This window comes from Ornithorhynchus anatinus, chromosome X5 (assembly GCF_004115215.2).
Source record: "Ornithorhynchus anatinus isolate Pmale09 chromosome X5, mOrnAna1.pri.v4, whole genome shotgun sequence".
NCBI lineage: Eukaryota > Metazoa > Chordata > Mammalia > Monotremata > Ornithorhynchidae > Ornithorhynchus > Ornithorhynchus anatinus.
In genome coordinates this window covers 68,215,979-68,502,662 of record NC_041753.1, presented here as the reverse complement: position 1 = coordinate 68,502,662, position 286,684 = coordinate 68,215,979, and the positions used below count along the sequence as shown (strand labels likewise).

Below are 286,684 nucleotides of genomic sequence, written 5' to 3'. Positions count from 1 at the left end.
AGGGGCGGGGTGGAGGTGGGGAGAGGAGGCGGAGGAAGGAGCTTGGCCCCAAAAGAAAAAAAGCGGGGTCAATTAAGGTGCGAACGACTCGTTTGGCTTCATTTTACGGTTTTCAAGGAGTTCCTCCACACCCCCTTTGGTCTTCTCCACCGTTCCTACTGATTGCCGCCCTTCCCTCTCTGAGGTGGCACCCTTTTCAGTCCTAATTCAATCATGCTGGAATGCGTCCGCTTTTCTCATCACCACCCCGGCGGGGGGGGGGGGGGGGGGGGGGGAAGCAAACCCCGCCATCCAGGTCCCGTTGAAAAGGAGGTTTTTTTTTTTGTTTCCCCAGCTGCACGGCCCAGCGTGGCGAAAGAGGCAGAACCCAAGGCGTGGTCCTCGCGGCTTCGGGGGCTGCGGAGGAGGGGAGCCCCGGCTACCCCCGATTTCCTCAGGCACACGGTGGTCGGCTCCCTTCGAACCGTCCTCTTCCCCGTCGCCGGGAGAAAGGCGGTCCCCGGGCTCCTCCGCACGGTCGCCGTGGAGACGAGCAAAGGACGGCACGTGCCGGAGGACGGACGGAAGCCGGGGGGAAACCCCCCCCCCGGTTCCCCTGCCGCCCGTCGGAGAGGAACTTCCTCCTTTTGGAACTAAGAGGCTGCAGGATCAACGGCTCAGGCCATCTAAGTAAGTTCTCATTCATTAATCGATACCCACCCGACACCACTTCCTTTCACCTCACACCTTCCAGGCTGTCTCTCTCGTCCAGTTCGTGCACCACGTTGGTTTGCGGTGCAGATGATGAAACCCGTCGAAACTATCTTCTAGACTTTAAATCGATTTAAATCACTTGCCCACCGAAACCCAAGTTCCAGTTTCCCAGTTTGGTCCCCAAGGAGGCAGACCTTCAGAAGGTCACAACTCCTCCAGGGGCCTTCCCCGCTTAGGCCCTTGTCTGCATTTGGATCTGTGACCTTTGGGCATTTGGTATCCGCCCCCACCGTCAGCCCCGCAGCCCGTAAATCCGTAGCCGTAATTTGTTTACATTAACGTCCGTCTCTCCCTCTAGACTGGGCTTGTTGCGGGTAGGGACGGTGTCTACCAGCTTGGTATCGTCCTCGGCCAAGTGCTCAGTACACTGCTCTGCACACAGTAATAATAATAATGTTGGTATTTGTTAAGCGCTTACTATGTGCAGAGCACTGTTCTAAGCGCTGGGGTACACAAGGTAATCAGGTTGTCCCACATGAGGCTCACAATCTTCATCCCCGTTTTACAGATGAGGTAACTGAGGCACAGAGAACTTAAGTGACTCGCCCACAGCTGACAAGTGGCAGAGCCGGGATTCAAACCCACGACCTCTGGCTCCCAAGCCCACGCTCTTTCCACTGAGCCACGCTGCTTCTCTCAGTAAACCACTCATCCACAGAAGTACGTGATAGATGCGCACACACGCGGAGGGAGACGGAGAGAAATCTACTTCCCATTCAAAGCCGAGGCCACAGAAAGGCCGGTTCGCTTCTGTGTGCGCGCGAGGCGTTTGCGGCGCCCGGCCCTGTTTTTGATCGTGATCGTTATGAAATTTCTCCTCCCCGGGGAACGGCCCCCTCCTTTCTCGATGACGTTGCTCTTCTGTGGCGACGGACTACCAGCCTTCGGCTGGGGTGAAACTCAAGTCTTTAAAGGTCCCGAGCAGATCTCAGATAGCAATCAACTGCACACCAACACAGTTCTGGAGTACTCTGGGGTGATCGGCACACTGCCCGTCATTAGTTTTATTAATCTCGACCGTCATCTTTTTTTCATTCAGCATTCAGTTATTAAAAAAAAAAAAATTCACTCATTTAAATCTGTCACAAACCAAATAAAATAATGTTGTTCAGAATGCATTCCATAAAATCACTTTTACCCATGGAACATAGCACAAACCACTTTAAAAGAGCAGCTTCATTCGGGTCCTATTACATGACTAGGCTAAAAATACTCCACAGAATGGCTGGATCTGTGTCCATTTCAGGTGGGGTACGCTTGAGAGTCGAATGAAGGCCTGCTCGGGGCGGGGTCCGGAGTACAAGTTCTACCTCTCTTTAGGATCGGTTTTTGAGTCCTTTCAAACCAGCTTCACCACGGGAAAGTACTTGTGGGCGGAGAAGTCGAATTCTGGCGGCACCTGGAGGGAAACCAAAACGAAGGAATTCATCAGCTTCGCGGCCCAAAGCGGCCGTGTCCGCCGTCAGGCCTCGATCCTTCCAGGTGAGGGGTGAGAGGGGAGGCTTTTATCCGTTGCGGGGGCCTCCGGGGCGGGGGGGGGTCTCCGGCCAGACTCCGACGGCTGAGTGGCGGGGAGGGAGGGGAAAGGATCTCTAAGCCACCTCAGCCGCGGAGCGGCCTAGTTCCGCTCGGCGGGCGTGGTCCCGGGGCGGTCCGCCGACCGGCTGCCTCCCCCGTCACCGGGCCGCGGTCGGCCCAGAGCTGAAGCCTGACGGGATCGATTCCCGTCTCTGTTACCCTGGGGGCTCGGCTAGCGCTTTGGCTTCCCGCCTCGGAGTCACCGGAGGAGCATCCTCCCGCTCTTGGCGCCCTGGCTCTCGCGTGGGCCCAGATGAATGAAACGTCCTCCACGAGCTGGAGGGAAGCAACGCTATCAAGACAGGAGGGCGCTCCCTTGGCATCCCGAACCCTAAGGTGGTGGATTTCCTTCTTCAGGGCCCCCGAGAAACCCTGGCCCTCTGAAAGCCACGGAGAGGGTCTCTTTCACGGGTCACGGTGGATTCCACTCGCTTTCACTCAAATTTGGGTCAGACCGAAAAATGTGCTCGGGGAGAAACTCCTCCACAGGGCTAAGACTGCTGCAGATGTTGCCTCTGGTGTCACAGCCCAACAAAGACACACGTGTACACGCACACTTTATTTTCCCATCGCTTTTGTACTGTTCGAGTCATTCACGCTCACGCCGAAATGGCACACGAGCCCCACTTTCCTTTTGCGCACATGAGGGGAAGCCAGAGTGTCTGTGAGGTGAAGTAGGGCTGTGCGTTCCTTAAAAGCAGGGATCACGTTTTCTAACTCCACCGGCCTCTCCCACGCGGCCCAGCACGGTGCTCGACCCACAGCAGACCGCAAGCTTATTGAGAAAGCGGGGATCGTGTCTACTGACTCTACTGGGCTCTCCCAAGCGTTCAATACGGTGCTCCCCACAGAGTAGACTGGAAGCCCCTTGTGGGCAGGGATCGTGACTACTATCAGATTCTCTCAAGCGCTCGATCCAGTGCTCTGCACAGGAGGCAGTCGCTAAATACTTTCGATTGACAGCGGGGGAATTCCCTCTGGGCCCGAGGGGCTAGACGAGGGTGGAGGGGAGACAGAGTAGCCAAGGTCGGCGGGTTTTACTGTTAGCCGGGCTTTGTGTCATCATCCAAGGACCCACTAGTCTCCCCCTCTAGACTGCGGGAAACGTGTCTACCAACTCGGTTGGACTGGACCCTCCCGAGCGTTTACTTCAGTGCTCTGCACCCAGTAAGCGCTCAAAACATACTACTGATAGTGAGAATTCCTTGCACGTCTGGGGCTCTGCTGTATGTTTCTGCTGTCCGACTTTCCATTCTCACTTCCCTCCTTTCTATCTTCCTCCGTGTTTTCTTTTTTCTTCCCACCCCGTCAAGCACTCATTCCCCTCCGACGTTCGGCTTCCTCGTCACGGGGCTCATAGGCTCCTCTGATATTCACCTCCTGCTCAATTCCAGCCCTTCCTTGAACTTTCCCTCCACGCTCCAACGACGCAAGCTCCCCCCCCCCCCCCCAATCCCCTCTTTTCCGCTCCCCACGTGGCCAATTCGTCACGGGGGAAAGCGAAAGGACCCGGCCGCTATTAAAAGCTGAAAATCAGCAGGCCCGGTTTAGGCCGATTCGGCTTTTCGGTCATTGATTTTACCTTTGATTCCTTCTTGTGTCCTCCGGCCAACAACTTCATGACCACAATGTTGGGTTTGGCAACCTTTAGAATCCGATTGATCTAGACAAGTAAAGTGAGAAAAAGCGATCAGACCCCCAAACTTTCCATCAGTGAAGATTATTTCAAGCTGCTAAAATAAAATGGCACCCATCTGCACACCTGTCTCTCCCTGCAGACCGTCAGCTACAGGAGCAGACGGCAGCAGCATGGCAGAGTGGATAGAGCACGGGCCTGGGGATCGGAAGGTCACAGGTTCTAATCCCGGCTCCACTACCTGTCTGCCTAGGCAAGTCATTTCACTTCTCTGGGCTTCAGTTCCCTCATCTGTAAAACGGGGATTGAGACCGTGAGCCCCACAGGGGACGGGGGCTGCGTCCGACTCAATTTGCCTGTATCCACCCCAGCGCTTAGTACAGTGCCTGGCACCTAGTAAGCGCTTAACGAATACCACGGTGAAAGAGCCCGGGCTTGGGAGGCGGAGGTCGTTGGTTCGAATCCCGGCTCCGCCACTTGTCAGCTGTGTGACTTTGGGCAAGTCACCTAACTTCTCAGGGCCTCGGTTACCTCGCCTGTAAAGTGGGGATTAAGACCGTGAGCCCCGCGGGGGACAGCGTGATAGATAACCTGGTATCTACCCCGGCGTTTGGGACAGTGCTTGGCACATAGCAAGCGCTTAAGAAATACCATCATCATCATTAGCTCCTTGGGGGCAGGGAACATGCCACCCACTCTGTTCTATCGGACTCCCCCAGTTCGAAACGCTGTCACCGTGGAGTGTCTCCCCCACCCCCGCCCCCATCCCCCAAATCCAGCCAACAGCCTGCATCCCCAACGGTTAGAACATCGGGAGGCCGGAGCAGTTTGGAAGCAAAGCCTCATGGGTACACACCCCTAATCGATTTTAACGTCCGTCTCCCCCTCTAGACCGTGAGCTCCTCGTGGAGGGGGAACGTGTCGCCCAACTCTGTTATACCGCACTCTCCCGAGCGCTTAATACAGTGCTCTGCACGCTGTAAGCGCTCAAAAGATACCGCCGACTGACTGGTCGGCACTGCTCCCAGAACCCTTCGGCTATCGATTTTGGACTCTTGGATTTCTGAACGCTCGTTTCGTCTCTAAATTATCGATCTCTTCGGCGTGCCTCTCCTCCCGCCTTGTGAGCCCCCCGCGGGACGGGGTCTGTGTCAGGCTGTTCATCTTTCCTGCATTCCAGCACTCGGCACAGTCCTCGGCACGTAGTAAGCACTTAACGAGTAGCATCGTGATCAATCAGTGGTATTTACTGAGTGCTTATCGTGTGCAGAGCAGTGTACCGAGCGTCTGGGAGAGTACGATGCAACAGAATTGCAGAAGAGGCAGCGCGGGCTAGCAGACAGAGCGTCGGGAAGGACCTGGGTTCTAATCCCGGCTCCGCCACGTGTCTGCTGTGACCTTGGGCAGGTCACTTGACTTATCTGGGCCTCAGTTCCCTCATCTACAAAATGGGGACTGAGACCGCGAGCCCAGTGTGGGACGCGGCTTGGGTCCGACCTGATTACCTAGTATCTACCTCAGCGCTCAGAAGAGTGCCCGGCACATAATGTCGGTATTCGTTAAGCGCTTACTATGTGCGGAGCACCGTTCTAAGCGCTGGAGTGGATACAGGGTCATCAGATTGTCCCACATGAGGCTCACCGTCTTAATTCCCATTTTACAGATGAGGTAACTGAGGCACAGAAAAGTTAAGTGACTCGCCCACAGTCACACAGCTGACAGGTGGCAGGGCCGGGATTCGAACCCATGACCTCTGACTCCCAAGCCCGGGCTCTTTCCACTAAGCCACGCTGACATAGAAAGCGCTTAACAAATGCGATAAGAAAAAATAGAGAGGGAACTGGCAGCCACGTTCCCTGCCCGTAACGAGCTGACTCCCGGTTCCCAGGTGGGCTGCAGCATCGTCCGAGGCCCGGTTTTTAACGTATCCTTAAAAACGTTTCCTCGCCCTCGCTGCCCGCGGCTTCCCAATCGGTTCGCCCGAGAGCGACCGCGTGGGTATCCTTGCTGTTGTCTGTTCTCAGGGGTCCCGCCCAGTGCAACTGTGTGGCCGTGAACAGAGCTTCAGATACCGGGCAGCTGACTTGGAGAACGTAAATTGTTTGGCACCCCGCCCCGCCGCCTAATCCTGAGAAAGGCCCGGAGGTGGTACTGGCGGAATCGGTCGAGGAGCCAGAGGTGGCGTCTACGGGGAGGCCGGCTCTCGTAGAGAGGGTGGGGTGGCACTTGGGCTCCGGAGGCCTCGGCTTTCGCCCGGAGCCCACGCTCATTCCGTCAGCCGGGCTCCCGGGAGACGGGCCCAGCGTCGCTCCCGTTTGGTTTCTGGCTTCCTCGCCTGTCGCTGCGTCGTCGTTAGGCGCGCTGCCCGGGGCAACGGATTTCTCGGGCGGCGTTGAGCTCCGGGTGGGCAGTTGAGCTTTTCGGTTACGCGTGCGGTTTCCCAGACGCCGGCTGATCCATCACCTCGGTCTCCCTCAGATCCGTCGCCAGCCCGGGGCACCTGGCCGATTCGGTGACGCGCAGTCTTCATCCCCATTTTCCGGATGAGGGCATCGAGGCCCGGAGAAGTGAAGCGGGTTTGCCCACGGTCTGCCGACGGACAGGCGGCGGAGCCGGGGTCGGAACCCAGGTCCTTCTGACTCTTAAGCCCGGGCTCTAGCCGCTAGGCCGCGCCGCTTCCCTTGGCGTCCCCGGGCACGGCCATGCGGGACGAATCCAACAGGACCGTGCCCGCTACACATCCCTGCTTCCTCCCATAGGCGGTGAGCAGACAGGGCCGGCGGGACCCCCTCGGCTCTGCTGGCATCTCTGAACCGTGACCAACTTTTCAGATCTGCTTCTGTCGGGGCCGGGAAAACCACGCCGGCGTGCCCGGGGCCGCGCCCCGCACCCGACGTGCCGTGTCCGTCGGGTCCGCGCCGTGACTCCGGGGGCCTTCGGGCAACGGTGCTCTTCAGCCGCCCGCCCGGGTCGGGCGCGGCCGCCATCTCGCCGGCGGTTGAGCGCGCTTTTTCAAATGACCCTACCGTTTCACCGGGAGGGGCCGACGGGGTGATGTTGGCAGAGACTCCCCCGGGGGGAAAGTTAAGGTGAAACGAGCCTCGACATCCCCATTTAGGAGTGCGCGTTCCCCTTCCGGCTAATGAGAGAGAAACGGTTTCTGCAAAGCGCGTTCGAACGTCGCCGTGTGGCCAAGCCTCACCTCATTGTCCGGGCTCGGAATGTTCTCCAGTATCATCTTGGCCTGCTGGAAGTGCTTGCTGGCGGCCATATACAGATCGGCAGATTGAGGAGGAGGACTGTACTTATTGAGGTCAGACATTTCCTAAACAGAAGAACGACAGAAAACACGCATCACCCGCCAGATGGGCACAGCGAGCCACGAGCCACGAGCGAGCCACGAAGCCCCATCCTCTGTGATATTACGGCTATGATGTCCAAGGCCAGAAGGAGCCTGATCGTTTTCAGGCCACTCAACTGGACAGGGCCATTCAGTGTTAGGATCTTGGCAGTGTATTGCCACAAGAATGGGGGAGGACAAGGGGGTTGGGTGGGGGTGGGGGTCCTCCGCTCTAAAGCGCTTGGGAATAAGTGCAGCCAAGGAATCAAGGCAGGTGCGGAGGTTCACCTTGAACTGCAAATAGTGCACCGGGGGTGGGGTGATGACACTGTTGAACGGAGCAAATCTGTGTTCGTATCGGACTTGCTCGCTGTCCAGTTCAAACTTGGGTTTTCTCACTTTGCCGTCCATGTCAAAAGCTATCATGGTCTAGAGAGAAAAGGAAAAATTTGACGCTCTGTGCCGAGCGAAAAGCAGTCCAATCCCATCCACCACAGGCAATATCATCCCCAAGAAAACCCGTGCGGGCTCTTACGTCCATCTGTCCCCTTATATCGTTAACCCGCACATCTTCGAACGACACCGTACCGAAAGCTTTTCCCCCGAATCCCATCGGGAGATAGATTCCGACGTCTCATTTTGCTGCTGAAAGTAACCAGCCTAAGTCTGTGCCCTGTGCCAAAGGAAGATCGTTCCAAGATGATCCTTGGGGAAGATAAATCCTTGAGGCCCAAGGTATTCGCCCCCACCGGTCCCGCGGGACTTAGGACAGTCAGTCAATCCATCAATGGGTACTTTTTGAGCGCTTGTGAGGAGAGCGCTCTACGAAGCGCTTGGGAGAGGACAGTAAAACGGAGTTGGTAGACACGCTCCCTGCCCTCGAGGGGCTTCTGGCCTAGTAGGGGAGACGGACATTAAAATCAATTAGAGGTAGGGAAAGGAAAGCAGCAGAACGTACGGAGATGCGTCGGAGCGCTGTGGGGCTGGAGCCGGACCCGAGTGCGTATACGGTGCCCTGGGAAGGGCGAACAGGGTGGGGAAATGAGAGGCTAGTCAGGGAAGGCTTCCTGGAGGAGATGGGATTTTTTTTAGAAGGGCTCTGAAGACGAGGAGAGCAGTGGTCTGTCAGCTATGAAGGGCGAGAGGGTCCCCAGCTCGAGGGAAGCGGTGTGGCTTAGCGGCTTGAGCACGGGTCTGGGAGTCAGAAGGACCTGGGTTCTAATCCCGGCTCCGCCACCTGTCCGCTCTGTGACCTTGGGCAAGTCGCTTCGCTTCTCTGGGCCTCGGTTCCCTCGTCTAGAAAATGATGATTAAGAGCGTGAGCCCCATGTGGGGCAGGGACCGTGTCCAACCGATTAACTTGTATCTACCCCGGTGCTTAGAAGGGTGCTTCATTCATTCATTCATGAAAGGAAAGCATAGTAAGTGCTTAACAAGTACCATAATTATTAGTATTATTATCAGAGGGAAGACGTGAGCGAGGGATTGATGGCGAGAGAGAAGAGATCGAGGAACGGTGAGCAGGTGAGGTTGGCATTAGAGGGCGAAGCAAGCAGGCTGGGTTGGAGGGGGTGATGAGTGAGGCTACGTAAACGAAGGAGAGCTGATTGCCTGCCTTAAAGCCCACGGTAAAGAGTCTGTTTGAGGCAACGATCGGAGATTCTGGGGGAATGGGGAGACGTGCAGAGAAGGATTTTTAGAAGAGAATGACCCGGGCAGCGGGGTGAGGCACTGACTGGACGGGGGAGAGACGGGAGGCAGGAAGGCCAGCGAGGAGGCGGCGGATGCAGCGGGATGTGACGAGCGCTTGGATCAGCGTAGTAGCAGTTCGGATGTGTCGTGCGGAGTCTAGATGTGTCGCGAAGGTAGACCGACAGGATTTGGGGACCCGCTGAATAGGCGGGTTGCGTAAGTGAGACGAGCTGCAGAAGATGCCCGCGTTCCCGGCTTGCGACACAGGGAGGACGGTGGCGTCGCCTACGGTGATGGGAAAGTCGGAGAGAGGAGAGGGTTCGGGTGGGAAGGTGAGGAGTTCCCTTTCGGAGGTGTTAAGGTTGAGGTGCCGGCGGGACATCCGGGCAGAGACGTCCCGAGGGCGGGAGGAAACAGGAGACGGCAGAGAAGGAGGGAGGTCACGGCTGGCGAGGGAGTTTTGGGGACCGATCCGCATAGAGGTGGGAGCTGAGGCCGTGGGAGCGAATGAGTTCTCCGGGGGGTGTAGATGGAGAATAGAAGGGGACCCGGAACTGAACCTTGAGGGACCCCCCCCCCAGAGTTAGGGGGTGGGAGGCAGGGGAGGAGCCCGCGCAAGAGACCGAGAAGGAGCGGCCGGAGAGATAGGAGAAGGGCTGGTTTGACCACGATCGCGACTTAATAAATACTACCACTACTAGGGAGTAAAGCACAGCTATGTATTTTTTTCCAAGTCAAACAGACGGTGTCTATAATTTGCTCATCAAAAACCAGTCAGAAGACGCTGAGAAAGAGATTAGAAAGCGAAGTCTTTGAGGGCAGAGCCCATTCAGACGTTACACCATTCCATATTTATGGGTCAGAGGTTCCCACTATGTTACTTCTCCAGAGGAACGGAGCGAGTAAGAGGAAGAGCTTCATCTCTTTTCTTTCTTTGGTCTGAGGGACACTCTTCTGCATCCATATCATTAAATAGGAAAACCGTCCCGATTCCGCTCACCCTCATCTAGCTCTCAGTCGATGCAAAAGGCAGGCAGGCGCTGACCTACAAAGGAAGCATTTGATCTCCACTGGACTTTAGTTAAGCAAGAGGTCACGGGGAGTTAAGGCTCTGGACTCTAGCTGCCCTAGGCAGTTTGTCAAATACAAGGTCCTAACCTCGGAGCCCACGTGTAGATTCACAGAAAGAAACGCGTAAACTTGTGGTAAAAATAACATTAAAAAAATACAACCTCTCTCGATTCCCTTGTCACTCCTCCATAGCCCAAGTCAGTGAACGTGATCGACGGTATTCACTGAGTGCTTACCGTGTGCAGAGCACTGGACTAAGCGTTTGGGAGAGTCCAACAGAGGAGAGTTGGTAGACACGTTCTGGGCTAGAGGAGCTGACAGCCTATAAATTCATTTAACCTTGTAGCTTTCCATCTAAGCAGTGGGTACGCATCCGTGATTAATTTAAATCAATGTCTGTCTCCCTCCGTAGACTGTAAGCTCCTCGTGGGCAGGGAACACGTCTACCCCCCTCTGTTGGACTGTCTTCCCCCAACCGCTGGGTTCAGTGCTCTGCAGCCAGTACGCACTCGATAAATACCGCCGACTGCTTGATTGTTGGAAAAGGCGCCGCCGAGCCAAAAACGCATTTCGGGGCTAAACTGAAACAGATCTGTGTTCACCAGTGCACCGCTTCACGAGAAGCAGCGCGGCTTAGCGGACAGAGCACGGGCCTGGGAGTCCGGTCGTGGGTTCTAATCCCGATTCCGCCACACACATCTGCTGTGTGACCTCGGGCAAGTCACTTCACTTCTCTGTACCCCAGTTACCTCTTCTGTAAAAAGGGGGTTAAGAGTATAAGCCCTGTGTGGGACAGAGACTGTGCCCAATCTAACTTGTATCTATCCCAGTGCTTAGCACAGTGCTTGGCACATAGTAAGTGCTTAACAAGTACCATAATTACTATTGTTATTGTTCACGAATAAGAAAGGAAGGAACAGAAGAAAGGCTGGCAGAGTAGCAGGCACTCAGACTTGGCCTCTCGCTGCCAGAGGGGTGAGGGTCTGGCAGACCCAAACAGCCTGTTTTGGCTGGTTGTGATTAGAGTCTATTAAAGGAGCAAGTGGTGGTTGGAAAAAGGGCTATTCATTCAATCGTATCTTATTAGCGCTCACTGTGTGCAGAACACTGTACTAAGCGCTTAGAAAGTATAATTCAGCACACATCAGGCTTACAGTCTAGAAGGGGGGAGACAGACATCAAAACAAGCGAACAGGCATCAACGGCATCAAGATGAATAGATAGAATTGTAAGAACGTAAAAAAAAAAAAAAGATAATGGCATTCGTTAAGTGCCTACTACGTGCCGAGCACCGTTCGAAGCGCTGGGGGAGATACAAGGTAATCAGGTTGTCCCACGTGGGGCTCACGGTCTTAATCCCCATTATACAGATGAGGGAACTGAGGCACAGAGAAGTCAAGTGACTTGCCCAAGGTCACACGCACGAAGCCGGGATTAGAACCGATGACCTCTGACTCCCAAGTCGGTGCTCTTTCCACTAAGCCACGCTGCTTCTCTTGATATGTACACGTACATATGTACATATATACACAAGTGCCGGGGGGCAGGGGGAGAGCAAAGGGAGCTGAGTCGGGGCAATGGGGAGGGGGAGCTCAGTCTGGGGAGGCCACTTGGAGGTGAGCCTTCAGTAGGGCTTTGAAGAGGAGGGGGAAGTGTGATTGTTTGGCGGATCTGAGGAGGGAGGGCGTTCCGGGCCACGGGTAGGACGTGGGCCGGGGGTTGACGGCGGGACGGGCGAGAACGAGGCCCAGTGAGAAGATCAGCGGCACCAGAGGAGCGGAGCGTGCGGGCTGGGCTGGAGAAAGAGGGAAGGGAGGTGAGGTAGGAGGGGGCGAGGGGATGGACGGCTCTGAAGCAAAGAGTGAGGAGCAAGGGGTGGCATCAAAATGGCATGAGAAGCAGCGTGGCTCAGTGGAAAGAGCCCGGGCTTTGGAGTCAGGGGTCATGGGTTCGAATCCCAGCTCTGCCACTTGGCAGCTGTGTGACTGTGGGCGAGTCACTTCGCTTCTCTGTGCCTCAGTTCCCTCATCTGTAAAATGGGGATTAAGACCGGGAGCCCCACGCGGGCCAACCGGATTCCCCTGTGTCTACCCCAGCGCTCAGAACAGCGCTCTGCACATAGTAAGCGCTTAACGAATACCAACATTATTATCCAGGGGGGGCGGCAGGAAAGGCACCAGTGTGGGCGCATCAGGAGCCGGGGGCCCTGGAGTCCCCCCGGGCTGGTTCCAGAGTGGCCTTTGAGGGTTGGTTTCTAGGGAGCCCAGAGACCTCGGTGCACTGCAGTGTGACGGGCCAGTGTGCCACCAGGAATGGCTAAAGGCCCCTGAAACAGTCCGTCAGTCGTATTTATTGACTGCTTACTGTGTGCAGAGCTCTGTACTAGGCGCTTGGGAGAGCGCAATAGAACAATCGACACCCATTCCCTGCCCACAACGAGCTTAGTCTAGAGGGGGAGAAAGAATCAAATGAGAGATATGGATATAAGTGCCGTGGGGCTGGGAGCGGGGGGATGAATAAAGGGAGCAAGTCAGGATGACGCAGGAGGGAGCGGGAGAAGAGGAAAGGAGGGCCTAGTCAGGGAAGGCCTCTTGGAGGAGGTGGGCCTTCAATAAGGCTTCGAAGCCGGGGGAGAGTCGTCGTCTGTCGGATATGAGGAGGGAGGGCCTTCCGGGCCAGGGGCAGGATGTGGGCCAGAGGTCGGCGCCGAGGTAGACGAGATCGAAGTCCAGGGAGGTTTTAGCGTTAGAGGAACGACGTTTGCGTGCTGGGTTGTAGCAGGAGAATAACGAGGTGAGGTAGGAGGGGAGCGAGGAGATTGAGGGCTTTAGAGCCAACGGTGAGGAATTTCTGTTCGATGAGGGGGTGGGTGAGCAACCACCGGAGGTTCTTGAGGAGAGGGGAAACGACAGCCTGAACGTTTCTGTAGAGAAACGATCCGGGCAGTTGAGTGAAATACGGACTGGAGTGGGGCGAGAGAGGAGGCTGACGCAGTACTCAAGGTGGGACGGGATAAATGACTGTATTAACGTGGTCCCGGTTTGGATGGAGTGGAAAGGGCGGATTTTAGCGACGTTGTGACGGTCGAACCGACGGGACTCGGCGATAGGTTGAATGTGCGGGTTGAATGAGAGACAGGAGTCGAGGAGAACGTCAAGGTTAAGGACCCGTGAGACGGGAAGGACGGCGGCGGCGTCTACGGCGACGGGAGAGTCGGGGGGAGGACGGGGTTCGGGTGGGAAGATGAGGAGCTCCGTTTTGGACGTGTCAAGTCTGAGGTGACGGGAGGACATCCAAGTAGAGACGTCTCGAAGGCGGGAGGAGATGCGAGACGGCGGAGAGGGAGAGAGATCAGGCCCCTCTGCTCCGGCTCCACCGGCAACACGTAACTAGGGATGACTTCTAATAACGATAGCCATGAGGGGGGTCACTTGTTAAGTGTTTGCTCTGGGTCAAGCACCGTACTGAGCGCTGGGGAAGATGTGAAATAATCAGGTCGGACACAGTCCCTGTCCCACATGGGACTCACGGTCTAAGTAGGAGGGAGCCCGGGTAGCGAATCCCCTTTCTACAGAGGAGGAAACTGAGGCCCAGAGAAGTGAAGTGATCACACAGCGGACGAGAGGCGGAGCTGGGATAGAACCCCGGTCAGCCGACTCCCAGGCCCGGGCTCTTTCCATCGGGCCACGCTGCTTCCCTCCCAGGCCGTGCCCCGCGTGAGGGTACAACCCCCGTTGGACTCCAGAAGCCGGAGGAGCTCCACGAACAGAAGGGAGAGCGAGGGCCCCTCGGAAAGACCCCCAAGAGCACTAGCAAAGTGGAAAGCAGCGTGGCGTAGCGGAAAGAACGCGGGCCTGGGAGTCGGAGGCCCTGGGTCCTCATCCCGGCTCTGCCACGCGTGTGCCGTGAGTGACCCTGGGTGAGTCGCTTCACTTCTCTGGGCCTCCATTTCCTCTTCTGTAAAATGGGGATCCAATCCTCCTCCTTCCTACTTAGATTGGGAGCCCCATGAGGGACTGAGTCCAACCCCAGCGCTCAGCACATAGTCAGTGCTTACCAAGTACAATAATACAAACGAACAAAAACGGACAGACAAAAATTGACATCCCGAATCATTACGGTACTCGAGTTTTAATTACAAACTACTCATTCGGTCAAAACGTAGCAATTCGATAACCCGTGCTTTAAAAATGAGACGAGCACACAACTTCGGAGATACCCAATTACCTTGTACATCCCAGCGCACATGTTCTGATAGGCCTGGCTCATGGTGATTTCTCGGCTCAGTGGGCGAACTGTTTGTAAGGGGAAAAAAACAAACAAAAAAAGACCAAAAAAAAATTGGACTCTTTCTCCGTTATCTTAAGGGAGAGAAGCAAGTGTTAAATCGTAAACTTAGGTAAACGCGATAATCTTTCCAAAGTGTTGGAAAGATGGTTCTAGTCTCCTCGGGGTCCGAAGCTGAACGGGGACCCGAGGAAAGGCCAGTCGGCCGACGCAGGCTCTACGTTAAGACTCTAGAGCGCATCTCCGTCGAACGGCCGAATCTGAGGAAAAGTCCCCCGCCCCACCGCGACATACCCTTCTGCTCGCTTAACTCGGCTCGTCCCCCTACTGTACCTTTCTTCTTTTTCTTGGTTTTTTTACTACTTCGACCTTTCTGCTGCTCTTCCATTATCCTTTCTTCCGCCATTTGAGAGCTATCGGCACGACTCAAAGTTGACATCAGCCAGGCATAAAGAAACTCGGACAGATACCTAGAGTCGACAACGCTTGGTTATGACGAGATCCGAAAAGGCAAGGCCAGTCGACCGGAGGGACTCGAGGGGGCTCGGTTCGAAAAGATTCCCAAGTCCAATTTGAAATCATTTTTCAGCTGTAGCCGAATTGACACCCCTGAAGACAATGTCCGAACAGCTGCAGTTCACGAAATGTCTCAGAGGTCAAGAAAGGGTGAATCGGGCGTCCAATGACATACGATTTCAAAACATCCATCGATCGGAGGCGTTTATCGCGCGCTTACCGCGTGCAGGGCACTGGACTAAGCGCTCGGGAGAGGACGATAGAACCGGGAGACACGATCCTCCGCCCTCGAGGGGTCTCACGGTCACGGAGGGGGGAGACGGGTGGTAAAATCCATTATAGAGGAGGAAAGCAGCAGAGCCTGAGGAGCTGCGCGTGAGTGCTGTGGGGACGGGGTGAGGAGGAAAGCGCCTCAGCGGCTACGGACTCAAGGGCGGAAGTGACGCCGGAGGGAGGGGGAGGCCAGCAGTTAGTCGGGGAAGGCTTCCTGGAGCAGCTACGATTTCAGTACGGCTCCGAGGGGCCGCCGCGGCTCGGGCCTGGGGGACGGAGGACCCGGGGTCTAATCCCGGCCGGGCCGGTTGCCTGCTGCGTGACCTTGAGCAAGTCACTTCCCTTCTCTGGGCCTCAGTCTCCTCATCCGTAAAATGGGGATTCACTTAGCCCATTCTCCCTCCTACTTAGACCGCGAGCCCCACGTGGGCCAGGGACCGTGCCCGGCCTCATTAACTTGCACCTACCCTGGCTCTTAGAACGGTGTCTGACAGGTAGTGAGCGCCTGACGGATACTCTAACGGTAACGGTAATGACGACGACGATAATAATATGGGGAGAGTGGTGGTCTGGCAAATGCGACCGTGGCAACAGAGGAGTGAATAAAACCTTTAGGTCCGAGCCGGCTACTCGGAAGAAAGCTCGACCCACCAGTTCAGCGCTTGACTTATTGTGGCGCGCTTAATCCTTCACTGGGATGCGAGGCTGCAGTGAAAGCCAGGATTTTATTTACAACGCGGCAAAGACGTATTCTGAAACCGAGAGCTTTCAGGCTCGAGCGCAGAGCATCCGTTTTGCCCCAAGTCCGGTCTCCGGCCGAATGAACGAGTCCACCTCTCACCCTACCGCGTTGAAAAAAAACAACACCCCAGACCGGAGACGGAGTCCTCTACGGAGCCGAAGGGCATCGCTTTTAAGGACGTCGGCCCTCGGAACTGGGATCTGCCACGAGTCCTTCGGTCTTTCGAATGCAATGTTTTCTGGCGATGCCTCTTTTTAAATGACATCCTCCGGGCTCTGCGTTAAAGCGGGTATATTTTCATTTTTACGGCAACGGAAAGGAACCGCCAACAAAACGGGAACCCTTCACGAAATCACGGCCGGGGGCCGGAAACCGTCACTTCCACGGCGTCGGCGGGAAAGGTCAATAATCCAATGGGACGCAATGGGCTCCATAGCGAGAACTCCGTAACGGGGAGGGAAATCAAAGGCCCCGGGATGGTCACCAGATGATCGCGGGCTTAGAGCGGGGGGGGGGGGCGGTTTTCGGTCGGTTTTGGCGTTTTCGGAGCCCTCGTCAGATGGAGGGTCGAATGGAAGCCTTGATTCAGAGGGCCACAAGATGGCACTCTTGCCCACGGTATTTTCTGCTTCGCCCCAATTCACCCTTCAGACCGCACAACCGACCCCGTATATTCGCGGAGATGCCTTTTACGCTTCACCTGACCACTAAATAGGATAAACGGGGCCAGATTCATTAGCTCCCAGGGCGCTCCCTAAACTACCATCGACCTTCCTCCCATTACGCCTCCGACCGACTTCGCCCGGCTCCCCCCGCGGACCGGAAACGTCCGCCCGAGGCAACGTCTTCTAGACCTCCCCCCTCCCCGGTTTCTGCCGGGGGTGGGGGCCGGCGAGAGGACACGGGTGCGCCGGGGAGGGGGCCGAGGGAAGCGACCCGCCCGGCCGCCTGGTCTCCCCTCTCCCCGCCCTCCAGAGCCCCGGGCGGGCCTCGGCCGTGCTCCGTTTTCATTAAGCGGTCGGATTCCTCCGGTCCGAGTCGGCTGCCGGGAGTCTGTAAATAGATTTGCTTTCCCAGCTAAATTCAGGAGCTACCACCTGGGGACCCATCACAACTTGCCCGGGAGCGCAAACCTCCTCGCCGGGCTTCCCCGCGACCAACGCCCGGAGAAGCCGGGAGCCCAAGCGGGGTCCGGGCACGAACGGGCCGACCGGAGTCCGGGCCGTCCCTCTCCGGGAACGGCGCCGCTCCTAACTCGGGAACGGCCGAGGCCGTATTTCACTAGCCCCCTAAGGTCGAGAGGGGAGGCCGGGGCGGACCTCCGGGCCCGAACGTTCTCGCGGCCTCCCGGCCGGGCTTCCCTCCCACCCAAAGCCCCCTCTGTGAATATACCGGGCCCGACGCGCGGGGGAGCGAACGAGCGTCCCGCGGCCGCCCGCGCGGCACCGCGAGATCCACCCGGGCCCCGCCTCCGGGGGTCGCCTAGGCCCCGGGGCCGTTCGCTCGGGTAGCCAAGCGACGGCCGGCGAAGGCCCGTCGGGGAAAGGATGCTCGTATCCTGCCCGCTCGCCTCGTGGAGGCTCTAAGGGACGACGGAGAGGAAAAAGGAAGCGGAGACCGCCTGGAGAGCGTCCTCCGCCCTCTACGCCGCTCCTCTCTGGCCCTCACCCTGCATTTAGAACGACGCGTCCTCTTACCAATAGATGTAGTAGTATTCGTGCATGCTGTAGAGCTCCAATTCAAAGCCACTCAGAAGGTATTGTATCATGATGCGGAGGTTATGATAGAGAACCCATGTACCTAAGCAAGCCAAATGTTGCCTTTGGGGTTCTTGTTTCAACAGCATACTGTGAAGGGCTGCGTCTACCTTCTCTGCCTATCGGAACACATGAACACGTTAGCTCGTCAAGCGGACTCGCCTCACAGCAACGGAGGCGCCTCTCCCCCGCCGCCGCCTCCGTCCCCGCGGCCGGGGCCGCCGGCCGCTCGGGAGACGGTTCTAAACCCAGCCCCGCCATCCGGTCGCTTTCGCGGCCCGGGGTCGTGGGGCGGAGCGACGGGGGAGTCGGTTAAGGGGAAGGGGGGGCACGGGGGAGGGGCCGCTCTCCGGCCGACCCACCCCTCTTCCCCAAGGCTCCCCCGGCCCTTCCCCGCGGCCCCCTCCCCCCCGCCCACCCCACCCCGCCCTCCGCCCGCCCCATGTTGCTTGCCACCCCTCACCCTGCTACAGAGCCCCGGGGCGACTTTCGCACGGAGCGGTTATCCCCTTTCAGCTCTCTGGTTTAGGCTGGTCCGCCCGCCACCGGGGAGAGGATCCAGGGGCAAAGGTACGATAAGTCGGGAGGCGGTCACCCTCCCTCCCCGCTCGGCCCCCCTGCAATCCGACCTACAGAGACGCCGCGTGAACATTCCCGGGTTTTAAAAAATAAGACGGCTCAAACCACCACCCGATCTTCACCCTTCACTAGCCCCGGTGCGGTGTCGTAAAAACGACAGGACGGTCTGACGTCTACTTGCACTCGGAGTCTTTCCATCTCCTCAGGTTTTCGTTAACTTTATCTTCCTGGGAAGAGGGTACGTCGTATTGCCAACGAGAGCATCGTATTTAATCGAATGTCTCTCCTGATTTACTGTCTACGGTCTCGGCACTCCATCAGACAGACTGAATTAAGAGGGCCGATCCTCCCGAATAGGATCGCAACAAACGGAAGAGAACGCCGGCACGGAGAGATTTCCGCTATCGCCTGGATCGACTCGTTTTAGATAAAAAGCCCGCTGGCTCTTACCTCATCCTGCAAAGTAGCAAATTCCTCAAGTATATGGCCCAGTTTATCTCTCTGTCGAGCCCGGTTATGTCCGTGGATCTGAATGAGGCTACAGAAGGGCTGAAAAAAAACACGGTGGTTAATTGTCAACTGGACGTGCCCTGTGGATTTCACAGTCCGGGCTCTGACGTCGCCGGTGAACCGCCAACGGGCAAATCTCGGACGTTATGCAGATGCCGTGTTTATAAGTTTATCTAACGCACACGAGGTGCGGTACTCATCTGAACCACTTAAGTTCGCTCTGCCGTCCGGGTCATTTCCTCTAAAACAACGCTCAGTCCACGTCTCCCCACTCCTCAAGAACCCCCCGGCGGTCGTCCGTCCACCTCCACGGCCAAGAGAGACGCCTCACCGTCGGCTCCAAGGCGCTCGACCGGCTCGCCCCCTCCGACCTTTCCCCGCCGATCTCCTTCTCCGCCCCGGCCCGTGCCCTTGGTTCCTCCGGTGCCGACCTCCTCACTGTCCCTCGACCTCGTCAACCCGTCGCCCACGGCCTCCCTCCCTCTTCGCATCCGACAGACCGCCGCTCTCCCCGCCTTCAAAGCCCTCCTAAAATCCCATCTCCTCCAAGAGGCCTTCCCCGACGAAGCCCTCCTCTCCCCTCCTCCCTCTCGCCTCGCCCCGGCACTCGGATCCGTCCCCTCGAAACGCCCGCCGTTCGCCGCACCCTCGGCACTCGTGTTCTAGTCGTAATTTCTTCGAATGTCCGTCTCCCCCCATCAGACCGTCAGCTCCCCGTGGGCAGGGATCGTGCCTACCAACGCTACCGTGCCACCCTCGCCCAAGCGCCGAGGACAGCGCCCCGTGCACGCTCAATGAGTCCCGTCGGTTACGGCTGACTGCTTAGCGAGGGCGGGGTTTTCAGACCACCACCCCTTTAAACGGCATCGAAAGCGGCAAGGCAGCGGTCCTCGGGCTCTGATTTCTTTCTTCCCGCTTCCCCGTGGGAAAAACCCCGCCCGTCTTTCGGCATCTGCTCAGGCCGGAGCATCGACTCTGCCCCCCAACGCTGACCTCTTTGGCGACGCATCCCTCGTTCCGGTCTGCTGTCAGTCGACCACTCGACGGGATCCACTGAGCGCTCGACTGGGTGTCGAGCGGCGTCCTAAAGCGCTTGGGGGAGTACGACGCACCTTCCCCCCCACAAGCAGCTGACGGTCTCGAAAACAGTTATCGAGGCGGAAAGAAAACTCCAATCTAGGAGCGATGGAGAGTTTGGGAGAAAAGCTACTTCCATCGGCGGGCCCATCCTGTCGTTAAAAAGGGCTCCCTCCACCGCAGGGTCGGAGGGGGTTTCCAGGACGGGAAGAGGAGCATGCGGTTGCCCCCGCCTTCTCTTTCACCCTACCTTGCCTGGGCTTCTCCAAGCCAGAGAACCAGGGCTTAAGGGGCAACGTTTATCAAATCGGTGGGCCCAGAGGATCGCAGCTCTTGGGAGCCAAATCCCAGCCCCGTCATCTACTCCTCCACGTTGCCGACTCTTACCCGAACACAGTGAGTAACAAAGGAGTCGATGCAGTCCTTAGCCTGGTGATTATTGTATAGACAACACCTGGAAGGAGATAATCGGAAGAGGAAACGACACAGTAAGAGGCGGGGCAAGCCAGCCCAAGAGAGCACACCACCCTCCTGGGAAACAGACGTAGACCGCGCCGTGATCCACCTCCCGGGGCCGAGCTTGGCTCTTCGGACGTGGCCTCTCTGGCCGCTGCCGTTTTGGGGGGAGGGTCTTGACGGGAGCGAACCCCAAAATCGCCAAGGCCGGGCGATCCAAACTTAGCGGAACAACTGGATCGGCCCCCCCACTTTTTGGTCTCCGTGTAGTTGCAGCATCCACGGAGTGGCAGGGTGGCACCTGAGGGTGGCGGAGAGAAACGGTCCCTTCTAACACCGCAGGGTGGGGAGGGAAGAGATGGGACTCGGGAGGAAGGGGATCTAACCCCACTTTCTTTCCTCTTTGTGGCAGGACTGCACAGGTCACTCTTCCGGCTAGGACCAAGCGGCGATGGGCCACTCACCCTTACTGGGCAATGTTTCAAAGTTCATCCCGCCAGAATCGGGGCAATTGAAATGCGGCAGCACCGAGGTTCCGATTTCCCCACCCTATGAAACTCCCCTCCGACTCCGCTCCCTACAATACCCCCTCGCAAGCAGGCGAATCCCCTTCGCCAGTATCGGAAGAGAGATTCCGACGGGACGCGGCGGGGAGGAATCTCTGAAGACCAAACGAGGGCTTGCGTTTTCTCTTCCCGTGCTGTCCAGACACGGAACGATGCTTTGTGCTCTCCACCCACCCAATCACCCAGCTCCCAAAACGTCCGTGGTTCTCGGAGACCGGTCTGCCTGCGGCTCCCGCCCCACCTCCTGGAAAAACGGTCGGCCGCCCGGGAGCGCGTTCGCGAGGTATCTTGAGATACTCACTTAGGAGACAGCACCGGAGGGCTGACGAAAGATCGAAGTGCATCTCTGACCATGTCTTGCATGAGGTGGGTCCCAAAGACCTTTTTGTTATCCACAAGAAAAGTCGTCTTAAAGGAAGAGATACTTAGCAGTAAGAGCCGTCCTATCGGTCCGCTGTCCGGGGGCGGAGGGGGGGTCCGGGGTCTACAGAGGGGCCCGCTAATGGCTTCTCCCACCCGCCGCCATGGGGAGATTGGGGCTGTTTGGCTTAGGGGAGTCTGAGGACCATTCTCTCGAACCAATAATGTAGAGTGGTGGCTCATTTTCTCCCACCTCCAGTCCCTATCTGTCCGTCCTTCATCCCTCCCTGTCCCTCCCTAGTGGGCCAGGACAGAGCGGCACGGCCTAGTGGAAAGAGCCCGGGCCTGGGAGTCAGAGGACTAGGGTTCTAATCCTGGCTCCGCCACTTGTCTGCTGGGTGACCTTGGGCAAGTCACCTCACCTCTCTTAGAGAAGCAGTGTGACCTAGTGGAAAGAGCCCGGGCCTGGGAGTCCGAAGGACCTGGGTTCTCATCCCGGCTTTGCCACTTGTCCGCTGGGTAACTCTGGGAAAGTCGCTTTGCTTCTCTGGGCCTCGGTCTCCTCGGCTGTTAAACGTGAGCCCCACTTGGGATAGGGACCGTGTCCAACCTGATGATCTTGGATCTACCCCAGCGCTTAGTTCAGGGCCTGGCACACAGTAAGCACTTAACAAAAACCATAAACAACCACAACAACAAAAAACTAATGTCCGTGTATTTTCCTCAGGGCTTAATCGACACTAGGGCTGGCTGGTCACCGGGGGCTGATGTTGACACCCGTCTCGGGAAACCTATTCCAGACCGTCAGGGAGTCAAGGTACCCGATTTCAGCCACATCTTGCTTTAAAGCGGTTGCCGCCAGGAAGCGGTACATAATTGCTCTTCTCTTTAGACAGACTACCACGTCCAGATGACAAATAGCTCATGCCCACAGAGCTGGGAAGCGAGACTGGATCGAGAGGACCACATTCTGCCCTGCCTCGATCTTGGATTATTTCGATAACCAACGGCAACGTGGCAATTCTCTCGACCGGGCCAAATGTAAGTTTTCGAACGGGACCCGATATTTTGCATGGAAACTGACATTAACAAAGCATCTGGGGACTTCCTTGAGCCTTTCTAAGTCAACCCTTGCATTCTAATTGCTCTCCTATCAATAACCACAGAATTGCAACATTCTAAATGTCTTCCACGCTTTACTCAGTACTCAGACAAAAGTACGATTCAGGGATTAGGGGAGACTTTGCACTAAGAACTGAGACATACCTGTAACAGTGATCTAGACAGGACACAGGGTGATTGTTCGCTAAATTCACAGAAAAAATCCTAATTCATATTAAAGAAAAAAAAAAAAGTAGAGTTATTGTCAGTTTTAGGCCCAAGTGCAAAAAACACAGTCCTCCAGAACGCATGTACGTCTGCGATTACGATGCGCCTCCCCAGATGAGTTTTAAATTAGCTACGGTGCTGCAGAATTATAAGAGCCCAACTATAAGCACCAGAAGTATTTCAGCGAAGTCAAGGGTAGGTTGATTTTCACGAGGAAAGCGACACAGAAAGGACAGATCCAAAGAACCGATTATAAGCCAAGGACACCTGAACGGAAATCGTCCGTTTGTTTCCGTATTTCGAAAATGTCCTCTCTTCAGTAAAAGCGGTGCCCGGCGTTGCCTAGACTTGCCCTATAGACCAAACCAGCACTTTGTCTACTTACCAATATGCAGTGTAAATTACTCAGGTTGACCACTTCACAGACCGTTTTTATCCTGTCTATAAGTTTGGCAAAATAGTGGACCATTTCTTCCCGTTTAATGATCTTTGCATATCGAGGGAAGGTGGGGGGAAGCAGCCTCTGGTTGACGAGAGGTTCGAACCCCATCATGATCGGATGATCTAAAAACAAAGATTTCGTAAAAAGACCACCGGGTCACACACTGGGTACTTTCGCCTCTCTTCGGTTTACCCCCTCCGCCTTGTCATTTAAAGGGTCTGAAACGTAGTGCGTAAACTCCCACAGAGCAGAACGAGAGGCCACATTCAAAGATTCCCAACCCACGTTCAGCTACATAATAGGCTCTTCACAGGTTAGGTCATTTCCTCCTATTCAAGTGAAGCTGAAAATTCGATATACGTAGGATTATTACCGCGACTCGGGTGTGGCCACCGAGCTCTTCTCTGGAAGGGCATTTCTTCCTGAAAGGGGCATAATAAGCTCTCACTTCAGGAAACAGCCGGCCCCAAAGAAGATATAGAAAGCCTGTGTTTACACAGCACAAAGTGAAGTGGAGATTTGGCCATTATTTGTTATTTTGGTCCATTTCAAGAGCCAAACTGGATTACTCAGGCCGTAAAGTGCACTTGGAATTCCCCAATTTAGTGGTCAAATTAGCCAAATTAGCTGGATAATTTACAAATTTCCACTTCCCTTTGTGCTGGGCAGACAAAGCCTAGGGGTGCTACTGGGACAGGACAGTTATTTTTGCTTTGTTCACATCATTACATGAAAAGCAAACAACATAAAAGGATGATCTTATAAGCATGTATTCACCACTGCTGCTGAAAGCTTCATTCGAATAGCCTCTTGAAAATGTCAGGTGCTTAACCGTTAATGCATAGGAAACCGATATCCTAGGTCAGACTTTTTTCCAAAGCGTTTTCCAGACCTTTGCCTCTAAAGAACTGTTGACCTGAACAATTTATTTTCATCTTCGTTCCACCATTTTTAAGACTGGAACTACTAGGAATGAACCACAATTTTCCTTAACTGGTCAGAAAAATCAGAGAAAGCGGCATCTTTTAATAGCGACTAGAGAAACCCAACCTCCTTTTGAAGCAGGATCCGCATTAAACACCCGGCCAGAAATCAATACGCAATTTTCAAAAGTATAAAACAAGTCGTTCTGCTTTCCCTACTAGAAATGCAGGTCACACTGACGAAACGAGTCTGGTTTCTTATGCGTACTGCTGTTCTAGTTCTGATTAGTCCTCTACTCCAATTATATAAATTCACCTCAGCCCAAACGTTGGCAAATAATTAGGTGGAGAAAGGTCAAAAGTTTGGATTCCAATTACACCTGGGAGAGTTCTGGAGGGAAAAAAAAAACCCCACGAAAACATTTTTGCCGCACTCTAATTCTCCATCTCTGTGGAAACTTGGTTTTTCAATCCAAGATTTAGTTGTTTTCTTATCCGAAATGACATCTCAGTCACTTTGCCAGGCTAATGTTCTTTTCTAATTGGAGTTTAAATACTAACCTCTTTCCTCCTTCCTTAACTGAGAAATCCGTCACACCTACATAAATCCAAAGTCCGGGATACTCAACTAGCCAATTATCTGATTGAACTCTAACATCTTAATGTCCCTCGTCCTCCGGTTGCCCGAGGGTGAGTTTCCCAACCCCTGGGTGCTGGGAAGACTCTTTTTAATAAAAATTGAAAAGCATAAACAAAATATGTCATTTGTTAAGCGCTTACTATGTGGCAGGCACTGTACTAAATACTGGGGTAGATACAAGATCATCAGGTTGGACACAGTCCATGTCCCACATGGGGCTCAGTCTTAATCCCCATTTTCCAGATAACAGTAATAATCATAGTACTCGTTAAGCACTTATTATATGCCAAGCACTGTTCTAACCGTTGGGGTAGATATGAGATGATAATAACAATAATAATTATTATTATGGTATTTGTTAAGCGCTTACACTGTGCCAAATACTGTTCTATGCGCTGGGGTAGATACAGGGTAATCAGGTTGTCCCACGTGGGGCTCACAGTTTTAAATCTCCATTTTCCAGATGAGGTAACTGAGGCCCGGTTACCTCAATAAGAATTAGAACCCACGTCCTCTGACTCCCAAGCCCGAGCTTTTTCCATGCTAATCGGGTTGGACACAGTCCCTGTCCCACAAGGGGCTCACAGTCTTCATCCCCATTTTCCAGATGAGGGAACTGAGGCCCAGAGACTTGAAGTGACTTGTCCAGGTCCCACAGCAGACAAGTGGCAGAGCTGGGATTAGAACCCAGGTCCTTCTGCATCCCAGGCCCGGGCTCTAGCCGTTAGCCGGTCGGGCTGGAATGGAGATTGAGAACCGGGGTGAGACCTACGAGGGATCAGGTCAGTCGAGGGCCCTTGTTCTGCCCCGTCCCCTCCGACCCCCCAATTTGGGCCGCAACCCGGTAGCTCGACCACGCGGAGCGTGTACGATGCACGCCCTGGGTTCTCTCCGTGGGCGGCCGAACCCCCACCCTTTCCCTCCCCCTCAAAGTCAAGCCTTCCCAGTCCCATCTGAACCTCCATCTCGGAACTGGCTGCCCCAGTTCCGGGCTCAGACCAGACTAGGCCCAAGATGTTTAGCCCGGGCAGGACTCTAGGTTTGGGGGTCGGGGCCAAGCAAGAGAAGGGGGATTGTTATACTGGACTACCCCTAGCGCTTAGTACGGTGCTCTGCACACAGTAAGCGCTCATTAAATACGACTGACTGGAGGGCTACGAGGGAATCTGCATTTGATCTAGACGGGAGCGGGAGAGATTCAAGCAAGGGCTACGAAGCCAGTCAGCTGTTGTAAAAGCAGCATGAGAAGCGGCATGGCGTAGTGGATAGAGCACAGGCCTGGGAGTCGGAAGGACGTGGGTTCTAAATCCTGCTCCGCCACTTGTCTGCTGTGCGACCTTGGGCAAGTCACTTTACTTCTCCGTGCCTCAGTTCCCTCATCTGGAAAATGGGGATCGAGACCGTGAGCCCCACACGGGACAGGGACTGTGTCCAACCCGATTTGATTGTATCTACCCCAATGCTTAGTACAGTGCCTGGCACCTAGTGAGCGCTTAACAAATACCATCATCATCATCATTATTATTATTAGCACGCTGGAAGACGATCGGAGCAGCAAAATGCAGAATCATATGGAGGCGAGCTAGACTGAAGGCTCAGATATGAGGGAAGGAGGGCTTAATCCAAGGGCAGGAGAACAAGGAGACAGGGAAAGGAGCAGATTCACATTGATGTTGTCAAAAACCAAGCGGCCATTTTTGGCAATGAATGGTCACTAGCACCTCAGCCTTTCTTTCCGTGGAAAAATCAGCACCAGTATCACCGTTTACTGGGCGTCTATCACCGTTTACTGGGCGTCCACTAGGACCTCTGAAACATTCACTAAGGTCCCCACTATCCTCAAGGAGCTGACAATCTAAAGTGGGAGGCAGGGAGAAAGGAGAAACAGGATTAGCAATAACAAAAGTAGTCCAAAAAAATGAAAGAGATATAGTCAGGAGTTCTAAGGATGACCGAGTGGGAGATGGATAATACCTCCGGGGGGAGAACGGGAAAAACGACTCCAAACGGCACAGGAAGCCAGGAGATAATAATACGATAATGGTGGTATTTGTTGAGCGCTTACCTTGTGGCAAGCACTGTATTAAGTCCCGGGTAGATATGAGATGATCGGGTTGGACACGGTTCCTGTCCACATGGGGCACACAGATAAAGTGGAGGGAATAGGCTCAGTAATTCCCATTTTACAGATGAGGAAACTGAGGCCCAGGGACGTGACTTGCCCAAGATCCCACAGCAGACGAGGGGCGGAACAGGGATCGGAACCCAGGTCCTCTGACTTCCAGGCTTTCCGCTAGGCCGTGCTGCTTCTCTAACGAGTAGGATTCTGGGCCGACGTTGCATAGGGAAGCAGCGTGGCTCTCGGTGGAAAGAGCCCGGGCTTGGGAGTCCGAGGTCGTGGGTTCTAATCCCGGCTCCACCACTTATCAGCTGTGACTTTGGGCAAGTCACAACTTCTCTGTGCCTCAGCTACCTCATCTGTAAAATGGGGGTGAAGACTGTGAGCCCCACGTGGGACAACCTGCTTACCTTGTATCTACAAGAACAGTGCTTGGCACACAGTAAGCGCTTAACAAATACGATCATTATTATTTCGTGTAGCGTTCTGGGTTTTCTGCTGATGGATCTGGTTGCTTTTGTGACCAACTCAATCCTATATAAAAGATGCACTAATGAAGTGCAAGTTTTCCTTGCCAAAAAAATGAGGGTAGACAGTTTTCAAAAATTACATCCGGCATCTGCAAGAGGCCAATTTTTAATCTTCCGAGGCAGGAAACCAAGATAAAAATGTATCAGAAAATACAGTGTTGCAAACCCGGTGCAGCACAATACCATGCATTTTAGAACTCGTTGACGCATATTCAGTCATCACAAAACCCGGCCAGTTCCATCCTCACTCCGCCTCCAGCATCCATCCAGACGGGCTCGGCGCTGATCCGAGCGCTTGCCCGGACTTCGCTAGTCTATCAGCCTCCTCCCGGACCTCCCCGCCTCCAGCCTCTCACCTCTCCAGTCCCTACTTCATCCTGCTGCCCACTCGATCCATCAATGGTATTGACTGAGCGCTTTTTCTGTGCAGAGCACTGTACTAAGCGCTTGGGAGACTACGCTACAAGAGAGTTGGCAGACACGTTCCCTGCCGGCAACGAGTTTACAGTCCAGAGGGGGAGATGGACGTTAAGAGAGATAATCTGTCATTTATAAATTAACAAATACTAATCTACTCACTGTATCTCATTCTCATCTCTCTCGCTGTCAACCCTAAACTCACGCCCCACCCCCCTGCCCTTCTGTTCTTGATAGATGACAGACCGCCATTCCCCGCATCTTCAAAGTCCTACTAAAAACACATCTCCTCCGGGAAGTCTACCCTGACCATCCCCTGACTATGAGAAGCAGCGTGGCTCAGTGGAAAGAGCCCGGGCTTGGGAGCCAGAGGTCATGGGTTCGAACCCCGGCTCTGCCAGCTGTCAGCTGTGTGACTGTGGGCGAGTCACTTCACTTCTCTGTGCCTCAGTGACCTCATCTGAAAAATGGGGATTAAGACTGTGAGCCTCATGTGGGACAACCTGATTACCCTGTATCTACGCCAGCGCTTAGCACAGTGCTCTGCACATAGTAAGCGCTTAACGAATACCAACATTATTATTATAAGAAGCAGCGTGGTTGAGAGGGAGAGCAGGGGCTTGGGAGTCAGAGGACGTGGGTTCTAATCCCGACTCCGCCGCCTGTCAGCTGTGTGACTTTGGGCGAGTCACTTCACTTCTCTGTGCCTCGGTTACCTCATCTGGAAAATGGGGATGAAGACGGTGAGCCCCACGTGGGATAACCTGATTACCTTGTATCTACTCAGAACGGTGCTTGGCACATAGTCAGCGCTTAACAAATACCATCATTCTTCTTCTTCTTCTCTTTCTCCCCACCCAATTGTTCCTCCCTACTGTGTCACCTTTGTGGACAGGTAACATGTCTGCTTACTGTTATACTGTACTGTCCCAAGCACTTAGTACAGTGCTCTGCACAAAGTAAGCGCTCAATAAATACCTTTGCTCTTGAGTGGGTTTCCCATCCCCCCTTTCCCCCGCAAGCACCGAGGTAGTCATCCCACCTCCACAGCCCTTATGCACGAATCCTTATACTCAGTCAGTCCCCCTTTCATTTATTTTAATGTTTGTCTCCCCAACTAGATTGTACGCTCTTTGACGGCAGGAATCATGAATGTACTCAGTCTGTCTACTCTCCCGGGCGCTGAGTACAATGCTCTGCACACAGTAAGCACTCAATAAATACTGTTGATTGAGCTTCCAGATCACGGACAGATATTTCACCAGAAACGTGAAAACTACAAAACAAAATCACAATGAAAACAGACTCTCTTAAAGCAAAATGGAACAAGAGTCAGCAGAGAAGTAGCGTGGCCTAGTGGAAAGAGCACAGATCTGGGTTCTTATCCCGGCTCCACCACTCGTCTGCTGGGAGACCCTGGGCAAGTCACTCTGGGCCTCAGTTACTTCAGCTGTAAAATGGGGATTAAGACTGTGAGCCAGCCCCACGTGGGGCAGAGACTCTGTCCGATCCAATTATCCGGTATCTACCCCAGCACTCAGTACACTAAGCGCTAAGCAAATACCACAGTGAATTAATTTTTAATTAAAAAGCTACCAGCATGATTTCAAATGATAAAGGAATGAGGCGGAGTCTCTCGCAGCCAAAGCTCTACCCGGCCCTGACAGGGGCTCCAAATGACTGACCAAAATAAAACACAATGGGGGAATGATAGTTCAATTATGACCTCTCAAATACCCAGTTTTTAAGCACATCACAAAATCAGGCAGACGTTAGTAGCATCTGTCGATAACCTTCCAAATTTCATCACCTCTCTCCCTCGTCAAAACCATCAACGGAACTTTTGTCACCCATTAACTCTAGGGTTTGTTGTTTACGAGTCACTGTTCAGGCCCAAACCCACTGATGACCACAAGAAATTGTCTAATCCGCAAAAAAGGTCTGAGCAATTCAACAAACCAACCAACCAAAGTGAACGACACCGGATCGAGAGTAGAGTCAGCACTCTTTCCTTTTGGCCGGGCAATTAATAATAATAATAATAATAATGATAACGATAACAGTATTTGTTAAGCGCTTACTATATGTCAAGCACTGTCAATTGTTTCCCATTCCTAACAAGTGTCTGTGAGCAAGATTCCAGCTTAAATCAGAGCTTTCCAGAGGCCTTGCTACTTCAAGAGGTTCAGTTAGGATGCTGGCCTTCAGTTAAAAGTACCAAAGATGAAGCACCCCAAAAACAGTCTCCCTATGCAAACAACAGGAGGATTTACAACCAAATATTCCCATTACATCTGAACGAAACAAGATCTTGACATCCGAAGTTAAGTCCTCCAAACTGGAACTCTGGCTACTTCCTTCCTAAAATGGAGTTACACTTTATTCTCGGGTATGAAAAAGGCAAAAAAGCAAATCTTATGATGCTCCATCTTCAGGTAAGTGATTTTCCAAGTTGGGCCTGCGGTGAAAAATAACTACCTGGAATTTCTCCAGAGACTACATTGGAAAGAATTTGGGGCAAACAGTTCACGGGTCGCCAACACCTCGTTAGCCTGCCAGTTCCTGTTTGATTGCAACCAGAGATTTCCTTGAGGAAAACATTTGTGCACAGGACACCGATTGTAACTAAATATGATCCTAAAGACAAGGCCAGAACAATACGCTGCTAAAGGGCCAAATTCTGCAGATTGTTCCACCACTCTCAAAGGATGACCAACGCCTCCAGGCGCCTAATTTCCCTCCCAGACCATGGAAGTCACATGAAATAGAATGAACTTTCTCTTGCAGTTTCAAGAGGAACGGCGGTCGTTAGGGCCTGAAATGGATGTCCGATGATTTCACGCTTCGCTCGGCTACACTTTCATTTTTAATTTCAACGGAACTGGAAGCAGCAGGATTCACAGGCAAACCAGAAGTAAACCACAGGATTATATTCTCCCTTTTCTTCATTTTGCACACCAGTGGGGGTAAAAAAAAAAAAAAAAAATCCAGCTTTCTCTGCAACATAAAAGTTGTTTGATTATAAGAGTCCTGTCACTTTGCTGATACTCTTAAGCCCAGTGGTTGACAGAAAAGGAAGAGTGTGGAGGATGTGAAGTTAGCCTCCTAACGGCTGGTTCATTTCAACTGTTAACTCGTATAAGCGGAGTTAGAATTTGCTGAAGAGTCACTCGAGAGGACCACTTCTCCCTCACTGCCCAGACAGAGCCGAGAAAGCATTTAAAGACCATCTATTTGGACTGTGATTTTGCTGAAGAGCGGCCCGGCCTAATTTGATTCCAATTCCCCGTTGAATGGCTCTGCCTACTTTGGTGTTTTGTACCAGTTCCTGAGTATACGGTTAGCACTCAAACACTTCAGAACAATAATTCTTGAAGTCAAATGGATCTGGTGTTGGGGCTTTCGACCTAGGTCTGAACTGCAGAGCGCTAAACCCATCTGCGAAGACATTCATTTTGTCCTGGGGAAGTCACAGGTGCGGTTTAAAACAAAACAAAAAAAACAAAAGAGGATTACCTCCTTTTGTGGTATCATTCTGAGCCTGGATGCCGTGATGTAATGAGTTGTGAACCGCACAAAGAAGATCTGCTGCTTGATTCATCAGTTTCTGGGCCTCTGCGACAGCACTCGCCTGGGGAAATAACCCCGCCGGAAATATTTATGCCTGACGTGCTTTAAAATCCCCGATCTTCCAATGGTCTACAAAAACGAGGAGGGTTCCAGAACTTCGGCCGTTCTAGGAAATCTGACGACACCAGACAGCCCAACCCTAGCTAGACCAGGGGTTTAATTTCTAGTCGCATCTATCTCTCTGGCTTTGTCTACCACCTCCTCTTCCTGCCACGTAAAACCAAGCCCAAATAAGAGTACGAAAAGGTGGTCAATGCCAGTTGGAACTGGAGGCCTTGGACTTTGTTTCCGTTTTCAGAGACGGGAGTCGGACTGCGGTGGTCGGGCGAAGTGCGGTTGGTACTCTCGGCTGTCTGTCCGGGCCAGGTTTAGTCCGGGGCTACCTCCTTAGGAGCGGCTTGCGGGGCCGGGTAGGATCATTCCTAGCCCCAGCGAGTCGGGGGGCGGGGGGCCCAAATGGGGGGGGATTCAGCTCCCAGGGTTCAAAACAGCCCGGCTCAGTCCGGCCATCGCTTTGCCGCTCTATCAGTCCGAGGACACGGGGTAGCCTGTAAGCGCGTTGTGGCCGGGGAATGTGACTGTCTACTGTGCTACTGGACTCTCCCGAGGGCTTAGTACAGCGCTCGGCACACAGTAAGCGCTCAATAAATACGAATGAACGAATCAATTTTTAAAATCCAGGCTAGCTCTAAAGCAGAGGCTGGGTTGGAAGGTAGCAGAATAATAATAATTGGAGTATTTGTTAAGCGCTTATTATGTGCCAGGAACTGTATTAAGCGCTGGGGTGGATACAAGCAACTCAGGTTGGACACAGTTCCTGTCTCACAGAGGGCTCCCAGTCTTCATCCTCATTTTCCAGATGAGGTAACTGAGGCCCAGAGAAGTAAAGTGACTTGCCCACGGTCACACAGCAGGCAAGTGGCAGAGCCGGAATTAGACCTTTCGGCTTGACCGCAACTCTAACTCTGAACTCCCGAACAGTAGAATTTTACAGCTTCTTCCATATACTCTGAGCCATGAGAAATACACAGTTTTGGCGGGGGGGGGAATGTAGTACCGCTGCGCTGAAAAATAGTTTTGAATATTGCCAATTATACACAGCATATTTATGCAAACAATCTTTCGGAGCTGAATAATGAATTTGAATTAAAAAAACAAACCCAGGTATTTGGGAAAACATCGAAACATTAAGCAGATGAACAAAGCTAAGGCCAAACCAGGAAAACTTCTTACCTCTTTTTTAGTAAAAGCTATGAGAACTGTCAGCAATACCCGGGTAAATTTCATTCTACTGAAAACTGCCAGACACTGCTGATGCTAGAAGAAAAGAACGACCTTAAAGTTAACATGTACACTGCGTTCCGAAACCGAGGTTTTATTATATGCAATATTTCTACACTGGTCTCTAACAGAGAGCATCTACTTCCTTCCAATGGGAGAAACAGCCAGATCCATTACGAGAAAATGTATTAATTACTCAGCGATCTCTGATCCCGAACTACTTAGCAATACAGCAGCACTAAAAATCCACAGGAGAAAAAAAGGAAAAAAAAACCAAAAACCCAAAACTCCCGATTATCAAACTGATCTTTTTCTTGAGCTCGAAAGCGGTGCAGTCTCAGAATCTAGTTCACACGAGAACAAGGAGCAGTATCTGGTGGAAGGCCCTTTGTCCAAGCCCTCGGCTTTCAACCCGGTTCTGCCACCGACTGTGTGACTCCGGGGAAGTCCTCGGAAGACAATGGCCCAAATCCAACTTCTCCCTTCCTCACGTGGCCTCTGGTCTATTTGACCCTATGGTTAATACCAGTCAGTGTATTCCAGTTGGGTCACTTTTTCATCTGAGTATGGTGGGGAATTTGGGGCAGGACAAAAGGGAGAGGGGAAACAGAGGGATGGGGGAGGAGGAGAGAACGGGAAAAGAAGGGAGAGGAGGAGAGACCGGGGAGGAGAAGGAAAGGCAGAGGGAGGGGGAGGAAGGGGAAGAGACAAAAACGGGGGGGGGGGGGGGGGAGAAGGAAGAGGGGGAGGAAGGGGAGGAGAGAACAGAGAAAGGAAGGGAGAGGAGGAGGAGAAGAGACAGGGGAGGAGAAGGCAAGGCATGAACAGTAGAACCTCCTCAGGGATCCTGAGCTGACACTGCTGCTGCTGCTGACGTGATGGCTCCCGGTTGGGAAGTGGTACAGCTCAGCGGGGTCTTAAAAGTTGCCACAGTGGCTCCAATCGATCAATGGTATCTACTGGGCGCAGAGCACTGAACTAAGCACCTGGCAGAGGGCGATACTACGGAGTCGGCCGGCCCGATCCCTGCCCTACGACGCTGGGCTCGGGACGGCCGTCAATCAGTGGCACCTCTCGAGTGCTGGCCGTGTGCAGAGCCCTGCACCAAGCGCTTGGAGAGTACGAGAGAGTCAGCAGACCCGATCCCTGCCACAGCCAACATCCTGGCTCTACCTCCAGCCCCTTTCTGCCCAAATCACTTCTCCCCATCTTTGAAGAGTTCCTTTACAACAGCTTCCCCATACGAGGGCCCCGTTCACATTACGATGTCAGCATTAAAAGGAAAGCCACTCGGATAGTCTCTCTCGAAAATTAAGTTCAATTACTTCCAGTTCAACGTCCGGATCTCTCTCTTCTCCTTGCCGACTTCGAGTGCTCTAAAATGAAAGGATTTGGAATGACGACCAAAAAGTAATATCATCAGGCAGAAATACGGAGGAATCTCATGCAAGGTTTGGTCGAAAGAACTAGGCTACATGAGCATTCATTTTAAAATTCTAAATGAAACCACTCTCCCTAAAATGCACAAAACTAGATGTCGGTGTGGACCTGATAATGTGAAATCTATTCCCGCTCTTCTCTTCTTGATTTACCTTGGGTAGTCATCAGAAAAGTCAAGGAGCGTGGCTGTGATTTTTCACCTAGTAGCCTAGGAAGTTTTTGTTTCCTAATGGTTTTGTCCCTCTGGGGCTCTCTGGACCTTTTTTAATGCAGCGTTCCATTGGCGGGTGGTTTTAATATGCCAAAAGCACAAAACTATCAGGAAGTCAAAACATCAGAGGCTAGTAGGTTCAAATTCACAGTCATTCACAGCCGTTTCCTGATGCGGCTAAGCCGCCGGATGTCAAAAATAGATTCCATAATGAACATTCAAGTGTTCAAGAGCAGGAATAAATTTCAAATGATCGGGTGTCTCAAACAGATGAAGGGGCTCAAAGGACTGCCCTTAGTAAAAAAAAACCAACAAAAAACCAAACCGAAACAAAACAAACAACCAACAAGCAAACCATGTGGTGTGGATTGTAAACTCTCTGGGTCAGCCTTCGACAGAGCTTTCAATTAACCTCAGCGTCTACTTTGACAGAGCTCCCTCTCCCCGCCAGCCCACCCTCTGCACAGGGACAGATCAGTCGGCTTTCGCGCCCTTTCTGTGTTGTCATGTTGGATGTCCACGGTGGCCGGCGTCTGTTTTCGCTCTGGCCTCCTCCTTGCCTCACTCTTCTCGCGCTCCTTTTTTGACCGCCCTGCGGCACGCCGCTCTATCTGTTCGTGTGGCGATCGCTTGGAGGAGGGGCTAGAGTGACCACTCCTGCCCTCGCCGGGCAGCTGGGCAATACACCTTAGTCCACTGCTAGCAGGCCTTCTCTCGCGCCTCTCTGAGGTCCAGGGGTCCCAAGCTGCATGGTGGCCTGGAGAGCGGTGTCTCTCTCCCGTGCCCAGGGCCTGCCAGGAGCCTGGGTCTTCCCTGGGGAACTTGCATTAAATGACAAATAGTAATAACAACAGTACTTGTGAAGTGCTCACTGTGTGTTCTAAGCACTGGGGTAGATACAAGTTAGTCGGGTTGGACACGGTCCCTGTCCCACATGGGGGCTCACGCTCTTCACCGCCATTTTCCGGATGAGGGGACTGAGGCCCAGAGAAGTGAAGTGACTCGCCCGAGGTCACACAGCAGACACGAGATGGAGTCGGGATGAGAACCCAGGTCCTTCGGACTCCCGGGCCGGGGCTCTAGCCACTGAGCCGCTCCGCTTCTCTTTCACAGATCGTCCAAGGGGGCTGAGACCATTCTTCAGAGTCGTCCCAGTACTCTACTCTGGGCCTCCCCTCCCCCGCGCCCCCAGCTTCTCGGGGCAGGGTCCTCCTCTGGGGGGGAGCCCAGGGCCTGGTAGACACCCCAAGGGGGTACCCTAAACCCTGAAAATCGGGGACCGCTGGCCGGACTGGCACAGGCACAATGTCTTTCTCCTCCAGCGAGGCAGGATGGAGAGTGCCCTCGCCAGTTCCGCCATTCTGCTCATAAAGCAGTTTGGTGCCAGTGGTCATGAGGTCCTTACAGATGCCTAGGGGATTCCAGATGCACAGCTGCACCTACCAGACACTGCAATTAGAAAAATCGGGCTTACTATTAATAAGGTTTTCTAATGAGTCACCGGTTTGGCTCTCTCATTCACCCCACACATCCAATCCGTCACCGAGACCTCCCGGTCTCACCTTTATAATATCGACAAGATCCGCCCTCTCCTCTCCACCCAAACGGCTATCTTACTGGTACGGGCTCTCATAATATCCCGGCTGGACTTTTGTGTCAGCCTTCTCTCCGATCTCCCTTCCTCCCGTCTCTCCCCGCTCCAGTCTATTCTTCATTCCGCCGCCCGGCTCATCTTCCTGCAGAAACGCTCTGGGCCTGTCACTCCCCTTCTTAAAAACCTCCAGCGGTCGCCCATCGACCTCCGCACGGAACATAAACTTCTCACTCTGGGTTTCGAGGCTTTCCGTCACCTCGCCCCTTCCTACCTCTCCTCCCTTCTCTCTTTCTACTGCCCACCCCGTAGGCTCCGCTCCTCTGCCGCCCACCTCCTCACCGGCCCCCGTTCTCAGCTATCCCGCCGTTGACCCCCGGGCCACGTCCTCCCACTGTCCCGGAACACCCTCCCTCCTCACCTCGGCCAAACTCTCTTCCCCTCTTCAAAGCCCTACTTAGAGCTCACCTCCTCCAAGAGGCCTTCCCACACTGAGCTTCCCCTTTTCCCTCTGCTGCCCCTCTACCCCCCCCTTCACCTTTCCTCAGCTAAGCCCCTTTTCCCCCCGGTTTCCCTCTGCTCCTCCTCCTCTCCCTTCCCCTCCCCTCAGCGCTCTGCTCGTCCGCTCATTTGTCTATATTTTTATTACCCTATTTATTTTGTTAATGAGATGTACATCCCCTCGATTCTATTTATTGCTATTGTTTTTGTCTGTCTCCCCCGATCAGACTGTGTGCCCGTCAATGGGCAGGGATTGTCTCTATCTGTTGCCAAATTGTCCATTCCAAGTGCTTAGTACAGTGCTCTGCACATAGTAAGCGCTCAATAAATACTACTGAATGAAATGAATGAATGACGGGTTGGGTTTGCTTATTTGGAGCAGTTTTCTCTCTCGACTTATAAAGAGAATTCAGTCATCACTGTTGTCCGGTTCGCTGGGAAATTTTAAGCTACACTCGTAGGGAGGGCTAGACTCCCTACTATGAGAAGCAGCGTGGCTCAGTGGACAGAGCGCGGGCTTAGGAGTCAGTGATCACGGGTTCTAATCCTGGCTCTGCCACTTGTCAGCTGTGTGACTTTGGGCAAGACTTTGGGTGCCTCAGTTACCTCAACTGTAAAATGGAGATTAAGACTGTGGGCCCCACGTGGGGCAACCTGATTCCCTTGTATCTACCCCAGCGCTTAGAACAGTGCTCGGCACATAGTAAGCGCTTAACAAATACCAACATTATTATTATTATCAGACTTGCTACCCTGAATATAGACCGCCGTGCGTGTTTGTGTATGCATGCGTACAGAAAGAACATAGCACCCGTCTTAACGAGGAGTACAGAAAAAATATTACTTTGACTATAAATTAATTAATTTGCTCAGACCTTCTAAGAGTACGTAAGTGATAGGAGGGTGCAACATTTCACTAACGAACAGAAATGGAGTTCGCTCTGTGGCTACCGGCAATCGGTTTACCAGAAGCTTTCAGTACTAACGTCCTCCGTGTTCAAAGACAAAGGCGTAGCGGGTGAATCCTACCTCTTTTGTACAAAATCAAGTGGAAGACAAAGTCAGATTTCCAAAATGTATGATGAAAATTTGCACGGTGGAAAAGATGGAGACATCGTAAGGGAAAAACGACCCCCAACGACCAGGAAAAAAAAAATATGTACCTTTACTCTTCTTTGCATGTCATCTTCTACATCTTTTAGCATGCCTATAATTGAGACATCAAGTTTAAAAGGTGACAGGACTACTGTCCCAAAGAAAACACACAAAATGCAAAGCACCAAATAAGATTCTTGGAGAGGGTTTTACCTGTTACTCGCAGATCTGTTACATTGTTAGCCATTTTAAACCCATAAGTCATGGACTGGAAATCTTCCTGAAGAGAAAAGGGATAATTGAGAGGGTCAACTCAAACCACCTGAGCTGGAGGCAAGAGCCAAACTAGTCAATTATCTTTCTTAGGGAGTCACTGCTCATCGGTGGGGCGGCTCGGCACATTTATCCGAAGCCAGAGTTGGACGTCTCGGCTTGTCTCGATGCCCTTATCACATTAATAACCACGAGGCATCCGCCTGAATTCGTATTTATATCGAAGCACTCGGATCCACGGATGCAAGGAGACTATAATGATCCACTGCCGCTTCAAGTTAGGACAAGACGTCTCAGGGACAGTCTGCAAATACTGCACTGCGCCCTGAGCTTTGTGAACGGGAATGCCGCCATGTAGCCAAGGCTCATGACCTGAAGAGCCGCAAACCAAAAAACACCAATCTGACCAAAAGCCGCAGGCCCCCCGCCCCGCCAAAGAACAGCGGGCAGGCATTCTTGGGGAAGGGAGACAAATGGCGGACAGAACTGGGCCGGGGGGAGAGTGGCAGCGACAGCAAGAAAGAGCCGGTCAGGGCACGGGTGCAACAGTGAGAGTGGAGGAATGACAGTAAACCGTGAGCCTCGCGGCAGCTGAGACTTGACTACCTCCGCCGCGGAGCGACGACAGCATCCGTTCCAAAAGCCGCGGCCCGGAATAGTACCGGGCATCTCGTAGCAGGTGCCAGAGTTTGTTTGGAGTTTCTCCCTGTGTTTTCTCGATCCTCCTTTCGATAACTATCCCCTGGCTCCGTTTTCAAAGTTAAACGCTGACTTGGGCACCGGACTGCAAAGCCCATCCGTTTAAAGTGGTCGCGTGACATACCAGATTCCTGACTTGTGACATTCCAAAGGGTGGCTTCGACTTCCCAGATCTAAACAGGGCGGACCCCGGTTACTTCTCTCCCCATAAAACCCCAGGATAAATCAACTAGAACTCTCCGGCGAATGGCCGGCTTGCCGGCTCTGAGTATTCCGGAGAAAGATGACGGTGCCACTAGAGTCACTACAGGCAACCCCATCATCAGGACGCTGTGCAGAAGGGGGGATTTCTGCCATCCCGTTGCTGACGCTAGGGCTGACGTGAGATAATTCTGTCGCCTTCTGGGTCCAAAATAGCCTTTATGTAAAAACCACAGTTCCGACTAAACTGGATAGTCTGGATGATGGGTTTGATCTTCCCATACTGCATCCCTGCTTAAACTAAGAGCTATCACGTTTTGAAAATGGCCGGGACTTTTAAACGTCTGAGAGTGACCAGGGTCTTCTTGGGATGAGACCTCCGTGAGCGGTTAAGAGATGAATTTCGTTTCACCCGAAAAAAGAATATCACCTCTGATTCACCCAAACATTCCTTTCTCGCCTGGACTCTCCTTAAACCCTCTTGCCCAAATACCAAAGGGATAACACGTCTTGATACAAAGAGGGCAAGATGCAGGGGTGTAGATTTCACTTCAAGGGTGGAGGCTTAGCATAGTGTTCGGCACACAAGAGGCGCTCAATAAATCCCACTGATTGGAGGCAAACTTGGAGCAGGATTTTGAGGGGACAGGGTGGGGCGAGGGAGTGAGAGTCAGGTAGATGGACACAAACACACACACACACACACACACACACACACACACAGAGCAAACATGGAAAGCAATCAGGGCTTGGCAGGGGGTGGGTGGGTAGGTGAAGGGGATCTCAACTTCGGTCCCTTTCTTTCTGAGAGGGGTGAAGCCCACAGTCCCGATTCCGCGCGGAGCGATGACTCCACCGCCTTTGTGGAGTCGAGGCCCCCGGCAGGAGGTAAAACCCAAAGTCCTTCCTTAAAACGCTGCAAGTGAACGACTCCCTTTAAAACAAAAAACTTCGCCTTTGATTTCTTTTTTCTACTTATTGATTAGCTGTTCTTCCACAAAAAGAATGAAAGCAGCATTTGCATGAAAAGGAATAGGTAGTCAGCAGGAGTGCTAACTTTTCGTTTTGAGCTTGGGGGGGGTGTATGGATTGGAGGCATGATTTTGGAGGGGGTAAAGGGGAAGAAGAGGAACAAAATTCAATGAGAGAAGTGGGGGATGGAAGGAGTGGAGTAAGCTCACCAACAACTTCTCTGGGGTGTGCTGGGAGTCACCCCACGTCCTAGGCAGCTCCCCCCAACACCCCCCGAACCAGCTCCATGGGACTGCAGATCCTGTCCCGTGCAGAAGTGTGTACAGGGAAGGAGGAGGTGGAGGGAGGGGAGAGACGCCTGAAGTGAGCTGAGGCAGTCTAGACCATCCCCTCCAAATACTGTTTAACAGTCTTAAGTGCTCCCATAGTCAGTTACCCCCTACCTAGATCGTGAGCCTCTTATGGGACAGGAATTGGGTCTGAACTGGGTATCTCTGATTTAACAAGGTGCTTAAATATACCATTTTTAAATAACCAAGGTGCGGGAGTGGGTGGGGACGGGGGAAGAGGAAGAAAAGAGAGAGGGAAGAGGAAGAAAGGAGAGGAAGAGAAAAAAGGGAGGGAGGAAGAAAGGAGAGAGAGGGAGGGAGAGACAGAGAGGGAGGAGGAAGAAATGAGAGAGGGAGGGAGGGAGGGAGGAGAAAAAGGAAGATCAAGGTACTAATTCTTCGGCTGTGCTGGCTCCTTGGCCAGACCACTGTAATAAGCTCCAGAAACTTACCTCTTCAAAAACAGCAGCTTTGTTGACTTTTTCTCTTGCAATATCACAGATTTTTAAGACTCCCAGAGCAAAAGCTTTCATGGCAGGATCATCTATGAAGTCTGGATTGTGGATGTAAAGACAAGTGAACACCGTCTGGGCCAAGGAATGACCTTCTAACCACGTAATCTATGAAGAGATGAAAACTTGTTCATTTTTTTTTGTGGGGGCGGGAACCCGGGGAGAGATATTTGTAGTCCACGAAGCCCAAATTGCCCCAGTGTTATACCTGAAAAGGGATTTTACCCCAGGGACAAAATACAGGCTTCCCTCGAGGACCCACTTTCAATTTTCTTTGGCTCGCGTGTGTGGCAAGCAGTTTTGAGGTACCATGGTTTTCCACGGCTGTGGAGAACGCACTGTCATTTCACTGCAAGCAGGTGGCCAGGTGATAGCATCACGCTTCTCCATTACTGACTATATCGGTACATCGTTAGCTTTACACGGGGAGCTTAAGTGAAACGGTAAAGTTACGGTAACAATGAACTTTAGACAGTTGCATTACATTTAATTTAATCCCCACAGTTGGCAAGGGAAGCCTGTACATGATATGTAGTTTGAGAACAGAGTTTGAAAACGAACAATCATTTGTAAATACACCAGATTCTTACCAAGCAGCAAAAACACGTATCCATTATCCCTATTAACTCGGGCAAGGTTAGGTCTTTAATTTTAATGGTACCATCCTAAAAACGTTAAAGACAAAGAAAGAGGTTGGAGAACTTGGAAACATCGGAACAACCTTCTCCACCCCCACTCCCCACCCCTCTGCCGCCCCCATAAACTGAAACCAAAGTGTTTTTTCCTAGATTCAATCCCAAGGGAGACAGCTGAATTTTGGGGTTTGCATTTAGTGGATTCTGTTCACCGTTGGTACCGTCAATCGCTCGAACAACGGTATTTTTTCAGGGCTTCCTGTGAGCCGAGCACTGTACTCAGCGCTTAGGACGGTGGCTTGGCACATAGTAAGCGCTTAACAAATACCATCATTATTATTACTAAGCGCTTGCTGCAATATACCTGAGTTGGTAGACACATTCCCCGCCCACAATGAGCTTACTGTACCCAAATCTACGGTAAACGAGCATTACGTAGCAATTTTAACCATTAAGAGAAACATCATCATTATCATCATCATCATCAAGATATTTATTAAGCGTTTACTGGGGCCGAGCACTGAGCTAAGGTACAAGAGAATCAGATCGGATACAGTTCCCGTCCCTCCCGGGGCTCAACGACCCTAGAGGAGAGTGGGTAAAATGGCTGATCTCCCCTAATCTCTGACACAACTTGGAGACTAAAATGACTTTTATCCCTAGAAACGGCCAGCCCACGATAGAAATGCCCTGTCAAGGCTAATGGGAAAATTTCTATACGCCTAACATTACTGTACGTTTTGTATCAACGATGGGCTTCAATCAATGGTTTAGGGTTTCTTTTGTTTGAGGTTTTGTTTTTTTTCCCCCGAATCTATTGAATTACATATATTATGAAAGAACATTCACGTGTTGCAACACGAAGTGATATCCGAAGACCTTTTGACCAGCTCACTGAAATACTCTGGAGCTCCTGGGCTGAAAACGATTCTCCCGAGTAAGCGCACGATTATTCCGTCTACTCGGATTTGCTTTGCGTTTAAAATGTGGAATTGGCCGAAATAAAATCGGGTGACTTTACCTTGATCGCCTGTTCAAAATTGAGAACTTTTCTATTGACCTGATTTCCGATCATACCGGCATCCATCTTGGGATCCATCATTTCAATAGCGGACATGGCTTCAAAGAGTCCAAAGCTGGGGAAAGGGAAGTGACATATCACTAAAGGATCCCCTTTTACCGTGACCACGCCTTTTTATTGTTGCCACCGCTCTCCGACACTTCATCTGAAATGCATTTCCCTTCTCTGTATAGACAGAAGCATGCATCTGCATTAGATAAATATTCACACCAAAGCTCTAGGTGTAATTACGCATCAGTAAATGCCCTTTCCAAACCATAAAATCCTTCCATTTAGTGGCTTCCCTTGATTATTCCACAAACGGGGGAAAGAAAAGAATTCTTTAAAAAGGATGCACTATTACATTCTCTCAAAACCCCGGCTACGTCATAGAAAGAATATATTTTCTGCCAAAGGGAGACAATGTAGGAATACTTCTATTCAAGAATGCCGAAATCATTTTATTAATTTTCCAAAAGAAAATGCACTGACCTATATCTGACTCCACTCTGTCATCCTTCCCCATTCAATAATTTCTAGAACTGTTCCACGGTCCAATTGCCTTTCGGTCTGATTAATGTTTATGTTGAGCGTACCCATTTTTATGCAAAAATATAACATACTTTAACGGCTGACATAGGCATTCCTTTCATTTTCTTTGCACAAGCACGGCATGCTCATAAAAATGTGTCCTCTTAACATATGAATGGAAAGGTGAGAAGCATTAAAACAATATATTGGCTCCATTTTAGTGTAATAATATTGAGACAGCAGTCCTGCACGATCACGGAAATAGGCAAAGATTTCTAAAAGCATTTCATCTGAAATACGTATCCTCCTACAGCTTACATAAACAGCTTATATATATATATATTTTTCTTCTCTCTCTCTCTCTCTCTCTATATATATATATATATGCACACATACACATACATATAAAACCCAAGCCGCCGACACAGTCGGCTCGGGTAGCATTTCCCCCCTTCCTCCATCCCTAGGCCCAACAGGGGAAAGGATGGAGGGGCCAGAGGAGCGAGATGTGTATGTGATCAGAAATGGTTCCTCAGCCCTTGAAATTCCCTGGCAACCTCTTGGGGTTGCCAGTGGCTTTGAGGAGCTCTCAGACGGAGCTAGGAGTTGGGTTGGGTTGAACCCACCCTCCCCCGCCGTCCTTTAAGGATCTTAAGTGGCCCAGGCCAGGGGACACGAGACTCAATAACGGGAGAGGTGCTGGTTTCCCCGGTCACTCAGTCGATCAGTCGAACAATGCTATTGCCCGTTGACTGGGTGCAGAGCACAGTACTAAGCCCTAAGGAGAGTCCAGTCCAATCCAGTAAGTGGACACGTGCTCCCAGCTCACAGGGAATCATGCTCACTCTGCCTTGCCCCCCAGTTTCTCGCCTAGTCCCCTGCTACCCAGGCCACAGCCAGGTAGGACCGGGGGGTGGGGGCGCGGGGGAAGAGGGGGAGAGACCCGGGGAGACCCAAATACCTCCCTTCCTTTCTTCACCCCCCCCCAACCCCGACCTCCCTCTTCTGGAGTCTCCGCTTTGGGCCTGGAGGCCAGGACAGAGAAATAGATACTGATCGAATGGCCAGTGCCCCCCCCCCCCCCCACCCAGAACTGCTGCACCACTGAAACGTGGCTCATCTCTAACACCCCACCCCCTCCGGAGGGGTCGATACATGGGGGCTTTTAGTAAAACTCAAACAGAAACGGAAAATGAATTTACGGTGTACAATGCCTACCCCGGGGCTGGGCCCACAGTAAGTGCTTCACAGATATCACAATTATCATCATTATTCTTGTACACAATCAAACGACTCGGATCAGCACAGGAAGCGTTAGCTATACGCTCGGCGATATACTCACAGTTTGTCATGAAGCAGTTCACCCAACTTCAATTCTAAAACAGACAAGATAAACCATTACTGGAAATAGCCAAAAGGAAATGGGCATTTGTAGAGTGCCTCTCACTGATTTTGCCCAATAGTTACAGCACCGGATACCCGGATGGGTGCCTAGCTGTTTAATACAGATTTGGGAAAAAGCAATTGGAGGGAAGCAGCATGGCCTAGTGGAGAGGGCACGGGCCTGGGGTCAGCAGGTCTAATCCTGGCTCCTCCACGCGTCTGCTGTGTGACTTTGGGCGAGTCACTTCACTTCTCTGGGCCTCAGTTCCCTCATCTGTAAAACGGGGAATAAGACTGTGAGCCCTATGGGGGACAGGGACTGTGTCCAACCCGATTTGCTTGTATCCAGCCCAGCGCTTCGGACAGTGCCTGGCACGAAGTAAGCGCTTAACAAATACCCTTATTATTATTATTCCACCGAGTGCCAGAGTCCCCACACAGAGTAGGGCCTCAATACAACTTCTGGACTTATGACCTCTGACTCTTCTTGCTGCACCCAGGGAGCTCCCTTATATTAAGAGCATGGGGGGCGGAGGGGGGGGGGGAACAGGCCTACTCCAGCCCCCGGCCTTATTACCTGAACCCCAACCGACAGTCAAAAGAGAAATATCGCCCAAAATTAAAAAAATTATAATAAACGGCCCTTCCGGGCAGACCTCTCCACCGAAACTCCCACTCCGCCGATTACAGTGCTTCGAAAACATCTGCTTCTCCACGTGATCGCTTTTTTAAAATAGCAGTAACAAAGCCACTTGAACCTTAAAAAATGGCTGATCTATGTACCGTTTGTCTCACATCATCACGAATTGGCCTTAAAGAGAGAAACAACGAGTACACATTTATTCAAGGTATGGACGCTCTTATCTAAGCAGGAACGGTGGCTGGTTATCAGAGACCCCCGCCTCCCTCCCCAGGTCGGGGGTTTCGGACCAATGCTCTCCCATCAAGCTCCACTCCCTCACTCCCGCCTCCCCCCCACATCCCTCCCTCATCCAGAGCGGCAGAACGGCCATCTGAAACAGAGGGGCAATCCTCACCTGGCACATATATCTATACAGATCTGCATGCACCGCAAGCCACACCCACACATACGTGTATACCCCCACACCCCCCCCCACACACACCACAGACTCCACCAAGAAAGTAGCCGTAGAATCCGAAGACCCAGCGCAAAGTGACGTCGTCTTACCGTGGATCAAAGGCAGATTCGAATGTTCTTTCCGAACGGTATAAAATCGCTTTAGATATTAAAGCGGGCAGATGGAGGATTGGCAGCACATTGCAAATGATAATAATAATAATGATGGTGGTATTTGTTAAGCGCTTACTATGTGGAAAGCACTGTTCTAAGCGCCGGGGGGGGATCCAAGGTGATCAGGTTGGCCCACGTGGGGCTCCCAGTCTTCATCCCCATTTTCCAGATGAGGTCACTGAGGCCCAGAGAAGTGAAGTGACTCGCCCAAAGTCACACAGCTGGCAAGAGGCGGAGCCGCGATTAGAACCCATGACCTCTGACTCCCAAGCCCGGGCTCTTTCCACCGAGCCACGCTGCTTCCATATCCAGAAGTACTGCAACAAGGCAGAAGAGGATGTGCACTACTATCCACGCTAGTATCACAGACTACTGTTACATTCAAAACCTGAATGCCAAATACTTTCAACGGGCTTAAAAATAAGCACACAGCGGCAGGCTCTACTTACAATCCTGATTGTTCTTATAAATTGGATCTCATCGAGAAATTGGAGAGGATCAGAAACAAATGAATTTGCAATGACATTTATTACTGGGGCTTACCTTTTTAATAAATACATTAAAAGTGCACCCATTGCTTAAAGGCTTCTGGGCACTCACAGAACTCCGTGGATTTCATTTGACGTTTAAAAACACGGGCAGGCAGACACCACCGTAGGAAAAAAGAAACCGCCGATGCTAAGCAATGATCGGGATCCATTAGACCCGGGGGGGGGGGCCGCGCACCTTCTACTGAAAGCGGGATCCGGAAGAAGGCGGAGCTCTGCCGGAACGCACCGGAGAGGAAATTCTAGACCATCACCAAAAAATACTTGGTGTTCAGTTCTTAACTCAAACCTCGGTGGGACCGGCTCAGATGTTTTTACTCGGTTGCGAACAGAAGGAAGATGACACAACGGATCGCCCTCAAACAAGACTAACTTCAACACCCCACACTTGTACGGTCCTCAAGCAGCTAAGCTAGGCCAATTTTCCAGGCCCGGCCGACTCATCAAATCTTCTCGGCCCTGGATCCGGCCCCGACTCCAGGGCTCCGCTGTTACAGAGTCTGGCCTTCGGCTGGAGCCAAAAGTTGGCGGGGGGGGGGGGGGAAAACTGTGTTTTCTTAGCGATTGTGCTTTTGAAACTAGCCAACCCGTACAAGACACTAGGCTGGGCAACCGATCGAGGCGCGAAGTCTTCCAGCCACAGCTCCATCTCCCCGGTCAGTCCCCGGCAGTCAGACGGACACTGGGAGAGGGGACGGGGATGCGATCGGGCCTCTAGGATACCGCTTGACGGCCGGGGACCGTTTGGAGGTATTAAACGTAGTCAAATCTGACGACCCTGGAGGAACTGCAGAAGCAGGAAGGTGAAGCACTGACAGCCGTGGGAGACGGACTGCCATTTCCTCGGTTTTCTCTTTTAGAGTCCTGCACTGGTTTAGGCCAGCCTGCAGGCCGGGTTACGTAGGAACGCCAAAAACCACCTCCCAAAGTCAAAACGTACAATCAAATCCCGGTACCTTCACCAAACCACCGGTGTCTGCTTAGGTCACAGCGATCACCAGTTAAATAAACTGGGGTGGGGGGGTGGGGTGGGGCGGGGCGCAACCCCTCCTAGCAGTTAAAAATCAACATGCGGTCAGAGATCACATGGAAAACTCCCCAACCACCGTGTGTTTCTCGTTCTGCGGGCTTTAGCTTTTTTACGGCACCCACGTCTTCCGTGTGTTATCCGTGCTTTTTTTAATTATGAAAGCATCCGGGGGGTGGGGGAGAAGGGAAACCGGCCTGATAATCCGCTTTATTTTTTGTTCCCAACGACGTCGAGTCCGGTTTCGCACGCAAGCTTAATCACGAGTGGCCGACGAAGGCATCGCTGCACGGCCCTCTCGGGGAGAAAATCCTCCCCCCATCCCAGGATTTCTTTTTCCGGCAAGCGGGGCCGGTGTCCCGTATCCTCTCGAGGAATTCGGTATCCCCGGCCCGACAGCCGCGACCTACCTCGACAAGCCTCTTCGAAATCTTGGGTGATGTCTATCCAAGTCGCATCGCTTTTTTCCAGCTTTTCGGGAATGCCGAGCTCCCATTCCGAATCGTCCTCTTCCAACGATGCCTTCATGACCATGATACCTGGGAACCCCGCGGTGAAGACGATGAGCCCGAGGACTGAAACGGCGCCTCTGCCTTTCGATTCTTTCGGGGGGGCGTTTTAGGAAGAAGGGATTCGAGCGCACGCCCCGGCGCTGACAAAGGGCTCCTTTCTCGCTCCGTCTGTTTGTTTGGATTTGGGGAGATCGGAAGCCCCGCGGAGGGAAATGGCCCTTTTCCCGGACTGCCCCGAGTTGCGATCTGCACGTTGTGGCCAAGAGATGGAAAAAAAAAAAAAAAAAAAAGTCCCGGAAGGCTCATTGGGAAAAGCTCTTCTCCATTGCGCCTTTGTTGGCTCTGAAGGACGGGAGAACCTTCCTCGTCGTGCGGTTCGGTCCGGGATTTGGGGGCGGGAGGGGAGGGGGAGAGGAGCCACCCGAAAGGACAAGGTGCCTTTGGCCAGGGGGGCTAGCGAGAGATCGTGGAGCCCCCCCCCCCCCCGGCGCCCGCCCCGCTGCAGAGCTCCACGAGGGGCTTCGGGTGGGAGATCCCCCACCCCTCGGGCGGGGCGGCCTGGGGAGCGGGGCTCCCGGGGGGGGGGGCGGGGATTAAGGAAAAGGGGTCGGGGGCGGGGGACGGGACCGCACCCGCACGGCTTCAACTACGGGGTGCTATCCCCCCGGGGGGGGGGGGGGGGGGTTCAGCCCCCCTCCCCCCCCCCCGTCTTTCCCAGCACCTACCGATTGGGCTCCCGCCGCCTGCCACCGTCCCAGCTCCGGAAACAACACGCCTCCGCCGGCCCCCTTCCCCCCCCCACCCCCCCCTCCCTCCTCCCTCTTCTCCCCCCGCCCAGCCGGGGCCGGGCCGGCCGGCAGCGCGCATGCGTACGCGCTGCTGGCGGGGGCCCCGCCCCCCGCCCCCCGCCGCGCGCGCCTCCTCCAAGGAGCCGGCTTCGGTCGGTCGCTCGTGCGCTCGTTGGGCCGCTCGCGCGCCGGTGGGGTCGCCCGCCCCGTCTTCGCTCTTGCTCTCGCGGGAACAGTGGCCGCGTTCCTCCACACTCCCACAGGATTTTCCTCGGGGGCAAAAGAACCCGAGCCGTCGATTGACCTTTTTTCTTTTTTTTAACTTTTGGAGCGGCGCGTATCTTGCGTTGTCGCCGTCGCGGGTCGACGGGGTCATTCGGCCGAAGCACCGGACGCTCCTGGGGGTTGACCGGCTCGGGGAAGGAGCTGGGGAGGACCGGTCCGGTTGGAGCCTTATGTGATGTCACCGCGGCCCATAGTGACTTTAATAGCACCCGTGATATCTGTTAAGCGCTCGCTGTGTGTCAGGCGCTGTACTCAACGCTGGGTGGATAAAGGCCGATCTGGTAGGACACAGTCCCGCTCCCCCCATGGGGCTCACGGTCCTCACCCCCGTTTTCCAGATGAGGGAACCGAGGCCCAGAGAAGTAGAGTGACCCGTCCAAGGTCTCACAGCAGACGTGGGGCGGAGCCGGGATTAGAACCCAGGTCCTAAGAAGGGAGCCCTTTGTCAGCGGCTGGGCGACTGCGGGCGAGTCACTGCACTGCGCCTCAGTGACCTTGTCTGCAAAATGGGGATCGACCGGGAGCCGCACGTGGGACGACCCGATTCCCCCGTATCTCCCCCAGCGCTTAGAACGGCGCTCTGCACATAGGAAGCGCTTAGCAGATACCGACGTTATTCAACGGGGTCTCCTCGGTCGCTGAACCCCCACATTCGCTCTCGGGGACCGGCGGACGCACCCGGACCCGTGCTATCGAGCGAACGCTTACCGATAATGATAATCGTCGTATTGAAGCGCCCCTTCCGCACCGAGCCCCGGGTGCCTGCGAGGAAATGAGACTGGATGCAGTCCCCTGGCCCCCGTGGGGCTCGCGGTCTCCAGCCCCATTTTACGGATGAGAAGGCCGAGGCCCAGAGAAGCGAAGCGACTCGCCCGAGGTCACGCAGCGGACCCGGGGTCGGGATAAGAATGATGTCGGTATCTGTTAAGCGCTTACTATGTGCAGAGCACTGTTCTAAGCGCCGGGGTAGACACGGGGGAATCGGGTCGTCCCACGTGGGGCTCACGGTCTTCATCCCCATTTTACAGATGAGGTAACTGAGGCACAGAGAAGCGAAGCGACTTGCCCACAGTCACACAGCTGACAGGTGGCCGAGCCGGAATTCGAATCCATGACCTCTGACTCCAAAGCCCATGCAAATCCGTGTCCTCCGTCTCCCAGCCTCTTTCCACTGGACTGTGCCGTGCAGAGCGCTTCGGAGGATGCAACACAGCGATATAACAGACAGATTCCCTGCCCACGGATTTGCTTTGGGGGGCATCTGATCAGTCGATAGATCAATCTGTATTCATTCAGTGACGTTTATTGAGCGCTTACTGTGTGCGAAGCACTCGGGAGAGTACAATATAACAGCAATAGTGGTATTTGTTAAGTGCTCACTCTGTGCCAAGCACCGTTCGAAGCACTGGGGCCGTTACAGGGTAATCGGGTGTCCCACGTGGGGCTCACGGTCTTCATCCCCATTTTACAGAGGAAGTAACGGACCCAGAGGATAACTATGGTAACTAAGCGTTTACCGTGTGCCCGGCACGGTTCTAAGCGCTGGGATAGATACGGGGCCGTCAGGTTGTCCCACGTGGGGCTCACGGTCTTCATTCCCATTTTACAGAGGAGGTCACCGAGGCCTAGAGAAGTTAAGTGGCTTGCCCACGGTCACACGGCGGGCAAGTGGCGGAGCCGGAATCAGAACCCACGTCCTCCGACTCCCAACCCCGGGCTCTTGCCACGAGGCCAAGCTGCTTTAACGACAGACACGTTCCCTGCCCACGATGACGGTCTAGAGATGAGCTTAGAGAAGCAGCGTGGCTCAGTGGAAAGAGCCCGGGCTTTGGAGTCAGAGGTCATGAGTTCAAATCCCGGCTCTGCCACTTGCCAGCTGTGTGACTGTGGGCAAGTCGCTTCACTTCTCTGTGCCTCAGTTACCTCATCTGTAAAATGGGGATGAAGTCTGTGAGCCCCACGTGGGACAACCTGATTCCCCTGTGTCTACCCCAGCGCTTAGAACAGTGCTCGGCACATAGTAAGCGCTTAATAAATACCAACATTAATTAATTAATTAATTAGCTCGCGGTTTATAGAGGGCTTCCCGTGGCAGGGCACCTAACTGAGTACTTGAGGAACGTACGGTAGATGTAAAGGAAGTCCTTTGCCCTTGAGTAGCTCAGAGTACATTGGGTGATGGGATGGGGATGTAATATAATAATAACGGTATTTATGGTATAATGGACATGCTCCTCGATGGCAGCGATGGCACGGCTGGAAGGAGATATGGAGGAGGAGGGGCCGCGGAGCCTTCTCGTCCTCTCGGGCGGCTACGGCGGCCGCCACCGGAGGATCCAGCTTCAGCTCATCCCGGACTGTTCCCCGGAGATTCCGGCAAGCGGCAGAACGATGCGTTTCCGACAGTTCCGTAAGGTTCCACCGTAAAGGGGGCCGGGAATGAACAGCCCCCAACATCCAGCGGCAACTTTTCCGTCCGGACGGCAGCGTCCGGCAACGGCGGATAGAAACCGCCGTTCCTTGGGTTATCCCTCGGTCTCCTCTTTCTTCTAGTCCCTTTCTACTTCTCTCTCTGTCCCTCCCTCTTTACCTCTCTCTGTCTTCTATCTTTCTCCTTGGCGGGTCATCCCTCTCACTCTCCTGCTTCTCCTAGTCTCTGTCTGCTTCTCTCTCAAAAAGGTCCTTCCCCTCCTCTCCCCCAATCGCCGTTATTAAAGGCCCATCTCCTCCAAGAAGCCTTCCCTGACTAAGCCCTCCTTTCTTCTCCCACTCCCCTCTGCGCCGCTCTGGACCTGCTCCTTCATTCATCCTCCCTCCCATCACCACAGTACATATGTATGAATCTGTATGCATCTATAATCTATTTATTTATCTCTAATAACGTCTGTCTCCCCCTCTAGGCCGTGAGCTTGTCACGGGCAGGGAATGTGTCTGTTATTATAGCGTACTCTCCCAAGCGCTTAGTCCAGTGCTTTGCACACAGTAAGAGCTCAGTAAATACGATTGAATGAATGAATCTCTCTGTCCCTCCGTCCCTGCCTCTCTCTCTCTCTCTCTCTCTCTGTTATCTCGCTTTCTCTTCAGTGGGTTGTCCTCCTCATTCTCCCGCTTCTCCTAGTCACTTTCCACTTCTCTCCGTCTGCCCTCTCTTTCTCTTTGCCTCTGTCCCTTCCCCCTTCTTTTAGGCCCTCCCCTCCTCCTCATCCTAATGATTCATTTTTATGGTAATTGTTAAGTGCTTACTAGGTGCCAGGCACTGTCCTAAACTCTGGAGTAAATACAAGATGATAATTTTGGTATTTGTTAAGCGCGTACTATGTGCCAAGCACTGTTCTAAGCACTGGGGAAGATACAAGGTAAACAGGTTGTCCCACATGGGGTTCGCGGTCTTAATCCCCATTTTCCAGATGAGGCAACTGAGGCCCAGAGAAGCGAAGTGACTTGCCCAAGGTCACACAGCTGATAAGTGGTGGAGCCGGGATCAGAACCCACGACCTCTGACTCCCAAGCCCGTGCTCTTTCCATCGGACACGGTCTCTGTTCCACATGGGACTCGCGGCCTAAGGGGGAAGAGAGGACGGGTACATTATCCCCATTTTACAGATGAGGAAACTGAATAATAATAATGGGGGTATTTGTTAAGCGCTTACTATGTACCAAGCGCTGCTCTAAGCGCTGGGGGTGGGGTTGTCCCACGTGGGGGCTCACGGTCTTCATCCCCATTTTACAGATGAGGGAATTGAGGCCCAGAGACGTTAAGTGACTTGCCCAAGGTCACACAGCAGACAAGTGGCGGCGAGAAGTGAAGTGACTTGTCCGAGATCCCTCAGCCGGCCAGTGGTAGAAATGGGATTGGAACCCACGGCTCCCGACTCGCAGTCCTCTGCTCTTTCCACCAGACCACAGTGTTTCTCGTTATTCAATTGTGAATTATTTATTTGGACTACTCTCATTGTAAATATTTTAGGTCTGTCTCCTCCATTATAGTTTCAGCTCCCTCACGGGCAGGAAATGTGCAACTTTTTGTTTTTGTCGCTCCCAGACTCTTAGCACAGACCATTGCATCCAGTGAATGCTTAAAAAAATACTACTACTAATAATAATGGTATTTGTTAAGCGCTTACTATGTGCCAAGCACCGTTCAAAGCGCTGGGGGGGATGCAAGGTGATCAGGTTGTCCCACGGGCTTAAGTTTTCATCCCCATTTTCCAGATGAGGCCCAGAGAAGTGAAGCGGCTGGCCCCAAGTCACACAGCTGGCAAGCGGCGGAGCTGGGATTAGAACCCACGACCTCTGACTCCCCAGCCCGGGCTCTTGCCACCGAGCCACTCTGCTTCTCATATTACTGCTCCTCCTAATAGTTCTCCTTCCGCTACCTCTACTTCCGAAAAGCGGCGTGGCTCGGTGGCAAGAGCCCGGGCTGGGGAGTCAGAGGTCGTGGGTTCTGATCCCGCCTCTGCCGCTTGCCAGCTGTGGGACTCTGGGCGAGTCGCTTCACTTCTCTGGGCCTCTGTGCCCTCATCTGGAAAATGGGGATGAAGACTGGGAGCCCCACGGGGGACAACCCGATCACCTTCTATCCCTCCCAGCGTTTAGAAGAGTGCTTGGCGCAAAGTAAGCGCTTAACAAATACCAACATTATTATCATTATTATTATTATTATTACTGCTACTACTTGTTTTGTTTTGCCGTCTGTCTCCCCCTTTTAGACCGTGAGCCCCTCGTCGGGCAGGGATTGTCTCTGTCTGTTGTCGAACGTACATTCCGAGCGCTCGGTCCAGTGCTGTGCACGCAGTAAGCGCTCAATAAATACGACTGAATGCTCCTGAGAGGAACAGTGCTTGAGCTCCTGGCTGCGCGAAGCGGGGTCACCTTGGGTCTAAACAGTTGCGACCTTTCCAACGTGCAGAGAGCCACAGGTCAGGACTTCTCCTGGGGGTGGGAAATGGAAAGGGAGAGGGAGGCTCCGCGGTTGTCGGCGTCACCCCGTGACCCCCAGAACTCGGGTGGGCGGGGGAGAGTAGCGGACTCCATCTGGCCGGATCTAGCTTTCCCCGCCGGCTGACGTTTAAAAATCCATCCTTTGCCAGCGGTCTGCTTTTGTCTGAGACCTAGGGGGCCTGGAATTGGACTTCACACAGAGAGGGGCCTAGCGGGTGGCGGCGGAGAAGGGTATTGGAAATCTAGGCGATTCTGGGAGCACAGATCGGCCCGGGAACGGGGGAAGTTGCGTGGTTTTTTTTTTAAGGGGAAAGGGAAACAAGTAACACCGTATGAATCAGCGAGGGAGGGCGGCACGGCAGACTCACTGTCTAGTTTCCGTTCTGGACAGCATCCTAGAATTGCCCTGATGTCATTCCACCCAGCTAGCGAGCACGGCCCACAGCTCACTGCGGGCTCACAAGCGTAGGCGCAGTGGCTGCTCAACATTCGATTTGTGTTTTTTTAATAAAGGAGCGGAAAGAGACTTTACGGCGGGCGACGGTAAGGAGTTCTCGCACGATCCCGTGGCCCCAGTACGGGTTAAACATTTATAGCTTTCCCAGTGACGGTGAACGGCCCTTCTGGCGTTTCTGGATTTTTATGCCACTCCGGGTTTTTTGTTCCGTTTTGCTTTTTACGACAGCAGGCTCGTGCGGTCAGAAATCCCGCGGCCTCCCTCTCCCGTCCCCGGTTCCTAACCTGTATCCTCAGCCCCAGTTTTCCCTCTCCTCCTCCCCCAACTCACACCCCCCGCATCTTTCCTTCCCCCTTCACCCACCCACATTCAGTTTCTATTCTTTTGATTACACTGGATTTGTCAGTGATGGAGGAGGAAGGGATTGCCACCTTAGACCTTCTGATTTCCTCCTCCCCATCTGCTGCCCACCCCCCCACTTAACCCATCCCCCTCACAGCCCTGCCTGGGCCTTCTCCCCTTCCCCGCCCCACCCCACCTTTGTCGTCCCGGATGGAGAGGGGGCCGCCGTAAGCAGTGGCGTTGAGAGTCGGGGCGGAAATGGTCACAGAAAAGCTCAGAAACAAAATGGGCTGCGGGGGGAGGAGAGAGGGGAGAGGGAAGGGAAAAAGTGGGAGGGAAGGAGAAAGTGAGGTGGGGGTCAGTGTCGTTACGTGGGAAGGTAAGAGCTGAGTAAGGGGGATACCGAGTAAGGGAGAAGCAGCGAGGCTCAGTGGAAAGAGCACGGGCTTTGGAATCAGAGGTCGTGGGTTCTAATCCCGGCTCTGCCACTTGTCAGCCGTGTGACTTCGGGCAAGTCACTTTCTCTGGGCCTCAGTTCCCTCATCTGTCAAATGGGAATGAAGACTGGGAGTCCCACGTGGGACAACCTGACGACCTTGTATCTACCCCAGTGCTTAGAACAGTGGATGGCACGTAGTAAGCGCTGAACAAATACCGTTATATCTGGCCTTCATTCAGGAAGCAATCCGCCATCTAGAACACTTGTTTCGATGAGAAAATGGGTTACTAGGTACAGTGTTTCCATTTAAGACACAGGTGTCAGGAACTAATGATGTCCTACGCCCGGGGACTGCGTGTTTTCTTCCTCACCACCACCACCACCATCCCCCCGTCTCCCAAGCCCGAAGCTCGGCATCGCCTTCGACTGGCCTCCCTCTTCCGACCGGCGTATTCGGTCTGTCACCAGATCCTATAGGTTCTCCCTTCACAGCATCTCTCCGTCACGGCCGCCTCCTCTCCATCCAACTGCTACCTCGCCGATCCCCGACGCCGCCCCGACCGTATCGGCCTCCTCGCTGCCTCTCCCCGCTCCGGCCCGTACTTCGCTCTGCTGCCCGGATCGTTTCTCTTACAGATGGTTCGGTTCACGTCCCCCAGCTCCTCAAGGACCGTCAGGGGTCGACCATCCGTCTCTGCATCGGACAGAGATTCTTCACTGTTGGATTTAAGGCACTCGATGGACGATCCCTCGCCTACTTAGCCTTGCTCATCTCCTACTCCAACCCAGCCCACGCATTTCGCTCCGCTAACGCCGACCTATTCACTGTGCCTCGATCTCCTCTTTCTCACCGTCGCCCACTTGCTCCTGTCCTCCCCACCTTATTTGACTCCCTACTGCATCACGTATACATTCAAGCCCATCCACAGGTACTCACCGTCCCCCTCCCCCACAGCACCTGTGTACGTGCCTTGATTGATTGGTATTTAAGCGCTAACCGTGTGCTAGTCACTGGGCTAGATACTAAATAACGGGGTCAGATACAGTTCCTTCTCTTACCTGTTATTTATTTCAATATCTAGCTCTCCCACTAGATTGTAAACTCCTCGAGGTCAGGGATCTATTGTGTCAGCCTTCCCTCCGATCTCCCTCCCTCCCGGCTCTCCCCGCTCCGGTCTGTTCTTCACTCCGCCGCCCGGATCATCTTCCTGCAGAAACGCTCTGGGCCTGTCACTCCCCTCCTTAAAACCTCCGGTGGTCGCCCGTCGACCTCCGCACGAAACAAAAACTTCTCACTCTGGGCTTCGAGGCTCTCCGTCACCTCGTCCCCTCCTATCTCACCTCCCTTCTCTCCTTCTACTGCCTACCCCACGTGCTCCGCTCCTCCGCCGCTCACCTCCTCGCCGTCCCCCGTTCGCGCCCGTCCCGCCGTCGACCCCCGGCCCGCGTCCTTCCGCCGTCCCGGAACGCCCTCCCTCCTCACCCCCGCCAAACTCACTCTCGTCCCCTCTTCAAAGCCCTACTGAGAGCTCACCTCCTCCGAGAGACCTTCCCCCTTTCCCTCTGCTCCCTCTCTGCTCCCCCTCCGCCCTCCGCCCCCTCCCCCTTCCCCCCCCTTCACCGCCCCTCAGTTAAGCCCCCTTTCCCTCTGCTCCTCCCCCCTCCCTTTCTCTCAGCACCGTGCTCATTCGTATCTATTTTTATCACCCTATTTATTTTGTTAATGAGGTGTACGTCCCCTTGATTCTATTTATCATGATTATATGGTCTTGTTTTTCTCCGTCCGTCTCCCCCGATTAGACCGTGAGCCCGTCATTGGGCAGGGATTGTCTCTATCTGTTGCCGCGTTGTACGTTCCAAGCGCTTAGTACAGTGCTCTGCACATAGTAAGCGCTCGATGAATACTACTGAATGAATATTACTAATCATCTTGGCGCTTAGTACAGTTCCTGGCACATAGTAAGCGCCTAACAAATACCATATAAAAACAAATTCTCAGAGACGGGGGCCAGTGAGGCCGGGAGACCAGCCCAAACAGCCCCCAGCAGGAAACCCCTTGGGACCGATGGCTCCCATCGTCTCTAAGAAGTTAAACCCCCTCCCTTAGGAAGGCAGGGCAAGCACCGGCTAGAGGAGAGAGAGAACCCGGGCCTGGGAGTCAGAGGTCGTGGGTTCTAATCCCGGCCCTGCCACGCGTCTGCTGTGTGACCCTGGGCGAGTGGCTTCGCTTCTCTGGGCCTCCGTTGCCTCATCTGGAAGATGGGGATTTAAGACTGTGAGCCCCACGTGGGACAGGGACCGTGTCCGACCCGGATCACTTCGCGTCTGCCCCAGCGCCCAGAACAGTGCTTGGCACGTAGTAAGCGCTTAAGAAACACCACGATTATTGCTGTCATTATTAAGGAGCCGGCCTTTAACGTCCCTCCCTCGGACCGTAAGCTCGTTTCGTGTCCACCAACTCTGTTATATCGTTGTATTGGACTCCCCCAGGAGCTCGTCTCAGGGCTCCGCACACAGTAAGCACTCGCTAAACCCCACCGGTGGATGGATTGATTGATCGGTCGACCGTTCAACCGGAAAGGATGATTGAGCGGTAGCGTTGGCGGTTGTGACTTTGGAGACCGTGAAATTACCCGTCTTGGATTCGACGTCGACGTTCAAGGGAACGCGGTAATCCGCTGATGTTTTCCAGCGGGAGGCCTCCTCCGTCAAGGTGACAGCCTCCTCTTGGATGAATTATTCTTTCTGTATTTAGAACGCATACAATTGTTTTTAGTGATTTATCCTTCCGGACCAATCTCGTTAGTAAACCTCAATTAGGAAATGAACCAGGTTCATGTGCAGAATTAAAGGAGGGTAAATGTTGAAGAGTTAGGTGCTTGGAGATGGCTATTAATCTTCTCCGGCCTCCTGGACGCCATTTAGTGCCCTGCAGTAGAAATGTCTTCTATCTTTCAATTCCTTCTGGTTTTCTGTGCGGTTCTCCTGTTGGAGTCACCCAAGCATCTAGTCCGGCGCTCCGCACACGGTAAGTGCTCACTGATGATAATCGGGGTATTTGTCAGGAGCTTACTGTGAGCCAGGCACTGTGCTAAACTCTCGGATAGATACAAGCTAATCAGGTTGGACAGAGCGCGTGTCCCACGTGGGGCTCGCGGTCTTAATCGCCGTTTTGCAGGCAAGGGAGCTGAAGCCCGGAGAAGTGAAGCGACTCGCCCAAGGTCACACAGCAGACGAGTGGCAGAGCCGGGATTAGAACCCAGGTCCTCTCGCTCCCGGGCCCCTGCACGGTCCACTAGGCCACGCTACCTAAGATGGGTTGACTGATTGATTCCGGGTGCCGTATCTCAAGGATAGAATAGCGGAGCCCAAGCAGAATTGACCGTAAGCTCTTCCTTCTAGCCTGGAAGCTCCTTGTGGGAAGGGGATGTGTCTACGAACCCTGATGTACTGGGGGTCGGTCCAGTGCTCTGCGCGTAGTACACGCTCAATAAATAGCATCGGTCGATCGACGGATTGAAGGAGGGATTCTGGGGAAGACCGATTGTCCCACTCTTGGCCCGTTAGCCTACACAGAGTGTCCGCACTCAGCTTGGAGGTTGGGGGCGAGGGAGGTGAGATTCGAGGGGTGAGTCGGGATACAAAGGGGACTCGGACCCAAATCCACTTAGCACCTAGCAGTTAGGGAAGGATGGTCATAATAATCGTTGCGGTATTTGTTGAGCGCTTACTATGTGCCAGCCACTGTACTAAGCGCTGGGGTGGCACAAGCAAATCGGATTGGACGCGGCCCCCGTCCCGCCTGGGGCTCACGGTCTCAATCCCCATTTGACGGACGAGGTAACCGAGGCCCAGAGAAGTGAAGGAACTTGCCCAAGGTCACACGGCAGACGAGGGGCGGGGCCGGGATGAGAACCCACGACCTTCTGACTCCCGGGCCCGGGCTCTCTCCACGAGGCCGTGCTGCTTCCCATCGTTTCTCTGCGCCTCAGTTTCCTCAACTGGGAAACGGGGATTGAATCCCTCTATGCTCCCGCCTACTTGGACCGTGAGCCCTAATTGCCCCGTGGCTACCCTAGTGCTCGGGACGGCGTTGGACGCATAGTAAGCGCTCAACAAATACCCTAAAGTAAAATTTGCTCCGCCTCAATTCTAAGGAATCTGGAGACACAGAGCTCCTGTTAAAGTTTAAAAGGTCAGCCAACTGAAAAGAAAATGCAGGAAGCGCTATTTATAGCCTGTTACATTTCCATCTTGCTGTGCTGGGGTCACTCATTCTTAAAACGCCTCCCGAGAAACAGAAATGAAAGAACGCAGCCTAATCGGGGATGCTAAAGGGAATCCTGCAGCGGGAAAGCGAAGCTTAGAGGAAAGATGAACGAAGAAATGCCGAAGCGGGACTACGTTTTATTTACAGAAGAGTTACCGAGAAGTTTACCGGTGACCGCGTGGAAAAGAAGCAGGCCCGTAACAGGGTTTCTGGCCTGCTCCTCTCCTGACCGACAAGCTTCCCTCATGTCAAGAAGCAGCATTATTTTTCCATGTCGTGGCTGGCCATTCCCTTTTCAGAAGGCAGCCAAAAGAACACTTAGGAAAATCCTGTTAATGGGGCCCAACCTGAAGAAAACAAGTCGCCAGAGAACCATATATGTCAAAGTTGAAGTGGCCAGCAGGCAATTCACTGCGTCTCCCTAAGAGTTAGGCTAATTTGCACCGTTTCAACGTTTTCCCTATAAGGGCCTCAGAGTCCTTTCCGCCTTATTAGCCAATTTGTCCTCGGCTCACCCCTCAAGAGACGTTCGCTGAGATGAACTCTGTTCGTCGGTGGAGAAACGAAGCGGGGCCGGGTTGAATGAGTTAAGTGAATATCCGCGATGCCCTACTCGCCGCCGCCCTTTCTTCGGCACCCTTCGGGACCCAACGGCTGAACGAACGGTCGCGTGTGCAGGAGTGTATGTGAATAATATCTAAATAAATAAGAACGTGCAGAAGGATGGGCTTCAAACGCGTAAGTGCCAAGGGTTGGGTTTGCCAGACGGGGATGTGGCGATTCATTGGGGAGGACTTCCCGGAGGAGGTGGCTTTCGGGGAGGGATTTGAGGATGGGGCGGGCTGGGATCTGGTGGGTTTTTGTGGGACAGGGCGTTCCGGGCCGGGGGGGGCCGCGTGATTGAGGAGTGAGAGGCGGCCTTTGGACGGGGATAGTCTCTGTTGCCGAATCGTCCATTCCAAGCGCTTAGTACGGTGCTCTGCACATAGCAAGCACTCAATAAATACGACCGAATGAATGAAAGTCAAGAGAAACAGCCCGGCTTCGGGAAAACGGTTCTCATTCCGGCTCTGCCGTTTGCCCGCTGTGCGACTCTGGGAAAGTCCTTTAACTTCTCTGGGCGTCAGTTTCCTCATCTGTAAAATGGGGATTCAATACCTGTAATCTCTCCCCTTCATACTGCGAGCCCCATGTGTTCAACCTGAGAAACCTGCCTCTGTCCCTGCACTAGGTACAATCCTTGGCACATAGTAAGCGCTTCACGACTACTACAGTTATTATTCGGAGCGAGGTGATCATCATCGTCACCATCATCGTAACTGTGGAATTTGTCAGGCACTTACTGCGTGCCAGGCACCGTACGAAGGACTGGGGTAGATATAAGGTAATCGGATTGGACCCGGTCCCCGTCCCACGTGGGGCTCACGGTCTCGATCCCCATTTTCCAGACGAGGGAACTGAGGCCCAGAGAAGTGAAGCGACTTGCCCGAGGTCACACGGCAGACGCGCGCGGGGCCGGGATGAGAAGCCAGGTCCTTCCGGCTCCCGGGCCTGTGCTCTACCCACTAGGCCACGCTGCTTCTCTATAGTTGAGAGGTATGTCTGGGAGGAGCGAAGAGTATAAACTGGGGAGTAGCGGGATGTGAGCTGGTGGAGAGCATTGAATAATAATAATGACGATAATAATAATAATATTCGGTAAGCGCTACCATGTGCCAAGCCCCGTCCTAAGTGCTGGGATAGAAAGAAGACATTCAGGTTGGACACAGTCCCCGTCCCACGTGGGGCTCACGGTCTAAGTGGAAGGAGAAGGATTTAATCCCCGTGGTACAGAGGAGGAAACCGAGGCCCAGAGAAGTTTGCTTGTATCGATCCCAGGGTTTAATACGGCGCCCGGCACCTAGTGAGCGCTTAATAAATCCCACCGTTACGAATTAAGGGGCGGGGGGGGGCGTTCAGGAGGGCTTCGAAGAAGACGGGGCGAGCTGGGGTCTGGCGGATCTGTTAGCCGTAGGAGGCGGGACACGAGCATGGGCTCAGAGGCAAGGGGGACAAGAACTCAAGTAGCTGTGAAGAGCAGCATGGCCTAGTGGAAAGAGCCCGGGCCAGGGAGTCAAAGGACCTGGCTTCTAATCCCGGCTCCGCCGCGTGTCTGCTGTGTGACCTCGGGCAAAGTCACGTCACTTCTCTGGGCCCCAGTTCCCCCATCTGGAAAATGGGGATCGAGACCGTGAGCCCCACGTGGGACGGGGACCGGGTCCGACCCGATTTGCTCGGATCCACTCCGGCGCTTAGTACAGCGCCTGGCCCACGGTAAGCGCTTAACGAATGCCACAATTATTCTCTGTGCCTCAGTTCCTTGACCATAAAATGGGGATTAACTACCTGATCTCCTTCCTACTATGACTCCTCCACCTTCTCTGACTCCCAAGCCCGAGCCCTTGCCACTAGGCCACGGAACACTAATAATATTCGTTAAGCGCCGTTCTAAGCGCTGGGGTAGATACAAGGTAATCGGGATGGACGCTGTCCCTGTCCCACAAGGGGACTCATAGCTTCACGCTTACCCCTCCTTCACTCGAATAGCCTCATCTCGTCAAAGTCACCGGAGGAATGAAATAATAATGATTATTATGGCGCTTGTTAAGCGCTCGCTATGTGCCGAACAGTCTTCTAAGCGCCGGGGTAGGTGCAGTTTAATCAGGTTGGACACGGTCCTTGTCCCAAATGGTAGCTATAGAGCGATCAGGTTGTCCCAGGTGGGGGCTCATAGTCTGAATCCCCGTTTTCCAGGTGAGGTAACTGAGGCACAGAGACGTGAAGCGGCTCGCCCGAGGTCACGCAGCAGACGAGTGGCGGAGCCGGAATTAGAACCCACATCCTCTGACTCCCAAACCGGGGCTCTTCCCACTAAACCACGCTGCCTCTGTTGACTTGGCCGCCTATTTAGTTGGTCAGTCGATCAATCGGTGGTATTTATTGAGCGCTTACCATGTGCAGAGCGCTGTACTAAGCGCTCGGGAGAGGACAATACAACAGAATTAGCCGTTTGTCCCCGGCCCGTAACGAGTTTACAGGCTAGAGGGGCCGTTGGTTGATAAAATGGAAAAAGCCAGGCGGGAATTTCCCCAGGTCTTCCTCCTCCTCCTCTAGCCCGTGAGCTCGTTGTGGGCAGGGAATGTGTCTGTCCTCTCCCGAGCGCTTAGTACAGCGCTCTGCACACAGGAAGCGCTCAATAAATAAGACTGACCGACTGGCGCTCTCTTATCTTTTCCGGCCATCTCTCCGAGAGAGGTCTCCCATCTGAATTCCCATTTCCCTCTCGCCATCTGAAGACGTTTGCTTCCACCCTCCTTTCTTCTCTAACTACCATCTTAAACCACTTATTTTCCCCGTCTCCTTCCTTCTGCCTTTAAACGCAGTCCACTCTCCTCTTTATTACCAACATTCATTCATTCGGTAGTATTTATCGAGCGCTTACTATGTGCAGAGCACTGTACTAAGCGCTTGGAATGGACAAGTCGGCAACGGAGAGAGACGATCTCTGCCCAGTGACGGGCTCGCGGTCTAAACGGGGGAGAGGGACGGCAAAGCGAAAGCAGCGCGGCTCAGTGGAAGGAGCACGGGCTTTGGAGTCAGAGGTCGTGGGTTCGAATCCCGGCTCTGCCACTTGCCAGCTGTGTGACTGTGGGCGAGTCACTTAGCTTCTCTGTGCCTCCGTTACCTCATCTGTAAAATGGGGATTAAGACCGTGAGCCCCACGTGGGACATCCCGATTCCCCTGTGTCTGCCCCAGCGCTTAGAACAGTGCTCGGCACATAGTAAGCGCTTAACAAATACCAACATTAAAGCGAAACAGAACAAAACAGAAACGAGACAACATCGTCAAGATAAATTACCTCATTTTCCAGATGAGGTGACGGAGGCCGGAGAAGTAAAGTGACTTGCCCAAGGTCACGCAGCAGGCGAGTGTGGAATTAGAACCCACGACCTTCTGGCTCCCGGGGCCGTGTTCTATCCACTGTTTCTGTTTCTCATTATTAAATGCCGTCGAGTCTTTTCCGATTCAGAGCGGCTCTATGGATGTCTGTTCTCCGGAACGTCCTGTCTTCTGTTGTTTAGTAAGCGCTTAAATGCCATTATTATTATTATTACGCAAAACAAAACAAAACGCTTCTCCGGATCCACGCAAATTCCAGTGAAAATTCCTGTACACAACCGTAGGCCATGGATTGTATTCAGCCCCATTTCGACCCATCGTATCCTAGTTTCCACCTCATCAACGCCTTGTTGTGTGACCTTACCTTCTCTGTGCCTCAGTTACCTCCTCTATAAAATGACTGTTGAGTCCGATGTGGGGCGGGGACGGCGTCCAACCTGATTAACTTGCGGAATAGTGACGGTATTTGTTAATAATAATAATGTTAGTATTTGTTAAGCGCTTCCCTTGTGCCAAGCACCGTTCTAAGCGCTGGGGGAGATACAAGGTATTCAGGACGATGATAATAATGTTGGTATTTGTTAAGCGCTCACTATGTGCCGAGCACTGTTCTGAGCGCCGGGGTAGACGCAGGGGAATCGGGTCATCCCACGTGGGGCTCACGGTCTTAATCCCCATTTTATTCATTCATTCATTCATTCAATAGTATTTATTGAGCGCTTACTATGTGCAGAGCACTGTACTAAGCGCTTGGGATGAACAAGTCGGCAACAGATAGAGACGGTCCCTGCCGTTTGACGGGCTTACAGTCTGATCGGGGGAGACGGACGGACGAGAACGATGGCACTAAACAGCGTCGAGGGGAAGAACATCTCATAAAAACAATGGCAACTAAATAGAATCAAGGCGATGTACAATTCATTAACAAAATAAATAGGGTAACGAAAATATATACAGTTGAGCGGACGGGTACGGTGCCGTGGGGATGGGAAGGGAGAGGTGGAGGAGCGGAGGGAAAAGGGGAAAATGAGGCTTTAGCTGCGGAGAGGTAAAGGGGGGATGGCGGAGGGAGTAGAGGGGGAAGAGGAGCTCAGTCTGGGAAGGCCTCTCGGAGGAGGTGATTTTTAAGTAAGGTTTTGAAGAGGGAAAGAGAATCAGTTTGGCGGAGGTGAGGAGGGAGGGCGTTCCGGGACCGCGGGAGGACGCGACCCGGGGGTCGACGGCGGGACGGGCGAGACCGAGGGACGGCGAGGAGGCGGGCGGCGGAGGAGCGGAGCGTGCGGGGTGGGCGGTAGAAAGAGAGAAGGGAGGAGAGGTAGGAAGGGGCAAGGTGACGGAGAGCCTCGAAGCCTAGAGTGAGGAGTTTTTGTTTGGAGCGGAGGTCGATAGGCAACCACTGGAGTTGTTTAAGAAGGGGAGTGACACGCCCAGATCGTCTCTGCGGGAAGATGAGCCGGGCGGCGGAGTGAAGAATAGACCGGAGCGGGGCGAGAGAGGAGGAAGGGAGGTCAGAGAGAAGGCCGACACGGTAGTCTAGCCGGGATATAACGAGAGCCCGTAATAGTAAGGTAGCCGTCCGGGTGGAGAGGAGAGGGCGGATCTTGGCGATATCGTAGAGGTGAAACCGGCAGGTCTCAGTAACGGATAGGACGTGTGGGGTGAACGAGAGGGACGAGTCAAGGATGACACCGAGATTGCGGGCCTGCGGGACGGGAAGGATGGTCGTGCCATCCATGGTGACGGAGAAGTCTGGGAGCGGACCGGGCTTGGGAGGGAAGATGAGGAGCTCAGTCTCGCTCATGTTGAGTTTTAGGTGGCGGGCCGACATCCAGGTGGAGACGTCCCGGAGGCGGGAGGAGATGCGAGCCCGAAGGGAGGGGGAGAGGACAGGGGCGGAGATGTAGATCTGCGTGTCATCTGCGTAGAGATGGTAGTCGAAGCCGTGAGAGCGGATGAGTTCACCGAGGGAGTGAGTGTAAATGGAGAACAGAAGAGGGCCGAGAACTGACCCTTGAGGAACTCCGACAGTTAAAGGATGGGAGGGGGAGGAGGCTCCGGCGTAGGAGACCGAGAATGATCGGCCAGAGAGGTGAGAGGAGAACCGGGAGAGGACAGAGTCCGTGAAGCCAAGGTGAGATAAGGTATGGAGGAGGAGGGGACGGTCGACGGTGTCAAAGGCAGCAGAGAGGTCAAGGAGGATCAGAATGGAGTAGGAGCCATTGGATTTGGCAAGAAGGAGGTCACGGGTGACCTTAGAGAGAGCAGTCTCGGTAGAGCGGAGGGGACGGAAGCCAGATCGGAGGGGGTCTAGGAGAGAATGGGAGTTAAGGAATTCTAGGCATCGATTGTAGACGACTACAGATGAGGTAACTGAGGCACCGAGAAGTGAAGTGACTCGCCCACAGTCACACAGCTGGCAAGTGGCAGAGCCGGGATTCGAACCCATGACCTCTGACTCCAAAGCCCGTGCTCTTTCCACTGAGCCACGCTGCTTCTCTGCATGTCTCACGTGGGGCTCACAGCCTTCACCCCCGCTTTACGGATGAGGTCGCTGAGGCCCAGGCAAGTGACGTGACTTGCCCAAGGTCACACAGCTGACTAGCGGCAGAAAGCGCTCACTCTGTGCCAAGCACTGTTTGGTATCTACCCCAGGGTTTAGTACAGTGCCTGACATCGTAGTAGCAGCGTGGCTCAGTGGAAAGAGCACGGACCTGGGAGTCAGAGGTCATGAGTTCGAATCCCGGCTCTGCCACTCGTCAGCTGTGTGACTGTGGGCGAGTCACTTCACTTCTCCGTGCCTCAGTTACCTCATCTGTCAAATGGGAATTAACTGTGAGCCTCACATGGGACAACCTGATCACCCTGTATCTCCCCCGGCGCTTAGAACGGTGCTCTGCACGTAGTAAGCGCTTAACAAATACCAACATTATTATCATAGTAAGCGACATAGTGACATCATCACCCTAATTTATTTTGTTTAATGAGATATATATATCACCCTGATTCTATTTATTTGCCATTGTTTTTATGAGACGTTCTTCCCCTCGACTCTATCGCCATCGTTCTCGTCCGCCCGTCTCCCCCGATCCGACCGTGCGCCCGTCAAAGGGCAGGGACCGTCTCTATCTGTTGCCGACTTGTCCGTTCCGAGCGCTTAGTACAGTGCTCTGCACATAGTAAGCGCTCGATAAATACTATTGAATGAATGAATGAATAAGCGCTCCGCAAATACCATTAAAAAATAGGGTTGGGTTATTGTCCTATTCTCGTAAAGGAAGTGGTTTATGTTCTGGGTCTTCGTACTTGGGAGTCTTCTCAACAGTAACGAGGAGCGTATTAGCAAATTGTGTCGGTGGGTGTCGAATGAGAGAAGCGGCGTGGCTCAGTGGAAAGAGCCCGGGCTTGGGAGTCAGAGGTTGTGGGTTCTAATCCCGCCTCCACCCCTTGTCAGCTGTGTGACTCTGGGCAAGTCACTTCACTTCTCGGTGTCTCGGTGACCTCATCTGTAAAATCGTGGCTCGGTGGAAAGAGCACGGGCTTTGGATTCAGAGGTCATGAGTTTGAATCCCAGCTCTGCCACTTGTCAGCTGTGTGACTGTGGGGCGAGTCACTTCTCTGCACCTCAGTTCCCTCATCTGTAAAATGGGGATTAAGACTGTGAGCCCCACGTGGGACATCCCGATTCCCCTGTGTCTCCCCCAGCGCTTAGAACAGTGCTCGGCACATAGTAAGCGCTTAACAAATACCAACATTATTATTATTATTATTATTAAAATGAGGACTGAGACCGTGAGCCCCACGTGGGACAAGTTGATTACCTTGTATCTACCCCAGCGCTCAGAACGGTGCCTGGCACGTAGTAAGCGCTTAACAAATAACATCGTCCTCATCAATCGTGATAATGACGATAATGATAAGGAGGATGAAGCCTTCCTCGATTAAGCCCTCATTTCCCCTAACCGCCCTCCCCTCCGCATCGCCTCCACGCTCCAGTCTGTAAGAGGAGTGAAGTGAGTTGCCCGAGGTCACTCAGCAGACAAGCGGCGGAGCCGGGATTAGCACCCGGGTCCTCTGACTCCCAGGCCCGGGCTCTTTCCGCTAGGCCACGCTGCTTCCTACCGAAGAAGAGCAGTTTTATTCCAGCGGTCTGGGCTGTGACCAAGTCTGTAGTACTGAGCTAAAACCAGCCCAGCAGGCCTTGTCTTTGCCATTTCTGGGATATTTTCATGATCTGTTCTGAAGCGATTATGCTATCTACCGCCCTCAGGTACCACCCAAGAAGAGCCAGTATTAAGAGGCCTAAACACTGGGACGGTGTCATCCCAAGAAAAATTTCTTCAAGCCTCCCCACGCCCCCACAGAGGGTATTGCCTTATTGGATCCAGATCCCCCGGCTTTTTAAAAAGGTTTTTGTGGGATCCGTTAATAATAATGTTGGTATTTGTTAAGCGCTTACTCTGTGCGGAGCACCGTTCTAAGCGCCGGGGTAGATACGGGGTCATCGGGTCGTCCCACGTGAGGCTCCCGGTTAATCCCCATTTTACAGATGAGGTAACTGAGGCACGGAGAAGTGAAGTGACTCGCCCACGGTCACGCAGCTGACGGGTGGCAGAGCCGGGAGTCGAACCCGTGACCTCTGACTCCGAAGCCCAGGCTCTTTTCCACTGAGCCACGCTGCTTCTCTGTTAATAATGTTGGTATTTGTTAAGCACTTACTATGTTACTATCTGTTAAGCCTTTACTAGGTGCCAGGCACTGTAATAATAATAATAATGTTGGTATTTGTTAAGCGCTTACTATGTGCCGAGCACCGTTCTAAGCGCCGGGGTAGACACAGGGGAATCGGGTTGTCCCACGTGGGGCTCACGGTCTTCATCCCCATTTTACAGATGAGGGAACTGAGGCACCGAGAAGTGAAGTGACTTGCCCAAAGTCACACAGCTGACAAGTGGCCGAGCCGGGATTCGAACACTAAGCGCTGGGGCGGGGGAGGGGAGGCCCATGCGAGATCGTCAGGTCACACGTGCTCCCTGTCCCACATGGGGCTCACACTCTTAATCCCCATTTTCCAGATGAGGGAACTGAGGCCCAGAGCAGTGAAGTGACTCGCCCAAGGTCACCCAGCAGACGGGTAAAGGAACCAGGATGAGAACCCGGGTCCTCTGACTCCCGGGCCCGTCCTCTTTCCACTGGGCCACACTGCTTCTCTAAGAGAAGTAAAATGACTGGGCCGAGGTCACACGGCAGACAGTTGGCGGAGCGGGCATTAGAACTCAGGTCCTCTGACTCCCAGGCCCATGTTCACCCCACTAGGCCACACGCTTCTTTTAGGGGAGCTGAGCCGGACGGGAAGTGAGGGCAAGTGTCCAGTCAACCTTCAACCCGCAGCGGCGAGACCACCTTCTTTTTATGGTATTCGTTAAGCGCTTATTATGTGCCGGGCACTGTGCTGAATGCTGGGGTAGATACAGGCCAATCCAGGTCCCATTTGGGGCTCGCAGTCTTAATCCCCATTTTACAGATGAGGGAACTGAGGCTCAGAGAAGTTACGCCGCTCGTCCGAGAAAACACAGCGCACGAGTGACGGCGCCGGGTTCAGAACCCAGGTCCTTCTGATGCCCGGGCCCGGGCTCTAGCCGCTGCTTCCAGTTCGGCAAGAGTCGATTCCTACCTGGCGGCCTTTTAGCCGCCACAGACTGGATCCTTTCCCGAAACGGGAATAGCCGAAGGTGAGGGGTGAATTGGTTCTACGGCCGATTCAAACCTGGCCCGGGGTCTTAGAGCCGAGAAGAAGCTTGAATAATAATAATAATAATGTTGGTATCTGTTAAGCGCTTACTACGTGCAGAGCACCGTTCTAAGCGCTGGGGGAGATACGGGGTCATCGGGTCGTCCCACGTAGGGCTCACGGTCTTCATCCCCATTTTCCAGAGGAGGGAACTGAGGCACGGAGAAGTGACTTGCTGACAAGTGGCGGAGCCGGAATTCGAACCCGTGACCTCTGACTCCCAAGCCCGGGCTCATCCCACCGAGCCACGCCGCTTCTCTAAGCCCCAGCACCGCCTCCCCCCCGCCCACCTCGAGAACGTTTGCAAGGCTGTGGTCGCGACGGTGGCTTTTAGACCCCCCCCCCCCCCCCCGGCCTGGGAGGCAGAAGGACCTGGGGTCTGTGACCGGCTCCGTCACGTGGCTGCCGCGTGACCTTGGGCAAGTCGCTTCACTTGTCTCCCCTCAGCACCGTGCTCATTCGTATCTGTTTTTATCACCCTATTTCTTTTGTCAATGAGGCGTCCATCCCCTTGATTCTATTGATCCTGATTACGTTGTCTTGTTTTTGTCCGTCCGTCTCCCCCGTCGATGGGCAGGGATCGTCTCTATCCGTTGCCGAATCGTACGTTCCAAGCGCTTAGTACGGTGCTCCGTGGCTCAGTAAGAAGAGCCCGGGCTTGGGAGTCGGAGGTCATGGGTTCGAATCCGGGCTCCGCCACCTCCTGTCAGCTGTGTGACTGTGGGCGAGTCGCTTCACTTCTCTGTGCCTCGGTTTCCTCCTCTGGAAAACGGGGACTAAGACTGTGAGCCCAACTGGGACAACCCGATCACCTCGTATCCGCCCCCAGCGCTTAGAACGGTGCTCCGTGTGTAGTCAGCGCCTAACAAATACCATCATCATCATCATCGTTATCATTATAAATAATGAATGGATGCAGTCTGTCCTACTGCCGGACATCTCTAGCGCTCTCCCGAGCATACGGTACAGCGCTCCGCACAAAGTAGGGGCTCAAAAAATGCCACTGATTTTATTGGGGTGTTTAAGTTCTTCCACTAGACCGTTAACTCCTTGGGTCTACCAACTCTGTTGTACTCTCCCAAGTGCTCAGTACAGTGCTCTGCACGCAGTAGACTATAAGCCCCTTTGAGGGCAGGGGTCACGTCCGCTAACTCCATGGCACAACTCCTCCCCGGCCGCTCAGTACAGTGCTCGACCATTATTATCAAACGCCGTCGGGGCGTTTCCGATTCATAGCGACCCCGCGGATGCATTTGCTCCCGACCGTCCCGTCCCCTGCCGTGATCCGTAACCCTGCCAACGGCCCTTCCGTTATCGTCGTCATGCGGACGGTAGTGACCGAAACCGGGGTAGAGAAGCAGCGTGGCTCAGTGGCAAGAGCCCGGGCTTGGGAGTCAGAGGTCGCGGGTTCGAATCCCCGCTCTGCCACTCGGCAGCTGGGTGACCGTGGGCGAGTCACTTCACCTCTCTGTTACCTCCTCTGGAAAATGGGGATGAAGACCGTGAGCCTCACGTGGGACAACCCGATGACCCCGTATCTCCCCCAGCGCTTAGAACGGTGCTCGGCACATAGGAAGCGCTTAACGACTACCGACATTATTATTCGTTAAGCGCCCACCAGGTGCCGGGCACCGTACTAAGCGCCGGGGTGGATCTAAGCAAATCAGGTTGGACCCAGTCCCTGGCCCGCGTGGGGTTCGGGGTCTCAACCCCCATTTTCCAGAAGAGGAAACTGAGGCCAAACAGCCGACCGTCCCGCGCCCTATCCACTATGCCCCGCCGCTTCCTCCTTGTCTGTTCCTGACTGTTGCCAGGAGCCAGGCGGAGAAGCAGAGAGCCACTAAGGGAAAGGACAGACGAGGCCTCTCCATTTCTGGTTCTTTAAGTCAACGGGAAAAAATAGAATCTTTTTTCTTTTCCAAATGTAATTTTCCTCTTTTCTTTTCAACATCATTACCTCGGCTAGAACTCACTTGGGGTGCCCGGCGCTAATGCGGGAACCGGAGAAAATTGCATCAGGGGTAATATCCTATTTGAAATCATAGCAGTAAAAATCACCGTTCTATTCCCAGCTGTTTGCCTTATTGTATTTTAGTCGTGTGTCCCGTAATGGGCGTTAGCGGCGTATGTCCTTTTTAGGTTTTCTTTGAGCGAGCCTCAGTAAAACAGGACCTTTAATCATAAGGGAAGAAAAATGTCTCCATCGTCCACCCCGACGGATAAATGAAATCCACAGATAATCCCTCAACCCCATTTTAGTCATCAGTTTCGACCTCCTCCCCTACCAAACCTATCACCTAAACGGCAAATAAACAACAAAATATCCTCTCTCTCTCTCTCTCTCCATCTCCATCTCCAGCCTGTGGAAGAGATGCTAGCTGGCAGAAGAAATCTACCAGCCCCACAGGAACTATTCTCTTTATTTTATTGATGATGTGTACATATCTACGATTCTATTTATTTATATTGATGCTATCGATGCCCGTCTACTCGTTCCGTTTTGTTGTCTGTCCCCCCCTTCTATTCAATTCATTCAATAGTATTTATTGAGCGCTTACTATGTGCAGAGCACTGTACTAAGCGCTTGGGATGAACAAGTCGGCAACAGATAGAGACGGTCCCTGCCGTTTGACGGGCTTACGGTCTGATCGGGGGAGACGGACGGACGAGAACGATGGCGCTAAACAGCGTCGAGGGGAAGAACATCTCGTAAAAACCGATGGCGACTAAATAGAATCGAGGCGATGTACAATTCATTAACAAAATAAATAGGGTAACGAAAATATATACGGTCGAGCGGACGAGTACGGTGCCGTGGGGATGGGAAGGGAGAGGTGGAGGAGCGGAGGGAAAAGGGGAAAATGAGGCTTTAGCTGCGGAGAGGTAAAGGGGGGATGGCGGAGGGAGTAGAGGGGGAAGAGGAGCTCGGTCTTGGGAACGCCTCTCGGAGGAGGTGATTTTTAAGTAAGGTTTTGAAGAGGGAAAGAGAATCAGTTTGGCGGAGGTGAGGAGGGAGGGCGTTCCGGGACCGCGGGAGGACGCGACCCGGGGGTCGACGGCGGGACGGGCGAGACCGAGGGACGGCGAGGAGGCGGGCGGCGGAGGAGCGGAGCGTGCGGGGCGGGCGGTAGAAAGAGAGAAGGGAGGAGAGGTAGGAAGGGGCGAGGTGACGGAGAGCCTCGAAGCCTAGAGTGAGGAGTTTTTGTTTGGAGCGGAGGTCGATGGGCAACCACTGGAGTTGTTTAAGAACTTACTATGTTGCCCAGAACTGAACTGAGCGCTGGGGTAGATACAGAATATGCAGACTGGATACAGTCCCTGTGTCCAGTCTCGGGTTCACCGTCTAAACAGGAGGGAGAACAAGTATTTTACTCCCAACTTACATATACAGCAACTGAGGCCCGGAGAAGTCAAGTGACTTGCCCAAGATCACACAGCAGGTAGGTGGCAGAGCCAAAATTAGAATCCACGTCCTCTGACTCTCAGATCTGTGCTCATTCCGCTACATCACAATTGGTTCCCTACGGGTCTCCTGAGCTGAGAAATAATTGTGGGACGACTGTGCATAATTCTCAACTGTTTTACTGCCACTATCCAACAAAATACTAATTACCTGGGGGAGTAGTATTCTTTATCATAGCATGTATTCAGGTTTATGCTATAATATGTTAACAAGTACCTGGAGAGGCAATCTCTCAGATGATGCCTTGAATCTATGTCTTGTGGAGTACGAAGAGCTGGGGGTCCAACTGTTTTGCCAATCCCACTCACAAGGAGATTCTAGACCGTGAGCCCGTCGGTGGGTAGGGACTGTCTCTCTCCGTTACCCAATTGTACTTTCCAAGCGCTTAGCACAGTGCTCTGCACACAGTAAGAGCTCAATAAATACGAGCGAATGAATAAATGAACGAACTGGGGGTTAAACATCAATCTTTTCGGCCACACCTTTACACGGGGAGGCGGTTCACCACCTGTATAATGTGCAGAGAAATGCCTAGCACTCTGCGCGTAGTAACGGCTTAATAATTACGATCGAATGAGTAGTTGAAAGATCCCGGGCTCGGGAGTTCGGACGACCTGAGTTCTAATCCTGGCTCCGCTACTTGCCTGCTGCGTCACCTTGGGAAGGTCACTTCACTTCTCTGTGCCTCAGTTCCCTCATCGCTAAAACGGGGATTCAATTTCCGCGACGCTTCTACTTACAATGTGAGCCCCACGTGGGACCTGATGATCTTGTATCTACCCCAGAGCTTAGTAAAGGGTTTGAGCACTTAGAACACGCCACAGTTGTTATTATTATTATCGTTGTTATTAGAAGAGGAGGAGAAGCAAAGGGTCCGGATCATTCAGAAACTGGATAAATACCACCGGGAAAACTGTCCCTATTTCTTTTTTATTCACTGAGAGTAGTCAAATTTCAATAAGAAATGCATGGCTCAAACTCTCCCTGGGACTGTGGGGGACCAGGGTGGGCGTCAGAGAGTAAGCGAGGTAGGCCACCGCCTCAGAGGACTGATGGATGGAGTGGGGCCAATCAGTCAGTCATATTTATTGAGCGCTTACTGTGTGCGAAGCACTGCATTAAGCGTCTGGGAGACTACGGTAGAACAAGAGACACATTCCCTCCCCGTAGCGAGCTTACAGTCTAGAGGGGGAGATGGCCATTAATAGAAATAAACAGATTACAGGTATGGACATAAGTGCTGTGGGGCTGGGGGGGGATCAGAACCCGGGTCCTCGGACTCCAAGGCCTGGGCTTTTTCCACGAGAAGCAGCGTGGCCCAGCGGATGGAGCCCGGGCCTGGAACCCAGCCCTCCACCGCTTGTCCGTTGGGGGTGGAATGGATTCTTCCCCAAAATGGCGGCGGGATGGACGCGATCTGGCCCTTGGCCAAAAAGTGGTGTGGGATGGCGTGGTCCGGAAACACGCTTCCACAGAATATCGCGCCTGTTATGTTTTTGTGTTTCCACCCGCACCCAGTTTGATGTGAGGACAACATAAAGACTGCAGGGAGAGGCCAATTCGCTCCTGCCTCAGGACAGCCGATCAGTCCGTTGATCCGTATTTATTGAGCGCTTCCCGTGTGCAGCGCACTGTACTGAGCGCCTGGGAGAGGGCGACGGTACGGAGTCGGTGGACACGTTCCCTCTCCCTAAGGAGTTTCCGGACCGGAGGGGAACGTGGTGTCGCGGCCAAATTCTAAAGCCGACGTATCCACCAAGGCCTCTTGGAGGAGATGTGCTTTTGAGAAGGTTTCGAAGGTGGGAAGAGCGAGCGTCTGGGACACGTGAAGAGGGAAGGCGTTCCGTGAGCTAGGATCAGGAAGAGGGCCTTCAGACCGTAAGCTCGTTGTGGGCAGGGAATGCCACGGTTTCTACTTTCCAAAGCGCTTAGTAGGGTGCCGTGCACACAGTAAGCGCTCAACAAATACGATCGAACGAATGAGTGAATGTAGGACGTTGTTAACGAGTGAAGAAAAGCAAGGAAACAGAAGCTCTTTCCAGCTGGCATTTGCGCAGGCACCTGCTCCGAGTGTACAGTTTGGCGGTCACCCCATCTAAATTTAGAAATTCTAAGTACACAAAACATCCCGATTCTCACGCATAACCTCCAACTCCTCTCGCCCTTGAAACTCTTTCGGAGTCGGAAGTCCTGGTGACTTTAAGGAGAGCACTCCCGGTGAAAAGAGAACGTGGAGTTTAGACGATATTTCACACCGCTTCACCGAATCTTGAGGAATCTTAAGTATCTTCTCCGAACACGTAGCCCGTGGCGTCTTCCCTTCCTTTACCCATTGGCCCTGAAGATCGAATGAATCATTTTTAGACTGGTTTGGCAGACCCTGTTTCTGCGAAACTACGACGCTTAGTATTACCGACGTTATCTGTGCCAGAGATGCTTATTGGTAGATATGGTCCGGTGCTCTGCACGCAGTAAGCCGTCAATAAATACCCCTGATGATATACATTTTTTGGTAGCATTTAATCTTGTGGCAGGCCGGTCATCTTCTCGACTTCCTTCCTCAGCGTTCTAGCCGTGATCGAATATTTTCCCGAGGAAATAATAATAGCGGCATTTGTTAAGCGCTCTCTCTGTGCCGGGAATTGTTCTAAGCTCTGGGGTAGACTCGAGATAATCGGGTTGGACGCAGTGCCTGTCCCACAGAGGGTTCACAATTTTAATAAAATAAAAATAAATCGTGGTATTTGTTCAGCGCTTACTATGTGCAAAGCACTGTTCTAAGCGCTGGGGATACGACGTGATCAGGTCCCACGTGGGGCTCACAGATTTAATCCCCATTTGACAGATGGGGTAACTGAGGCACAGAGAAGTTAAGCGACTTGCCCAAGGTCACACAGCTGACTAGCGGCGGAGCCGGGATTAGAACCCGTGACCTCCGGCTCCCAAGCCCGCGCTCTTTCCCCTGAGCCACGCTGCTTCTCTAAGGTAACTGAGGCACGGAGAAGTGAAGTGACTAGTCCAAGGTCACGCAACAGATAAGCGACAGAGCCGGGATTAAAACCCAGGTCCTTCTGACTCCCGGGCCTGTGCTCTGTCCACTAGGCCGGGCCAAAATGCTCTCCCATGGGCTCAGTACGGCGCTCTGCACGTAGTCGGCGCTCAAAAAATGCCACCGATGGATCGATGGGTCGATAAATTTGCTTCTAAAGTGGTTTCCAAGAAAGTGATATTTAAATTAATGCACCCAAGGAGTACGGGACTTCAGTCCAAAAAAGTGTATATTCTATTTTTTGGCTGTGTTATCTTCCAAACATCCTCTCAAGCCTCTTGTTGGAGGAGAGGAGGAAAGTGTCGGACTCGGAATCCTCCTCAAAGAGTCAGCATTCCCCAGAAATTGGAAATAGAAAGGCCTCCTTCAAAAACGGACTGTCTGTTACCGCTGTGTCCATTCCAAGCGCTTAGTACAGTGCTCTGTACATAGTAAGCGCTCAATAAATGCTATCGAATGAATGAATGAATGAAAAATGACTTTTCCTGAGAGACTCAGGGCGGTTTCTTTAGGCGAGGACCAGAAATAGCAAGATAATGTGGAGAAAAACCTGCGCTGCTGCCTTTGTCCCTGAGAAAAGGCCTTGAATAGCACCCATGGTATCTGTTAAGCGCTCACTGTGTGTCAGACGCTATACTAAGCGCTGGGTGGATAAAGGCCAATCTGGTAGGACACAGTCCCGCTCCCCCATGGGGCTCACGGTCTTCATCCCCATTTTCCAGATGAGGGAACCGAGGCCCAGAGAAGTAGAGTGACCCGTCCAAGGTCTCAGAGCAGACGTGGGGCGGAGCCGGGATTAGAACCCAGGTCCTTCTCATTCCCGGGCCCGGGCTCTATCCACCGGGCCACGCTGCTTCTCGTAGTAGCGGTAGGAGGAGGAGATCATCAGGTCCCGCGTGGGGCTCGGAGTCAAAGTAGAGGGAGGACGGGGATTGAATTCCCATTTTGCAGATGAGAGAACTGAGGCACAAAGAAGGGAACAATAATAATAACGTTGGTATTTGTTAAGCGCTTACTATGTGCAGAGCACTGTTCTAGGCGCCGGGGGAGGTAATAATCACTTGTCCGTTCCAAACACTTAGTACAGTGCTCTGCACATAGTAAGCGCTCAATAAATACCGTCGAATGAATGAACGGACAGGTGGTGGATCCGGGATTGGAACTCAGGTCCTCTGACCCCCCGGCCCTGCGCTCTTTCCACTAAGCCACACTGCTTCTAGTCGCGGTGGTGGTGGGTGGTGGGAGAAGTAGAGGCAGTGAGGCCTAGTGGGTAGAGCCCGGGTCTGGGAGTCAGTGGGACCTGGGTTCTAATCCCGGCTCCGCCAGTTGTCTGCCGTGTGACCTTGGGCAAGTCACTTCACTTCTCTGTGCCTCAGTTACCTCATCTGTAAAAATGGGGATTAAAAAATGTGAGCCCCCCCGGGGGACAATCTTTTTACCCTATATCTGCCCCAGCGCTTAGAACGGTGCTCAGCACATAGTAAGCGCTTAACAGATACCATCATTGTTATTAATATTATGATGGGGAATGAGGCGGTGAGCCTCAGGTGGGACAGGGACCGCGTCCAACCCGATTTGTTCGTATCCACCCCAGCACTCAGTAAAGAGAAGCTCTGCGGCTCAGTGGAAAGAGCCCGGGCTTGGGAGTCAGAGGTCGTGGGTTCGAATCCCCGCTCTGACACTTGTCAGCTGGGTGACTGTGGGCGAGTCACTTCACTTCTCTGTGTCTCAGTGACCTCATCTGTAAAATGGGGATTAAGACTGTGAGCCTCACGTGGGTCCACCTGATGACCCTGTATCTATCTCCCCCGGCGCTTAGAACGGTGCTCTGCACACAGTAAGCGCTTAACAGATACCAACATTATTATTACGATTATTATTCTTAAAGTGCCTGGCACATAGTAAGTGCTTAACAAGTACCACAGTTATTATTATCATTGGTATTACCGGTGCTTATCGAGCACCCTCTTGGTGCAGTGGAAGAATAACAAAGTCGCACGTTTCCTGTCCACAAGGAGTTTACACTCTAACGGGATAAAGAAACTGAGTCCGCCAAGTTCACAAGCGCTTGCATCGGCCGAAGGGATGAGAGGGCTCGGGTTGCTGGGAGAGCAGCATGGCCTAGTGGACGGAGCAGGGGCCTGGGAGTCCCCAGGTGGTGGGTTCTAATCCCGGCCCCGCCACCCGTCTGCCGCGTGACCTTGGGCAAATCACTTCTCTGTGCCTCAGTGGCCTCATCCGTCAACTGGGGATCGAGACTGCGAGCCCCACGTGGGACAGGGATCGTGTCCGACCCGATTGCCTCGTACCTACCCCAGCTCTATAGGACGGCGCTCGACGCGTAGGAACGCGCTTAACGGATCCGCGGTCGTCATTGTCGTTTCTATTGAGTCGCCGGGAGCCTGATGGAGGAAGCGGGATTTTAGGAGGGATTTGAACGCGGTGGGAGCCGCGACACAGGGACGTAGGGAGGGAGTCCCCAGCCGAGGAAGACGGAGGCGGGGGAGCCGAGAGGGAGGTACGGCCGGAAGGTTGGCGTGGTACCGTGGTCATTTCCCAGCGGGCGGCCTGTGAATGCTGTCGATGGCGAGGGCTGTTCGTTTCTGAGAAAAGCCACTGGCTGGATCCAAAATTTGCACTTAAAGACAAAAATAATGGGTCCGAGCTTTTCAGTGACGACCTCAAAGAAGAGACTGATTCTGGTCCGCTTCTGACTTGCTCGGGAGGTAATTTGGAAATGAAAGGGATTCATTCATTCGGTCGTATTTATTGAGCGCTTACCGTGTGCGGAGCACTGTACTAAGCGCTGGGAATGGGCACAATTCGGCAGCGGATAGAGACGATCCCCGCCCAACGACGGGCTAAATGGCAAAACTGTACTGTGAAAGCAGCAGACGGGAATCGAGCCGCGAGTTGAATTCGTATTCCCCTTTGACTGTGACCTTCGGTGGAAATTTAGAACGAACTCCCCAGATGTGAGGCATTTAGATCCATCGCGTGCCCCAAAAATGATGCGGAAGTGGAACGCTCTCTCGTGTATTCATTCTCTGCTGCTTTCAATCCCCTGTCCTCTAACCCCATCCCGTCGGATATAATAATGACGATGGTATTGGTTAAGCGCTTACTATATGCAAAGCACTGTTCTGAACGCTGGGGGGGATACGAGGTCATCAGGCTGTCCCACGTGGGGCTCACAGTCTTACGCCCCGTTTGTCAGATGAAGGAACTGAGGCCCAGAGAAGTGAAGTGACTCGCCCAGAGTCCCACAGCTGACAAGTGGCAGAGCCGGGATCAGAACCCACGACCTCTGACTCCCAAGCCCGGGCTCTTGCCACTGAGCCACGCTGCTTCTTTGGATGTCTTTCCTTCGGGCCAGAAACACTATGAACATCAGACAGAGAACCCCTGACAAGACTGTCGTGCATGTGAGGAACAATTTTAGTTACGTGTACTGGTTTGAAAACAAGGATTCATGCCTCTCCCACTCATTATTATTATCATATTTTTTAATAATAATAATGTCGGTATTTGTTAAGCGCTTACTAGGTGCAGAGCACTGTTCTAAGCGCTGGGGGCGATACAGGGTCATCGGGTGGTCCCACGTGAGGCTCACGGTTAATCCCCATTTTACAGATGAGGGAACTGAGGCACAGAGAAGCTAAGTGACTCGCCCACGGTCACACAGCTGACAAGTGGCGGAGCCGGGATGCGAACCCATGACCTCTGACTCCCAAGCCTGTGCTCTTTCCACTGAGCCACGCTGCTTCTCTAAGTGCTTACCATGTGCAAGGACTGTTCATTCATTCATTCAATCGTATTTTTTGAGCGCTTGCTGTGTGCAGAACAGCGTACTAAGCGCTTGGAATATACAATTCAGCAACAGATAGAGACAATCCCTGCCCGACAACGGGCTCACAGTCTAGAAGGGGGAGACTAAGCATTGGGGTAGATATCAGGTTACGAGGTCGGACACAGTCCCTGTCCCACCTGAGGCTCCCGGTCTAGGTAGGAGGGAGTAGAATTTTAATCCCCATTTTACAGATGAGGAAACTGAGGCACAGAGTAATCAGGTGACTTGCCCACGGTCGCGCAACAGACGAGCGACGGAGCCGGGATTAGTTCCCAGGTCCTCTGACTCCCAGGCCCGGGCTCTTTCCACTAGGCCGTGCTTCTCCGTGATTATAAATGAATTCATTCATTATTCATTCGGTCCTATTTATTGAGCACTTACTGTGCGCGGAGCACTGTACTAAGCGCTGGGAGAGCACCCTACAGCAATAAAGAGACACAATCCCTGCCCACAACAGGCTTACAGTCTAAAAATCATTCTCGTCAGTGCCAAATTTCAAATCGTAGAGTTAAAAGCGACAGCGGATAGTAGGAAAGCCTTTCTGAGCCTGTGGGAGACCCAAATTTCTTTCACTATTCTGGTATTTGTTCAGCGCTTACTCTGTGTCAGGCGCTGTGCTAAACACTGGGGGGGGGGAGGCGGGGGCGGCAATACAAGTTAATCAGGTTGGACATAGTCCCACACGGGACTCACAGTCTAAGTAGGAGGACAACAGCATTGAGCCCCCATTTTGCAGATTCATTCATTCATTCACTAGTATTTATTGAGCGCTTACTATGTGCAGAGCACTGGACTAAGCGCTCGGAATGGACAAGTCGGCAACAGATAGAGACGGTCCCTGCCCTTTGACGGGCTCACGGTCTAATGGGGGGAGACGGGCGGACGAGAACGATGGCGATCAGTAGAGTCGAGGGGAAGAACGTCTCGTAAAAACAATGGCGACTAAATAGAATCGGGGTGATGTACAGCTCATTAAACAAAATAGACAAAATAAATAGGGCGATGAAGATATATACAGTCGAGCGGACGAGTACGGTGCCGAGGGGGAGGGACGGGAGAGGGGGAGGAGGAGATGAGGAAACTGAGGGCCAGAGAAGTGAAGTGACTTGCCCAAGGTCTCACAGCAGACAACTGGCAGAGCCGGGCTGAGAACTCGGGTCTTCTGACTCCCAGGCCCGGACCGTTTCCGCTAGGCCACGCTGCTCCGAGACCCAGCTCACCGCTCCTACAACGTAGCCGTTCCGCTGCCTCGAGGAGGGGCAAGAGCCGGGGCTTGGGAGTCAGAGGTCGTGGGTTCTAATCCCGGCTCCGCCGCTTACCAGCTGGGTGACTGATAATACCAAGCACCGGTGTTGAATCCAGAGGAGGGAGCAGATGAGGGAACAGAAGCACAGAGAACAATAATAATAATAATAACGGCATTCGTTAAGCGCCTGCTACGTGCCAAGCCCCGTTAAGGTAAGTAACTTGCCTGAGGTCACCTCGCAGTCAAGTGACAGGGCCAGGATTAGAACCCAGATCCTCCGCCTCCCAGGCCCGTGTCCTTTCCACTGACCCCCTCCTGCTGCTTAGCCGTACTGAGCGCTCCTCTAGATCGTAAGCTCATCTACTCGTTTCGTTTCGTTGTCTGTCTCCCCGTTCTAGACCGTGAGTCCGTCGTCGGGTAGGGATCGCCCCTATCTGTTGCCGGATTGTACATTCCAAGCGCTCAGTACAGTGCTCTGCACGTAGCGATAATAGTAATGATAACGATGATCGCGGCATTTGTTAAGCGCTTACTCTGTGCCAAGCACCGCTCTAAGCGCCGGGGAGGTACAAAGTAATCAGTTTGTTCCACATGGGGCTCACGGTCTACGTCCCCATTTTCCAGATGAGGCCCAGAGAAGTGAAGTGACTGGCCCAAAGTCACACAGCCGATAAGTGGCGGAACCGGGATTAGAACCCATGACCTCTGCCTCCCCAGCCCGGGCTCTTTCCACTGAGCCACGCTGCTTCTCAATAAGCAAGCGCTCCATAAATGCGATCGGAAGAACGAACGAATGAGTCCGTTGCGGAACTGTACTTCCCCAGCGCTCGGTGCGGCGCTCTGATGATGATGGTATCTGTTAAGCGCTTACTATGTGCAAAGAGCACTGTTCTAAGCGCCGGGGTAGATAGAGGGTGATCAGGTGGTCCCCCGTGGGGCTCACAGTTTTAATCCCCATTTCCCAGATGAGGTCACTGAGGCGCAGAGAAGTGAAATGACTCGCCCACGGTCACACGGCTGACAGGCGGCGGAGCCGGGATTCGGACCCGTGACCTCTGACTCCGAAGCCCGGGCTCCTTCCACTGAGCCGCGCCGCTTCTCTACAGCAAGCGCCCGATGGATACGGCCGAACGAACAAATGGGTGAACCAAGAGTCCGATACGACGGAGTTGGTAGACACGGTCCCTGCCCACCAGGGAGACGGACGTTTAATCATGCGTATCATGCGTAAGCGCCGTAGAGCCGAGGGTGAGCTGAATGCCGGGGCTTAAAGGCTACAGATCACAGTGCGTGTGTGATGCAGAAGGGAGCGGGAGAAGGAGTGGGAGTGGCAAGCAGCGTGGCTCGGTGGAAAAGAGCCCGGGCTTGGGGGGTCAGAGGTCACGGGTTCGAATCCCGGCTCCGCCACCCGTCAGCCGTGTGACCGTGGGCGAGTCGCTTCGCTTCTCTGGGCCTCGGTGCCCTCATCTGGAAAACGGGGACGAAGACCGTGAGCCTCGCGTGGGCCGACCCGATGACCCCGTATCTCCCCCGGCGCTTAGAACGGCGCTCGGCACGTAGTAAGCGCTTAACAAATACCGACGTTATTATTGAGAGGACATGAGGACTTAGGGCAGGCCTCTCGGAGGAGTTGGGCCTGCGCTAGAGTTTGGAAGCGGGGGAGGGTCATCGGCCGGTGGCTTCGTAAAGGGAGGTCGTTCCAGGCCGGAGGCGGGACGTGGGCGAGAGGGGGTCGGCGGTGAGGTGGACGAGGCGGGGGGACAGTGAGTAGGTTGGCATTAGAGGAGCAAGGCGTGCGGGCCGGGTGGGCGTAGGAGAGGAGCCAGGTGAGGTGGGTGTGGGGGGGGATTGAGGACTCTAAAGCCGACGGCGAGGAGTTCCCGTTCGACGCGGAGGCGGCTGGGCAACCACTGGCGGCTCTCTGAGGAGCGGGAAGACGCGGACTGAATGTCCTCCTAGAAGAACGATCCGGTCAGCAGAGCGAAGTAAGGGCACGAAGTGAGAAGCGAGGGGAACGTGAGTTTTTATGTTTTTAAGTATCTCCATTCTGAAAAGCTTTACGGGGCCCAGAGGTTTTCGGAGAGAAATGTCGTCTTTCATCTGTAAATAATATCTCAATTCGGGGGTGGATTATTTGTTTTTTTTCGAAAGTTACGGAAGGATCGGAGAGGGGTGAAATCAGGGGACGCTGGGGAAGCAGAGCGACTTAGAGGTTGAAGCCTGGGCCCGGGAGCCGGAGAACCTGCGTCCTCAATCCGGCTCCACCACTTCAAGCGATCAAATCAGTCATATTTATTGAGCGCTTACGGCGTGCAGAGCACTTTACTTGGCGCTTGGCCTCGGGCAGCTCGTCTCTAGATCGTAGGTTCGGTGTGGGCAGGGAATGTGACTGTTTACCGTTGTATTGTACTCTCCCAAGCGCTCAGTACAGTGCTCCTCGGAAAGTGAGCGCCCAATAAATACGATTGAATGAAGTCATTTGGCTTCTCGGTGCCTCAGTTTCCTCATCTGGAAAATGGGAATCTCACGCCTGTTCTCCCTCCATCTTAGACCCGGAGCCCCACGTGGGAAAGGCACTCTGAATAACCTAGAACGGCGCTCGACACGTAGTAAGTGCTTAGCAGATAGCATACTCGATCGATTTATCAATCGGTCATGTTTTCGAGTGCTTTATGAGAAGCAGAGTGGCTCAGTGGAAAGAGCCCGGGCTTGGGAGTCAGAGGTCATGGGTTCAAATCCCGGCTCCACCGCTTGTCAGCTGTGTGACTTGGGGCAAGTCACTTAACTTCTCTCTGCCTCAGTTCCCTCATCTGTAAAATGGGAATTAGGACCGTGAGCCCCACGCGGGACAACCTGATCACCTTGTATCCTCCCCAACGCTTAGAACAGTGCTTCGCACCTAGTAAGCGCTTAACAAATGCCATCATTATTATTATTTACTATACTAATAATAATGATGATGATATTTCTTAAGTGCTTACCGTGTTCCAGTCACTGTACTAAGCGCTAGGGTGGGAACAAGCAGATCAAGTAGGACACAATCCCTGTCCCACGTGGGGTTCACGGTCTCAATCGCCATTTTACAGATGAGGTGACTGAGGCCCAGAGAAGTGAAGCGACTTGCCCAAGGTCACACAGCAGACGAGTGGCAGAGCCGAGATTAGAACGCGGGTCCTTCCGACTCCCAGGTCTGTGCTCTATCCACTACGCCAGTCTGAGGGATTGGTACAATCAGTGTTAAAGAGTAGAACCTAAAATGTTTGCATGGCCAAGTAATTAGTCGGTGCCCCTAAACAAGGAATAATAATAATAATAATAATAATTATAATAATGATGGTCTTTGTTAAACACTTACTAGGTGCCAAGCACCGTTCTAAGCGCTGGGGTAGATACAGGGCGATCAGGTCGTCCCACGTGGGGCTCACAGTCTTAACCCCCATTTTCCAGGTGAGGGAACTGAGGCCCAGAGAAGTGAAGTGACTTGCTCAAAGTCACACAGCCGACAAGCGGCGGAGCGGGGATTAGAACCCACGACCTCCGCCTCCCGAGCCCTGGCTCTTTCCGCTAAAGCGCGCTGCTTCTCAGAATACCCCGTCTGAGCCTCGACCACGGCGTCTACCGAGGGACGTGTGACGATGAATTAATACTGAGAAGGCCGTTATTCGGAGAGCCTCGAAGAATGGGGTTCCACTGGCTTTCGGGTGAAACGTGTCGGTCCTCGAGATTTACGCTGTCTCCTAATCTCCGAAGGCCAGGCGCAAGACAAGAATCTACCTAGCTGAGGAGCAGGCCGGAAAAGGGTCCAAACTCCACGGCTTGGTTTTGTTGTTAAATAATCATTTGGAAATGTAGCTCCGGGCACTCCTGAAGCCCCCGCTGTCTCGCGGTAACGATATAATATCCCAGCCGGGATTTGGAGCGCGATTTTTTTTTTTTCTTACGTCTTTGAGGTATTTGTTTTCATGCGTGATATTCTGCTCACTTGAAAATAGGGTAGTCCCTAGAGGAGGAACAGTTGGAGTAATTGCCCAGGCCCCTCCAGCTTACAGGCGCTCAATAAATAATAATGATAATAACGATGAGGGTATCTGTTAAGCCCTCGCTATGTGCCAAGCACCGTTCTGTGCGCTGGGTAATCGGGTTGTCCCGCGTGGGGCTAAACGCTTTTCATCCCCATTTTACAGAGGAGGTAACTGAGGCCCAGAGACTTCATTCATTCATTCATTCAATAGCATTTATTGAGCGCTTACTATGTGCAGAGCACTGTACTAAGCGCTTGGAATGGACATCTCGGCAACAGAGAGAGACGATCCCTGCCCAGTGACGGGCTCGCAGTCTAAACGGGAGAGACAGACGGCAAAGCAAAACAGAACAAGACAAAAACGAGACAACATCAAGATAAATGACGACGGCGTTTGTTAAGCGCTTCCTATGCGCGAAGCACTGTTCTAAGCGCAGGGGAGGATACAGGGTGATCGGGTCGTCCCACGTGGGGCTCACGGTCTTAATCCCCATTTTACGGATGAGGTAACCGAGGCACAGAGAAGTTAAGCGACTTGCCCAATATCATACAGCTCACAAGCAGCTGAGCCGGGATTAGTAACCCACGTCCTCTGACTCCCAAGCCTGTGCTCTTTCCAGTGAGCCACGCTGCTTCTCTAATAGAAGCGGAATAGAATCAAGGGGATTAACAAAATAAATAGGGTAATAAATAATATATACAGATGAGCACAGTGCTGAGGGGAGGGGAAGGGGGAGCAGCAGAGGGTGGAGGGGGAGCAGAGGGAAAAGGGGGGCTCAGCCTGGGAAGGCCTCCCGGAGGAGGCGAGCTCTCGGTGGGGCTTCGAAGAGGGGACGAGAGCGAGTTCGGCGGAGGCGAGGAGGGAGGGCGTTCCGGGACGGCGGTGGGACGCGGGCCGGGGGTCGACGGCGGGCCGGGCGCGGACGGGGGACGGCGAGGAGGCGGGCGGCGGAGGAGCGGAGCGTACGGGGTGGGCGGTGGAAAGAGAGGAAGGAGGTGAGGTAGGAGGGGGCGAGGTGACGGAGAGCCTCGAAGCCAAGAGGGAGGAGTTTTTGTTTCGCGCGGAGGTCGACGGGCGACCACCGGAGGTTTTTGAGGAGGGGAACGACGGGCCCCGGAGCGTTTCCGTAGGAAGACGATCCGCTCGGCGGAACGAAGAACAGACCGGAGCGGGGAGAGACGGGAGGAAGGGAGATCCGAGAGGAGGCCGACACGATAAGCCAGCGGGGATATCACGAGAGCCTGCACCGGCAAGATAGCCGTTCGGTTGGAGAGGAAAGGACGGATCTTGGCGATACCGCGAAGGTGAGACCGGCAGGCGTTGGTGACGGACCGGATGCGTGGGGTGAATGAGGGAGCCGAGGCGAGGATGACACCGAGGTCGCGGGCCCGTGAGGCGGGAAGGACGGTCGTGCCGTCCACGGCGACGGGGAAGTCGGGGAGAGGACGGGGTTTGGGAGGGAAGACGAGGAGCTCGGTTTTAGACACGTCGAGTCTGAGGTGGCGGGCAGACATCCGGGCGGAGACGACCCGGAGGCAGGAGGAGATACGAGCCCGGAGGGAGGAGGAGAGAGCAGGGGAGGAGATTTAGATTTGGGTGTCATCTGCACAGAGTTGATAGTCGAAGCCGTGGGAGCGAATGAGTTCACCGAGAGACGTGAAGCGACTTGCCCGGGATCGCCCAGCAGACAAGTGGCGGAGCCGGGATTAGAACCCACGTCGTCTGACTCCCAAGCCCGGGCTCTTTCCACTGAGCCACGCTGCCCCTTGATTGATCCATCGACTCGTTCATTCGATAGTATTTACTGAGCGCTTACCATGTGCAGAGCACTGGACTAAGGGCTCGGAACGGACAAGTCGGCAACAGATAGAGACGGTCCCCGCCCTTTGACGGGCGCACGGTCGGATCGGGGGAGACGGGCGGACGAGAACGACGGCGATGGATAGAGTCGAGGGGAAGGACGTCTCACTAAAACAATGGCAGATAAATAGAATCAGGGCGACGTACAGCTCATTAAACAAAATGGATAGGGTGATGAAGATACATACGGTCGAGCGGACGAGTACGGTGCCGAGGGGGCGGGACACCAAGCCTGGCTAGACCGTAAACTCCCCCTCTAGACTGTGAGTTCGTTGTGGGTAGGGAAGGTGTCTGCTCGCTCTGCTGTATTGGACTCTCTCAAGCGGTCAGCACGGTGCCCCGCACACAGTCAGCACTCGATAGATACTATTTCCGATGACGACGCCGACGATGATTCAATCCATCACTAAATCCTGTCAGTTCCCCTTTCACGACAGTGCTAAATTCCACCCTCTCCTCTCCGTCCAAACGGCTACCACGTTAATACGATCACTCCCGTGGCTCAGTGGAAAGAGCCCGGGCTTGGGAGTCAGAGGTCATGGGTTCGAATCCCAGCTCTGCCACCCGTCAGCCGTGTGACTGGGGGCGAGTCACTTCGCTTCTCTGTGCCTCAGTGACCTCATCTGGAAAATGGGGATTAAGACTGTGAGCCTCACGTAGGACGACCAGCGTACCCTGTATCTACCCCAGCGCTCAGAACAGTGCTCTGCACACAGTAAGCGCTTAACAGATACCGACATTATTATTATTATTATTATTCTTATCATCCTCTCCCGCCTTGATTACCGCATCGGCCTCCTCGCTGATCACCCAGCCTCCTGTCTCTTCCCGCTCCGGTCCACACTTCACTCTGCCGCCAGGCTTATTTTTCTACAAAAAACGTTCAGGCCCCGTTCCCCCCGCTCCTCGAGAACCTCCAGTGGTCTGCCCTTCCGCCTCTTCGGCAGACGGAAATTCCTCACCGTGGGCTCCGAAGCCCTCAGTCGAATGGGGATGAAGACTGTGACCCCACGTAGGACAACCTGATCATCTCGTATCCCCCCCAGCGCTTAGAACCGCGCCTGGCACATAGTAAGCGCTTAACCGACACCATCGTGATTATTATTACGTATCGGTAATTTATTTATATTAATGTCTGTCTCCCCCTACAGACTGTAAGCTCGCTGTGGCCAGGGAACGTGTCCGTTCATTGTTATACTGTCCTCTCCCAAGCGCTTCGTACAGTGCCCTGCGCACGGCAAGCGCTCAGTAAGTACGGATGAGTTAATAAGGCTTCGAAGGCGGGGAGAGCCGGTGGTCTCTTGGGTATGAAGAGGGAGGGAGTTCCAGGCCAGAGGCAGGAAGTGGGTGGTGGCGAGGAAGATGAGATGGAGGCCCAGTGAGTAGGTTGGCATTAGGGGAGCAAAGCGTGCGGGCTGGGTTGGAGTAATGATAATAATACTTATGGTATTTGTTAAGCGCTTGCTATGTGCCAGGCGTTTAGTACAGTGCCTGGCACATACTAAGTGCTTAACAAATGCCATTAAAAAAAACGCATCCTTCAGGAAAGGGGTTGCCCTTCAGTGACGCCGTGTCCGCTCTTGAAATGAGGGGTCCCGAGATGGATGCCGGTATGTTTGGCAACCAGGTTAAAAGAAAAGTTCTCAATTCCGAATAAGCAATCAAGGAAAGATCACCGGATTTTATTTTTGCCGGTTCCGAACTTTAAACGCAAAGCAGATCCAAGTAGGAGACGGCTTGACCGGGCCCTTTCGCGGGAGAATCCTTTTCGTCCTAGGAGCGTCATAGTGATCTGGTCAAGAGGTCTGCGGATATTACTTGTTGGGGCATTTTGAAACCTAAACGTTGGTCCCGTTTATCAACACGTGAGCATTCTTTCATAACTTATGTAAGTCAATAGAGACTTGTATACCAACAAACAAACCCCAAACCACTGATTGAAGTCCACCGTTGACTGGAGTAACACATACATGCGGAGAATGTCTCTGGAGTAGAACTATAATAGAAGTTTCCCCAGAAACCTTGACAAGGAACCACCGTCTTGGGCTGGCCATTTCTAGGGACGGAGTTCAATCAATCAGTCAATCAATCAATCAATCGGTGGCATTTACTGAGTACTTACCGTGTGCAGAGCGCTGTACTAAGCGCCTGGGAGAGTACAGTACAACAGAATTAGCAGACAAGGTCATTTTAGTGTCCAAGTTGTGTCAGATATTAGGAGATATATAGTCATTTTACCCTCGAGCATTTAGTACAGTGCTCAAACGCTTAGTACGATCCATCGACCCATCAGTGGTCTATACCGAACACCTACCATGTGCAGAGCATCGAACTAAGGGCTTGGGAGAGTATAATACAACAGAATTAGCAGACGTGTTCCCTGCCCATAACGAGCTTAGGGTCTAGACGGGGAAAAAGAAAATAAAATGAATAAATAAGTACTTCGGAAGTTAATGATTGGTTCATAAATGCTGTGGGGTTGGGGATGGGGAGAACATTAAGTATCCGAAGGTCACAGATAGAAGGGCATCGACGACGCAGAAGGGAGAGCGAGCCGGGGAAAAGAGGGCTCAATCGGGGAAGGCCTCGAGCGCTTAGTACAGTGCTCAGTAAGCGTTCAATAAACACAATCGATCGATCGATCGACGACCCGCTCTCCCCACCCCTTGGGTTGTTGAGCCCCACGAGGGGCTGATTCTCTCGTATCCTAGCCCGGTGCTTGGCGCCTAGTAAGTGCCTAATAAATACCGCGATGATGATGATTGCTTATGTTTCTTTTACGGTTAGAATTGCTATGTAATGCTTGTTTACCGTAGATCTGGGGACAGTAAACTCCTCGTGGGCGGGGAACGTGTCTACCCACTCTGGTGTATCGAACTCTCTCAAGGGCTTAGTACAGTGCTCTGCACGCAGTGAGCGCTCGATAAACACCACTGATTGATTCAGGAGCAGAGAGTTGGGCAAGATCGAGGGATCAAGAGGTAGCTCTCAATACAGCAGAAGTTGCTGTACGGGACAATCTTTTTCAGTCGGGCGTGGAACGAATCGTCAGTCAGGTCAGTCGATCAATCCGTTGTATTTACGAAGCGCCCGGGAGGGTACAAGAGGGTCAAGAAATTTACAATCCAGCGGAGGAGACGGGCCCTAGAATCGCTTACGGATAGGAGGACCGAGGATAAGGGGAGATGTACGTGAGTCAGGTAGGGAAGCAGCGTGGCTCAGTGGAAAGAGCCCGGGCTTGGGAGTCAGAGGTCATGGGTTCGAATCCCGCCTCCGCCACCTGTCAGCTGCGCGACCGCGGGCGAGTCACTTCACTTCTCCGCGCCTCGGTTACCTCGTCTGTAAAATGGGGATTAAGACCGTGAGCCCCAAGTGGGACAACCTGATGACCCTGTATCTCCCCCAGCGCTCAGAACAGTGCTCTGCACAGAGTAAGCGCTTGACAAATGCCAACATCATTATTAAACGACAGGGTCCGTGAGATGCGCACCAAAATGACACGGGAGGTTTGCGAGCGTAAGACCTCAAGTGCTCAGTTGGCTCCAAAGTGCTGAAGTGGCAGTTGAAGAGATTAGAAATTAATCGGTGAAGGTCTGTTGGAGGAGATATGATTTGGGGAGGGGTTGGATGATGGGGAGAGGTGTGAGTCGGTCGGATTTGCAGGGAGGAAGGCTTTGCGGGCAGGAGGAAGGGTGGGAGCGAGAGGTCGACAGCCGGAGAAACGAGAGCGAGGACTGAGAGGAGTGAAGAGTGAGAGGTGAGGTGAGCCCTCCTTTCCTCTTCTCCCCCTCCTTTCTGCGTCACCTTGATTCGCTCCCTTTCTTCATCCCCCCCCCCCCCGCCCCAGCCCCACGGCACTTCTGTGACCTGTCATTTATTTTTATTAATGTCCGTCTCCCCCTCTAGACTGTAAGCTCATTGTGGGCGGGGAATGTGTCTGTTCGTTGTTCTATCGTACTCTCCCAAGTGCTAGGTACAGTGCTCTGCACACGGTAAGGGCTTAATAAATACGACTGAATGAACGGATGAGGGAGAGAACCGACCGAGTGCTCGAAAGACAAAAGTTAAAAGTTTCTGTTTAATTAGGACGCGGGGGCGGGCATTGCTAACGGCATTAAAAATGCAGGACACCTGCTTTCTGCCCCTCCCCCCCATATTTGTATTTGAGAAAATAGCCACTACCCATAATAAACATGGATCGACGCTTGCTGTCAGTACTGTGGATTTGAAGGATTTTATATTTGCGATATGAATTGTTAGCGTCTACGTTTTGGAGAAGCAGCAGGGCTCGGCGGCAAGAACCCGGGCTCGGGAGTCAGAGGTCGTGGGTTCTAATCCCGGCTCCGCCGCTTGTCAGCTGAGTGACTTCGGGTAAGTCTTTTAACTTCTCTGGGGCCTCAGTTACCTCGTCTGTAAGACGGGGATCAAGACCGTGAGCCCCATGTGGGGCAACCTGATTACCTTGTATCCCCCCAGGGGCTTAGAACGGCGATCGGCACATTGTAAGCGCTTAACGAATGCCGTCATTATCATTATTATTATTATTTTCCTTTTGACTCTACAAGTTCCTTCTGGGCAGAGACTGCTTCCTAATCTTCACGAGCTCCCTCCCGGGCACTTAATCTAGGCCTTCTGGAAATTTCTAAAATTTGTCGGATTGGACGCTTTTACCTAGGTGGGCCACCGGTGGCCGTCGCGAATACCGGGCAAAGAGATGCGCCAATCAATTAAAGATATTTCTTTTGTGCAGAGCACTGCGCTAAATGCTTGCAATACGTGACATCATCCGCACCGCGATGGGCACGCGTTGCAACGGGATCGATCGGCCAATCGATAGATGGTATTTACCGAGTGTCTACTGCGTGCAGAGCACCGTGCTAAGCGCTTGGGAGAGCACGATACAACAGAGCAGGTAGACACATTCCCTTCCCACGAAGCAGCGTGGCTGAGTGGACAGAGCCCGGGCCCGGGAGGCAGAAGGTCATGGGTTCTATTCCCGGCTCTGTCCCTCGTCTGCTCTGTGACCTCGGGCAAGTCACTTCACTTCTCTGGGCCTCAGTTATCTCATCTGCAAAATGGGGATTAAGACCGCGAATCCCATGTGGGACGGGGCTGGCGTCCGACCCGATCAGCTTGAATCGACTCCGGTGCTTTGAACAGCGTTTGACACATAGTCGGCGCTTAACAAATATCATCGTCGTCGTCGTCATCATCATCGTCACCCCCCTCCAAAGGCTCGTCGAAGACCTTCGCCCTGACTTGCTCCCTTTATTCGGCCCTCCCTCCCAGCCCCACAGCGATTATATTGATGTCTGCTTATTTGTATCCATGTCTGTCCCCACCCCTCAAGACTGGGAGCTCATCGTGAGCAGGGACTGTCATTCTTTACTGTGGTACTGTAATGATAACGTCGGCGTTTGTCAAGCGCTTACTGCGTGCCAAGCACTGTTCTAAACGCTGGGGTAGATACAAGGGAATCAGGCTGTCCCACGTGGGGCTCACAGTCTTCATCCCCATTTTACGGATGAGGGAACTGAGGCACAGAGAAGTGACTTGCCCAAAATCACACAGCTGACAAGTGGCAGAGCCGGGATTCGAACCCACGATCTCTGACTCCCGGGCCCGGGCTCTTTCCACCGAGCCACGTCCCAAGCGCGTGGTCCAGTGTGCTCTGCGCCCAGTAAGCGCTCGATACGTAAGATCGAACGAATGAATGTACAGATCTGTCATTTATTCATTCGTTCGATCGTACGTATCGAGCGCTTACTGGGCGCAGAGCACCGGACTAAGCGCTCGGAAAGTACAATTCGGGAACAGATAGAGACGGTCCCTGCCCAACCCTGCGGGGTTTATTTCTATTCACGTCCGTCTCCCCCTCTGGACCGTGAGCTCACTATGGGCAGGGAACGTGCCTGTTTATTGTTACAGCGGGTTCTCCCCGGCGCTCAGTCCAGTGCTCTGCACGCATTAAGCGCTCAGTAAATACGATCGAATGCGTGAACGAATGTCCACGGCTGTCATTATCTCTATCCATGTCTGCGTCCCCCTCTAGACCGTGAGAGCTCGCCGCGGGCAGGGAACGGGTCCGTTTATCGTTCTTTCGCCCATTCCGAGCGCTCGGTCCGGCGCTCCGCACGTAGTGAGCGCCCAAGAAATACGGCCGGAGGAATGAACGCGTCATTCCTTTCTTTCTATCCGTGTCTGTCTCCCCCTCCGGATTGTCAGCTCGCCGCGGGCGGGGAACGGGTCCGTTCAACGTTCCGTCGTCCATTCCGAGCGCTCGGTCCGGCGCCCCGTACACAGTAAGCGCTCAATAAATACGGCCGAATGAATGAATGCGTCATTTCTCTCTATCCATGTCTGCGTCCCCCTCTAGACCGTCAGGTCGTCGTGGGCAGGGAACGGGTCCGTTTATCGTTCTATCGTCCATTCCGGGCGCTCAGTCCAGCGCTCTGCACATAGTCGGTGCTCAATAGATCCGGCCGAATGAATGAATGAATGAATGAATGAATGAATGTGTCATTTCTTTCTATCCATGCCTGTCCCCTCCTGCGGACCGTCAGCTCGTTGTGGGCAGCTCAGTCCAGCGCCCGGCACCTCCTAAGTGCTCAGTAGACACGGTTGAGCGAGCGAGCGAGCGAGCGAGCGAGGGGGGATTTGGGCCGGGCCGGTCTCCCTCTGTTGCCCAACTGTCCATTCCAAGCCCTTAGTCCGGGGCTCCGCACATAGTCGGCGCTCAATAGATCCGGCCGAATGAATGAATGAATGAATGAATGAATGGTGTCATTTCTTTCTATCCGTGCCCGTGTCCCCCTCTAGACCGTCGGCTCGCCGCGGGCAGGGAACGGGGCCGTTTATCGTTCCGTCGCCCATCCCGAGCGCTCGGTCCGGCGCCCCGCACATAGTCGGCGCTCAATAAATCCGGCCGAATGAGTGAGTGAGTGAGTGAATGAATGAATGAATGTGTCATTTCTTTCCTTCTTTCTATCCGTGCCCGTGACCCCCTCCGGACCGTCAGCTCGTCGCGGCCAGGGAACGGGGCCGTTTATTCTTCCGTCGCCCATTCCGGGCTCTGGGTCGGGCGCCCCGCACACAACGGTCAGCGCTCACCGACCGCTACCGGCCGAAGGAAGGAGGCCGAGCGAGGCGGCGGCTGGGGGGGTCGGCGCGGCCCGTCCCCGGGCCCCCCGGGCCCCCCGGCCGACAGCGAGGGCGGGGCGGGGAGGGCGGGGCGGGGCGGCGCGGTGACGCGCCGGGGATGCGGACAGGTTCCGCCGCCGCCGCCGCCGCCGCCGCCGCCGGTTCGGGGAGAGAAGCCCGGGCGGAAAACGCCGAGGGAGCGGCAAGCGCCACTCCGGCCCGCCTCGGCCGCCCCCGCGGTAAGAGGCTCGGGGACGGTGCGATCGGAAGAGCGGCTGTGCGCGGCCGACCGACAGCCGGTCGGCAGCGGCGTCTCCCCGCCCCCTCCCTCCTCCCTCCCGGGCCGGGCCCCGATGCACCTCTGCGGACCCGGCCGGAGGGAAGGCGGACCCGAGCGACCTCTCGGCCCCGGCCCGCGTGTGCGCGCCGGTACGCGTACGCGGAGCCGGCCGGAGGCGCGGCTGTGCGGAGGGAAGGCGGGGCCGAGCGATCTCTCCCCCCTTCCCCCTCGGCCGGCCCCGATCGTCTACGTCCCCCGGGATCCGGGCCTTCCGCGGCCCCCGTCGCCCCCCGAATCCGGCCTCCCCCGGCGAGCGCCGGACGGCCCGGGGGCGGAGCCGGCCTCGGCCCGATCCCTTTGCCTTGCACAGCGTCCCCGGGGCCCGGGCTGGGGGGGGGGGGGGGGGGGGGGGGGGGGAGGCCGTTGGGGCGGGGAAGGACCGCGTGGGCGCGGACCTGCCGCCCGCCCGGTCGGAGCGACGACGACGACGACGACGATCCGCCGCCCGTAGACCCCCCGCCCCGGCCGCCCGGCGTCTGTTGAAAACGGCGAGTGGAGAAGGGCGGCCCGGTGATGACGGTGCGGGGCCGCCCGAGGCTCCTTCGCTCATCCGCTCGTATCTATCGAGCGCCTACTACCCGCGGACCACCGGACCGAGCGCCGGGAACGGGCGACTGGGCGACAGACAGAGAGAGAGAGAGAGCGCGTCCCGGCCCGTCGACGGGCTCGCCGTCAGATCGGGGGAGAAGGACGGACGCGACGCGACTTCATCACCATCGAGGGGACGGACGCCTCACTGACGGGATAGATGAGGTCATAAAAATAGGGACGGATGAGCACGGTGCTGAGGGGAAGGGAGAGGGGTGAAAGGGGAGCAGAGGGGAAGAGGTCCGCACCCGTCGCAGCCGTGCCCCGGAAAGGACGAGGAGAAACGGCACGCGGGCCGACCGTCTCTCCGGAGCGCGTCCGCGCCGTTCCCCCGTCCCCGAGGACGCCGCGTCCGGCCCCCCTTCCCTTTTAAAGGCTGTCCGTTAAGCGCTCACCACGGCAGGCGCCGGGGTAGGTGCGGGCCGATCGGTTTGGACGGGGTCCGCGACCCGTCCCGCTTTTCCGTCGGGGAAATCGGCCGCCTTTAAGTCCGACGGTTTTGGGGGGTTTCCTTTTTAAACAGGGTGTACAGACGGGAGGCTTCGGCGGCGGCGGCGGCGGCGCGTCCGTTCGAGTCCCTCCCGTGGGCCGGGCCTGCCGCCGGGCGCCGGGGGCCGCTTGGGTTCGTTCGGTATCCGCGCGGCGCTTACCGCGTGCCGGGCGCCGTTCCGAGCGCCGGGGGGGACGCGGGGCGATCGGGCGGTCGGCGCGGCTCGGCGGAAAGAGCCCGGGCTCGGGTCGGAGGTCGCGGGTTCCGATCCCGGCTCCGCCGCTCGCCGGCCGGGTGACTTTGGGCAGAGTCGCCTACGTCCTCCGGGCCTCGGCGACCTCGTCTGGAAAATGGGGGATGAGGCCGTGGGCCCCACGTGGGACGACCTGATATTGCCTCCGCGGCGGGCGCTTCCGGATACCGTCGTCGTCGGGTGGGGCTCGCCCTTCTCGTCCCCATTTTCCGGATGAGCGGACCGAGGCCCGGAGGAGCGGAGCGACTCGCCCGAGGTCACGCGGCGGGCGGGGGACGGAGGCGGGGTCGGATCCCCCGTCCTCTGCCTCCCGAGCCCGGGCTCCCTCCGCTGAGTCGCGCTGCTTCCCTGGTGCGTTCTTGGGTTCGGGTTCGGCTACCGTTCTGCATTGAAGTTGCCCCTCAGAGAGACAGGGTACAGGGAGTGCGTCCGATTTAGTGCGGGATGACGTGTGTCCCCGTCCGTCCCCCCCCCCCCCCCCCATTTAGAATGTTACGACGTGACAACGTTCCGCCCGTGAGGCGACGGGATCCGTTGCCCGGTTGGCAGGGATCGGACGGCCGTTGGAAGAGAGAGGGGGTCTTAGGAGTAACAGGCGCCGAAAGAATTTACCGGTTTGGCCGAGATCTGCCGGCGCGTCCGGACTCGGGTAGGTCGTCTAGTGTTTCTGGAACTTCTGACGAGGACCCTTGTGTGATAAGAGCCTATAGGGTGTTAACATTTAAAAGGGTAGATGATCTTAGGATAGTAACCGTGGGGTCTGTTAAGCACCTAACTACGTGTCGAGCCCCGTGCTGAGAACGGGGGTGGCCACGAGCGAATGGGGCTGGACGCGGTCCCCGTCCCGCGCGGGGCTCCCGGTCTCCCCCCCCCCCGGTTTTAAGGATGAGGTGACTGGGGCCCAGAGAGGTGAAGCGACTTGCCCGAGGTCTCGCAGCAGACAAGCGGCGGAGCCGGGATTAGAGCCCCGTGGCCTTCTGACTCCCGGGCCCGGGCCCCGTCCGTTACGCCGGGCTGCTCCTCGTGATCGCGTCCCCGTGATCTCTTATCGATCGGGCGGGTCGATAAACGTCGACCGATATCGTTCGCTATGTATCGCTCGCCTCAGGTGATATGTCGGGAGGCGGCGTGGCTCGGTGGAGAGAGCCCGAGCTTGGGAGTCGGAGGTCATGGGTTCGAATGCCGGCTCCGCCACTTGTCAGCTGAGTGACCGTGGGCGAGTCACTTCACTTTTCTGGGCCCAGGTTCCCTCGTCTGTAAAAGGGGGACTGACTGTGAGTCTCACGTGGGACGACTTGATTACCCTGTATCTACCTCAGCGCTAAGAACGGTGCTCTGCACATAGGAAGCGCTTAACAGATACCGGCATTATTATTACATGTTCACATAGTTCCGGTCAACTATTTTAATTTTCGGAATGCATTAATGGTGCACTTCGGTGAACTTTACCGTGTTTAGCGTTCCTCGGCTTAACGTGGATTTTCACGGAGCTGTTTCTTTCGAGGTCGATTGGTTAAAGAAAGAAATCGGTAAATCTCAAAGACCTTGAAAACCTCGTATCTGTCTGAACGTTTACCGTCTCCGGATGAGTCGACGAAGGGGAAACTAGATGGGGAGACCCGAGGCGCGGAGTGACCCGAGTGATTCGATGGCAGTGGAAGAACCAGAGCCTCCTGACTCTTTGGTCGAGGGGGCCGAGTGGGTTTGGGCGACCGCCGTCGGCCACTTCAGAGTTTCCTCCCACGGACTCTCCTGGTCCTTTTGAAAGTGCCGTCGGCCTCTCGCGTTCAGTGACCTCGGAGCCATCGTTCGAAATCCTTCGGGAACCGTTAGCTGAAAGCTGCTGCTCCCCCATCAGTTCACACAGAATGGACCGGCGGCCGTACTTTTCATTGGCTCCTTTATAATTGACAAATGTGGGAAAGGCCCGGGAGTCGGAGGACCCGGGTTCTCACCCCGGCTCCACCACTTGTCTGCTGTGTGACCTCGGCCAAGTCACTCTTTTTTGGGTATCTGTTAAGCCCTTACTATGTGCCGAGCGCTCTTCTAAGCGCTGGGGTAGGTACGGGGTAATCAGGTTGTCCCATGTAGGGCTCACAGTCTTCATCCCCATTTTACAGATGAGGTAGCTGAGGCACAGAGAAGTGAAGTCACTTGCCCAAGGTCACGCAACTGACTTCTCCGTGCCTCGGTCACTCCATCTGTAAAACGGGGCATTAAGATTTTTGAGCTCTACGTGGGGCAGGGCCCGGGTCCAGCCCGATTCTCCCGTATCCACCCCAGTGCTCCGGACGGTAAACGCGTAACCAAAAAACATAGAAAGAGGGTACACGTTTGATTTTAGCTGTCGGTGAGAGTTTCACATTGTATAAACGGTCGCTTCAGAAACACAGACCGTTGACGCGGTCGTTCAGTCGGATTTATCGGGCGCTTACTGAGGGCCGAGCACTGTGCTAAGCGCTTGGAAAGTACGGTTCGGCAGCAGGTGGAGACGATCCCTGCCTGACAACGGGCTCACGGTCTAGAAGGGGGAGACAGGCACCGGTGAATGTCTAGTTAAATTGAAAGTCATCAACGGGGCCGGCCGAAGACATTTCACCGCTGTCGGCGGAAGGCGGTTGAGCCATGAGGTGAGAGGCAGAGGTCATTCGTTCGTTCAGTTGTGTTTATTGAGCGCTTACTAGGTGCGGAGCACTGTACTAAGCGCTTGGAATGTACAGTTGGGCAACAGATAGAGACGATCCCCGCCTGACAACGGGCCCACATTCTAAGTCGGTAACCGAGGCGGCGGTCTACCCCTCAGGCAAACAAATGCCCGCGTTCTGGGCCTTTGTCACATCCTCACGCGTCACTGGTATTTGTTGAGCACTTGCGGCGTGCGGACCACTTGGACTCAGAGCTCGTGAAAGTACCAGGTCAGTGTCCCTTCCCTCAGGAAGCCTTCCCTCTTTGGGGGGGGAGACCGGAAAAATAGGGATGGGCAAAAATAGGAGAGTTTAAGAATATTTACGGAAGTGGTGTGGGATCGGGGTACCGAGATACTCGAGGGGGCAGCCCTTACCCCCTCGGCGACGGGAAACGGCTTTGACTACCATCTCTACGCAGATGACACGCAGATCTACATCTCCGCCCCTGTCCTCTCCCCCTCCCTTCGGGCTCGCATCTCCTCCCGCCTCCGGGACGTCTCCACCTGGATGTCGGCCCGCCACCTAAAACTCAACATGAGCGAGACTGAGCTCCTCATCTTCCCTCCCGAACCCGGTCCTCTCCCGGACTTCTCTATCACCGTGGATGGCACGACCGTCCTTCCCGTCTCTCGGGCCCGCGATCTCGGTGTCGTCCTTGACTCGTCCCTCTCGTTCACCCCACGCGTCCTATCCGTTACCGAGACCTGCCGGTTTCACCTCTACGATATCGCCAAGATCCGCCCTCTCCTCTCCACCCGGACGGCTACCTTACTATTACGGGCTCTCGTCATATCCCGGCTAGACTACCGTGTCGGCCTTCTCTCTGACCTCCCTTCCTCCTCTCTCGCCCCGCTCCGGTCTATTCTTCACTCCGCCGCCCGGCTCATCTTCCCGCAGAGACGATCTGGGCGTGTCACTCCCCCTCTTAAACAACTCCAGTGGTTGCCCATCGACCTCCGCTCCAAACAAAAACTCCTCACTCTAGGCTTCGAGGCTCTCCGTCACCTCGCCCCTTCCTACCTCTCCTCCCTTCTCTCTTTCTACCGCCCGCCCCGCACGCTCCGCTCCTCCGCCGCCCGCCTCCTCGCCGTCCCTCGGTCTCGCCCATCCCGCCGTCGACCCCCGGGTCACGTCCTCCCGCGGTCCCGGAACGCCCTCCCTCCTCACCTCCGCCAAACTGATTCTCTTTCCCTCTTCGAAACCCTACTTAAAAATCACCTCCTCCGAGAGGCGTTCCCAGACCGAGCTCCTCTTCCCCCTCTACTCCCTCCGCCATCCCCCCTTTACCTCTCCGCAGCTAAAGCCTCATTTTCCCCTTTTCCCTCCGCTCCTCCACCTCTCCCTTCCCATCCCCACGGCACCGTACTCGTCCGCTCGACCGTATATATTTTCGTTACCCTATTTATTTTGTTAATGAATTGTACATCGCCTCGATTCTATTTAGTCGCCATCGGTTTTTACGAGATGTTCTTCCCCTCGACGCTGTTTATCGCCATCGTTCTCGTCCGTCCGTCTCCCCCGATCAGACCGTAAGCCCGTCAAACGGCAGGGACCGTCTCTATCTGTTGCCGACTTGTTCATCCCAAGCGCTTAGTACAGTGCTCTGCACATAGTAAGCGCTCAATAAATACTATTGAATGAATGAATGAAACGGTACGGCCTCGGGGTCGTGAAGCCGCGGAAAGAGCCCGGGCTTGGGAGTCAGAGGTCGTGGGTTCTAATCCCCGCTCCGCCGCTTATCAGCTGGGTGACTTTGGGCGAGTCGCTTGGCTTCTCTGGGCCTCAGTGACCTCATCTGGGAAATGGGGATTAAGACTGTGAGCCCCCCGTGGGACAACCCGATGACCTTGTATCTACCAAGCGCTTAGAACGGCGCTTGGCACGTAGTCAGCGCTTAACAAATACCAACGTTATTATTATTATTATTATTATTATTTTTGTTATCTCGAGCCCGGATCCCCCGGTGGTGTCGGACGCTTTCTGAAAGTTTACGGAAGCTGAATCGAGGTCTTGGGGCTGCTCCAAGAGGGCCGTTCTAATTTTGCTGCGGGACTCCCTGCGGATGGCTTCGTCCTCGGGGAGCCGAGCACGTAGACGCCCTAGCCGTGAGGGGGTCGCTTTTCTACGCGATGGCTACGTAATCGGCGGCGGCTTGGCTCTTGTGGGATGGCCCTCTAGACTGTAAGCTCGTTGCGGGCAGGGAACGGCTCCGCCACCTCCGTTGTCTCGCACCCTCCCGTGCGCTTAGTACGGCGCTCGGCACACAGTGAGCGCTCGGTCAGTCGCACCGATCGATGGCCGTCTGCCCCGGGTTCTGCCGCGTGCAAGTCTCTTGTGAGGGGCGCGTCCCCAGAGTCCCTCGGATTCATTCAGTCGTATTTATCGAGCGCTTATTGGGCGCAGAGCACTCTGCTGAGCGCTTGGGAGAGTACGATACCGCAGCAGATACGTTCCCTGCCCACAACGAGCTTACAGTCTAGAGATGCGCTATGAGTTGGCGTCGATGATTGATTTCTATTAACGTCTGCCTCCCCCTCTAGACCGCGTGCTCGCCGTGGGCAGGGAACGTGTCTCTTATAGTACGCTGCCAAGCGTTCAGTACGGTGCTCGGCACACGGTATAAGCGCCCAAGGAATAGGACCGACCGACTGACGAGATGGGGTTCGGACTATTCACTGAGCCAGAGTGGCCATGGAGTACATTCATTCATTCATTCATTCATTCAGTAGTATTTATTGAGCGCTTACTATGTGCAGGGCACTGTACTGAGCGCTTGGCATGGGCAATTCGGCAACAGATAGCGACGATCCCTGCCCCACGACGGGCTCGCAGTCTAAACGGGGGCGACAGCGAAGCGAAACGGAACGAAACAAGACATCATCGAGATAAATAGAATCGAGGAGAGATACACCTTCGTTTAATCCTTTTTGAGCCTTTTTACATCCCTAACGTTTTCCTCCATCCAACCCATCCGGGACCTCTCAGTCGCGGTCTTATCCCAACGCTGATAGGATTTTTCCGGCTGCTTGAATTCCCTACGCTTGCTGCTCGTTTTGCCTGTTGGAAGCAACCCCCCCGCCCCGCCGCCTCCGCCTCAAACTACAGTGGTTGCTCTCTGGCCTTGGTGGCGTAAGATCTTGTGAACGGCTATTAGGCGTTCACCCTGACCTCATCCCTCATCATCAGTCAGCCACTCGGTGGTATTTATCGAGCGCTTACTGTGCGCAGAGCGCCGTACGAAGCGCGGGGGGAGAACAGTAGAACAAGACACGTTCCCTGTCAGTTGCCCAGCTCTCTTACCTTTGCCGCCCTTCCTGCGACCCTCAGTCGTATTTACTGAGCGCTCGCTCGGTGCAGAGCACTGTACTCCTAAGCGCTTGGAATGTACGCCGCAGCGGTCAAGAGAGACGGTCCAGTGACCAGAACCGCAGGACCCGGGCTCTCGGCCCGACTCGGCCCCGTGTCTGCTCGGTGACCGTGGGCAAGTCGCTTCACTTCTCTGGGCTTCAGTCACCGCAAAATGGGGAGCGTGAGCCCCACGTGGGACAGGAACTGCGTCCAACCCGACTAGTTTGCATCCGCCCCGGCGCTTAGTACGGTGCCCGGCACAGGGCGAGCGCTCAGCGGACGCCCTGAAAAACGAACGCAACACTGCAGCTCAGGTGAAGCCCGTGCGTTCACGTAAACGGCAGAACTGTGCCTCTTGTTTCCTATCCCGTTGTGGATGCCGCCCGCCCGGTGATAGGTTATCAGTCAGCCCTACGGTGTTGGTATTCATTTGGAATGTCTCACCCTCCTGCCCCGATCCTTCATCGCTCTCCGAGGGAATGCGGGAGTGGAGTGGTGGGAGCCGGACCCCTCACTGCCTCAGAAAGGGGTCTCTGTTATGAGACCGGGTAGGGGGGCGTCCAGTTGGCGTATTTAACGATCCGGAGATCCACCGGCGTTGGCTCCCCAGGAGGGAGGAGGAGCGGCATCTCTCGAGGGGTCACTGGGGTTTCCAGCAAAGCCTCCCCCCAGCCCCCGACGCTTTCGCGAACCTTACGGCTTAAGCCGCGTGCAGCTCGGAGCAGGCCAGCGCGGCGAATGTCGCCCTGCGGCCTGGCTTCGGCTCTTGCCGAACTGTCGGCCGCTTGGCCGGTGCGTTGGCGTTCCCCCGACTGCGCGCAGATCCGTTTGCAGCCCCCCGGCGCCACCGGGGTTTGTTGATCCGAGAGCAGTTTGGATGTCTCTATCTGTTGCCGACTTGTTCATTCCGAGCGCTTAGTACAGTGCTCTGCACATAGTAAGCGCTCAGTAAATACTATTGAATGAATGAATGAATGGCGCGGGAACGTCCCCCGCCCCCCTTTCGATACTCCAGCGTCGTACCCGGGCAGTCTCTGGGAACGCTCAGTGGTATCTATTGAGCGCTTACTGCACGCAGAGCACTGGGCTGAGCGCCTGGGAGAGGACGGTGCGGCTAGAGAAGTAGCATGACGGAGTGGATGGGGCCCGGCCCTGGGAGGCAGAAGGCCGGGGCTTCTGATCCCGGCTCCGGCACCCGTCCGCTCGGTGACCGTGGGCAAGTCGCTTGGGAAGCAGCGTGGCTCAGTGGAAAGAGCTTGGGCTTCGGAGTCAGAGGTCATGGGTTCGACTACCGGCTCTGCCACTTGTCAGCTGGGTGACTGTGGGCGAGTCACTTAACTTCTCTGGGCCTCAGTTACCTCATCTGTAAAATGGGGATTAACTGTGAGCCTCAGGTGGGACGACCTGATGATCCTGTATCTTCCCCCAGCGCTTAGAACAGTGCTCTGCACATAGTAAGCGCTTAACAAATACCAACATTATTATTATTATTATTCACTTCTCCGGGCCGCAGTTCCCTCATCCGGAAAATGGGGATTGAGACTTGTGAGCCCCGTGCGGGACAGGGACTGCGTCCAACCCGATTTGCTTGTAGCCGCCCCTCGCTTAGTACAGTGCCTGGCACATGGTAAACGCTCAACAAATACCACAGTTATTGTTCTTAGAGATGATAAGACCCAATCCCCGCCCTCCGGGGGCTTCCGGGCTTGGAGAGGAACGTCTCAGCCCCCTGTGACACCTCCCCGAGGTTCTGTTTTTAGGTAACCACGGTGAGTGGTCACGGCCTTCTCTGTGCCTCAGTGACCTCATCTGTAAAATGGGGATCGAGACTGTGAGCCCCGCGTGGGACAACCCCATCACCTTGTGTCAACCCCAGCGCTTAGAACAGTGCCTGGCACATAGTAAGCGCTTAACAAATGCCGTAGTTATTATCGTCATCGCCTTGACCGTGCTCTATCCCGCCTTCCGTGCGGTTGCTTCCGGGATGAGTAAGGCAACCCTCGCAAGCTGATCAATGCTATCAATCCTCTAGCCTCTAAGCTCATAACGGGCGGGGAACGCATCCGCTATCCCTGTTGTCTTGTCCTCTCCCGGGAGCGGAGTAGAGTGCTCGGCCCCGAGTTAGGACTCGATAAATACCGACGATTAGGTGTGATGTAGCTCAGGTTCTGGTTTCGTGCAACCGTGGTAAAGTTGATCGGTGGAACGGTCGCTCCCGTTCGATTTAAAGAGGCTATTGGAGTGGGCTGGGGGTCATTTCTTTGCTTAACTTCACTTCTCTGGGCCTCAGCTCGTCTGTAAGATGAGGATTAAGACCGCGAGCCCCACGTGGGACAACCTGATGACCTCGTATCAACCCCAGCGCTTAGAACAGTGCTTGGCACATAGTAAGCTCTTAACAGATACCATCGTTCCTATTTCTTTGCTCTCTCCTGCGCATCAGTCACTCTGGTATGACATTTGTAGTAACGGCCCTGAGCCGCGGCATGGGGAAAAAAAAAAGCTGCTCTCGCTCATGGGGCAAGTCCACCTCCCCTTGGGTGTTGTGCTTCTACGATTCACTGCTTGCCTTGCCCTCCTGAGAACATTCAGCACTCTTTTGTCGTCTCCTAAGCGCTCAGTACAGTGCTCTGCCGAATAAATGCCACTTATGGATCGATCCGTCTGCTGGCGCGGTAAGGAAGGAGGGGATCCTGTGTTCTTGAAGACAAAGGCAAAAGAAAGCGAGGCCTCCCCCCCACACCCCGACTCGCTTAGGGACCTTGATTTCTGTGCCCCCTGTGAGAGTCCTTTCAGCCGTTCGGCCCTTCCCATCTCAATTCCACCCTCGGTGTTAATGTCGGGCTACTGTTTTTCCCTTCTGTCTGCCCAGGGAGGGAATAAGGTAGCTGCCCCGGTAGGTTTGAGACGTCCCAGGGAGTCAGCCAGCCGGCCTCAATCGACGTGGCTCGGCTGCCGCCCCGCACCTTCCTGCTGTGTGTTCCGCACTGATGGGACGGAAGGCCGTTTGGGTTAAGAATATCAAGCTGCCCCTAAAAGCCAAGTCAAATCAACGTCAGGATATGCAGGAGGACTTAGACGAACCCATCTGGTTGCAGTGACAGTTCTGTTTGAGCCAACTAGGCTTCGGACATAGCAGTCGGTCAGACGGTAAATTAACGCGTCCGAAAATCGGGGGTGTCCAAAGAAGGACTTGAAAAAGGTATTTTTTTAGACGTTACTGAGAAGCCGTTCTAACAAGGTGGACTTTGTTTCGGGAAATCATTACCATGGCTTGCTAGGCGCCCGGTGCTGTGCTAAGCGCCAGGGTAGATACGAGGTAATTGGGTTGAACACAGTCCCTGTCCCACACGGGGCTCACGATCTTAATCCCCATTTTCCGATGAGGGAACCGAGGCCCGGAGAAGTGAGGTGACTTGCCCAAGGTCACACAGCAGACAAGTGGCGGAGCCGGGATTAGAACCCAGGTCCTTCTGACCCCTCCCCAGGCCCGGGCTCTATCCACTGAGCCACGCTGCTTCCCTCTTAAGCCACACTCCTTCTAATGTGGTGGTAATGATTCTCCAGCCACGTGTCCCAGCTGAGGGCCGTGAGGTCATCCAGATTGGATGCACAGCTCGAGGGAAACCCCCAGGGGCGAGGAGGAAGCCGGGGTTCGATTGCCCGTCGGAGCCAGGCCTACCCTGGAGCGTGGATGACGGCCACGGGTCCCAGGCCCTCCCCGGCCCAGACCGCCGGGGAGGGAGGAATCCGGCGGGTGTCGTCGTCCTCTGAGGACGTGGCCTCGTACCCGGGCCCGGGGCGGGGAGAGGGGGTGGAATGGAGTCGTCCGAACGTCCCCCAGAGGAGCCTCTCCCGGGATGAGATGCTGGAGAAGTACGGGCACGTGGTCTTGCTGGGATTGGCGGATCCGGGCGGCACGGCGACGAGAAGAGCGGGTAGAGACCCCGGCCTAGGCGCCGAGAACGGGACTGGAAGCGTAAGCCCGCTTCCCAGACCAGACGTTCCCGGAGCAGAATGCCACAGGGAGGTGACCGGCTCGATCGCAGAGGGGCTTGGGGGCGGGGAACGGCTCTACCAACGCTGCGGTGCCGTCCTCTCCCAAGCGCTTAGTAGAGGGCCCCGCGCACAGCCGGCGCTCAGCAAAAACCGTCGCTCGACGGGAGGGTGCTAGCGTAAAGCGGAGCGGCCCCGGAGGTGTCCCTCAGCGGAATAATGATAATACTGATAATGGTGTTCGTTAAGCGCCTGCAATGCGCCAAGCGCTGTTCTAAGCTGGAAAAGAGGTTCCAGGCAAGGCATCGCCTCGAAAACTGAGCATTTTGCAAAGTTCAACTGGAGCACGAGGCGTTTAGCCTGTCCGCGAGGAGTTTACACTCTTATCGGCACACCTACCCAGAGGCACCCTCGGAGGAAAAAAAACGGGTAGGGCGTAGAGCGTGCAGTTCTCCGATTAGTAACCAGTGTAAGATAAGCAGCTGCCAGTTATAACCTAGTGATTTGGCTTTGGCCTCCTGCGACCGTCAGCCCGGTAAGCACTTTTTAGTATCAGCCCCGTGCAGTGTGGCGTTCAAAAAAAAGTTTTCAAATTTAAATGGAAAAGTCATCTCTGCCTGTCCCGGAAACGATGCGTCCGACGGTACAGAAAATGATGACTTTGCACAGTACCAGCCCGTGGAGTTTTTACCTCGGTTTCATTTGTAACTGACCGATGGCGGATAGAGCTCGGGGCTGGGAGGCAGAAGGATCTGGGTTCTGAGCTCGGGTCTGCCATGTGTCTGTTGGGTGACCTTTGGCAAGTCGCTTCCCTTCTCTGGGGCTCAGCCGCCGCATCTGGAAAATGGGGATTAAGAGCGTGAGCCCCATGGGAGACAGGGACTGTGTGCAACCTGATTAACTTGTATCTACTCCAGCTCTTAGAACGGTGCCTGGCACATAGTGAGGGCTTAATAAGTACCATTTTTGTTATTAGGCTTTTTGTTTTTTTAAGGTCCAGTTGGCTCTCTTCACCCACTCTTCCCCTCGCCACGCTCTTTGCTCCACCCGAGCTGGATCTTTTTACTCTCCTCTCGGCTCTCTTGTCTCCGATCCGTCGTCTAAATCCTCCTCCTGCCTGAAAATCCCCCTTAAAATCCTCCAGCCTGAAGAAACGCTCCCCACCCCCCCAGTCCTCAAAGCCCTCCCGAAAACTCCCCTCTTCCAGGAAGCCTTCCCCAACCGATTTCCACCAACCGTCGTCGTGTCCGGCCAGGGAGCTCGTTGTGGGCGGGGAAGGTGTCTACCAAGTCGCTTAGTACGGGGCTCTGCCCACGGTAAGCGCTCAACGAGTGCCGCGGATTGATTGGGTCATCCTAACAGCCACCCTCGGCCTTTAGAGATTTATGTACTCCATTTAGTCATCTCCTCATTTTTCCAGTTGTCTTCTCCTGCTCCCACTTTATGTAGAGTATTTGTGTAGCCCGTCTCCTCCATTAGACTGGCATCTCTGGAGCGCAGGTATCATTTCTCCAACTCGTATCGTGCCCTCGCGTGCGTTTAGTAAAGGCGGACCCTCGATACAGTTGGGTTATGTTTCTTGACCGCGAACGGTGGTATTTTCCCTTCGACTTAATAGGCAGTTAGGTTACATTTCCAGAGCCAGCCCGGGTAAACGTGTCACCGTGAATCCTCCCCAGCCCCGTATTATTATTATTATGCTATTCGTTGAACGCTTTCTGTGTGCCAAGCACTGTTCTAAGCATTGGATGTCTTTTCTCTTTCCCCTCCCCTGTTGCCAAAGGTTTTTCTGACCCACTCCCTCTCCCTCCAGTAGGTGTATATATATTCGAACTTCAATCACCATAGATAAGTCGACTTCCCTCCCTTCCCCCCGCTCCCCTGTTCCAAGCATGTTATCAGGGGCCTGGCTAGGACTGTCCCCTTGCTTCTTTGCTTCAAGAGGCCAGCGTAGTTCTTCTTGGCTCTCTTCCTCTCGGACCACTCTCTGGCTCAGTAAAATAATAATAATAATAATAATGACGGTGGTATTGGTGAAGCGCTTACTATGTGCCGAGCGCTATTCTGAGTTCTGGGGAGATACAGAGTAATCTGGTTGGACACAGTCCCTGTTCCACATGGGGTTCGTAGTCCTTCATTCATTCAATTGTATTTATTAAGCGCTTACTGTGTGCAGAGCACTGTCGGGAAAGTTGGGAAATGAGCTCACATCCCCATTTTACAGATGAGGGAACTGATGAACTGAGAAGTGAAGTGACTTGTCCAAGGTCACGCTGCAGACATTCATTCATTCGTTCAATAATATTTATTGAGCGCTTACTACGTGCAGAGCACTGGACTAAGCCGCTTGGAATGGACAGTTCGGCAGAGTCGGGATTAGAAGCCACGTCCTCCGACCCCTAGGCCCGTGCTCTAGCCCCTAGGCCACGCTGCTTCTCAAGGCATCCCCCCCGAGAAGCTCCGATCCAGCGTGGCTCAGCGGAAAGAGCCCGGGCTTGGGAGTCAGAGTTCATGAGTTCGAATCCCGGCTCTGCCCCTTGTCAGCTGTGTGACTGTGGGCACTTAACTTCTCTGTGCCTCAGTTCCCTCATCTGTAAAATGGGGATTAACTGTGAGCCTCACGTGGGACAACCTGATTACCCTGTATCTACCCCAGCGCATAGAACAGTGCTCTGCACATGGTAAGCGCTTAACAAATACCAACATTATTACTTTTTTATGGTATTAGTTGAGCGCTTTCTATGTGCCAGGCACTGTACTAAGCACTGGCGTAGATAGAAGCTAATCTGGTTGGATGCAGTCCGTGTCCCTCAGGGGGCTCACAGTCTTCACCCCCATTTTACAGTTGAGGAAACTGAGGCCCAGTGAAGTGACTTGCTCAAGGTCACCCAGCAGGCAAGTAGCAGAGCCGGGATTCGAACCCAGGTCCTTCTGACTCAGGCCCGAGCTCCCTCCACGAGGCCTCGCTGCTTCACTTCTCCTGCGGAGCTGCTCCTCCGCCGGCTGCTGCGAATGGCCCCGGGCTTGACTCCTTGGACTGCCCTCTGGCCGGCTCCCACCTTCTCCCCGCAATCAATCAGTGGGATTTATTGAGCACCTGCTGTGTGTGGAGCGCTGTCCTAAGCACTGGGAGAGGGCTGGAGAAGCGGCGTGGCCTACCGGATAGAGCCCGGGCCTGGGAGTCAGAAGGACCTGGGTTCTGATCCCGACTCCGCCACTTGTCCGCCGTGTGACCTTGGGCAAGTCGCCTCACCTCTCTGGGCCTCAGTTCCCTCATCTGGAGAATGGGGATGAAGACCGTGAGCCCCACGTTGGACGGGGACTTGTATCCAACCCGATTTGCTAGTACCCACCTCCGTGGTTATTTCAGGGCCCGGCACGTTCATTCAGTCGTATTTATTGGGCGCTTAGTGTGTGCGGAGCACCGTGCTTGGGAGAGGACAATACGACGGACAGACGCATTCCCTGCCCGCAACGAGCATCAGTCTAGAGGGGGAGGAGACGGATCTTAATAGAGATGAATGGACGAGGGATGTGGACATAAGCGCCGTGGGGCTGGGAGCGGGGGATGAATGAAGGAAGCGAGTCAGGGCGCCGCAGAAGGGAGTGGGAGATGAGGAAAGGGGAGGCTCGGTCCGGGAAGGCCCCTTGTTGGAGACGGGCCGGCAATAAGGCTTTGAAGGTGGAGAGGGTCACCGTCTGTCGGGTCAGAGGAGGGAGGGCCTTCCAGGCCAGAGGCGGGGTGCGGGCCGGGGGCCGGCGGCGAGACGGGGCCACGGCGAGAAGGTTGGCGGCGCTAGAGGAGCGGAGTGCGCGGGCTGGGCTGTAGAAGAAGTGAGGCGAGGTAGGAGGGCGGACTGCTTTAAAGCCAAAGGTGAGGCGTTTTTGTGTAATGCAGAGGTGGATGGGCGACCGCTGGAGTTTTTTTGAGGAGCGGGGTGACACGTCCCGAAGGTTTTGGTAGAAAATTGATCCGGGCGGCCGAGCGAAGTGTGGCACGCGGTCAGCGCTTACCAAATACCACAGTTGTTATTATTAGCCCGCGCGCACGGCCCTCGCCGATTCCCCGGTAGACGGAGCCCAGCGGCCCCTGGTGCTTTTGCCTTCTGCCGAGCGACCGGCCACTTTGCCATCAGGAAGGGCGGCGGAGAGGGGGAGGTCGAGGCACAGGGCCAGGAACCGGAGCTCGTGGGACACCCGGGCCGGGAGCTACGGCGGCTTCCCCAGAGGAGCCTGGGAGGGCCTGGTTGTATTTGGATCGGCACCCGTTACTCGCCCTTCCCGCAGCTCCACAGCACTCACTTTCCGGATCTGTCATTTATTTAAAGAAGCGGCGTGGCTTAGTGGGAAGGGCCCCGGCTCGGGAGTCGGACGACGTGGGTTCTGATCCCGGCTCCGCTACCTCTCCGCTGTGTGAGGTACTTAACTTCTCCGTGCCTCAGTTACCTCATCTGTAAAATGGGGACTAAGACCGTGAGCCCCACGTGGGACGACCTGATTACCCGGTGTCTCCCCCAGGGCTTAGAACGGGGCTTATAACGAATACCATCGTTATTGTTTATTGAGCGCTTACCACGTGCTGAGCACTAGACTAAGCACTTGGGAGAGGACAAGCCTACAGAGTCATCAGGAAAATAGCTGGGCAAAACACAACAAACCAAATTATAATAATGTTGGTATTTGTTAAGCGCTTACTATGTGCCGAGCACCGTTCTAAGCGCTGGGGTAGACACAGGGGAATCAGGTTGTCCCACGTGGGGCTCACGGTCTTAATCCCCATTTTACAGATGAGGTAACTGAGGCACAGAGAAGTTAAGTGACTTGCCCACGGTCACACAGCTGACAAGCGGCGGAGCCGGGATTCGAACCCATGACCTCCGACTCCAAAGCCCGTGCTCTTTCCACTGAGCCACGCTGCTTCTCCTAGGATTTGACTAGGGCACTAAGGAATTTGACCCATAATATCAGACTCTTTGCTAGCCACAAATGGCCGGGGCATGGAATTTGCAGATTTCAGAGGATGGCACTTGGAAAGCCAGCACCGCAAGAGGCCGTTGGCTAAACAAAAAATTGTAGTTTCGCAGAGGAGATCAGGGAAAGTGCATTCGTGGGTTCCCAAGATCCATAAAATCGACCCGGGCTACATAGATTGTTTTTTTTTTAACACGATGAACACAATACAGCTCATACCATTAACCTGTATGATCAAATAGCAGTGTCGATATGTACTCATAATAAAAGATTGTGAACTTAAGCAAGTAAATAACATATGTATACGTAAAAAACAGAATCGTCCATCCCGTTGACCCGCCAGACCGAAAGCTTTACTTATGTCGATCGAACCGCCAAACTTAAAACTTGTAGCCCCGTAACGCTTAGGTACGTATCCACAATTTATTTTATTGTGTGTCTCTCCCCACCTCTAGACCGTGGGCGGGGAATGTGTCTACCAACTCTGTATTGCAGTCTCCCAACGGTTTCGTACGGCGCTCTGCTCTAGTAAACGCTCAATAAATGCCACTGATTGACCGACTGATGTTTTCCCCCCGCCCCGGGTACCTGACTGTATTTATTTCAGGGGTGACTTCAGTGCGGCATTTGTGTACGTTTGTGCGGCAACGCAACATTTGTGTGTGCCTGTAGGCCGTTGTGTAGGCAACGCTCAGTACGCACGCAGCCTGCTCAGAGCCCATACGTGACAAAACCCACGCCATTGTGACGTGTGAGAACGCTTGAAGGAAGAGCCACCTGAGAGGTCACCAGCACTCCTGCGGACAAGAGGCATTTTCTAACTCTCCTCTGAATGGCTGACTGAGTAGAATGTTGCTTACGTAGAATCCCCGGTTTGTGAGGTCATTTTTTTTTTTTTCAGTTAGAAGTGTTTTAGTGGTTGTCCTTTCCGACACGGACAGTCTTCTGTCAGAGGTTACGGAGCCTGAGAGCTGCATTTCTTCTTAGAGGTGGTTAGTATAGAAATCCCGTTGCTCAACGAAACCGATCCTGTAACGGCTTCCTCTTCAAAAATGTAAAACACCGCTGTGTTGTCTTCCTCCCCTCTCCCCCCCACCCGATCCCTCCATTTCAGAAAGCGTCGGTGAATGTGAAGTACCTCTGGCTCCCAGCGATTTGAAGAAACGCCAATGGGGAACCCCAGGCGGTTGGCAGTTATCAGCGACTGAGGACGAAAGACTACTTTCAGATGAGATTCGGAATTGGTATAAAGTAAGGATACAGCTTTTCAAGGGGAAAATGTTTTGGGGGGGCCCTAATGAATGGCTTAGGCTGTCTTCAGCCTGTTCCTGGGCAGTAGGTTTCTGCTTTTAAAGCAATTTGATAAACTCACAGAGTGCTTCTGGGCTAAATATTTATAGAGGCTGCTGTTTCCTCATTAGGTGACAGTCAGGTAAGAGCTCTTGACCCTCTATTTTTGTGTGGGGAGTTTGGATTTATCCAGCCGTCTCGTTCTGGGTTTGTTGCCCTCCAGCTTTTGGAGTGTTCTAGGTTATGAGCACCTAAAATGCTTTTTCAACTTCCTTCATTTTCCTGTTTCAACGCTCTGTAATCAAAGATAAGTGGAAGTCCATTAGGGGAAATGAAGCGCTGTAGGATATAGCATTAGCCATTCAATAAAAGATGCGCTTTCTGTGTTTGTATTAAAGCCAATGGCCTCTTGTGGTGCTCGCTTTCAAAGCGCTAGCCTTTGAAGTCCGTAAATTTCAAGCCCCGGATATTTGTCGCCGGTGAGGAGCCCGATATTTATTTTTCTCAGATGTATTAGTACCCTAGACGAATCGGAGCTTGGGGTAGTTGCATTTTTCTTGTCTCTTTGCCTCTTGGATCCCCGGTAGATAAGGAATCCTGTAGTTGGGTAGTGAGGGGGAGGAGGGAGACGTCAATCGGACAGATTCTCAGACGGCACACGGGAGCCGTAATCGTGCAGAGAGAGTGCCGTGTCGGATCTACCAACTCAGTTATATTGGGCTTTCCCAAACGTTTAGTACAGTGCTCTGCGTGTAGTAAGCACTCGGTAAATTCCATCGATTGATTGCGCTAGCTCAGGCTAACGCTCGGGTCCTACTGTGATGAGCTGTGACATTCTTAGACCGGGAGCCCCTCTAAACCGTAAGCTTGTTGTGGGCGGGGATGGTTCACTGTCTGTTGTTTCCCAAGCACTTGGGACAGTGCTCTGCCCACAGTAAGTGCTTAATAAATACGATTGAAAGAATGAATGAATGCGGGATGGGGACTGTGTCCAAAATGGGTTTTTTTTGTATCTACCCCCGTGCTTAGAACAGTGCCTGGCACATAGTAAGTGCTTAACAAATGCCATTTAAAAAAAAAAAAAATCGATAGATAAGATTGGTGACAAAAAATTCCATGTGTCCAGTTAGGGGAAAGGTGAGTTGAAGTGGAACCACTTGCCGCTTTAGTCATTTTGCCTTTAAACCGCCCCCTTTCTAGGGTCCAAGCTGGGCCCGTGGAGGTGGTGAAAATACCGGTGCGGCAGGTAGTTCTGCCCTTTCCATCCAATTCCTACCTTCCTAGTTTGGGGCCGCAAGGTGCTAGCTTGCCGGGTACTGACAAATCCAGAACCCCATCAGGTGGGGAAGGAGAGAAGCAGGAAGCTCTGCTGCTTATGGGAAGGAGGCCCAGAAGAAGGATCCTTTTTTTTTAAAAAAAGAAAAAGAGTCACGGTCCTGGGTGACCCCCACCAGCCTACCCTTAAAAGCGACCGTTCGTGAAACTCATAATCATCTGTCTAGGTGTGTTTTTGTTAACTCCTCTTTTTGGCAGTCGGGTTTGTTCTCGATTACTTAATCTCGACTACGAGGGAAAGAATCCCGTCGGCCCAGTGCGGCACCGTGCCGTTCCATTTTGACCCTGTGCTTCCAGTGTACATCTTTTCTTTTTGAGAAAAATTCCTGATGAAAATAAAGATTTCGGTGACCATTTCAGTTAGGTCTCCAAACACTTTAGTATTATTGAAGGCTGGTATGGGCTATAATAGTAATAATAAGAATTATGTGACAAGCACTGTTCTAAGTTCTAGGGTGGTTACGATTTTGTTGATATTGATGTCTGTCTCCCCCATTGTGAGCTCACTGTGGGCAGGGAACGTCACCGTTCATTGTTGTATTGTACTTTACCAAACGCGTAGTACAGTGTTCTGCCCACGGTAAGCGCTCAATAAATACAATCGAACGAATGAACGAATACAGAGGTAATCAGGTTGGACACGGTCCCTGCCCCACATGGGGCTCAGGCATTGAATCCCCATTTTACAGATGAAGTCGCTGAGGCCCAGAGAAGTGAAGCGACTTTCCCAAGGTCACCCCACGGCAGACCTGTGTCGGAGCTGAGATTAGAACCCAGGCCCTTCTGACTCCCAGGCTTCCCAGGAGATCTTCAGCGAACAAATGGCCAGTTCTGGTCAAAGCAAATAATAATAATAATTATAGTACTTGTTAAAGTTTACAATGTGCCTAGCCCTCTTCTAAGCATTGGGGTAGATCGGATTGATGTCTGTCTCCCCCCACCCCCCTCTAGGCTGTTAGCCCGTTGTGGGCAGGGATTGTCTCTCATTATCTCTGTATTGTCCTTTCCAAGTATTTATTACAGTGCTCTGCACACAGTAAGCGCTCAATAAATACCACTGAATGAATGAATGAAGCTAATCAGGTTGGACACAGTCCACGTCCCCCTTAGGGCTCACACTCTTAATCCCCATTTTCCAGGTGAGAGACCTGAGGCCCAGGGAAGTGAAGCGACTTGCCCGAGGTCACACAGCAGACCCGTGGCGGAGGTGGGATGAGAACCCAGGTCCTTTAGACTCCCAGGCCCGGGCTCTACCCGCTAAGCCACGTCGATTCAGAGATCCCTGGTCCAAAAGCAGGTCAAGCGTTCATTTATCCGTGACCGCATGTTTATCGATGAGGGTACACATTGCCAGGCCTAACTCAGGCTCGTGCGGCAAAGCTCAAAAGTTTACTTTGTTCCCTCCCGTTTTATTCCAGCTCTTCTTTGCCCCCCGCCCCCCACATCCCCGCTTGATCGTTCTGTGGGGAGCCTATTTTCTTCCCCTTCTGCTCGTTGCCCGAAAAGGGATCTGTTCTCGATCCCTAATCCAACTCCAGGGCCACTCAGCCTGCAGCCCGCGGGACAGTCAATCAATCCGTCTTCATTGGCCACTTACCGTGTGCAGAGCACTGTGCTGAGCACTTGGGAGAGGATAACTACAAGAGGGTAGACTGGCTGCCCCCAAGAAGCTGGCAGTCTAGAGGGGGACACAGACCTCAGTGTAGATTCAGGAGAACGAGACAGGGACTTAACCCAGACAGACCAAAGACAGAAGTCATAGCAGTGGTATTGAAGCGCTTACTATGTGACAAGCACTGTTCTAAACGCTGGGATAGGTACAAGCTAATCAGGTTAGACGCAGTCCCTGTCCCCCATGGGGCTCACAGTCTTCGCACCCGTTTTACACATGAGGTAACTGAGGCGCAGAGAAGTGAAGCGTGAGCCCCATGAGGGACAAGGACTGTGGCCAACCTGATTCACTAGTATCGACCCCACTGGTTAGAACAGTGCTTGGCACATAGTTAGCGCTCAACAAGTACCATTATTATTGTTATTATTATGCATGCTCCGAATCCAGCATGGGGCCTGCCCAGGATTGTTTAAACTTGTTTACTCCCCCATGAACAGAAGCAGCGTAGCCTAGTGGCTAGAGCCCGGGCCTGGGAGTCAGAAGGACCTGGGTTCTAATCCCAGCTCCGCCACACGTCTGCTGTGAGACCTTGGGCAAGTCACTTCACTGGACCTCGGTTCCCTCATCTGGAAAATGGGGATGAAGACCGTGAGCCCCATGCGGGCCGGGGACCGTGTCCAACCCGATTTGCTTGTATCCTTGTAATATTGCTTGTTTGCTTGGTATTGTGCATGTCACATAGTAAGGCACATCTCTTCCAAGAAGCCTTCCCTGACTAAGCCTTCCTCTCCTCTTCTCCCACTCCCTTCTGCGCCACCCTTTCTTGCTCTTTCATTCATCCTCCCTCCCACCCCCACGGCACATAGGTATAGATCTGTCTTTAGCAGTAGTTGATTGATTTATTTATCTATTTATTTATATGAATGCCCGCCTCCCCCTCGAGACTGTGAGCTCGTCGAGGGCAGGAAAGTGCCTGTTGTTATAGTGCCCTCTCCCAAGCGCTTAGTACAGTGCTGAGCACACAGTAAGCACTCAATAAATACAACTGAATGAATGAATAGGAAGCACTTAACAAATGCCACAATTACCATTATTAGGAAAGAGAAAAAGTTGTTAATGCCTGGTCTAGAAGTTTGCCACTTATACTGGCAAATGCAGGAATGAATGTGCAAGGCCCCATTATTTTGGGTTCAGTGTTTTGCTTCCTAATTTCACACCTGAAATGCACCATTCAGAACTTGAGAATGTTTCCTTGAAAATGCGACAAGCCCTCCCCGCCGTGCCTGATACAGAGAAAATGAGTATAACAGTACCTTGATTTAAATGGTGGTCATTTTTTCCCCCCTTTAGATTGTTTCCAACAAATATTGAAATAAAGAAGTAACTTGTCAAGATGAGCAAATTGAAAGTGATAACAGAGAAAAGGTACAGTAAGTGAAGTTCTTATGTAAGCTATAGAGCAAACTATTGGCAGAGAAAACTGGAATGAGACCATTGATTTCGTACACGTTGAGAGCAATTCAGCGAAAGCATAAAATTGCTATAAGTGTAAGAAAAATAACCTTGCCATTAACACTTTAAAAAATTTTTGAAATCATCTCAGTTTTAGTTTTTCACTGGCTTTGGCATGTTTGATTTTTCTTTTCTTTTTTCTTTTGGATTTTTTTGTACCGCTTTTCCCCTTGGCTTTTAAAGATTCCCCTGTATATCTGTCTCTCTTGCAATAGCTTATTGTTAATTGTAGCCCAACTTAATATGTTTAGAGTATACGTTTTAAATCAATCCAGTAGTTAGTAAGCGCTCGGTAAATATGGTCGAATGGACATTAGATTGTGCAACGTGCTTGTCATCACAAATTCTGCCTTGGACTCATTTAAGTTTCCTTACGGAAGCGTAATTTGGCCCTAAATGTGTTCTTTTCATAAGAAGTGAAATCGATTTGTCTCCGGCCAAAATTGTTGCTGAGGAAGGCAAGCGGGCTAAGTCTAAAGTGAAACTTGAATAAGAGGCCATCTATGGAATTGCAGGAGAGTCAAGCCTGTCTCTTGTTTTTAAATAGCCTGGAAAAAAATGTTATGAGCGAAATTATTCTTTCTGACCCAGGTTCACGGCACCCCTTTTTTCCCAATTACTTCCCGAATCATAACACGGTAGGAAAAGGAAGATTCCTCCCCCTTTAAATAATAACAGTAATGATGATAATAATTCCGCACCTTCCTCCGCCTGCCAACTCTTCTATTCTTTCCTCATCGACTCTCATGCTTACAACTCCCGTCAGCTATTCTGGACGTTTAAATCTCTGCTGAGGTCCTCTGGACTGTAAGCTTGTCGTGGGCAGGGGACGTGTCCGCAACTCTGTTGTAGTGTCCTCTCCCGAGTGCTCAGTACAGTGCTTCGCACACAGTAGGTGCTCAGTAAATACAGTCGATTGACTGAAGCGCCCCGTGCCCTTCCCACCTCCCCCTCTGTTCCCGGGCCCGAGAGTCAGAAGGTCATGGGTTCTAATCCCGCCTCTGCCACTTGTCTGCTGTGTGACCTTGAGCAAGTCACTTCACTTCTCTGGGTCTCAGTTCCCTCATCTGTACAAAATGGGGATTAAGCCCACGAGGCCTATGTGGGACAGGGGCTGGGTCCAACCTGATTATCTTCTATCTACCCCGGCGCTTAGGACACTGCCTGGTACGTAGTAAGTGCTTCGCAAATACCATATTATGATTATTATGATTATTATATTCCCTGGGCCTCAATTATTTTATCTCTAAAATGAGGATTAAGATTGTGAGCCCCATGTGGGGCAGGACGGTGTCCAACCTGATTAGCTTGTATCTACCCCAGTGCTTAGTACAGCACCTGGCACATAGTGAGTGCTTTACAAATACCATAACCCCCCCCCCCAAAAATCGTCTCGCCTCCTAAAAATTCCTTTTTTCCTCTTCTCCTTTATTTATTTATTTTTTTACCTCTTCTTCTCCATTGCATCTTTTCCCTCCGCCCTCAGAGGGCCCTATATTGAAAAGTTCTGTCCTCCTCGTCCTCGAGGTATCTCTCCGCGGCCGTCCGCGCCGCGGGCCGTTACCTGCTCTCAAATGCGACCGACACTGTCCTCATCTGGCCCGCCTCTTATCCCCTGCCATCTTTTCAGTTTCATCTGCTGACTCCTCTTCCACCTCCTCTCTAACTGTGTGTGTGTTGGGGGGCGTCTCGCAGAGCTCCGTCCTGAGTCTTCTACTCTCTTCATTTTCCCCTCCCTCTCGGGGAGCTAATCGGCGCCCCTGGTTTTAACTACCACCTCTAGGGCGACGCAGGTGACTCCCAAATCGACTCCAGCTCTGAAGTCTCACGGTATCGCCTTTCCATCTCCCCCCGGGAAATATCTCCACGTGGCTCTCCTCACCGGGTCCCAAACGGAACTTCTTTCCTCCCCAAACCTACCCTCCCAACTTTTCTACCTCTCCGTCAAGTCCACCTAGTCCAGGACGCCTTCCCCGATTGATTCCTAAACATCCCCAGCTGCCTCAGATAGATGCTCCCTCTTGGCACTGATGTATTTTAATTGTCGGTGATACTCTCTCAATTGCGTAGCGCTCACTGGTGCCTAATTTCATTGACGGTGAAGACAGTGACTGAACTCAGCTATACCCTGCGACTCTGGCTGGCGTCACGGACGGTGGATTGTGACGTGGAGTAGGAATTTTTGTGGTGACGACACAAAAGCAGAGCATCTAGGCTATGTAAGCTCCGCTCCCGAACAGTTTGGGGACGCTGGCAACCGTTAGACAAGGTATTTGGATCCTTGCTTTTTAGAGCCTGATAACTTAAAAAAGATCCGGTCAGAAAGGGAGACGGAATAGAGTGTTATTGTTCTCCTTTATCATCGTTTCTGTGTGTAGACCTCAGTTTGGGATATTTCAGTGCGGTTTCCACATGTTTGGTTCGGTCACGTTTTAGGTTAGAGAAAAATATTCGAGAGAGACGAGTTGGGCACTTACAGAAAAAAGTAGAACAAGGCATTTTTCTGCCCGACATCTGCCCTTGACTTTGTACGGCAATGTTGGTGGTGGTTAGCCCTCGAATAGGTGAATTCTCGTTGCTATTTATAGAACCCGACAATTTTGTTTTTGTATTTTGTTTCTCAGAACAGACAAGTGTTCAGTCTCCCATGATGGGTGGTTTTTATTTCCTTTTAATTTTAATGACAGAAAAGTGTTCGTTGTCCGTTAAAAGGATATCCATTAAAGTGACTATTTCAGATGGAGCCAGCCTTCGGAAATTGAACGCTTAGTCGATTCCCACAGCGGGTAAAAACCCAACTCGATTGAAATACGTACGTGGCTCTGTAAATATTATGCTGGTGGCTATGCCCTTCCAAGTTATGAGTTAATTTGGCATCAGCCTAGAGAATAAAATAAATGAGTATCAACAGGAGGTACATTAGGATAAACTACTTATCCTAACAAATCAGAGATTCAACACTCCCGTTGCCCCCAACTTCTGTTCCGCTTTAACTGGGGAGGCAGCACGGCCTAGAGGAAAGAGCAGTCAGAGGACCTGGGTTCTAAAGAGCCCGGGCTTGGGAGTCAGAGGTCATAGGTTCGAATCCCGGCTCTGCCACTTGTCAGCTGTGTGACTGTGGGCAAGTCATTTAATTTCTCTGGGCCTCAGTTACCTCATCTGTAGAATGGGGATTAACTGTGAGCCTCACGTGGGACAACCTGATGACCCTGTATCTCCCCCAGCGCTTAGAACAGTGCTCCGCACATAGTAGGCGCTTAACAAATACCAACATTATTATCAATCCCAGCTCTGCCAAAATTGCTCGCTTTATGACCTTGGGCAAGTCACTGAACTCGGCTGGGCCTCAGTTCTCCTGTTCTCCCTCCTATTTATACTGGGAGCCCCTTCCAGGATGGGGACGGTGTCCAACCTGATTCACTTGTATCTACCCCAGCACTTAGAACAGTGTTTGACACATAGTAAGCACTTAAGAAATACTGTTAAAAAAACAAGAGACAAAAATTTTATTTTGATTTTGGCATGTGGACTCTAGTCACCCAGAACCACAGTGTGAAAAGATAGAGCTATATTTCATCCAGTCCTATTTATTGAGCGCTTACTGTGCGCAGAGCACTGTACTAAGCACTGGGGAGAGTACTTCCCCTGTGTTTACCCCAGCGCTTAGAACAGTGCTCGGCACATAGTAAGCGCTTAACAAATACCAACATTATTATTATTACTTAGAGAGTAATTGGGAGATTACTTCAGCTTAGAGAAGCAGAATAGCTCAGTGGAAAGAGAATGGGCTTGGGACTCAGCGGTCATGGGTTCGAATCCCGGCTCTGCCACTTGTCAGCTGTGTGACTGTGAGCGAGTCACTTCACTTCTCTGGACCTCAGTTACCGCATCTCTAAAACGGGGATGAAGACTGTGAGCCTCACGTGGGACAACCTGTATCAACCCCAGCGCTTAGAACAGTGCTCTGCACATAGTAAGCGCTTTACAAATGCCAACATTATTATTATTACAATATATCGGACACATTCCCTGCCCACAACGAGTTTATGGTCGAGAGGTAACAGCAACTCGGAGTCTTGATATGCCAAAAAGGGTATTTTTTGACTTTATGGGTACTAAGGCAGTCAATCAGTCATATTTATCGAGCGCTTACAGTGTGCAGAGCACAGTACTAAGCGCTTGGGAGAGTCCACTATGATAATAGAACCGTCACATTCCCTGCCCTCAGTGAGCTTACAGTCTAGAGGACAAATGCCAACCATATTTTAAATGTGTTCCAGAGGACTTTTACCTTAAGTGTGCAGTGCAGGAGAAGCAGCACGGCATAGCGGATAGAGCTCGGGCCTGGGAGCCAGAAGGTCAGGGGTTCTAATCCCGGCCCCACCAAGTTGTCCGCCGCGTGGCCTCGGATGGGTCACTTCACTTCTCTGGGCCTTCAGTGACCTCATCTGGAAAATGGGGGTGAAGACTGTGAGCCCCATGGGGGACAGGGACTGGGTCCAACCTGATTTCCTCGTATCCACCCCAGCGCTTGGTACGGTGCCTGGCACACAGAGCTTAACAAATACCACAGTTATTATTATTAATAGGAGAAATAGTATATCTTCGTCCCCCCCCCAAGTAAAGAGTCTGGCAAGGGGTTTTTGCTGCCTACAGTGAGTACTCACCCGACTGCGCCTTCAAATGCAGCTACTGTTACCTGGGTCAAGAATAATAACTGTAATTGTGATATTTGTTAAGCGCTTCCTAGGTGCCAGGCACTGTATTAAGCGCTGGGGTGGACACAGTCCCTGGCCCACGTGGGGCTTGCGGCCTCGATCCCCATTTTGCAATTGAGGTGACTGAGGCTCGGAGACGTGAAGCGACTTGCCCAAGGTCACACAGCGGCCAGGTGGTGGAGCCGGGATTAGGACCCAGGTCCTTCTGACTTCCGGGCCCGGGCTCCGTCCACTAGGCCGTGTTGCCGACTCCTCTGGGAGGGTTAGATAAGGAAAGGTGGGCCATTTACCTAGGGGTTAGTCGGTCAGTCAGTCAGCCATATTTTTTTGAGCACTTGCTCTGTGCAGAGCTCTGTACTGAGCGCTTGGGAGAGTACAACAACAGACAGACACGTGGGAAGAAGCGTGGCCTAATGGCAAGAGCCCGGGCTTGAGAGTCAGAGGTCGTGGGTTCTAATCCCGGCTCCATCCCTTGTCTGCTGTGTGATCTTGGGCAAATCTCTTAACTTCTCTGTGCCTCAGTTACCTCATCTGTAAAGTGGGGATTGAGACTGCGAGCCCCACGGGGAACAACCTGATTACCTTGCATCTATCCCAGCGCTTAGAACAGTGCTTGGCAGTGGGGATTGAGACTGTGAGCGCCACGTGGGACAACCTGATTACCCTGTATCTACCCCAGCGCTTAGAACAGCGCTTGGCACATAGTGAGCGCTTAACAAATACCATCGTTATTATTATTCACTTTTATAATGCCTGTTTACTTGTTTTGATGTCAGTCTCTCTCCCTCTCTAGACTGTAAATCTGTTGTGGGCAGGGATTGTCTCTATTACTGTATTTTGCTTTCTAAGCACTTAGTACAGTGTTCTGCACACAGTAAGCGCTCAATAAATACGATTGAATGAATGAATTCCCTGCCCACTATGAGCTCACAGTCTAGAATTTGGAGTACTGGTTCCAGGGAAAGATGGACCAAGAACTGGGATTGGACTGGATGTAATCCCCCTCTTAATAATTTTGTTTTTTGTTTTAAAATGATATTTAAGCACTTACTGTGTGCCAGACACCGTACTAAGCCCTGGGGTGGATGGAAGCAAATTGGCTCAGACAGAGTCCCCATCCCACATGGGGCTCACGGTATCCAGATGAGGTAACCGAGGCCCAGAGAAGTGAAGTGACCAGTCCGAGGTCACACAGCAGATGAGTGGCAGAGTCAGGATTAGAACCCAGGTCCTTCTGACTCCCAGGCCCGGGCCTCAGCCACTAGACCACGCTGCTTCTCCTATTCCCTTGCTGGAGCCCTTCCAGCTCTTCCTCCAACTCTCTGCGGCCGCTCCCACCGCCTCTCACTGGCCTGGCTCAGGTGGGGCCATTTGGCCTCTGGTTGGTTTCAGCGTGTTTGTTCCTGTCCCTGAGCCCCGCCTAAACCAGCAGCCCCAGTTTCAAAATGCAAATCCACCTTGTTTTTCCCCTTCGGTGGTATTTGTTAAATGCCTACTGTGTGTCAGGCACCGTTCTAAGCGCTGGGATAGATCCAAGCTACTCAGGTTGGACACGGTCCCTGTCCCACATGGAGCTCACAGTCTTCATCCCCATTTTACAGACGAGGGAACTGAGGCCCGGAGAAGTGTAGTTTCTTCCCCAAGGTCACACGGCAGACAAGTGGCAGAGCCGGGATTAGAACCCAGGTCCTTCTTACTCCCAGGCCCGTGTCTATCCGCTTGGCCACGCTGCCCAGGCTTTAGTGGTATTCTTGATTGGAAGCAGAGTGGAGGAGTAGCCGGGCCTAGTGGAAAGAGCACGGACCTGGGTGTCAGAGGCCCTGGGTTCCAATCCCAGCAATGCCGATTGCTTGCCGTGTGATTGTGGACAAGTCACTTCATTTCTATGAGCCTCAGTTTCCTCAATTATAAAATGGGAATTAAATACCTATGCCCCTTCCTACTTAGACTGCGAGGCCCATATGGGACAGGGACTGGGTCCGTCCTGATTAACTTATATCTCTCCCGGTACTCAGACACAGAGTAAGTGCTTACCAAATCGCATCTTAATAAATAGTAATCCAGACCCTTCAAATTTCCAGACTTTAAATCTTCTTTGGAAAATCATCTTTGTCACTTAGTTTCTTCTCCCTCATAGTAGTTGGAGAAGCAGCGTGGCTCAGTGGAAAGGGCATGGGCTTTGGAGTCAGGGCTCATGAGTTCGAATCCCAGCTCTGCCGCTTGTCGGCTGTGTGACTGTGGGCAAGTCACTTCTCTGTGCCTCAGTTCCCTCATCTGTAAAATGGGGATTAAGACTGTGAGCCCCACGTGGGACAACCTGATTCCCCTATGTCTACCCCAGCGCTTAGAACAGTGCTCGGCACATAGTAAGCGCTTAACAAATACCAACATTATTATTATAATAAAAGCAGTATCTGCACCTGATAATAGTTTAGTTTGCATCCCAGTTTTTCGTTGTTTGAGTTCTCCCAGACCCTATGGGTTTTGTTTTTTTTCCGCTTCACAGTTCTCCACCTGGAGGATTGTTTCTACCCCACTGAGGAATTTTGAAGGACTTTCGAAGGGGTCGTGGAGTTTCGGCAGGACCCCTTTAGATGTCGATTCCCAACAGTGCTTCCCTTTCCTCTCCATCCAAACTACTTCCACTTTAATCTAAATTTATCCTCTCCCGCCTTGATTACTGCAATAGCCTCCTCACTGACCTCCCCGCCTCCTGTCTCTCCCCACCCCAGTCCAGACTTCATTTCACTTCCCTGTGCCTCAGTTCCCTCACCTGCAGTTCCTTCCCAACTTTTGCACTGGAATAATAATAATGATGATGATGGAATTTAAGTGCTTACTGTGTGCCGGCCACTCTACTGAGCGCTGGGGTGGATACAAGCAAACTGAGTTGGGCACAGTCCCCGTCCCACGTGGGGCTCACAGTCTCAATTCCCATTTTCCAGATGAGGGAACGGCGACCCAGAGAAGTGAAGTGGCTTGCCCACGGTCACGCAGCAGACAAGTGGCAGAGCAGCGACTAGAACCCGTGACCTTCTGCCCCTCAGGGCCGGGCTCTATCCACTACGCTATGCTTCTACTTCACTGGAAGTACAGGGACTCAGAGTACTTAGCAAGCAAATTTACAAATCCTCTCTCAGTGTGTGTGGAAGATATAATTATGAACTCAAGCCCTAAGCATGAACAATACTCTTGTCTTAGTTTTATGAGTCAGATTTCATTGCCGTGCTGCCGTCTTGGCATCGGCATAGGAGAGCGTAAGATTTACCCTCCTGGGTCTGACTCTGTCAGTCATTCAGTCTGTAATATTTATTGTCGAGCGCTTCATCCATCAGTGGCTTTTACTGAGGGCTTACTGTGTGCAGAGCACTGTACTGAGTGCTTGGGAGAGGACAAGAGAGCTAGTAGAAATGATTCCCTAACCTCAGGGAGCCCACCGTGTAGCCAGGGAGACTGCTGCTAAAATCCTTTACGGGTAGGGAGAATAATAATAATAATTACGGCATTTGTTAAGCGCTCACTATGTGCACTTTACTAAGCACTGGGAGGAGCGAGAGAGTTTAAAGATCTGTACGTATGTGCTGAGAGGGAGAGGGGTGGAGTGAGTAGTAAGGAGCTTAGAAGGCGTGGACTCAAGTGCATAGAAGATAGGGTGGGGAGATGGGAGAATCGTCAGGGAAGGCCTCTTGGAAAGAGATGTGATTTTCGAAGGGCTCTGGAGCCGGGGAGAGAGGTGCTGTGCCAGAGGTGAAGGGGGAGGGAGTTTTAGGTAGGAGGGAGGGCGTGAACAAGACGTCGATGGTGGGAGAGAAAGCGCGACGCGAAGTGGGTTTGTTAGCATTAGAGTAGGGAAGCGGGTGGGTTGGGTCGTAGCGGGAGAGTAGTGAAGAGAAGTAGGTGGGGAGAGAGCTAAATGAGAACCATATAGCTTGTGATGAGGGGTTTTTGCTTGCTATGGAGAGGGAGAATACTAAAACTAATAATAACTAATAATAATAATAATGTTGGTATTTGTTAAGCGCTTACTATGTGCAGAGCACTGTTCTAAGCGCTGGGGGAGATACAGGGTCATCAGGTTGCCCCACATGAGGCTCACCATCTTAATCCCCATTTTACAGATGAGGTAACTGAGGCACAGAGAAGTTAAGTGACTTGCCCAAGGTCACACAGCTGACAAGCGGCGGAGCCGAGGTTCGAACCCATGAGCTATGACTCCCAAGCCCAGGCTCTTTCCACTGAGCCACGCTGCTTCTCTAATAATTACGATGTGCTAAGCACCGTACTAAGCTCTGGGGCAGAAAGAAGATAGGTCCCACATGGGACTCACATTCTAAGTAGGAGGAAGAACGGGGGTCGAATCTCCATTTTGCAGATGAGGGAACTGAGGCACAGTGAAGCGATTTGCCCAAGGTCACACAGCAGACGAGTGGTGGGGTCGGGATTAGAATCCAGGCCCGGGTTCTTTCCCCTAGGCCACGCTGCTTCTCGGTGCTCCTTCGGCGAGCAACCGATGAAGGATTTTGAGGGGTGGGGAGACGAAGGGTGTTTTAGAAAAGTGATCTGGACGGCAGGGCGAAGTATGGACTGGACAGGGGAAAGGCTGGAGGCGGGGAGGTCAGCGAGGAGGAGGATCCGATAGTTAAGACCAGATACGACAAGCTCTTGGACCGGCGAGGTGGCGGTTTGGATGGAGAAGAAGGGGCGGGTTTTGGACTTGCGAAGAAGAAATTGACAGGATTTGGTGAATGATTTAAAATGGTGGTTGAAAGAAAAAAGGAAAGAAAGAAAAGTCAAGGACATTGCCAAGATTACAGACTTGCGAGACAGGAAGGATCGACAACAAAGAATGCTTGGTGTAGCAGGGTGACCATCGATGTCTTCAATTCTTATCCTCAAGTTTAGGGATGACTCATCTAACATCGCTAGCTTCTAATTCATTCATTCAATCGTATTTATTGAGCACTTGCTGGGTGCAGAGCAGTGTACTAAGCGCTTGGGGGAGAATAATGATGATTATGGTATTTGTAAAACACTATGTGCAGAGCACTGTTCTAAGCGCTGGGGTAGACACAGGGGAATCAGATTGTCCCACGTGGGGCTCACGTTTTTTAATCCCCATTTTTACAGATGAGGTAACTGAGGCACAGAGAAGTTAAGTGACTTGCCCAAGGTCACACAGCAGACAAGTGGCGGAGTCGGGATTAGAACCCACGACCTCTGACTCCCAAGCCCAGGCTTTTTCCACTATAAACAGACACATTCCCTGCCCACAACGAGCTTCTATCCATCTTCTAGTCTGTCAACTCGTTGTGGGCAGGGAACGAGCCTACCTACTCTGTCACATTGTACTTAGTATAGTGTTAGGCGCACGGTAAACGCTCAGTAAATTCCATCGATCGATCCATCTTTGACTCATTGCCTTTATATCTGCAGATACCGGACTCTCCTTGAGCCTCGTAACATCCCTGACTTTTCTTTCTACATCTTTACAACTTCTCTAATAACTTCGGAAGATAGTTCAAATAGTGGTCAGCGGAGACTCTCCCAAGCGTTTCCTTAAAGTTATTATTTGATAAATAATAGAGAAAACTCTCCAAATCAGGGGCTGATGATGAGAACACAAGATTAACCCCAGCATCAATCAATCAGTCGTCTTTATTGAGCACCTACTGTGTGCAGAACGCTGTACTAAGCACTTGCGAGAGAAAGGGAACGTGCCTACCAACTCCCTTATATTGTCCTCTCCCAAGCGCTTAGTAGAGAAGCAGTGTGGCTCAGTGGAAAGAGCCGGGCTTAGGAGTCAGAGGTCATGGGTTCTAATCCCGGCTCCGTCAGCTGTGTGACTTTGGGCAAGTCACTTAACTTCTCGGTCCCTCAGTTCCCTCATGTGTAAAATGGAGATTAAGACGGTGAGCCTCACGTGGGACAACCTGATTACCCTGTGTCTACCCCAGCGTTTAGAACAGTGCTCGGCACATAGTAAGCGCTTAACAAATGCCAACATTATCATTATTATTATTATTATTATTATTACAGTGTTCCACCCACAGTAAGCGCTCAGTAAATGCGATTGATTGATAAAATATTACCCAGTTGGTAGAGGTGCGCCCTGCCCACAAACGAGCTTACAGTCTAGCTATTCACTCAGTCGTGTTTATCGAGCGCTTATTGTGTGCGGAGCACTGTACGAAGCGCTTGGGAGAGGACAAGAGAACAATAAACAGACACATTCCCTGCCCATAGTGAGCTTACGGTCTAGCTGTTGAACAATCTGGTTGAAGAGTCTTTGGTGGGAATTTTTATGAGCCTCACTCATCGGAAAAGAAGATAATAGGCCATTTTATACAATAACAGTCCCGCCTGTAGGCAGAGCTAATAGTTTTGGAGCCCGATACCTCGAGTTCGGGCTCGGAGGTCATCCCTGAAACTCTGACATCAGCCCACCTGCCTGATTGACTTCCTGCATGTCGAGGTTCCTCATCCAGCGCTTAGAACAGTGCTTGGCACATACTTAACAGATACCATCATCATCATCATCGTCACCCATATCCTTTCCTGGTTGCCATCCTGGAACTTCCCTGAGAAAGCAAAGACCCCATCCAATTATTATTAGTAGTAGTAATAATAATTATATTCGTTAAGCCCTTACCATGTGCCAGGCACTGTACTAAGCGCTGGGCTGGATACAAGCAAATGGGGTTGGGGACAGTCCCTGTCCCTCATGGGGCTCACAGTCTCAATCCCCATTTTACAGATGAGGGAGCTGAGGCCCAGAGAAGTGAAGTGACTCTCCCGAGGTCACGCAGCAGACATGGGGCGGCGTCGGGATTAGAACCCATGACTTTGTGACTCTCAGTCCCGGGCTCTATCCACTGCACCATGATAATGCTTTCGGTCAGGGTAACAAGGCGAGCTATCTGTAAACCTTTGCGATGTGGCAGTGTTTAGTACGTTGGTAAAACTAGTAAAATCGGGAGGGAATGTGTCTCTTGATTGTTGTAGCTTGTTCTCCCAAGCGCTTAATACGGCGCTCCGCACACAGTAAGCGCTCAGTAAATACGATGGAATGAGTGAATGAATACCTTTCATTTCTTTCTGCTATGTTAAAATAGCAGAAAAGCAGTCTCATATGTCTTAAAACCACCTCACCCTTCGTTCTATAATGAGGATTCACAGATGAGGTGGAATTAATGCAGTAGCGTTATCAGCACATCAGAAGTAAAACCTCAAGTCCATCAGCAGTCAAGCCTGGGGATGCAATCCTACTGGGAAACAAAAGCCAGAAAAATTCTGACAGAATGATCTTGTTTGCTTGGAAGTAAAAGTACAAGCATTTAGGCTGTTAGGGAACCTGTCAGTTTGAGAGGTTTCTTTGTTTTGTTTTGGTTTTTTTTTTTCCCTTTCCCTATCTGATCTGTCCCATTCAGAATCAGCTGTCATCTTGAAAGTGCTTTCAGCTGCTTAAAGAGATGTTGTAAATGGATGAGAGCAGAAGAATTGAAATTTTTTTTTTTTTAAACTTAATGTGAGCATATTTTTAGATAGGGTACCTCCCTTTGATAATCTGAAGTTACTGAGGAGGACGGCGTCTCCTGTGGGGAGCAGCCAGTGAAGCCTCAGCCCCCAGACTTCGGGGCAGTGAACTTGTGTGGAGACCTTCGATAACAACGATAATAATAATAATAAGAATTGTGATATTTGATCAGCGCTTACTATGTGTCAAGCACTGAGCTACGCACTAGGGTAGATACACGATCATCAGTTCGGACACAGTCCCTGCCCCACATGGAGCTCACTTTCTACCTAGGAGGGAGAATGGGTAATAATAGTATTTGTTAGGTGATTACAAATGTGCCAGACACTGTACTAAGCACTGGGGTAGATAGAAGATAATTGGGTTGGATAGAGTCCCTGTCCCAAGCGGGGCTCGCAGTCTCAATCCCCATTTTCCAGATGAGGTAACTGAGGCCCAGAGAAGTGAAGTGACTTCCCCCCCCGGATAGTTAACCTCCATTTTACAGTCGAGGAAACGTGGTCCAGACCAGTAAAGGTGATCTGCCCAAGGTCCCACGGCAGGCAAGAGGTGGGGCTGGGATTAGAACCCAGATCCTCGGGCTCCGATGATAGTGATAGTGGTTTGTGCAGCCCCATTCACGTTCTCTCATCCTGGCCAGTTGCATTAGAAGCGAGGCAGACAGGCGGGTTTCTTTATGCGCAAGACCCATTCGTGGCCGAAGCGACCACTGCCGTGCCATAGCGCGGGACCCGGCAAGTGGTGGCCTTGGTAGCCCCTACGATCTCTGCTGTCACGGGAGCCTGCCGTTTTTCAGTCTCCCTCCCAGATAGCCGGAGGTGGTTCTTTGGTCAGAAACGTTGCCCAGTCGCGACGTAGCCCCAACGGGGAGAGTCGTTTTTCTACAAAACCGTTCAGTCCGTGTTTCTCCACGCCTCAAGAACCTCCGGTGGGTACCCCTGCATCCTCACCATCGGCTTTGAAACGCTCAGTCCCCTCTTACCTCACCTCACTGCTCTCCCACTACAATTCAGCCCACACGCTTCGCTCCTGAACGCTAACCTTTTCACCGTTCCTCGATGTCTTCTGCCTAGCCGCTGACCTCTTGCCCCTATCCTGCTGCTGGGCTGGGACGCTCTCCCTCCGACAGACAATGACCCTTCCCGTCTTTAAAGCCTTATTAAAAACACATCTCCTCCACGAGGCCTTCTCCGACTAAGCCCTCCTTTCCTCTTCTCCCGCTCCCTTCTGCATCGCCCTCGCGCTTGGCTTCGCACGCTATATTCACCCTTCCCTCAGCCCCGCGGCAACTTACGTTCCTATCCGTGATTTATTCATCTTAATGCCTGTCCCCCTCCGGACTGCAAGCTCATTGTGGGTGAGGATTGAGGGTGAGCGCTCAATAAATTCGATCCATCGAAGATAACATAAATTCATCCACGTTGTTTTCTTGATGTGTTCATATGTACCCAGTTCTCTTGGTGAAATACTTTGGAGAGTCTCGCGTTCTCCAGTTTCAGAGGAGAACTGTTGTCTAAAAGACTCTCAGAGCATTGGCTATCGCTTAACAATCCTAAAATGGGATGATTCTGTACGTGAGCCAGCTGTTGCAAGTCCTTCGTTTCTTTGCCTTTAATTTTAGACTCACGGCCTAAATTTGATTTGCACATGATGTATTCACCGCTTTCTAAAATCTTTCCAAAGACAGTGCTGCCCTCCAGTGTTCTTCGGATAGCTGTCTTGACACTTATTTAGCGGTGGAAAGGAAAATATTTTACGATACCAATTCGGAGGGAAGAAGGAGGTTCCTTTTGACAAATCTATCTTGTATAAAGTTACTTTGTGAGGCCTTTTTGTTTCTTTTTTTTAGTACTTAAAGGAACATTGAACTTTTTTTGTTTGAAACCAATTTTCCCAGGTTTTGAAGGGTGGGTAGGTTCATTTTGGGGTGATCAGATGGGGAAAAGATTTTTTAAATCCAGGCAAATGGTCACTACGCTCCCGTTTGGGAGACTTGAGTTTAAGTAGATGAACCTGAGCCCCATGTGGGATATGGACTGTGTCCGGCGTCATGAGCTTGTATCTACCCCAGTGCTTAGTAAAGTGCCTGGCACATAGCTAGCATGTAACAAATCCCATAAAAATAAAAAAGAACAAAACCTGACACAAATCAATAAACAGAAACCTTCCTCAATAATAATAACAATGATAATGGTCCTTGTTAAGTGTTTACTGTGTGCCAAGCACTGTTCTAAGCGCTGGGGTAGATGGAAATCGATCGGGTTGGACACAGTCCCTGTCCCACGTAGAGCTCGCACTCTTAATCCCCATTTTACAGATGAGGGAACTGAGGCCCAGAGAAGTGAAACGACTTGCCCAAGTTCACACAGCAGACACGTGGCGGAGCCGGGATTAGAAATCAGGGCCGTCTGACTCCCAGGCCCGGGCTCTATCCACCAGGCCACCCTGCTTCTCACTAGGTCATACTGCTTCTCAGTGAAATGAAAGTATGAAAAGTCAGTTTTCAAAATAATTTCAGTTTTTTAGAACATTTTAGTGGCACAGCAAATAAATCGGTTTCTACACAGTCGAGTTTTAAGATAGTATTTGAGCTCTTCTTCCCTGCCACATAACAATGCTTTTTCCAAACTCGTCTCCCTTCACCGGTTTAGTTCTTAAAACAGGTATCGGATGAAAAATCCTACATGATTTAAGATTTGCCTGTAGTAACCTGACTTTTCCTAATAGCCTGAACACTCACACTGAAACTATTAACTACAGTTCTTCTTTAAGAGTGTTGTTCAAGAGTCAGTAATAGAATCAGATGGACACTCAAGAATAATTGACTTGTGCGCAAACTCCTGTGAGACCAGAGAATAATTAGTAATAGGTAAAAATTAATTTTTGTAGTAACAGGTTAGTGATGGAATTTTCAAAGCCTCCGTTTTCATCCGGTGTTTTTATACTGTTTACTAGAGAGGAATCTCTTTTCATGGAAACTATAGAGTATGTACATGGAGAAATCTGAAGTAATGTAAGGAAACTTGAGAATTGTCAGATGATGGGAAAAGTGCTAATTGATGTTCTCTGAAAACGATAAAGTTTTGGACGTTCTTATCTGATATGGTTCTTGAAAAAAGTAATTAAAATGGACAAGTGCAGAATCAAGCCTGATCACAAATTGATATTCTTTTCAGTCATGCTAATAATTCACGGATTTTGACTCTTCTGGCTCAACTGCAGAAGATTAATTCAGGTGCTAAGGATTCAGATAATGCCAGAAGTGTGACAGCCAAGATTTTGCATCTGACCCAAAGTCAAGGTAAGTTGCATTTTCTTTTTATTTTAAGCCCACGCATTTTGTATGACAATTGGATTGGCCTATCACTGTCCTCGTTATTTCTGTTAATGCTTGATTTAATTATCTGGACGAGGAGAGTTTTGCCGGGTATACATGCCGATTAAAAATACTCTAGTTAAAACATAAAGATTTGAATAATCCCCTTTTTGAGATGCAGAAAAATCAAAATACCTCAGGAAAAGCGGTTTAACACGGGACATGATTTCATCCCCGCGAATTGCATATCAGTATCGATTTATAAGCAAAGAGGACTGAGGAAGCATTTTCAATATCTTTTTCTCCCAGCTACTTAGACTCTGAACCCCAGCTGGGACGGGGACTGTGTCCAACCCAATTAAGTTATATCTATCCCAGCGTTGAGAATAGTGCTTGTCACAGAGTAAGTGCTTAACAAATAGCATTCAAACAAAAAGGACACTAATACAGAGCCTCAGACAGTGTTCCGTCCCATGAATATCAATGAGAAGCAGTGTGGGTTAGTGGAAAGAGCCCGGGCTCGGGAGTCAGAGGGTGTGGGTTCTAATCCCGGCTCTGCTACTTGTCTGCTGTGTGACCTTGGGCAAGTCACTAAACGTCTCTTTGCCGCAGTTACCTCATCTGTAAAATGGAGATTAAAAGCGTGAGCCCCACGTGGGACAACCTGATTACCCTCTATCTACCCTAGTGCTTAGAACAGTGCTTGGCACATAGTAAGCGCTTAACAAATACCATTATTATTATTATTATTATTTGAAAACTGGGGGTCAGTTGCCAGAGATAGGCCAGCATGGCGTGCTGCTGTCAAGGAAGGAGCAGCTATTTTTGAGCCCCAGTGTCGTAAGGATCGAAAGGCAAGGAGGCAAAAGGGAGAAGCGGGGTGGTCTAGTGGTTAGAGCACGGGCCTGGGAGTCAGAAGGACCTGGATTCTAATCCTGGCTCTGCCACATGTCTGCTGTGTGACCTCGGGCAAGTCACCTAACTTCTCTGGACCTCAGTTACCTCATCTGGAAAATGGGGATTAAGATTGTGAACCAATACCATAAAAAGGGGTTGGGGAGAACAGGGCCCAGATGCTGCACAACAGACCTATCTTTGCAGCGTAGAGCTGTAGCCATTAGGAGCCGGGTTGAGCTCTAATGATAATAATAATAATAATGACTATGGTATTTGTTAAGCGCTTAACTAGGTGTCAGGCACTGGGTGGATACACGCAGATAGGGTTGGGCACAGTCCCTGTCCCACGTGGGGCTCGTAGTCTCAATCCCCATTTTCCAGATGAGATAACCGAGGCCCGGAGAAGTGAAGTGACTTGGCCAAGGTCACGGAGCAGATAAGTGGCAGAGTCTTGTGTCCTTCGCGTCTTGGAAGAATGTGGGATAAGGGCTTAAAGGAGTGCTCCCGGGCTTGGGCTCTAGATACTAGGCCACGCTGCTTCTCGGGGACAGGGAACGTGTCTACCATCTCCGTCGTATTGTCCTCTCCCAAGCTCTGAATGCTATGCCCTGCACATAGTAAGCGCTCAGTAAATACCGTGGATTGATTATGTGTGAAGTTCATTCATTCAGTCGTATTTATTGAGCGCTTACCGTGTGCAAAGCACTGTACTGAGCGCTTGGGAGAGTACGCTGTAACGACGCATAGACACATTCCTGCCCACAGCGAGCTCACAGTCTAGAGGGGGAGCGAGACATCAATATATATAAATGAATAGATAGATAAGTAAATAAAGACCCAACTGTTACCTGCCTGGTTTTGAGAGGAGATGGTGGACCCCCCCCTCAGCAAAGGCCTTTGGGTTTTTAGGGAAATAGTATAATAATTATAGTATTTGTTAAGCGCTTACTATGTGCCAAGCACTGTATGTTTTAGTTGAAAGAGCCCAGGTCTGGGAGTCAGAGGCCCTGGGTTCTAATCCCAGCTCCGCCCGCTCATCTGCCGGGTGACCTTGGGGGAGTCACTGTACTTCTCTGGATCTCAGTTCCCTCACCTGCAAAATGGGGATTCAATCCCTGTTCCTTCCTAATTAAACCGTGAAGCCCCAGGTAGGACCTGATGATTTTGTATCTAGGTCAGCACTTAATACGGTGTTTGGCATGTAGTAAGTACTTAACAAATACCGCAATTATTATTCTTTTCATTGATTTGGGGTGGAAGGCAGCTTGGTGCAACAGAAGGAGCCCAGGGCGGGGACCTGGGAGGTGGGGTTCTAGTACTGCCCACTGCTTGCTGGCTGGTCTCGGGCAAGTCACTTAACCTTTCTGGGCCTCAGTTTCCCCATCTGCAAAATGGAGTCAGTAATGCTCTAGCCTCTGCCTTCCTTTTCTCACAAGGATGCCGTGAAGATCAAATGAGGTAGTTAATGTGAAAGCAGGGAATGAAGAGATGCCTGTATATCTACCAAATAACACAGGATTTCAATGAAATTTTAGGGTTCATGTCCTACTAAATACAACAGATTTATAATACTTTTCTTTTTTCCCCATACCTTCCTATGGGGGCATTTTTGGGGATTTCTTTGGCAGCTGTATTGTTGGATAGAATCTTCTTTTTTCTCCAAGAAACTTAGGTGAGCTTCATTTCTAAAAGATGTTAATGCGGAGTGTTAAATTTGAAGAGAGAATAGCCCTTGAGGGTCGAGGGCCAATTGCATTTAAATTGTTTTAAATTATCCTTCGCGGTAGATATCGAAAACATTTTTCAGTAGGTTTTGGCTCATGGTTAACTGTTCATTTAAGCGTGAAGAATATGACCCGTTTTCCTTTTCGGTGACTGTGTTGCTGTTCCCGATCTTTGCCGTCATTTGTGCGTATCGTTTCCAATTTCAGTTCTCCTAAGCGTTAGCAAGATGGCAGCAAAGAACAGAGATTTGCAGTTTTGCGGGTCCTCGGTTCTCTCAAGGGCGAATGCGATCAAATACCAACATTATTATTATTATCTGTAAAATTCAATTAATTGGCCGTGCCACAGGTGGATCTATGCCAGAGAGGGAGTTTTGACATTTTCTCATCTCCTAAGAGATGCTAGAAACGACCCGTAGCTTTGCCCCAAGACCTCGGCCCACGCAAATGGCAGCAGGCCGTTAGGCGTGGCAGCTAATCGTAGCGATCGGTCGAGACCTCCAGGCTGCGCCGTCCCCCCCACCCCCCGTACGTGCTACGGTCGTTACAATTTGAGCACTTACTGTGTTCCGAGCACTGCCCCAAGACCCGGGGCAGATAGGAGGCGTTCGTGTCGGACCCGGTCCCCGTCCCTCGTGGGGCCCGTGGTCTAACGGGGAGTGAGAACGGGGATCGGGCCCCCGTTTTACGGCCGAGGAGACCGCGGCCCAGAGAAGCGAAGCGAGTTGCCCAGGGTCACACGGCAGGCAAGCGATAGAGCCGGGATTAGAAGTCCGGTCCCCCGAGGGCCGGGCCCGTGCTCTTTCCACTAGGCCGTGCTGCTTCTCCGCTCTGGCCTGTGGCACTTGTGAGAATCTTTGGCGCTCCAGGGCCGGCGGGCTTGACTTAGCTTCGACTTAACCTTTCTGGGCCTCGGTTTCCTTATCTTGGAAAATGGGGTTTCGATCCCTGTTCTCCCTCCTATTTCGGATGTGAGCCCCATGTGGGACCGGGACTCTGTCTGACCGGATTAACTGTATCTACCCTAGTGCTTAGAACAGGGCTTGACACACGGCCCCTCACCAATACCCCAGGTGTTGTTATAACTATTAGTATCTCCCTCGATATTCCTCAGCCATTGCCCAGAAGCGGCGCGGCGTAGCGGATAGAGCCACGGCCTGGGAGTCATGAGGTCGTGGGTTCTAATCCCGGCTCCACCACATATCTGCGGCGTGACCTTGGGCAAGTCACTTCACTTCTCTGAGCCTCAGTTACCTCATCGGTAAAATGGGGATTGAGACCGTGAGCCCCAAGTGGGACGGGGACTGTGTCCGACCTTGTCCGCCACTTGTCAGCTGTGTGTGACTTTGGGCAAGTCACTTTACTTCTCTGAGCCTCAGTTACCTCATCTGTAAAATGGGGATGAAGACCGTGAGGCCCCAAGTGGGACGACCCGGTAACCTGGCATCTACCCTAGCGCTTAGAACAGTGCTTGGCATATAGTAACCATTATTATCGTTGATGTTGTTATTAATTACCTGATTTGTTTGTACCCACCCCAGCTCTTGGGACATAGTAAGTGCTTAACAAATATCGCATTTCTTCTTCTTCTGCTTCTTATTGCCCTTGCCCGTCCCACTGCATGGCGTGACCCACTACCCCCCCTCATTTTTCTGAACTAACAGTTCTAACCATGAAAATGAGCCCATCCCCTGCACAGTCTGTTCCGTTCATAAGGCGCATGATCCAAACGTTTCATTCATTCATTCAGTCGTAGTTATTGAGCGCTTACTGTGTGCAGAGCACCGTACTGAGTGCTGGGAAATTACAACTCGGCAACAGAAAGAGACAATCCCTACCCAACAACGGGCTCCCAATCTAGAAGGGAAAAGATGGGGAACATTTTCCCCAAACGTGGGGATAAGACTGGAAGACAGGTGGAAGCGAAGTGACTTGCCTAAGGTCACACAGCAGACAGGTGGTGGAGCTGGGATTAATAATAATAATAATAATAATAATGATGTTGGTATTTGTTAAGCGCTTACTATGTGCCAAGTACTGTTCTAAGCGCTGGGGTAGATACAGGGTAATCAGGTTGTCCCACGTGAGGCTCACAGTCTTAATCCCCATTTTACAGAGGAGGTCACTGAGGCACAGAGAAGTGAAGTGACGCCCACAGTCACACAGCTGACAAGTGGCAGAGCTGGGATTCGAACCCATGACCTCTGACTCCCAGGCCTGGGCTCCTTCCTGTTGACCACCGTGCTTCTCTAAGCCAAACTGTGGCTTAGTGAGAGAGGCCTGCGTGTCTGCACGCGAACGCTGCAGTAAACACTTTCTCCTCCATGCCTTTCAGAGGGCTCTGATAATGCCTTCCCGGTTCTGTTTTTTTGTTTTAGGTTTTTTCCCCCCCTCCCACCATGTCAACCAATCAATCAGTGGTATTTATCGAACGCTCTCTGTGTTAAGCGCTTGGGAGAGCCCAGTCCAACAGTATCGAGTGGTTGGATGGATTGATTGAGTGGAGGGGAGGCTCCAGTGACGAGGGAGGCGGGACTTGCCATGAAGCCCCAAAGGGGGAAGGCAGTCGCTCGCGGGGAGAGGACGGGGGATACGAGCGTGCGCTTTCCTTCAAAATGGCGGCTGAATCTGGAGCTGATCCCCGCAGTTGACCCCAGCCTGAGTCCCCGCTGCCGACACTCTCCTCACCCTCCCACCCAAACTCTGTCCTCTCCCTGACTTTCCCATCCCTGTAGATGGCACCGTTCATTCGTTCGTTCAGTCGTATTTATTGTGCACCCACTGCGTGCAGAGCACCGTACTAGGCGCTTGGAAAGTACAATTCAGCAACAAATAGAGACAATCCCTACCCAACAATGGGCTCCCAGTCTACAAGGGGGCAGACAGACAACAAAACTAAACAGAGCAAGTGAACAGGCACCACCCTCCTTCCCGTCTCACAAGCCCGGAAATTTGGCGTTATCCTCGATTCCTCTCTGTCGTTCAACCCACGTAGTCAATCCATTACTAAATCCTGTCGGTCCCACCTTCACACCATGGCTAAAACCCAGCCTCTCCTCCCCATCCAGACTTTTACCGGGTTAATCCCATCACTCATCCTCTCCCGCCTGGATTACTGCATCGGCCTCCTCGCTGACCTCCCAGCCTCCTGTCTCTCCCCACTCCAGTCCATACTTCACTCTGCCGCCCGGATCATTTTTCTACAGAAACGTTCGGTCCATGTTTCCCCACTCCTCAAGAACCTCCAGTGGTTGCCCATCCACCTCTGCATCAAACAAAAACTCCTCACCATCGGCTTTAAAGCACTCAGTCAACTTGCCCCCTCCTACCTCATTACTCTCCTACTACAACCAGCTCGCACACTTCTCTCTTCTAATGCTCATCTTCTCACCGGGCCTCCATCTCGTCTCTGTCGCCGCCGATCCCTCGCCCACGTCCTGCCTCTGGCCTGCAACGCCCTCCCTCCTCAAATCTGACAGTTACTCTCCCCCCCTTCAATAATAAGAATAATAATAATAATAATTATGTTGGTATTTGTTAAGTGCTTACTATGTGCAGAGCACTGTTCTAAGCGCTGGGGTAGATACAGGGTCATCGGGTCGTCCCACGTGAGGGTCACAGTTAATCCCCATTTTACAGATGAGGTAACTGAGGCACAGAGAAGTTAAGTGACTCACCCACAGTCACACAGCTGACAAGCGGCAGAGCCGGGGGTCGAACCCATGACCTCTGACTCCGAAGCCCGGGCTCTTTCCACTGAGCCACGCTGCTTCAAAGCCTTATTGAGGGCACATCCCCTCCAGGAGGCCCTCCTTGACTAAACCCCCCTTTCCTCTTCTCCCACTCCCTTTTGCGTTGCTCTGACCTTATTCATCGCCCCAAAACACTCATGTACATATCTGTAAAGAAAAAATGGGGATTAAGACTGTGAGCCTCTGACGTGGGACAGGGACCGTGTCCAACCCGATTAGCTGGTCTCTACCCCAGCCGCTCAGTACAGTGCCTGGCACATAGTAATCGCTTAACGAGTACCACAGTGGTTATTCTCGTCAGCCCAGCTTCTGGAGCGGGGAAGCGCTTTTCCTTCCATTTAAAGCAGAGAAGGGACTCAAACCCGTTGTTGGGTGGGGATGGTCTCTATTGGTTGCCGAATCGTACTTTCCAAGAGCTTAGTACAGTGCTCCGCACACAGTAGGCGCTCAATGAATACGAATGAATGAATGAATCGAATGAATATCCCAGCTCCTCGGTAGGTTTCGTGCCGTCCAAGGTCCGTCTCCCCACGGGAGGGCCGTGGAGGAGAAAGAGGAGGCCTCCTCGTCGTTTTCTTTTTCTTGCCAAAACTGATAAAAAAAATAAATCCCCCGTGGCCAGCAGCGGTCCGAGGCACGGGAGACAAGACAGGGGAGCGCCCCCCACGTCCAGGGTGGGCACTCTGCACTTAGTAAGGGCTCGATAAACCCCATCGACTGACCTCGGGGTTGGCGGAACCCATAGGACCACCCCCCGCCAGACCAGTTGGTAAATTCCTCTTAGGCCAATCACACCTCCTGCCCCGACCCTAATCATCCTAGCGAGATGGCTTTCCGAATCAGTGGTTTTTATCGAGCGCTTTCCGCGTCGCATAGTTGGCAGCGCAACTTGATTTCCTGATAGAAATCTAACAACGCTTTCATTTCGCCGGCGTCTGATTGGAAAAATTGATAACACTGCAGACCGTAGAACCCTTTGCTCTGTTAATCTCCCTTCCTTCTTTGGGATTCAGAATGCGGGGCTGAGGTTTTGCCTTCTTGCCAGCTGAGATTGGCTGCAATTTAGGGGTAGGGGAAAAATGAGAGGCAACCACAAGGAGAGAGGAAATACAATTGTCATTTTTTCTATATAGATGAGACCCAGATTTGATTTAAAACTTGAGGTGGTGTGTTGGGGGGGGGGGGGTGGGAGGCAAGTGAAGCGGAAGCATTTTTGGGGTTTCAAAGTCAATTTCAAGGACTTTTGCCAACCATCCCTCCAAATCCCCCAAATGACTTCTTATGTTTGTTATAGATCTTTCAAAGGATCTGCTAAGCAAGCAGATATTTCAGACACTTATCTTCTATTTTTAACTAAAGAATTTGAATCAAGCCTTCTTTCCTGCAAAGTTTTCCTGCCATTTGGCCCTGCACCAAGTGGAAATTGCAACTTTTCAAATGAGCAAGCATCTGTACTATACATAGAAAATCAAGCTGTATTCTTGCCTTCCCTACATCATTGTTTTGAAATGCTGTGATTGAACATTCATAACATAAATATTCGTGCTTTCATTCAACGCCCAAATAATAGAGCCTGATTGTCTCGAGCTGCAATAAACATGCATTTTAAGGGCAGTAAACTTTTTACTTTCTGGTGTGTCGAGGTAACGCAATACGGAGAGCGGTACGGTACAGCTCTACTTATCGAAATAGATTATTATGTCAGAACTACTTCCCTTAGCCTCTGCCCCTGGCTGCTTCCCTTCTGGTCCCAGAACTATTTCCAGAGGGAGGAGATTGCCGATATAGTTGTTTCCCCCCCACCCCACGGTATTTGTTAAGCGCTTTCTATGTGCCCAGCGCTCTACTAAGTGCTGTGGTAGATAGAAGAAAATCAGATGCAGCCCAGATCATTTTTTTACAAAACCGTTCAGCCCCGGTTTCCTCGCTCCTCCAGAATCTCCAGTGGTTGTCCATCCAACTCCTCATCAAACGGAAACTCCTCACCATCAGCTTTAAAGCACTCACTCTCCTTTCCCGCCTCCTACCTCACCTCCCTGATTTCCTACTCCAACCCAGCCCGCACACTTCGCCCCTCTAATGCCATCCTACTCACTGTATCTCGATCTCGTCCACCCCGCCCACGATCCCTCGCCCACATCCTACTTCTGGTCTTGGAACTCCCTCCCTCTTCATATCCCGACAGACGATCACTCTCCCCATCTTCAAAGCCTTATTAAAAGCACATCTTCTCCAAAAGGCCTTCCCTGACTTAGCCCTCATCTCCTCTTGAATGTCTGTCTCCCCCTCTATGCCTTAAGCTCATCGTGGGCAGGGAACATCTCTACCAGCTCTGTTATATTGTATTTTCCCAAGCCCTTAGTACAGTTCTCTGCACACGGCAAGTATTCAATAAATACGATCGATAGGGTGGAATGAACATGTCGGGAAATAACCGACTCAGTAATGCAGGGTACAAATATATGTATATGCGTGTATATGTGGATAGGCATTTATATCGAAATAAATATGTACCAAATGTGCCCATAGGGTTCATTTGACTGGGGATATTGGATTTGTTCATGGAAGATTTCCTGAATGAGACGGGATTTTAGGAGAGCTTTGACGGTGAGGTCCAGCAGATGTGGGGTGAGAGGAAGATAGCTCTAGCATGAAGCAGCGTTGCCCAGTGGGTAGAACACAGACCTGAGATTCAGAGGACTTGCCTTCTAATCCCAGCTGCACGACTTGTCTGCTCTCTGACCTCGGGCAAGTCACTTGACTTCTCTGGGCTTAATTCCCTCATCTGTAACATAGGGATGATGACAGTGAGCCCCACGTGGGTCGATGTCTGTGTCCAACCTGATTATCTTGTGTCTACCCCAGTGCCTGGCACACAGTAAGCGCTTAATAAATACGGTCAATCTTCTTCTTCTTATTAGTACAGTCTAAGAGGGAATGAGAGTTGGGTACCAGGATGGAGTGTGCGTAAAGGTGGAAAGAAACAGCGGGGGCAGGGGAAGAGGCTCCATGGAAAATTGTATCGGAAGTAATAGACTGAACGTGGAAGGTAGATGACAGAGGAGTCAAAGATGACACCGAGTTTGTGAATTGGTGGGACATGGAGGACGGTGGGATTGACAACAGCGTTGGCAAAGTTAAGAGGAGGAGACGATTTAAGAGAAAAGATGAGACAGAGGCCCACCAAATAGCATCATTCCAAACACGTGCACAGAGATATGACCCTTAGGCCGGGGAAAACTTGATCTGTTCCCTAAATGTTCAGGAGAAAATGAATGCTTCCATTTCAGGAAAATGAAGCAAAATACTCTTAGCGCATTGTAAGAAAAATATTATTCTCTAACTTGCAGAAAAAACAAGAAAAGAAATGACTTCCAAGGAGTCTACTGGTGTGGATATACTTCTGTCAACATTAGAGGTAAAGCATTTTGAATTGGGAGTGATATTTTGAAGGGACTGTTTAGCGTGTTTGCATATACCTATCTATATCCACTAGACCATAAGAAATAGTAAAGAGTAAAGTAGTTTATAGTACAATTAAGTACCACATAATATTTCCTCTTATTTTTTTTGTTCCCCAAGTAGGAAAATGATTCTTTTTGGTCTGCGATCTTGACCTGGGGTGAAATGAAAAAAAAGGATACGTTTAACTTAAGCCATTTAGGCCGTTATTAGAACCGCATGGCGCAAGGACCTTATTAGGTTCTAAATGAATCCTCTGCCTTTTTGTGGTTGGATAACTCTGAGTGATCGAAGCCGTAAACATTTAAATGTGGCGTGACTGCCATTCTAATCAAGGAACAAAATGAAACCGTAGCGTGAAAAAATAAATGGAGCATTTAAAAAGTCATGAAGATTCAAAACAGTGCTCATTAAGCGTTGTATTATGAGGTGGTTCTGTTGGGGAGTGACTTGCCTTAAATCCAGATTATTAATCGTATTTATTATTATTAATCATATTTATTGAGTGCTCACACTGTGTGCCAAGCACTGTACTAAGCACTTGGTTATTATGAATACATAATTGGCCTTCTACATTCATAGAAGTAATTCAGGAAAGTCAGCAGAGGGTGCATCTAGAATTGGGTTGTGTAGTAATATTAGGTAATAATAATAATAATATGTGTAATAATAGTATGTTTGTAATAATAGTATGCCAGTGATCATGACCTTAAGGTGCTGGACCTATTCTCCTTGTTTTGGGGAAAAAAAAACCTGAAAAGCTATGTGTGTATACCTATCTACAAAGATATACACTTCCTCTAAACTTTGTAAACTTCCTCTCATATAACTTGGTAGAGGAGCAGAAGGGGCGTAGACTGTAAGCTTGTTGTGGGCAGGGAACGTGTCTACCAACTCTGTTACATTGGACTCTCCCAAGCGCTTAGTACAGTGCTCTGCACAGGGTAAGCATTCAGTAAATGTGATCGATTGATAGAGGGGGAAAGATTGGGGTCCACTCCGGCATTACATCTTCGCCAGTGGCACAGGATGCTTAGAAAAACCTTGTGATCGTTGCCCTCCCTGACTTCCATTTTCGTGTTTAGGTGCGGACCCTTTAACATCCCTAATTTTTCCCTTCTGTGTGTCTAATTTCCCTTTTAGTGACCCTCTTTGGACTATTTGTCTGTGAATTTATCCAAGCCCTCACCTCCCTCTCCCTTTACCCTCCGCCTTGAACCTGCTGATATTTTTAGACTTCTTGGGGAAACATTCCATATGTAGAAATGCTTCCTCGGGTTTGTTTTGGGATTTAGTAGTTCTGTAGTTCTGTCTTGTCCCTGTCTGCACAGTTCCGGCCCTCTACACCGTCAGCTCGTTATGGACAGGGAATGTGTTATAGTGCACTCTCCCAAGCGCTTAGTACAGTGCTCTGCACATAAGCGCTCAGTGTATACGGCTGATTGATTAATTCACGATTTTGGACGAAGGCATTTGGTGTCTGATTCCTAAACCTTCCTAAGATGCCAGTTGAACCACCCCTCCTTTTTCTTTTCACCTAATTGCTCTTGGAAAACGCAATCGGGTCAGTGGTATTTATGAAACGCTTGCTGTGTGCAGGCAATGGTAAAATTTGACAAAAAATTGACTAGAATCCCCTGAAGTTAATTTGAACAAGAGTTCACTGGAACGAAATGAAGAACTCATTGATGATCGGATGCCATTTTAATCAGTGATCTTAAGACCGTGAGTCCTGTGTGGGACAGGGTCCAATCCGATTATCTTGTATCTACCCCGGCGCTTAGAACGGTGCCTGGCACATAGTAAGCACTTAACAAATATAATGATAATAATGATTATTATTATCATCTAAAGAGGTAGCGACACCCTTGGAGAAATCTTTTGTTCCTGTGGCTTCAACTACCATCTCTATGCGGATGATTTCCAAATCTACATCTCCAGCCCTGACCTCTCTTTTTCTCTGCAGTCTCTTATTTCCTCCTGCCTTCAGGACATATCTACTTGGGTGTAGACACCTCAAACTTAACGTGTCCAAAATCGAACTCCTCTTCTTCCCACCCAAGCCCTATCCTCCCCGTGACTTTCCCCTCACTGTAGAAAGCACCTCCTTCCTTCCTGTCTCACAAGCCCGTAACCTTGGCGTTACCCTCGACCCGTTTCTCTAATTCAGCCCACCCATTCAACGGTTCTACCTTCACCTCATCGCCAAAATCCGCCCTTTCCTTTCCATCCAAATTGCTACCACGTTAATCGAATCCCTTAACTTATCCCGCCTTGATGACTGCCTCAGGCTTTTTGCTGACCTCCCTCCCTCCCCTATCTCCCCACTCCAGTCCATACTTCACTCTGCTGCCTGGGTGATTCTTCTATAAAAAGTTCAGTGCACGCACCCCCGCTCCTCAGGGACCTCCAGGGGTTGCCCATCCATCTCCTCATCAGACAGAAACTTCTCACCATTGGTTTAAAAGCACTCAATCTCTTTGCCCCCTCCCACCTCACCTCGCTGATTTCCTACTCCAACCCAGCCCGCGCACTTCCTTCCTCTAATGCCAACCTACTCACCGTACCTCGACCTCGTCTATCTCACCGCGACCCCCCGCCCACCTCCTGCCTCTGGCCCGGACTCCCTCCCCCTTCATATCTGGCAGACTATCATTCTCCCCATCTTCAAGTCGTAATAAAGTCCCATCTCCCCCAAGAGGCCTTCCCCTAATTAGCCAAGACAGATACCATAATTATTGTTATTACTATTAAGCCCTCATTTCCTCTACTTCCTCTCCCTCTGCATTGGCCGTGCGCTTTGATTTGAACCCTTTCGGCACTTGCTATTCCCCCACCCTTAGCCCCCCAACCCTTATGTCTGTGATTCTGTCATTTATTTCAGTGTCTGTCTCCCCCTGTAGACTGCACGCTCCTTGTGGGCGAGTAACATGCCTGTCAAATCTGTTGTATTCATTCAATTGTATTTATTGAGCGCTTAATGTGTGCAGAGCGCTGTACTCTCCCAAGAAGCCGCCCCATAAATACCATAGATTGATTGCCGGGTGTTCTGGGAATTGATTGGGTGGGTTAAGGGTGGGAGAAGCTGGACAGCATGTAGCGTTTGAATACAGTTATAAACGTGTATAAAGTGTATAAAAATGGGCGGGGACAGGCCTGAGAATGCTGTAAAGTTTACTATATACCGAAAGAATAAAACATTTTGGGCGGGGGGGGGGGGCGGGGGCGTGCTCTGATATGGTATTTCAAATTCAGAAAATCTAACATTGAATTTCAGAGTACGAAAGATCTTCAGACCACGCTTAATGTCCTCAGCACCCTTGATGAATTGATGTCTATAGGTAAGTTTCATCAGCCGCAGTGATTCTCGTCACTCTACGGGTACAGCGTCTATACTCCGTGCCTGCGTTGCTTTGAGTCTGAAATTCAACGGGGGGATTTTGCCAGCACTATTGAAGAACCTCCGACCTCCTGAGCCTGAACTCGGAGGACCCTCCCTAGTCCCCTTTCATTCATTCAATCAGTCCTATTTATCGAACGCTTACTGTGTAGAGCACTGTACTAAGCGCTTGGAAAGTACAATTTGGCAACAGATAGAGACAATCCCTACCCAACAACGGGCTCACAGTCCCCTTCTGGCGTCTGTGGTTATGCTAAGGGATGGATGGACGGAGATCTCACCTGGGAGTGAATTGCTGGGCCGGAAGGGAAGTGGCAGCAAAATTAATAATAATAATAATAATAGTAGTTGTTAAGCACTTACTACGTGTCAAGCAGTGTTCTAAGCGTTGGGGTAGATTCAAGGTACCCGTCCCACGTAGGGCTCACAGTCTTAATCTCCATTTTACGGATGAGGTAACTGAGGCCCAGAGAAGTGAAGTGACTGGCCAGGGGCACACAGGAGACAAGTGGCAGATTAGCTTGGATCTACCCCAGGACTTAGTAGAGTGCCTGGCGCACAGTGAGCGCTTACCAAATATAAGAAAAAACAGCAAAGACAACAACTAGATTTCCAGTCCGTGCAGATGTGGTTCATTCCCCAGCAGCTCAGAAATTCAACTCAATTCCATCGTATTTATTGAGTGCTTACTGTGTGCAGAGCTCTGTACTAAGCGCTTGGAACGTACAGTTCAGCAACAAAGAGAGACATTCCCTGCCCACGACGGGCTCACAGTCTGAGATTCATTCGTTCGTCATTCGTTCGTATTTATCGAGCGCTTACTGTGTGCAGAGCACTCTCCTGAGCGCCTGGGAGATTGCAGTATACCAATAAACAGACCCATTCCCTGCCCACAGCGAGCTTACAATCTAGAGGGGGAGACAGACATTAATATAATTAAATAAATGAGGGATATGGACATAAGTGCCGTGGGGCTGGGAGGGGAGAAGAACAAAGGGAGCACTTAATAAATAAGAAGGAATGAATGAATGAGGGAACTCCCTTGTGCCCACCCCTCCAGGGTGATCTAAAGCACCCTAGGGCCCAAACCGGGTGACATCCTAAGGCCTGCTAGCCCTCCTATTGGCCATTAGTTTCACTGGCCATCAGGCTTCCCTCTGACAGCATGCCTGGTGTTAAAAAAAAGTTCCAGAGTTCCCCCCCTCCCTGGGGTATCTTTGGGAAAGCCTATGCCTTCCTCCAGCCACTCCCAAGGCTTTGCCCTAAAATGCAGCGAGGTAGAAAATGAACTTAATGCCCGGTCGCCTCGGCGTCAGTCGATAATAAGTAGGTATCGGAAGCAACTGGAGTTGTTTCTGAACGTTGACAGACGTCACCAGCAATATTAATCCACGCGCTCCCCCCGAGAGAGCGTACATGCCGGGTCACGGAAGCGATGGGCCGAGGGTAACGTTGCCCGTTGACTCTCTCTCAATGTCTAGGTGGAGGCCGGAAAGCCAGCTCCATCATCTGCAGAGGTGGGCCTCAGATATTGCTGCAGATGCTTTTGAATGCCAGCAAAGACAGTCAGCGCAACGAGGAGCTTCTGATTTTGGTTCACTCCTTGCTTGCCAAGGTTGGACCCAAAGGTAGGCGTTCGAAGTGGGTCTTTATTCCAAGTGACTCACTGGAATGGAGGGGACCTGGAAAGCATAAGAGCCCGGGCCTGGGAGTCAGAAGGACCTGGGTTCTACTCCCAGCTCCACCTCATGGCTGCCGTGTGTGACCTCGAGCGAGTCGCCCGACTTCTCTGGGCCTCAGTTCCCTCATCTGTAAAATGGGGAATTTGACCGTGAGCCCCGTGAGGGACGGTGACTGTGTCCAACCTGATTTGTTTTGTATCCACCCCAGCGCTTAGGACAGTGTCTGGCTCACAGTGAGTGCTTAGCAAATGCCACACTTATTATTATGATTACCACCTCCCTGGAATGGAGGCACAGCCTCCTCAGTCCCAACGGCAGCCAAGGCAACCCTGTCCTTGTGTGAAGGCACTTTCTTGTTCAAGTATTTTGGTTTGACGGATGACAAAAAGAAGAAAGAAAATGCCACCTCTTTTGTGTGTTTTTTTTTTTCCAAATGGTTAAAAACATTTATTAGATGCCACGTGCTGTACTAAGTGCTGGGCTGGATCCAAGCTCATCAGGTTGGACACAGTCCACGCCCCACGTGGGGCTCACAGTCTTGAATTCCCCCTTTTCCAGATGAGGGAACTGAGGCCCAGTGAGGCGACTCGCCTGAGGTCACACAGCAGACAAGCGGCGGCGCCGGGATTAGAACCCAGGTCCTTCCGACTCCCGGGCCTATGCTCTATCCACGAGGTCACACTGCTTTCCGTGGTTTAATTTCACATTTAGTCTTGGCATGTTTTCTCCACTCTGTGCCGTGCACCTTCACCCCTTTTGTTTCTCATCATTATCGATCACTCGATTCTCTGTAGATGGTCGATTTTGACACCTCAGTTGAGAAAACGATTCTCAGTCTTGCAAGCACTTGTTAATTGAGGATTTTTGCTGTTTTCTTGCCGTGTAAAGTTCAAAACTTAAAGGAAAATTAACCTCAAATGTCTACATCCTGTTCCAGGGGGCTGGTAGACTGGGTCTTTCTTGTCTTTGGAAAAAAAAGGTTATATAAATATTTCTACGCTTCGTACCGGTGGGTAAATAGCCTTTGAGTCAGAGCAATTTCAAATGCAGTCAGGCTGAAGCCGACATTGTGTTGTCGCCTAATAATGTGAAAACAGAGCAGCTTTAAATCACTGACAAATTGGACCTAACTGTTGCAGTTAAACTCCGGATAATTTTGAACATGTCATTTCAGATCCCTAACGCAAACCTTACCATTTCTGTTTTACGGGACAGCGGACTTTCTGCTGTGTCGTGTGATATTCGCTTTCTGACACTCGAAAGTATCCAGGTTTGGACATAAGGAAGCGTAACTTGTTCCGTCATCTGGTGTATTAGGTAGGGAGCGTGATAGGAGGAAGCAGCGTGGCCTAGCGGAGAGAGCCGGGGCCTCGGGAGTCAGAGGACCCGGGTTCCAGTCCCGGCTCCGCCGCTCGCTCGTCTGCTGTGCGACTGTGGGCAAGTCAATTCACAGCTCTGGGCCTCAGTTCCCTCATCTGGAAAATGGGAATTAAGACTGTGAGCCCCTTGTGGGACAGGGACCGAGTCCGACTTGATTAGCTCGCATCTACCCCAGCGCTTAAATACAGTGCCTGGCACATAATGAACTCTCGGCACAGACCGTAAAAAATCGAGACAGGCATTTCTAGTAATGCGATGCCACTGGTAGTCATTTTCACAGAGACCCAAATGTTGGACGGAAATTATGTGGTGTCTGAATTTTGACCATTGGGTGTTCTTGCTCTAGGAAGTTCTCTAGGAGATCCTCCCCCCTCCTTCCCCATTTAGAGAGGACTCTTCTTTATCACTTGCCAGTTGGTTAATGTAAGAAAACTTTCACCACTTCCTTCCCTGTTTATCCCCGACTTTCTCCTCTACCTCCCCAGGCATCTCTGAGTTTAATTTTCAGTTCCTAAAACTCCCCAGGCACCTGCTTGTTTAATTTTCAGTTCCCAACAGTCCCTCTTTGTAGGGACGTAGGTAAAAACCCCCAACAAACCCATTTCCCCCAAATGACCTTCCGTTCTGAAGCGTGTCTCCCAACTCTGGTCCGTTTAGTGTCCTCTCCCAAGCGCTTAGCGCAGTGCTCTGCACACAGTAAGCGCTCCGTGAATACGCCCGACCAAGTCTTCACCGCCCACCATTGATTCAGCGTTCGCATCTTGGTACGAGGAGGGAGCTTCCCTTGGGGGACGACCGGGTGGTCTCGGTCTTAAGGCTCCCAGCCCGACACCACTTGCGTTCCCTCTCGTTCTTGCTGGTCGGGGTCCCGCTGGGCCGGGTGGAGTCCAACAAGTGGGCAGAGGGGGTTGAGTAGGGCGCATCGTGAAGGGCAACGTGAAGATTCCTTCCGTGCAGGCCTCGTTTACGGCTTGACTGACCACAGAGTGGCGCTGTAGCACCATGTTCCGCCAAGGCCCCATTTCTTTGGGTCTTTTAACGGTATTTGGTCAGCGCTCACTTTGAGCTCGCTGTCGGTCGGGGACTGTCTCTATCTGTTGCCCAGTTGTCCATTCCAAGCGCTTAGTCCAGTGGTCCGCACATAATAAGCGCTCAGTAAATACCATTGAACGAATGAAGTACCGTGCTAAATACTGGGGCAGGTACAAGGTAATCAGGTGGATAGAGTCCCTTCTCCATGGGGCTCCCAGGCTTCATCCCCACGTTACAGATGAGGGAACTGAGGCCCAGGGAAATCAAGCGACTTGCCCAAGGTCTCACACTGCAGGCAAGCGGAGAAATCAAGCCACTTGCCCAAGGTCAGAACCCAGGTCCTCTGAATCCTGGGTAAGGATCATGTCTACCGACTCTGTAATAGCTGTAATTTCTTTATTTCTATTAATGTCTGTCTCCCCCTCTAGACGGTAAGGTCACTGTGGGCAGGGAATGTGTCTGTTAGCCTGGCGTAGTGGCTAGAGCCCAGGCCTGGGAGTCGGAAGGTCATGGGTTCTGATCCCGGCTCCGCCACTTGTCAGCTGTGTGACCTTGGGCGAGTCACTTCACTTCTCTGGGCCTCAGTTACCTCATCTGTAAAATGGGGATGAAGACTGTGAGCCCCAGATGGGACAACCTGATTACCTTGTATCTACCCCAGCGCTTAGAACAGTGCTAGTAAGCGCTTAACAAATGCCAACGTTATTATTATTATTACTCTCCCAAGCGCTTAGTTCAGTGCTCTGCACACAAACAAGCGCTCGATAAATATGATTGGCTGACCGACTGCACTCTCTCAAGCGCTCTGCTCTCCCCCTCCCATCTGCATCGTCTCTCCACGTCGATCTGTGACCTTTGGGCATTTGATATTCACCCCGCCCTCAACCCCACAGAGCGAATGTCCATATTTATAAATTAAATCGTGCAAACGATTTAATTTAATGTCTGTCTTCCCCTGTAGACTGCAAGCTCACTGTGGGTGGGAAACGTTTATTCTATGCTCCCACGTACCCAGTACAGTGCTCTGCACATAGTAAGGGCTCAGTAAATACCATCGACGGATCGATTTATGTTCCTGAAGTGAGCACAGACCCTCATTTTCTTAGGACTCTAAGGGTTCTGTTTATCTCGAGCAGAGACCTCATTCAGTTTAATTGAAAATATTATTAGAAGACATCTCAAGGAATTTTTAATTTCTTTTTTTTTTTTTAAAAAAAAAGCCTTTGTCCTTCAACCAAGTAGTTACTGTAATTCTTCTGGGGTGGGATGAGTTTGGTTTAATATAGAGTGACTCCAAACCTTCTCCCGAACACACTCTCACATTCCTACTGAGCACCGTTGTTCTCTTTTGTTGCAGATCGGAAATTTGGAATAAAAGCCAGAGTGAACGGGGCCTTGAATGTAACATTGAATTTAGTGAAGCAGAATTTGTCAAATCCCCGGCTACTACTACCTTGCCTCCAACTGCTAAGAGTATATTCCACCAACCGTAAGTAGTCCAAAAGGCTTTATTTCAGAAATAGGGCTGTTTTATGTAATTATTTCCCATGCAACTCTGAAGCTCTCAAAGTTTAAAGTTTTTTCACATCGCTTTAAAAGATTTTAAAAAGCCATACAGTGGCTTTTATTCGTACTTCTTGAATGCTCATTCTTTGGAAGCTATACTTTCTGTGTCTCCTTGCTGTCAAAATAACGGCGGTGGTATTTGTATATATTATCTCTAATTAGATGTTGGAGGGCCTAATGAGAAAAATGCTCTATATTAAAATTGGATTAGAGAAGTCAGTCTGTGAAGGGTTTATCATTATTGAATGTCCTTATGTTTAATTATTCTTGATAAATGCACTAATATGCGCTCCCCCCCTCCTTTTCCAAATGATTTGGAGTTTTGTTTTTTTAAGAATCGACTCCTTCAGAGGTGGTAGAGATTAGCATTTCCCTAGCCCGGTTAGCATTTTCAGAGCACCGGTGCTTTGCCGTAAGTTACGTTAATAATCGTTGCTGTATTATTAGGAATCTAAAAATATATAGTCACCAAAGAGTTTGGGAGTTGTGGTTCACTCCAGCACAGATAATTGTGTTTTCATTGCTTTAAAATTGCACTTCATTTATTTTAGTCCTTTCATAAAAGACACTCCTCAGTCACCAAATCGCTGATTTGTCCCTGGCACCAAACCTATGTAGAGAGGCATCCGTTTGAAGAGACCGCCTTTTAAGAAGTCTGTTTCGAGCCATCGGTGTAGCTTGGAATCAAATGCTGAAAAAGCCTCGAGAATAATGATATCTCGAGAGCAAAGGTAGCCAGATTTTCCAAGACGCATCTTCCCGTTCCTGCTTTCAGGTTGACCCTTTGGCTCTTTGTGCCCCTGTAAAAAGAAGAGACTGAGTCTAGCCATTCTTGATGGCAATTTTTAGATGAGGGATGCGGTCCTAAATTGGAAAAGGCTGAGCTGGTTCTGCTCTCCTACTGCCTCCAACTAAGAGAGATTTGTGTCTCAGCTTGTAGCCCTTGTGGACATTTTAGCTCTTTCAGAATCTCTTTGGGGGATTTTCTTATTTTTAGGCCCGCAGTTGACACTCTTGATTATTTGTGAGAGGACTGACACCCGCTCCGTAGGGTAGAGAATGAGTGGGTACCTCTGGTGATGATTTCCTGCACGAGAAAAGAGATGACTCTTTCGACTTGAACAAATGAGGAGAAAAGGGATGTGTTCCTTATTGACTGCTCAAGGGCAGGTGGCTTTTTCTGTGGGCATATGTGCCACTTATCTTCCTGTAAACCACCCGGGCTTACTCTCAGTGGCATTTCAGGTTATCTCGTAGCCCGAAATGGGTCACACTTTGGCATCTTCAGTGCCTGATTTTTCCCAGTAAACCTGTCTTCAAGTTATTGCATTGAACTTGAGTGCTTGCAATCCCGTGAACAGTGGGGTGCCCAGCAAAATTGATTGTTTCCAGTAATGATGATTGAACCGATGGAGTGCTCACCTCTGACAAGTGGCTTTATTCCTAACTCGTGTTCAGTCCGCCCAGCTTTCGTTGGTAAATTCATTTAGCTAGCCATCAGCAAGGAAGGGCTTAATAAGGGGATTTAAGCTTCGCTTATCTGCCTCTCTGATTCTTCCAGCCGTGAATGCGGTTTCCCTGGGGAAAAATGGAGTCGTCGAACTGTTATTTAAGATCATCGGACCTTTCAGTAAGAAGAGTACAAGCATCATAAAGTGAGTAGCTGTTGAAAGTATAAGTCAAAGTGAGGAGAATTTTCAGAATGACCTTAACCTTCCCCCATTAAGCCCTCTTTCCCCTGGCTCGCTCTCCCTCCGGCGGCGTCTTTGCACTGGATCTGTGACCTTCGGACACTTGATATTCACCCCACCTCGGACCCCCCGGCGCTTATGTACATATCTTTAAATTCTACATCGTACATTACCTATTCATTCGTATGTTCATATTTATATTCATAAGTGGGGATTAAGAGGGTGAGCCCCACCTGGGGCAACCTGATTACTTTGTGTCTCTCCCAGGGCTTAGAACAGTGCTTGGCACGTAGTAAGCGCTTAACAAATGCCATCGTTACGATTATTCATATTCACGTCATCATCGTCTCCCTGTGTAGACTGTCAGCTTACTATGGTCGCGTACGATTCTGTTGTACTCTCCCAAGCGTTTAATACAGTACACATTGTAAGCACTCAATAAATACGATTGAAACGAGATCAAAAAATGGAAAGAAAACCCTACTTGGTGACCAAATCAGAGATTATCGTTCAAATTTGACTTAACCTGGACTCAGAAATACAAAGCAAGACAAAGCGGCAGCAGAATACCTCTGCTCTGAAATCAGTTAATATTAAATTGGTAAAAAAGTTCATTCGTTGATCAAGCCAAAGGTCAGGATGGGAAGATGGAAAAGTCACACCCAGTCCAAAAGAAAAAAAGAAGCAATCACAGTGACATTTACTGAGCACTTACTCCGCGCAGAGCTGTAGTGAGCGCTTGGGAGAGCACAGTACAGCAGATTTGGGCGACACGATCTCTGCCCTCAAGGAGCTTTCAGTCTAGAGGGGGAGATGGACATTAAAGGAAATTACAGATAGGGGATGAAGCCGAGTATGCGGATAGGGACGTAAATGTTGGGGGGTGGGGAGAGTGTCAAAGTGATTAAGGGTTACAGATCTGAGTGCAGAAGCAACGCAGGAAGGCGGGCAAAATACGGTAGCGAGATGAGAGGTTACTCTGGAAAAGACATCTTGGGAGAGAGATGATTTGAGGAGGGCTTTGAAGATGGAGGGGGTGTGTGGGGGTCTGTCAGAGACAAAGAGGAGGACGTGAGGAAGGGGTCAACGGCGAGAGAGACGAGATGGAAGTACGGTAAGTGGGTCGATGGTTGACGATCAAAGTGTGCGGGCTGGGTTGGAGTGGGAGATGAGAGCTTAGGTAGTAGAGATCAGTAATAGAGGTCATGGGTTCTAATTGCGGCTCCGCCACTTGTCTGCTGGGTTACCTTGGGCAAGTCACATAACTTTTCTGTGCCTCAGTGACCTCATCTGTAAAATGGGCATTAAGACTGTGATCCCCACATGGGACAACCTGATTAGCTTGAATCGACCCCAGCGCTTAGAACAGTGCTTGGCACATAGTTAAGCTCTTAACAAATACCTTAATTATTATTATTTTTATTGGCGAGCAAGGTGATTGAGAACTTTATAGTGGACGATAAGGCGTTTCCGATGGATGGATGGATGGATAGTCACTGGAGGTCTTTGAGGAGTGAGAATGATTTTTTCTTTTTAGAGAAATGATCCAGACAGTAGGGTGCAGTATGGACTGGAGAGTGGAGGGAATGCTTACAGACCCGCTCATCTATCCCCTATTTTTTTAAAAAAATCTCTCTTGACGCCAGTGCACCTTCCGGTTATCTTCCCCTCGTGGAATAGTAGCTAGAGCCCGGGCCTGGGAGTCAGAAGGTCCTGGGTTCTAATCCCAGCTCCGCTACTGGTCTGCTGTGGGATCTCGGGCAAGTCCCTTCACTTCTCTGTGCCCCATCTGTAGACTGGGGACTGAGACTGTGAGCCCCACGAGGGACAGGGACCCTGTCCAACCCTATTTGCCCGTATCCACCCCAGCGCTTAGTACAGTGCCTGACACATAGTAAGCGCTTAACAGATACCACAGTTATTATTATTATTACCTCCCACCACTCCTTTCTCGACTCATCGAGGGCACTGTTTACCCCCGTGGCCTCGACTTCCTCTCCTCCGGTTCTCTCCTTGACTCCGTGTGCAGCCTGGCTCCTGTTTCCTCCGAGGTCCCAGGTGAACTCCTCGCCAAATCCAATGGATCGTACTCTTCCCGAATCCTCTCGGCTGCCTTCGACACCGTCAATCACGCCCTCCTCCCGGAAACGTCATCTCACCCCGGCTTCTCTGTCACACTGTCCTCCCCCGGTTCTCCGTCTGTCTGGCCCCTCATCCTCAGTCCCTTCCGCGGGCTCCTCCTCTGCCGCCCACCCACCTCCTAGCTATGGGGGTCCCTCATGGCTCAGTTCCGGGTCACCTTCTACGCTCCATCCGCACCCACTCCCTTGGAGAACTCATTCACTCCCATGGCTTCGGTCAGTCGGTCGTATTTAGCGAGAGCTTAGCGGGTGCAGGCCGCTGTACTGAGCGCTCGGGAGAGCACAGTATAGCAATATAACGGACACGTTCCCTGCCCACAGCAAACTTACAGTCTAGAGTCTAGCTTCAGCTACCGTCTCTTTGCGGATGACTCCCAGATCTACCTTGGGAGAGGGAGCGGACGAGGAAGAGGAAAGCAGTGGAGGGAAAAGGGGGAGCTTCAGAAGGACCTGGGTTCTAATCCCAGCCCTGCCACTTGTCCGCTGCCTGGCCTCGGGCGAGTCACTTCGCCTCTCAGGGCTTCAGCTCCCTCACTCCCTCATCTGGAAAATGGGGATGAAGACTGTGAGCCCCACGTGGGACGTGGACTGCTAACTTCAAATCGACCAGATGTTGCCGGGTTTTGACTCACGGTGGTCGATCCTGGCCTTTCGATACCATTTCACGCCGCATTACGTGAGCGCTTATTGGGTTAGTTCAGGGCCAGCCCACGGTAGCCGAGAAACCGGGCAAAGAAGTAACTGGAGCTTCCTTTCGTATGATTTTGTTGATTTGTCACGCTTTAATCGGGGGTCTAAATCAGGGGCAGCTTGATCCCGTGGCCAGCCATAGGCCCTAAGCTTATTTCTGAACCTTGGGCTACTAGTTATAAAACGGGCATTTAGTTGGAAAATACGTTATAAACGTCACTTGAAATTCACCAAGCCCAACGCTGTCAGCAAAGGAGAGAATCGATGACGGAGGGAAAAGACACGGTGATCAGTCAGTCATATTGGAGCGCTTACAGCGTGCAGGGCACTGAAATAAGCGGTTGGGAGAGTACAGCACAACAATATAGCAGACACATTCCCTGTCCACAACGAGCTTCCAGCCTAGAGGATAGAGCTATTATTATTTTCTCCTTTAGCTAATTTTTCCATTTCATTCCATTCAACCTTTTCCTTCTGTCACTCATTAGTAGAATAAAATCAGACAAAAAAGCCATCTGTTTCACGGCCCCAGCCATGCCTCCCCCGAGGCAGTGGTTCTGTAAAGAATACTAATACGCCGTTGTGGTTTTTCTGAAATACGCTCATATATAATAATAATGTTGGTATTTGTTAAGCGCTTACTATGTGCAGAGCACCGTTCTAAGCGCTGGGGTAGATACAGGGTGATCAGGTTGTCCCACGTGAGGCTCACAATCTTAACCCCCATTTGACAGATGAGGTCACTGAGGCCCAGAGAAGTTAAGTGACTTGCCCACAGTCACACCGCTGACAAGTGGCAGAGCTGGGATTCGAACCCATGACCTCTGACTCCCAAGCCCGGGCTCTTTCCACTGAGCCACGCTGCATATATATTCCGTGATGTGCAGTTCAGAACCATATGGATGGCTACCTCGAATGATGAAAATGAAAGTTGTTTTGGTTATGCTGGGCTGCTTCTACTCCATGCTGCTTCTGTGTGCAGAACACTGTACTAAGCGCTTGGGGGAGTTCGAGAGAAGAGCCGCATTCCCTGCCCTCAATGAGCTTACAGTCCATGTGGGACCTGATGATCTCGTATCTACCCCAGCGCTTAGTACAGTGCTCGACACGTAGTGAGCGCTGAATAAATATCTGAGTTATCATTAACTCCCTCCAGCGATCTTGCTCGTGTTCGCCTCCTGGTTGGATCTCCCTCCCACTTCAACATCTGACAGACAACAGCTCTTTCCATCTTCAAGGTCTTTCTGAAATGATATCTCTTCCGAGAGGCCTTCCCTGAGTAACTGTAATTTGAGTGAGTTGGATTTTTCCATGTCTGTGGTTACTTTTGAGGAATAAATTTCATTGAGATTATCTCGTTCTGTTCCAAAAATGTTCCTCTCCCTTTTTCCCCTGCCAATTATTTTCGTGTTTTGACAGAAGGCTAGATCATGGACATTTTTCAGTAGTAGGAACTGATCCTTCTCTTATCTGCACCTACGTGGCTCAGTGGCAAGAGCCTGCGCTTGGGAGTCAGAGGTCGTGGGTTTTAATCCCGGCTCCGCCACTCATCAGCTGTGTGACTCTGGGCAAGTCACTTAATTTCTCTGCGCCTCAGTTCCGTCATCTGAAAAATGGGGACTGGGACTGTGAGCCCCACCGTGGGACCACCTGATCACCTGGTATCTTTCCCAGCGCTTAGAACGGTGCTTGGCACGTAGTAAGCGCTTAACAAATACCATCATCATTATTATTGTTATTATTTTCCAATTTTCTTTCATAACCTGCCTGCAGTGGTACTGTTAATGGAAAAAGCTAGCTCCAGCATGTGGTGCTTAGTCTCCTATTTGTCAGCATAAATCCCGTGCCCTTTTTTTGGTTTGGGGAACTTGCTTTGTCTCTACAATTTGGAAAGCAGGTCTGAGGTTATTTTCTCCTCACTGATGCTGCATCAAGGGATTACCCTTGATGTGTATGGGTCAGAATGCCTTCCCAGGGTCAAACCCTGCTGGTCTTAGGGGCTTTCAATCAATCAATCAATCAGTGGTATTTATTAAGCGCTTACTATGTGGGGAGCAGTGCTTACTAAAGTGCTTCTGCCCACAGTAAGCGCTCAGTAAATATGAATGAATGAATGGACTAAGCGCTTGCCTCTTCTTCCGGAGTTAGCACCGGTAATTATGGTGCTTGTTAAGCGCTAATTATGGGCCAAGCACTGTTCTAAGCTCTGGGGTAGATACAAGTTAATCAGGTTGGACACAGTCCCTGTCCCACCTGGGGCTCACACTCTTAATCCCCATTTTACAGATGAGGGAACTGAGGCCCGGAGAAGTGAAGTGATTTGCCCTAGGTCACAGGGGAGACATGTGGCGGAGCCGGGATTAGAATTCAGGTCCTTCTGAATCCCGGGCCCGGGCTGTTATGCTTTAGAGGTGCCCTTGGACAACAGCCCTGTGAAATGCAATACAAATGAGAAGTGCGGAAGAAACGTGAGTGGAAGCTGCTACCTCCAGATTGGCTCAGAACTGCTTCTAGTAGAAGTAGTGGTGCTTACTGAGCACCCGCTGGGTACAACACACTGTACTAAGCACTTGGGAAAGTGTAACAGGACCATGAGCCTTATTTCTTGCCCAGAAGGTGCTTACACTCTAATGGGGGAAACAGACCTGACCGATTCCAGATGAAGTAATCGGGATAAATAAATCGACTGTCATTGATATTCAAAAGTGCCGAAGAAGGTACAAAATAAATACGTAAGTGCTGGAGATGGTTGTCGATAGGACGCAGGGTGCTGGGAAGGCTTGTTGGAAGCGGTGGGATGTTTTAGGAGGGCTTTGAACATAGGGAGAGCTCTCGGTTCTTGTGTTTCCTCAGTAGTTCCTAAATATCCATTCATTGACCAAACTAATGAAGCCTGGACATTTTGGACTTGGCAAGCCAGTGAAATTTTGGCAGTCTTCCTCTATTTCGATCAGTTCAGTTTAGAGAAGCAGCTCTTTCTAGTGGAAAGAGCCCAGGCCTGGGAGTCAGAGGACCTGAGTTGTAATCCCGACTCTGCCGAATGCTTGCTGTGTGACCTGGGGCAAGTCACTTCACGTCTCTGTACCTCAGTTCTCCAGTTCTCCCTCCTACTCAGACTGTGAGCCTCATGCGGGACAGGGACGGTTCAACCTAATTCACTTGTGTCTACTCTAACGCGTAGACCAGTACTTGACACATAGTAAGGACTTAAAAGATTCCATAAAGAAACACCAGACCCCGAAATGCATGACTTGCCTTGCTCCTAAAAAGAATTTAGGAGTCGTCGTAATAGACACAGAAGACTGTTGAAGTTCCAAAGCTTGCAATTCCTCTTTGGGAACCAGGGATTATAATTATTTTTTCTTAGTACGGTATTTGTAAAGCGACTGCTACTTGTCAAGCGCTATTCTCAGCTCTGGGGTAGATACCAGTTAATCAGGCCGGACACAGTCCCTGCCCCACAGGGGGCTCGCGGTCTAAGCGGGAGGGAGAACATGTATCGAATCGCTTTTTTACAGTTGAGGAAACTGAGTCCCGGAGAGGTGAAGTGACTTGCCCAAGGTCCCACAGCAGGCAAGTGGCAGAGCGGGGATTAGAAGCCGGGTTCCCCGACTCCCAGGCCCAGGTTCTTTCCACAAGACCACGCTGCTCTCCAGGATCGTTGGCACTAAAGCTTCGTGGAAGACTGTTGCAGACCCGGTGACCTTCAGAGGGAGAATCACCCTTTGTAGAAACATTACACGTTGTCGTTTTCTTTTCTGGGCATTGTCTTGTTGGCATTTCTATCTGAGGCTGTCAGGGTTCTGAGCCAAAGAGACACATGTTGAGAAAAAGAATGTTCAATTGAAAGTCTCAGATAACGATTCCTTCGAGTGACACAAATACCTGGTGTAAAAACTTTTCACTTGACCCTGTTTTCGATGACTTTTACTAGTTTTCATGTTGTTTTTGTTTCCTTGTGTTGACAGGGTGGCCTTAGAAACTCTTGCCGTTTTGCTAAAGTCAAGTAAGTTTTTAAATTCTAGACATTTTCTCCTAGAATATTCCAGTAAAGGGGGAAATAGAATCGCTTCAACGTGTCTAAGCTTGGGCTAATGGAAAATCAATTTATCACATTATTGTAAACCAGTATAAAAGCCCTGTCAAATTCGAAGCAAAAGTGGGGAAGCCATAGCAACCATCACGGGAGCCGTGATATAATTACGGTGGCATTTTTTAAGCGCTGGTCCAAGCACTGGGGTAGGTACATGTTAACCGGGTCCGACACAGTCTCACCCTCGCCGAGCTCGCAATCCAAGTAGGAGGGCTTGAGCCCCCATTTTACAGATGAGACAAACCGAGGCCCAGAGAACTGAAGCGACTTGCCCAAGACGACGCAGCAGACAAGCGGCGGAGGCGGGATTAGAACCCGAGTCCTCCGACTACCAGGCCAGAGCACTTTCCACCGGGCCGCAGTAACATTTCTTCACTCTAGGTGTACGACCGGAGAGAATGGACAAAGAAAGTGACAAGTTGTTACGTTTTAACTGAGAAGTTATCTTTGGTGATGATTCAGTATACTTAGAGAGACGCCTCATCACCAATTAATATTTGCTGAGCACCTCTGGGGTGTTTGGCTCACTACGAAGCGCTCTAGGGATTTTACATCATTTGGAGACTAAGCGGTCCCTGCCCTAAGGGAACTTAATAACAATAATAATATTCATAAGATGGTATTTGTTAAGCGCTTACTGTGTGCCGGGTTCTGTTCTAAGTACTGGGGTGGATACAAGCAAATCGGGGTGGACGCAGACCCTGTCCCATGTTGGGCTCATAATCTCCAGCCCCATTTTACAGATGAGGTAATTGAGGTCCAGAGAAGTGAAGTGACTTGCCCAAGGTCACACTGCGGACAAGTGGCAGAGCCGGGATTAGAACCCGTGACCTTCTGACTCCTAGGCCCGTGCTCGCTATCCACTACGCCATGCTACTTCTCTATACTTACTGGTAGTTGGGCTGGATGTTGGCGGCCCGGCTTTGTAACTGTAGTTGGGGAATTTCTTCAGCACCTCTTCTAGGCACAGGGACGGGGGAAGACCTTTGATGAAATGTAGTTGCCGACTTTTGGGAGACTGTGCCTCAGTTACCTCATCTGTAAAATGGGGATTGAGACTGTGAGCCCCACTTGGGACAGGGACCGACCCGCTTGGCTTGTATCCACCCCAGTGCTTAGTACAGTGCCTGGCACACAGAGACCACTTAATAAACACCGTAATTATTGCCCAGTTTAATGAGACCGTCTATCCAACACTGAGTAGAATTGATAAGGGGAAGCAGCGAGGCTCAGTGAAAAGAGCCCGGGCTTGGTAAGTCGGAGGTCGTGGGTTCTGGTCCCGACTCTGTAACCTGCCAGCTGTGTGACTTTGGCCAAGTCACTTAACTTCTCTGGGCCCCAGTTACCTCATCTGTAAAATGGGGATTAAGACTGTGAGTCCCACGTGGGACAACCCTGATTACCTCGAATCTCCCCCAGCACTTGGAACAGTGCTTGGCATATAGTAAGCGCTTAACAAATGCCATCATTAGTATTATTATTATTATTATCTAAGCAGAAGAGCGTAAGTCAAGACTACATTCTCCAAGTGAGGCCAGAATGAATCATTTTGATTGAGTTCACCTCTAAAAGATTATGTAATTGCTTAGCGTTATATGGCACGGAAAGCAAACAAATGGAATGGTAGGTCTATTGGCTATTTTTAAAAAAGCTAAATGACATTGCAATCATCTCCTGCTGGATTTTCTTACTAGCACATAAAAATGTACCTGAAAGTATATGGATACTGTCTATAAAATCCACATAAAGCTCACCACAGACCTTGAAAGTACTGCATTAAATAGGCCGTCTAATGAGGATGTGAAAGGTCTGTCTGGGCTCTCTCTCTCTGTCCCTTTCCTATTAAATCCAAAGTAATGGAATTATTCAAATAAAATAAGCTAATGGCCTGCATCTTTCCATGTGGATGAATCTCAAAGCCACATCTGAGGAGAAAATGACCGCTAATCCTAGCTACCCAGATGATAAAAGGAGATTTCAAGTGGCAGGGTCAACAGCTGGAGAGAGGCTCTCTGGCTCCTCCCCGCCGAAGCTTCTCCGTCTAGCTCTCTTCCCGGCCTTTTGTCGGGAGGGATGCCGCTTGGAAAGAAACTCCGGGGTAGAAACTCCTGTCGTATCCACAGCAGTTTCTGATCAGCGGTTGTATTAACGTAATAAATGAAAATTGATCTTGAATCTCCTGGATGAAATCAGTTGCAGGACCTGTGATAACTGATATCAAGGGATAACATGTGTTGTGAACAGAATGGATTTAATTCTAGTTTAATGGACTTTTAATTTTCTGTGGGAAGGGCATCAGAGCTGAAGTACCAGCAGAGGAGATTTTAAAAAGGAACGTTTCCATTGTTCGAGAAAAATCGTCTGAATGAGGCCATCTTTTTTTTTTTAAACGGTATTTAAGCGCTTACTCTGTGCCAGGCACCGTCCTAAGCGCTGGGGTAGATACAAGCTAATCAGGTTGGACCCAGTCCCCGTCCCACACGGGGCTCACGGTCTTGATCCCCGTTTTATAGATGAGGTGCCTGAGGCCCGGAGAAGTGAAGTGCCTTGCCAAAGGCCACGGAGCAGACAAGCGGCAGAGCCGGGATTAGAATCCAGGTCCTTCTGCTGCCCAGGCTTTATCCACTAGACCACACGGCTCTATCTCTAGATACGGGTAGTACAGTGCCAACACTCGGAAGCCATTTACTTGAAGCTCAGTGATTCTTTTCTAAAACAAAAAGCTTTACTAATCGGAAAGAGTCCAACAGGCAAAGGTGATGGAAGAAAATGGGGTGTACTGTTCATTTACAGAGAAAATAGCACTCTCCACCATTTTCCTCCTGATTTTCCAAATGGAAGGAGGCGCAGTTTGTCCTCCCACCCGGGATAAGGACTTCTACCGGGATCGGTCGGCTGACTCCATGGCATCCTGTTGGCCCCTGTCAAAGACAGAGTCCCGGGCCTGGATCTGGGCCACCTCTCCCAGCAGTGGCACATGGCGTGGGCTCGTGCCCTTGTGTTCTCAAAGAGCCACTTGGGCTCCCGGCTCCCGGCAACCCACACGGCCCCTCCTTGAGGAGTTTTCGGTGCCGGGTATTATTTGGTGGCTCCAAAGTGAAGACGCAGGGATGGATTCGGGCGGGGGGAGGAAGGGGGGGAGGGTGCTTAGGGGGAGGAGCTCATGGGATCGAGGGGCAAAATTTCTCCCCTCTCCCTCTCCCCCTTCACCCCCTCCAAACCTGGCTCCAAGCCAAAGGGCTGCTCTCCCACCTGACTCCAGTGGCCAAAAAGGAAATCTGGAAACCGTTCGGCCAGATGCGGCCGACACCGGCGCTTTTAAGCACCTGCTCCGGGGTCCCTAGAGAAGCGAGTCAGTCCTGAATGAAATTTCCCAAACTGCTGATTTCCCCCTGGGGAGTAGTTTCTCCTCTGGAAGAATCCGGCTCGACGTCCGGGGAGAAGCGACTTCACTGAATTCTATCTATTGTTTGTAGCAAAACACATGCAAACAGGAGGGGCTGTTCAGGGTCAGGAATAATCTTGAATTTCTGGGCCTCTTCAGACATCAAAATCAAGTCGTGATTGGAATGTAGTGTTGACTAAATTTCACTTGAAAGGTTCACACTCGAATTTTCTGTTTCGGTTTAGGGAGATCTGTTTTAAACAATCCAATATTTGGGAAGTAGCTTTATTCAAACTTTTCTGGTTCCCGGATTTCAGTTCTTCAAGCATTTTTCTGTCCTGGAAGTTTCCAGTTTTTTGGAACAAAGATCAGTCTGGCATAAATATTTATAGAACAATTAAAAACCTTGGAAGGATTAGGGTTTTAGTGGAAAGATGCTCACAAAGTCCATTTTAGAAGCTTCAACTGCAAAGGGTATTGGCATCCAGGAAATTAATCGTTGTCGGTACATTCCGATTCACGGCAGCTGAAGTAGGCGAGGTACAGTACGTTCACATTGCTAATACATAGAGTTTCTACCTATGTAAATATTTTTGGAGACCTAGCCCTGATTTCAATAAGGGGACTCCAATGCTTATAAACAACTGAATAGCCTCTGAGGAGATTTCTGGGAAATGTAGAAATGTGTTTATTGGAACCTGTCAAATTTACTTTCAAGGATGAAAAAGAAAATATTTGAAAATGGGGTTGAGATACCCTTTTGGGTTGGGTTTTTTTTTTTTTTTTTTAGGAAAAAGTACAACTGGGGAAATGTACCATATGATCCTGACTAGGCTTGGCAGAATAAAAGAGCAATCTATTTAGCCTGGTTTTTCTTCCACCTCTTTTTGTCACTTTTAATGTTCTTTAATTTTCTTTTGTTAAAGAAACAAATGCCAGGAAAGCCGTAGACAAAGGCTACGTCCATGCGCTTCTAACAATCTATATAGATTGGCACCGTCACGATAGTCGCCATAGTAACATGGTCATCCGAAAAGGAATTTTACAGAGCATAAAAAGTGTTACCAGCATCAAGTTGGGAAGGAAGGCATTTATTGAGGCCAATGGGATGAACATTCTCTATAGTACTTCACAGGTGAGTTGTGTTTTTTTTTTTCTTTCCTCTTTTGCTATTTTTTTTTTACTAGAGGCATTAGTTTTGAGAGATAAAGGAGAGGGGGAAGGGAGACTGAATCTGGGGAGGGATTTGTGGAATAGCCAATTGCTAAGGTTTGGTAAAAAGCCTCCAAGAGTGAAACTCCTAAACAGTCGAATGACTTAGTCTGACACGATTTTTGTTGAAAACTGGGACAACAGGGCGTGCACGCGCCCCTCCCCCTCCCCTCTTGGTCAGTACGAAAGCAAAGGAGGAGAGGAAAAGGTGGGGTTCGGGTCCCCCAGTGTTCTTGGATCTCTGTACCGCAAGTGCCAGACAGCGAGTGGGACTTGAGCAGGCTCCAACTTGTGTGGGAATGGCCAGGTTTTGAAAGCAAAGCAAGATCATGGGGCGTTCATGCATTCAGTGGTATTTATTGAACGCTTACTATGTGCAGAGCACTGTACTGAGCGCTTGGAATGTACACTTGGGCAACAGATAGAGACAGTGTGGTTGGGATAATCTTGTTTCTGAGACATTTGGATCTTGCCCCAGATCATTTACAGATATCTGGAACTGTTTGGGTTCAACCAGGTTCTCCTGTCAGCTAAATCGTTTCCTGCCAGAATAACATTCCCTTAAATTGGAATTTCACGGTGCTGTCAATATTGGCCGTACAATGTCCCCTGCTGAGTAAAGATCTGAGGAGAAAATATTGCTAAATGAACCCATCCGCATTTCAGGAAAATACCCGAATCAAGTCGCCGAGCAGCATGGCGTAATGGATAGAACCCGGGCCTGGGAGTCAGAAGGTCGTGGGTTCTAATCCCGGCTCCGCCACTCGTCTGCTGTGTGACCTTGGGCAAGTCGCTTAACTTCTCTGAACCTCAGTGACCTCATCTGTAAGATGGGGATCGAGACTGAGAGCCCCACAAGGATCAGGGACTATGTCCAACCTGATTTGCTTGTATCCACCCCAGCGCTTAGTACAGAGCCTGACACATAGTAAGCGCTCAACAGATGCCATCGTCATTATTATTATGCTTTGGAAGATTTTTATACAGCATTTTAGAAAGCTTGGAAATGTACCGCTCCTTTTAAAGTGCTTTCTGATACACATTATTTAAAAGAGCCGATGTGCTCCGCCCCATCTCCCCCAGCAGCCAAAGTGGGCCCCAGCATTTTCTCCCATCCATATTGCAAAATGAATGTAAATTCACCAAAGCAATTATAATTCCACTACCATTTTCCTAGTGAAAAGTTATTAGGGAAATTGTTCCAGTATTTTCGAATGGCTACGTAATCAATCCCAATTTGGAACATTTACCGTTTAAATGACAAAAGTCGTTCATGCAGCCAACGTTTGATAACCACACCGAAATAATAATAAGTATGGTATTTGCTAAGCACTTACTATGTGCCAAGCACTGTTCTAAGCGCTGGGGTAGATCCAAGTTAATCAGGCTGGACACGGTCCCTGTCCCACATGGAGCTCACACTCTTAATCCCCGTTTTGCAGATGAGGTAACAGGCCCAGAGAAGTTAAGCAGCTTGCCCAAGGTCACACAGCAGATATGTGGCGAAGCCGGGATTAAAACGCAGGTCCTTCTGACTCCCGGGCCCGGGCTCTATCCCACTGCTTCTGACAATGTGCACATTAGTTGATTATTTTAGTGAAGCCTAAGAAAGAAAAAAATCTAACCTACTGCGTGCTGTATCTTAGCAGATCTGCCAATTGTTTTCAAACGTTATTGATAAGACCTCAAATTTTTATAGTGTCTTTCTTTTTCCCAGTCCCCTTTATATTAATGACCCCATCGTCCTCCTCCCGGTCACCCCTGTGGGGTAGGGAGAGGCAGGTATTGTCGCCATTTCAGGTGAAAAAACTGAGGTCCAGAGAGGTAAAATAACCACGGTATTTGTTAAGCGCTTATTATGTATCAAGCGCTGGTGAAGATACAGCATGATCAGGTCAGAGACAGTCCACGTCCCACACAGGGCTTCTAAATAGGAAGGAGAACCGGTATTGAATCCCCATTTTACAGATGAGGGAATTGAGGCACAGGGAAGGGAGGTGACTCGTCCAAGGTCACACAGCAAGTACGTGGCAGAGGTGGGATTAGAACCCGGGTCTCCTGGCTCGCAGACCTGCCCCCAGGAGGTCAGATAGCCTAGGCTCACACATGTTCTGGGTGAAGAGGGCCCTATCCCTCTTCAACTCCCTGAATCACCAGTCCAAGAGAAACTTCAGCGTTCCATCCCAAATCTAAGATTCTTTGCATTGGTATTAAGGGCCGTCTCCATCTGAAACTGTCAGAGGTATTTAAGATAAATACGGATTTAATGTCAAACTGAAAGCACATTTTAAAAAGCGAAAAATTTGGTTTGATAATAGCCCGGAGGCAGATTGATAAGTGTGATTGTTCCTAGGGATCTCAGAGTCTGTGTTTTGTTTTCTTGTTTTTCTTCTCCTCTTTGCAATAGGATTGTTTGACAGTGAGGATGCTGGATCCTTTAGTCAACACATCCAGTCTAATCATGAGGAAGTGTTTTCCCAAAAATCGCCTTCCGTTACCAACTATTAAAAGCGCAATTCACTTCAAGCTGCCGGTTATGCCCGTGACTGGAGCAGTAGCTCGGCTCTACAGTTTACCACCTGATGGTAGGATGGATCTCTTCGGTTTCTGGAAGCACGATCGATCCGCGGGTTTTCCTTGGGACTGACCGACTGGCAGCCCAAAGCCGTAACGAACAAACAGCCAGCACCCCGTCTTCTTGAGTTGAATCTCTAAAATGTCGTGATGATCATCATCGCCGTCAGTGGTATCGATCGAGCGCTTCCTATGTGCAGATCACTCTCGGGGGAGGCGAAGCGGCAGACTCGTTCCCCGCCCGCGGCGAGCTTACGGTCTAGAGTAATCGTAAGAGAGGCCGGGATTCTAATCCCGGGTTTGAGTGGGCCATCGAGAATCGACCGGAGCGTCACTGAAGTGTTTTGGAACCCAGATACTCTCCCTAAAAAGCGTTTTTGAAAGCCCTTGCAATAATTAGTCTACAGTACATACCTGATTAAATCCTCAAAAAAAGCCCCCAAACCAAACCTTAGTCATTGAATTTCCAGATAATTAGATTCATACTTCATGCTTTTAGCTATTTTGTGAATCACCAGAATTGATGCGACTTCTGCTGCCCCCCCCCCCCCAAGGCTTGTATTTCTTCAATCGCTTTCGACTGGATCTGACGAAAATACAAAAATATCTGTTCTTGGTCTAGGCATAAATGAATTGCCGAGAGTGGGTTAGCATTTTCGAGCCATTCTTTTTGTGTGGTGCAGCATATGGGCAACATTTGTTTTCAAATGCTCACAGAATCCCTGGAGTACTTAAGGCCAAGAAGAAAAATCTGTGGCTAAGGAAGGTAGTTCGCTGCTGAGCTTCCCGATTGGGGGTTACAAATGAGAGAGCCTTTGGAGAGAAGCGAGAGCCGACAGCCCCCCAAAAATCCAAGGCTGCTTAGCGGGGCTTTCGGCTCACGGGAGTGTCCAGTCCATTCAGCTCTCAAATCGTGGGTTCCTTTGTGTTCGCTTCTGGGTATGTGAGAACTTGGAGCTTTGAAGTGGGGAACGATCTCCAAGGACGATGGGGACGTGATTAAACTTTCTCCTCCACAGTCCAGGTTCTTAGGGCTTTTGTCTCCAATAGCCCTCTGATTCCAGTCAAGCTTGTCTCCCTGGGAGCAGGGAACGTGTCTGCTGATACCGTTGGGCTCTCCCAAGCATTCAGTACGGCGCTCTGCACATGGGAAGCGCTCGGTAAATGCCACTGGTTGATGGTTTGGGTGTGAACTTTTGACTGTGGCTTATTCTTGAAGGAATGCTAATTGATGGCCATTATAGAGCAGGAATGTGCAACTTTTTCTCTTCTCCCCTTGATATACCGGTCCCTTGGAAACATATCACGAGAAGCAGCGTGGCCCAGTGGAAAGAGCGGAGGCCTGGGAGTCCGAGGACCTGCGTTTTAAGCCCGGCTCTTGCCACGTGTCAGCTGTGACCCCTGGACGAGTCACTTACTTCTCTGGGCCTCAGTTCCCTCATCTGCAAAATGGGGATTCGATCCCTGGTTTCCCTCTCACCTAGACTGTGAGCCCCATTTGGGATCAGAAGATCCTGTATCTGTCCCAGCGCTTTGTCCAGGGCGTGGCACATAGTAAGCGCTTAACAAATGCCATTCATTCACTCAATCGTATTTATTGAGCGCTTACCGCTCATTCATTGTCATAATTATTGAGCGCTTACCGCGTGCAGAGCACTGTACCAAGCGTTAGGGAGGGCACCTTGCAACAAGAAACAGTCACATTCCCTGCCCACAACGACCAGAATTATTATTATTAAGACTTGATTTTACCCAGTCTTTTTCATTTATCATCCTTCCCTGTCCTTTGTGCTGCAACTTGGGTGACTTTATCCGTAGGATGCCAGACCCCAGTTTTTTCCTCTTCCTCCTTGTAAGAAAAAAAAAAAACTTCCAGCCCCTCTATCCCTGAGTTCTCACTGGAACAGCGAGTTCTGGATTTGTGGACCCTCCCAGGATCCATGGAAAAACACTGTGGTGAAGACGTCACTGAGGTTCAAATTAAGCATTTTTGGACCGTCCCTTCTAGGCCGTGGTTGGAAGCTTTGGGGTTGGGAACACTTGACATTCTAGAGAAGCAGCGTAGCCTCGTGGATAGAGCCTGCTAAGCGCCTTCTGAGCAGCATGGACGAGGCTAATCAGGCTGACCCTTCCATATTGTGTGCAAATCGATTGTCCGCATGATTGCGTTTGGTATGTCCAGTGTAAACTAGAAGCATATTGCTAAATGTTAATACTTGAAGTTTGCACTCGCTAAGTTAAAAAAAAGTGAAGGTGATTAATTGGAAGTCTTTCCGGGTAGTATTTTGTTTCTCCCTGGCATGTACGTGTTATAAAAAGGTTACCGGCTGCCCTACTAATAGAGAATTTTGTTGCAGTGGACGATGTCGTCGATGAAAGTGACGACAATGAAGAGAACGATGTAGAAGCTGAGCAGGAGGAGGAGAAGCAACCGTTTAAGGTTTGTGCAGATTCCCATTACGTCGGCCGTATTTTCGCCTTGGGTCTTCCAGTTTGGGGAACCAGTGACACAGTGCGGGTGTGGTTGGGAGCTTCATTCATTCAGTAGTATTTACTGAGCGCTTACTATGTGCAGAGCACTGTACTAAGCGCTTGGAATGTACAGTTGGGCAACAGATAGAGACGATCCCTGCCCAGTGACGGGAGGTGAACCTTGTCTCTTCCGCTCTGGACCGTCAGCTCGTCGTGGGCGGGGAATGCGTCTGTTTATTTTTATATGGCGCTCCCTCAGGCGCTCACTAGAGTGCTGTGCACACGGTAAGTGCTCAATAAATACGATTGAGCGAACGAACAAATGACAGAGTTTACCTTCTCCTTCTGGATAAATGACAAGCGGAAACTCCGGGAGAGGTAATTCCATTTTAGGACCGTGTCAGAGATCCGGAAGTAGTCCAGGGTAAATCTCTTCCTCCTTGCCCACACCTCCCAAGGCAGGCTTGGGGAACGATCTACTCTTGAAGGTCTCGATGAAAATCCAGCCCTGGTGTCCTTTGGCAACTTGACCCGGGATGCATTAGCACCCGGCTCCGCCACTTGTCTGCTGTGTGACCTTGGGCTAGTCACTTCACTTCTTTGGGCCTCGGTGACCTCAGCTGAAAAATGGGGATAATAATAGTAATAATGATGATGGTATTTGTTAAGCGCATACTAGGTGCCAAGCACTGTTAATAATAATAATAACGTTGGTATTTGTTAAGCGCTTACTATGTGCCGAGCACTGTTCTAAGCGCTGGGGTAGACACAGGGGAATCTGGTTGTCCCACGTGGGGCTCACGGTCTTAATCCCCATTTTACAGATGAGGGAACTGAGGCACCGAGAAGTGAAGTGACTTGCCCAAAGTCACACAGCTGACAAGTGGCCGAGCTGGGATTTGAACCCGTGACCTCTGACTCCAAAGCCCGTGCTCTTTCCACTGAGCCACGCTGCTTCTCATTCTCACCCTGTTCTAAGCGCTGAGGGAGATACAAGGTTATCAGGTTGTCCCACGTGGGGCTCACAGTCCTAATCCCCATTTTACAGCTGAGGTAACTGAGGCCCGGTGAAGTGACTTGCCCAAAGTCAAAGAGCTGACAAGCGGCGGAGCGGGGATTAGAACCCACGACCTCTGACTCCCAAGCCCCGGCTCTTTCCACTGAGCCACGCCGCTTCTCATGCTGATTGAGATTGTGATCCTCATGTGTGTCTACCCCTGGCTCATTATTATTATTATTGTCATTAGCCCCAGATGGCCAGGGCGGATTTCTTGGGATCGCTTCTTGTAGTGTCGGTCAATCAGTCAGTGGTATTTATTGAGCACTTACTGTGTGCAGTGCACTGTGCTAAGCGCTTGGGAGAGGACAGTATAAGAATAAGCAGATTTATTAGTCTGACTTGGTTGGATTTATTAGTCCCACCTGAGACTCCAGGCCCTCTCCCTTGGCGCAGCATAATAGGAGGGCCAGGAGCGGGGTGCTTAACCGGAGAAGCACCAGAGTGGCTTAGTGGCAAGAGCCCGGGCTTGGGAGTCAGAGGTCGTGGGTTCTAATCCCGGCTCCGCCACTCGTCTGCTGTGTGACCTTGGGCAAGCCACTGCACTTCTCTGTGGCTCATTTCCCTCATCTGTAAAATGGGGATGAAGACCGTGAGCCTCCCGTGGGACAAGCCGATGACCTCGTGTCTACCCTAGTGCTTAGAACAGCGCTTGGCACACAGTAAGCGCTTAACAAATGCCGTGATTATTATTAACATGGTGGCCCAGAAGGGACTGACCAGGGGCCAGAATTCCTGTCAGCTGCCCTGGCCCTTTTCTCCAACAATAATAATCATAATATTGATAATTATGATGGTACTTGCTATGTGCCAAGCACTCTGCTGAACACTGAGGTGGATACAAGCTAAGCTAAGTCTGTCTCCCCCGATTAGACTGTGAGCCCGTCACTGGGCAGGGATCGTCTCTGTCTGTAGCCGAATTGTCCATTCCGAGCGCTTAGTACAGTGCTCTGCACATAGTAAGCGCTCAATAAATACTATCGAACGAATGAAAAGCTAATCAGGTTGGACACAGTCTCTGTCCCACGTGGGGCCCACACTCTTAATCCCCATTTTACACATGGGGTAACTGAGGCCCAGAGAAGTGAAGTGACTTGCCCAAGGTCACACAGTGCTCGTTTATGGTAATGAGGTCATTTTATGCATTTACTCTGTGCCAAGCACCGTTCTAAGCACTAGGGAGATGCAAGATCTTCAGGTCTCACGTGGGGCTCACACTCTAAGTAGGAGGGAGAACAGGGATCGAATCCCCGTTTTATAGGTGAGGGAGCTTTGGCCCAGAGAAGTGATGTGACTTGCCCTGGGTCACCCAGCAGGTACGTGGCGGAGCTGGGATTAGAACCCAGGTCCTCTGACGCCCAGGTTCCTTCCACTAGGCCATGTTGCCTCTGCTTGCTCATGTAGTACGACCTCTCGGTTATTCACCAATTCATTCAGGGCGGTAACGGAGAGCTCGAGGGACCCCGAAGCGTAGATAACGGCCCGAATGTGCTAATCGGACAGCAGTTCATAGCATTCGTTTGCTTCCCGTTCGCTCGCTGTCAGAGGTCTATCCACCTGTAAACGTAGAGATCAAATTGGGTAAATCAATTTTTAAACGGGGCTGTTGAGACTGTTTTCACTTAAGCGCACCTGGAATAGACGGAAGGACAATTTTGTGTCGCTTTAAGTAGGCCGGTAAAATCCCTAAATACTTGACAGAAGTGGTGTGACTGATCCAAGATTCAGAAGGACTACCTTAACGAGTTGAGTCACATCTCCCCTCTCTTCTGCTGGCTCTCGGTTGGATGGTGAAATTGAGGTAATCCGATTTTTAAAAATCCTGAGCAGCGTACGTGGGAACTTCTAGTGCTTATCTCAATGCATCTTTTCTCTGTATCTGAAATATGAAACTAAAGGGCTTGGGAACGCAAAACAAAACGAAAACCCCCCACCACCCTTGAGTCCTAGGAATCAGTCGCGGCAAGTCTGTCTTGTGATTCTAACTCCAAGAACTTAAATCCGTGGACAGATGGAAAATGAGAAGGCATTTTGTCATTACTTCCTGTTCCTAACAGATCTGTTGGATACATTCTTGTTCTTGCAGAATGATGATCTTGAGACCGATATCAACAAGTTGAAACCAAAACAGGAATTGGGCAGGCCAGTAAGCGAATTAAAGATGTACGAACGCTTTTTTCCTGAGCTTACTGATGACTTCGAGGTAAATTACGTGAAACAGATAAGGTCCAAACAATTCCTTTATCCTACTCGGGGTAGCTTCTCTGCTTAATGAAAAAGACCTCTCTTCTCTCGGAATGAAGTTCATTGCCTATTGTTTTCCACTTCTAATAATAATAATGACAATAAGGATAATTGTGGTATTTAAGTGCTTACTATGTGCCAGGCTCTGTACTAAGGGCTGGGATCGCTAACGTTATAGCTAGTCAGGTTGGACACTGTCCGTCTCCCACTTGGGGCTCACGGTCTTAATCCCCATTTTCCAGACGAGGTCACTGAGGCCCAGAGAAGCGAAGCGACTTGCCCAAGGTCACCCAGCAGACAAGTGGCGGGATCGTGATTCCCAGGGCTCTGTTCTTTCCACGAGGGCACACGCTTGTAGATGATATTACTCCTTTCATTTCTTATTAAAATGGAAAAGAATCGCAATGCACGAATAATCTCTTCCTCCCCGGCACCTTCCTTTGAAAATGTTTTAATAATCATCATAGTTTTAGGCCTTACAGTGCTTCAAGGACCGTATTAAGTGCTGGGGTAGATACAGCGTGAGCAGCTGATCTGCGACCGTCTCTTTCGCATCAGCTTCAGTTCAGTGAAAAGAGCGGGAAAAGGTCACTCTTATCATAGCGAGCAGTCATTGGTATTTATTGAGCGCTTACTGTGTGCAGAGCACTGTACTAAGTGCTTGGGGGAGTACAGTATAACAGAGTTGGTAGATCCGTTCCCTGCCCACAGTGAGCTTACAGTCTAGAGAAAGAAATGAGACTAACCAGAATGTATTATAAAGAACTGTCAGTATTGTGATGGGGGAGACGACTGTAGCCAAAAAGCGCAGCCAAAGTTGGAAAAGACAGTCATTAAAGCAGCGTTTGAATTTCAGTGTCCTTCTTTGTGGAAATCTTGTATATTTGGATATTTTTCCGAGAATCCACAGAGATGGTATTGGGGTAGTAAGGCAGTTGGAGTGTAGAAGAAGAGGAGCAGAATTCTTCCCCTGCCTCAGATTCTGGTGGTTCGTAACCGTCGTGTGTGGCTACGATTGAGAAGCCGCCGGATTTCTGAAGATTGTGACTGGTGGTGAGGCGTCGGGCAAAGAAATAAAGAAGCGGCGTGGCCCAGTGGCTAGAGCCCAGGCTTGGGAGTCAGAAGGATCTGGGTTCTAATCCCAGTTCTGCCCCTTGTCTGCCGTGTGGCCTTGGGCAAGTCACTTCACTTCTGTGTGCCCCACTTACTTCATCTGTAAAATGGAGATTAAAACTGTGTAAGCCCCATGCCGAAGAGGGACCGTGTCCAGCCTGATGAGCTTATACCTCTCCCGGCGCTTAGGAGAGTACCTGGTGCCTAACAAATACCATTTTTTTTTAAAAACTAAAAGAAAATAGGTTCGGCTGCCCATTTTGAAAATCAGGGCCAAGGTCCACTGCTGTGGATTCAGGATAGGGATGGAATTTGTCATTTAGCTTCTTCAGGCAGAAAGTCAGGCACTCTGGTTCTTGTAAATTCCACCGTGTCCAGCTCGATTTGCCTGTATCCCCCGATCAGACTGTAAGCCCGTCAAGGGCAGGGACTGTCTCTGTGTTACCGCTTTGTACATTCCAAGCGCTTAGCACGGTGCTCTGCACATAGTAAGCGCTCAGTAAATACTATTGAATGAATGGATCCACCCCAGCGCTTAGTTGAGTGCCTGGCACCTAGTAAGCGCTTAACCAATATAATTATCGTTATTATTGTTATTCAGAGTTGTTTCCTCTTTCCAACCCGATGGGTGATGGTAGAAGGAGAGCATTACATAGCATCTGAAAAAAACAAAACAAAAAAAGGTCTTAATCTCTTTTAGGAACAAAAGTCGAAATGTACATATTTGGTTTTCACCCAATCCTACCCCGAGTGATTTATTCATGTGATACTTGCATTCAGGATTTAATAAAACTCTTAAAAACAAATCAAAAATGGTCAGTGCCAGCCCGAATTCAGGTGGGCAGCCATAATTATCATAAAAAAGAAGGGGAAAGCTAGCCTGACTTGGCTGCGCATTTTCCGCTCCACATTTCTGTTCGTATTTGATGATGATTAGGACGGTATTAAGCATTTACTGTGTTCCGGTGCCGTAAGAGCCGCGAGATGATCAGATCAAGTCACGGTCCCTGTGCCACCTGGGGCTCACAGCCTTAATTCCCATTCGACAGATGAGGGAACTGAGGCCCAGAGAAGCGAAGCGACTTGCCCGAGGTCACACAGCAGACAGGGGACAGAGCCGGCATTTTAGGACCCGGGGCCTCTGACTCCCAGGCCTGGGCTCTGGCGTCTAGGGCCCCGCGGTGAAGTGCCGTTCCTCATCTACCGCTTAAGTGTCCTGAGCAGGAATAATGACCGTAAGCTCCCGGTAGGCAGGGAACGTACTTTGTTGTGTTGGACTCTCCCAAGCGCTCAGTACAGTGTTCTTCCCACATGTTAGGCCTCACTAAATGCCGGTGACTGATCGATTATGAAAATAACCGTGACATTCGTTAAGCGCTCACTCTGTGCCAAGGCCCAGGTGGGACAGGGACTGCGTCCAACCTCATCCGCTTGTATCCACCCCAGCGCTTGGGACAGTGTTCGACACGTAGTAAGCTCTTAACAAATACCGTTGAAAAAAAGCGTCCAACTGACCATCGGGGTAGATACAGGTTAATCAGGTCGGACACGGCCCCGGTCCCACAGGAGGCTCACAGTCCAAGTTGGAGGGAGAACGTTTTGCGGATGAGGAAACCGACTGCGGGGGAACTGAATGACTTGCCCAAGGTCACACGGCAGGCAGTTGGCAATGCCGGGATTGCAGCCCAGGTTCTCTGACGCCCAGAAAGGATGGAGTCTGAAAAGTCGAGGGCTTGATGGAGAGAGATCATTAAGTCCATGCGCATATTAATGTAACCTACTTTGTGCCATCAGAATCTTATTTTAGGTGATCAGCTTTCTCCTGTGACAGGTGTTATTTGAAAACAGTTGATCATCATTTAATTACCAAACTGGAAAAAATATTTCCAATATGAAGCAGATGTGCTGGTGCCTGGCTATCCTTCTCAATTTTGAATCTCAAGAGGCTCCCTCTCCTAATGTAGCAATTAGTAAGCATTTGGTGTGTTTACAAAATGGGCCCTGACGCTGCCGTAATGTTTTTCAGCGATATTTTTATTTTCCAACCAGCTCCCAGACCAGTACTTTGGAAAAGTTTCCTGGCCTGCAATGAAGGGTGCTGGCTGGGCTCAGTATCTCTTACACCAAGTAGATTAATTTCGCTCGCCACTCCCCCCCCCCCCCTTACGTTTGCCCGTCTCCCGCTCTCGACCTTAAGCTCACCGTGGGGAGGGAACGTGTCAACCGACTCGGTTGGGTCGTCCTCTCGCGAGCGCTGAGTATTGTGCTCTGCACATAGTGAGACGCTCAGTGAATACCACTGATCGATAATGTAAGCTTGTTGTGGGCGGGGAACGTTCCTACCCTCTCTGTTTTACTGTCCCCTCCCAGTGCTCTGCACGCTGTAAGCGCTCAATCGATACCATCGATCGATTGGTTTCCAACACCGGGGACGGGGGTTAGAAATTACTCAAGTCTCTTTGACCCTAAACAGTCCGTTCAGCTTCCCGCAGATGAGAAACAGCGACCGGCCTGAAAAATACACTACCTTTTCCGAGGCGCAAAATAGGGTGGCCCAATTAGCGTGAACAACCTCCTCGGAGCGATTCCCCCCGCCTCGTTTTTATTTCAGAAGTGTAACCTAGTGAGAGGAACCCGGGACCGGAACACGATCGGGCCACGGTAAATAGTACGCTGTATAATGTAATAGTACTTTCCCAAGCGCTCAGTACGGTGCCCTGCGCGCAGTAAGCGCTCGATAAATAAGGTTGAATGAACGAATGAATTAACAGAACCTCACACAGATTAGTTGGGGAAGGCAAGGAGCTTGTTCATGCAGGGCCTTCTGATGCCTTCATGGTGTGGCCTAACGGACAGAGCCCGGGCCCGGGAGTCAGAAGGACTTGGGTTCTAATCCCGGCTCTGCCACCTGTCTGCTGTGTGACCCTGGGCGAGTCACTTCACTTCTCTGGGCCTCAGTGACCTCATCTGGAAAACGGGGATGGAGACCGAACCCTCCATGTGGGACGGGGACTGTGTCCCGCCCGGTTATTCTGTATCTACCCCGGAGCTTGGAACGGTGCCTGGCGCAGAGTTAAGCGCTTAACAAATACCACGTTAAAAAACCAAAATCCCTCTGGGGCCGAAATCGGTTGGGAAGAGCAAACCTTGAATGGGGAAATTTCCAGGGCTGGACCGCGTTGGTCCGAGCCCGCCTCGGACGGATCCCAACTCTGTCCTGTCTTGTAGTCTTGTAGAGAAGCGGCGTGGCTCAGTGGAAAGAGCCTGGGCTTGGGAGTCAGAGGTCATGGGTTCGAATCCCGGCTCTGCCACTTATCAGCTGTGTGACTGCGGGCAAGTCGCTTAACTTCTCGGTGCCTCACTTCCCTCATCTGTAAAATGGGGATTAACCGTGAGCCTCACGTGGGACGACCTGATGACCCTGTATCTACCCCAGCGCTCAGAACAGTGCTCTGCACATAGTGAGCGCTTAACAAATACCAACATTATCCTTGTAGTCCCCCAAGCGTTCGGTACGGTGCTCGGCACACAGTAAGCACCCCAAAGATACGCCCGATCGACCGATCTTTTATCGCGCCCCGTTCCGACAGCGGCTAAAGGAAAACACTTCCCTCCGTTTCCTCCCCCGCGGCCGAAATGCGGCGTTTACCGAATCGAGAGGCTCTCGCTATTTGCCGGCCTCACGGTTTTCTCATTCTCTCTCTTTACGAAGGAGCGTGGCTTTATCTCTAAAGAACCGAAGTCTTTAGGCGCGGAGGGCGGTCCCGGAGCCCCCATCGTCGTGCCCACGGCGGAAGCGGAGAAGCCGTGGGGAGTCAGCAAGACGGCCAGGGGCCCGGCCTCTAAGCAGAGATGCACCCAAGGAGAACACCGGGACAAGCTACCGCCTCTCTTTGAGCCGCCCAAGAGAGAGACGAAAGAGGGCCCCGGCTCAGCCCGGCAGCCGCAGGACCAGAAGAGGAAGGTGGCGTCCTGCCAGGTCCTCAACAGCGACGTGATGAAGAGATTGGAGAACCTCACCCTCCAGAGCGCCTCCAAAGCCGCCCAGAGTTCCACCGAGGGGGCCAGAAGCAAGAAGGAGAGCAGGAGGAGCCTGCCGGTTATCAAGACCAGCCCCCAGGTGACCTCCTGCGGCCACGACCCGTGGGAGGAGCCCCCGGTCCAGCTGGGCCAGCTGTGCTGCGCCAGAGCCGACCCCGACGAGGCCGACAGCCCCGACTCGCCGTCGGACCGGATCCTCGCCGGGGCGCTCCACGATTCCGACCTCTACGTGGCGCTCGTGAAGCAAACCAAATCGGTACCCCGCTACTCGGAGGTGGCCTACCCCGACTACTTCGGTCACACGCCGCCCCCTTTCAAAGAGCCGATCTTGGAGAGGCCCTACGGGGTCCAAAGGTGAGGCCGTTTGCTTGTTCCTTTCCCTCGTGAGCGAGCACTGGTCTGGGATAATAATGTCGGTATTCGTTAAGCGCTTACTATGTGCAGAGCTTAACGAATACCAACATTATCATTATTATTATTAAGCGCTTACTATGGGCAGAGCACCGTTCTAAGCGCTGGGGGAGATACGGGGTCATCGGGTCGTCCCACGTGAGGCTCACGGTTAATCCCCATTTTCCGGACGAGGGAACCGAGGCCCGGAGAAGTGGAGTGACTCGCCCACAGTCACACCGCTGGCGAGCGGCAGAGCCGGGAGTCGAACCCACGACCTCTGACTCCGAAGCCCGGGCTCTTGCCGCTGAGCCACGGGATGAATCAGTCGGACGGAAGAGCCCAGGGCCCTCCGCCCCGTACCTGCTGTCTGACTTTGGGCAAGTCGCTTCTCCGGGCCTCAGTTACCGCCTCTGGAAAACGGGGATTAAGACTGCGAGTCCAGTGGGGAGGGGACTGTGTCCAACCCGATGACTTTCTATCTACCCCTGCGCTGAGCACAGTGCCTGGCACGTAGTAAGCGCCTAACAGATACCACGATTATTATCGTCATGAGGAGCGCCCTGGCCCCTTTCTCACTTACCTGCTCTGTGACTTTGGCCAAGTCGCTTTCCTTCTCTGTGCCTCAGTTACCTACTCTGGAAAACGGGGATTAAGACTGTGAGCCCAATGTGGGGCAGGGACTGTGTCCTACCTGATGACTTTGTATCTATCCCTGCGCTTAGTAAAGTGCCTGGCACATAGTAAGCGCTCAGCAAATACCACGATTATCGTTGCCAGTATTACTGTCGAAGCAGCGTGGCCTAGCGGCAGGAGCCCGGGCTTGGGAGTCAGAGGTCGTGGGTGCTAATCCCGGCTCCGCCACCTGTCGGAAGTGTCACCTTGGACAAGTCACTGCACTTCTCTGGGCCTCAGTTACCTCACCTGTCGAATGGGGATTGAGACTGTGAGCCCCATGTGAGACAAGGGGCTGTGTCCAACCCGATTACCCCAGCGTTTAGAACGGTGCTTGACACACAGCGCTTAACAAGCACCATGATTATTATTAGTGGAAAAGCAAGTCGACCGACTCGATCTGTATCGTGCTCTCCCAGGCACTTAACGCAGTGCTCTGCACACAGTAAGTGCTCAATAAATCCCCTCGATTGATTGAGAAGAGCTTGGGAGTCCATATCCTTACATTCTGCACATAGTAAGCGCTTAACGAATACCACAGATATTATTACTATTTCCCCCAGCTGTAATTTCCTTGAACGTCCGTCTCCCCCTGTGGATTGTAAATTCCTTGTGGGCGGGGATCCTGTCTCCCAACTCTGTTGGATTGTACATTCCCCAACGCTTAGTTCAGTGCCCTTCACGCAGTCCGCGCTCAGCGGATTTCATCGACTGATGGCTTCCTCCTCTTGGCTTCCTCATCTGTCAACTAACGGGGATAGGAGCTCCGCCCTCCCGAACCGTCTGATCCGTAAATCAGGAACCGCGTCCGTCCGATTGTCTCCCAAGTGCCTAGCACATAGTGAGCACTAAATAGAAACCATAAGCATAGCGAGAGGTTAGAGGCTACTTTCCGACCTGGGTAGCAGCTGCGTGGAAAAAAAAAATAAAATCAATCAACATTTTTTTTAAAGCATCGCACTAAGCCCCGGGAAGAATACACGGACGTTCGATTCCGACACAGATCCTTGAACGCAAAGAGCTCATTATGTAAGCAGGGGGAGGAGGGGAAATATACCCAAGGAAAGGACAGTAATTGGAATGAATCAGTTCTAAAGGGACAAAGGGCTAAAATTCCACCGCTGGACAGTTTCAGCATCCAACGGCAGTACGGTTTATTCTTCGGTCAGTGGTATTTAGCGAGCGCTGACTGTATGCAGACCGCTGTACTAAGTGCTTGGGAAGAGTGGAGTTGGGAGACACACAAGCAGCTACAGGTTGAACGAGGTAGTCAATCAGTGGTATTTACTGAGAGCTTATGCTACAATAATAATAATGTTGGTATTTGTTAAGCGCTTACTATGTGCAAAGCACCCTTCTAAGCACTGGGGGGATACAAGGTGATCGGGTTGTCCCTCGTGGGGCTCACGGTCTTCACCCCCATTTTACAGATGAGGTAACTGAGGCCCAGAGAAGTTAAGTGACTCGCCCAAAGTCACACAGCCGACAAGCGGCGGAGCCGGGATTCGAACCCACGACCTCTGACTCCCAAGCCCGGGCTCTTTCCACTGAGCCACGCTGCTTCTATGCTATACACCTCTCTAAGGCATCTGGGCGAATCCAGTAGAGTTGACAAACACGATCCCGCCCCCGAAAAGGTTACAGCCTAGTGGGGACGAGAGTGAGGAAAATTCATTTGAGGTGAGGGAAGTAACTTCCTCTCAGGGTGGCACCTGGAGAGTTTCCGGTCCTCTACCGGTCTCGTCTACGGGAGGGAGAGTCGAGCAGAGGCCTGTCCGTTCCCTTCCTAGCTTGGCCGGTGGCCAGCGAATGGAAAGCCATCTGCTACAAGTCAAAACTCTCCCCCGTGCCGGGCAGCGGCGGCACGGGAGAGGGTCGAGGGCGGAGATTCAAGCTGGCTGAGGGGAAGGAGGCGATGGTAAACCGCTTCCGGATTTGGACCAAGAAGACTCTCTGGATCCGCTACCAGAACGATCGCGGGTGGAGGTGGGGCGTTCTGGGCGAGATGTGTCCACGGTGCCGCCGTGGGTCGGAGACGACTCGACGGCATGAGACGAGGGAAGCAACAGAGTGTAGGGAAATGTGCAGCGCGACTCAAGCTCCCTCATCTGTAAAATGGGGATGAAGACCGTGAGCCCCATGTGGGACATGGACTGTGTCCAGCCCGATTAGCCTGTATCTACCCCAGCGCTTAGTACAGTGCCTGGCACATGGGGCTGGGTAGAGCATGGGCCTAGGAGTCAGAAGGTCCTGGGTTCTAATCCTGGCTCTGGCTTGGGCAAGTCACTTCACTTTCCTGGGCCTCGGTTCACTCGTCTGGCAAATGGGGATTGAGACTGTGAGCCCCACGTGGGACAGGGACGGTGTCCAACCTGATTTGTTTGTATCTGCCCCAGTGCTTAGTGCAGTCCCTGGCAGAGAGTAAGCACTTAACAAATGCTACAATTAATATTATTATTGTTACCAGCAAGTACCATCAAAAACCAAGCAATCTTGAGTGTTAAAGAACACATCTTCCTCTGGGGAACTCTGCTGTTTCTTAGTGCGAACCTTCGTTAGGAGACATGGGTGATAGTAACGGAAATTACTGTGGTATTTGTTAAGCGCTTACTTTATGCCAAGCATTGTACTAAGCGCCGGGGTAGATTTGGGTAGGGAATGGATCTGTTTATCGTTATACTCTACTCTCCCAAGCGCTCAGTACCGCTCTCTGCGCCCCGTAAGCGCTCAGTAAATACTATTGAATGAATCGACTGAATATAAGGTCATCAGGTCCCACGTGGATCTCCTCTCTGAAGAGAGAGGACAGGTACTGACTCTCCATTTTGCAGCTCAGGGCACTGAGGCACAGAGAAATGAAGTGACTCGCCCAAGGTCACGCAGCAGGTCTGTAAAGGGGCTGGGATGAGAGCTCAGGTCACCCGACTCCCAGGCCCCGGCTCTTTCTGCTAGGCCGTGCCGCTTCCCCTAGGTGCAGGTAGTCACGCTAAGCGACTACTGGCCTATAAATATCGGGTTTTTTGTTAAACGCTTTCTGTACGCTAAGCACCGTATTAAGTGCCGATGTAGATCCAGGTTCATCAGGTCCCATATGGGACTCACAGTCTAAGTAGGAGGGCGAACGGGGACCGAATCCCCATTTTGCAGACGAGGGAACTGAGGCCCAGAGAAGTGAAGTGATTTCCCGAGGCCGCACAGCAGGCAGGTGGCAGAGCCGGGATTAGAACCCAGGTCCTCTGACTCCCAGGCCGGGGCTCTGCCCGTTAAGCCACGCTGCTTCTCGCCATCTGCCACTGAGCCGCCGTGCTTCTGAATTTTCATCCCTTTACTTCATCTTCTCGAACCCGAGATTCCCTGTTCATTCAAGTCATATTTCTAGACCTTGTAAGTTGATTCCGTAATCACTGCTCCACGGAGCAGAGTTCTTCTTCTCCCTGTATGTGTCCTGGGCATTTCAAAATTTTTCCGATAGAACGAGAAAACATCCGGGTGAGGAACCGAAACATCATTCCCCTCCTGATGCTGTTTTGGCCGGGTTTTCGTTTCTTTTTGGGTCATTTCGGTATCTGAAACCTTTGGAGCGTCCAACGCACGCACATCTGTCCTTTGGTTTGAAGCTATGGATGGCGAGGATTTTCTCTGTGTCACAAGAAGCTGTGCCAATCCCTTCCGCCCTGTGCACTTGTAAAGATTGTTCTTTTTCCGTTGTGTTGCCCTGATAATTGCGGGGCCCGGCCTCCCGATCTTTCCTAAGCCACCCCATTCCGGATTATTGCCGCACGCTCGCCTCCTTTGTCACTGGCTGTTGTTTCCCGGGATTCCACTGCTAGGCTGCCTCGTCCGACAAGCAGCGTGGCTTAGTGACTGGGAGTCAGAAGGCCCTGGGTTCTAATCCCCGGTTCCGCCACGGGTCTGCTGTGTGGCCTGGGGCAAGTCACTTCACTTCTCCGGGCCTCAGTTGCCTCTTCTGGAAAACGGGGATTAAGACTGTGAGCTCCTTGCAGGACAGGGACTCTGTCCAACCTGTTTAACTTGTATCTACCCCAGCACTTAGAACGGTGGTTGGCACAAAGCGCTGAAAAAGTACCATTATTATTATCATCATCATCGTCATCATTGGAACATACTGGCCTTCTCAATCGAGTTTTCTCTTTTATTGTCCATTAATCAATCAGACGTATTTATTGAGCGTTCAGTGGGGACAGAGAACTGTACTAAGCTCTTGGGAGAGTCCAATATCACAGCCATTCATTCATTCATTCAATAGTATTTATTGAGCTCAATAAATGGACAATTCGGCAACAGATAGAGACGATCCCCGCCCCGTAACGGGCTCGCAGTCTAAACGGGGGAGACAGCAAAGCAAAACAGAACCAAACCAGACAAGACAACACCATCGAGATAAATAGGATCATGGAGATATACACCTCATTAACAAAATAAATTCCCTGCCCACAGGGAGCTGCAGTCTAGAGGGGGAGGCAGACATTAATATAAAGCAATAAATTATTCATTTATTCATTCATTCAATCTAACAGTACAGTAGAGTCGATAGACACGTTCCCTGCCCACAACGAATTTACAATCTAGGGGCGGGGGACGCCTCTTGGAAGACCTGATAAGGAGGCCAGCCCTGCTTTCTATAAGACTCCCTCCCCTCCTCAACCCCAGGGCCGGTGTATTACACAACCTTTGGTAGGATACGCTCCTTCTCCGAAGAGTGCTTCTGAATCCTCTTCCTCTGGTCTTGTGAATTGATACGGTTTGAATGAGTGTTTATGAAGTTCTCTGGAGATTGTAGTCACCCTCATGATTTATAATTCCCCTTTGGAGAAGAAAGCAATTATTTCTGCATAATTCACGTTTCCTAAAGGTAGTAATTAAGTCCATATTTCACCCTTTCCTTGAGATGGGTGGATCGTGGGGTTGGTTTTTTTTTTTTTTTAACCTGCTGGATTTTCTTCCATTAGAGCGCTTCTCTCTGGGCCCAATAGCCCCAATGATCTATAATGTTACCCAGAAGTTTGAAATTATTTTGCTTGTAAGTCAGTTTCCAACTGTCACGCCCGAGGCTGAAATCTAGGATGTTCCTGTAATGCCTTTCTTTCCAGAACCAAAATTAATGGTAATTTTCTCCTTTTTGTTTCTCTCTGGAGTTGTTTTTTTTTTTTTTAAGTGTCAGACTTATTTCCTTTTTCAACCCTATTAGTAAATTTAATAATGAGGTTATATCTGGCATAACCTCTTTCCTGTTTTTTTTTCCCATAGCTTTTCCTCTCTGTACATATTTCTGTTTCTCTACCAGCCCTTCCAGCCGCATCCCTCACGATTTTTATAAATGGATAGAGAAGGCTTTTGTCCTCCCTTTGAAGCCGAGGTTACGGTAACAGCTACCACCCCGCTGTCCTCTCCATCCCCAAAGCACAAGTACCGTGCCGGCCTCGGTCGTTCGTTCATTCGTTCGTATTTATTGAGCGCTTACTGTGTGCAGAGCACCGTACTGAGCGCTCGGAAAGTACACTTCGGCAACAGAAGAGACGATCCCTACCCGACAGTGGGCTCGCAGTCTAGAAGGGGGAGACAGACGACAAAACAGAACAAGTAGACAGGCATCGATAGCATCAAAAGAGGTCAACAGAATTATAGATAAATAAACATCATTCATAAACTAAATAGAATAATAAATATTGACAAATGATACACCGGTGCTGTGGGGCGGGAGAGGGGGTAGAGCAGAGGGAGGGAGTCGGGGCGATGGGGAGGGGAGGAGGAACGGAGGAAAAGGGGGTTCAGTCTGGGAAGGCCTCCTGGAGGAGGCGAGCGCTCAGTAGGGCTCCGAAGAGGGGAAGAGAGTTAGTTTGGCGGACGTGAGGAGGGAGGGCGTTCCGGGCCAGAGGTGGGACGTGGGCTCGGTCGTTCCCGGTCGTGCCGGCGCTTCCCCCAAATGCCACTTGGCTCCTTCCGTTTAACGTGGCTTCTTCCGTTTCCATTCCAGGTGTCGGGCGAGGTTTCTCACTTAGCTCTGTCAATCCGCCTCCGTCCCGAGACGTTCTCCCACCTGGGTTTTGCCAGTCCCGGGCTTCGCCAAACCCAGACGTTGCCCGTTACGTAACGCTCGGGACCGGGGTGACGGAAACCGTCACGCTCATTCCTGTTTGTGAGCAAACCGAGCGAGTAGCGTTACGTCTGCAGCAGTGAAAACCCAGTGGGTTAAACCCTGCTCCCTGGACGTTAGGGCTCATCCCGTCACTTCTTAAAATCAGCGTGGCTCCGTGGAAAGAGCACGGGCTTGGGAGTCAGAGGATGTGGGTTCTAATCCTGCCTCCGCCACTTGTCTGCTTTGTGACCTTGGGCAAGCCACTAAACTCCTCTGTGCCTCGGTTACCTCGTGTGGAAAATGGGGATGAAGACTGTGAGCCCCACGTGGGACAACCTGATGACCTCGTATCTACCCCAGCGCTTAGAGCAGTGCTTGGCGCCTCGTAAGCGCTTAACAAATACCATCGTTATTAGTATTATTCTGAACAAGGAAGTTCAACTGGGCGGCTTAAATTAGTTTTGATTATAATCAAAATGTATAAATTGCCTCTTCGTCTAGGCGCTAATGCAAAATGTTTCTTAGCAATGGGAAATCTTATCGCCTGCTGTTAAAACTAATTGTTTATTTAGAGGAAATCACTCTTATAGGTAGTAAATGTTCTCTAAATTCTCTGGATTGCAATTTGCATACAATCTGCATTCCACGCCAGACAAGTTGGTGTGGGGGAAAAAAAGGCAAACAGATTAGGCGGGATTTTATAGTCGTTGACATTCATTTTTGTGTTTTATTTCGAAAATGAGAACATACTTCTTTCAAAGCAAGAGTTTGACATGTATACTTTTCAGTTTTAATCAAAGATTCCTCTCTGTGATCACAGGACCAAAATAGCTCAGGATATTGAGAGACTGATTCATCAAAGTGACATTATTGACAGAGTTCTATACGATCTGGATAATCCCAGGTAAATTTACTAATGTATTAGCCTCTGACTGGATTTTTTTTAAATCTTTGCTTTTGTAAGTTGTCTTTTTATTGACTGCATTTTGCATTTGCAATTTTCAATCGAGAAATGTAGCAGTGAATCTTGGTAATTGGAAGAGATGTATTCCAACATCATCAGCTTCCAATATCTTGTTCTTAATTGTATGTTTTAATTGCACTAGCGTTTAGTTATTAGTGTAATTAGAGACAATTTTAAAGCACTTTAAAATTTTTAAATAGGCAACATATTTTTTTGTCGTTGTTTTTTGTTTTCGATTGAGTAAGAGATGATGATGTATCCTGTCAAGAGTAGTGGAAGAGCCCGGGTGCAGCGCGGCTTAGTGGAAAGAGCCCGGGCCTGGGAGCCAGAGGACCTGGGTTCTAATCCCGGCTCCACCACATTCCTTCCCTCTTTCTCCATCCCTACAGCAGTCCTACTCTACACTCCTCCACCCTCCACTCCTCTAGACTGTGAGCTCGTTGTGGACAGGGATCATCTCTCTTTATTGCTGTATCGTACTTTCCCAAGCGCTCAGTACAGTGCTCTTGCACGCAGTAAGTGCACGGTAAAGACGACTGAATGAATAATCCTCGGGGACTTCAAGATCCACGTGACTGTTCCCGATGACCTTGGCGTTTCCCGCTTCCTCTTACTCCCCCTCACCCACTCACCAACCTGACCAAACGCACGGTCTCATTTATTTTTCACTTCTTTCATTTGATCATATTTACCGAGCGCTTACCGTGTGCAGAGCACTGTACTAACCTCTACTCAACTCAACAATCTCTATAGAGAAGCAGTGTGGCTCCGTGGAAAGAGCACGGGCTTTGGAGTCAGAGGTCATGGGTTCGAATCCCGGCTCCGCCACTCGTCAGCTGTGTGACTTTGGGCAAGTCACTTAACTTCTCGGTGCCTCAGTTACCTCATCTGTAAAATGGGAATTAAGACCGTGAGCCCCACGTGGGACAACCTGATTCCCCTGTGTCTACCCCAGCGCTTAGAACAGTGCTCGGCACATAGTAAGCGCTTAACAAATACCAACATTATTATTATTATTACCCTCCACCGACTCTGAAATCCCACTCTCCGACCACAACTTGCTTCCTCTCCCATACTCCCCTTCCCCGCAGATCTGTGTTATGGGGATTCAATCCCTGTTCTCCCTTGTGAGTCTCACCTTCATTCATTGTCGTATTTATTGAGCGCTTACTGTGTGCAGAGCACTGTACTGAGCCCTTGGAAAGTACAGTTTGGGCAACACATAGACACAATCCCTACCCAACAACGGGCTCACAGTCTAGAAGGGGAGACAGACAACAAAACAAGTAGATCGGCATCAGTAACATCGATATAAATCAATAGAATTATAGATACATACGCATCAGTGATAAATAGAATAACAAATATGTACATATATACAGAAATGCTGCAGGGCAGGGAGGGGGGTAGAGCAGAGGGAGGGAGTCGGGGCGATGGGGAGGGGAGGAGGAGCAGAGGGGGAGCGGGGCTAAGTCCGGGAGATTCCGTGTCTCACGTAAGACAGGGACTGGGTCTGACCCGATTATCTCGTTTCTACACAAGTGCTTAGTACAGTGCTTGGCCTAGAGTAAGCACTTAAATATCATTAGTAATAAGAAGAAGATGAAGAAGAACTCGCACGAAGGAATTGATTCTAGTGATAGTAGTTGGAATGGTGCCAATTCCACGCTCTTCTCCCTGCCATCTGTGGTCCCCCGGGACACTGTCAATCAATCCGTGCCGTTTACCGAGCACTTACTAGGTGCAGAGCACTGTATCCCAGCTCTGCCACTTGTCAGCTGTGTGACTGTGGGCAAGTCACTTCACTTCTCGGGGCCTCAGTGACCTCATCTGTAAAATGGGCATTAAGACTGTGAGCCCCACGTGGGACAACCTGATTCCCCTGTGTCTACCCCAGCGCTTAGAACAGTGCTCGGCACATAGTAAGCGCTTAACAGATACCACCATTATTATTATTATTACTTAGTGCTTGGGAGAGGACAGTACAACAGAACTAGCAGACGCGTTCCCTGCCCGTGAAGGCAATAGTGAATTGAGGGGCAAGGAATGCTTGAACCCGGGTTCTGCTTCCGTAGCAACGGGTTCAGACCGTGGCCCGGTGGATAGAGCCCGGGAGTCCGAAGGACTTGGGTTCTAATCCCGGCTCTGCCACGCGTCTGCTGTGTGACCTTGGGCGAGTCCCTTCACGTCTCTGTGCCTCAGTTACCTCATCTGGAAAATGGGGATTAAGACTTTAAGCCCTAGCCTCTAGACTGTAAGATCGATGTGGGCAGCGAATGGGTCTGTTTATTGTTGTACTGTCTTCTCCCAAGCGCTTAGTACAGTGCTCTTTACAGAGTGAGCACTCAATAAATGCTGTAGAATGAATGAATGACAGGGACTGTGTCCAACCTGACTAGCTTATATCCACCCCAGCCCTTAGTACAGTGTCTGACGCATAGTAAGCGTTTAACAAATTCCACAAATAAAAGCAAAAAACCACCACACAAAGATCTCTTCTTTGGCTCCCATGACCAAAAAAAAAAAAAAAATGCCACAAAAAGATCTCTTCTTTGGCTCCAAGAGCCATGTTGGAAATGGAGTGGAGACAGCAGGGAGTCGAAGTAAGTGGGCTGTAAGCTGTTTAATGTTATATTGTCCTCTCCCAAATGCTCTGCACACAGTAAGCGTTCAATAAATACAACTGACTGACCCACTGGACTGCCCCCCCCCGCTTCAGCCTCCGCGTCCCCCCATTTCACCTCATGAAGAAGTCTGAACGAACTGACACGAGTAAACACCTCTCCTGAGCTTTATTTTTATAGCGGAAGTGTGCCTCAACCAAAGTCAAGGGAAATCGTCGTATTTTGTGAGGGGGAGCAAAAAAAGAAGGTTTTGTTACTTTCCTGGAACGCGACCCACTCTCTGAAATAAATGTTTGCATAATTTATTTGCAAGACTTCGATTAGTTTTGTTGTCCGTTTTAGCTCTAAAAATGACTTTGACATATCGGTTGTTTTCTTAAAGTTTTTCAGTTCCAGAAGAGGGAGATGTTTTGAAGTTTAATTCCAAATTTGAGTCCGGGAATCTGCGCAAAGTTATTCAGATTAGAAAGTAAGCTATTTTTCTGTTCCCCATTCAGCGTATGCGTGGGACATTTATTCCTCTTCAAGAGATTGATTTATCTCTGTTCATCCCCAGAAACGAGTATGATCTGATTCTGAATTCTGATGTAAACAGCAATCATTATCATCAGTGGTTTTACTTTGAAGTCAGTGGGATGCGGACAGGCATTGGGTACCGGTTTAATATCATCAACTGTGAAAAATCTAACAGCCAATTTAATTACGGTAAGACCATTTTCCTCCCCCTCCTGATTCAATCAGTCAATCAGTGGTCTTGATTGAGCACTTACTCTGTGCAGAGTGCTGTGCTAGGTGCTTGGGAGACTACAACAGAGTAAGTAGAGGTGATCTCTTTCTTTTTTGTTTCTAATGGGATTAAACGATTATTATGTGTCAAACATTTTTCTAAGCACTGAGGTAGGTACAAGTTAATCGTCGGACGGACACAGGTCCCGTCCCTCAGGGGGAGAGGCAGCGTGGCGTAGTGGAAAGAGCAGGGGCTTGAGAGTCAGAGGTCGTGGGTTCTAATCCCAGCTCCGCGACTTGTCTGCTGTGTGATCTTGGGCAAGCCACTTTACTTCTCTGGGCCTCGGTTACCTCATCGGTAAAATGGGGATGAAGATCGTGAGCCCCAAGTGGGACAACCTGATTACCGTGTATCTACCTCGGTGCCTAGAACAGGGCTGGGCACATAGTAAGTGTGTAACAAATGCCATGATTATTATTATTATTTCAACTCTGGGTTTTCACATCAAAACCCTGTAACCAAAATAAAATCGCTTCGATTCCCTAATTGGGCCTGCGTACTGCGGTCGGGGAACGATCTATCTTCCAAGGGGACTTCTAATAATAATCGGCATAAGTGTGGTATTTGTTAAGCGAAGCGCTGGGGTGCAGACGAGCAAATGGGGTCGGACACTGTCCCTGCCCCATGTGGGGCTCACAGTCTCAATCCCCGTTTTCCAGATGAGGTAACTGAGGCCCAGAGAGATGAAGCGACTTGCCCAAGGTCACACAGCAGACGAGTGGCGGAGCCGGGATTAGAACCCACGCCCTCCAGACTCCCACTACGCCATGCTGCTTCCCCACTGAACTCGGGAAACAGCCCTCGTGGAACGTAACGGGTTGAAGTGAGGATGCTTGACACCCTCAAGTTGAGGTCACGCTGGGGCTGCTGTGATTTTAAGAGATCTCTTTTAACGAAGGAAAGCGTGAAGTGCTCGCATTTGTTGTCAGGCAACATCTCGATGACATCTGGGCGTTAGAAGGCCAAATGACAGGTCACTGGGAGATACGCTCAAATGGAAACTGAACCGCCAATATTTCGTGCAATGAAAACCTCAGGTCTCAAGCATTCGCTACCGTTGCAGCTCTCCGCAATGGAAATTGGCCCCAAAGAAACAAATGATTTGCTTTCCAGGATGCGTAAACTTGCATCTTTGGAAAATTCTAATCCTAGCCAGCTGGAAGTTGTCCGTTGGCAACTTCGGGCAAACTGAGAGGTCTTAATCGGCGCACACCAGCGTTCAATTGACTGGACAAGCTTTTTATGTATCAAGTAATTCTGCAAGCTGCTGAAAGCAAGCAAACTGTTGATGGTCTTTGATGGGGCACTTCTGAAAATTAGAGCCCTCGTGAGGTGAAGAGGTTATAACTTCCTCCCAATTGTCAGCAGCTTGACAGTCTTACACAGAATGTGAAACCGACACTCTAAAATTTGTTTTGCAATTACGGGATAAAAATGAAGACTCCTTAAGTTAATGTAATAATAGCAGAAAGATGGATTTGGAAAGCTTAATGGCATGCATTTGGTTCAGCCACATAAACAGTATTTTCCAGCACATTTGAAAACGTTCAATAAGCTTTTTTGTTCCCATGAAAACATTTTGCCTTTCAAAAGGCATCTTTTTGTAAAAAAAATCCCGTAGTTATGTTTAAATGGGTTGATAAAAGAACTTAATAAGTGTATTTTTGTATGCTTTTATGTTGGACTAGAATTAGACGGCACTGCATGCGATGTTCCACATTAATGGAAATTTGTAGTTGAGCCAAAATATTCAGGGGCTTGAAAAGAATCAGTTGTCAGTTAAAAGTGCTAGAAAAAAATAAGTTAACATAAGGTCTATTTTTTCTTTTAGTTTGGCTTTTTTCAAAAATGATAATTCTTTCGATCGACAGTATTTGGGATTATTCTGAACTGCCGTCACCGGGTCAAAAATGGCGCCTTCCTTGAGATTTAAGTGTCTCTCTCCCCATGGAATGGTTTTAAAATGAAGCCGGCAGATTCATTAAGCCTAATTTTGGACATGAGGATCCAAGCCGAGGAAAATGTCAAAATGCCTCAATTTTCCTCGCTCAGACGTTTTAAAAAGCGAGTCGGGTTCCGTGCACATGAATATTGCCAGCCCTTCCTTCATTTTAGTCACAGCGCTGCGTTAATTTAATGTAAATCTACGCAGGACTTACTGACTACTTAGGAAGCTAGAGGCAAACAACCCAGCTTTTAGTGACCTGAAGCACACCCGCAGCCAGTTGAAAGCTGGCTGGAAAATTAACACTGATTTTTGAACCGAGAGTTTGCCCCTTAGGGAGGTTTCATTTGGAAGTACTGTCGTCGCTTGCATCACATTAGTTTTATTTACACTGATTTGAACTTGCCCAAGTTTTGGGGGTTTTGGGGATGTGCGTGTTTGTTTTCTCCCCAGAGGGAGAAGGCGTCGGCGAAAGGACGGCATCAGAGACCTTACTCCTAAAACTGGGTTTCTTTACCCAGATTGCCTGGATCTGACCTTTGCTCCCGTTCATCAGGCACATAATTTTCCCTAAAAGTTTCCTATTTCAAAGCAAATGGAGACGGTCGCTTTAGCGGCGACGAATTCTGCCAGTTATATTGATGCCTGTTTTACTTGGTTTGATGTCTGTCTTCCCCCTTGTAGACTGTAAGCCCGGTGCGGGCAGGGACCGTCTCTCTTTATTGCTGAATTGTACTTTCCAAGCGCTTAGTACGGTGCTCAGCACACGGTAAGCGCTCAATAAATACGATCGAATGGATTGAATGAATGAATCTCCGATGTGTCCTTCGGATACTTCTGAGGTCAAAAGGGATTCCCCCAGCTGAGTCGGACGGAGAGAAACTTCCTTGTATCCACCCCGGTGCTTGACACATAGTGAGCTTAACAAATACCGTTATGAATATTTAATGAAGCTCCTCGTGGTCAGGAAATGTGTCAGTTGGTTATTCCGTACTGCCCTAGCGTAGTATACCGCACCAGGTGGGGGCTTAATCGATTCTGCTCCTCCTCCTCCTGTCTTCCTTCTCCTCTTCTTCCTCCTCTTCTTCCTCCTCCTCCTCCTCCCAATCAATCATGCTACTATTACTAATGATTAATAATAATAATAATAATAATGTTGGTATTTGTTAAGCACTTACTATGTGCAGAGCACTGTTCTAAGCCCTGGGGGAGAGACAGGGTCATCAGGTTGCCCCACGTGAGACTCACAGTTGATCCCCATTTTACAGATGAGGGAACTGAGGCACAGAGAAGTGAAGCGACTCGCCCACAGTCACACAGCTGACAAGTGGCAGAGCCGGCATTCGAACCCATGAACTCTGACTCCCAAGCCTGGGCTCTTTCCACTGAGCCACGCTGCTTCTCTTATTATTATTAATAATAATAGTAATGGTATTTGTTAGGCACTTAACCCTGTGCCAGGCACTGGGGTGGATCCAAGCGAATGGGGTCGGACCCAGCCCGTCCCATGTGGGGCTCACAGTCTCGATCCCCATTTTCCAGACGAGGTAACCGAGGCCCAGAGAAGCGAAGTGACTTTCCCGAGGCCGCACAGCAGACAAATGGCGGAGCCGGGATTACCACTCCTCTAACTACTGCCCTTTTTATGGTTAAACGGAGGCGTGATCGTCTCCTGATTTGGGTATGGGGAATTTTCTTTCGAATGATGGCGTATTTTTCTCTCAAAGGAATGCAGCCCCTGATGTATTCAGTCCAGGAGGCGTTAAAATCTAGACCATGGTGGAGTCGTGTTGGTGTTGATATCTGTTACTACAAGTAAGTCGTTTAAAAATATGTAGGGACGCTAATCTCTGTAGTTGCTATCGGAAGAGATGAAAGAAACCCCGTGCTCATACTTTTCATTCATCATTCATTATGTGTGGATTATACCCACACATTTGAGGGATTACGACGGTATGTTTTGAAATCAGTGACTGACTATCTTCAGATTCTTCACTATTATCTGTCGGGGCTTTTAGGGTGAGGACGCTGACCCACCATTTTCCACGTAGACCGGGGATCGAGCCCGCGGAAACGATCTTAAATCAAAGCCGTAGCAATTTTGGTTGGACGTTAGGGAGAATCTCTGACTGCGAAGGGGCTAAAACACGAACAGGATACCAGAGATGGTAATAATGCTGGTATTTGTGAAGCGCTTACTACGTGCAGAGCACTGTTCTAAGCGCTGAGGTAGATACAGGGTAATCAAGTTGTCCCACGTGAGGGTCACAGTTAATCCCCATTTGACAGATGAGGTAACTGAGGCGCAGAGAAGTGACTTGCCCACAGTCACACAGCTGACAAGTGGCGGAGCTGGGATTCAAACCCATGACCTCTGACTCCCAAGCTCGGGCTCTTTCCATTCAGCCACGCTGCTTCTTGGAGTGGCCAGCCCTGGAGGGGTTTAGGCAAAGATGGTCTCTCTGGGTTAATAATAATAAAAATAATAACAATAATGGCATTTGGTAAGCGCTTACAAAGCGCCAGGCACCGTACTAAGTGCTGGGGTAGGTACAAGGTAATCGAGGTGGACACCGTCCCTGTCCCACATAGGGCTCACAGTCTGAATCCCCATTTTACGGATGAGGGAACTGAGGCCCAGAGAAGTGAAGTGACCTGTCCAAGGTCACACAGCAGACAAGTGGCGGAGCCGGGATTAGAACCCTGGTCCTTCCGACTCCCAGACCCGTGACGTATCCACTAGGCCAGGCTGCTTCTCATGCTGGGTTCCATCCGGTGCTATTTTTCTCTGACCGTGTAATACGGAAGCCAGTTATGACGAAAGTAAGACCGTAGAATCCGTTGAAGAAATGGACACATTTCCGTTGTGAGGCTTGTGGAGACGGGCGAAGTTTGAAAAGAGATTGCTCCTCCAACGTAAGTCAGAAGCGTGACGAGCTTATTAAGGGAGCTTGTTATGCGGCATCAAGACGCATGCCGTACGAATGTGAAAATGTCGATCCCCGTTATGTTGGGTTTTGGGTGTACCTGGTGGATTCTCTGTTGGAACTGCATTTTGGTCTGTTAAAATTGGTTATGGGGTCTTGACTTTTCTCTTTTGGGCTTTTCCGCGTTTTGGCCGTTGTAAAGAGAGCACAGAAGATGAAAAATGTTGGAAATCAAATTTCTTGTTCTCTCTCCTTGCAGAAATCATTTTTCAAGGAGTTCCATTGCAGCTGGAGGACAGAAGGGAAAATCTTATTATACAATTACTTTCACAGTCAATTTCCCACACAAAGATGACGTCTGCTACTTCGCCTACCACTATCCGTATACATATTCAACTTTAAGGGTGAGATAATCATTGGTCTGGGTTACCTTAATTTGTATACATAGCTATATATTATGCAAATGGGTCTCCCATCTCCCATAATCTAAGCATCATTTTTCCTTGTAAAATAATATTTGTTCCCAGATAATCACCTAAAAAGAATCCATGAAAAAAACGAAACACTCCAAAGTATAAAAAATCAACTAGATATATTGGAATCTAGTAAAATCCTTCAGTGAAAAAAAAAATTAAGGAAGGAAATACGGCCGATCGAAAATTCGGTGCAGCTCTTTTTGTTTTTCTCATAGAAGGTTCTTTAAAGAACTTGACACGGTGTTCTCCGTTTCCTCCTATTTTGTCATCAGCACCCAGGAGTCCCGACTTTAGTTCATTTGATTTTCCCCGTATTCGGCTTTGAGGTTGGCTAAGAGGTTTGGATGGAAAGCCAAGGCTGCGGGAGAGAACTTTCCTCTTTCATTAGTTATGATACGTCCCTGTATTCAGTAATACCTTATACTACTTAGAATATAAGGCGTTCTGGGCCTTTTTGATAGTTCTGGAGGTGTCTGAGAGTAATTTCTGTGGCGAAAGCATGCGTTAGTTAAATATGTGAATACGCACACGCTTTCTCTCCATATACAGAATGTGTGAATTTGTGTGTGTGTGTGTGTGTGTGTAATCATTCCTAATTATTATTAGACTTGTTAAGGACATAACTACATGCCAATCACTCTCCTGAGGGTGGATACGAGGTAATCGGGTCGGACACAGCCCCTGTCCCGCATGGGGTTCACAGTCTAATTGGAGGGAGAACAGGGATTGGATCCCCATTTGACCGATGAGGAAACTGAGGCCTCGAGAAGTGAAGTGACTTAGCCAAGGTCATACGGCGGGCAAGCGGGAGAGCCAGAATTAGAGCCCAGGCGCCCCGACGCCCAGCCCCGTACTCTTTCCGCTAAGCCACGCTGCTTCACAACTGCCAGGTGAAACTGTGAGCCCCAGAGCGTGGAGGAGGCGGGAAAGCTTCCCGAAGGAGGCAGGGTTTCAGAAAGGCTCCGGAGATGGAGAGGGCTGAAGTCGGGCCGAGGGGAGAGGGGAGTTGCAGGTCAGGTGGGACGGTTGAGAACGGGTTGACGGCGACAAGGGAGGAATGGCGAGTGCCAGCTGGGGAAGGAGAGAGGAGGGTGGATAGGTGAGAGGGAGAAAGTTGAAACTCGAAAATCGCGGCTCGATGCGGAGACGACTGTCTACTCTAGGACCTGGCTTCCAATCCCGGCTCCACCCCTGGTCTGCTGGGTGACCCTGGGCAAGTCACTTCACGTGGCTCAGTGGAAAGAGCCCGGGCTTGGGGGTCGGAGGTCATGGGTTCGAATCCCCGCTCTGCCACTTGTCAGCTGTGTGACTGTGGGCGAGTCACTTCACTTCTCTGGGCCTCAGTCACCTCATCTGTAAAATGGGGATGACGACTGTGAGCCTCGTGTGGGGCAACCTGATTACCCTGTATCTACCCCAGCGCTTAGAAGAGTGCTCTGCACATAGTAAGCGCTTAACAAATACCGACATTATTATTCTCCGGGCCTCGGTTCCCTCAGCTGGAAAATGGGGATGAAGATTGGGAGCCCCACGTGCGACAGGGACTGTGTCTACCCTGCTTAGCTTGTATCTACCTTAGCGCTTAGTCCAGTGCCTGGCACGTAGTAGGCGCTTAACAGCTACCCTAAAAATAGTCATTAAATGCTTATCCCGACTCTGCCGCTTGTCAGCTGTGTGACTGCGGGCAAGTCACTTCACTTCTCTGTGCCTCAGTCACCTCATCTGTAAAATGGGGATTAAGACTGTGAGCCTCACGTGGGGCAACCTGATTCCCCTCTATCTACCCCAGCGCTTAGAACAGTGCTCTGCACATAGTAAGCGCTTAACAAATACCAACATTATTTTGAGGACCGGAAAGTGAGTGTAGAATGACAGTCTTGGAAGATGACCCAGGCAGCAGATTGAAATCTAGAATGAAGAGGGGAGAACATTTTTTTGTTGGCTTTTTATGGTACTTGTTTAGCGCTTACTATGTGTCAAACACCGTTCTAAACACTGGGGTAGGTACAGGTTAATCGGACCGGATTCGGTCCCTGTCCCACATGGGGCTCCCAGGCATGTAGGATGGAGAACCGGAATTGAATTCCCAATTTGCGATTGAGGAAACTGAGGCACTGAGAAGTGAAGTGACTTGCCCGAGGTCACACAGCAGGCGAATGGTGGAGCCGGGATTAGTCGCAGAATCCTCTGTTGTATCGCATTCTTCCAAGAGCCTGGATCAGAGTGGTGGCCGGTGCTCTGCACGTAGTAAGCGCTCAATAAATACTATTGAATGAACGAATGAATGGAAGGAACGGATTTGGAAAATGCAAAACCGGAAGGATTTTGCGACAGACCGAATGTAAGAGTTGAGAGAGAACGAGGAGTCGAGGATAATGGCAGGTTAGTGAGTTTGGGGGATAGGGAGGATGACGACGTGGTCAACTGAAAAGCAGCATGGACCAGCGGTAAGAGCCCGGGCTCGGGAGTCACGGGACGTGGGTTCTCTTCCGGGTTCCGCCACCTCTCTGCTGAGTGACCTTGGGCAAGTCACTTCACTTCTCTGGGCCTCAGTGACCTCATCTGTAGAATGGGGATTAAGACTGTGAGCCCCACGTGGGACAACCTCATTACCTTGTATCTCCCCCAGCGCTTAGGACGGTGCTTGGCACATGGTAAGCGCTTGACAAGTACCATCATCATCATCATCATCATCATCATCATTATTATTATTATTATTGTTAGTGAGCTTGGGAGATAGGGAGGATGACGATGTGATCAACTGAAAGCAGCATGGACTAGTGACAAGAGCCCGGGTTTGGGAGTCAGAGGACGTGGGTTCTGTTCCCGGCTCCGCCACCTGTCTGCTGTGTGACCTTGGGCAAGTCACTTGGCATCTCTGGGTCTCAGTTACCTCACCTGGAAAATGGGGATTTAAGACCGTGAGCCCCGCGTGGGCCAACCCGATCGGCTTGTTTCTACTCCAGCGCTTACAACGGTGCTTGGCACGTAGTGAGCGCTTAGCAAGTACCGTCGTCATTATTATTATTAACTGTGTTGAGTCATTTAGGTGGAGGAGAGGATTCGGGAGGGAAGGAGAGAGGTTCAGTTGTAGATTTTGTACGCTTAAGGTGCCATTAGGACATCCACGGGGAGTCGTCCTGAAGATCAGAGGTAAGAAGAGTTTGCAGAGGAGGTGAGCAAAAATCCTGCTTTAAAGAAATGGGCCGTTAAAACCAGGCTGCACGTTGAAGGGGGGGAGTGCGAACACCGGCTTGAATTAATCACCTCCCCTACTGGTCCTCCAAGGGGAAAGGTCCTATTCATGCCTCAAGATGCCACGTGGGAAAATCGTGAAGGAGCATCCACGGCATTCATTCATTCAATTCTATTTATTGAGCGCTTCCCGTGTGCAAAGCACTGTAACACGCGCTTCGCGAACCACGAACCGTTGGAACCCATCTGCCTCCGATGACGCGTCCGTCCACCGTTTCGGGGCCTGGATACTTGGCTTCTTGGGGTACTCAAAAACCCGTCCCTAATCGGTTACTCACCTCTTTTCGCTGTTCGTTTCAAGATGCATCTTCAAAAACTGGAATCAGCTCATAACCCTCAGCAGATCTATTATCGTCAAGATGTATTGTGTGAAACTCTATCGGGAAACATCTGTCCTTTAGTGACCATAACGGCCATGCCGGAGTCAAATTATTATGAACACATCTGTCAATTCAGTAAGTATGACTTCTTCGGCGCACGGTTTTCAGAAGAGTTTACTCGACCCAGGGAAATGTCCATTCCCTGTTTGCGTCGGCCGTATTACCGCGTCTTACCTCGTGCTCTGAGCGTGCGTTGTTTTCAGAGTGCAAAAGCATCACCTTGGGATTGTTAAAGTGATTCCGCACATCGCTAAAGAAGCGGAAGGCCGTCCAAGCGTTGCGTTGAGAACAAGACGTATTTGGAAGGCGGGAGGCGTAATGGAAGAAATTCCAGTTTTAAAGGTTATCGGCCACACAGTACGAGCACATTTCCCTCGCGACCCTCCTTCGTGAGCCATCCTGTTTGAAGCGAGGGGAGAAGAGCGGTGGTGGTGATAGTTGTTATCGAGTGCCTGCCGGACACTTGAGAAGCAGCGTGGCCAAGCGGATAGAGCCCGGGCCCGGCGGTCAGAAGGATCTGGGTCCTGATCCCGGCCCCGCCTACGTGGGACGGGGGACCGTGTCCAGCGGGTTGAGCTTGTTTCTACCCCACCGCTTAGGACGGTGCCTGGCACATAGTAAACTCCTAAACAGATAGCATAAACGACACCGGGGGAAGCGGACCGAGCTCTTGGGAAGTAGAAAACGAACCAGCCGTTCTAGAGGAGCTTAGGCTGGGATCCGGGTGAGGGGGGTGAAAGGAGAGGGTGAAAAGAAATAGAGGGAGGCCTGGGAATAGGGAGAGGGTAGAACAAAAGGGTTGAAAGGGTGGGAGGGTGTTGGACCGTGTGGTGAAAATTCGGCACTTTGGAAGTTAAGTCGAGGGCAGTCACGCCTCTAATAGCTCTTACTGTTTCACCGTTGGTGAGCCAGAAATCAGCGTGCTGCTCTCTTTCCTTCTCCCCATGGCTTTTTCTGGGAGAATAAATTAGAGTTTTAAAAAATGTATAATGTATTTTTGAGGCCCTCAATCGTAGTTTCTAATAAATGTAAGTGGCATTCTAACGTGCTCTTCTGAAGTAGAGGTAGACTAAAATAGCCTTCAAGCAGGGAGCTAAGCAGTAAAAAGCTCCTATCCCTCCTCAAAAAAACACCTAGAATTTATTGATCACCCGGCTAGGTGGTTGGGAAGGAAAAAGCAAAGTTCTGTTCTCAAGGAGTTTACAATGATGACGATGGTATTTGTTAAGCGCTTACTATGTGCCAAGCACCGTTCTAAGCGCTCTAACGACGTGGGGTTTTTTTTATTTAGTTGTCTTTGTTAAGCGCCGGCTAGGTGCCAGGCAGGGTGCTAAGCGTTGGGGTAGATACAGGCTAATCAGGTTGGACACAGTCCCTGTCCCAGGTTGACAGTCCTCAATCCCCGTATTCCAGATGAAGTAACTGGGGCCCGGAGAAGTGAAGCGACTCGCCCAAGGTCACTCGGCAGACAAGCGGCGGAGCCGGGATGAGAACCCGGGCCCCCCGTCTCCCGGGCCCGGGCTCCATCCGTTAGGTCCACGCTGCTTCTCAACCCAGAGTTTAGAACCGAATGAATACTTTCGGGTACCATTTTCCAGTCCACAGTCGGTCGCCATTAATTTTAACGTGCGCTTTCTGCGTGTGCTCTAGGAAATCGTCCGTACATTTTCTTATCCGCACGAGTCCATCCCGGGGAGACAAATGCGAGTTGGGTCATGAAGGGAACCCTGGAATTCCTGATGAGCAATAACCCGACGGCTCAAACTTTGCGGGAATCCTATATCTTTAAAATTATCCCTATGTTAAACCCAGATGGCGTCATTAACGGCAAGTAAGTTCACGTGCGTACGTGGAGCCGTCCTTCGGGAGAGAAGGCGGCGTTGCCCGCCTGCTGGGCTTCACCTGGGAGCGCGTGTGCGGGCGTCGGGGGCGAGGCGGGAGCCACGGTGCCGGCCAGCCGGATCGTGCCCGCGCCAGGTTTACGAGAGTGGAACGAATCGCTGTGAGCCGATTCGCGGCAGAATTGTTCTGAGAGTGTCTGGGTCAATTGGGAATCCAGGAATTTTCCAAATCAGACTACCCAGTTTAGATGTGGAAATGTTCCCCATTTACACTGATGATAATTATGCTACTTTGTCCGTTCAGTTCATTCGGTCGTATTTATTGAGCGCTTACTGTGTGCAGAGCACTGTACTAAGCGGCTGGGAAGTAGGTGCTGACTCTGTGCCAAACACTGTTCTAAGCACCGGGGTGGGTACAAGCTTATGAGGTTGGACACAGTCCCTGTCCCACAGGGGGCTCATTAATAATAACAATCATTGTTATGATGGTATTTGTGAAGTGCTTACTACGTGCCAGGCACTGTACTAAGCGCTGGGGTGGTTACAAGCAAATCAGGTTGGACACAGTCCCTGTCCCTCATGGGGCTCGCGGTCTCGATCGCCATTTTCCAGATGAGGTAACCGAGGCCCAGAGAAGTGAAGTGACTTGCCCGAGGTCACACAGCGGACAGGTGGCGGAGCCGGGATTAGAACCCGTTACCTTCCGACTCCCAGGCCCGGGCTCTATCCACTAGGCCATGCTGCTTCTCATTCCTCTGTTACTCTCGGGCTGACCGTTTCATTGCTGTTGATCCCCGGGACACTGATGCAACTGCCCGTGCCCGAGTCGGTGATATTTATTGAGCGCTTCCAGTGCGGGCGGAGCACTGTACTAAACACTTGGGAAAGGATAACGCAACAGCGTTGGTAGACGCGTTCCCCGCCCACAGCGAGCTCACAGTGTAGAGGGGCGGGTAGACGTTCAAGGAAATTACAGATCCCTCAATCCGGGGTATTTATCGGGCACTTGCCGCGTGCAGAGAAGTGTTCTAGGTGGTCGGGAGAGTACGGCTCAACGGAGTTGGTAGACGCGTTCCCTGCCCGCCGCGAGCTGACAGTCTAGAGGGGGAGACAGACAACACGGTAAAGAGAGGAATGACGGGTGTGGGCGGGAGTCCTGTGGCGTCGAGGGAGGGGCGATTAAAGGGTGCAAATCCAAGTAATACTAATAATAACGTTGGTATTTGTTAAACGCTTACTATTTGCAGGGCACCGTTCTAAGCTCTGGGGGAGATACAGGGTCATCGGGTTGTCCAACGTGAGGCTCACAGTTAATCCCCATTTTCCAGATGAGGTAACTGAGGCGCGGAGAAGTCGAGTGACTCACCCGCGGTCACACAGCTGACGAGCGGCGGAGCCGGGAGCCGAACCCATGTCCTCTGACTCCGAAGCCCGGGCTCTTTCCACTGAGCCGCGCTGCTTCCCTAAGTAGTAGTAGACGCGGTAGGAAGTGGGAATAGAGGAAATAAGGGCCCGGAAGGGGAAGGCCTCTCGGAGGAGGTGGGCCTTCAAGAAGGCTTTGTGGCGGGGGGGGGAGATAGAGTCGGTAAGGGAGGGGAGCATGGGGTGAATCACCTCAAACTCCGCGGCCTAAATCGAACATGTACCGAGCGCGCTCTTGCTTGGTTGGGGGAGGCCAGACGTTTAAAGTGAGCAGAAGGAGCTGCAGAGTGGTGCCCAGTTGGATGGCCAGATCAATCCATCCGATTATTGACGGTAATAATAATTATTATGTGAAGGGCACTGCGGTAGCCGCTTGGGAGAGTCAATACACGGGAGTCGATGGCTCATCCTTGGAGTTTTCTCTCCTGTGGTCTACGGATAGAGCTCGGGCCTGGGAGTCAGAAGGACCTGAGCTCTAATCCTGGCTACGCCACTTGCCTGCTGTGTGACCTTGGGCGAGTCACCTCACTTCTCTGGGCCGCAGTTCCCTCATCTGTAAAAACGGGGATTGAGACCATGAGCCCCATGTGGGACAGGGACTGTGTCCTACCCGGTTTGCTTGCATCCACTCCAGCGCTTAGTAGAGCGTCTGGCACATAGAAGGTGCTTAATTATTGATTACGTTGGTATCCGTTAAGCGCTTACTATGTGCCGAGCACCCTTCTAAGCGCTGGGGTAGATACAGGGTAATCAGGTTGCCCCACGTGAGGCTCACAGTGTTAATCCCCATTTTACAGATGAGGTAACTGAGGCACAGAGCAGTTAAGTGACTTGCCCAAAGTCACCCGGCTGACAGGTGGGGGGGCTGGGATTAGAACCTATGACAAATGCCACAATTATTATTCGTAGTATCATTCGTATGTCCCCCGCCCACATCGTAAATATATCGTTAAATTATATATTATAAATTGTCATTATTATTGTCTGTCTCCCCCGCTAGACTTTAAGCTTACTGTGGGCAGGGCACCTGTCGTCCTCTCCTGAGCATTTAGTTACAGTGCTCTGCGCATAGTAAGCGCTCGATACTCGATCGGCTGATCGATTAACACGCATCTCCCCCAGCGCTTAGAAAAGTGCTCGGCACGTAGTAAGCACTTGCCAAGTACCAGAATTATTATTATTATTATTATCCTCGTTATCCTGAGCCTTTCCCGATCAGACCATTAGTTGGAACCTTCACTTTGCTAAGGTAGAAACTGCCGAAACAATGTTCCCGTATTTAGAATATCAAGGAATTGGCTAAGTGGAATTTTACAGAATAGCAGAATGGAAATTTTAATCGTTCCGAAGTCCGATACGGGGACAGCGTTACTTCGCCCCATCCTCCTACCCGTACCCGTTTGGTACAGGCACCGAAGAGACCGGGGAAAGCTTTGGTTCGAGAGCATTTTAGAGAAGCAGCGCGGCCCCGTGGCTAGAGCCCGGGCCTGGGAGTCGGAGGACCTGGGATCTAATCTCGGCTCTGCCGTGCGTCCTCGGGCAACTCGCTTCACTTCGCAGGGCCTCAGGTCGCTCTTCGGGAAAATGGTAATGAAGACTGGGAGCCCCATGTGGGGCGGGGACCGTGTCCACCCCGATTTGCTTGCCAGCGCTTAGTGCGGTGCCTGGCGCCAAGTAAGCGCTTAACAGAGACCTAAAAATAGAGTACATTCATTCGTTCAGTCGTATTTATTGCACACTTATCGTGCGCGAGTCTAAGCACTTGGGAGAGTACAGTAGAACATAAAACGGACGCATGCGCGCCCGCGGGGAGCTCACAGTTCAGAGGGGGAGACGGACATGAATAGAAATGGATAAATAAATAGATCACAGATATGTACAGGTATATGCATAATGAGGGTTTGTGGGGTGACCAGGTTTAATAATGTTGGTATTTGTTAAGCGCTTATTATGTGCAGAGCGCCGTTCTAAGCGCTGGGGTAGATACAGGGGTATCTACCCCAGTTAATCCCCATTTTACAGATGAGGTAACTTATCGTTTGTATTTGCAGTCACCGCTGTTCTTTGAGTGGAGAAGATCTGAATAGACAGTGGTTGTACCCCAGTCCGGATTTGCATCCGACCATTTATCATGCGAAGGGACTGCTACAGTACCTGGCTTCCATAAGGCATTTACCTCTGGTGAGTGTCAGCTCTTGCTTTTCATCTGCCTAGCCTAGGAGATGCAATTTTCAGTCAACCGGGCAAACACTTGGTTTTCTAGAGTGACAGACTCCTCTGTAAATGACCAGTGCGGCTCTTCATTCCTTTCAGGTATTTTTTAAGCCGAAGCACACGGGTCTTCAGGCTTTGGGAACCAGCGAGCTCCTTAAGCGATGCTTGAGACGCATTCATTTCCCTCGTGCACCTTCACACGATAGGGTTTTTCAATTTCCCTTTTAAGGCCGATGGAATTGCCGGAAAAGATAGAGAATTTTAGGTTGTCTGTTTTCCTCTGAATTCGTTCCGTACGTTTTAATGACACCAGCTTATTGGTTGTAATACGCTGAGGGTCTCATGGCCCGGAGCCTGAGGATCTCTAGACTAGCCTCCGTATCGTCTGAATTCTTCAATTCCCAGATCCGTAGAGTCATTACTCCATCTGTGCCGAGAAGTCCCTTGGGTATAAAAGTGAAGGATTTCTGGTCAGCCCTCAAAATTAGAAAGCCCCCCCACCCCGGCCCCCCCCCCCAGCAGTGACATTTACGTAGTGAGAGAACATATTGGCTTACGATGCCCTTTCCGTTTCTTTCGCATACCTGGGTTTTCAGCCACTTCTTAAGAAATATTACCAGGTTCTTATAATTCTGTAAATGATCGAATCCACCTTTTGGGACAATCTCTCTACAGATGGCTCGCGATCTCGGCGCCCGTTTTTCAGTTCAAAAATGAGCCGCCCTGAGCATCTGGACGTTATCTGCCTATCAATTCATTAAACTTCCAGCATCCCCTTTAGGGAGAGCTGCGTCGTAGGTCCTGAAATTTTAGCTGAACTAGGGAGCTGCAGAGAGACGACTGTATTGTCATATTCTGGTGCGCAGAATCCAGAGTCGTTCGGGAACGGGTCAGCTTCTTCAAACTAGGAGGTTCTAGTCACTGAGTCCGATTTTCTCATCCGCAGGTATTTTGTGATTATCACGGCCATTCTCGCAAGAAGAACGTATTTATGTACGGCTGCAGTATTAAGGAGACCGTGTTGCAAACTGACGGTAGTTCTTCCTCCCGAGAGGTGGTCGAAGACCTTGGATACAGGGTGAGAGTTACAGTGGCTTGGCTCCCCAAAGAGAGTCTATAATTCATCTATTCCTTGGGCCGGGCAGGAGGGAACTAAGCCGTGGATAGGGAAGCGGCGTGGCCTCATTGAAGGAGCACGGACCTGGGAGGCGGAAGGACCTGGGTTCTGATCCCGGCTCCGCCACGTGCCTGCTGCGTGACCTTGGGCGAGCCACTTCCCTTCTCTGGGCCTCAGGTACTTCGTCTGTAGAATGGGGATTAGGACTGTGAGTCCCAAAGTGGGACGTGGACTGTGTCCAACCCGATCAAACCTTTATCTACTCCAGCGCTCAGTACGGTGTCCGGCACAGAGTGAGCACATAAAAAAATGCCATTAAAAAAAGGAGAAAAACAACAAAAAATCCAAAGGTAGGTCTAGAGGCCCCAACCTTTGACATGGAAAAGTACACGGAAGTACCTGGACGCCCAAGTTGATAATAATAATTGCGGTATCTGAGTGCTTTCTGTGATTGCCAAGCCCTGTTCTAAGCGCTGGGTTAGAAACAAAGTTAATCAGGTCAGAAACAGTCCCTGCCCCACAGGGGCTCACGGTCGAAGAGGGAGCGAGAACTGATATTTAATCCCCGTTTTGCAAGAAAGGAAACAGGCACAGAGAGGTTCAGCGACTTGCCCAAGTTTGCCCAGCAGCCGAGTGGCAGAGCTGGAATTCGAACCTCTGACTCCCAAAGCCGGTGCTCTTTCCGCCAGGAGCCCTCCCTTGTCCCTTCGGTCTCGGGTCCCCAATTCATCCCATCTCCCTTCCCGCAAGGAGGTTTCTCACCATCGGACTTAGCCGGGTGATCCCTTTTGACCTCGGCAGTATCCGAAGGACACATCAGAGATCTGTCGGGAGAATTCATTGCCACTTAAGCGACCATCTCCATTTGCTTTGAAATAGGAAACTTTTAGGGACAATTATGTGACTAATTAGCTCTCCGTCCGTGATCTATGGGTGGAAGAAATTGTTAAAGGGATGATCATTCTTTTCTCAAAAGGTCTGGGCCCTCGTTTAACTTCATTCGTGACAGATTGCCTCCTATTGCTAATCTATATATACAGGCATATCTATATAGATATACATGTATATATATATCTATATATACATAGATATATCTGTATATGTATATATAGATATACATATATCTATATATACATGTATACATGTATGCGTGTGTATATACATACCATATTTATACTAGTACAATGCTTTGCACACGGGAAGTGCTCAATAAATACAATTAATAATATTAATATATATATAAATGATTATGTTAGCATCCGTCTCTCCCTCTAGACTGTAAGCTCATTATAGGCAGGGAGTGTGTTCGGTAATTCTGTTGAATTGGACTCTCCCAAGCGCTTAGGACAGTGCTCTGCGCATGATAAGCGCTTAATAACTACTATTGATCGGTTGCTACTATTACTTGACTTAACCTTGTCTATCCTAAAACGGTGCTTGAGAGGCAGGTCCTTTCGATGATGGGGATCGCTTTTCTACCCCTACCCGTGCTTGTCTCGGGAATTATGCTGCTTAGCTTTTTCCTGATCCAATCCCTCAGATTTCCCAAAATTTCTTAGGGAATTCTTGAGTAATTTCCTTTTATCAGTGTGAACCGTATTACCGAAGCTCCTATGGTGCTTTTCAGTTTCCATTCATTTGCCGGAAGATATACTGAACTTCCTCTCTTGATGAAACGAGAGAACCTTTACCTCTCTCTTCAGGAAAAATAAGTACAGTTAACTAGACTAGTTCCCGGGGCATTTCTCAAAGAGTCAAAGTGAGCTCATTTTTCTAAAAAAATACACTAGATATTATGGTGAAGTGTATTTCCATTGTAAAATTTTTTAACGCCATAATTGTTATTATTTTTAAGGCATTTGTTAAACGCTTCTTATGTGCCAGGCGCTCTGCTAAGCTCTGGGGTAGATATAAGCTAGTCAGGTTGGACACAGTCCCTGTCCCCTATGGGGCTCACAGTCTTCATCCCCCTTTTCCAGATGAGGGGACTGAGGCCCAGAGAAATGAAGTGACTTGCCCAAGGTGACACAGCAGGCACGTGGAGAGCTGGGATTAGAACCCAGGTCCTTCTGACTCCCGGGCCCATCCTCGATCCGTCCTGCTTCTCATATTTATTATCATGACTATTATTATTATCGTATTACTATCATTAATGATGATCCATCCTTTATATTGTGCTGTCCCCTAAAGGAACTAACTCCACACCAGGAAGCTTGCTGTGGGCAGGGAATGTGTCTGCTTAGTGTTATATTGGACTCTCCCGATCGCTTAGTACAGTGCTCTGCACCCAGTAAGCGCTCAATAGATGCGATTGAATGAATGTATAGTATTGCTATCAAATGAATACTTTTAGATGAAGATAAAAGGGCAGTTCGTCGAGCTAGGTGGTGATGTTTTAGACCGTGCGCCCGTCAGAGGGCAGGGACTGTCTCTGTTACCGATTTGGCCATTCCAAGCGCTTAGTACAGTGCTCTGCACATAGTAAGCGCTCAATAAATGCGATTGAATGAATGAATGTTTTTGAATATTACGTATTTTTTTTAAAAAAATGAAACTCTGAAACTGTAGTTCCCCCTAGTGGTGCCTTCAAATTCACAACCCTCAGGTTTTCGCTTTTGAATAACCGCGTCCGAGACACTCAAATCCTGCTTCCAGACGTATGAGATTAAATCTTATTTGGAGCCTTTTCTACTCATCCGATTTCTAGCATTTGGATCTAGCGAGCTACTAGACTCTCTTAATAGTCAGGCATTTTAGACCGTGAGCCCGTCATTGGGCCGGGACGGTCTCCATCTGTTGCCGAACTGTCCGTTCCAAGCGCTTAGTCCAGTGCTCTGCACATAGTAAGCGCTCGATAAATACTCTTGAATGAATGCTACCACCGGGATCATCCCTCAAAATCGGGTCCGTCCGAAAGCCGGCCCATTGCGTTTTTAACCTCTCGGTTTCTCACAGTCGTAATGATAAGGGAAAAATAAGATAGTACCAGAGGCAAGCGCTCAGTACAGAAGCAGCGTGGCTTAGTGGAGAGAGCCCGGGCTTGGGAGTCGGCTCCGCCACTTGTCAGCTGTGTGACTTTGGGCAAGTTCCAAGCGCTTAGTACAGTGCTCTGCACATGGTAAGCGCTCAATAAATACTATTGAATGAATGAAAAGTCACTTCACTTCTCTGGGCCTCAGTTCCCTCCTCTGGAAAAGGGGCCTTGTGACGGTGAGCCCCATGTGGGACAATCTGATGACCTTGTATCTACCCCAGCGCTTAGAACAGTGCTCGGCACATAGTAAGCGCCTGACAAATACCAACATTATTATTATTACAGTGCTCTGCACACAGTAAGCACTCAATCAATACGATTGATTGATTAGGAGAAGCAGCGTGGCTCAGTGGAAAGAGCACGGGCTTTGGAGTCAGGGCTCATGAGTTCGAATCCCAGCTCTGCCACTTGTCGGCTGTGTGACTGTGGGCAAGTCACTTAACTTCTCCGTGCCTCAGTTCCCTCATCTGTAAAATGGGGATTAAGACTGTGAGCCCCACGTGGGACAACCTGATTCCCCTATGTCTACCCCAGCGCTTAGAACAGTGCTCGGCACATAGTAAGCGCTTAACAAATACCAACATTAATTAATTAATTAATTGAAGGAATAACGCGCAGTCTGCTTTTACGTGCGCTAACACACCCATCGGCGTATATGTTTTGGGAAGGAAAACACTGCGATGTCCCGCCCGTATAAATTAGTTTAGAATGCTAAACGCCGTGATATTTCCCTCCTAGAAGAAAATAAATGGATGCGATCTAGTGCGAGGAATGCCAACTTTGGAACCTGTCCCCTCCATTTCTCTAAAATCACTGAGGGTACAAGAAGCGGCGTGGCCTAGGGGAAGGAGCCCGGGCCTGGGAGACCTGGGTTTAAATCCCGGCTCTGCCACTTGTCTGCTGTGTGACCTTGGGCAAGTCACTTCATTTCTCTTGGCCTCAGTTCTCCTGGTCTACCTTTTATTCGGACCACGAACTGTAATTTATATTAATGTCTGTTTCCCCCCAGCTCTAGACCGTAAGCTCGTTGCGGGCAGGAAACGTGTCTGTTTATTGTTGAATTGTACTCTCCCAAGTGCTCAGTACAGTGCTCTGCACGCAGTAAGCGCTTAATAAATAAGATTGAACGAATGACTGGGTCCAACCTAATTCACGTGTATCTACCCCAGCGCTGAGAACAGTGTTTGACAAATACCATTAATATTAAAAAAAAAACAACAAACCCAGCGAACTGTCGGCCCGGCGTTCAATCGATCGGGCTTTCTAAGCAAGGTTTGGAGCCTTTCCACCTATCTTGCTTAGAGAAGCAGCATGGCCTAGTGGCAAGAGCACGGGCTTGCGAGTCAGAGGTCGTGGGTTCTAATCCTGGCTCTGCCACTTGTCGCCGTGTGACCTTGGACGAGTCACTTGACTTCTCCCTGCCTCAGTTCCCTCATCTATAAAATGGGGATTAAGACTGTGAGCCCCATGTGGAACAGGGACTGTGTCCAACCTGATAACCTTGTATCTACTTCAGCGCTTAGAACAGTTCTTGGGACATAGTTGGTGCTTAGCAAATGCCATAATTAATATTATCAGTATTCTCATCCTTCTGCTATTTCTAGCGTGAGGCGATCCCAAGGTGGCTTTAATGGGGAGCCATTAAGAATGCTGGACTGGAAGCATACCTTCCTGAACGCTTACAAGATTTGAGGCTTTCCATTTCGGTTTCGTCGTGCTTAAACCGGTTTAAGAGCCCGAACCTATTCTAGTGGAAATATAACGGATCATTTGATTTTAGATGTAACTGAGATAGCTCTTAGGATGAAATTCAGAATGAACGTCTTCAAGTGCCAGAAAGGGTGGGAGTTTTGGCACATGGGTTGGGAGACTTAGCGGCCCCGGAAGATATTTCCAGAGCATGTCCCGCAAAGAGCCGTTGGCGTGGAATTTCTCCATCGCGGTGCTTCATTTCGGCAGTTGGGCATCACTTTTGGGAGGCCCGAGGCTCAGTGGAGCATTTTTGGACATAGCTTAGACCTTTTTTTATTTTATTTTATGGTAAATGTTAAGCGTTATTATGTGTCAAGCACTGGGGTAGATACAAGCTAATCAGGTTGGACACAGTCCCCGTCCCACGTGGGGCTCACGGTCTTCATCCCCATTTTTTAGGTGAGGGAACCGAGGCACAGAGAAGTAAAGTGACTTGCCCAAGGTCACACAGTAGACAAGTGGCGGAGCCAGGATTGGAATCCATGACCTCCTGACTCCCAGGCCTGTGTCCTACGCCACGCTACGCCACGCTACCCCACCCTCGGCACCGAAGCCCTTAGGGAGATTTCTATAAATTCTATAGTATAAATTGCTTATGTTAATATCCGTCCCCCCCTCTAGACTTTAAGATCACTCTAAGCAGAGACTGTGTCTGCCAGCTCTGTTGTATTGTGCGTGGCTCAGCGGAAAGAGCCCGGGCTTGGGAGTCAGAGGTCATGGGTTCGAATCCCGGCTCTGCCACTTGTCAGCTGTGTGACTGTGGGCAAGTCACTTAACTTCTCTGTGCCTCAGTTCCCTCATCTGTAAAATGGGGATTAACTGTGAGCCTCACGTGGGACGACCTGATGACCCTGTATCTCCCCCAGCGCTTAGAACAGTGCTCTGCACGTAGGAAGCGCTTAACAAATGCCAACATTATTATTATTATTACTCTCCCAAGTGCTTAGCACAGTGCTCTGCACACAATAAGCAGCATGAGAAGCAGCGTGGCTCAGTGGAAGGAGCACGGGCTTTGGAGTCAGAGGTCATGGGTTCGAATCCCAGCTCGGCCACTTGTCAGCTGTGTGACTGTGGGCAAGTCACTTCACTTCTCGGTGCCTCAGTGACCTCATCTGTAAAATGGGGATTAAGACTGTGAGCCCCACGTGGGACAACCTGATTCCCCTCTGTCCACCCCAGCGCTTAGAACAGGGCTCGGTCCATAGTAAGCGCTTAACAAGTACCAACATTATTATTAATAAGCGCTCGCTAAATACCATGGATTGATAATTTCTAATACTGAGTCACACGGCTCACTTTTTCCTTTAGGCATAGGAAAGACGAGAAAGGGAACGACGATGGAAGGTTTTGCTTGTGATTTAGCTATTTTTCGAAGTTCCCATCTGGCAAAGCACTTCTCCACGTTCGCTTTCACCCTTTCCCCGATCCCGTCCGGCATCAGTTTTAGCCCGTCTTCACTCTTCCCCGTAGGATATTTTGGGATCTACCCCCCGAGGATCCAACATACTAATGATTGTTAAGAGTTTAGTTCAGTGCTCTGCACATACTAAGCGCTCAGTAAATACCATCGATCGATTGATTATAACGGTTTAAGTCGGCCCCTCTGGGATGCGTGATATCGTACGTCTTCAGCTGGGCTAGAAACTCTGTCCCTAGTGAGAGAGGAGGAAAAATAGAGTTCTAAATGTAAGTCCCAGTTTCAGACAGAGCTCTTTATAACACAGCGCAGTCACCTCCCGTTGGGAAGAAGGAGCTTTGACTGTATTTTTTCACGTTACCGCTCCATAGAATTTACCGAAGATTCTGAGTCACATCGCCCCGGCTTTCTCTATGAGCAGCTGCAGTTTCGTTGTGGAAAAGTCCAAGGAATCTACCGCTCGTGTCGTCGTCTGGCGAGAGATTGGAGTTCAAAGAAGCTACACCATGGAGAGCACCCTGTGCGGTTGTGACCAGGGAAAATACAAGGTAAGACCGCCCGATGGACTCAAAGATTCGGCCTGCAGTAGAGTGTCGAAATGCTGATTTTTCTCGCCTTAACTGAGAGCGTTGCAGCCGGATTCTAAAAAGGCATTTCGGGGCTATTTAGAGCTTTAACCGGTAGTTGGTAATACACGTCAATGCATAGGTATTACGCGTGCGGCGGTCAATTTATCCATTGTCTTATTATGCTGGGCGTAGAGGTGTAGCCAGGAGTAGACATCGTGATGATGATGGTGGTATTTAGGCGCTTACCATGTGCCAGGCACTGTTCTAAGTGTTGGGGGGGGGGGGGCGGATACAAGGTAATCAGTTGTCCCACGTGGGGCTCACACTCTTAATCCCCATTTTCCAGATGAGGTAACTGAGGCACAGAGAAGTGAAGCGACTTCCCCCAAGTCACCCAGCAGAGAAGTGGCGGAGCTGGGATTAGAACCCACGACCTCTGACTCCCAATCCCGTGCTCTTTCCACTGAGGCACGCTGCTTCTCAGTGTGTTTATTAGGCTTGCCCTATGAACACGTGAAGCACTTTGGCCTAGTGGAGAGAGCACGGGCCCGGGTTCTAATCCCGACTCAGCCACTTCTCTGTTGGTGACCTTAGATGAGTCATTTCTCTGTGAGTCGGTTTCCCCAACTGTAAAATTGGGATTCTATATCAACTCTCCCTTCCTCTTTTTTTTTGGTTTTCTTGTGGTATTGGGTAGGCATTTACTTATGTGCCGGGCACTGTACTAAGCGCTGAGATAGGTACAAGCTAATCAGGTTGGACACAGTCCCTGGCTCACATGGGGCTCTCAATCTTAATCCCCATTTTACAGATGAGGTCACTGAGGCCCAGAGAAGGGAAGTGACTTACCCAAGGTCACCCAGCAGACAAGAGGAGGAGCCGAGATGGGAAGCCGGTCCTTCTGACTCCCAGGCCTGTGCTCTATCCACTAGGCCACGCTGCTTCTCTAGACCCCTAGGCTGTTTGCTCCATGTGGGACAGGGACTGCGTCCAACCTGATTATCCTGTCTCTATATCAGCGCTTAGTACAGTGTTTGACACCTGAAGTGCTTAACACATACCACGGATATTATCATGATTAATAGCAGGCTGAGTAGCACAAGGTCACATCCTCGAATACAATGCCCTGGGGATTTAAAAAAAGGGGGAGATTTTTCTCATCCCTCTTTTCGGGGAAGCAGCGTGGCTCAATGGAAAGAGCCCGGGCTTGGGAGTCGGAGGTCATACGGGAGTCGACCGTATATGGGAAATTATTAGATATTTGAATATAAAAGGGAAATGATACCATTTTCTTTCAGTTATTTATGCATCAGGCTGCTTCGCTAGGTTGGCTGATTTCAATTCCCTGAAATTAAAGAGGGGGCACTTGCCTAACATCAGTCCCGTTCTGAAGTTGTTTCTTGGGTCAAACTTAAGTTCCCATGCCTGAGGTAGGACACACAAGCCCTGTCCTGAAGCTTGGGGAGGAAAGGTGATTGGCTTCACAAAATTCTCCTTCCCCCTACCCCCAAGCCTTCTCTTCCTTTACCTGAAAAGGCAAAATTGAGGTCTCTTCTGGCTCAGTTTTTCTACCCCAGCAACAGACCTGTTTGGGGATTTTGGACATTGACAATTTTAGACTCCTGAGGCGTGATAAACCTTTCACAGCAGGTTGTAGCTTTCCTGTAGGTGAGGGGGTTGTGGTGGAACTAAGGGACTAGCAATCACGTGGCCTTGGATAAGTCACTTCACTTCTCCGTGCCTCGGTTCCCTGATCTGTAAAATAGAGATCGAGGCCGTGAGCCCCACGTGGGACGGGGGCTGTGTCCAACCCTCTTTGCTTGTATCCACCCCAGCGCTTAGTACAGTGCCTGAGTAGACGCTTAACGGATATGATTGAAGTACCACAATTATAATTATTATTAATGATCAGGAGACCGAGCTAGATCTCTCGTCCTCCCTCACCCCCACAGTCGGTCTGTGGACAGGCTACCTCTCTGTGCACTTCTCCACAGGGAAAATGGATCTGACGAACACAGTATTCAAACATTTTTGAGAGTCTCGGATAACAGATTGTCACAAATGGGATCTCAGATGAGGGTTGGACTCCTTCCCAATGGCTGGCATTAAAAATTGAAATGTACGATAAGCGGTATCTAAAAATGCGGCATCGACGGAGCCAAAATAATGACCCCCAGATTGTAATAAAAACTGGGGAAAGAAAGCACGACTCTGCCCGGTGACTGTTACTTTCAGATCGTAGCGTGGAGCTTCGACAGTCGGTAGTAGAGACGAGCTTAATCACCTGTATTTTTGAAAACGATCTTATGCGCACCGCCAGGCGCTGTTTTGGCTTCGGCCTCTTTGCCTCACAGAAGGCGAACAAATGAGACAGCACCGCAGACGACCGTCTTTGTGTGAGCTTGGTGCGCTCGGAAGGTTTCAGCCGCACACCGTCCCCTTGGGTGAATTTCACCCACAGGGACGTCTTCGTTGAATAGAAAGGACGGCTAGGTGTACTTATTTAGAGAATTAAGGAACAGAACCAAAGAGTGTCTCAATTGATCTCTTCCAAAGAAGTAATAAGGTACAGGTCACTTTTCAGAAAATTGTCCTCGTTATCGCCTTCACCGGCGAAGATAATAAGCATTGGCAGAACTCTTGAGGCCGCGGCGGGGAAGCGGGGGACGTACACGTGGTTAAGACGGAGATTTAGCCGTCGCAGCACCGCTTTTCCTTAGGAAGAGTTCTCCTCGGAATGGATACGTGCAATTCATTAATGCTGATAATCCTGGGAGAGACTAACAAGAGGCCAAGAAATGATTATCCCTTCCCTCTATCGAATGTTTTTTTAATGCTGCTTTTAGGCGGTAAAAAGAGCTTTCTTTTTAATTACTCCAATCTAATCCAGATAGAGGCTACTGGAAGTCTGAACCATTTTAAGTTAAAAAGCCAAATGATTGCTTTCATGAAAGCATTTAGGTAGAACTTCCTAGCGACATCTGGGCGATGTCCAAAAACTCTATTTAAACCACAGGATTTATTACCACGAAAGCGGATGCTCTGGAGGCTGAGTAGTAGCTTGATTTGCTCTCTTTAGTCGCGAGGAAACGATGAGGGTTTTCAGGCGGTCACTGAGATAGTCGTGGTCAAGACACGGTCTCAAGACTGTGAGCTCGTTGTGGGCAGGGAATGTGTCGGTTTATTGTTGTATTGTACTCTCCCGAGCGCTTAATACAGTGCTCCGCACGCGGTAAGCGCCCCCTCCCTCAGCCCCACACTCCTTATGTCCATATCCGTACTGTATTTCCTTATATTAATGTCTGCCTCCCCCTCTAGACTGTAAACCCGTTGTGGGCAGGGAACGTGTTTACCAACTCCGTTATGTTGTACTCTCCCAAGTGCTTAATACAGTGCCCTGCACACAGTAAGTGCTTAATAAATACTATTGATTGACTGAGCTCCAGTCCTCACAAATTTCCTTAGTTTCCACAGATGCATTTTTCTTTTTAGCAAGGGATATGTATGTGGATATATTATATTCATATATTAGAGAAGCAGCGTGGCTCAGTGGAAAGAGCCCGGGCTTGGGAGTCAGAGGTCATGGGTTCGAATCCCGGCTCGGCCACTTGGCAGCTGTGTGGCTGTGGGCGAGTCACTTCACTTCTCGGTGCCTCAGTTACCTCATCTGTATAATGGGGATTAAGACTGTGAGCCCCACGTGGGACAACCTGATTCCCTTGTGTCTACCCCAGCGCTTAGAACAGTGCTCGGCACATAGTAAGCGCTTAACAAATACCAACATTATTAATAAATACCATTGATTGACTGAGCTCCAGCCCTCACAGATTTCCTTAGTTTCCACAGATGCATTTTTCTTTTTAGCAAGGGATATGTATGTTGATATATTATATTCATATATTAGAGAAGCAGCGTGGCTCAGTGGAAAGAGCCCGGGCTTGGGAGTCAGAGGTCATGGGTTCGAATCCCGGCTCGGCCACTTGGCAGCTGTGTGGCTGTGGGCGAGTCACTGCACTTCTCCGTGCCTCAGTGACCTCATCTGTAAAATGGGGATTAACTGTGAGCGCCACGTGGGACAACCTGATGACCCTGTATCTCCCCCAGCGCTTAGAACAGTGCTGTGCACATAGTAAGCGCTTAACAAATACCAACATTATTATTATTATCTATAGCTATATCAGTATACATGTATGTATGTATAGAAATATAGATATTTATACAAACACTGGAAAAAAATCTGTCACCATGTCACAGTGCTAACCATGGGCTTATTGATTCTGCACTGCCTATATTTTCAGTTTAGTCAGATGCGATTTGAATTATCTTTTGAAGTATTTACTTAGTCTCTAATGATGTTTTTCTCTTTAGAGATAGAAATAGAAAACAATGGCCGACATTCTTTACTGCGATGGTTCATTCGTATCATGCTTTCCTTTCGGCATCTTTAAATCAGATGGCTTTCTTTTGAGCATTCCGGCATTAACAATTTCAAGCCTGCACTTGGGCGTAATGAAAGCTGTTTTGGGAGAATCGAGGCTATATTTTTGCCCCAAATCCTAGTCACTTAAGGTTCTGCCTTGTGTCTATCACCGTACTCGAGCTATTTCATTCAGTCTCCAAAATTCCTCCGAAGAGGAAGAAGCAGCGTAGGGAAACTTAGGATCAGAGTCTTCAAAAGACTTGCCTAAACTGACCCGAGTTAATAATAATGTTGGTATTTGTTAAGCGCTTACTATGTGCAGAGCACTGTTCTAAGCGCTGGGGTAAACACAGGGGAATCAGGTTGTCCCACGTGGGGCTCACAGTCTTAATCCCCATTTTACAGATGAGGGAACTGAGGCCCAGAGAAGTGAAGTGACTTGCCCACAGTCACACAGCTGACAAGTGGCAGAGCTGGGATTCGAACTCATGAGCCCTGACTCCAAAGCCCGTGCTCTTTCCACTGCGCCACGCTGCTTCTCTATGGTTGGAGTTGGTTGCATGACAGTTCTCAAAGCCTTCATATTTCCAGATTAATTCCCATTCATCCTGATAAAGGGCCGCACGGGCTATAGTGAGAACAGAAAGGAGCTCCCTAAAATGATTTTCCAGCATCGTCGGCTTTACCTCTGACCTCGACGCAGCACGATACTGATAAATCCTGTCGGTTCAACCACCACGTTTACCGACTCCGTTGCACTGTCCTCTCCCAAGTGCTTAGTACAGTGCGCTGCACACGGGAAGCGCTCAATAAATGCCATCGATCGAGCGATCGATCCAGAGTCAACTTTTTGGTGCCATCCTCATCCCAGATGCCGTTCGGCGAGCCGCCGAACAAAATTCAGTCTCCGCAACTAGTTTTTTCTCCTGTACTTTCCCCTTTTGCTTTTAAACCAAGTTTCAGGATCTGTGGTTCATTTGGATCTGTGACATTTGGGCATTTGGTATCTGTCCCACTTTCCACCCCCCAACATTTATGTACGTCTCTTTCAGTGATACAGTCTGTAAGCTCGTGAACGTGATTGCCAACTCCTTTGCATTGTCCTCTCCCAAGCAGCATGGCCTAGTGGATAGAGCACAGGCCTGGAAGTCAGAAGGTCCTGGGTTCTAATCCCGGCTCTGCCACTTGTCTGCTGTGTGATCTCGGGCGAGTCACTTTACTTCTCTGGGCCCCAGAGAAGTCGATCCCCATCTGTCAAATGGGGATCGAGACTGTGAGTCCCACGTGGGACAGAGACTGTGTCCGTCCCGATTTGCTTGTATCCACTCCAGCGCTCAGTACAGTGCCTGGCACATAGTAAGCGCTTAACAAATACCCCAATTATGATGATGATGATGATGATGATGATGCAGTTAGGGCAGTGCTCTGCCCTCGGGAAGCACTCAATAAATACCAGGGATTGATTGATTGAGCTGAAGAGTGTCGAGCACCTTAAACCAACTGTGGTTTTGGTTTCATCCATTAGGGTTTGCAGATCGGGACCAAAGAATTAGAAGAAATGGGAGCCAAATTCTGTGTGGCTTTGTTGCGTTTGAAAAAAGTGGCCTCCCCCACAGAGGCTCCGCCCCCCAGCATGTCGGACATGGACCACGACTCGGCTGACTCCAGCTGCAAGCAAACAAGGTAGTACTGACCTCCTTTATTGTTGCGTGGTAAAAGAAGTCGACCCCATCCACAGCGTTCAAGTGGGTTTAGGGGCGGAGATATTTGGGAAGGGCTTGCAATTTCAGTTAGGACGTCTCCGGAAAAGGTAACGTTCTCTTGAATCTCAGTCGACCGAGACGGGTCGTTTCACGGGCTCCATAGTCTCCACCGTGGTAGTTAAACCCACCACGGCTTTACGCTGAGAAGGAAGAGCGCTTTTCAGTCGATGACATTTCTTGGTCCTTCCGTCCTTTATCGTGTCCCTGTGTCGTTAGAGAGCCAAGCTCTGGCATTTCAGGCCAACGACCTGCTGTTTTCCCTCAGGCCTCTGGCTTCCTCTGGGTTTCGTCAGGCCTTGACTCTGTACGTTTCTGCCAAGGCTCTCTGCTCGGGCTTTCCAAGTGACTTTCCAAGCCTCTCAGAGGCCCGAGTTAGTTGCAGGCGGCAAAGCCAGGTGAGCATTTCCTCCCCGCTCAACCCCACGGAAGCCCGGTTTCAGCTGTGACGATGGGAGAATGGGTGAGGCTCTCTTTGAACTAGCATCTTCTAGGACTTGGGGGGAATGCAATTTACCTGTCCAGGCAGCGTATCGTTTTCAGGACTCTCGAATCCGGCATCAGTGAGAATACAGTAATCCACGCATTCACTATAAATAGCAAAACCCCAAAGTGGATCCCTACCACTTGTATCTAGACCGGTTCCTCTTTTCCCACTAACCCTTAAATTTGTCCGGCGTCCAGAATGGAATCGTTCCAGCCTTTCGTTTGGTAAATGCCTGCAAGTATTGAATACCTTTTTGACCAACTTTCAGTTGTCGCTGCTAGAAGATGGTTCTGATGTAGAATGAGGGGCAGAATTACTTGGGAACAGCTGTGCCAGGTTTCCCCCTCCCACCCTCCCGGTCCCCCCAGTTGGTGGGCTTTTAGGAAGATCAAGCCCTCCAGTCGGCTGCTCCAGTCGTCCCCTTGGAAGCCCAAAGTGGGTCCAGTCAGTCTGTGGTACGTACTGAGCGCCAAGCACCGTAGTAAGCACTTGGGAGATACCACAGAGGCGAGACAGATGTTCCCTGCCCTCGAGGAGCTTCAGTCTAATGAGGGAGACTGACGGACAGAGCGTATTGGCAATTGGCGGGGCCAAGAGGGACAACCAAGGGAGCAGCTGGCTGAAGCACGAATGCGGCGGGATGAAGTAACGATAGATACTTTAGCGTCCGTATGCATTTAAAGGCCGAGGTTGGGCGTAAGTACGTAACCGCCGAGGGTGGCCGTTGTGTGGGTCCGATTTGGAGTGCCGGGATGTATACCCGGCGAAGGGGAAATTCTCAGAGCTCTTTAAAGACGAGGAGGGTCGTGGCTTCGGGAGGGGAGGGAGATCCCGGCTAGGGATAAGCGGCGTGACTTAAAGGGTCGGACGGAAAGAGGGTCGAGAGCAAAGGCTTGGCCAGTGAGGAGGAGATCCCGGGAGGAGCGGAGAGTCCCCACTGGGAAATAGTAAGCGAAGAGAGCCGCCACGGAGAGTGGGGAAAAGCCGACGCTAAAGAGTTTTTCCTCCGCGTGGAGGGAGATGGGTAACCGCTGGAAGGTTCGGGAGGAGCGGCGAGACATCGGCCCGGCGACGGCTCAGGAAGATGAGCCGGGGAGCGACGCGGAGGACGGACGGAAGCGGGAAGAGGCCGAAGGCCGGCAGACCGGTCGGGCGACCGAAACGGCCGTCTAACCCCGATGCGGGGAGAGCCCGAACCCGGGGGCCGTATGGGTGGAGAGGAAGGCGAGGATCCGGGGACCGATCTGGAGGAAGAAGCGGCGGGACGTAAGGCGGGAATTCCTCAACCTCCGACTGTCCGAGCCACAGCGAACACCGCTTTCGACGTCTCCGAATTCACGACCCGTTCGGGGATCGCGACGTCGGATCCGGCTCTGATACCTGGCTGGTAAGGTAAGTATTGCATATCCCCGTTCCCCCCTCCCCCGCCAGCTCCCCCCGTCGGCCCGGCGTCGCTCCTGTCGACCCCACCCCCGCGGCCGGCGTCCCCCACGCTCAGGGGCCCCAAAGCTTGTTGTCGTGACGCCCCTGGGTCACCCCCGCAGCAAACTCCGGCTGGCGTCCCCCCCTCCATCTCGGCTTCGTTCCACACGGCCCATCGCTAAACGATAACCACGGAGACGCTACGGTGTGCAGAGCACTATACGGAGGGCTTAGGAGAGGACGCTAGAGGTAAAAAGACAAAATTCCCACCGTCAGTCCGAGATGGCTCAGCGTGCGGGGGAGAGGGGGCGTCTTTCTTGCTTTATGGGCTTTCCCTCATTTTTCCCCCCCACCTTGCTGCCACTGGCCTGGGTCTGAAGGGATCTCGTAAAGAAAACGGACCAGCACGCGAACTCCTGTTTTCTTGCCTTAAAGGGATAGACAAACCTTGGGGTACGGGCTGATTTTCAGCAACTATAACAGAGGGTTATTGCCGGTCACTCCTGTTAGCTACATGTCTGTGCTCATAAGCGCCTAATACAGTGCTCTGCACCCAGTAAGCGCTCAATAGATACGATTGAATGAACGAATCTAGATCGTAAGTTCGTTGGGGACAAGGGAACGTGTCTGTTGAATTCATTCACTCATTCAATTGCATTTATTAGCGCTTACCGTGTGCAGAGCGCTCTACTAAGCCCCTAGGGCTCAGAGTCTATATAGGAGGGAGAACAGGTATTGAATCCAGATGAGGAAGCTGAGGCACAAAGAAGTGAAGTCACTTGCCCGGGGCCACCGAGGCAGTACGAGAACCCGGGTCCTCTGAGTGCCAGGCCAGTGCGCCCTCAGGTAGGCCGTGCTGCTCCTCTGCGCGCGGAGCGCTGTACCAGGCCGTTGAGAGAGTACAATACAATAAAGTATTAAAAATAATAAAGACATGATCCCTGCCCACAAGAAAGGGGAGACAGACATTAGAATAAATTACAGGTGGAGATAATAATAATAATAATGTTGGTATTTGTTAAGCGCTTACTATGTGCCGAGCACTGTTCTAAGCGCTGGGGTAGACACAGGGGAATCAGGTTGCCCCACGTGGGGCTCACAGTCTTAATCCCCATTTTACAGATGAGGGAACTGAGGCACCGAGAAGTTAAGTGACTTGCCCAAAGTCACACAGCTGACCAGTGGCTGAGCCGGGATTCGAACCCATGATCTCTGACTCCAAAGCCCATGCTCTTTCCACTGAGCCACGCTGCTTCTCTCTCTCTATATGTGCAATATGGAGATATATTTGTGCAAATACAGTGGGTTTGGGGGAGGGCCTCTTGGGGGGAGGTAAGATATTTAGGAGAGCTTTGAATATGGGGAGGGAGTTCCAGGCCAGAAGGAGGAGGTGTCCTAGGGATCGGCGGCGAAATCACTCCGTTGTATTGTCCTTTCCCGAGTGCTTAGTATAGTGCTCTGCCCATAGTAAGCGCTCAATAGATATCATTCAGTGATTGATTAAGGCTGATGGTAAGGGATTTCTGCTTGATGCGGGGGTGGATGGGTAATCACGAGCGGTTTTTTAAGCAGAGGAGAGATGTGGGCAGAGCAGTTTTTTAGAAAAAATGATGTGGACAGCAGAGTTGGAGGCGACGGCAGGACATCCCCATCTATTTACGGGGATTAAGACTGCGAGCCTCGTGGGGGACAGGGACTGTGGCCAACCCGATTGTCTTGGATCTACCCCAGGGCTTGGGACGCTGCCTGGCATTAAGTAAGCGCTTAACAAATACCACAATTCATTCCTTATAATTGTTATTAATGGCAGAGATGTGATTTTAGTTGGGCTTTGAAGCGGGGGAGAGTGACAGTCTCCGTTTTCTTCGGGTAATAATAATAACGATGATGGTATTTGTTAAGCGTTTACTACGTTCCAAGCACTGTTCTAAGCGCTGGGGTAGGTGCAGGGTAATCACGTCGTCCCACGTGGGGCTCGCGGACTTAATCCCCATTTTACAGATGAGGTAACTGAGGCACAGAGAAGTGAAGCGACTTGCCCGAAGTCACCCAGCTGACAAATGGCGGAGCCGCGATTAGAACCCACGATTTAACTGAGGCACAGAGAAGTGAAGCGACTTGCCCGAAGTCACCCAGCTGACAAATGGCGGAGCCGCGATTAGAACCCACGACCTCTGACTCCCCAAGCCCGGGCCCTTTCCGCTTGTCGGCTCCAGTTGTCATTGCAACTATTAGTTCCGAGCAGTGAGTTGTAGTGTAGTATTGGAGGGCTGATAAATAATGATAACGCTAATCGTGATTTTAGTTAAGCCGCTTACTTAGGCGACCGGCACTCTGCTAAGCAGTGGGGTAGGTAATAATAATAATAATGTTGGTGTTTGTTAAGCGCTTACTATGTGCAGAGCACTGTTCTAAGCACTGGGGGAGATACAGGGTCATCAGGTTGTCCCACATGAGGCTCACAGTCTTAATCCCCATTTTACAGATGAGGTAACTGAGGCACAGTGAAGTGACTTGCCCACAGTCACCCAGCTGACAAATGGCAGAGCCGGGATTCGAACCCGTGAACTCTGACTCCCAAGCTCTTTCCACTGAGCCATGCTGCTTCTCTACAGGAGAGAGGATCCTGTACCAGGTAGCCTGTACCAGGATACAGGTACAGGATAATCAGCTGGGCCACAGCCACCGTCCCACATGGGGCTCACAGTCAGAAGGGAGGGAGATCGGGTATTGAACCCCAATTTTCCAGATGAGGAAACTGAGGCTCAGAGAGGTGAAGTGACTTGCCCAAGGTCACCCAGCAGACAAGTGGCAGAACTGGGATTAGAACCCGTGTCTCTCAACTTCCACAACTGTGCTTTTTCCCCAAGGCTATGCTGCTGCACAAAATGGAGAAGAACCTTTTGCATTACTCTTTGACCCGTTTGACTGAGCGCATTTCCATGAGCAGTATTGGTTTTAACTTGGTTCACTGATTTTTAGAGGAATTTGAATCTTCAGAAGTTAGAAAAGGGTAAATGCTAAATTTGCCAGGGCCCCAGATAAATGTTTTTTAAGCAATGTAAAGAAAAATTCTGCAAAATTCAGTTGTAGAGAAATGAAATTAAATGCTCGTTTAAATTTGAGTAGGTCAGAGGGAAGAAGCAGCGTGGTCTAAGTGGAAGGGGCCCTCATTCAATCGTATTTATTAAGCGCTTACTGTGCGCAGAGCACTATGAGCCTAGGAGTCAGAGGACCTGGGTTCTAACCCCGGCCGTGCCGGTTGGTTTGCTCTGTGACTTTGGGCAAATCACTTAACTTCTCTGGGCCTCAGTTTCCTCAACTATAAAATGGGGATTAAATCCTACTCCTTCCCACTTAGACTGTGAGCCCCATGTGGAACAGGGACTCTGTACAACCTGATAACCTTTAATCCACTCCAAGCCTTAGAACACATAGTAAACTCTTAAATACTATTTTTTTAAAAAAAGAAACCCCCAAATTCGGCAGTTTAGGATTTGAAACCAAAAAAAATCTACAGGAGTTCTAGATTTGTGTTAAATGTAGGCAAATTTGGAGATGTGAAATTCGTTAGAGATTTAATACTCTTCAGAGAATCCCAAGCCGCGGATCTCGAGAGGAGGGTGTCTTTTTCTTTTAATGGGATTTGTTAAGGGCTTACCGTGTTCAAAGCACTGTACCGAGCGCTCGAGCTCATCTGCTTGGCCGAGCCGGAATTAGAACCCAGGTCCCCTGACTCCCGGCCCCGGGCTCTTTCCGCTAGGCCGCGCTGCTTCTCTTGGCCACCTCCCGCGGAGGGAACATTTCTCCCGCGGCTTTTCAAACGCTCTTCTTTTGCTTCCCTTGTTGTGTCGTCTTCCTCCCCGCCCCCCCCCTTCCTCCTCCTCCTCCTTTTCCTTCTTCTCCTCCTCCCTCTTCTCCTCCTCCCCAACCCCGTTCTGTGGCCTTTTCCTCTTTGCTTCTCCAAGTCTCATTCCGTGCCCCGCCTTCCGCTTCTCTCCTTTTCCCTTTCCCCAGGCTTAGACCCCTTCCAGATATGAGGCAGAAGCCACTAGAGGGTGATACGCCGATAGCCTCGAGCACGTCTTGGAACAGCATCCCGCTCCGGACGGGGCAGCGTTTGGAATGTCTGGCGTTTATGTAGCAAGTCATCACCAATATAGTAAAACCGGGTTCAAAGGGCAAACAGAGCCCTCAGATGCCAACCAGGAAAACCCTGTTTAGACGGCACTCTGGTGGCCGAGTAACCGGAACGATCAGTGCTGCCGATCAGTCAATCGGTGGTATTTATCGAGCGCTCTACCGTGTACTTAGTACGCGTACGAAGCAATCTTATTTATCGAGTGCTGTGTGCAGAGTCCAGTGGAACAGTATATCAGACACATCCCCTGTCCACAACGAGCCGACAGTCTAGAGGGGGAGACAGACGTTAATAGAAATAAATAAAACGACGGATATGGATGTAAGTGGTGCGGGGCCGGGACCGGGGGAGGAATGAAGGGAGCGAGGCGGGGTGACGCGGAAGGCAGTGGGAGGAGAGGAAAGGAAGGCTTAGTCAGGGAAGGCCTCTTGGAGGAGACGTGCCTTCAATAAGGCTTTGAAAGGTGGGGAGAGCAATTGTCTGTGTACTTAGAGTTTTACTGAACTAAGCGCTCGGGGGAGGACGGTACTCGTTAGACACGTCCCCTGCCCGTGAGGAACTTCCCGTCTAGAAGGGGAGACGGACGTTAATAGAAATAGAAGAATGACGGCTGTGGACGAAAGTACTGCCGAGGTGTCTCAGACAGTGATTAATAATAATAATAATGTTGGTATTTGTTAAGCGCTTACTACGTGCCGAGCACTGTTCTAAGCGCTGGGGTGGATACAGGGTAATCAGGTCGTCCCACGTGAGGCTCACGGTTAATCCCCGTTTTACAGATGAGGTAACTGAGGCACAGAGAAGTGAAGTGACTCGCCGACAGTCACACAGCTGACAAGTGGCAGAGCCGGGAATCGAACCCATGACCTCTGACTCCGAAGCCCAGTCTCTTTCCACTGAGCCACGCTGCTTCCCCCAATTAGCGATGTTGGCCTAGAGTGAGCAGGAAATGTGTCTGTTATAGTGTTATATTGCCCGCTCCCAAGCGCTCAGTACAGTGCTCTGCACAGAGTACACGCTCAGTAAATGCCATTGACTGACACAAGCAAGAATGTGTGTGGATAGCAGCAGAGCCCAGAGAATTGGGGGAACCAGTTCGGAGCTCAGCACCCGAAAGAAGAGGGTCCAGAGGAGAGCGATGAAAATCATTCGCATTAGGTCTTCTGAGGAAAGGGTTTAGGATCGTCCCATTGGGAGTAATAATAATAATGATAATAATGGTATTTGTTAAGCGCTTACTATGTGCAGAGCACTGTTCTAAGCTCTGGGGTAGATACAGGGCCATCAGGTTGTGCCACGTGAGGCTCACGGTCTTAATCCACATTTTACAGAAGAGGGAACTGAGGCACAGAGAAGTGAAGTGCCTTGCCCGCAGTCACACAGCTGACAAGTGGCAGAGCTGGGGGCAGAGTACAGAAGGGCGAGGTAGCAGCTGAATAGAAATTGTCAAAAGATCCGTGAGTGGTGGCGAGTAGCCGTTCTCTGTTCCTCATGAAAACAAGGGAAAGGGGCATAGGACAGTTTCAGACGGGGGCTCAGGATAGGAAAAGATGGCAGGGACTAGAAAGCGATAACAACGGAGATGGGACGTTTGCGAGGAAAGCAGATGCGATTCAGTTAAAGTGCAATCCGGCCAAGGGGCAGATGGCTACTCTCCAGGTTCCTTTCAGCCCCGCGAGTCCGTGGCCAAATGGAGAGAGGCTCTCTGATCAGATTTCTTACTGCCAGCAGGAAGGTGAATGAGATTCCAGGGTGAGACAGAAAGCCAGAGCGATCATCTAGTTCTTACCCACTGAAACCCGGAGAGCGGCCAATCCTTTTTGAATCGGCTTCATTTCTCGTCAGCTTTCATCTGTGGAAATTAGAAGCCACTTAGATTCCCAAGCCAGGGGCTTTCATCCGCGCAGAGTGGATGCCGATCGCGAGTGGGAATTACAGAGCATCCCTTAAAAAAAAAAAAAAAAAAGGAAGAATGGGTGAATATTGTGGGAATGACATATAACTGCCAGTTTTCTTTATTGCAATGAATTCTTGGGAGGAATTTGCATTAGATTGATGAACTGTAGAATTCCCACATGAAAACAGTACAAGGGCTTTGGAAAAACCTCTGATGGCTCCGGATTACTGAGACTCAGCCCGGCCCATTGAAGAGCTGTCCTGTATGTGGGTTTAGTTGTGCATCCTTGCACCATATGAATTCAATAGATTTGGACCTAGGAATTCAGGATTATCCCATACCCGTCCCCGCAGCGTCCAACCGCAGCCGTTTCTCAAGCATTTTCAGGCAGGCAGTTGTGATTTGATTTGTAATGGGGTAAGCAAAAATGCAAACCTTATCCAAAGAGGAACAGCCTGGCGTGGTCTCTTTTAAGGTCGCGGAGCTTTTCGTCTCGAGGCCGAGGCCGGGGCGGGGGGCGACTCTGGAGGCGGTGATAATTTCCCAAGCGTTTTGAGGACGGCGGCGGGTGTGCCTGCTTTGTCTAGGGATCAAGAAAACCCTAAATCTTAACCCGGGGGCTGCCTTTGTGGTCTCTTTTAAGACTGTGGGAGTTGGTCATTGTGAGACAGCATTGTTTTGTAGGGAGCCGATTGTTGGGAGAATGGCCGAGTTGGGTCAGAGACCCGCTGCTGGATCTCCCCAGCGGCGTGGAGGGGCAGAGGACTAGAGAAACAGTGCGGCCCAGTGCGTAGAGCCCGGGCCTGGAAGTCCTAACCCCGGCTCTGCCACCTGCTTGCCGTTTGACCGTCCCTTCACTTTCTCTGGGCCTCACCTCATCTGTAAAATAGGGATTCCAGCCTTGCATCCCTTCCCGTTTTGATCGTGAACCCCGTGAGGGTCAGGGATTAGCTCAGTGCCCGGCACATAGTAAACGCTTTCCAAATGCCATAAAAAAGCAGCCAAGAGCCCAAATGGCAAGAATAGGAAGTTGAGGAAAAAAGTAAGGGGGAAGCAGTGTGGCCTAGTGGAAAGAGCATGGACCTGGGAGTCAGGAGGCCTGAGTTCTAATCCTGGCTCTGCCACTTACCTGTGATGTGATCTTGGGCAAATCCCTTCGCTTCTCTGAGCCGCAGTTTCCTCAGTTGTAAAATGGGGATTCAATCCCTCTCCTTCCTTCCTACTTAGACTGGGAGCCCCATGTGGGACCTGATGATCTCGCATCTCCCCCAGTGCTTAGTATAGTGCTTGGCACATAGTAAGCGCTTAACAAATGCCACTATTATTATTATTATCGTCATCTTTACGCCACCAATCCTGTGAATATGTAGTTTGTTTTAAGCCCCAAGGCGGCCCAACCTAGCTATCTCATCTCCAGTCAAGGGATCCGATTACTTCCGACAGTCTCATCCCTTAGTTCCTCAGTCAGGGCTTCTCCCACTAGGGAGAGCCGATTACCTTGTATCCCCAGCACTTAGAACAGTGCTTGGCACATAGTAAGTGCTTAACATAGGTCATTATTATTATTATTAGAATAGTGCTTGGCACGTAGTAAGCACTCAACAAATACCATAATCATCATTATTAATTATTATCTCTGAGCTCGGGTTGGTTTGGTCTTCCAAGGATGTTAGCAACAGCATTCACAGAGTACTGTTCCACGTGTTTGAGGATAACTGAAGCAGATTTCCTTCCCACAAGCAGCTTCCAATCGAATGGGGATAGACAGGTGGACATATATGGACCGTTAGAGCGCCAAGTTTGAGAATAGACCTAAATTTAAAATAACCAGTAGATGAATCAATTAGTGGAGAATAAACTTAGAGCAAATAAACAGTTAAGTACATAAATACGCTGAGGTGTGTGATGGGACGAGAGGCCCGGGAAGCTGGAGCAATGAAATGAGGTAATAAAAATAATCACATCTTATTAAACGCTTACTGTGTGCAAAGCGCTGTGCTGAGCGCTTTAATGCCTTCCTGGAGCCAGGCAGCTTTTTAGAGGAGCTCTGAAGAAACGGGGGAATCGTGATTTGGCCAAGCTGAGTAGGAGAGCGTTCTAGCCGGGGGGAAAAGACAGGAGGAATATTGGGAGCGAGGTATGGTAAGGAGATTGGCTGCGGAAGAGTGAAGAGTAAGGGCTCAGTAAATACGATTGATTGATTGAGTTGAATGATAGCAGGAGCAGAGGGTCAAGAAGGAACCAGCTGATGGAGAGACTTGAAGCTAATGGTCAGGATTTTTCATCTGAGGTGAGAGTCTGTTGAGGTCTTCAAGGAAGGAAAGTTTTAGACACACTGATCAGCTTTTAGGGGAAATGATTTAGGCAGTTCTACATATGCTAAATAGAAGGGTGAGACGCGAAAGGGAGGGAAACTAGAAAGAAAGCTGTTAACAATAATCCATTCTGGAGGCCTGTACAAGGTGGGTAGTTGAAAGGGTGGAGAGAAAGGGCTGGGAAATATTATTGAAGAAGAACCAGCAAGACTTTGAAACAGATTGAATGTAGGAGGTAAATGAGAGAAAAGAGTCAAAGATGTCACCAACATTGCCAGATGGCGAGACAGGAAAGAGTTGGAGTTGGCGGCGGTGATGGGAAAGTTGGGAAGGGGAGAAGGTCTCGGAGGGAAGATGGATTCAGTTCTGGACATATTAAGTTTTAGGTGGTAATCAATAAGTCATTCAAGTGGAGATGTTCCAGAGGCCGGAGGAACTCTGACACTGTAGAGCAAGTGTTCTAATCCCGGCTCTGCCACTTGGCCGCCGTGTGACCTTGGGCGAGTCGCCTGACTTCTCTGGGCCTCGGGTGCCTCATCTGTAAAATGGGGATTGAGACTGTGAGCCCCACGTGGGACAGGGACGGTATCCAACCTGATTTGCTCGTATCCACCCCAGCGCTTAGTACAGCGTCTGGCACATAGCGCTTAACACGTACCATCATCATCATCGTAAGCGGCAGGGTGGATCTTGACAGTTACCGCCTGAGGAAAAAAAACAGTCCGTTCCGCAGGTTGTCCTCCTCTGGAGTGGCGGGCTTCTGTTTGAATACGATTGGTACGATTTTCCAAGGAATATTCTGGAAATATCTCAATGGGCCAGAGTTGAGGGTTGGATTTTGGAGGCATGCTTGGCCAGTATTTCCTTGGCACTCCCTTAATATTTTCACGCTTTCTATTTTGATAGCTTTCTCCACTGTGATCATTTTTCAGGGTCTTCTTACATATCTTCCAGGATCTATGCTAAATTATTCATAATAAAGCATTCTCCTGAGGAATCTGTGGGCAAGAGAAATATGTTTACTTCCACAGCCTGGTAGGGGTTTGTAAAAAGGACTCTAACTTCGCAAAATGATCTGCCTATTTGGGAAAAAATAATCCATTTTATCCTCGGCTCATCATTCAATTTAGGCAAGCAATTCCAAGTCACCAAGCATAAACAGACAATATCGGTAATAATGAGACTATATTTCTTTTTGGCCCAGAGAACCAAAGGCCCTTTCTAGTTATTACATCAATTCTCATAACATACTTGTCAGGTAGGTATCTGGCAGTATTAGCTTTTCCATTTCCCAGATAATGATAATTGCAGTATTTGTTAAGCACTTACTAAGCAGCGTACGGGGCTCTGGGAGTAGATATGACAAAATCAGATCAGACACAGTCCGTGTCCCATATGGGGGCTCAGAATCTAAGGGGGAGGGAGGACCGATATCGAATCCCCATTTTACGGATGAGGAAACCGAGGCACGGAAAAGTTTGAGACTTGCCCAAGGTCCCACAGCAGGCGAGTGGCAGAGCTGGGCTTAGAAGCCAGGCCTCCTGACTCCCAATAAACTGAAGCAAGGAAGAAGAGAAGCAGCGTGGCTCAGTGGAAGGAGCACGGGCTTGGGAGTCAGAGGTCATGGGTTCGAATCCCAGCTCTGCCACTTGGCAGCTGTGTGACTGTGGGCAAGTCACTTAACTTCTCTGTGCCTCAGGTACCTCATCTGTAAAATGGGGATTAAGACTGTGAGCCTCACGTGGGACAACCTGGTTATCCTGTAAATCTCCCCCCAGTGCTTAGAACAGTGCTCTGCACATAGTAAGTGCTTAACAAATACCAACATTATTAACATTATTAAGAAGTTAAGCCTCTTGTCAAAGACAAAAAGAAGCTGGGCTCTGGGTCTTCCGACTCCCAGAAATCCTTTGTTTCTCTTCCAGCTCAGCCACCGTTTCTCTCTGCACGCCGGCCAGTTTTAAAACCCGATCCAGTCCACCCAGTTTAAGAAAGAAATAGGCAAAATCCCCAATGCAGCCCTCCAATTCTGGGTCCGTTTCCACCCCCCTCCCCCCCAACATTAGTCAGGACCCCCAAGGAGAGCTGCAGTTTTTGCATTTTTCAAGGAGTTGGCGGGAGATGGGTTGGAAGGGTAGGGAGAAGCAGCCGGCCCCTTGCTCTGCTTTTAATCCCACCCCAGTGATGTCCGTTATATCGTTCTATTGTACTCTCCCAAGCGCTTAGTACAGTGCTCTGTGCCCAGTAAGTGCTCAGTAAGTACGATTGATTGATATGGGCCCATCCTCCTTAAAGGGAGGCAATCCGATACTGTGCGGCAGAGGCTGGGAAGCCTGACAGATTCCCAGTTACAGTGGTGAAAAGATGCTATGAGGGCTAGTTTTGAAATGCTGATTCCTGCATTTGGAAAAGGGAATTGAGGACTCGGTAACAATAATAATAATAATAATGTTGGTATTTGTTAAGCGCTTACTATGTGCAGAGCACTGTTCTAAGCGCTGGGGTAGACACAGGGGAATCAGCTTGTCCCACGTGGGGCTCACAGTCTTCATCCTCATTTTACAGATGAGGTCACTGAGGCACAGAGAAATTAAGTGACTTGCCCACAGTCACACAGCTGACAGGTGGCAGAGCTGGGATTCGAACTCATGAGCTCCGACTCCAAAGCCCAGGCTCTTTCCACTGAGCCACGCTGCTTCTGTCACGGATCGCTGTGTGCGGTAAACATATTAACCTTGGGCAAGTCACCGCACTTCTCTGGGCCTCAGTTTCCTCATCTGTAAAATGGGGTAAGACTTTGAGCCCCCTACGGGACGTGGACCGTGTCCAACTTGATTAGCTTATATCTACCCCAGCACTTAGTGCCTGACTTTTTAAGCATTTAAAAAATACCACTTAAAAAAAAAAAAGTAACTTCGGGTGGGATTCCAAGGGATTTGACTAGGACAAATAATGAAAAAGAATTTGGGTTTTGTATATGGCAGGCCAAATAAATGTATCTTCCACAGGCGTCCCCAGTCAGGGTCACCTTCATTTTGCTCGAACTACGTCAAATGATTGTAAATAGAGCTGGGCAGTTCTCTGAGGAACAGTGATGAGATTGAAATCTTTGATGTTTTTTGGGGGGGGCGGGCAGTGGGTTTATGGTATTTAAGTTCTTACTATTTGCTAAGTACTGTACAAAGCACTGGGGTCGCTACAAGCTAATAATGTTGGTATTTGGTATCTGTTAAGCGCTTACTATGTGCCGAGCACTGTTCTAAGCGCTGGGGTAGACACAGGGGAATCGGGTTGTCCCACGTGGGGCTCACAGTCTTAATCCCCATTTTTACAGATGAGGTAACTGAGACCCAGAGAAGCGAAGTGACTTGCCCACAGTCACACAGCTGACAAGTGGCCGAGCCGGGATTCGAACCCATGACCTCTCACTCCAAAGCCCGTGCTCTTTCCACTGAGCCACGCTGCTAATCAGGTTGGACACAATACGTGTCCCACGTGGGGCTTCTGATCTTAATCCCCATTTTCCAGATGAGGAAATTGAGGCCCAGAGAAGTGAAATGATTTGCCCAAGGTCACCCAGTAGACAAATGGCTGAGCTGGGATTAGAACCCAGGTCCTTCTGACTCCCAGGCCCACGCTCTATCCACTAGGCCACGCTGCTACTCTTGGTTGAAACGGAAATAGATTTTGCGGTCTCGGATTAATCGCCAGATCACCCATTGGAAATCCATCTCACAGAATTTATTGTAATTTGAGGTGATGCCATTTAATTGCTTAAGGAAAATTTCATCTGATATCACACAGTCTGGATTAATTTGCAGAGCGCCTACCAGAGATGTAGAACAGCACTCATGTCCAGATCGGTAGTTTATTGCTTTTTATTAATGTTTGTCTCCCTGTCTAGACCGTAAACTCTCTGTGGGCAAGGATCATGTCTACCAACTGTAATAATGATAATAATAATGTTGGTATTTGTTAAGCGCTTACTATGTGCCGAGCACTGTTCTAAGCGCTGGGGTAGATACAGGGTAATCAGGTCCCATGCGGGGCTCACAGTCTTAATCCCCATTTTCCAGATGAGCTAACTGAGGCACCGAGAAGTTAAGTGACTTGCCCAAAGTCACACAGCTGACAAGCGGCAGAGCCGGGATTAGAACCCATGACCTCAAACTCCTAAACCCGTGCTCTTTCCACTGAGCCATGCTGCTTCTCTATATATTTTTATATATTTTATATATATATTTTATATATATTTTCTCTACTGTGCTATATGGGACTCTCCCAGCACTTAGTATAGTGTTCAGCACACAGTAAGCACTCAATCGGTGCTATTGATCGAGTGACTTTCAGGGAGCCTGGAGAAAAATTGGACAGGATGGTCTGCGGGGAATAAGTAAAATAGCTTCTGCCACTGTATTCTGTTTTGTCTTCCGGGCAAACTCTCCTTCTGAGTCAGAGAGATGGGGTTTTGGTGGGATTTCACTTGGGCGCTTGGAGTTTGGATTTGGGCAAAGACCAGTGCGAAGAAGGTAGCGATCCTCAACTCTTACCGTCTTTTCGTTCAAACTGTTGTCGTGCGTCTTTCCTCTTGATTTTAACTTGCCTGAGTGACCTCAGCAATTCCAATTCATCCTCAATTCAGAGGATCTGGGCTGTAGTATTTAAGGACCCTTCTTATCAGGATTGAGTGTTAGTAACTAAAACTGTTTCATTCTGGACAGATGGAGAGGGGATTATTTGGGGTTCAAGCATTTTCGGATCCTTCTGGAGCGGTGCGTTTGTTAATTACCGAGCTCGAGATGATAATTCATTACTCTAATTGAAAACCGAATATTTCGATGAAAGATCATCACTCTGTCGTAAAATAAAGTATGATGATGTGATTTCTGTTCATCCAGCGATGAAGTCAGATTTGGTTTGAGACTCTCCCAAGGCAGTTTGTGGTTTTGTGACATTTACGTGGCTGCACATACATTTTATAAACAAGTTTTATCATTTTTGATTTTTTTGGTCATCAGGTCTATTTACAAATAGTATTCCTTCCCTATCAAATCCATGTGAGGGTTTGTTAAAAGTCTAGGCAAGGGGGTTGAGTTTTCCTTTTATGAAAGGCATTCTAGTTGCATTTTTGGAATTTCTGCATTTTTATGAAAACTGTTCAATCCTTTACTGAGGACTGGGGATTTACCCTTCTCCCCGCTTCTAGACTGTGAGCCCGCTGTGGGCAGGGATTGTCTCTCTTTATTGCTGAATTGTACTTTCCAAGCGTTTAGTACAGTGCTCTGAGGTTCTGAACAGTTGAAAGTGTTTGAAAAAAACAATTCAGGGCACATGCCAAAATAAAGAAAATCTATTTTGGTGAACTTTCAGGATAAAACTAAGTGGAACGAAATAGTTTCAAGCTCGATTTTACCATGAAATAAAACGCTGGGAAATTTCCTCTGCCTAGAATTAAATTCAAAATTCTCGCCCTCCTCCCCAGCCTTACTGTTTTCTTCAGCCTCTCACTTTCCTCCTCCCCCTGTGCCGTCAACACGCTCTAATTCTCCTCCGTACCCCTTAGTCGTCGCCCCATCTCCCTCCTCCGATTCCCCCAACGCTCTTGAACAGGCTCTCTCTGTGCCTTTAGATTGTAAGCTCGTTGTGGGCAGGGAATATGTCTGTTTATTGTTCTGTCGGACTCTCCCAAGCGCTTAGTACGGTGCTCTGCACACAGTAAACGCTCAATAAGTGCAATTCAAGGAACGGGCACTGTCAACTTCCTCCCTACCAAGTCTTCTCCACCCCTTGCAATCTGGCTCGTGCCTCTTACCCTCACCAAGGTCTCCAGTGACCCTCCCTTGGGTTCTCTGGATGGGCTCTACTCTCTCCTGACTTTTGGCTTCAAAACCCTAAATCTGCTTTCCCCGTCTTTAGGTTTTGGTTCTCTTTGCCTATAAATTCCTCATTCAGTCGTATTTATTGAGCGCTTACTGTGTGCAGAGCACTGGACTAGGCGCTTGGAGTGTACAGTTCGGCAACAAAGAGGGTAAATCCTCAGCCCTCACTGCAAACTGTACTCTGCTCTCGACCTTCTCACCGCCATTCATTCAATTGTATTTATTGAGCGCTTATTGTGTGCAGAGCATTGTACTAAGCGCTTAGGAGAGTACGCTTACAATATATTCCCTGCCCACAACGAGCTTACGGTGTAGTCCCTCGCTCCCAAGCTCTCCCTAGACTGAACTTTCCTGTCCCCACCAAATCATCTTCAAAACCCTACTAAAACCCTACCTAAATATCTCGTATCTGCTCCAGTGCTTAGAACCAGTGCTTGGCACATAGGAAACGCGTTATCATCGTACTATATTTGCATTACTTCCCAATAATAAGAATTATGGTATTAAGCCAGGTACCGTACTAACCGCTGGGGTGGATAGAAGCAAATCGGGTTGGACGCGGTCCCTGTCCCACGTGGGGCTCCCAGTCTCAATCCCCATTTTACTGATGAGGTACCTGAGGGCCAGAGAAGTGAAGCGACTCGCCTTAGGTCACACAGCTGACCATCGGAGCCAGGATCAGAACCACCCCCCCCCCCCATGACCTTCTGACTCCCTGGCCCGGACTCTCTCCACTACGCCGTGCTGCTTCCTGCTGTATTCTTTCCCTTCTTCCTGCTCCTACTATTTGTTCGGCATATTTGTCTGTCGCCCCACCTCAAACTGTAAGTTCCTGTAGGTCGGAAGTGCATGTTTTGCCTCTGCTGTACTCATCCATGAGCTGGGTGAAGTGTGTAACACTTAGTAGGGGACTCGATAAATACCATTGATCGATTGATTGCCTCCTTGAGCTCTCAGCTGCTTTTTGACCCTGTTGGCCAATCTATTCTCTTAGAAATTCTCTCCAGCCTTGGTTTTAACCACACCGACTGCTCTGTCTCATTTTTCTTGGCCAGACCTTCTTTTTCCCCATTACCCTTCAGCTGTAGATTGCCCACAGAGTTCCGTTCCAGGTCCCCACCTCTCCTTTTATTTATTTATTTAATGGTATCTGTTCAGCGCTTACTATGTGCCAGGCACTGTACTAACCACTAGAGTAGACACAAGGTAATCAGGTTGGACACGGTCCCTGTCCCACAAGGGGCTCCCAAGTCTTAATCCCCATTTTGCAGTTGAGGGAACTGAGGCCCAGAGAAGTCAAGTGACGTGCCCAAGTTCACGCAGCAGATAAGTGGCGGAGCCAGGATTAGAACCCAGGTCCTTCTGACCCCCATTCATTCATTCTCAATTGTGTTTATTGAGCGCTTGCTGGGTGCAGAGCACTGAACTAAATGCTTGGAAGAGTTCAGTGTAACAATAAACGGACACATTCCCTGCCCACAACGAGCTTACAGCGTAGAAGGGGAGGCAGGCATTAATATAAATGAATAAATTACTGATATATACATAGGTGCTGTGGGGCTGGGAGGTGAATAAAGGGAGGGACTCCCAGGCCCGGGATCTATCCACCAGACCACACTGCTTCACTGTGTGACCTTGGGCAAATCACTTCACTTCTCCGTGCCTCGGTTCTCTCATCTGTAAAATGGGGATTAAGACCGTGAGCGTCATGTGGGACATGGACTGTGTCCAACCTGATTAGCTCGTATCTACCCCAGCACTTAGGCCAGTACTAGGCACGTAGTAAGTAAGTGCTTAAATGCTATAAAAATACCAGGGATAAATACAAAAATTAAAAGCAACCCTGGGCGGGATCAAGGTCACGGGGTGGTGAGCGGCGCACGCCCTCGGCCTCCCAACCCGCCGCGTTGGAGAAAGCCTAAAGCCGTGGAAATTTCCGCCGAAACACCGTTATCGACGGCCACCCCCCGAGGCGCGTCGCCACGGCCAGCCCAGCGTTTGGGAAGCCGGAACGTCGGCTCCGGAAAGACGGGGCAGTCGGCTGAGAGACGAGGATCAGCGCCTGCTGGCCGCCTGTCGTCGGAACATCGTGCTACAGCCGCGAGGTGTGGACACCGGGCCGACGGCAGGTAGAAAACCGCTCCACCGGTTCCGTCGGCGGCGTCTGAGGTGGATAGCTGACGTAGAACGGCAAGGGCTGATCCCGAACCCTGTTTTCCCACAACGCTGCGACGACGACCGGTGCTCAGACGCCACGGCGTGGAGTCAGATACAGACGAACGAGGGAACGATTCCCAAGACGCTCTCTCCTGGAGAGGTCAGCACTGGGGCACGCTCCAGAGGTGATCAGAGGAGAAGGTCCAGCGATATTCCGGAGGCCACCTTCCAAATGTCCTCCGCTGAGAACTCGTAGCCTGCGGCAGGCCGTCTTGGCATCAGATGTACCACTGGAAGGGGAACAGCCTCTTCGTTACAGTCTCCTCAGTCTGTCCTACAGTCGGCGGCCCATCTCATCACCTTCGGGTGCCATTCCGAATACATCTCGCTCCTCCTCAGAAACTTCCAGCGGCCACCCGTTTCTTTCCACGTCCAACCGAATCTCCCCACCGCTGGTTTTCAAGGCTCGCCTCCTTACCTCTCCACTCGTTTGTCTTGCTCGTCCTTTGCGGCTTCTCCCGAGCTGGCCCGCTAAGCGTATCACCGTCTCACCTCTCCCGGGTCTGACCCATTAAGCACGCTCTGCCCCCTGCCTGGAATTCCCTCCCCTGTGAAATCCGCCAAACCTCCGTCCTTCCCCGCCTCGCCTTCAAAGCTCTCCTTAAAAGGCTACTTCCTTCAGCGGGCGTTCACCCAACCAGAATTGCGTGCAGAGCACTGAACGAGAGGTCGGGGGAGTATGGTAACGATAGACGTGACGGTCCCTGCCCTCAGAGAGCTTCCAGTTACCGAGCTAATTGCTGCCGCCTTGGTCCTGTCGTCTCTTATTCCGTATCCGTTTCTTCTATTTATTTACGTGATGACTTATGCGGTTTTGCTGATTTGGGGATATTCCATTTGTATCTGGATTATCACTCTTGTTCCTTTTGAGGGCATACAATTTGTTCTGCCTGTCTCCTTCATGGCAAGGAAGGTGGTAATGATAATAATAATAATAATAATAATAATAAGGATGGTATTAGTTAAGTACTTACTATGTGTCAAGCACTGTCCTAATCACCGGCGTAGATATAAACTAATCAGATTGGACACAGTCCCTGTCCCACATGGGGTTTACAGTCTTAATCCCCATTTTCCACACTCGGGAACTGAGGCACAGGGAAGTTAGGTGACTTCTCCAAGGTCACACGATAGACAAGTGGCGGAGGCGGGATTAGAACCCAGAAGGCAGAGGATGTGCATTCTAATTTTGCCGTATACCTTGCCCCTCAGGAAGCATTCAATATATTCTGAGGATAACGGTAGAAGCACGGAGGCAAGGGCTTCCAATAATGAAAACAATGATAATGATGGCATTTATTAAGCGCTTACTATGTGCAAAGCACTGTTTTAAGCGCTGGGGGGGGGGGATACAAGATGATCAGGTTGTCCCACGTGGGGCTCACAGTCTTAATCGCCATTTTTCAGATGAGGTAACTGAGGCACAGAGAAGCAAGTGACTTGCCCAAAGTCACACAGCTGACAAGCGGTGGAGCCGGGATTAGAACCCATGACCTGAGACCACCTGTCTGGAGATTTTTCATAACAGTGCTGTTTCTTAAAAAATAAGTCGTCATGTACGCTTTCTCGGATATAAGCAGTCAGTCAGTGGTATTTATTGAGAGCTTACTGTGCGCAGGCCGCTGTGGTAAGCACCGGGGCGAGTACAATATAACAATACGACAGATACGTTTCCTGCCCACAACGAGCTGACGGTCTAGAGGGGGAGACAGACATTCGTATAAATAAATCAATAACAGATATCTAAGTAAGTGCTGTGGGGCCGGGAGGGGGGAAGAATAAAGGGAGCAGGATAGGGTGATGTAGAAGGGAGTGGGAGAAGGGGAAAGGAGACGAACACTCCGGAAGACGTAGGGTCGGGGAAAAAGTGAGTGGTTATCGGAAGCTGTCATCGTTGCAACGGGGACCTCAGACGCTTAGTCGAAATGGCAGACTTAGAAAGGTCGTTGTTGTGGAAGCTTTTAAATTTTAATTCATAGTTGTGGTATTTGTTAAGCCGCCTACTATGTGCCGGGCACCGTCCTAAGCGCTGGGGAAGGTATGAGATAATCAGCTCCCACATGGGGCTCACAGTCTAAGTAGGAGGGAGAACAGGGATTGAATTCCCATTTTGCAGATGGAGGGAATGGAGGCACGGAGAAGTGAAGTGACTTGCCCAAGGTCACACACAGCAGGTATATGGTAGAACTGAAATTAGCACCCAGGCCCTCTGACTCACTAGGCCTCGCTGCTTCCCTATTACTATTGTGTTTACTCTTTTATAGGTCATTTCTAAAAGAGACTTTTGGTAAGGTTTTCAAGGGTGGATGATGTAGTTGAATTCAAACCCCCTGTGAAAAGTAATGATCTAGTCATCAAATTGATTCCCACCTGGCTGCTTTTTTTTTTTAATATCCTAAGTGAGAAATTAAACCATTGGTTGGCGTATTCCCCTTCAGTTATTTTGAATTTTTGTGCCAATATTTTCCCCTAGTCTCCCCCCAAATGAGAACCATTAACCTAAATATAATATCGATCCCGGAGTAGGAATTACAGTTTCGACGCTACGGTTTTGATGGGCTCGGAGTGCGGTGCAGAATAAACCTACGACGCCATTCCGATCGACCGCGGCTTAGTAGCTCGTCCCTTCCTGAACCTCTGGTTCCTTGTCGACACTGAACTTCTGGTTCAGTGTTTTCGCCGCAGAAATGAAGTGGTGTACGAGATTGAAGGAGGAGAGTGGATTTTAAGGAACCGCCCCCAACGGTCTCGCTCACCGTTTGCAACCTCCCATTTTGAAGTCACGGTAGACCAAAGCACCAGTAGATGAGCGTCTCTGCATCGTTTCCATCTCTCTCGGGCAGATTGCAAGACAAAAGGAAAGGGAAAAGAAAGGAGGTATTAAAAAGAAATTTTAAAATGAGGAAATGATAGGCGGAGATGTCTGAGACCAACTCCTCCTCCAAGCCGCCAATGCTTGCAGCGGTTTAGTCGTGTCAAGGTAGGAGCCCCACGTGAAGCGGACGAGGGTCCTGAGCATTGAGGCAGTGATTAAGTGGGATTGGCCGACGGAAGACTCAGCGGGGAATTGAGCGGGAATTATAATCATGGTATTCGTTAAGCGCTTACTGTGTACCGAGCGCTGTCCTAAACGCTGAACACTGTCCTAATGCAATGGACGGGGGAACGGTAGGTTCAGTTCTCCCCTTGCAGGACCAAGAGTCACTGCCGAGGAAGAAGAAAAAGAGCCTTCCTTTTTTTTTATGGTGTTTGTTAAGCGCCTACCGTGTGGCAGGTCCTGTACTAAGCAGTGGGATCGATACAAGCTCGTCACGTTGGACACAGTCCCTGTCCCACATGGGGGCCACGGTCTCGATCCCCATTCTGCAGATGAGGGAACTGACGCCCAGAGAAGTGAAGCGATTTGCCCAAGGTGACACAGCAGACAAGAGGCGGAGCCGGGATTAGAACCCAGGTCCTTCTGACTCCCAGGCCCGGGCTCTGCCCACCAGGCCAGGCTGCTTCCTCTGGCCTTCTGCCGCCTTCTCTGCGAGAACGCGGCTTCCGCCGGCCGAACCTCTCCCGTTCTCGGGTCTTTCCAGGGCACGTGGCAGGTGTTGACCGGAGCAAAGCAGGAGTCGTCTTAGCAGAAGCGCAGGTCATTTAAGTCCGCCTCCGCTTTCCCACCCCCACATCAGCCTTGCCCCCGGCTGACTCCCCGGCGCCAGCGCAGAGATGCGGCCGAGCGTTTCTGTGCCGAGCATCTTCCGGGAAAGGATCCTTCTGCCTCTCTGTGGATGGATGAGCGGCCGTTTCCCTCTCCTGCCGAACGTCAGCAGGAGTCCTCTTTGTCGTCTTCAAGAGGAAATGGGAATGAGAAGCAGCCTGGCTCAGTGGAAAGAGCCTGAGCTTGGGAGTCAGGTGAGCCCCACAACCTGGGACGACCCGATCACCTTGCATCCTCCCCAGCGCTTAGAACAGTGCTTTGCACATGGTAAGCACTTAACGAACACCATTATTATTATCATCATCATTATTAGAACCCAGTTCCTCCAACTCCCAGGCTGGAGTATTCTCCTTCTGTCGTATTCTACTCTCCCAAGCGCTCAGTACAGTGCTCCGCACATTTAACTTATTTATTTATTTTCAAATGGTATTTGTTAAGCACTTACTATGTTCCAGACACTGTACTAAGTACCTAATAAGCGCTTAATAAATACCACCGATTGAGCGGTCTGTCCAGCGGAGAGAGCCGGAACCTCAACAGCAAGAAGAGGTCGAGTGAGTGGGAAGCACGAAATTACATATCTGTAACTTTTTTATTTCTATTAATGTCTGTCTCCCCATCAAGACAGTAAGCTCACCGTGGGCAGGGAATGTGTCTGTTCTGTTATGTCGTACTCTCCCAAGCGCTTAGCACGCTGCTTCGCACACCGTAAGCGCTCAATAATACGACCGACTGCCTGATGGGAGACAGGGAAGAGGCAGTGAGGAGCACATCACGGGGGAGAGGCAAAAACAACGTGGCCTAATGGATGGAGTACAGGCCTGGGAGTCGGAGAACCTGGGTAAAATGGGGATTAAGACGGTGAGCCCCACCTGGGACAACCTGATGACCCTGTATCTACCCCAGCGCTTAGAACAGTGCTCTGCACATAGTAAGCGCTTAACAAATGCCAACGTTATTAAGAAAGCCAGAATGCTAAACAGGTTGCCTTGGTAAAGCTCTCAACGGTTTGGGACTTCTTGGAACGTAAGTTCCTTTAAGACTGTATCCGTGTCTTTTTGCTTTCATTTTATATGCTACCTAACCCGGCGATAGGCTCATGGGAGTATTCGGGAAATTCACTGCCAGTGAAGCAAAAGTTGGAAGGTCTCCGTCCGGTTCCCATTAGAAATCAGTCCGGATTATAAAACCGACACAGCGTCGTTGGGCAGAAAAATTAACTTTTGCCCCGACTAATCCCAGAAGGCAACGAAGGGAAGATTTCAGACTCTTTTAGTCCCACGGGATCACCCCCGTAGCTGATGGGCTTAATGTGTTTCTGGAGGCAGCTGTGGGAGGGTCTGCACTTGGGGCAAATGGGGGGATTTTCCTGAGAACGAAGCCTTTCTTTTAAAATTATCCCCTCTTCTCCCCCACCGCCCCTCCGCCTTAGGAAAAAGAATCTGATGTGGTGTTTCTGTTAGAAGAGCGAGGGTCTTTGGTGTATTACCCCTCTTTGAATGTTTCTTTCCAAACTTGGAAATTTCCAATAGGCAGCTTCCCCGTCCCCCTCCCTCCCATCCCCCCAGTTTCACGGGCTGGGACCCCCCCCCCCCCCCCCCCCCCGTGAAGATCATTCATGTGAATATGGGGGGCACAAGGCGGCCGCCAGTGGCCGTTCAGAATGAGTGTGGTATTTAAGTGCTTACTGTGTGCCAGGCACCGTACTAAGCGCTGGGGAGGATACGAGCAAATCGGGTTGGACACGGTCCCACGTGGGGCTCACGGACTCCATCCCCATTTTCCAGATGAGGTGACCGAGGCCCAGTGCAGTCACCTGCCCAAGGCCACACAGCAGACCGGTGGCGGAGGCGGGATGAGAACCCATGACCTTCCGACTCCCGGGCCCGGGCCCTCGCCGCTACGCCACGCTGCTTCTAGGGCGAGGGAGGACAGACGGAAGAAGACGAGGAGGGGGCGGGGGGATGTTGAGAGACCAAGTGCCAGATATGGCGACAGATTGGACTGTTTTCCCCTGTGACAGAAGAGATTTGAATTCCCATCTGCTGAAAGAAAGGACTTGAGAGCAGGGTGGAAGTACCAGAGAGAGAATTCAGGCATATCCCGGGAGGGGGCGGGGAGGACTTATGTAACAAACTGCTCACCTGGCACCGGTCCACGAGGAGATGGGCGCAGCCGTGCCTCGGGCCTGCCCCTCGGCAGTCCCCTTGTCCTAGGCCCACGGGGCAGCCCCAATCCACAGAAGCTTCACTTCTGGAAGCTCTTCCAAGTGGCTCGGCGGCCCGAGAATTTGCTGGGTCCGGGCGGTTCGACCTTGACCGACAGCCTTACTCCCCCCGGTCAGTTCTCTTCTCTGTTTCCAGCAAGGGCGTGTTGTAGCAGTTGGCTTTGCGCCCTGAAAATTTTCAGCCTGGTTTGGGGGAGGAAATAACATCACATTGCGGTAGGGTGATTGCCATTCTCGGGGAAGGAAGGGGATTTAAATAGCAGAACCACTTCTGGTGGCAGGGCTTCCACTCCTAAGACCTTTCATTCGATCGTATTTATTGAGCGCATAATAATAATCTGTGCAAAGCACTGTACTAAGCGCTCGGGAGAGTACAGCGCAACAGAAAACAGACACACAAATGTGTCTCCTCATCTCGTATTTATTGAGCACTTACCATGTGCAGAGCAACAGTAAACAGACACATTCCTTCTTCCTCCTCCTCCTCCTCCTCATCTCTCGTATTTGTTGAGCGCTGACCGTGTGCAGAGCACTGTACTAAGAACTTGGGAGAGTACAACAGAGCAGGCTTGGTAGACACGTTCCCTGCCCACAGCAAGCTTGCAGTCTAGTGGGGGAGGCAGACATTAATATAAATAAGTGCTCATCGACTGATTGAATATAGCTGTAGCACTATCCAAGCGTTTAAGAGGTAAAGTTTTGGAACTTTTAATTTTTTTTAACTTTCTGCCAGATAAAATGTGATTCGGCAGGTTTCTCCCCAGCCTTATTTTCTGGGCCAGGTTTGGAGGGTGTAGGTCCATTAAGACTCGAAGCCCCCGAGGGCGGGCCTGACCAGGTCTTGGCCTCTGTTGATCTCTCCCAGGGCTTAGCACACAGTCAGCACTCAGTGAATGCTATTGATTTGGGGCAGGAGGCTTGGTCAGAAATCCAGTTCAAGAGGTTGTTTCATCTTGACCAAATCGTTGGTTTTAGAAATTTCCTGAGCAACATCACGTTACCTCATCTGGAAAATGGGGATTAAAACTGTGAGCCCCACCTGGGACAACCTGATTACCAAGCAGCTTGGCTCGGTGGCAAGAGCCCGGGCTTGGGAGTCAGAGGTCATGGGTTCTAATCCTGGCTCCGCCGCTCGCCAGCTGTGTGACTTTGGGGAAGTCACTTAACTTCTCTGGGCCTCAGTTCTCTCATCTGTAAGATGGGGATTAAAACTGTGAGCCCCACGTGGGACAACCTGATCACCTTGTATCTCCCCAGCGCTTAGAACAGTGCTTGGCACATAGTAAGTGCTTAACAAGTACCACCATCATTATTATTATTATTATTGCATCTACCCCAGCGCTTAGAACAGTGCTCGGCACGTAGTAAGCGCTTAACAAACAAATAAGTAGTATCATCATCTGCCTTTCCCCTTTCCTCTCAGCTCTGTTATTTTCTGCGGCAGAACTGAAGACCATTTTTCTAAGTATGGTATCCTTAGTTCTGCGGTTCCTTTTCACTACCTCTCCTGTGTCAATTAGGCCTACTTTTGTTCCAGGAATTTGAGGGCTGAGGGCTCTGAGACCCTTGGGTGGGTTGGGTGGCGGGGGGGGAAGAGGGCGTCACTGGAGGAGGTCAGAGATCCAGGAATCCCCTCGAGAGTCCAATCTTCTTCGTCGTGAATAACTCCGATTAACTGCCTTTTTATGAAAGTGCCCAAATGGGCATTTGGCAGCATAAAGTAGAGGTTTTAAAGCTCCTTGAGGACAAGGACACCGTCCCTGCAAACTCCGTTGGGCATTCCCCAGCCCTTAGTACAGTGCTCAAGAAATCCTTGTGATCGGTTGATAAAAAGCCATTGGGCCCTACCCTTGAAGAGCTTCCGATCTATTGGAAGTCTCTTATCCCTTGCGGTCCTGAGATCAGGGCAGACTCCTCTGGCCAGGGCAGCCAGGGTTCGGACCCTACGGCGCTCAGATCCCCATTAGCAAAACTGGATTGGGTTCCAAGTCTGTGATTAGGAATTCAGGGTCATCCCCTGGCTATTATGCCATGGATTTTGGACTATCTTAGCAGAACAGATCCTGTAGTTTTTTGGTTTTTTCCCCAGAGGTTGCGCAGAATGGTAAACGGGGCCGTCCCCATCTTTTTCTTCCGAGAGCGGAATATTTGGCTTTGAGCCCAAAACGGGTGTATGGAGCTGTGGGTCATCCTCTTCCCCTCGCACCCCCTGCCCTCCCCCGCAGTGTTTGAGAAACTGATTTTGCAGCGATCCAAAGATAATAGGCATGAAATCTGAAATCTGAAAGTCATGCTGGTTGGACAATATGTTATTCAATCGACTCATCTCTAGTTGAGAAGTTTGTTTAATTCCCTTATCGCAAAAAGCCAGAACGACGTCTCCTTTTTTTACGGCTCAGTCAATCTTGGGATTATTACTGCAGAAAAAGGGAATGGATCGTCACATTCTGCATCTCACCCAGAGTCGCAGTAAGCCCCGAACTATTAGGCGCCAAATCGGTCGGGCTCTCTGTGGCTTCGCTGTCCACCCTTCGTCGTTTCCCGACTCTGTATTACGGCGGTCTCGATAGGGCAGCGAAAGCGTTGGGTTGTCGAGAGGCTGGTGTAGACGGACCCTCAGGCTCGGTTCTCCTCTGCCTGACAATCTGTCAGATTGGGAGGAGTCGGAATAATTTGATTATTAAGAAAAAGGATAGGTTACAGACCCTCGTGGAGAGCTTGTCTCAATTCAAAGCTACTTATGTAATGAAAAATTTAGAAGCACTTAGTGCTTTTAAGCAAATATCCGGGTCCTAGGGGAGAGTAATTAAACTGGGTGTGGAGGGTTCACTTGTTATTTTTCCTCATCCTAAGAAATGGCAGGCTTGTGTATTTTTTCCTTCGGTCTTCAATTTTCTCAAATAGCAGATAATCACTTTAGGATCCTGGACCAAGTGATTTTAGCACATTACTCAAGAAACCAATTAGGATATCCATAGTTGCTTTATAAAGGCCCTTGAAATTACCCACTACCCAGGGAGCCTCTGTGCTTAAAATAGGGCTTCCAAAATAAACCTTTGTTGTCTGCGAAGAGGTTTCATGATTGTCTGCAAAGGGGAATGCCTTTTTTTTTTTTCTACTAGATATTGGCAAGTTGGTTTTCTACCAGGAGGCACATGGTATTTCTTGCAGGGTAATGAAAAGTTAACGTGTTTACCTTTGAGTCACCGTGAGGGTCTTTCAGTCACCGGGTAGCTTTTACGGGGAAAAACAAACATTCGTTATACAGGGCTTGGGCCATTCCCTTGGTCGGCATGGGTTTTTCTCCTAAACGCTCCCTACTTGCGTTACATTGGAACTAAAGATTTTTGGATAAAGGCACTGATGTAGATTGGTAGAGCTAGGCCCCCATTCCGAGTGGTTAATTTGAGACTTTTAAAATCTAATGCCATCTTGTGTGCGTGTGTGTGTGTGTGTGTGTATCTCTTTTGGCTACAGTCCTACTACTTATGTAATGGATGAAGATGAACCTCGTTTCCCGGAAGAAGTCGATTACAGCGCAGACAGTGACGACGAACAGGACACCGAATTAGCCGAAAACACTGTGGATTTTGAATCGTGCGTTCACGAAGACTCGGTTTCTGCCTCACGATCGTCAAGAACTTAACTTCCCGGAGGCTTCTGCCTTTTTACATTAAAAACATCGAAGAAATCAAACATCTAGGTTTCCATCCAGCGGGGAACCCCAGGGATCACCTTTTCGAAGAGGCTGCCTCGAAGAGACAAGTAACCGGGGGCTAGTTTGATCGAACGATTAATAAATGCGCTTTTAGTTTCCCGATCCAATTGACATTTGTTCTGGTCGAAGGAATTTGGTGCTCTCATTTAGCATTGAACGATCAAAGATCGATCCACTTTTTAAAAACGCCTTTACATTTGATCGTATGACAGTCTGTCTCCTTATCCTCATATCTTCTATCAAAGGGATGACCGTCGGTGTCGTGTCAGAGCAGAGAATCTAACTCCAAATTCCTCGTGGTCCTAGATTCTTCAAAAACAGTGCATACGGACAGGGATCTCGTGGGGGTGTGCTTATCTGTGGCTCCGTGGCTGTCGGAGATAAGATATTTAATTCTTTGGATTCCTGTTGAATGTGCGATTGCGTTTGAAGAAATCCAGGGCTTGCTCTGAAGCTGTTTCACTCTACAGTTGCAACATCAAGCAGATGAAAATTTAATTTATACAATGTTGCACTTGTTTCTTCCCTCCCTTAATATTCCGCCGATGTGGTTTTCGGCCCAATCGATGCTAAATTTGTAAAGAAAGCCACACACGAGCGCACGTTTGTAAAAATTTACGTGTGCAAAACGATACGATCACTCCACTCGTTGGAGGCTCTTTATGGTAGTGGTGCACCTGTGTCTACCATGAATTATACATTTGGGCCGCTCTCTTCTCTGAAACTACATCTCGTGAGAGACAGCTGAAGTTGATCACTAGAGTCATGAGAGTTTGTTTAATATGAAGCTTAAGGGAAAAAAAAACAAAACACATTTACCCAGTGAGGACGTTGCTAAGCTGTGGTTAAATGTGCATGTTGTTGTTGTCTATTCAGCTACACATTTGTTTACACATTTTCTTCTTTAATATTGCATGTGCTATATACTCCATCGATATAATCTAACCGGTGTAAAGAACCGCATCTGTGTCGGGTAGAGAAACAGGATGGACATTTTGTGTTGGGACATAGATTTATTGAGCGCCGGCTTGGTGCGGTGCACTATACGAGGCACCTGGGAGGTACAGAATAACGATAATAATAATAATAATTGTGGTTTTGTCAAGCGCTTACTATGTGCCAGGCACTGTGCTGAGCGCTGGGGTAGATACAAGCTAATCGGGGTTGGGCACAGTCCATCCGTGTCCCACATGGGGCTCACAGACTTACCCCTCATTTTCCGGGTGAGGTAACCGAGGCCCAGAGGAGTGCCGTGACTCCCCCCGAGGTCACACGGCAGACAGGCGGCAGAGCCGGGATCGGAACCCGGGTCCTTCTGACTCCTAGGACTGTGCTCCGTCCGCTAGGCCGGGCTGCTTCCCGAGCACGGGCTCGTTCTGGGCGGGGACCGTGTCTGCTGATTCTGTTGGACTGTCCTCCTCCCAAGTGCTCAGCCCAGTGCTCCGCCCACAGTAAGCGCTCCATAAGTAGACGTCGATTGATAGACACGTGAATGCTCAGGAAAGTGTCCTTAAGTTCACGCGGGAGACTGTTACGGTCCTGATTTGTGTATTCATTCCTCACCGTTGAATTTTTAACATTTCTGCCAAGCGTTTTTCGAGTTCAGCTTTCGTTACAGCGCACAAGATCTCTACCTGACGGGTTTTTGACAAGACCTTTGCACCCAGAGTTGGACACGGTGACTTCTTAAGTCACTTGGAACTCCAGCTAGAATTCTGCCGTGTTCCAGTCCATCTCCAGAAATTTTTCTGGCAACTCCTGGAATAGAACATTTTTAGACTTAGGTTTACAAAAGGAGAGACTTGTTTGTATTTCAGGGTCCGTTTCATTTCCCGGCGAAAAAGGGATCTTGTATTCATTTGATACGTACACCCACAAAGTGGAGTAAAATTGTTTTAAGGCTTTGGAGAGGAAGAAATGGAGACGGAATCATCCGCAACTGTTTGCTCCCCCGTGGATTTTTCCCCACTGCTTGCAAACGTGCTCATGTCTCCCCTACCCTAAAAAAAACCCTCCCCTGACCCCACGGCTCCCTTCAGGTCTCGCCCCATCTCCCTCCTACCGTTCCTCTCCGAACTCCTTGAGCGAGTGTTCTACACCCGCTGTCTCAAGTTTCTCTCCTCCGCTTCTCTCCTCGACCCCCTCCATTCCGGCTTCCGTCCCCTTCGCTCCACCGAAGCCGCCCTCTCAGAGGTCACCGATGATCCCCTTCTGGACGGATCCAACGCTCTCCACTCCGTCCTCCTCCTCCTCGACCTCTCAGCTGCCTTCAACAGTTGACCTCCCCCTTCTCCTGAAAGCGTGAGCCAACCTCGACTTCACCGGCACTGTCCTGTCCCGGTTCTCCTCCTCTCTCTGGCTGATCATTCCCATGCTCTTTCGCGGGCTCCTCCTCTGCCTCCCACCTCCTAACTGTGGGGATCCCTCAAGGCTCAGTTCTGGCTCCCCTTCTATTCTCCATCTCCACCCACTCCCTTGGAGAACTCCTTCTCTCGATGCGTATGATTCCCAAATCTCCATCCGCAGCCCTGATCTCTCTCTCCCTCTCTGCCATCTTGCAGTTCTTCCTGCTTTCAAGACATCTCTACTTGGATGTCCCGCTGACATCTCAAGCTTATCATGTCCTAAACAGAACTCCTTATCTTCCCACCCGACCCCTGTCCTCCCCCCTATTTTCCCATCGCTGTAGACAGCACCATCATCCTTCCTGTCCCCCAAGCCCGTAACTTTGGCATTATCCTTGACTCCTGTCATTCAAGCCACATATTCGGGCCATCACTAAATCCCATCGGTCCAACCCTCACGACATCCCTAAAATCCACCCTCTCCTCTCCATCCATTTCTGCTACCACGTGAATCCAGGCGCGTATCCTATCCCGCCTTGTCACTGCATCTGTCTCTTCGCCGACTCCCCTGCCTCCTGTCTCTCCTTACTCCAGTCCACACTTGACTCTGCCGTCCACCGGTCGTCCATGCACCTTCACGTCAAACAAACTCCTTGCAGTCGGCTTGAAAGCATTCAGTCTCCTCCTACCTTACCGTGCTGTTCTCCTACTCCAACCCAGCCCGAGCACTTTGCTCCTCTAATGCCAATCTACTCACTGAACCTCCATCTCATCTACCTCGCCGCCGACCTCTCGCCCACGTCCCGCTTCCGGTCTGGAATGCCCTCCCTGTTGATATCCGACGGACTCCTCTCCCCACCTTTGAAGCCTTATCGAAGGCACGTCTCCTCCGAGAGGCCTTCTCCGACAAAGCCCCCCTTTCCTCTTCTCCCATTCCCTTCCGCGTCGCCCTGGCCGTTGGATTTCCTCCCTTCCTTCACCCCTCGCTCCCCTCCCGGCCCCACGGCACTTATGTACATATCCATAATTTATTTATTTATATTCATGTCTGTCTCCCCCTCTAGACTGTAAGCTCCTTGTGGGCAGGGAACGTGTCTCCCCACTCTGTTACAGTGTACTCTCCCGAGCGCTTAGTACAGTGCTCTGCACCCAGTAAGCGTTCAATAAATACAATTGATTGTTGGATTTTCTTATATCTACCCCAGCGCCTAGTACAGATACGACCGTTATTATCGTTAGTATGCCCTTGAATGATTCGGGGGAATCAGTGAGGAAGGAGCCTTGATGAATTGCCGAGTGAAATGAATTCCCCCCGCACAAGCTAGGAGCTCCCAATTGGAGTTCACGTTGGCTGAGAGAAGGTTGAATTGGCCACTCGTCACGCTGATCCAGTTGAATCAGATGCGGAAACTCATCCGGGGTGTAAAAAGAAGACATCGCCACTTCGCCCATCCCCGGAATAGACAACAGATTGGCAGGTGTCCCGCTCTCCCCCCTCCCCCCGGCCCCACTTGTGAAGTATTGAAAGACTAGGAGTGGAAAGGCCAAGCTCTTTATGAATGAAAAGTAGCTAATTTAGAACAAAGGGGGAATGAGTCAATGACTTTTGTATGTCAACACTGCGGAAGCTCCATCGAGACTGGCGTGGAATTTCATCTGTTTTTGAGTACTTTTAGTAAGAAGATAATGCGACTATAACTTTAAATACTGAACCAAGATGGGTACGTTTCCCTTTCCAAAAATCCCAGGAGATTCAAAAACAGATAGGTTCAGAAGTGGCTGCAAAAACTAAAACTTCGTGTTTTCTAGAGGCTTAAGAAAGGCACAGAATTTATTTTTCCCGTTCTTTTGCCGTTCTTAGTTTTAAAGGGTCACACCGAAGCCGGTCGCTCAACTGGAGACAGTAATGATAATGATGATGATGATAACTACTGTGGTACTTGTTAAAGCACTGAGTATTTTTTTTAATGTTATTTGTTAAGCCCTTACTATCTGTTAAGCGCTGTTCTGAGCACTGGGGCAGATACAGGTTCATCAAGTTGGACGGCAGTCCCTGTCTCGCAGGGTGCTCCCACTCTTTAAATCCCCATTTTATAGACGAGGGACATGAGGTCCAGAGAAGTGAAGTGACTTCCCCAAGGTCACACAGCGGGCAAAAGCGGCGGAGCCGGGATTCAAGCCCCGGTCCTTCTGACTCCCAGACCCGGGCTCTCTTCACTAAGCCTCGCTGCTTCTCAACCCAGAGTTTATAAATTGAATTCTGCTCTCCAGCTCAGAAGAGAAGAGACGCCATTCTATGCCAGAAGCATTTTAATGAGAAATAAGTCTGCTCTTCCTTTATAGTTTTATGTGACGGGCAACCACTGAGTCTTGCAGGAGGTGTGGATAATGGTGATTGTTTTCAGACCTGTTTCTTTGGGGGACTTTTAGTCCCCCAAGGTTAATGTGCCTGTAGGCCGGCAACCCCAAGTGACACCTTCCCCTATTCCCCATCTGCAGGCGGGACCAGTTGTGTGTGAATAGAGCTGTTCATTGTCGGGGCTGAGGGTCCGAAGGACCCAAAAACCAAGACACCCAAGACCTCGGGATGGGGAGAGAGATCCCCGGCACACACTCAGGCGCCCATTCCTGCCCCCTCCCCGCCCCCCGACTGCATTACACACCTGATATTGCTCACTTCCTTCTCCACCCAAACCGTCTGTCTACCGGACAAGCCTAGGATGCGTCTGTGTGTTATATACGCTTGGCATGACCATTCAGACGAGCGCCTCTCTGCCACTGCACGTATCCGATCTCTAGATCGGCTCCTAGGTGACCAGCCACACCGTCGTGGTGTGTATCGGCGGCCGGGTTGGGGAAGAGAGGCCCGCGAGTCTCTCCGGGTAATCGTCGAGAGGTCTTCAGCCTTATCGCACGCAACCCGGCCGTTATCGGGCGGGAGACTCCCCTTAGGGTCATCTCGACGTAGGTTTAATGTTGGACAGAGTTCATTGCTTCCCCCATCGCTGCTGTTTGTTTTCCACGACAAAATGGCGGGTTCTTGAGATGCGCATCAGGATTTGATCAGCTCTCAAAAGTCAGCGGCGGTAGCTAGAGGATCAACGCACAACACTGGCTTGTTTCTCCTTCTTGTCCACGCATACGGGATCCTGCCTCGGGTTCAGTATCTCTCTCGACCAGTCCCTTGTCACGTGCCAACTTTTGTATGTTGTCAACAGATGTGGAAGTTATCCAAGTCCTTCCCGTAAGGAATTGTTCATTCGAACAGTGCAGCGAGCACTCCCGTTGAATACGACTCTTCGCTGTAAACCCTTGTAATGGATATAATTGTGGAAATATTGTTATGCATGCCCCGGGAATAAATTGAACAACGGCGACTCACTGTACAGTAAAGAACTCACAATCCCTCTGTGGCCATATACTTTTCATCATATGGAAAATAAAATCTTTGTTTAACTTGGCTAATTCTTCTTCTCGTTTGGAGACTTCAGCTTTGGAAAATAAACTTCTAGCTATTTGGATTCTGAAAGCCAAGGGACATTTTCCTTCAGATGCCTGTCCAGATTTGTGGTAAACAGTAGAATGACACTATCGAAAATAAAGGGAGTTTGGCGGTTCTCATACTGATGATAATACTACTCATGGTATTTGTTAGAGTGCTTACCGTGTGCCAGGCACTATACTGAGATCTGGGGTGGATACAAGCAGTTCGGGCTGGACGCAGTCCCTGTCCCACATGGGGCTCACAGTCTCAATCCCCATTTTCCAGAGGAGGTAACCGAAGCCCAGAGAAGTGAAGTGACTTGTCCAAGGTCACATAGCAGGCGAGTGGCGGAGCCGGGATTAGAGCCCGGGTCCTTCTGACTCCCAGGCCCGGGCTCTGTCCACTAGACTACAGTAGAGAAAACTCGAAGGATGGGCCACCATCTCTGTTGTATTAACTCTCCCAAGCGCCTAATGCAGTGTTCTGCACATACTAAGCGCTCATAAATGCCACCGTCATCCCAATTGTGGCATTTAAGCACTTACTAGGGTCCGAGCACTATTAAGTGCTGAGGTAGATACAAGATCATCAGATCAGACAGTCTGTGTCCCACACGGGGTTCCCAGTCCAAGGGGGAGGGAAAACAGGTATTCATTAATTCATACAATCTTATTTCTTGAGCACTTACTCCGTGCAGAGCACTGTACTAAGTACTTGGGAGAGTACAATACAGCAATCAACAGGCACATTCCCTGCCCAATTGATTCTCCAATGTACAGGTGAGGAAACGGGCACAGAGAAGTCAATTATCGCGCCCAAAGTCACACAGCGGGCAAGAGGTGAAGGGGCAAGCCGGGATTTGGAATCCAGGTCTTCTGACTTCATTTGGGCATGCTGTTTTTTCAAAAATGTGTGTATATATATATACACACACACACACACCCCTCCACCCCCACTCCACCAATTAGAGAAGCAGTGTGGCTTAATGGAAAGAGCCTGGGCTTCGGCGTTAGAGGTCGTGGGTTCTAATGCCAGCTCCGCCACCTATCAGCTGTGTGACTTTGGGCAAGTCACTTCACTTCTCTGTACCTCAGTTACCTCATCTGGAAAATGGGGATTAAGACTGAGCCCCACGTGGGACAATCTCATTACCTTGTGTCTACCCCAGCGCTTAGAACAGTGCTCGGCACATAGTAAGCGCTTAGCAAATACCATCGTGAGCCCGTTGTTGGGCGGGGATTGTCTCTGTTGCCAAATTGTACATTCCAAGCACTTAGTACAGTGCTCTGCCCACAGTAAGCACTCAATAAATACAATTGAATGAATGAATGAATATTATAAAGAGGAAAGGGGCTTGTGGAAGCTGAAAAATAATCATTTTAAACTCCGAATTTAAATGTGGTTTCAGGTTTTCCGGACTCGCTTTTGGGTAATTCCCAGCGGTACGACGCGTCCACTTTGGAGGAAAGGACGTGAGGAAGTTCTGAGTCATTTTAAAATGAGTTACAGTGGAAGGTCTGTGTGGGAGAACACCTGCAGTGCATGCTACGCCGAACGCTCTTCACGCCCTGACCTTTTTCACTCTCAAACCCCATAAAATTTGAGTGTAATGGCAAATTCCAAAGTTCTAACCAGTCGACGGGCACCCGTCGGTTAAAAGAGCAGGCGTTGCGGCAGAGCTCGGCTCTCGTAAATTAGCCGATCCCAGGAAAGCATCGAGAAACAGCGTGGCCTGGCGGAAAGAGCACGGTCCTGGGAGTCAGGGGACCCGGGTTCTAATCCTAACTCCGCCCCGATCTGCTGTGTGTCCTTGGGCAATTCACTGCACTTGGCTGGGCCTCGGCTTCTTCATCCGTAAAATGGGGATTCAAAATCTGTCCGCTCCCCTACTTCTACTGGGAGCCCCATGAGGGACAGGGACTCTATCCAAGCTGATTGTCTTGTATTTAGCTTAGGGCTTCGTATAATCCTCGGTGCTTAACGACAATCAATCGATCATATTTGATGAGTGCTTTCTGGGTGCAGAACCCTGTGCTAAGTACTTGGGAGAGTGCTATGGTAGACACATTCCCTGCCCACAAGCAGCCTACAGGGTAGAGGGGAGCTTATTATTGCTATTAGAGTACTTTTCTGGCCCCTTTCCATTCAGAGGGAACATTATTCAAACACCGGCGGTGTTTGAGAAGCAGCGTGGCTGAGTGGAAAGAGCCCAGGCCTGGGAGTCAGAAGACCCGGGTTCTATAATAATAATGATGGTATCGGTTAAGCGCTTACTGTGTGCCAGGGTTGCATGCCAGCAAATCGGGTTGGACCCAGTCCCTGTCCCACATGGGGCTCACAGTCTCCATCCCCATTTTACAGATGAGGTCACTGAGACCCAGAGAAATGAAGTGACTCGCCCAAGGTTACACAGCAGACAAGGGGCGGAGCCGGCATTAGAACCCATGACCTTCTGACTCCCAGGCCCGGGCTCTATCCACAACGCCATGCTGCTTTTCCTCCTTGTTCCGCTACTCGTCTGCTGTGTGACCTTGGGCGAGTCACTTTACTTCTCCATACCTCAGTAACCCCATCTGTAAAATGGGGATTCGATCTTACTCCCTCTTACGTCGACCATGAGCCCCATGGCGGAGAGGGACTGTGTCCGCCCCGATTAACTTGGTCCAGCCCTTAGAACGGTGCTTGGCACATAGTAAGCGCTCAACAAACACCGTCATTATTATTATTATCCACCCCAGCGCTTTGCACATAGTAAGCGCTTACAAAGCACCACATTTCTTATTAATGGTTAAAAGGGGAAAGGTGTGTTCCTCTCACATTTCCCTATAATAATCCATTATGGACTGTTCCTGTGTGACTTTACCTAAATCCCTGCTGATCTTTTGCTCTGCTCAACCTCTTATGGGGAATGAATTCCATATGTTCGCCACCTGCTCTATGAAGAACCGTCAAGAAAGAGAGCATTCTGAATAATTTACCTCTCCGTTTACATCGAATGTCAGGTTGTTCGGGTGTGGGGGTCAAGAGGAGGGCAGAGAGAGGGAATGATAGTAACAATCAATAATAATTACGGTATTTGTTAAGCGCTTACTCTGTGCCAGGCAATTTACTGACCTCTGGGGTGGGTACAAGCAAAATGGGTTGGGGCTCACGGTCTCATTCCCCATTTTACAGATGAGGTAACTGAGGAACAGGGAAGTGAAGTGAAGTGACTTACCCAAGGTCACACAGCGGACGAGTGGCGGAGCCGGGATTAGAACCGGAGAGGGGACTGGAAGGGACTGTCAGCTCGCCGCGGGCAGGGAACGCGTCTACCAACTCCTATTGTACTCTCCCAAGCGCTTCATACGGTGCCCTGCGTGCAGTAAGCGCCCGGTGAATACCAGGGATTGATGGATCGAGAAACTGGAGACACGTGGGTCTGTGAGGAGTCCGATGTAGTAATAGAGTTGGAACATGATGAGTTCGTTCAGTCGTACTTATTGAGCGCTTACTGTGCGCAGAGCACTGTACTAAGTACTTGGGAGAGTCCGGTATGACAATAAACAGACACGTTCCCTGCCCACAACGAGCTTACAGTCTAGAGGGACACGGCGGCTCCTTGGGTCAACCTGGAGAGCGAGGAAAGGGCAGATGGGGAGATGGTGTGGGGAAAGAACTGACGGGATGTGGACGTTGAAAAAGAGGGAGAGAACAGTCAAGGAGGATGCCAACGTTGTGGGTTTGCCGTATGGGGGCGGGGGGTTGGTCGTGTTGTCAACCTAGAGAAGCAGCGTGGCTCACTGGAAAGAGCACGGGCTTTGGAGTCAGAGATCATGGGTTTGAATCCCGGCTCTGCCACTTGTCAGCTGTGTGACTTTGGGCAAGTCACTTAACTTCTCGGTGCCTCAGTTACCTCATCTGTAAAATGGGGATTAAGACCGTGAGCCCCACGTGGGACAACCTGATTCCCTTGTGTCTACCCCAGCGCTTAGAACAGTGCTCTGCACATAGTAAGCGCTTAACAAATACCAACAGTATTATTATTATTATTATTATTAACCTCGATCTCGTCTATCTCGGCGCCGCTGTCCTCTCTCTCACATCCTACCCCTGGCCCGGAAGGCCCTCCCTCCTCATATCAGACAGATAATTGCTCTCCCCAACTTCGAAGCCTCACTGAAGGCCCATCTCCTCCAAGAAGCCTTCCCTGACTACGCCCTCCTCTCCTCTTCTCCCACTCCCTTCTGCGGCACCCTGACTTGCTCCTTCATTCACCCTCCCTCCCATCCCCACGGCACATATGTGTACCTCTGTAATTAATTTATTTACCTATTTATTTATACCACCGTCTGTCTCCCCCTCCACACCGTGAGCTCGTTGTGGGCACAAATGTGTCCGTTTCTTGTTATATTGTACTCTCCCAAGTGCTTAGTACAGTTCTTTGCACACAGTGAGCGCTCAACAAATACGATTGAGTGAAATACGATTGAATGAACCGTGAAGGGAAAGCTAGGGAGAGGAGAGGATTTGGAAGGGAAGAGGAGGAGCTCGGTTTTGGCCATGTTTTCCTTGACGTGCTGACAGTACGACCATAAAGCGATGATCCGGAGGCAGAAGGAGATGCCAGATTGCAGAAAAGGACTGTTGTGGGTAAGGAATGTGTCCGTCATATTGTAATAATAATAATAATGTTGGTATTTGTTAAGCGCTTACTATGTGCAGAGCACTGTTCTAAGCGCTGGGGCAGATGCAGGGTCATCAGGTTGTCCCACATGAGGCTCACAGTTAATCCCCATTCTACAGATGAGGTAACTGAGGCCCAGAGAAGTTAAGTGACCTGCCCACAGTCACACAGCTGACAAGTGGCAGAGCCGGGATTCGAACTCTCCCAAGCACTTAGGACAGTGCTCAGTTAGCGCTCAGTAAATACTATCAACTGATCGAGAGAGGTCAGGGCTTGGGAGGTAGATTCGGGCATCATCTACATAGAGGTAGGCGGTCGTCGAAGCCGTGGAAGTATTAATTATTCTGAAGCCGCGGGAGTAATATCATTATGGCATCTGTCAAGTGTTTACTACGCGTCAGGCGCGGTTCTAAACTCTGGGGTAGATACGAAGGTTATCGGGTGGGAGACGGTCCTTGTCCCACATGGAGCTCTCGGTCTAAGAGAGAGAACCCCTATTTAATCTTTAAATATAAACCTATAATTAATCATATTTAATCCCTCTAGACTGTAAACTCATTGTGGGCAGGGAATGGGTCCGTTTATTGTTCTGTCGTCCTCCCCCAGGAGCTTAGTACGCGCTAAGCACACGGTAAATGCTCAATAAATGTAATGTTGGTATTTGTTAAGCGCTTACTATGTGCCGAGCACTGTTCTAAGCGCTGGGGTAGACATAGGGGAATCAAGTTGTCCCATGTGGGGCTCACAATCTTAATCCCCATTTTACAGATGAGGGAACTGAGGCACGGAGAAGTTAAGTGACCTGCCCACAGTCACACAGCCGACAAGTGGCAGAGCTGGGATTCGAACTCATGAGCCCTGACTCCAAAGCCCGTGCTCTTTCCACTGAGCCACGCTGCTTCCCTCATGATCGAATGAGGGAATGAATTAATCCCCCTTCTGCAGATAAGGAAATTTAGGCCCGGAGAAGTTGCGACTTGCCCGAGGTCGCACAGCAAGCAAGTGGTAGAGCCGGGATTAGAGCCCAGGTCCTCTGACTCCCACGTCCGTGCTCTTTCCACCGGGCCCCGAAGCTTCCCTACTCCCTTGGGGAGTATTTGAGCTTCCCGAGCTAGCAGAGCAAAGCAGGGCCCAGAACCCCTTGTGAACAGAACCAAAGCGAAGCAGCATGGCCTAGCGGCTAGAGCCTGGGCCTGGGAGGCAGAAGGACCTGGGTTCTAATCCTGGCTCCGCCACTTGCCTGCTGCGTGACCTTGGGTAAGTCACTTCACTTCTCTGGGCCTCAGTTACCTCATCTGGAAAATGGGGATTCATTCATTCATTCAATAGTATTTATTGAGCGCTTACTATGTGCAGAGCACTGTACTAAGCGCTCGGAATGAACGAGTCGGCAACAGATAGAGACGGTCCCTGCCGTTTGACGGGCTTACGGTCTGATCGGGGGAGACGGACAGACGAGAACGATGGCAAGAAAACATTAAGATTTTGATTAAGATTTTGATTAAGAGCGTGAGCCCCATGTGGGACAGGGACTGTGTCCAACCTGATTAACTTATATCTATCCCAGCGCTTAGTACAGTGCTTGACATTTTAAGCGCAAATACCACCATCACCACCATTATTATTATTATTATTATTAGAACTCTTAGCTCCCCTGGCCCTCCCTCAGCACATGACCCTGAACTGGGAAAGGCAGGACCCCGTCCCCACCCCCCCAAAAAGCCCCTGGACCAGAAGAAACACAGCAGTCTTGTTCTTAAGCTCCTGACGGAGGAAAATGCTTCCCTGAGGAAGAGGACAGGTATTTGTTTGGGCTGGTGACAGCCAGGCAGAACATCAAAACAATCTTGCCATTTGCCTTTCTGGGAAAGAGTCGCTTCTATTTTCAGGGTGTTCCCAATCCGTTTTGGTTTCATCCAAACTCAAAAACAATGCTATTAAGTATTAGAACAACACCGAAAGAGGCTCCAAGGGGACGCGGCAGATTCTACAAAATAATGAAGGACGTAGACGGGGCAAACGCAAAATTAGGGCTCTCCACTGCCCCGCTACAACAGGATGGGCTTGAAGTGTGTCCATTCACAACAAACAAGAGATAGACGTCTTTCTCCAGCGAGAGTGCGGGGATGATGATACGCATCCCGTCACCCCCAGGCGGTTGTACCGGCCGAAAATATCAGCAGGTTCAAGAGAAGTAGGAATAGATTTGCGGAAAAGAGGTCCGTAGCGGGCTACCAGAAGGAAAGGTAAGGACGGAGAGAGAAAATCGGGGTGTTCTGATGGCCCATCTCTAACCGTGCAGTTGAACCTCTAGGAAGTCAGGGGAAACAACTGGCAACTGGTCATTATTAATGATTCTAATAATAATAATGGTATTCGTTAAGCGCTTATTATTTGTCAAGCATTGTCTTAAGCTAATCAGGTTGGACACAGTCCCTGTCCCACATGGCGCTCAACAGTCTTCATCCCCATTTTCCAGATGAGGTAACTGAGGCCCAGAGAAGTGAAGTGATTTGCCCAAGGTCACACAGCAGACACGCGGCCGAGCCGGGATCAGAACTCAGGTCCTCCTGCCTCCCAGGCCCATTCCGGGCATCCTTGGGTGCTCGCGTCAGAGATAGAGTCCTGGGTCAGAGGGACTATTGCTCTGATCCAAGCAGTCAGCACAGTGCTCTGCACACAGTGAGCACTCAAAAAATAGTATCGATTGATTGGTTGATCCAGGAACGGTGCTGCGCGTTAAAAATAATAATGATAATGATGGTATTTGTTAAGCGCGTACTACGTGCCAGGCGCTGGAGCTCCTCCGCCGCTAACCTTCTCACCGGGCCTCGTTCTCGCCCGTCCCGCCGTCGACCCCCGGCCCGCGTCCTTCCGCCGTCCCGGAACGCCCTCCCTCCTCACATCCGCCAAACTAACACACTTCCCCCCCTTCGAAGCCCTGCTGAGAGCTCACCTCCTCCGGGAGGCCTTCGCGGTTCCTCTGTTCCCCCACCCCTCTCCATCACCCCCACTTGCTCCCTCTGCTCTACCCCCCTCCCAGCCCCACAGCGCCTGCTTGTATGTATGGACTTATTTATAATAATAATCATAATGTTGGTATTTGTTAAGCGCTTACTATGTGCAGAGCACTGTTCTAAGCGCTGGGGTAGACACAGGGGAATCAGGGTGTCCCACGTGGGGCTCACAGTCTTAATCCCCGTTTTACAGATGAGGTAACCGAGGCACAGGGAAGTTAAGGGACTTGCCCACAGTCACACAGCCGACAATTCTATTCATTCTATAATTCTATTTATTCTATAATTCTATTTATTTTGTTAATGATAGGTATATATCTAGAATTCTATTTATATTGATGCCACTGATGCCTGTTTACTTGTTTTGATGTCCGCTCCCCCTTCTAGACGGTGAGCCCGCTGTGGGCGGGGATTGTCTCCGTGCTGCTGAATCGTACTTTCCGAGGGCTTAGTACAGTGCTCTGCACACAGTAAACGCTCGATAAATACGATCGAATGAACGAATCGTGCCGATTTTCAAAGGCCAACATTGAGTTAGAAGGAGCTTGTAGAAACAGGAGCCTTGAGTGACTCCTACATCTCAGGGCCTCTCTGTTGGGGCTGCTTCCAAAACCACACTCTATTCTGCCGTGGGCCTGGGGCCGTCTTCTGGGGTTTTAATTTTTACAGCGCTTACTATGCGTCGAGCACCGTCCTGAGCGTTAGGGTGGATTCAAGTCGATCGGGCCGAATACGGTTCCTGCCCCACGTAAAACTCACAGTCTAAGCAGGAGGGAGAACAGGGATTGATTCCTCTAGACCGTGAGCTCGTCGTGGGCAGGAAGGTGTCCGTCTGTTGTGACCTTGTCCTCTCTTGCGCTCCTCCAAGCGCTGAGTACAGTGCTCTGCACAAGGTGAGCGCTCAATAAATATGAGTGAATGAACGAATGAATCCCCATCTGGAGGAAATGGAGACGCAGAGGAGTGAAGTGACGCGCCCAAAGTCATACAGCGGGCAAGCGGCCGAGCCGGGGTTAGGACCCTACTCCTCCGACTCCCAGGCCGATGCTTTGATCCGCTGGGCCCCGCTACGCCAACCAGTCCGTCCCCGTTCCCTGCCCCGCACCCGGGTTCCGATCCCGGCTCTGCCGCTTGTCCGCTGCACGACCCAGGGTGTTCTGGAAGCCTCGAGAACGCTCCGGAAAGACTACCAAAAGAACAGAAGTTGCTGCTACCGCTCCCGGAGAGGTGCAGCCCAGAGGGGACGGAGACCACGGCTCACTCTTCATTCATTCATTCGTATTTATTGAGCGCTTACTGTGTGCAGAGCACGTACCGAGCGTTCGGAAAGTACAATACAACAATAAATAGAGACAATCCCTGCCCACAACGGGTTTATAGTCTAAAGGGGGGGAGACGGACATCAAAACAAGTAAATGGGCATCTATATAAATAAATAGGATTATAATTATGTGTATAAGTCCTGTGGGGCGGGGAGAAGGGCGAAAGAGCAAAGGGAGCCGGTCGAGGTGACGCGGAGGGGAGAGGGAGCTGAGGAAAAGGGGGCTTAGTCTGGGAAGGCCTCTTGGAGGAGGTGCGCCTTGAAGCGGGGAAGAGTGATTGGCGGATTTGAGGAGGGAGGGCGTTCCAGGCCAGAGGTAGGAGGTGGGCCAGGGGTCGGCGGGGAGACGGGTGAGATGGAGGCCCTGGCGGTTGGGACGCATCCTCTCATCTGCATAAGCCCGCCCCTAACGGACAGGGCCGGCTCCCCTCGGCCCTCCCGGGCCCTCCTCGGTCCCCGTGCCGACCGTTGGGTTCCGTGTGGCTTCTCGTAGGCCGTCGAGCCGACGTCGGCATCCCTCGGCCTCTTCGGTAGCCGTTCGGCGCTCTTAGTCCCTCCCGCAACGGTCCGTCGCTCTCCACCTCGTGGCCCCGTCCGCCGTCTTGGAGCCCCGTGGCCTTGCGGGGAGAGCGGGGGACGTCCTCGAAATGCCAAGGCGCTGGGGAAACCCGAACTGTGACAGGGCCGGGTTGGAGACGACCCGTGGCGGCAGCGGGTCCGCGAGCTTCTGCTGGCCGCCCTCCGGGGCTGGGACTGGGGGGCCGCGCCGTGACGCCTCGCCGTCGGCGGGCCCGACTCCCAGTGAAGCAGGGCCCCGGGACCGGTAAGGGGAGGGAAGGGGTGCCGCAAGCGGGCACGGAGGCACCTCCCGAACACCACGGAGGTGCTCCGGAGCGGCGGCGGCCCAGGCCCTCCCCGGGCACCGCGGGCCAGGGGGGAACGGAGGAGGGGAGGGTGGGTATCAGCAGGTCGGAGCCCCCTCTCTGCGCTGAAGGGGCCACCTGGGCCCGCAAGGACGACGCCGTGGCTGGAATCTCCCTCCCCTCACCGCGGAGCTAAACCCGGTCGGCGGTTCGGACATGGGGCTGACAGTCTCGATCCCCGTTTTACAGCTCCGGCTCTGGGCCTCGGTTACCTCTCTCTTCCGATCAACGTGAGTGACCACAAGGCTGTTTTGATCACGATGGTATCTGTTAACCGCTTACTATGTGCTAGGCACCGTACTAAGAGTTGGGGTGGATGCAAGTAAATCGGGTTGGACGCGGTCCCTGCCCCACATGGGGCTCACACTCTTAATCCCCATTTTACAGACGAGGGAACTGAGGCCCGGAGAAGTGAAGTGACTTGCCCGAGGTCACACAGCAGACCCGTGGCGGAGCCAGGATCAGAACCCGGGACCTCCCAGACCCGGGCTCTATCCACTAAGTCACGTTCCTAGTCCACAAGGGCGACTTTGCCCGTCTCTACATCCACGGGATTCATCTCGGCTGAATCACTAGACCGTTGAAGGAGGCTCAGTCGAATCAATAGAAACCTTAAAATAATGCTCCCTCAAAACTCACCAGGCACTCGGGGTAGTAGGAAATCCCTTTGAAGGTATTATCCCGCTTCAGACAATAAAAGAAAAGACGTGCCCACAAAGCGGATCGCTGCAGCACAGTGGAGATGGCGGAAAGTCCCGGGAAAAGGGCAACTGAAAGGAGCCTACATAATCCTCTGTCACATAAAATGGACTCTAAAGCAAAGCGCGGTGCAGAATTTAACAAGAAGAATTGTGGGCTCCTTTCCTAGGACGGGCAGGCCCATACTTGGTTAATGAAATGTGCATCGCCTTAATTCTATTTATTTGCTATTGTTTTAATGAGATGTTCACCCCCTAGATTCTATTTATTGCTATTGTTCTTGTCTGTCCGTCTCCCCCGATTAGACCGTACGCCCGTCACAGGGCAGGGACTGTCTCTATCCGTTACCGATTTGTCCATTCCAAGCGCTTAGTACAGTGCTCTGCACATAGTAAGCGCTCAATAAATACTATTGAATGAATGAAATGAATGAATCTCCAAAACACAGGGACTCGAGAGCAACTGGGATATCATTTTAACGGCATCCCTCACGTACTCTTAGGTCTCCGAGACACTGACCGATTTCCCTGACTAACAATCCATCGGTGGCTTGCCACTGTGGTCTGCTTGGAGATTGGGCACTTCAAATACTTAATCCCACGAGAAGAGGAGAGCGGGAGGGAGAAAGGCAAGGGGAGGAGGGAGAAAATATGAAAAAGCCTTTAGTTTTTCCCTGATTGAAGTAAATCCTATTAGCAGGAACTCACTTCCTCTCAGAAACGGAAGCAGGGCGACATGGCCCGTGGAAAGCGCGGAGGACGGAGAGAGCCAAGAGAACAGGGTCTATTATTATTATTATTACTATTAATAATAGTGGTATATGTTAAGCACTTACTGTGAGCTAGGCACTGTACTACGTGCTGGGGTGGACACAAGCAAATCGGGTTGGACGCAGCTCCTGTCCCACATGGGCTCACGGTCTTAATCCCCGTTTTACAGTTGAGGTAACTGAGATACAGAGAAGTGAAGCGACTCACCCAACGTCACACAGCAGACCAGTGGTGGAGTCAGGATTAGAACACAGGTTCTTCTGACTCCCGAGCCCATGCTCTTTCCACTGCTTCGCTGTAATGATGTCATGATCCCCTCCAAGTGGAAAGGCCATTTTGAACATTCAGTGCTTGGCACCGTTCTTGGCACGTAGTCAGTGTTTCATAATAAATGCGAGTATTTTAATTGATGATCAGTTGGACCAAGAAACTAGGGACCAATCATTTCCCCAGTGTGGACCGTCCATTCGTTCAATGATATTTACTGACCGCTTACTGCGTGCAGAGCGCCGTACCGAGTCCTTGGGAGAGGACAGAATGGCACGTTCCCTGCCAGTGCTTAGAACGATGCTTGGTCCGTAGTAAGTGCTTCTTAATAAATACGAGTATTTTCTTTTCTTGGACCAAGAAAGGATAGGGAGGGAGGTGTGGCCCTAACCATTCATTCATTCAGTTGTATTTATTGAGCGCTTACTGTGTGCAAAGCACTGGACTAAGAGCGTGGAGAGTACAATTCGGAGACAAATAGAGATAATCCCTACCCAACAACGGGCTCACAGTCTAGAAGGGGGGGGCGACAGAAAACAAAACTTCCGTAACATATATGACCGGTGACCCGTCACTTCCTTAACGTGGGCGTTGTCACAGACCCGGACCGTATTATAGTCTCATTCAAACCGTTAGGTGACTAGCTTCCAAAGAGCCACACCCCCAACCTTGATAAGGGAACGGGTTAGCCGAAGTTTGGTGAGAAAATGACGGGAAGCGTGAGTCCCGTATTTCCCCTGGATTCATTTGTATTATTTATATCTGTAAGCTCCTGCTGTGTGTCAAGCACTGTTCTAAGCCCTAAGGTAGGTACGAGCGAATCAGGTCGGACCCAGTCCCCGTCCCCCATGGGGCTCACGCTCTTAATCCCCATTTTACAGTGGAGGGAACTGAACCCCAGAGAAGCGAAGGGACCCACCCGAGATCACACAGCAGGCGACTGGCAGAACTTGTATTAGAACCCAGGTCCTCTGACTCCCAGAGCCGGGCTCTTCCCACTAGACAAAGCATGGCGGGGTGAGAAGCAGCATGGCGTAGCGGATAGAGCCCGGGAGTCAGAAGGTCATGGGTTCTTATCCCGGCTCCGCTGTGTGACCTCCAGCAAGTCACTTCACTTCTCTGGGCCTCAGTGACCTCATCTGCAAGATGGGGATTGAGACTGTGAGTCCCATGTGGGACAGGGACTGTGTTCAACCCGATTTGCTTGTATCCACCCCAGCGCTTAGTACAGTGTCTGGCACCTGGTAAGTGCTTAACAAATACCATATTTATTATTATTATTATTATTATTACTTTCCACCGTACCCTGGGTTCCAACAGGCGTACTTTCGAAGACAGTCCTTAAAAAGAACCGTCATCCAATTCGTCTGAGTGGGGGTGGGTGCTGAGTTTAACCGAAACAGACCCAGTCCCTGCCCCTTAAGACCCCATAATCCAAAGCAGATAACGACGTCGCAGACCAAAACGCAGAAGGGCCCAGGGCCAAGGAGAGCATTACGACTGATCGAGGACAAGAGGCCAACTCGGGAATGAATAAATAAATAAAATAAAATAAATAAATAAATAAATATTTCCACCATCGACGAGGATTAGTGTCAAACTCCAGAAGGCCTTCGGATTTTATGGAAAAGGGCAAAATACATTTTCCCAGCCCCGTTTAGCACAGCTGTGAACAGTAAATCATCTCACTCTGTGGGCTAATTGCAAAGCGATATCAGTCTGTTCCCCAAGGGCTCTCCTCCCCCACTTCCCCCGCCGCCGCCCAAACCCCCCATCTACCTTTACCTCACCCGAAGTCCACCCCCCCGCCCCGACCCCTTTGCTCCTCCCCCGGGCCCTTCACACACTGCATCCACCACTCGTCTGCTGGGTGACCTTGGGTGAGTCATTTCCCTTCTCTGGGCCTCAGTCACCTCATCTGCAAAATAGGGATTAATAGTGTGAGCCCCATGTGGGAGCCGGGCTGCGTCCAACCTGATTAGCCGGCACACAGTACGCGCTTAAGGAATACCATAAAAAACCCACCAAAAAACAAGGAAAGGTTCATTCATTCAATCATATTTACTGAGCGCTTACTCTGGGCAGAGCACGGTACTAAGCGCTTGCGAAGGACAGTACGGCAATAAAGAGAGACAATCCCTGCCCACAGCGGGCTTACAGTCCAGAGGTCGGAAGGCGGCGTAGCTCAGGTGCCCTGGGGTTCTAATCCCAGCTCTGCCGCTGATCTGCTGTGTGATCTTGGTTAAGTCACTTAGCCTCCCTGAGCCTCAGTTTCCTCCTCTATAGAATGGGGAGAGGATCCCTGCTCTTAGATAGTGAACTCCATGTGGAACAGGAACGGTGTCTGATTTGATTACCTTGAATCCGGCCCAGCCCTTAGCACGGTGCTTTGTTGTATTTCACTCTCCCGAGCGCGTAGGACGGTGCTCCGCACCTAGTAAGGGCTCAACAAATTCTAGGCAGGGAACGTCTGCTCAGTTTGTTGTATTATCCTCTCCCAAGCGCTTAGAACAGTGTTCCGTACATAGTAAGCACTCATTAAATGACACTGATTGGTTGAATCAATCGGAGAAGCAACGTGGCGTAGTTGATAGAGTCCGGGCCTGGGACTCAGAAGGACATGGATTCTAATCAGCTTGGCTCACTGGAAAGAGCACGGGCTTTGGAGTCAGAGGCATGGGTTCGAACCCCGGCTCTGCCACTTGCCAGCTGTGTGACTTTGGGCAAGTCACTTAACTTCTCGGTGCCTCGGTTCCCTCAACTGTAAAATGGGGATTAAGACCGTGAGCCCCACGTGGGACAACCTGATTCCCCTGTGTCTACCCCAGTGCTTAGAACGGTGCTCGGCACATAGTAAGCGCTTAACAAATACCAACATTATTAATCAGCGTGGCTCACTGGAAAGAGCACGGGCTTTGGAGTCAGAGGCATGGGTTCGAACCCCGGCTCTGCCACTTGCCAGCTGTGTGACTTTGGGCAAGTCACTTAACTTCTCGGTGCCTCGGTTCCCTCATCTGTAAAATGGGGATTAAGACCGTGAGCCCCACGTGGGACAACCTGATTCCCCTGTGTCTACCCCAGCGCTTAGAACGGTGCTCGGCACATAATAAGCGCTTAACAAATACCAACATTATTATCATTATTATTATTAATCCTGGTTTCGCCACTTGTCTGCTGTGTGACCTTGGGCAAATACGTCATTTCTCTGTGCCTCAGTTTTCTCATCTGTAAAATGAGAATTGAGACTGTGAGCCCCACGTCGGACAGGGACAGCGTCCAGCCCGTTCTGCTTGTATCCAACCCAGCGCTCAGTATGGTGTCTGGCACATAGTAATCGCTTACGCGATATCATATTATTATTGAATAAATACCATTGGTGATGATGATGATGATGAGGCACATGGGATAAGCGCTTAGTACAGTGCTCTGCACACAGTAAGTGCTCAATAAATGCCACTGAATGAATGAATATCACCTATGTGGCCTGGGACTTCCTCAGGCCCCAGTCAGGTCATCATTCATTCAATAGTATTTATTGAGCGCTTACTATGTGCAGAGCACTGTACTAAGCGCTTGGAATGTACAATTTGGCAACAGATAGAGACAATCCCTGCCCAGTGACGGGCTCGAAATGGTAGAAATAGTAATGTTGGTATTTGTTAAGCGCTTGCTATGTGCAGAGCACTGTTCTAAGTGCTGGGGTAGATACTGAAACATAATAATAATAATAATAATGTTGGTATTTGTTAAGCGCTTACTATGTGCAGAGCACCGTTCTAAGCGCTGGGGTAGACACAGGAGAATCAGGTTGTCCCACGTGGGGCTCACAGTCTTAATCCCCATTTTACCGGTGAGGTAACTGAGGCACAGAGAAGTTAAGTGACTTGCCCACAGTCACACAGCTGACAAGTGGCAGAAACATCTGCTTTCAGTCACCAGGGGTGATCTACCCCAGAGCTTAGAACGGGGGTCGGACCCTTACCAACCGCTTAACGGAAACCCCAGTAAAAATGATATCCCAACACAGCGGTTCTCCTCTCTGAGACTTTGGCTGCTTGCTCGGAAGTCCACACGTTAGAACTGGAACTCAGGAATTGGAACTCAGGAGAAGCGGAAAGAGTCCGGACTTGGGAGGTCGTGGGTTCTAATCTCCGATCCGCCACTTATCAGCTGTGTGACTTTGGGCAAGTCACTTCACTTCTCCGCACCTCAGTTCCCTCATCTGTCAAATGGGGATTAAGTCTGTGAACCCCACGTGGGACAATCTGATTACCTCGTATCTACCCCAGCGCTTAGAACAGTGCGTGGCACATAATAACCGCTTAACAAATGCCATCTTGATTAGGATTATGATTAGTATCTGCCAGGTGAACCCGGGGGGTCGGGGTGGGGCCTTGGATGAGATGGATTCAGGAAGAAGCTGCTGGGGCTAAGGCTATCTCGGATGTGGTGTTTTCAGAGCGCGTCGGAAGCTTGATGGAAATTGATATACTGAATAGCAGGCAGGATGTGTGTGTTTGTGTGTGTGTGTGTTTAGCTCAAGTTGGAGAAGGCTTTGAATTTCCCCTGGGAATCAACTAGTATGGCACAACAGATTGTCAGCATGTATAGTGTCACAAGGCTTTGCTTCAAAGCAGTAAACAAACACATAACCCGTGTTGGTTTGTAACGAGACAATTGATTCATAGAGTTTGAGTGGCTATTTTTAACTCGACAATCTGGAAATGAAAATGATGTCACACTCCGGCAGAAGTTTCGAGAGATTTAAACCAGACTGTGACCTAACCCTCCCCAACCCCATCCCCTGCCCCTCCCGCAAAAAAAAAAAGCACACGCAATAAACCTGGTTTGCATTTGGGAAACCATCCTGGTTTTAGAAGGGAGGTTCCTTGTTCTGAGTACAGGGTCCTTGGAAAAGGACTCTCTCTCTCTGACTTATTGGTTGTTTTCCCTCATCGTTCCGACAGCTCGTCACTGTTACTGCAGGGAAATACCTTAGATGGCCCTTGTTCTGTTACGACCTTCTGCGGTTTGGTGGGGAAGGGGTCGAAAGGGGGAGAAGTGTGGGGAGAAAGTGATGAAAAAGGGGATTTTTAAATTTTGTCTCTCTTCCTACCCCTTCTCCCTTTCCCGCTGTCCCTGATCAGGAAATTGTGACTTTTACATCCAGATGGGTGAGATCCCGATTCAACCCCCACACAGGCCGGGGCCTCGGGGATGGAAAGAGAAGTCTCCTTAGGCTAATAACCTGAAGCGGCTCGGGCCCGCTTAGGGACCTGTACTCTAAACAAGCTCCGCTGCTCACTGGAATGGTCACGTGAGGAGTAAAGCAAACGAACAGCTTCCACGGGCCATCCCGAGACAGATGCAGAGAAATCGATCGATCGGTGGTATATTTGGCGTGCTGAACGCCGGGGGTAGGAACAAGCTGATCAGATTGGACACGGTCCCTGTCCCACAGGGGGCTCACGGTCCAAGTTGGAGGGAGGAGGATTGAATCCCCATTTTATAGATGAGGTAATTGAGGCCCAGAGAAGTGAAGTCACTTGTCCAAGGTCACACGGCAAGCAACTGGCAGAGCTGGGATTAGAATTCATTCATTCATTCAATCCTATTTATTGAACGCTTACTGTTTACAGAGCACTGTACTTACCACTTGGGAGAGTACAATAGAACAACAAACAGACACATTCCCTGCCCACAACAAATTTACGGACTGGAACGGGGGAGGCAGACGCTAATGTGAAAAAATAAATGACGGATATGTACATGAGTGCCGTGGGGCTGGGAAGGAGGATGAATGAACGGAGCGAGGCAGGGTGACGGAGAAGGGAGTGGGAGAAGAGGAAGGAGGGCTCCGTCAGGGAAGGCCTCTTGGAGGAGACGGGCCTGCAATGAAGCTTTGAAGCGGGGACGGTGATTGTCTGCCGGATTTGAGGAGAGAGGGCGTTCCGGGCCAGAGGCGGGCCGTGGGCGAGGGGTCGGCGGTGAGCTGGATCAGATGGAAGAACAGTGAGAAGGTTAGCGTTAGAGGAGCAAAGTGTGCGGGTGAGTAGCGAGATGAGGTAGAAGAGGGCTAGGTGATTGAGTGCTTTGAAGCCAATGGTGAGGAGTTTTTGTTTGATGCGGAGGTCGAGGGACTGTGACCAACATTATTAACTTGCATCTACCCCAGTGCTTAGAACAGTGCTTGACACATAGTAAGTGCTCAGTAAATACCACCATTCATTCATTCATTCAATAGTATTTATTGAGCGCTTACTATGTGCAGAGCACTGTACTTAAGCGCTTGGAATGTACAAATCGGTAACAGAGACAGCCCCTGCCCTCTGACGGGCTCACGGTCTAGTCGGGGGAGACGGACGGACGAGAACGATGGCGATAAATAGAATCGAGGGGAAGAGCATCTCATTAAAACAATAGCAAATAAATAGAACCACTGATCAGCGGGCAAATCTGTACAGCAGAGATGGGTATTTGAGAGGGAAGCTTCAGTCCTCTAAACTGGAAGCTCCTTGTGGGCAGGGAACGTTTCTACCAACTCTGTTATGCTGCCCTCTCCCAACCACTTAGTGTGGTTCTCCGCACACAGTAAGTGCTCAATAAATACCACGGATCGATGGATGGTTAGAGGTTTGGGGGCAAAAATCGTATGCAGGTGAGATTAAACTGCAAATGCATCAGAGAAAACACCATCTCTGCGTTCACACGAGCTGATTCTTTTGGAGGCCCCGGGGTCGTTAGGGTGACAAAAATCAAATTCAGGCTCTTTGCCAGCACCAGGACTGCGTGAGGGAGGGGAGGATTCGAGGAGTAAATAGAATCTAAGGAGGCTTCTTCCTCAAACGAGGTGTGTTGCAAAGTATTCCCTGCAAGGATTGGGTCGTAAAGGCCCAGGCTCCAGAGGAACAAATACAGGAACAGACTTGGAAGGTAAGGGGATCCGTCCGATACTGGAGGGAGAATTCATTCTGAACAGAATAACCAATCAATCAGTGGTATTTATTGAGTTTTTACTGTGTGCAAAGCACTGTACTACGCAGGTCGAAGAGTGCCATGCAATAGAGTAGGTTGGCCCGAAATGCGCTCTCAAGGAATTTATAATCTAGTGGGGGAGAAAGACGTGAAGCGGCATGGTTTAGTGGACAGAGGCCGGGCCTGGGATTCAGAAGGACCTGGGTTTTAATCCCAGCTCCGCCACGTGTCTGCTGGGTGACCTTGGGCAAGTCACTTTACTTCTCTGGGCCTCAGTTCCCTCATCTGGAAAATGGGGATTAAGAATGGGAGTCCCATGTGGGAATGGGACTGTGTCCAACCTGATTAACTTGTATCTACCCCAGTGCTTAGAACAGTACTTGACACACAGTAAGCACTTAACGAGTACCATAATAAAAAAAAATAATTTTTAAATAATATGATAATGCAACAATATGAAAATTATATAATAATAATATAATAATCTGAAAATCCAATCCAGAGTATAAGGGTATGGACATGAAATTTGGGTGGGTGCATTTCCGTAGGGCTCCAAAGATGGGGAAGAGCGGTGGTCTGTCGGATATGAGGGGGGAGGAAGTTCCGGGCAGCAGGGAGGACTCTGCTCCTCCCCAGCCAACCTACTTTCGGTGCCTCGGTCTCGTCTATCTCGCCGGCTGACCCCTCGCCCACGTCCTGCCTCTGGCCTAGAGCGGCCTCCGCGTATCATAGCTGACAGACCACCTCTCTCCCCGTCTTCAGAGCCCTGCTCGAATCATTTCTGCTCCAAGGGGTCTTCCCCAACCAAGCCCCCATTCCCACTACTTGCCTTCTGCGTCGCCTGGGCGCTTGGGACTGTAGCCCTCGACCACTTGATGATCACCCCGCGCCTAGGCCCACGGCACTTATGTACATTACCCTGTTCTCTCCCATTTCCCCTCTCTGTAATTTATTTGAACGTCTCTATCCCCCTCTACGCTGTAGGTTCCTTGTGGACAGGGATCGTGTCTGCCGCTCTATTGTAGCGTACCCTCCCAGGTGCTTAGTACAACGCATCGCACCCGGTGAAATTCCTTTACCGCTACAAGGATTCAGAGGAACGGAAACTGTGGAACACGGAAGATGTCTCGTGACTGTGACAGAGACAGAAGGGTGAGTTAAAAACCCTGACTACCCGGACAGCAGAGGGGGGGAAGGGAGGGGAGGGCTTCAAATAGCAGTAATAATGAAAATGGTTTCTGTTTAGCGCTTACCGTGTTAAGCACCGGGGCGGATATAAGCAAATCGGGTTGGACACCGTCCCTGTCCCCCCGTGGGGGTTCACAGTCTCCGTCCCCATTTTGCAGATGCGGTAACTGAGGCCCAGAGAAGTAAAGTGACCCGCCCAAGGTCACAAAGCAGGCGAGCGACAAAGCCGGGATTCAAATGCCCGGGCTCTATCCACTAGGCCATGCTGCTTCTCTAGGAGTAGCCCGGCCGGAAACAGGTGTGTCATTTTTCCCTCAGGCTTTTGTCACCAGAATCCGATTCCCGTGTCGGCGGAATCCCTGGCCCCTAAGATCTGCGTCGTTATTGACTCAGACAGCCGTTTCCATCCTCTGGACAGAATTTCCCTGCACTCTGGGTCTGTTTTGTATCACGGGCCTCCACGCCTTCCTTTGCTTCTAATAACTGATCTGTGGGCCGGGTAACAGCGTCGTTCTGGCTTCCATACATGTTGAATCCATCATAGTTTGGTTGTTACACTCTACAGTGTTTATTTTTCTTCCTAAAAATTGCAAGCTGTGCTCTTCCAAATGCTGGAAGCTTAGACTATTCCATTTGTTTGTAGATAGACGGCCGGATGGCACTATTTCAATCAAACCCCGAATACCACATGCCTAAAGAGAACTCTAATAACAAGAACACAATACGCGCTGCGGGTGTCCTCTTTCCGGGCAGTCTCCGCTGCGCGCATCCGCCATTAACCCCTTGGTCCTTGGGACGCATCTAGGGAGAGAACATTGCCAACTTCCTCTCCGGGGACCTACGATGGAAGGACGAGATGTCCAGCGGTGGTGGATAAATAGATAGCAACACCCTGGCTGTGACCCTGGGCAAATCACTTCACTTCTCTGTGCCTCAGTTCCCCCATCTGTAAAAGGAGGCTGAAGACTTTGAGCCCCAGCTGGGACATGGATTGCGTTCAACCCGATTAGCTTCTACCTACCCCATCGCTTAGTACAGTGCCTGGCGGAATAATAAGTGCTTAACAAGTACCACTTCTATTATTAGTATGATAATTATTGTATATTGTTATCGTTATTAACATGGAGAAGCGGCGTGGCTCGGTGGAAAGAGCCCGGGCTTGGGAGTCAGGGGTCAAGGGTTCTAATCCCGGCTCCGCCGCTTGTCAGCTCTGTGACCTTGGGCAAGTCACTTAACTTCTCTGTGCCTCAGTTAACTCGTCTGTAAATTGGAGATGAAGACTGCGAGCCCTACGTGGGATAACCCGATTACCTTGTATCTACCCCGGCGTTTAGAACAGTGCTCGGCACGTAGTAGGTGCTTAACGAATACCAACGTTATCATATAGTAACAATAATAATAATGGTACTTGTTAAGCACTTACTATATGCCATTAAAAAGGAAATCCCCCCCCCCCCCAAAAAGCACAAAAACCCCCACCGTTAAAGGGTAAAAAATGCTGGTATTTGTAAAACGCTTCCTATGTGCCAGGCACTCTACTAGAGAAGCAGCGTGGCTCAGTGGAAAGAGCCCGGGCTTTGGAGTCAGAGGTCATGAGTTCGAATCCCAGCTCTGCCACTTGTCAGCTGTGTGACCGTGGGCGAGTCACTTCACTTCTCTGTGCCTCAGTTCCCTCATCTGTAAAATGGGGATGAAGACGGTGAGCCCCACGTGGGACAACCTGATTCCCCTGTGTCTACCCCAGCGCTTAGAACGGTGCCCTGCACATAGTAAGCGCTTAACAAATACCAACATCATCATTATTAAGCCCTGAGGTGGATACAAGCAAATCGAGCTGGACACGGTCCCTGTCCCACGTGGGGCTCACACTCTCAATCCCCATCTTACAGATGAGGGAACTGAGGCCAAGAGAAGTGAAGTGACTCGCCGGGGGTCACGCGGCAGACGAGTGGCGGAGACGGGATTAGAACCCATGACCTTGTGCCTCCCAGGCCCGGGCTCTGTCCACGCTGCTTCGCGATGACCTTACAGTGGCACGGGCTCTCCCGTCCGGTGCTCTGTCTCTGACTGAGGCAACGGGATACTCGGAGGAATCCCTAGCCGAGCGTGGACCGTCGGCCATCCCTAACTTTCCCTGAAGACTGCTCATTCCTGAATTCATCCAAGCCCCTCCTGAACCCATTCATATTTTCAGTCTGCACAACTTCCTGTGGGAATGAATTCCATATGCCTACCAGTCGCTGGGTGAAGAAGCACGTCCAACTGGAAGTTCTGACCGCTCCTCCTTCAAGATTCAGTGGGGGTTCCTTCCTCCTCTTCTGGTGGGATTTTACCAACAACAATTCCGCGTTTGCCCTCTCGGCACCATTCAGGAGATCGTAGACTCCAATCACGTTCCCTCTCGGCTTTCCTCGTTCCAGGTTGGAGTCCCAACTCTTTCGTTCTCCACTCGTAAGGAAGTTTTTTTAATCGCCCCAGTCGAAAGAGGGCAGAGACAGAGGTAAATGCTTAAAATCCAAATCCTTCTAACTCTTCTAACTGGAGAAGCCGCGTGGCGTAGTGGATACAGCCCGGGGCTGGGAGTCAGAAGGTCACGGGTTCTAATCCCGGCTCTGCCACTTGTCCGCTGCGTGACCTCGGGCAAGTCACTTGAAACAGCGTGGCTCAGCGGAAAGAGCCCGGGCTTGGGAGTCAGAGGTCATGGGTTCGATTCCCGGCTCTGCCACTCGTCAGCTGTGTGACTGCGGGCGAGTCACTTCACTTCTCTGGGCCTCCGTTACCTCATCTGGAAAATGGGGATTAACCGTGAGCCTCACGTGGGACGACCTGATGACCCTGTATCTCCCCCAGCGCTTAGAACGGTGCTCTGCACGTAGTAAGCGCTCAACAGATACCAACATTATTATTCTCTGGGCCGCAGTTACCTCATCTGTAAAATGGGGATGGAGACCGGGAGCCCCGCGAGGGACAAGGACTGTGTCCAACCCGATTAACGTGTCTCCACCCCAGCGCTTAGTACAGCGCCTGGCACTTAGTGAGCACTTAACACGTACCGTAACAGCAATAATATTAATAATAATAATAATAACTTCCCGGTCCTTGCGCTATCCACTAGGCCACGCTGCTTCTCGTGCCGGGTTCGTGCTCTAGGTTGTGATCTAGGGACATCTTAACTCTGTTCCAGATGGCATGCGGGTAGCAAATAACGATGATGACCACGTGCCAGACACTGTACTAAGCGTTGGGAGAGAGTCAAGATTCCAGGTCCCGCATGGGGGCCACTGTCAAAGTAGGAGGGAGAGAGGGGATTGAATCCCCATTTCGCAGATGAGGGAACTGAGGCCCAGAGATGCGAAGTGCCGTCCCCGAGCTCGCGGCAGGTAAGTGGCAGAGGCAGGATTAGAACCCAGGTCCTCTGACTCCCAGGCCCGGGCTCTTTCCACTAGGTTACGCCGCTTCTCCGGAGACCTCGGTGCCAGACAGGTCTGGTTCATTTAGGCCAGGAAACCGCCCGGGTTTCCACCGAGAAGCTTAAATGAACCGGTCCCGGTAAACCCTGTGGCCCGTTTAATGGTACCATCTCCACGGTTCCAGCGGCAATAACGCCCTCGATTTTACTAGCTCCCAGCTATAGGCAAAGTTACCCGAGGCTTCCTGACTCGCAGCCCTGGAAATCACGGTTTAGGTTTACGAAGGCAATTTTTAAATAGCCTCCCCGCCACCCTTTTCAGTAAATAAGTATTGAAAACCAAATCGTAATAACAGTGGTGGTTTTTTCCCTCATTATTTCCATGGGAAACCAGCTTCTGAGGAAAAGCCATTTAGGTTATATAAACTGAAGGTTTCTTTAATGAGATAAGTGATGCCAACATAAAGTTGCCACCCACTCAAGGACACACAAGAGCAAGGGAAAAGAATTCTTTTTCCCATTTGGAAATCCTGCTGCCACTTTCCAGCTCAATATGTCCAAAACTGAACTCCTCGGCTGGCCTCCTACACAATCTTTTCTTCCTAACGTCCCCTTGGCTGTCAACAGGCTCACAACCTCTTTTCTTTTTCTTTTTTAATGGTAATCGGTTAAGCACTACTGTAAGTGCTTGGCAGATACTGGATAGGTTGAACCCGGTCCCTGTCCCCTATGGGGCTCACAGTCCAAGAAGGAGAGAGTAAAATCCCCATTTTACAGGTGAGGTCACTGAGGCGCGGAGAGAGTTTTTTTGAACGGCATTTTTTGATCAGTCGGTGGTATTTTTTGAGCGCTTACTGTGTGCAGAGCACTGTACTTGGTGAACAGTTTAGATACCATCAAACGGGGCCGCAGGGTTTACCGGGACCGGTTCATTAAGCTTCTCGGTGGAAACCCGGGCGGTTTCCTGGCCTAAATGAACCAGACCTGTCTGGCACCGAGGTCTCCGGAGAAGCGGCGTAACCTAGTGGAAAGAGCCCGGGCCTGGGAGTCAGAGGACCTGGGTTCTAATCCTGCCTCTGCCACTTACCTGCCGCGAGCTCGGGGACGGCACTTCGCATCTCTGGGCCTCAGTTCCCTCATCTGCGAAATGGGGATTCAACCCCTTCTCTCCCTCCTACTTTGACAGTGGGCCTCATGTGGGACCTCGAATCTTGAATCTCTCCCAACTGTACAGTATAACAGAGTCGGTAGACATTTGCCCTGCCCCCAACGAGCTTACAGTGCTTTGAGGCGGTGTGAGTTTTATGTCTCTCTACCACGTACGCTCATGTACCTTCTCTAGTTGTGAGTTTGGCCTGTGACGTTTTCCCGGTTCCGCCAACGGATCGCAAGCTTCTTGAGGGCAGGGCCCTTCTTTTCTTCTTCTTTTGACTATTTCCCTCCACACCTAGTTCAGCCCCCAACCCCTCGAGCTCCTCTCGAAGACAACGGCCACGGCTGCAGCTCAGACGCGATCCGAGACAGACATCTCTACCCCCGTTCGACCCCGGAGAACGTTCGTTCCATGTGACGGGAATATCTGAATCCTCTGGGCTTCGTTTTCGGTCAGCTTTATGCAAATCGTGAGATGTTCTCCTCCTCTGGAAACTAACCTCGTGATTAATCGGAAGCAGGAAATTCGGTAATTAACATGCATTATGCCGGGGTTTTTTTCTCCTTTTCCGTTAGAGCTGTGACCCGAGAGATTCCATGCATAAATGCAAATGGGGTGGCTTTGCCAAGAGCTGCTGTTGTGTGTGGCCTTGGGCAAGTCTCTTCATTGCTCTGTGCCTCAGTCCTCTCATCTGTAAAATGGGGATTAAGAATAATAATGATAATGGTGGTATTGGTTAAGCGCTTACTCTGTGCCAAACACCGTTCTAAGCGCTGGGGGAGACACGAGGTAATCGGGTTGTCCCACGTGGGGCTCACGGTCTCCATCCCCATTTTACAGATGAGGGAACTCGGGCCCGGAGAAGCGAAGTGACTTGCCCAAGGTCACACAGCCGCCAAGTGGGGGAGCCGGGATCAGAATCCACGACCTCCGACTCCCAAGCCCGGGCTCTTTCCACGAAGTCACGCCGAGCCCCATGTTGGACGGGGACTGTGTCCAGCCCAATTGGCTTGTATCCACCCCAGTGCTTCAGGCACATTGTAAGCGTTTAACGAATACCACAGTTATTATTATTATCGTTGTCAAATTGTACTTTCCAAGAACTTAGTACAGTGCTCTGCACACAGTGAGCGCTCCATAAATACGACAGTGAATGAATGGATGATTATTGTGGGATTCTTAGCGCTAACTGCAGAGAGCGTGCTCTGGCGTCAGACTCGGGGGCGGGAGGCGGGGGAAGGAAGACGTGCAAGTTAGCCTGCCCTCTTCCCCTTGAACCCCGATTTTCCGATGCAACAAGCTCATAAAGAATGGACATTATGAACCCCCCAAAGCATGCGAGAGAACTATCCTGAAAATTGAAGAAGCAGCCTGGCCCTGTGGCTAGAGCCCGGGCCTGGGAGTCAGAAGGACCTGGGTTCTAATCCCGGCTCGGCCACCCGTCTGCTGTGTGACCTCGGGCCAGTCACTTCGCTTCTCTGTGCTTCGGTTACCTCATCTGTAAAAAGGGGATTGAGACCGTGAGCCCCACGCGGGACAGGGACTGTGTCCAACCTGACATTCTTGTACCTACCCCGGCGCTTAGTAGAGTGCCTGGTGCATAGTAAGCGCTTAACAAATACCATTAATGTTATTATTTAATTACCGTCTCCCAGCCCAAATGAGGCGTTCGGCGAGGTCTCCCTCATCCTCTGGTTAAGACCCAGTAAGCAACACCTTAACGGCTAAGCTCCGAACGCACAGAAAAGCCTCAGAGCCCGTATTAAAACATTCTGTTCATTTTCCATCCCCAGGAGTAGAGATCGCCAGCAGTCTACCGACAGCAATAAGCATGTTTCTCATTATCACGTCGAGCCTTTGATCTCTTTTAATTATTTGTTTCACAGAATTCTGAGTCATGGGTGCTGGGTGCTTTGAGGTGCTCAGCCGAGGTCCATAAAAGTTTTCCAAATGAAACAGAAAGACACTCCACAATTTTCTCTTTCTAGTTCTTTCGGGACGAGGGATGATTTTTTTTTTTCTTGAATGCAATGAAATATGCCCGAACGAAAAGCCTTCGAAAGCTTTATTAGATACAGAAGTAGGGAGGGTGGGCACCTGTGATATACAAAACAGTAATCCCCCTCCCCCCGATTCAACTTTTGAAAAATGCCAAGTCAAATTTCCCTATCCAGGGCGCTCAGAGGAGAGAGTGGAACTTGAAGTTCCTCCATTTAATAATGATGGTATTTGTTGAGCGCTTACTATGCGCCAAGCATAAGTTCTAAGCTCCGTATCTGACCTTCGGGGGGCTCTGGGCTCCGAGGATATCTCCCCCATCGTTCCCTCTCCCTCCCCGCCTTTAATCAATCGACTTTTTTTACGGAGCGCTTAGCGTGTGCAGAGCACCGTACGAGGCACTTGGGAGGCGATAATACAGTGGAGTTGATAGACGTGCTCCCCTTGACTGTAAGCTCGTCGTGGGCAAGGAGCGCGGCTGTTGTTGGACCGTCCCCTCCCAAGCGCTTAGTACAGTGCTCTGCACACAGAAAGCGCTCAATCGATATGATTGACTGATTGCCCAGCTGCTCCCCCAAAGCAGCCCAAGTAGAGAAGCAGCGTGGCTCAATGGAACAAGCCTGGGCTTGGGAGTCAGAGGTCATGGGTTCTAATCCCGCAGCTGTGTGACTTCGGGCAAGTCACTTAACTTCTCGAGACCTCAGTTCCCTCATCTGTAAAATGGGGATGAAGTCTGTGAGCCCTACGTGGGACACCCTGATTACCCTGTACTACCCCAGCGTTTAGGACAGTGCTTTGCACATAGTAAACGCTTAACAGTGAAATGTACATCGCCTTAATTCTATTTGCTATTGTTTCAATGAGACGTTCATCCCCTCGATTCTACTTATCGCTATTGTTCTCGTCCGTCCGTCTCCCCCGATTAGACCGTGAGCCCGTCAGAGGGCAGGGACCGTCTCTATCTGTTGCCGATTTGTCCATTCCAAGCTCTGCACATAGTAAGCGCTCAATAAATACTATTGAACGAATGAATGAACGAACAAATGCCATCATCATCATCATCATTATTATTATTAATAATAATAATAAATCATGCTAAAAAAGGAATATTGTTGTCTTGAAAATATTCCAGATAATTTAGAATTTGACTGCTCATTTGGATTTCTCCATCTGCAACTGTCCCCTCTCAGGGTGGCACCTGGAGAGTTTCCAGGCCTCTACCAGTCACGACTACGGGAGGGAGAGTCGAGCAGAGGCCCGGCCCTTCCGTTCTTAGCTCGGGCAGTGGCCAGCGAGCGGAAGGTCGTCCGCTACAAGTCGAAGCTCACCCGTGCCGGGCAGCAGCGGCCCGGGAGAGAGTCGAGGGCGGAGACTCGTTTCCCGCGTGGAAGGAGGCCATGGTAAACCACTTCTGTAGTTTGACCAAGAAAACTCAACGGATATGCCACCGGAATGATTGCAGATGGAGGTGAGACATTCTGGGAGAGATGTGTCTGTAATAATGTTGGTATTTGTTAAACGCTTACTATGTGCAGAGCACTGTTCTAGTGCTGGAGGAGATACAGAGTAATCAGGTTGTCCCACATGAGGCTCACAGTCTTCATCCCCATTTTACACATGAGGGAACTGAGGCACAGAGAAGTTAAGTGACTTTCATTCATTCATTCAATAGTATTTATCGAGCGCTTACTATGTGCAGAGCACCGGACTAAGCGCTCGGAACGTACAAGTCGGCGACAGATAGAGAAGGTCCCCGCCCTCCGACGGGCTCACGGTCCGATCGGGGGAGACGGGCGGACGAGAACGACGGCGATAGATAGAGTCGAGGGGAAGAACGTCTCGTAAAAACGATGGCGACTAAATAGAATCGGGGCGACGTACGGCTCATTAAACAAAACGAATAGGGTGATGAAGATACAGACGGTCGAGCGGACGAGTACGGTGCCGAGGGGAAGGGAGAGGGGGGAGAAGAGGGTTGAGCTGCGGAGAGGTGAAGGGCGGGTAGAGGGAGCAGAGGGAGAAAGGGGGGAGCTCAGTCCGGGAAGGCCTCTCGGAGGAGGTGAGTTTTAAGTAGGGATTCGAAGAGGGGAAGAGAATCGGATCGTCTGAGGTGAGGAGGGAGGGCGTCCCGGGACCGCGGGAGAACGCGGGCCGGGGGTCGACGGCGGGACGGGCGAGACCGGGGGACGGCGGGGAGGCGGGCGGCGGAGGAGCGGGGCGGGCGGTGGAAAGAGAGAAGGGAGGAGAGGGAGGAAGGGGCGAGGCGACGGAGAGCCTCGAAGCCCAGAGCGAGGAGTTTCCGTGTGGAGCGGAGGTCGACGGGCAAGCCCCGGAGGTGTTCGAGAAGGGGAGCGACGGGCCCGGAGCCTTTCTGCGGGAAGATGAGCCGGGCGGCGGAGTGAAGAATGGACCGGAGCGGGGAGAGAGAGGAGGAAGGGACTTGCCCACAGTCACACAGCTGTCAGGTAGCAGAGGCGGGATTCGAACCCATGACCTCTGACTCCAAAGCCCGTGCTCTTTCCACTGAGCCACGCTGCTTCTCCTAATAATGCCAATAATCGTGTTGGTATTTGTTAAGCGCTTACTATGTGCAGAGCACTGTTCTAAGCGCTGGGGTAGACACAGGGTCATCAGATCGTCCCACGTGAGGCTCGCGCTCTTCATCCCCATTTTACACATGAGGGAACTGAGGCCCAGAGAAGTGAAGTGACTCGCCCACGGTCACACAGCTGGCAAGGGGCAGAGCTGGGATTCGAACCCGTGACCTCTGGCTCCCAAGCCGGGGTTCTCGCCCCTGAGCCCCGCTGCTTCTCTAGTAAGCTTTGGTAAGTGCTTACTAGGCGTCCAACACTGTTCTAAGCGCTGGGGTAGATCTAAGTATGTTCCACCACCCCATCGCTTGGGATAGTGATTAAGAGGAACAAAACACATCCCCCTCTCTGTCTCGGCTGCGACACCTCTCGGCCACGCTCCCTGACGGTGAGCTCGATGAGGGCAAGGAATGTGTTTGATGTTATATTATACTCTCCCAGGTACTTACTACAGTGCTTTGCACACAGTAAGCGCTCGGTAAATATGATTCATAATAAGAGCCTGGGCTTGAGAGTCGGCGGTCATGGGTTCGAATCCCAGCTCCGCTACTCGGCCGCCGTGTGACTCTGGGCGGGTCGCTCCGCTTCTCGGTGCCTCGGTTACCTCATCTGGAAGATGGGGATTAAATGGGCGCCTCACGCGGGACGACCCGATGACCCCGTATCTACCTCAGCGCTTACAACGGCGCTCTGCACGTAGTAAGCGTGAAGCAGCGCGGCTCAGTGGGGAGAGCACGGGCTTTGGAGTCAGAGGTCGTGGGTTCGAACCCCGGCTCTGCCGCTTGTCAGCTGCGTGACTGTGGGCGAGTCACTTCGCGTCTCTGTGCCTCAGTGACCTCATCCGGAAAGTGAGGATTCAGACCGGGAGCCCCACGTGGGACAACCTGATTCCCCTGTGTCTACCCCAGCGCTCACTACAGTGCTCGGCACATAGTAAGCGCTTAACGAATACCAACATTATCATTATTAACATTATTATTATTATTATAATCTCAGTTGCACATTTCCCACTAGTGCACATTTCAACTCCACCTTGACAGGAAGTGCTTCGGTGCGTGGGCGCAAAACTTTTCAATTCTCCAAAATCCCACGGTCAATCCGTGAGAAGCAGCTTGGCCGAGCGGATAGATCCCCGGCCTAGGAGTCAGAAGGACCTGGGTTCTAAGCCCGGCTTCACCTGTCTGCTGAATGACCTTGGGTAAGTCACTTCACTTCCTCTGTGCTTCAGCGCCCTCATCTGCAAAATGGGGATTAAGTCTGCGGGACAGGGACCGCCCGCGTCCGACCTGACAACCGTGTACGTCTATCCCCTTAGGTTGTGGTATTTTTTTTTAAGCGCTTACTATGTGCGTAGCACTGTTCTAAGCGCTGGGGGATACAAGGTGATCAGGTGGTCCCACGTGGGGCTCACAGTTTTAATCCCCATTTGACAGATGAGGTAACTGAGGCACAGAGAGGTGAAGCGACTTGCCCACAGTCACACAGCTGACAAGGGGCGGAGCCAGAATTCGAACCCATGACCTCTGACTCCCCAGCCCGGGCTCTTTCCACTGAGCCACGCTGCTTCTCTTAGTACAGTGCCTGACACATAGCGCTTAACAGATACCATTAAACCCCCCCCCAGAACTCTGTCAGTCACCATCACGGCCACGGTTATGGAATCGGTCAATCAGTTGGTAAATATTGATATTTAATATTTAAAATAGTATTTATTGAGGCTTTGGGCGTACTGAGCTCTGTACTAAGTGCTCGGGATAGCAAAACAGGAGCTTACAGTCTACTGGGCGAGACAGACACATACAAATTTACAGTTAGGATGAAGAAGGGCTTCAGTCATAGAGAATAATAATAATAATAATAATAATGTTGGTATCTGTTAAGCGCTCACTACGTGCAGAGCACTGTTCTAAGCGCTGGGGTAGACACAGGGGAATCAGGTCGTCCCACGTGGGGCTCACGGTCTTCATCCCCATTTTCCAGATGAGGGAACTGAGGCCCAGAGAAGTGAAGTGACTGGCCCACAGTCACACAGCTGACGAGTGGCGGAGCCGGGAGTCGAACCCGTGACCCCTGACTCCAAAGCCCGGGCTCTTTCCACTGAGCCATGAGAATGTAAACTGATACCTTCAAAAGTGTGTCAGCCACTCTCCCTTTCAAATAATAATAATTTGGGATCTGTTAAGCACTTACTATGTGCAAAGCACCGTTCTAAGCGCTGGGGGATACAAGGCGATCAGGTTGTCCCGCGTGGGGCTCACAGTCTTCATCCCCATTTCACAGATGAGGTCACTGAGGCCCAGAGAAGTGAAGCGACTTGCCCACAGTCACACAGCTGACAAGTGGCAAGGCCGGGATAAATGCCTAGCAATCAGTCGATGGTATTTATTGAGCGCTTACCGTGTGCCGAGCACCGTACTAAGCACTTGGGAGAGCACGAGAGAACAGAGCCGGTAGACCCAGTCCCTGGCCCAGTCTACAGAAGGAGGCGGATGTTAAAATCAATTATGGATATGGACTTGGGTGATGTGGGGTTTGAGGGAGGGGTGAAGAAAGGGTGTAAATCCAGATCCACCTCCTGCTGGGTCTGTGCAATCGATAGCGTTTCGTCAATCCGTCCTATCTATTGAGGGTTTACTGTGTGCAGCGCACTGCAATAATAATGTTGCTATTTGTTAAGCGCTTACTATGTGCAGAGAGCACCGTTCTAAGCGCCGGGGTAGATACGGGGTCATCGGGTCGCCCCACGTGAGGCTCGCCGTCTCCATCCCCATTTTCCAGATGAGGGAACCGAGGCACAGAGAAGCGAAGTGACTCGCCCACGGTCACACAGCCGACGAGCGGCGGAGCCGGGACTCGAACCCGTGACCTCTGCCTCCCAAGCCCGGGCTCCTGCCACCGAGCCACGCTGCCGGGAGAGTACACTATGACGATAGAACGGAGCCGGTAGACACGTTCCCCGCCTACGACGGGCTTACGGTCTGGACGGGGAGGCAGACGTCAGTACGAATTCGTAAATGATGGATATGGACGTATCCGGCGCCGATTTGTACGTTCCAGGCGCTCAGTACGGGGCTCCGCACATAGTGAGCGCTCAATAGATACTATTGAAAGAATGAACGAATGAACGCGGGGGCCGAGGGAAGGGTGAACGAAGGGCGCAGATCAGGGTGACGCAGAAGGGAGTGGGAGAAGAGGAAATGAGGGTTTAGTCGGAGAAGGTCTCTTGGAGGAGATGGGCCCTCCGTAAGGCTTTGAAGAGGGGGAGCGGGATGTGAAGCAGCGTGGCTCAGGGGAAAGAGCCCGGGCTTTGGAGGCAGAGGTCACGGGTTCGAATCCCGGCTCGGCCACTCGTCAGCTGTGTGACTTCGGGCGAGTCACTTCGCTTCTCCGTGCCCCGGTTCCCTCATCTGGAAAACGGGGATGAAGACCGGGAGCCCCACGTGGGACGACCCGATTCCCCCGCGTCTACCCCAGCGCTCAGCACGGCGCTGGCCACGTAGCGAGCGCTTAACGAATACCGACATCATTATTATTATTATCACGCGAAGGGGGAGGGCATCGCAGGCCAGAGGCGGGACGCGGGCGAGAGGTCGGCGGCGAAACAGACGAGGTCGAGGTACGGCGAGAAGGTCGGCGATGGGGCCTCACAACCTCAACGGGAGGTGGTCACCCCCCGGCCGGAGAGGTTTCAACCCCAGGTACTCGTGGGTAGGCCCGATGGCTACGCTGCAGCGGGACCAGATGTCGGGAGGCCCAGGCTGGCCGGCGGGAGACAAGAAGCACGGCCTAGCGGAGAGAGCCCGGGCCTGGGAGTCAGAAGGTCGTGGGTTCTAATCCCGGCTCCGCCACTGGTCCGCCGTGTGTGCCATTGGGCCCAGTCACTTCACTTCTCTGTGCCCCAGTTACATCATCTGTAAAATGGGGAGTGAGAAGGTGAGCCCCATGTGGGACGGGGACTGGGTCCCACTCTATTGGCTTGTATTCATTCATTCATTCATTCAATAGTATCTATTGAGCGCTTACTATGTGCAGAGCACCGGACTAAGCGCTCGGAACGGACAGATCGGCGACAGATGGAGACGGTCCCCGCCCTCCGACGGGCTCACGGTCCGATCGGGGGAGACGGACGGACGAGAACGGTGGCGATAAACTGAGTCGAGGGAGGGGAAGGACGTCTCGTTAAAACAGTGGCAAATAAATGGAATCGGGGCGACGTACGTCTCGTTAAACAAAATAAATGGGGTGATGAAGATCTATACGGTCGAGCGGACGAGTACGGCGCCGAGGGGAGGGGACGGGAGAGGGGGAGGAGCAGAGGGAGAGGGGGGAGAAGAGGGTTTAGCTGCGGAGAGGTGAAGGGGGGAAAAAGGGGAGCTCAGTCTGGGAAGGCCTCCTGGAGGAGGTGAGCTTCAAGTAGGGTCTTGAAGAGGGGAAGAGAATGAGTTTGGCGGAGGTGAGGAGGGAGGGCGTTCCGGGACCGCGCTCCGTACAGCGCCTGGCACAGATTAAGCGCTTAATAGATACCACGATTATGATCATTACTGTGGGTGAGGAGGGGCTGGCACTGGGTGAGAGTGGGTGGTGGGAAGGTTGTGCCGACAGGCCCGGAGGAAGGCAGGGAGGGAGTGTGGGTGGATGGAGGGAGGGAGGGAGGATTCTGCCGACAGGAAGCCCCAGGGTAGGCAGGTGCGGGGAAATGCGCCACGAAAACCGGTCTTGGAATTGGAGGCTCCCTCCAGAGCCAAACTGAAGGCCCACCTCCTCCAAGAGGCCTTCCCTGACGGACCCCTCATTTCCTCCTCTCGCACTCCCTTCTGCGTCGCCCTGACTCGCTCCCTTCGGTCATCCCCCTTCCCGGTCCCACAACAACCGTGACCGCATCAGTCCCGTATTTATTTCTGGTGACGTCTGTCTCCCGCTCTAGACCGTAAGCCTGTTGTGGACGGGCAATGTGTCTTTAATCCTGTCATCTCATACTCTCCCAAGAGCCCGGCGTAGTGCTCTGCACGTGGTAAGTGCTCAATAAAGCCCACTGACGGACTGAGGCGGGCCCAGGGCGAGGTAGAGGGGGGCGGAGAGGGAGTCGCGAAGCTGGAGGCGGGCTGGGATCGGAGGAGGGTCGTTCGGCTCTCTGAAGCAGCTTTTAAGGTCCCGCGAGATGCGGAGAGAGAGGGAGTCGAATTTGGGATGTTGGCGGGAGAGGCCAGATGATTTATTCATTCATTCCATCGCATCCCCTCCTCTAGACTGTAAGCTAACGTTGGTATTTTGTTAAGCGCTTACTCTGTGCGGAGCGCCGTTCTAAGCGCCGGGGTAGATACGGGGGAATCGGGTCGTCCCACGTGAGGCTCACGGTTAACCCCCGTTTTACAGACGAGGTAACCGAGGCCCAGAGAAGTGCAGTGACTCGCCCACAGTCACACAGCTGACGAGTGGCAGAGCGGGGAGTCGAACCCGTGACCTCTGCCTCCGAAGCCCGGCCTCTTTCCGCTGAGCCGCGCTGCTTCCCCAAGCTCAGTGTTTCTGTTCTACTGTATCGTACTCTCCCAAGCGCTTAGTACAGCGCTCTGCACACGGTAGCTGCTCAATAAATACCATTGACTGACTGATGGGCTGTACTATATATGTGTATATATATATATATGTATATATATATATGTATATATATGATAGGAGAGCAGAGTGTTTCATGCAGGGCACACAATCCACCGATCCCCATTTTAAAGAGAAGCAGCGTGGCTCAGTGGAAAGAGCCCGGGCTTGGGAGTCAGAGGTCATGGGTTCGACTCCCGGCTCTGCCGCTCGTCAGCTGTGTGACTGTGGGCGAGTCACTTCGCTTCTCTGGGCCTCAGTGACCTCATCTGTAAAATGGGGATTAATTGTGAATCTCACGTGGGACGACCTGATTACCCCGTATCTTAACAAATCTTAACAGATACCAACATTATTATCATCGTCTCCCCCAGCGCTTAGAACAGTGCTCTGCACATAGTAAGCGCTTAACAAATACCGACATTATTATTAAAGAGGAGGAGACTGAAGTCCAGGGAGGTAAAGTGAACTGCCCAAAGTCACACAGAAGGCCAGCGGCAGAGCTAAGATTCGAACCCAGGACTCCACACAGTTCTTTCCACACCGTCTAATTTCCCTCTGTGGCGTTGCCTTCAATCCTGTCTGTGCGTATTCTTTCCCTTAGTAGTGTGAAAGCTTCCTTTTCACATAGCTTCTTTTGGGGAACGTTACGGCAGTCTGGGCTGTCCTCATCTGGGGCGACTTCACATCAACCCCAGCGCTTAGTACAGTGCCTGGCATTTAGTATCCGCTTAACAGACCCCATTAACCCCCCCCCCCCCGAAAACCTCTCAACTGAACTGGGCAAGATTCCATAGAACATCGGACGACCTCGTCAGATTTGATTTCTGGAATTCATCGAAGGCAGAGACCGCAGGCTCTGGGGTTATCGGAAAATTTATTAAAATAGATGAGAACTGGGTGTGGTGTATTTACTGTCAGCGTCGTGGGAATAGATATCTCCCCAAGCTGCCAAGTCGGGTTTTTATTTCTTCTTCTTTTGGCTAGCGGGGTTGGGTTTAGCGCTCTAAGCATCAACGTGGAAACACCTGGAGTCCTTAAAGTTTCGATTTCATCAGCTCTTTGTTCTTCTCGTATTAATAAATAGGGCGAGAGGGGGGCCTTGCAGATGGTCCAGCTACAAAAGCGAGAACCTGGCCACATTTCAGCTGGGTCTGCCCTCGGGCATGATTATGAATTTTCAATGATATTTGTTAAGTGCTTACTATGTTTGAAACACTGTTCTAAGCGCTGGGGTAGAGACAGGTTAATCGGGGCAGATACAGTCCCTGTCCCACACGGGGCTAGAAGGGAGAACAGGGATGGAATCCTCATTTGGCAGTTGAGGAAACTGAGGCAGAGAGCAGAATAATAATACTTGTGATATTTGTTAAGCGCTCACTGGGCGGATGCAAGCAAATCGGGTTGGACGCAGTCCTTGTCCCACATGGGGCTCACGGTCTCAATCCCCATTTTAC

At 51.0% G+C, this 286,684-nt stretch overlaps 2 protein-coding genes and 1 long non-coding RNA gene across 17 annotated transcripts; 2 read left to right on the top strand and 1 right to left on the bottom strand.

Moving 5' to 3' along the window:
- Positions 1 to 1,715: 1,715 nt before the first annotated feature.
- On the bottom strand, positions 1,716 to 48,069 carry NAA35 (N-alpha-acetyltransferase 35, NatC auxiliary subunit). 11 transcript variants are annotated; one of them, XM_029054964.1, is made up of 23 exons: positions 48,002 to 48,069; positions 47,175 to 47,303; positions 43,897 to 43,930; positions 41,985 to 42,099; positions 40,919 to 40,993; positions 40,269 to 40,436; positions 37,556 to 37,622; positions 37,411 to 37,454; positions 33,830 to 33,880; positions 32,457 to 32,540; positions 31,110 to 31,224; positions 22,908 to 23,086; positions 22,460 to 22,519; positions 21,135 to 21,241; positions 20,199 to 20,265; positions 18,675 to 18,773; positions 17,586 to 17,764; positions 14,691 to 14,827; positions 14,298 to 14,365; positions 7,596 to 7,736; positions 7,170 to 7,292; positions 3,914 to 3,994; positions 1,716 to 2,152 (listed from the first exon to the last, which is right to left on the bottom strand). In XM_029054964.1, exons 2-23 carry the CDS (start codon positions 47,296 to 47,298, stop codon positions 2,093 to 2,095), a joined length of 2,178 nt encoding a protein of 725 aa, XP_028910797.1. In that variant the 5' UTR covers positions 47,299 to 47,303; positions 48,002 to 48,069; the 3' UTR covers positions 1,716 to 2,092. The 11 variants fall into 11 exon arrangements, with proteins under 11 accessions (XP_028910797.1, XP_028910796.1, XP_028910802.1 ...); XM_029054963.2 differs by having other exon boundaries at positions 47,175 to 47,522; positions 48,002 to 48,062; XM_029054969.2 differs by lacking the exons at positions 47,175 to 47,303; positions 48,002 to 48,069 and adding exons at positions 44,721 to 44,748; positions 45,127 to 45,293.
- An 8,948-nt stretch (positions 48,070 to 57,017) lies between these two features.
- LOC114807908 lies at positions 57,018 to 59,522 on the top strand. The gene is made up of 2 exons (XR_003755919.1): positions 57,018 to 57,556; positions 58,830 to 59,522. It is a non-coding gene; the product is annotated as an uncharacterized LOC114807908 (long non-coding RNA).
- Positions 59,523 to 93,313: 33,791 nt separating this feature from the next.
- On the top strand, positions 93,314 to 244,931 carry AGTPBP1 (ATP/GTP binding carboxypeptidase 1). Of its 5 annotated transcripts, XM_029055765.2 has the most exons (28): positions 110,526 to 110,821; positions 110,944 to 111,080; positions 115,417 to 115,491; positions 131,007 to 131,131; positions 140,870 to 140,937; positions 144,259 to 144,322; positions 145,863 to 146,009; positions 149,833 to 149,964; positions 151,603 to 151,696; positions 158,532 to 158,569; positions 162,968 to 163,176; positions 165,661 to 165,838; positions 168,185 to 168,267; positions 171,443 to 171,559; positions 176,426 to 177,108; positions 184,737 to 184,820; positions 187,887 to 187,973; positions 188,061 to 188,209; positions 191,964 to 192,051; positions 193,423 to 193,567; positions 197,196 to 197,349; positions 198,925 to 199,105; positions 202,589 to 202,718; positions 203,698 to 203,829; positions 210,443 to 210,619; positions 216,586 to 216,743; positions 218,324 to 218,699; positions 244,589 to 244,671. In XM_029055765.2, exons 3-27 carry the CDS (start codon positions 115,460 to 115,462, stop codon positions 218,478 to 218,480), a joined length of 3,612 nt encoding a protein of 1,203 aa, XP_028911598.1. In that variant the 5' UTR covers positions 110,526 to 110,821; positions 110,944 to 111,080; positions 115,417 to 115,459; the 3' UTR covers positions 218,481 to 218,699; positions 244,589 to 244,671. The 5 variants fall into 5 exon arrangements, with proteins under 5 accessions (XP_028911591.1, XP_028911598.1, XP_028911597.1 ...); XM_029055758.1 differs by lacking the exons at positions 110,526 to 110,821; positions 218,324 to 218,699 and adding an exon at positions 93,314 to 93,395 and having other exon boundaries at positions 244,589 to 244,757; XM_029055762.2 differs by lacking the exon at positions 218,324 to 218,699 and having other exon boundaries at positions 110,532 to 110,821; positions 244,589 to 244,931.
- Positions 244,932 to 286,684: the final 41,753 nt, after the last annotated feature.

Bases quoted from the DNA above. Each gene is read 5' to 3' on its own strand.
- AGTPBP1 (XM_029055762.2), top strand. From the start codon at position 115,460: ATGAGCAAATTGAAAGTGATAACAGAGAAAAG. The intron at 131,132-140,869 runs GTAAGTTGCATT...TCTAACTTGCAG, and splicing joins GCATCTGACCCAAAGTCAAG to AAAAAACAAGAAAAGAAATG. The intron at 184,821-187,886 runs GTAAATTTACTA...GTTTTCTTAAAG, and splicing joins TACGATCTGGATAATCCCAG to TTTTTCAGTTCCAGAAGAGG.
- NAA35 (XM_029054964.1), bottom strand. From the start codon at position 47,298: ATGGTCATGAAGGCATCGTTGGAAGAGGACGATTCGGAATGGGAGCTC. The intron at 37,455-37,555 runs GTAAAACCCTCT...TCTCAATTATAG, and splicing joins AACAGATCTGCGAGTAACAG to GCATGCTAAAAGATGTAGAA. The intron at 20,266-21,134 runs GTGAGTATCTCA...ATCTCCTTCCAG, and splicing joins CCTCCGGTGCTGTCTCCTAA to GTGTTGTCTATACAATAATC.